The 271,893-nt window shown below is 42.7% G+C and overlaps 5 protein-coding genes, 2 long non-coding RNA genes, 2 other non-coding genes and 5 pseudogenes across 20 annotated transcripts; 6 read left to right on the top strand and 8 right to left on the bottom strand.

Annotated features, from left to right (window-relative positions):
• Positions 1-34,275: 34,275 nt before the first annotated feature.
• Positions 34,276-36,273, top strand: LOC144578630 (profilin-1 pseudogene; annotated as a pseudogene).
• A 626-nt stretch (positions 36,274-36,899) lies between these two features.
• On the top strand, positions 36,900-38,313 carry LOC100406136 (chromosome alignment-maintaining phosphoprotein 1-like; annotated as a pseudogene).
• A 10,177-nt stretch (positions 38,314-48,490) lies between these two features.
• LOC144578632 (uncharacterized) lies at positions 48,491-68,872 on the bottom strand. Its single transcript, XR_013524823.1, has 2 exons — positions 50,935-68,872; positions 48,491-49,742 (listed from the first exon to the last, which is right to left on the bottom strand). It is a non-coding gene; the product is annotated as an uncharacterized LOC144578632 (long non-coding RNA).
• A 7,144-nt stretch (positions 68,873-76,016) lies between these two features.
• On the bottom strand, positions 76,017-159,696 carry LOC100405404 (ribosome biogenesis protein BMS1 homolog). 4 transcript variants are annotated; one of them, XM_078345291.1, is made up of 8 exons: positions 108,159-108,240; positions 106,686-106,875; positions 105,333-105,411; positions 98,860-98,998; positions 96,300-96,846; positions 95,772-96,008; positions 94,402-94,559; positions 76,017-77,857 (listed from the first exon to the last, which is right to left on the bottom strand). In XM_078345291.1, exons 5-8 carry the CDS (start codon positions 96,337-96,339, stop codon positions 77,852-77,854), a joined length of 441 nt encoding a protein of 146 aa, XP_078201417.1. In that variant the 5' UTR covers positions 96,340-96,846; positions 98,860-98,998; positions 105,333-105,411; positions 106,686-106,875; positions 108,159-108,240; the 3' UTR covers positions 76,017-77,851. The 4 variants fall into 4 exon arrangements, 1 of the variants encoding a protein (XP_078201417.1); XR_008475233.2 differs by lacking the exons at positions 76,017-77,857; positions 108,159-108,240 and adding exons at positions 120,315-120,682; positions 157,411-159,696 and having other exon boundaries at positions 94,417-95,582; positions 95,772-96,846; XR_008475234.2 differs by lacking the exon at positions 76,017-77,857 and having other exon boundaries at positions 94,417-95,582; positions 95,772-96,846; positions 108,150-108,240.
• On the bottom strand, positions 108,862-115,424 carry LOC128929189 (guided entry of tail-anchored proteins factor CAMLG pseudogene; annotated as a pseudogene).
• Positions 129,947-130,506, top strand: LOC118146079 (double homeobox protein A-like; annotated as a pseudogene).
• LOC100404320 (large ribosomal subunit protein eL13) lies at positions 131,340-132,073 on the bottom strand. The gene has a single exon (XM_017978893.4). It carries the CDS (start codon positions 132,020-132,022, stop codon positions 131,387-131,389), a length of 636 nt encoding a protein of 211 aa, XP_017834382.1. The 5' UTR covers positions 132,023-132,073; the 3' UTR covers positions 131,340-131,386.
• Positions 159,697-161,762: 2,066 nt separating the features above from the next.
• Positions 161,763-163,110, top strand: LOC100400087 (RNA-binding motif, single-stranded-interacting protein 2 pseudogene; annotated as a pseudogene).
• Positions 163,111-170,071: 6,961 nt separating this feature from the next.
• Positions 170,072-203,489, bottom strand: ZNF487 (zinc finger protein 487). The gene is given in 7 exon segments (XM_054242284.2): positions 170,072-171,825; positions 176,657-176,752; position 176,907; positions 177,001-177,126; positions 191,218-191,349; positions 199,073-199,304; positions 202,002-203,489. Coding segments are annotated over 5 exon segments (1,425 nt in total). The 5' UTR covers positions 191,326-191,349; positions 199,073-199,304; positions 202,002-203,489; the 3' UTR covers positions 170,072-170,731.
• Positions 200,157-200,219, bottom strand: LOC118146556 (U7 small nuclear RNA). The gene has a single exon (XR_004732412.1). It is a non-coding gene; the product is annotated as a U7 small nuclear RNA (small nuclear RNA).
• A 4,381-nt stretch (positions 203,490-207,870) lies between the features above and the next one.
• LOC144578631 (uncharacterized) lies at positions 207,871-222,115 on the bottom strand. Of its 4 annotated transcripts, none has more exons than XR_013524822.1 (3): positions 221,886-222,115; positions 215,621-215,718; positions 207,871-214,673 (listed from the first exon to the last, which is right to left on the bottom strand). XR_013524822.1 is itself a non-coding variant. In XM_078345292.1 (3 exons), the coding sequence occupies exons 1-3, from the start codon at positions 221,641-221,643 to the stop codon at positions 214,618-214,620; spliced, it is 525 nt and encodes a 174-aa protein (XP_078201418.1). In that variant the 5' UTR covers positions 221,644-222,115; the 3' UTR covers positions 207,871-214,617. The 4 variants fall into 4 exon arrangements, 1 of the variants encoding a protein (XP_078201418.1); XR_013524821.1 differs by lacking the exon at positions 221,886-222,115 and adding an exon at positions 221,230-221,373 and having other exon boundaries at positions 215,621-215,742; XR_013524820.1 differs by lacking the exon at positions 221,886-222,115 and adding an exon at positions 221,230-221,373.
• A 5,076-nt stretch (positions 222,116-227,191) lies between these two features.
• Positions 227,192-227,294, top strand: LOC118146474 (U6 spliceosomal RNA). Its single transcript, XR_004732335.1, has one exon. It is a non-coding gene; the product is annotated as a U6 spliceosomal RNA (small nuclear RNA).
• Positions 227,295-235,479: 8,185 nt separating this feature from the next.
• Positions 235,480-237,947, bottom strand: LOC128929191 (uncharacterized). 2 transcript variants are annotated; one of them, XR_013524818.1, is made up of 2 exons: positions 237,468-237,947; positions 235,480-236,870 (listed from the first exon to the last, which is right to left on the bottom strand). It is a non-coding gene; the product is annotated as an uncharacterized LOC128929191 (long non-coding RNA). The 2 variants fall into 2 exon arrangements; XR_008475242.2 differs by lacking the exon at positions 235,480-236,870 and adding an exon at positions 237,039-237,347.
• An 11,383-nt stretch (positions 237,948-249,330) lies between these two features.
• HNRNPF (heterogeneous nuclear ribonucleoprotein F) lies at positions 249,331-269,722 on the top strand. 5 transcript variants are annotated; one of them, XM_078345286.1, is made up of 4 exons: positions 249,331-249,384; positions 249,725-249,788; positions 260,543-260,676; positions 267,640-269,722. In XM_078345286.1, exon 4 carries the CDS (start codon positions 267,692-267,694, stop codon positions 268,937-268,939), a length of 1,248 nt encoding a protein of 415 aa, XP_078201412.1. In that variant the 5' UTR covers positions 249,331-249,384; positions 249,725-249,788; positions 260,543-260,676; positions 267,640-267,691; the 3' UTR covers positions 268,940-269,722. The 5 variants fall into 5 exon arrangements, with proteins under 5 accessions (XP_078201412.1, XP_078201411.1, XP_035123460.1 ...); XM_078345285.1 differs by lacking the exon at positions 249,725-249,788; XM_078345287.1 differs by lacking the exons at positions 249,331-249,384; positions 249,725-249,788 and adding an exon at positions 250,679-250,752.
• Positions 269,723-271,893: the final 2,171 nt, after the last annotated feature.

Genomic DNA, 271,893 nt, shown 5'->3' with positions numbered 1-271,893 from the left:
CTCCGGCCCCCAGGTTCACACGATTCTCCTGCCGCAGCCTCCCACGTAGCCACCACACCAGCTAATTTTGTATTTTTAGTAGAGACAGGGTTTCTCCTTCTTGGTCCAGCTGGTCTTGAACTCCTGAGCTCTGATGACCCACCCGCCTCAGCCTCCCAAAGTGCTGAGATTACAGGCGTGAGCCACCACAACTGGCTAGACATTCAGATTTTTTAAAACTGTCACTGTTTTCAAATGACACAATTATCTACACAGAAAATTCAAAGGGATACATGCATACACACACTCAAGAATAAATGAGTTCAAGATCACAGAATACAAGATCAGCATACCAATATTGACTGCATTTGTTTATACTAGCAATGATTATGTGAAAACTGAAGTTAAAGTCTGAATGCCATTCACAATCACTCAACAACAACAAAACTTACTTAGGTACGAATCTAGTAAAACATGTACGGGACTTGTATGCTGAAAATTACAAAACACTAATAAAAGAAATCAAAGAAGATCTAAAGACATACATATTCATTGATATTTGAGATGTCAATTCTCTTCAACCTGATCTGTAGTTTCAACCTAATTCCTATCAAATTCTCAGCAAGATTTTTTTGTAAATGTAGACAGGCTTACTCCGAAATTTATATGGAAGGCCAAAGGAACTGCAACTGCTGAAAATCTTTCTGAAAAAGATTAAAATGAAAGAAGTCATTCGACCTGACGGTAAGACTTCCTTATAGTTAAAAACAATCAAACAGTTTGGAATTGGCAGAGAGAAGACAGTTCCATAGAACAGAAGAGAGAATCCAGAAATAGACCCACACAAGTAAAGAAAACTAGGTTTTATAAAATTACAAAAGCAATTCAATGGAGAAAGGGCAATATTTTGAACAAATAGTGCTGGAGCAAATAGATATTCGTAAGTTATAAAAAAAAACTTCAACCTAAAACTCACACCTAATACAAAAACTAATTCAAAATGGATCCTAGTTTTAAGTATAAAACTATAACACTTATCGAAGAAAACAGTGGAGAAAATCTTTAGTACCTAAGCAAGGCAAAGAATTCTTGACATCTTAAAAGCATAATGCATAAAACAATAAATAGAAAAATGGAATTTCATCAAAATTTAAAACGTTTGCACTGTGAAAAACCCCTTCAGAAGATGAAAAGAAGGCCAAGGTGGGCGGATCACCTGAGGTCAGGAGTTCTAGACCAGCCCGGCCAACATGGTGAAACTCTGTCTCTACTAAAAAAAAAAAAAAAAAAAAAAACTTAGCTGGATGTGGTGGTGGGCGCCTGTAATCCCAGCTACTCAGGTGGCTGAAGCAGGAGAATCACTTGAACCTGGGAGACAGGTTGCAGTGAGCCAAGATTGCACCAATGCACTCCAGCCTGGGTGACAGAGCAAGGCTCTGTCTCAAAAAAAAAAAAAGACGAAAATCTACATTCCGGAAGAAAATATTTGTAAGCCATATCTGACAAGGGACTGTATCATGTAAGAACTTGGAAAGTTCAACTATAAGAAAACAAAAAATCCAGTTGAGAAAGAATGAACAAAAGACACAAAGACACATTTCACCAAAGTGAAGATACAAAAGGGAGATAAGCACATAGAAAGATACCAAACATCATTATCCATTATAGAAATAGAAATTCAAACCAGAATGAGTCATCACTTGCATTTAGTACATTTACCATATTAAAACATAAAATGGTAAATGTAATAAATGCAAGCAAGGTTATGAAAAAGTAGATTTCGGCCAGGTGCAGTGGCTCACGCCTGTAATCCCAAGACTTTGGGACACACCAAGGCAGGCAGATCACCTGAGGCCCGGAGTTCAAGACCAGCCTGGCCAATATAGTGAAACCCTGTCTCTACTAAAAATACAAAAATTAGCCAGGCGTGGTGGCGTGTGCCTGTAGTTCCAGCTACTTGGGAGGCTGAGGCAGGAGAATTGCTTGAACCCATAAAGCAGAGACCACAGTCAGCTGAGATCATACCACTGCACTCCAGCCTGGGTGACAGAGTAAGACTCTGTCAGAAAGAAAGAGAAAAAGAGAGAGAAAGAAAGAGACAAATGCAGAAAGAAAGAAAAAGGAAAGAGAGAGAGAGAAGGAAGGGAGGGAGGGAGGGAAAAGAGAAAGGAAAAGGGAGAAAGAGAAGGAAGGAAGGGAGGGAAGAGAAAGGGAGGGAAAGAAAGAAAGAAGAGAGAGGAAAGGAGGAAAGAAGGGATGGAAGGAGAGAAATGCATGCTTTTCTTCCATCTCTGCATGCAATATGCCTAGATGTAGTATTAGTTTAAACCTATTATCAGAACTTTGCTGAATGCAGCAAAAAGACTGGTGCATGTCAATATTCAAATTTTCCTACCATTTCTCAGTGGTGTTTGCCCAGGTTTTCAAGATTTCAGTCTCTGTATCCTTCCGTCCAAAGTTCTAACTCCAGTAATAAGCCAATTATTTGAAGGACTTCACTTCTTATGGCAAAATTATCACTTAGGGACTGCACTAATGAAAATTCATGAGAGACCTGGTGGTGAATCCAAAAGGTGTTTGCAGCAGGGATTGAAACTCATGTTCAGTTGTTTCCCTTGAGGCTAATAAACTTTCTAGACTGAAGAAGATACACAATAATTTTGCAGAATAAATAAAAACAAAACTAGGCTGGGCTTGATGGCTCATCCCTGTAATCCCACCACTTTGGGAGTGTGAAGCAGTAATGACTTGAAGCCAGGAGTTCAAGACCAGCCTGGGCAACAGGGCAAGACCTTGTCTCAAAAAAAATTAATTAATTAAAATTAAAAACAAACTTCTAGGAAGCCCACTTCATTCACACTTTCACATCTTCATTGAATCTTCTTGTGAAAGGAAAATGGGAAATATGAAAGAACCAGAAATATACCAGTTGATGAACAAGTTCTGTAGTGATAATTCTCAAAGGAAAAAATAGTTAGATTTGGAAGGGTGGGTGGGATTGCTGGATGTAACACGTGGTGACCATAATTAAATCCCATCTCATTAAGTGATTTACAAGTCCTTCTTCCCATTAGTGTCTCCTCTGTGATATGGAACCTGGATGTCCTGTGTAGGTAATATTTTTGCAACCACCCACGCATTGATGACTCTTTGTACTCCAAAAGCAAACTTCAGTTACTTGCAATTTTTACAAGCTTGGATTATACAAATGTTTATGAAAAATAAGGGACAGCAATTATGAAACTACTTCACAGATTCACCTCAACACTTAAAGAGTACTTGGCATGTGGCAAAACACGTCCTTTGTGCTGTGGAAACTGTGGTGAACGTTCCTGCTTTAACAGTAAAATAGAGATTGATCAAATAATCAACAATGCAACTATGTTTTAGTTTTGTTCTTGTTTTTTTTTTTTTTTGAGACGAGGTTTGGATCTGTCACCCAGGCTGCAGTGCAGTGGTGTGATCATAGCTCACTGCAGGCTGAAACTCCTGAACTCAAGTGATCCTCCCGCCTCAGCCTCCTAAAGCACTTGGATTACAGTGCCACTGTGCCTGGCCTCACCCATGGAATTATAAATGGATATTGCATCCATGAAGATCATTATGGGGCACGTTGAAAATATGTAAGATTGTAGTAACAAGGCAGGTGGCACAAGACATTTTAGCATCTTTTGACACAGCATTTGGATTCCGGGATGTTTGAAAACGTTTAGGAATGTAAACACTCTTTTTTTAATTGTACCTTAGGTTCTGGGTACATGTGCAGATCATACAGGATTGTTACATATGTACATACATGGCAATGTGGTTTGCTGCCTCCATCCCCCCATCACCTATATCTGGCATTTCTCCCCATGTTATCCCTCCCCGACTTCCCTACCCTAGGCTGTCCCTCCCCTATTCCCCCACAACAGACCCCAGTGTGTGATGCTTCCCTCCCTGTGTCCATTTGCTCTCCTTGTTCAACACCGGCTTATGAATGAGAACATGTGGTGTTTGATTTTCTGTTCTTGTGTCAGTTTGCTGAGAATGATGGCTTCCAGATTCATCCATGCCCCTACAAAGGACATGAACTCATTGCTTTTTATGGCTGCATAGTATTCCATGGTGTATACATGCCACATTTTCCTTGTCCAGTCTATCATTGATGAGCATTTGGGTTGGTTCCAGGTCTTGCTATTGTAAACAGTGCTGCCATGAACATACATGTGCTTGTGTCTTTATAATAGAATGATTTATAACCCTTTGGATATATACCCAGAAATGGGATTGCTGGGTCAAATGGAATTTCTATTTCTAGGTCCTTGAGGAATCGCCACTGTCTTCCACATGGTTGAATTAATTTACACTCCCACCAACGGCGTAAAAGTGTTCCTATTTCTCCACATCCTCTCCAGCATCTGTTATCTCCTGATTTTCTTTTTGTTTGTAACTCCACATTTTATTTTTTTATAGAGTTTATAAGGCAAAAGCATATAAAATAATTATGAATCTATGTTAATAGGAACATAATATATAAAGATGTAATTTGCAACATACATCAGTAACATAAAATTGGAAGAGCCATAGGTTGTAGAGTTTTTGTATTCAATTGAAGTTAAGTTTTTATCAGTTTAAAGTAGATTGTAATAACTTAAAAAGTTTTATGTAATTCACATAGTAACATTAAAGATAATATCTATGGAATACATACCAAAAAATGAGAAGGCAGCCCTGATGTATGGCACATACATATTTATAATCGTCATACTTTTTCATTGAATTGGCCCTTCTATCATTACATAATGTCTGTTTTTGTCACTTGTAACAATTATAAGCTTAAAGTTTATCTTATCTGGCATTAATATAACCACTCGTGCTCCTTTTACTTAATATTTCCATGAAATTTTTTCCCATTTTTTTACTGTCAACCTATGCATGTCCTGTGCCTTTAAATCTAGTGTCTTATAGACAGCATACAGTTGGATCATGGTTTTTCTTTATATATTTTTTTATTGCATTTTAGGTTTGGGGGTACATGTGAAGAACATGCAAGATAGTTGCATAGGTACACACATGGCAGTGTGGTTTGCTGCCTTCCTCCCCATCACCTATATCTGGCATTTCTCCCCATGTTATCCCTCCCCAACTCCCCATTCCCCCACCCACAGACTGCAGTGTGTGATGCTCCCCTCCCTGTGTTCATGTGTTCTCATTGTTCAACACCCGCCTATGAGTGAGGACATGCAGTGTTTGATCTCCAGATTTTTTATTGATCGCCATTCTAACTGGCATGAGATGGTGTCTCACTGTTGTTTTGATTTGCATTTCTCTAATGACCAGTGATGATGAGCATTTTTTCATGTTGGCCTCATATAGGTTTTCTTTTGGAAAGTGTCTGTTCATTTCCTTTGCCCACTTTTGAATGGGTTCATTTGTTTTTTTCTTATAAATTAGTTTTAGTTCTTTGTAGATTCTGGATATTAGCCCTTTGTCAGACGGGTAGATTGCAAATTTTTTCCCATTCTGTTGGTTGCCAGTTCACTCTAATAATTGTTTCTTTTGCTGTACAGAAGCTCTGAAATGTAAACACTCTTATCAGAATTATACCAATACCAGTGTATTTGCTTTGGGAGAGGATTTTCTGCAGCAAAGCAGCAAAACAGTGACGCATCTTTTTTTCCTTTTTTTTTCTTTCTTTTTTTTTTAGTTGGAGTTTCACTCTTTCACCCAGGCTGGAGTGAAGCGGTGTGATCTCGGCTCACTGCAACCTTTGTCTTTTGGGTTCAACCGATTCTCCTGCCTCAGCCTCCCTAGTAGCTGGGATGACAGGTGCTCACCACAATGCCTGGCTGATTTTTTAATTTTTAGTAGAGATGGGATTTCACCATGTTGGCCAGGCTGGTCTTAAACTCCTAACCTCAGGTGATCTGCCTGCCTCAGCCTCCCAAAGTGCTGGGATTACAGGCTTGAGCCATGGTGCACTGCCACCTCTTTTATTCTTAAGTGAATTTTCCACTCGGCAAATTTCATCTTTTCCAATTTTTCTAATATTATCTGCATAAGTTATTATAACCTGTATCAATTATTTCCTATATAAATTTCACAAACAAGATGTGATCTATCAGGTGTTTATTTGTGTAATACGATGAATTTGTGTATATGATATTCTTTTCTATCTCTTAAAAAAAAGAGAGAGAGAGAGAGAGACCTAAGATGATGTTTCTTCTTCCAGAGAAATTTTTCTTGCTGCTTACAGGGGACACACTCCTTGATATCTTTAAAGGAATTTCAGGTTGGGTGCAGCAGCTCATGCCTGTAATCCTAACACTCTGGGAGGCCAAGGCAGGAGGATTGCTTGAGTCCAGAGTTTGGGATCAGCCTGGGCAACTGGACAACGGTCAGACCCTGTCTCTACAATAAATAAATAAATAAAAGGTTGGGCATGGTGGCACATGCCTGTAGTCCTAGCTATTTGGGAGGATCATTTGAGCCCAGGAGGTTGATGATGCAATGAGCCATGATCACGCCACTGCACTCCAGCCCAGGCAGCAGAGCAAGACCATATCTCAAAAAAAAATAAAAAGGGATTTCAGGGCTTAAGAATGTTCTGACCTCCCAAACATCTTGAAGTCTGGCTGGAGTTTGTGGGAAGGCTGATTTTCTTCTTGTTCATGCTACCTGTGCAGAATCCTCCATGGGACCGATCAAGGCAGAGGTATTCTGTTCCATCTCGCCCATGGGCCACAGAGGTCTCTTTCTGCCCCATCAACCTTGCAACACCCTTAAAAGCAAATCTCAGCCTGTTGCCCCTCTCAGGTCAGCCTGAGTCTCCACAGCAAAAGCAGCCTCATACATTGTGCTGACATGGAATTCCCAAGTGAATTCCATGTCATGCCCCAGTGTTCACTGTCTTACTAGTTATGTGCTTAGAAAGAATGTTTAAAATATTTTTATTTTTATTTTTTTGGAGATAGAGTCTTGCTCTGTCACCCAGGCTGGAGTGCAGTGGTACAATCTTGGCTTACTGCAACCTCCACCTGTTGGGTTCAAGAGATTCTCATGCCTCAGCCTCCCTAGTAGATGGGATTGCAGACGTGCACCACTATGCCTGGCTAATTTTTGTATTTTCAGTAGAAACAGGGTTTCAGCCATGTTGGCCGAGCTGGTCTCAAACTCCTGACCTCACATGATTCACCTGCCTCGGCCTCCCAAAGTGCTGGGATTACAGGCATGAGCCACCATGCCCAGCCTAAAATATTTTGCTCAACTTTGTCCATTTTATTTATTTCACAGGTTGGTCAAAATTATCTTGTCTACTTTTAATGGAAAAAATCCCCCACACAAGCAAAAACAGAAATTGTCTAAATGTCAAAATATAGGATATGGGTAAAACCAAATGCAGTTTTGAAAAGGGAAAAAATATTTGGCCATTAAGGATATTTTATCAAGACAAAATAGAGACATGTAAAGAGTTCACAACATATCATAAAATTTTAAATGCAAGTTACACAAGGATATTGGCTGGGCACAGTGGCTCACCCCTATAATCACTTGAGGTCAGGAGTTTGAGACCAGCCTGGCCAATATGGTGAAACCCCATCACTACTAACAATACAAAAATTAGCCAGGTATGGTAGCCAGCACCTGTAATCCCAGCTACTTGGGAGGCTGAGGCATGAGAATTGCTTGAACCTAGGGAGTGGAGGTTGCAGTGAGCCAAGACTGGCCCACTGCACTCCAGCCTGAGCACCAGGCAATAGAGTGAAACTCTGTCTTAAAAATAATAAATAATATTTAAGACATGATCTCATTTTTTATAGGTATACACAATCCCTAAAATCTAAACTGAAATGTAGGAAAGAATGAAAAATTCTATCAATACAAAACAATTACTTGGGCCAACCACAGTGGCTCATGCCAATAATCCCAGCACTTTGTGAGGCTGAGGCAGGAGGATCACTTGAGGCCAGGTGTTCAAGACCAGCCTGGCCAACATGGCAAAACCCTGTCTCTACTAAAAGTACAAAAATTAGCTGGGCATGTTGGCACAGGCATGTAATCCCAGCTACTCAGGAGGCTGAGGCATAAGAATCACTTGAACCCAGGAAGCTCACCACAGCTTCAACCTCCCCTGCTCAAGCAACCCTCCCACCTCAGCCTTCCAGTATGAATGCTTGGTGCTAGCATAGCCTTGTAATCCCGAGCCCAGGGTCACTGTGTTAGTCCATTGTTGTAAAGGAATACCTGAGGCTGGTAATAGACATAAGGGTCCTAACACCCCATGGACACTGAGTGTGGTTCCTAACCTATCCCAATTTCCCTTTCTCTTTAATAGAATGTTACTCTGAGACCACAGAGTATGATGGCACCCAGGTGCTGAGCTGGAATTGTGCCATCTTAATATCTAAGCTCCCTTTCCTGGACCCACTAGGCATGAGGCAGGGGGCATACATTAGACAAATAATAATGGTTTGTTCAATGCTTAGTTCCACTCTTTCAGGTATAAATAATTCTACCCATTTATATATGAAGAGATAGAGGCTCCAGTGGGAGGAGAAGAGGCTGAGTAATTGCATTTTCTAGAGGCTGGAAGGCTCATTTTAAGCATCGGTTATGAATTGAATGTTTATGTCTTAGTTTTGTGGAAGGTAGAATTTGCAAGTGATAAAACCAGATATTTAGTTTAGATTTCTTTTTTCTTTTTTTTTTTTTTTTTTTTTTTTGAGATGTAGGCATGCTCTGCCACCCAGGCTGGAGTGCACTGGCTCAATCTCAGGTCACTGCAACCTCTGCCTCCTGAGTTCAAGCAATTCTCCTGCCTCAGCCTCCTGAGTAGCTGGGATTACAGGTTCACGCCACCATGTCTGGCTAATTTTTGTATTTTTAGTAGAGACGGGGTTTCACAATGTTGTTCAGGCTGGTCTCAAACTCCTGACCTCATGATCCGCCCACCTTGGCCTCCCAAAGTGCTGGGATTATAGGTGTGAGCCACCTCACCCAGCCTTTAGTTGAGATTTCTAAGCAAAACAAGGAAGGTGTGCCCTGGTTCCTCCTGACTGCTTACAGTAAAATCTGAGAGGACAGAGAATTGAAGAAATGATTGGCAAAAGAGAACCAGATCTTAAGGATTTATAAAATTCTCAGCCTATCCATCTTGCAAAAGAGAAGCATGTTCTAAAGAAAACACTAAGGATGTGACTGGATTGCCACTCAACAGAGAGATTAAGGAATTATATGAGCAAAAACTGTCAAATTGAACTGAAGTGATAGAGAAGGGAAGGTGGCTGGTCTTCTTGGATTTTGCAGGTTGGGACAATAGAGCTATCTGGCTGAGAGATGCACTATTCTTCGAAAGGGAAGAATGACCCCAAAGATCATCAAGGCTGCCTCCTTGGTTTCAAAGAATGAAGCCACCACCTCTTCAATTTAAACAGACCAGGCTAACCCTCCCTGGGGCCTTGTAGGCAGGGCCACTCCACAGAATTGTGGGGTGGGACAACCACTGAGGGCCATGGGGGTAGAGGCCACTACCCCAGGTAGGAAAGGCATTGAGCCAAAGAGGTTTTTTTGTTTGTTTGTTTTACCTAGAGATGGATTTTCACTCCTGTTGCCCAGGCTGGAGTGCAATGGTGCAATCTCAGCTCACTGCAACCTCCATCTCCTGGATGCAAGCAATTCTGCCTCAGTCTCCCAAGTAGCTGGGATTACAGGCGTGTGCCACCATGCTCAGTTAATTTTGTATTTTTAGTAGAGGTGGGGTGTCACCATGTTGGTCAGCCTGGTCTCCAACTCCTGATCTCAAGTTATCCACCCATTTCAGCCTCCCAAAGTGCTGAGATTACAGGAATGAGCCACCATGCCCAGGCACTAAAGAGGTCATTCTCAAGCCTTAGATCTAATGGAATTTGTCTTGCTGGTTTTGGACTGGCTTAGGACCATCACCCCTTTCTTTCAGATTTCTCCCTTGTAGAATGGGAATGTCTATCCTATGCATATGCCACCACTACATGTTGGAGCACATACCTTGTCTGGTTTAACGGATTTTGTAGCTAAAAACTTTGCCTCAGAATGAATCATACCTCAAGGATTACCTTTTTATGATTTAGATAACATTTAGATGACACTTTGGATTTTAGATCTATAGAATTAATGCTAGAATGATTGTTGGGATGGAATTCATGTATTTCAAATGCAAGGACATGGACTTTGAGGAGCTAGGGGCGGAATATAATAAATGAATTGGTTGTGTTCCCCCAAAATTTATATATTGAAGCCCTAAGCCCTAGTGTGGCTTTATTTTGAGAAAGGGCCTCTTTGGCAGCAAGGAAGGTTACATAAGGTAGTAGGAGTGGGGACCTGATCTGATAGGCTATGTCTTTAAAAGAAGAGATACTAGAGCACACGCTGTGTCTCCCCATCCCCCCACTGTGAAAATCATGAGGAAATGCCATGTGAGGATGTAGTGAAAAGGCAGCGATCCAGAAGCCAGAAAGCACTTACTAGAAAGAGACTTTGCCAGCAGCACCTTGATGATGGACTTTAAGCCTACAGAATTATGCAAAAATAAATAAGTCTGTTGTTTATGCCGAGTCTGTGGTATTTTGTTATGGCAGCCCAAACAGACCAATCCTTGCCCACTCCCAGTATACCCATGGGACCTTCAAAAATCCATGCTAACAGAAAAACAGACTGTCATCTCAGGAACTGAAGGAGGAAGAGTCTTGGCTGGTGGGAGCTTGAATGACTCCCAACTCCGTATGAGCTCTGGGAGGTGTTTGTCTTCGAGTTCCCCAATAATTGCTCCTTTGGCAGCAGCTGTTCTTTGCCAAGCCTTAAAGAATGTGACCCGTTGCATCTGCAGGTTGGTACTCAGATTTTGCGAGCTCTCTCTGCTAGCTCCCTTTCCAGTATGCCAGTCCACATACTACAGCCTTAACCTTCTTGAACTCTGAAATATTTATGCTTCCTAGAATATGTTTGGAGTTATTTCTCTCTTTGCCATAGTCTGGGAATTTCCTTCTGACAAGAAGCTGTACCAATCATAGAATTGGCCATGTTTGCTTCCTTTCTTTCAGGAATCACGATTGTGCAATTCCTAATATCCAAGTCTTAAAACAGTTGTTTCATACGTTTTTCCAGTTTTCTAGTTATTTCAAATTGATATGTCTTGGCCAGTTTGCCAGCTATTTAAGACAACAAATCCTGGAGAATGGGTGGAAGCAAAATTCCTTTAAATAATGTATTTAACTGTTGCATACTCTGTTATTCCATTTGGCCAACTTTGAGTTTACAATCACACTGTATGGATTCTTTTTTGTTTAATAATACATTTTTAATATAGAGACAGTGTCTCACAGTGTTGTCTAGGCTGGTCTCAAAATCCTGGGCTGAAGCAATCCTCCTGCGTTGGCCTCCCGAAGTGCTGGGTTTACAGGTGTGAGCCACCATGTGTGGCCTATCTGGATTCCTTACTGGGTAAGTAGTTTAGTAATAATGGTGTATTAGTCTATTATCATGCTGCTATAAAGAACTACACGAGACTGGGTAGTTTATAAATAAATGAGGTTTAATTGACTCATAGTCCCACATGGCTTAAGACACCTCAGGAAACTTACAATCATGGCTGAAGGTGAAGGGGAAGCAAGGCACATTTTGCCATAGCAGAGCAGGAGAGACACAGAAAAGGGGTAAGGGCCACACTTTTAAACTGTCAAATCTCATGAGAACTCACTGTCACAGAACAGAAGGAGGAACTCCACCCACATGATCCAATCATCTCCCACCAAGCCCCTTCCCTGACATGTAGGGATTACAATTTGACATGAGATTTGGGTGGGACACAGAGCCAAGCCATATCAAATGGTAACACTTATTTATATATGACTAGAATTTAACAAGATTTTAATACATCAATTTACACTCTACAGATATTTTATTTAAAATATATTTTATTGCACTTTAGGTTCTGGGGTACATGTGAAGAACATGCAGAATTGTTGCATAGGTACATACATGGCAATGTGGTTTGGTGCCTCCATCCCCTCATCACCTATATCTGGTATTTCTCCCCATGTTATCCCTCCCCAACTCCCTGCCCCCCACTGTCCTTCCCCTAGTCCCCCCCAACAGACCTCAGTGTGTGATGCTCCCCTCCCTGTGTCCATGTGTTCTCATTGTTCAACACCTGCCTATGAGTGAGAACATGCCATGTTTGGTTTTCTGTTCTTGTGTCAGTTTGCTGAGAATGATGGTTTCCAGGTTCATCCACGTCCCTACAAAGGACATGAACTCATTGCTTTTTATGGCTGCATAGTATTCCATGGTGTATATGTGCCACATTTTCCCTGTCCAGTCTATCATTGATGGGCATTTGGGTTGGTTCCAGGTCTTTGCTATTGTAAACAGTGCTACAATGAACATACGTGTGCATGTGTCTTTATAATAGAATGATGTATAATCCTTCCACATGGTTGAACTAATTTACACCCCCACCAACAGTGTAAGTGTTCCTATTTCTCCACATCCTCTCCAGCATCTGTTGTCTCCAGATTTTTTAGTGGTCGCCATTCTAACTGGTGTGAGGCAGTATCTCAATGTAGTTTTGATTTGCATTTCTCTAATGACCAGTAAGGATGAGCATTTTTTCATATGTTTGTTGGCCTCATATATGTCTTCTTTTGTAAGGTGTCTGTTCATATCCTTTGCCCACTTTTGAATTGGTTTGTTTGTTTGTTTCTTGTAAATCTGTTTTACTTCTTTGTAGATTCTGGATATTCGCCCTTTGTCAGATGGGTAGATTGCAAAAATATTTTCCCATTCTGTTGGTTGCCGATTCACTCTAATGATTGTTTCTTTTGCTGTGCAGAAGCTGTGGAGTTTGATTAGATCCCATTTGTCTATTTTGGCTTTTTTTGCCAATGCTTTTGGTATTTTTGTCTTGAAGTCCTTGCCTACGCCCATGTCCTGAATGGTTTCGCCTAGGTTTTCTTCTAGGGTTTTTATGGTGTTAGGTCTTATGTTTAAGTCTTTAATCCATCTGGAGTTAATTTTAGTGTAAGGTGTCAGGAAGGGGTCCAATTTCTGCTTTCTGCACATGGCTAGCCAGTTTTCTCAACACCATTTATTAAACAGGGAATCCTTTCCCCATTGCTTGCTTTTGTCAGGTTTGTCAAAGATGAAATGGTTGTAGATGTGTGGCATTGCCTCCGAGGCCTCTGTTCTGTTCCATTGGTCTATATCTCTGTTTTGGTACCAGTACCATGCTGTTTTGATAACTGTAGCCTTGTAGTATAGTTTGAAGTCAGGTAGTGTGATGCCTCCAGCTTTCTTCTTTTTGCTTAGAGCTGACTTGGCTATACAGTCTCTCTTTTGGTTCCATATGACATTTTTTTCTTAAAGCTAAAAAAGAAAAACATTATGTGTGGGAAATTTTAAACACATCATTAAAATTATTAAATTAAGGGTACATTTACATAAGATTATGATGGGTTCCAGTGACAAAATCAACACATACAGTATTTCTCTTATAAAGCATACCCATGAAAAAATGCAAAGAATGTATGCAGGGGCTGTGAGAACAACCCAGGATTGGAGCTCACGTTGAATCCGCAAACGGTGAGTCAGAGCTGCATTTCCAGACTGATCTTTGTTGCCCACAGAACGGGGAAACTCCCAAGTATAAAAAGACACGGGACGCCAGGCAGTAGGTCTGCCTGGAGAAGCCGGCAGCCGGGGCGGCGGCAGCCGGCCCTACCCAGCAATCCCCACAGGGCGCGCTTGTCCGGGTGCCTTGTTGAACCGGCAACCTGAGACTTGAGAGGGCTGGACTTGAGACTGAACGAGACTTGGACAGTAGCCCAGCCCAGGGGATTGCAGGGACAGATCGTTTGGGATACCCAGTGGGACGAACAAAACGGCGATTTCAAACTATCCCGAGCAGACGGTCCGAGATGCTCTGTGGGGGAGGGGCGTCCACCACTACCGAGGCAACCCGCCCCAACTGAGATACACGCCCACTGCTGACACAGCCAGCTGTTGCCGAGGCAACCCGCCCCAACTGAGATACACGCCCACTGCTGACGCAGCCAGCCATTTCCGAGGCAACCCGCCCCAACTGAGATACACGCCCACTGCTGACGCAGCCAGCTGTTGCCGAGGCAACCCGCCCCAACTGAGATACACACCCACTGCTGACGCAGCCAGCTGTTGCCGAGGCAACCCGCCCCAACTGAGATACACGCCCACTGCTGACGCAGCCTGCCGTTGCTGAGGCAACACGCTACAACGAAGAGACTCTGCCGCAGGGCGTGGCGGAGACCACAGCAGAGACTGCAGGAACAGGGCGAATCATACAACAGCAGGGCGGAGCCTCGGCAACCAAACAGTGGCTAGTCTGCCTTCTAGCTGGGCAGGACACCTCATCGAACATCCAAAAATAAAGCCCAAACCCCTCAACACAGAGCATTTGAGAAAAAAAAAAAAGGGGGGGGTTTTTTAATGAGCTCTGTTGCAGCAGAATCAAACATAGCAGCCTAACAGCCCTGAAGGAACAACACAGCGCACAGCTCAGCAATTAAACCCCTATAAAGTACAAACTGTCTCCTCAAGCAGCTCCCTGACCCCTCTATATCCAAAAGACTGACATTAGGCAGGCATCATCCTGGGACAAAGAGAGCAGAAAAAGAAACTGGTAGCATCCCTCGCTGTGCCACAGCTGCTAGAGGTGCACCCCAGACAAGCAGGGTCTGGAGCGGACCTCAGCAGTCGTACAGCGAAAGGGCTAGACTGGTAGAAGGAAAACCAAGCAACAGAAATACTTCATCTTCAACATTCAGGGTGTACACTCAGAGACCCAATCGAAAAGTCAGCAACTACACAGACGACCAGCGGACAAATCCACAAAGATGGGAAGAAACCAGCGCAAAAAGGAGGAAAACACCCGAAACCAGAACACCTCGCCTCCTAGAAAGGACCAAAACTCCTCACCAGCAAGGGAACAAAGCTGGACGGAGAATGACTGTGACGAAATGACGGAATTAGACTTCAGAAGATGGATAATGAGAAACTTTTGTGAGCTAAAAGATCATGTATTAAATCAATGCAAAGAAACTAAGAACCTTGAAAAAAGATTTGAAAAAAGATTCGAGGAAATGATAACAAGAATGGATAACTTAGAGAGGAATATGAATGAATTAAAGGAGCTGAAAAACACAATACGAGAACTTCGCGAAGCAAACGCAAGTTTCAATAGCCGAATTGACCAAGCAGAAGAAAGAATATCTGAAGTCGAAGACCAACTCAATGAAATAAAATGAGAAACCAAGATCAGAGAAAAAAGCGCAAAAAGGAATGAAGAAAGTCTCCAAGAAATGTGGGACTATGTGAAAAGACCTAACCTACGTTTGATAGGTGTACCAGAAGGGGACGAAGAGAATGAATCCAAGCTGGAAAATACTCTTCAGGACATCATCCAGGAAAATTTCCCCCACCTAGCAAGACAGGCCAACACTCAATTGCAGGAAATACAGAGAACACCACAAAGATATTCCGCAAGAAGAGCAACCCCAAGGCACATAATCGTCAGATTCAACAGGGTTGAAATAAAGGAGAGAATACTAAGGGCAGCCAGAGAGAAAGGTCGGGTCACTCACAAAGGGAAGCCCATCAGACTCACAGCAGATCTCTCGGCAGAAACACTACAAGCCAGCAGAGAGTGGGGGCCAATATTCAACATCCTTAAAGGAAAGAACTTTCAACCCAGAATTTCATATCCAGCCAAACTGAGCTTCAGAAGTGAAGGAAAAATAAAATCCTTTGCGAACAAGCAAGAACTTAGAGATTTTGTCACCACCAGGCCTGCTTTACAAGAGCTCCTAAAAGAGGCACTACACATAGAAAGGATCAACCAGTACCAGCCATTCCAAAATCACACTGAATGCTAAAGAGCTTCAACATAATGAAGAATCTACAACAACTAACAGGCAAAACAGCCACTTAGCATCAAAATGGCAGTATCAAATTCACACATAACAATATTAACCCTAAATGTAAATGGACTAAATGCACCAATCAAAAGACACAGACTGGCAAATTGGATAAAAATCCAAAACCCATCAGTGTGCTGTATCCAGGAAACCCATCTCACATGCAAGGATACACAAAGGCTCAAAATAAAGGGATGGAGGAAGATTTACCAAGCTAATGGAGAGCAAAAAAAAGCAGGAGTTGCAATTCTCATCTCTGATAAAATAGACTTTAAAGCAACAAAGATCAAAAGAGACAAAGAAGGCCATTACATAATGGTAAAAGGATCAATACAACAAGAAGAGCTAACGATCCTAAACATATATGGACCCAATGCAGGAGCACCCAGATACATAAGGCAAGTTCTTAATGACTTACAAAAGGACTTAGACTCCCACACAATAATAGTGGGAGACGTTAACACTCCACTGTCAATACTAGACAGATCAACCAGACAGAAAATCAACAAGGATATCCAGGGCTTGAACTCAGACCTGGAGCAAGCAAACCTGATAGACATTTACAGAACTCTCCACCCCAAATCCACAGAATACACATTCTTCTCAGCACTACATCACACCTACTCTAAAATTGACCACATAATTGGAGGTAAAGCACTGCTCAACAAATGCAAAACAACTGAAATCATAACAAACAGCCTCTCAGACCATAGTGCAATCAAGTTAGAACTCAGAATTCAGAAACCCACCCAGAACCGCACAGCTTCATGGAAACTGAACAACTGGCTCTTGAATGTTGACTGGGTAAACAACAAAATGAAGGCAGAAATAAAGAAGTTCTTCGAAACCAATGAGAACGAAGACACAACGTGCCAAAACCTCTGGGACACATTTAAAGCAGTCTCTAGAGGAAAGTATATAGCAATAAGTGCCCATATGAGGAGAATGGAGAGATCCAAAATTGACACCCTATCATCAAAATTGAAAGAGCTAGAGGAGCAAGATCAAAAAAACTCAAAACCCAGCAGAAGACAAGAAATAACTAAGATCAGAGCTGAGCTGAAGGAGATTGAGACACAAAAAACCCTTCAAAAAATCAATAAATCCAAGAGCTGGTTTTTTGAAAAGATCAACAAAATAGACAGACCACTAGCCAGATTGATTAAAAATAAAAGAGAGAACAACCAAATAGATGCAATAAAAAAATGATAAAGGGGAAATCACCACAGATTCCACAGAAATTCAAACCATCATCAGAGAATATTACAAACAACTCTATGCACATAAACTAGTAAACCTGGAAGAAATGGATAAATTCCTGGACTCCTGTGTCCTCCCAAGCCTAAACCAGGAGGAAGCTGAAACTATGAATAGACCAATAACAAGGTCTGAAGTTGAGGCAGCAATTAAGAGCCTACCACACAAAAAAAGCCCAGGTCCAGACGGGTTCACAGCCGAATTCTACCAGACACACAAGGAGGAGCTGGTACCATTCCTTCTAAAACTATTTCAAACAATCCAAAAAGAGGGAATCCTTCCCAAATCATTTTATGAGACCAACATCATCCTGATACCAAAACCCGGCAGAGACCCAACGAGAAAAGAAAACTTCAGGCCAATATCCATGATGAACATAGATGCAAAAATCTTCAATAAAATATTGGCAAGCTGATTGCAACAGCAAATCAAAAAACTTATTCATCATGATCAAGTAGGATTCATCCCAGGGATGCAAGGCTGGTTCAACATACGCAAGTCTATCAACGTAATTCACCACATAAACAGAACCAAAAACAAAAACCACATGATTATCTCAATTGATGCAGAGAAGGCATTTGACAAAATTCAACAGCCCTTTATGCTAAAAACCCTCAATAAACTCGGTATCGATGGAACGCATCTCAAAGTAATAAAAGCTATTTATGACAAACCAACAGCCAATATCATACTGAATGGGCAAAAACTGGAAGCATTCCCTTTAAAATCTGGCACTAGACAAGGATGCCCTCTCTCACCACTCCTATTCAATATAGTACTGGAAGTTCTAGCCAGAGCAATCAGGCAAGAAAAAGAAATAAAGGGTATTCAAATAGGAAAGGTGGAAGCCAAATTGTCTCTATTTGCAGACGACATGATAGTATACCTAGAAGACCCCATTGCCTCAGCCCAAAAACTCCTGAAACTGATAAGCAACTTCAGCAAAGTCTCAGGATAAAAAATCAATGTGCAAAAATCACAAGCATTCGTCTACACCAACAACAGACTTAAAGAAAGCCAATCAAGAGTGAACTGCCATTCGCAATTGCTACAAAAAGAATAAAATACCTTGGAATACAACTCACAAGGAACGTAAGAGACCTCTTCAAGGAGAACTACAAACCACTGCTCAACGAAATCAGAGAGGACACAAACAGATGGAGAAACATTCCTTGTTCATGGTTAGGAAGAATTAATATCGTGAAAATGGCTATACTGCCCAAAGTAATTTACAGAATCAATGCTATCCCCATCAAGCTACCATTGACTTTCTTCACAGAACTGGAAAAAACCACCATGAACTTCATATGGAACCAAAAGAGAGCCCGCATAGCCAAGTCAATTCTAAGCAAAAAGAACACAGCGGGGGGCATCACACTACCAGATTTCAAACTATACTACAAGGCTACAGTAATCAAAACAGCATCGTACTGGTACCAAAACAGAGATATAGACCAATGGAACAAAACAGAGGCACCGGAGGCAACACAACATACATACAACTATACAATCTTTGATAAACCTGACAAAAACAAGCAATGGGGAAAGGATTCCATGTTTAACAAATGGTGTTGGGAAAACTGGCTAGCCATGTGCAGAAAGCAGAAACTGGACCCCTTCCTGACACCTTACACTAAAATTAACTCCAGATGGATTAAAGACTTAAACATAAGACCTGGCACCATAAAAACCCTAGAAGGAAATCTAGGCAAAACTATCCAGGACATAGGAGTAGGCAAGGACTTTATGAACAAAACACCAAAAGCATTGGCAACAAAAGCCAAAATAGACAAATGGGACCTAATCAAACTCCACAGCTTCTGCACGGCAAAAGAAACAGTCACTAGAGTGGATCGGCAACCAACAGAATGGGAAAAAATTTTCGCAGTCTACCCATCTGACAAAGGGCTGATATCCAGAATTTACAAAGAACTCAAACAGATTTACAGGAAAAAAACAAACAAGCCCATTCAAAAGTGGGCGAAGGATATGAACAGACACTTTACGAAAGAAGACATATATGAGGCCAACAATCATATGAAAAAATGCTCATCGCCACTGGTCATCAGAGAGATGCAAATCAAAACCACATTGAGATACCATCTCACGCCAGTTAGAATGGCGATCATTAAAAAATCTGGAGACAACAGATGCTGGAGAGGATGTGGAGAAAAAGGAACACTTCTACACTGTTGGTGGGAGTGTAAATTAGTTCAACCATTGTGGAAGACAGTGTGGCGATTCCTCAAGGCCTTAGAAATAGAAATTCCATTTGACCCAGCAATCCCATTACTGGGTATATATCCAAAAGACTATAAATCGTTCTACTATAAGGACACATGTACACGAATGTTCATTGCAGCACTGTTTACAATAGCAAAGACCTGGAATCAACCCAAATACCCATTGATAATAGACTGTATTGGAAAAATGTGGCACATATACACCATGGAATATTATGCAGCAATCAGAAATGATGAGTTTGTGTCGTTTGTAGGGACATGGATGAATCTGGAGAACATCATCCTCAGCAAACTGAGACAAGAACAGAAAATGAAACACCGCATATTCTCACTCATAGGCGGGTGATGAAAAATGAGAACACCTGGACACAGAAAGGGGAGTACTAAACACTGGGGTCTATTGGGGGGAAAAGGGGAGGGCCAGTGGGAGGGGGAGGTGGGGAGGGATAGCCTGGGGAGAAATGCCAAATGTGGGTGAAGGGGAGAAGAAAAGCAAAGCACACTGCCATGTGTGTACCTACACAACTGTCTTGCATGCTCTGCTCATGTACCTCAAAACCTAAAATCCAATAAAAAATTAAAAAAATAAATAAATAAAGCATACTCATATAACCTATTGACACTTTGCATTCGTGTTTGCTATGTTTATGACTATTCAACCTAATTGCGCATTTTGAAGTTAGCATCCTAGTACACAGTGTGTCTGTAACTGAATATTTTCAAACAAATTTTGTTATATCAGAAACAAGAATTTTAGTATAATATTTCTAGAGAAAGTTTCTCCTCTCAATTCCCAAACTGGTATATTTTCAGTGAGCTAAAATATCTGATATATAACCAAAAATGAATCCTTTTGAAAGCTACAACTTATTCAAAATAGTCATAAGATGTTTCAAATATCAAATATGTGCTGCTCACTAAGATGGTCCTTCATTTCTGGGCAAAATATTTCTCATACTTACAGTTTCTCCCCTTCACTTTTTTTTTTTTTTTTTCGAGACAGGATCTCCTGGCTGGAGTGCAGTGCTGTGATCTCAGATCACTGCAACCTCTGCCTTCTGGGTTCCAACAATTCTCCAGCCTCAGCCTCCTGAGTAGCTGGGACTACAGGCACCACCACCATGCCCTCCTGATTTTTATATTTTAGTAGATACGAGGTTTCACCATGTTGTCCAGGGTGGTCTTAAACTCCTGAGCTCAGGCAATCCACCCACCTTGGCCTTCCAAAGTGCTTGGATTACAGGCATGTGCCACCGTGCCCAGCCCTTCTTCACTGTTTTTAATGTAAGCTGAGTAGGTCAAGTAAACAAAGATTTCTAGGCCAGGTGCAGTGGCTCACGCCTGTAATCCCAGCACTTTGGGAGGCCAAGGTGGGCAGATCATGAGGTCAGGAGTTCAAGACCAGCCTGGTCAACATTGCGAAACACCATAAAAATACAAAAATTAGCTGAGCATAGTAGTGGGCACCTGTAATTCCAGCTACTCGGGAGGTTGGGGCAGGAGAATCACTTAAACCCGGGAGGTGGAGGTTGCAGTGAGCCAAGATCGTGCCATTGCACTCCAATCTGGTGACCAGAGCAAGACTCCATCTCAAAAAAAATTAAAAAAAAAAAAAAAGAAAAGGTTTCTAGACTTTCAGAAGATGCTAAGAGGGACTTCTCTCTGTACTTTCTCAGATCAGTGAACTCTGATAAAAGGCTTTTCCACATTTGTAGATTCATAGGATTTCTGCCTTCTATGTGTTTTCTGATGTGCTATGAGTGATGAATTCTGGTAGAAGGGCTTCTCACATTCATAACATTTGTAGGGTTTCTCTCCTATGTGGGTTCTCCAACATACTGTGAGGGATGACTTGTGGTAAAAGTTTTGCTGCATTAGTTACATTTATGTAGTTTCTCTCCTGAGTGAGTTCTTTGATGTTTAGTAAGAGCTGAGTTCTGGTTAAATGTTTTGCTGCATTTAATACATTTTATATGCCTTCTCTTTTTAATGTCTTTTTTGATGTACAATAAGGGACAACTTCTGGGAAAAACTTTTCCCACATTTATTACATTTATATGGTTTCTCCCCATGTGCGTTCTCTGATGTACTATGAGATGACTTCTGGCAAAAGGTTTTCCCACATTCATTACATTCATAGGATTTTTCCCCGAGTGAGTTCTCTGATGCACAATACGTTTTGACTTCACTGAGAAAGACTTCCCACATTCATTAAATTCATAGGGCCTTTCTCCAGTATGAGTTCTCTGATGGTAAGTGAAGTTTGGCTTTTCTGAGGATGTTTTCCCACATTCGTTACATTCACAGGGTCTTACATGTGTGTGTATCCTTTGATGTACTATGAGGAATGAATTGTAAACAAAGTCTTTTCCACACTCTTTACAATCTCCCCTGTGCGAATTCTCTGCTGTACTTGGAGATTTGAACCCTCACAGAATTTTTTTCCACATTCATTACAGTCATAGGGTTCCTCACCTGTGTGTGTTCTCTGATGTGCTGTAAGGCCTGGCTTTTATCTGAAGGCTTTCCTACATTCAATACATTCGTAGAGTTTTTGCCCTGTGTATATCTGCCAATGAACTGTAAGGCCTGACCCATTTGTGAAGATTTTTCCCACATTCAGTACATTCATAAGGTTTCTCCCCTCTGTGTATTCTTTTATGTGCTATGAGAGATGACCTGTGGCTGAGAGATTTCCCACACTCATTACATTCATAGAGCTTTTCTCCTATGTGTGTTTGCTGATGTTTAGGGAGAACTGACATATGCCAAAAAGAACTCCCATAATGACTATTTTGAAAGGTTTTCTTTGCTGTGTATGTATGCTGAGAGAGACTTGGTTTTTTAAAGATTTCCCTACATTCATTATATTCAAAGCTTGTTTTGCCTTTTTGAGTTCTTTCAGTGTCAATTAAGGGTGACTTCCTGCCAAAATTATTCCCACACTCATAGTATTTTTTCCCCATGTTTTCTCTACAGTGTCTATGGGACTTCATATGCAAATGCTCTAGAATAGCCTAGGCATCTGGTCTGCAAGTAATCCTGAGGGCATACATCTCACTCCCTTAGGATTAGACAAAAGAAACCAAACAGGAAAAAAGAGGAGAGGAATCTGCAAATAAAAACACACTAATCTGGCACTTTAGAAATGTGACTGTCAAAACTGGATAAAGTGAAAAAACACAAAATGCAACAAATCATACTTTTGGATGAATTATAGAGGCATGAAGGGGAATCATAGAAAGGATTGAATAGTAGGGATAATTGCCAGAAAGAAAATATTAGGCAATAGTGTTTGAGGGGCAAGAGCAAAGGAAAAATTAAGTCTGGAGGAGGCAAATGTGTACCTAAGTTTTTATCTTCTGCTGTAAAATACTCACTAATACATATGTTTCCAATGCATCACTGCATCTTTTCTTTTCTTTATTTTATTTTATTTTTATCTTTTTCAGACTGAGTCTAGCTCTGTTGCCCAGTCTGGACTGCAGTGCCCCAATCTTGGCTCATTGCAACCTCTCCTTCCCAGGTTCAAGTGATTCTCCTGCCTCAGCCTCTCAGGTAGCTGGGATTACAGGCCCCTGCCACCACACCTGGCTAATTTTTGTATTTTTTTCCTTTTGAGATGGAGTCTTGCTCTGTCGCCCAGGCTGAAGGGCTGTTGCGTGATCTTGGCTCACTGCAATCTCCACCTCCTGGGTTCAAGTGATTCTCCAGCCTCAGCCTCCTGAGTAGCTGGGATTACAGGCACCCACCACCATGTCCAGCTAATTTTTGTATTTTCAGTAGAGACAGGGTTTTGTCATCTTGGCCAAGCTGGTCTCTAACTCCTGACCTCAGGTGATCTGCCCACTTCAACCTCCAAAGTGCTGTGATTACAGGCATAAGCAACCACACCTAGCCCCTAATTTTTGTATTTTTAGTAGAGATGGGGTTTCACCATATTGGCCAGACTGGTCTCAAACTCCTGACATCAAGTGATCTGCCTGCCTCAGCCTCCCAAAGTGCTGGGATTACAGGCAAGAGCCACCTTGCCTGGCTCTTCTTTTCTCTTCCATTCATCAACACCAAATTACAATTTCAGAGAGAAATAATTTTTCATGTACAAAAGATAATTACTATTGTCCAGACAGTTATTCTCACTCTCGCTGATTCACACATACACGTAGGCTATGGAAACAAGATCAGGTACGTAGTTTTATTTTCTTCTACCACAGTTGTCATCAATGAACCTGCCATAGCCATCAAATCATACAATTTCCCTACCTGTCAATTTATTTCATAAACTGTCTTGTACCTCACACAACTCTACTTTTTTCATAGTCATCCATTTCTTTTCATAGATATAATGTATATTATATATAACTGTATATATTACATATATAAATATACATATATAATTTTTTAACCATTTATTTATTTCAGCCTTTCTGCTTTCTCTTTCCAGTGTGAAACTTAAAGACCATAATTTTCAATCTAAGCTTAGAATCTTTACTGATCTTCATACAGTTAATCCTCATTATTCATGGATTTTATGACTAGAAATGTATCTACTCATTAAAACTTATTTGTAAGCCCAAAATCCATACTCTTGGTGGGGTCGTCGTCAAGGACATGCACTGAGCACTTGAAAATTTCAGTCACACAACACACATATTCCCAGGTGAAACAGAACAAGCCAATACTCTAGCTTCTTGTTTCAGTTCTCATACTATAAACAAGTGCCTTTCCCTGGTACAGGCAGTGCCACACTTTTCAGTTTTCTGGGGTTTGCTGGTGATTTCACTGTTTAAAATAGTCTCCTACTGTAGGACTGAAGGACTATCTCTCATGTTCCTAAGTGCAAGAAGGATGTGATGTGCCTGTGGAAAAAATGTGTGTGTTAAATAAGCTTTATTCAGGCATGAGTTGTAGTGCTGTTGGCCATAAATTCAATATTAAGAAATCAACTATATATACATTAAATGAGTTTTTTTTAAAGAAACACATATAAAACAAGATTATGTATGGATTGGATAACAAAAATGTGGGTAGAAGCTGGCAGGAACTAACCCTGTATTTCTTCTGGAAGCAATGATTCAATATTCATTAATTAAGTGCTTGTGGTAACTTTCCAGAAGATAAATGCCATGAATCATGATAATCAACTGTATCTTTTTATTATGAAGTTTTCTCTGACAGCTGTCACTTTGTTCCTACCCAGATTCAACATAATATTAAAAATACTATTAAAAAAAAATACTGTGGTCAAACATATATATACATATATTATATACATACATATATGTGTATATACACATGTATATATGTAATAGATTGCCTACATATATGTATACAGGCACATATATATAGGTAATCTATTACATATATATGCACATATAACGTATTACATATGCATGTGTGTATACATTGCCTGCATATATTACATATGTGTATACATATACATATATGTAGGTAATATATATTACATATGTAATATATATGTATATACACATGTACATATATACACACATACATTCCATTAGTTCTGTATGTATGCATATATGTATGTATATATGTAATATATAACATATATGTGTGTAATATATATAAATATATTATAATATATACATATATACATATATGTAGGTAATATATACATACATATACATATGTGTGTATGTAATGTATACGTGCATATACATACATGTGGGTAATGTGTTATATACATACATATACATTATTACATATTGCATATGTATATATGTATGTAATATTATATATTACATATATGTGTACATGCACACACACACATTCCATTAGTTCTGTCCCTCCAGAGAACTCCAATACAGATTTTCATACCAGGAATTATTTTAGAGGAACAGAATATTAGAAATGGAGTTCTTTTGTTGGTTTTGGGGTTTCAGGAGTTGGTTGCTTAATATGATCAGACCCCAAAACGCTAAGAACTCTACCTCTAATAGTATGAAGAACACTGGTAGTCCTTGGCATGAACTGTTTAGAGAGTTATGCAAAATAAATGCATTTGACACTCCTGAGTCATTGCTGGTGAGAGGCAAAGAGTTTAGTGACACTGTATATAATACCTTTGACCATATGCGGAAACCAAGAGATATAATGAAGCTGGCTGGTTGCTCCTACGTTCAAGGGACCAAGTGATGAAAGAAAGTGATCTGGGCCAGGCATGGTGGCAGGCATGGTGGCTAAAGCCTGTAATCCCAGCACTTTGGGAGGCTGAAGTGTGCAGATCATGAGGTCAGGAGATCAAGACCATCCTGGCCAACATGGTGAAACCCTGTCACTAGTAAAATACAAAAAAAAAAAAAAAAAATAGCCATATGAGTTTGTGTGCACCTGTAGTCCCAGCTACTCAGGAGGCTGAGGCAGGGGAATTGCTTGAACCCAGGAGGCAGAGGTTGCAGTGAGCTGAGATTGTGCCATTGGACTCCAGCCTGGCAACAGAGCAAGACTCTGTCTCAAAAAATAAAAGATGAACTCAGGGATTCTGTCTCCCAGCTTCAGAAGCAGATATTGGATATTGAGCCTCAAATCTGCTAAGATTGCCCTGAGTGAGTCTTATCTCCTGTAGAGAAAGAACTGAAATTGTGGAAAAATAGACACAGACACAAGCTCTTATTATGCGAGTGGCTGGCCTGCAACAAAAGGTGCTCGCACAGCCTCACCAGGCATCTACTGCAAAAGTGAGGGCATTGGTTGGAAAAAAAATAGGACCTGCAATTTGGAATTGTGACATGTGGCAGGACCCTGATGAAGCTGGGGACACTGAGTTCGTACACTCTGATAAAACCTTTTTACCAGAAGAAACAGCTTCCCCATGCCCAGTAGTGGAAAAATCCCCTCCCTGACCCATGCTGCCATCAGCCTTTCACCTTTGTCTGAGAAGATAAACCCTGTGCTGCCTGAGGCAACAGCGATGGCCTCCCCTGAGGCAGTTGCCAGGCAAGATAATGTTGATTCTCCTCAGGAGCCACCCCCAACACCCATTTGCTTCTAGACCTATAACTAAAGTCCCAGTGGGCCCCTAGAAGTGGAGTTGAGAATGTGCGCTACACTAAAACGGAACTGCTTGAGTTTTCTAATTCATATAAATTTCTCCATATTTATGGAGAACAGGCATGGGAATGGATATTAAGGGTGTGGGATAATGGTGGGATAATAAGAAACACAGGGTTGAATCAGGCTGAATTTACTGATTTGGGCCCACTAAGTAGGGACTCTGCATTGAATGTTGCCACTCAAGGAGTTAAAAAAAAAGGTTCTAATAGTTTATTTGCTTGGCTAGCTGAAATATGGATTAAAAGATGATCCACTGTGAGTGAGCTGGAAATTCCTGATCTCCCTTGGTTTGATGCAGAGGAAGGGATACAAAGGTTCAGGGAGATTGGGATGGTGGAGCGGATTAGTCACTTTACATCTACTCATCCCAGCCGGGAGCATCCAGATGATATACCTTTGACCAATGCCTTGTGAAACAGATTTGTGAGGGCAGTATCTGCATCTTTGAAGGGTCCTGTAATTGCTTTTCTCTGTATGTCACATCTAACAGTAAGGACCGCACTCAACTACAAAATTTAAATATAAATGGAAATAATTGGATCCCAAGGTGGCAGGGGCCAAGTGGCAACACTCAACCACCAAAGGCAAGGTAGGCATAGCTACTGTAATGGACAGCAGAGGCAAAGTGGCATCAGAAGAGTCTGACTCACGTAGAGCTCCGGCATTGGCTAACCATGGTGTTCCCAGAAGTGGAACTGATAGGAAGCCTACTGCATTCCTACCTAATTTATATAAGCAGAAAACGTCTAGGTTGAAGGGGCAAAAGACTAAATTGAATTGCAAAAACAGAGAATTGGCTAGCATGGTGGCTCACACCTATAATCCCAGCACTTTGGGAGGCCAAGGGAGATGGATTACCTGAGATGAACTAATATAAGTATCAATAATAATGATGACTATAAGCCAGGCACAGTGGTTCACACCTGTAAGCCCAACACTTCGGGAAGCCAAGGCAGGTGGATTGCTTTAGCCAAAGTGTTCAGGGCAAGCCTGGACAACATGGTAAAATCCTCTATCTGCCAAAACTAGAAAAAAAACTTAGCCAGGCATGGTAGTGTGTACCTGTAGTCCCAGATACTTGAGAGACTGAGGTGGCAGGGTCACCTAAGCCCAGGAGTCTGAGGCTGCATTGAGCTATGATTATGCACTGCAATCCAGCCTGGGCCATAAAGCAAACTCCATCTGAAAAAAAAACAAAACAAAAATAAGAATGATGATGATGATGATGATGATGACTGCAATGCGCAGGTGCACACCTGATATGTTTAAATTGTCGATTTTATAATGATATTAAAGCATGTGGTCAATAGAATAAATACATCATCCAGATATTGGAATTAGCATTAAAAGACAACAGTATTCCCCTTTTATCTGTAGGGCATACTGTGGAAGACCTCCAGTGGACGCCTTAAACCATGGATAGTACAGAACCCTGCATTAGCACTCATCACACACTGTGGCTGCAACTTTTGCACTTTGAGGTACAAAATCAAAACTCGCAAGAATTTATTTTTCCTTTTCCACAATTGTACAAATAAAAGATTAATTCTTACCCTAGATGTTAGCGACCTCAGCATATTTTTTTCCTCATCAAGTGGAAAACTTTCTGCTTTTCAGTTACTGAAAGCATTCTCGCGTTTCTCTTTTGCGTATCTGAATTGCCAGCATCACTACTCTTGCATATTGGGACCATTACTAAGTAAAATAAGGGTAACTTGAACACAAACACTGAGATACTGAGACAGTCCATCTGACAACTTAGATGGCTGCACACGACTAGTGAGTGGAAGCAGGAAGTGTGGATCTGCCGAGCAAAGTTATACGTCACATCCTGAACGGATACAGCAGAGTGGTGGGAGGTTGCATCACATTCCTCAGAACAAAGCATGACCTAAAACTTACAAACTGTTTACTTCTGGAGTTTTATACTTAATATTTTTTTGACTGTGGGTGTCTGAAAGTGAGAAAACTAAAGCCACAAATAAGGGGATACTACTATATTATAAATATGCTCAAGGACTGAAATAATAATTATACTGAGTAAACAGATGTGAAGTCTCAGCAGAGATAAAAACTTTTAAAAAATAAAAATTCCGGTACTTAAAAATACATCTTTCATTTTCCTTAGACTAAGAAGAGGCAGGAGAATAATTCCCAAAATTAATTTTTTAAAAGTCAGTCAATTTTTAATTACTTCTAGTGCTTTCTAGGTTTTTAGGAAACCAGATTACTACTTAGAAAACTGGTAGATAAGAGAATAACTGATAAACAGAAAATAGTAAATTTTCTGTTTACTGGTAAATAAACCAGTAAATAAATACCAGTAAACTGGTAAATAAAAGAATAACTGATAAACAGAAAATAGTAAATAAAGGGAAAGAATCACATATTTCTTATGTCTTTCCTCTACAAGCAGTATCTCAGGGTAACCACAAAGAGATAACGAAGAAAAACTATCTACAAAACTTTTCTATTGAATATATGAAAGAAGAATAATAGAATTAAAATGGTTCCGTTTATTGATCTCTAATTTAATCAGCTTTGGAATTTGTCATCCCACCGCTCTTAGGTTGGTTCAGCCAGGAAAACAGCCAATTAAGTATTATAGAAACAAACAGTTTAATATAAGAATTAGTGCTTACATTCATGTGTTTGTAAGCAAAAAAAAAAAAAAGAAAGGAAAAAAAAAAATGAAGGTTTGGCATGTTGCCTTCAGAAAGACAGAAACACAATCACAAATGGCTTGAGCTGAAAACACTGATATAGGAGGGAAAGCAGCAACTTATCAAAGAGTCCAGGAAACTGTATTCACCAGGATTATGAGGTACGTGCTTGTGCGGGGTGTATGATAGGGCTGCATCACAGATGCTAGAATTGCTGAGAAGAACCTTTTTAAAAGCTCTGAAAATCTCCATGCCTGGCTGCCAAAAATTACTGTCAGTGACTTTGGCTTTACTTTTATCTTTGGAATTGTGTGTGAATTTTCTTCATTTGCAAATTTTATGAGGATTCGTTTAGGGAAGAGAGTTCTGGAATATAGAGTTCTCGGTTTTAGAAAAGTGCACTGTTTGTTGCCAAGTTGACAAAAGAATTCAAAACAGCTGATCACAAAAAGAAAGACAACTAGAAATATTTGGGTAGAAAAAACATAAAGTTGTCTATGAAATATTCTTGAAAAAAATCTAAACGGTTTCTTAAACTTTCTTTTTTTTGTAAAAACAGTTATAAATGTAACAGAAGACATCCTAAAACTCCTCACTTAAATTTATAAAGCATTTCTGAGAGAACTCAACTGAGAAACAAATAAATGATGGTGTATACCATGTTCGTGAAAAGATCAATACTATTTGGATTCAATGTTCTTCAAATTGGTCTCTATATTCCCTGCAACACCAAAAAAATTCCAAAATTTATTTTTATAAAATGACCAGCTGATAATAACATTTATATAGGAATGTGAAGGACCTAGTATAGACAAAGAATTCTTGGAAAGGAAAACAAAGCTGGAAGGCTTTTACTACTACAAGATTTACAATAAAACTACAGTAATCAGAGCAAGTGTTATTGACCCAAGAATGGACATAGAGATTCGTGGAACAGAATAGAGAGCCCAGACATAGATCCTGCCCAGACACTGATCATAAACAATCAGTTTAACAAAGACCAAGGCAAGACCATAGAGAAATAAAAGTCTTTGCAGAAAATGGTGCTGGAACAACTGAATAAATACGCTTAAACTGTGAATATAGACCTCTACCTTATCCCATACACAAAAGCTAATTTGAGGTCCGTATATCTGTAAACATAAAAACTAAAATTAGACCGAGCACAGTGGCTCATGGTATAATCCCAGCACTTTAGGAGGCTAAGGTGGGCAGATCACTTGGGATCAGGAGCTCGAGACCAGCCTGGGCAACATAGCAAAACCCTATCCCTATTAAAAATACAAAAATTAGCTGGGCATGGTCCCAGCTACTCTGGAGGCTGAGGCAGGAGAATCACTTGAACCTGGGAAGAAGAGGTTGCCATGAACATGGGAAGCAGAGGTTGCTGTGAAGCGAGATCGGGTCGCTGCACTCCAGCCTGGGCTACAGGGCTACAGAGCAAAACTCTGTCTCAAAATAAAATACATATGTATATATATATATATATATATGTACACACACACGTATGTGTTATTACTAGAAGAAACTATAGAACATCTTCATCAATTTTGGATAGTCAAAGATTTTTTTGGGCAAGGTTCTAAAAGCAATACCCATAAGCACAGAAGTTAAATTTTTGCATCAAAAATTAAATTTAATTAACTTTCATAAAAATTATAAAATGCTCATCAAAGTTACTGCTAAGAAAATAAAAAGAGGGATCATGAAGTGGGATAGATTCCTTACAGCACGGACATGTGACACAAGGTTTGTGCCTGAAAGTTATACGATGCATCTCTACATCTATAAAGACAATAACCTTTAAAACAGTGAGCAAATACTTAGACACTTCACCAGAGAAAACATACAACTATGCAATAAACATTTGAAAAGCTGTTAAAACTCGTTATTTTTGAGGAATATACAATTAAAGCCATAATAATTTACCACTTCACACCCTACCCACAAGTATGGCTAAGACGTAAAGATCAGCAAAACTACATGTTAATGAACATGTGAGGTAACCAGAACCCCAACCACTTTAGAAAATGATGTGGCATTTTTTATAAAGTTAAACATATATCTTTTCTATAAGCAATAAATTATATGTCTACATATCTGCCTAATAAAATATACTTCTAGTATTTATAACTTTTACTAAAATGGACATAGAGGATATTTTCATAAATATTTCAATCCCCAAATTACCCAAATGCCCTCGGAAGGAGAATGGATCATAAATTGTGTCATATGCATACAACAGAACACTCTTAGCAATAAGCAGAAATGAAAAACTGAGCCAGACAGTGATATGCATGAATCTTTATAACTATTATGTTAAGAGACAGAAGCTGGATATACAATTATGCATATTGTGTGATTTCATTTATATGAAGTTCAGGGACGGGCAAGATTCATCTATGGTGATAAAAATCAAAATGGAGTATGAGAATCGCCTGGAATGAGCCATGAAAGAACTTTCTGTGGTGATGAAAGAAAAACGTAAAAATAATTGCTTTAACGGCTATGAAAATATGGCAAGCCAGTATTAATTAATATGTTTTTATGGCTCAGGCATAGACAAGCAAACCAACAGAAAAACTTGATAGCATTATATTTTTAAAAAAATTAAGTATACATACATATGTAGCCTATAATAGCTACAAACATTGGATAAAACCTCAAAAAATTGTCACTTCAAATCTTTTTTTACCCAAGAGCAAGCTTTTGTACTCTGACAAGTAATACCAAAAGTGTCAGTTTCTCCTTCTGAACATGTTTTCCAAATTAATTTTATAATTTTCTTCAAAAGTCATTTTTAAAATGTTTTTGTTTGGATACTTTTAATTGTACTATTTCCAACTTTGTATACTACATGACACTTTTGAAAGCTTTCTTATTTGATTTTTACTACCTTGCTGCATTCTATAAAAGCTGTCTTGTTCATCATGTGGGCCTTGCTTGCTCTCTCCAAGGGTCCCTGGGCCCTTTGAACCTTTTTCTTAGGCTTTCTCTGATGCATTTTGGATAGGTTTTTTACTTTTTCTCTGTAGTTTTATTTTTTCAGTTTTTTTTCCCACCAAACACTATCCACATTTTCTGTTTGTTATTTTCAAACCCACGTAATCACAAGTTGCATTCCTTTAGATTCCATCTTGCATTAGTAGAATGTTGACATTGTTTTACACTAATCAGTATTTCCCAGTAGTTTATCGGCAACTAAACTAGGTTTCAATTTAAGATAACACTTCTAGGTCTCAGTTTTAGATAAAACCCAGATTTTTTTTAAGCACAAAAAGCTTTGGGAGGCTGAGGTGGGTGGATCACGTGGTCAAGAGATGGAGCCCATCCTGGTCAACATGGTGAAACCTGTCTCTACTAAAAAAAATACAAAAAATTAGCTGGGCGTGGTGGCGCATGCTTGTAGTCTGAGCTACTTGGGAGGCTGAGGCAGGAGAATTGCCTGAACCCAGGAGTCAGAGGTTGTGATGAGCCGAGATCGCGCCATTGTACTACAGCCTGGGTAACAAGAGCAAAACTCCACAAAAAAAGCACAAAAGGTCTTGCTCTAAGACATCACCACTGTATGTTAAATCTTTCCTTTAATAATCACTTTTTAGATTATCGAATTTTATCATTAACATTATAAATTTTAATTTTTCCAAAACTTTTTCAGTTTAAACTTATTCACCTTATCACATGCTTCCTAGTGATAAATTTCATAGCATTTTTATTATTTAAACTAGGAATATTAACAGTAGCCACACCTAAAAGGTACAATTAGAGGAGACAATGTTTTAAACATTTTTTCCAGTACTTCTCAAATTTTGCAAGATTTTTCAAAGACTATTTATTATTATTAGCAGAAATGTTTAAAACTAAGAAAAAACTTTTAGTATCAGAATATTATTGACGATTTTTGTAAACATCATTTATTTCGCTTTGCATAAATGCCTTCTTGAAGATGTAATTTAGGTTTATCTCAGTAACTCCAAAGTGTACACACCTAATACAAAGTGCAGGAAGTCTTGTATTTTGGTGAACGCACCAACAGAAACACCTCATGTGTGCAGATGATCTTATTTTATATACACCTTTCCATTACCCCTTAGGAGCCTGACACCTAATGCTTTTCGCAAAGGCACTTTGCTTAGCCTGGACATGGATTTATTTCAATATCCAGGAAGCTGTACAAATCTGTCTCAAACTGCATTCTATTCAAGGCACATCATGACAAATCCGGACTGGGCCTCCTCCTCTCTTCCTTCACAAAAGCACCTTTAATATCCCCTAGTCTACATTTCTGGACGTCTGAGTCACTGAGGAATGAGCTTCAAGTTTCCCTTAGAATCTGCTCAAACAACTCCTCTGCAAAGAATTCAAGAATCTGGCCTTAAGATACCCCTTTACCCCCACCCACCCCACCATGGCCCGTGGCCACAATCTGGATCACCCGCGATGTCTAGAGGATGCCTTTTCACCTGCCTGCTCTAGTTTTGCTGCCCCTTCCACACACCTTGTCCTCTGCAACCTCCTCTCCTGAGTCCCATCAGACCTTCAGGATCCTGCTTGGCACCCCCTCACCCAGGGAGCCTTCCCGGTCTCTGGGTGGCTTTCTAGCGCTTTGTCCTTCATTCACGAGACTTATCACTGCTTGGTGTCGCCCTTAGGATTTCCTCTTCTCTTCATAAGCTCCTGGGTGAGGGTACCACAGGGCGCTTCACCTATGAGTCCCTTCGGTGTGGGCCAAGGCACCTGCAGGCAGTGAGCTCTGTGACCTCACAATTCCTCCCCAGAAGTCAGCGTTTCCCAAAAGGATGATCACAGAGATGGCATCTGCCTCCCGATGACCGGAGGTTGACCCAGAGTGCAGAGCGAGGCACTCAGTCCCCGCCAGGTGGAGTGAGGGAACCAGGTGCTGTGGGGGTGACTGGGTGCCGTGTGGGTGACTGGGTGCTGTGGACGTGATCGGGTGCGGAGGATGACTGGGTGCGGTGGGGGTGATCGGGTGCGGTGAGGGGTACTGGGTGCTGTGGGGATGATCGGGTGTCCTGGTAGTGGGCAGCCCACAGCAGCAGCAGCAGTGCTAAGAGCAGCCCCAGTAGCAGCGCCATGGCCAGGTGGAATGCCTACATCGACAACCTCATGGTACGGGACCTGTCAGGACGCGGCCATCGTGGGCTGTAAGGACTCACCCTCCATCGGGGCCGCGGTCCCCAGGAAAACCTTTGATAACATCACTCCAGCTGAGGTTGGTGTCCTGGTTGGCAAAGGCCGTTCAAGTTTTTACCTAGGGGCTGACACTTGGGGGCCAGAGTGTTCGGTTATCCGGGACTCACGCTGCAGGATGGGGAATTTAGCGGGGATCTCCATACCAAGAGCACCGGTGGAGCCCCCACCTTCAAAGTCACTGTCACCAAGACTGACAAGATGCTAGTCCTGCCCATGGACAAAGAATGTGTCCACGGTGGTTTGATCACAAGAAATGTTATGAAATGACCTCCCACCTTCGCATGCCCAGTACTGACCTGGTCAGCCCCTTCCCCTTCACCACTCCCCACAGCTTTGCACCCCTTTCATCCCCATACACACATATACCATTTTATTTTTTGGGCCATTACCCCACACCCCTTATTGCTGCCAAAACCACATGGGCTGGATGGACAGACACCTCCCCCTACCCACACCCCTCCTGTGTGTGGCTAGAAAACTTTTTGGTTTTGGGTTTTTTTTTTTCTGAATAAAAAAGATTCTAACAAAATAATAATTTTTTATGTTTTATGATTATTTATTTGCAATTTTTACGCCATATACTTCCAAAATGTTGTTGATATTGGTTACAAGCAAATTTATGTACATGCACGTGGAAAAACACTGAAGGTAAAAGAGATGAGAAAGCACATAGAGGAGAGTAACAGTGTACGACGGAAGGAGTCATGAGTTAATTCGAATATCCTGACAGCCAAGGAGAAAAGGAAGCCTTACAGGTGAGGGGATTTTCATTGTCCACTGAAAGGAAGCACACTATTTCAAAGGAGTCTTTTTTCTAGCACTGCACTAGTGATACAGTAATGTATCTCATGTGTCTTTACATAAAGACATTGATCAATGAATTTTTTTCATCCAACATTTCTTTATAAAGCCAAGGACACAACATTACATTTTATTTCATGAGAAACATTGTTACAGGAAAAGCTAACATAGTTCAAGTAGATAGCTTGTGATTTAACTTGTAAAAAGAAAGAATTTAGACTAACTTATCATAACGTTCCCATGTAAGTTTTCCCTCCAGCAGCTTTCATTTCAACCATACATTTGGCAGAAGTTAATTAACTGGGGACTCCAGAACTGCCTGATGGAGAGTCAGTATTGACCTCAAATCTTTGGATTTGTTTGAAAGCCTACATAACCACTAAGTTGAGCCCCATAAAGCAAAATGTAAGTGACTGGGACTAGAAATTCTTGTCAATGAGCTTCCTTTACTATAAAAGAATCTGACAGTCGTTTGGGTAGAATGAAGATTGGCAACTCAAAAGCCCTTGGATGTCACTAAATGTATAGCGGGGCCAGGTGTGAACAATGGCAAATTGAAGATGCTTAGCCACAGGCACTGAAAACATACAAACATTCAAAAGTGTAAAAACACTGTTGCAGCCAGTCTCCTGGCAGAACGTGGTCTGCCCGCAGCCTGCAGACAGTAACTGTCTTAGAGCAGTAGTGTTTCCTGTTGAGCCGACCAGAATGAGTTCTCTACAGTATACAGCCAAGTTCCTGAATAAAAATACTATTTGAATATTGGATTCTATCAGCCAAGAATACCTGTTTTAGTTCTTTTAACAGTAGTAGGCAATCAGGGTGAAAGGCTCCTCCATATCCATGATAGGGTCCCATGTCATCAGCGTAGAGAAGTTTGTTTTTCTATTTGCTCTAACAAAAGGATATGGACTACCTTAATATAAATAATAAGAATCAGACTATTGGTTTATGTTGATAAGAAGAGTGAGTAGAACATAGCTCTCTTTTATCTCTTTTATCTGAAATGGATCAGAGCACCCCATCGTATCCATCTTGATTCTGGTAGGGCTATTATGAGAATTTACATGCACTAGAAAGGCCCAGCCATCTTGGCTTTCTTGACTTTATAATTTAGCTATGCTTTGGTGAAATTGCTGAAAGATAGCAATATTTAGAAACATAATATTTAAGGGAGATATAATCACTCTTAACCTTACTTGACGTTCAATGCAAATATTTCCAGAAAATTGACCCTGGGGAATTGATCTTCGAGTAAATATTATCTGTGCTTCAGTGTTTTGCAGAGTTGATTTTAGGTGTTCCATTCTTTCAATGCCATTAACAAATGGGTTTTTAAACATGTGACTTATTTTTAAAACTGTAAAGATTTTTCTTAAATTATATTCAAATAAGTCCTAGCCAAGTTAATATACATTAATATCTCTATACTGCCCTTAAGAAAAAGAATACATTCGTAGAAAAATACTTATTAACATAGAACATTCCTTCATTTTCACCTTTGCTTTTTTACCCAATTATTTTCAAGAGTATAGCCCAGTACTGTTGCTAGTAGCCACATATTGTCATTTCCCTCAGTACCAGAAAAGTTCCCGTGCTGGTTCTCCTGATCTGTGGAAGTCTTCCTATTTTCTTGAGCCTCAGAAACCTGTCTTCCCTGAAACCAGAAAAACAGGTTCTTCTGGGCCATCTGAATCCCCCAAAGCAGCCTCAGCTATCTGGAAGCCTGTTCTATTGATACTAAGCCTGGGAAACCCACCCTGTTTCCTGAGCCTGCCAAAACAGCCCCTCCTGCTTCCCCAGAGCCATGCAAACTTGCCCTTTTTCCAGAGCCCCAGAAGCATATCCTTTTCCCTGAACTCCCTAAATCTGCTATATTCTCAGAATCACAGAAGGCTGTTGAGCTTGGTGATGAACTACAGATGGATGCCATAGATGATCAAAAATGTGGTATTCTGGTTCAGGAAGAACTTCTAGCTTCACCTAAGAAACGCTTAGAAAATACTTGATTTCCTTTCTCAAAGAAGCTCAAGAAAGACAACCAAGAGAGCTCAGATGCTGAGCATAGTAGTAGTGAGTACATTAAAACAGATTTGGATGCAATGCATATTAAGGGCCACGAATCAAACAATGATCAAGAGCAGGTTGATGTGGAATCCACTGCTTTTAGCAAAGAGAACAAAATGGACATGACTAGTCCAGAGCAGACTAGAAATGTGCTACAGTTTACTGAAGAAAAATAAGCTTTTACCTCTGAGGAGGAGATTGCAAAATATATGAAGCGTGGAAAAGGAAAGTAGTATTGCAAAGTTTGTTGCTGACGTGCTATGAAAAAAGGTGCTGTTTTGCATCGTTTGGTTAATAGGCATAATGTTCAAAGCCCTTACAAATGCACAATTTGTGGAAAGGCTTTTCTTTTGGAATCTCTCCTTAAAAATCATGTAGCAGTCCATGGGCAAAGTTTACTTCAATGTCCATGTTGTAAATTTGAATCAAATTTCCCAAGAGGTTTTAAGAAACATTTAACCCATTGTCAAAGCCGGCATAATGAAGAGGCAAATAAAAAGCTAGTGGAAGCTCTTGAACCACCACTGGAAGAGCAGCAAATTTGATATTTCAGCACAGTGTGAATATTTGCTCTGCTAAGGTGTTTGATGAAACCATTCTTTGTAAGTATAGCTTATCAAGTAGACTAGTTGGGTCAGTAGACGACATGTATAGTGTATCGTGTTTCACTGTCTCAGTTGTGTTGCTAAGAATGAGCATTTGATTATTTTTCCTGGTCTCTGTCTATGTGGCTATCTTGTAAATCAGTATATTTCCATATATTCCAGGTGGATTAAACTTCTCATTTCTTTTAAGTATATCTAAATAATAATACAAGGAAGTAGGCATTCCATTTAATAATCAAGAGCAAGGTGTACTCAAAGCATTCAGTTAAAGTGTATCTGTGTGTGGAACTAATTTCAGACAATAGAAACTATTAGTTCAAATGTTTAAGAATTAGGCATAAAAAATAAATTTGAGAAATTTTGTTTCCTTACATGCATTTTTAAACCATAAGGGTTATTTTTTATCTGACATAAAATTAGTTTATAAATCTTTTTTTTTTTTTTTTGAGACGGAGTTTCGCTCTTGTTACCCAGGCTGGAGTGCAATGGCGCGATCTCGGCTCACCGCAACCTCCGCCTCCTGGGTTCAGGCAATTCTCCTGCCTCAGCCTCCTGAGTAGCTGGGATTACAGGCACGCGCCACCACGCCCAGCTAATTTTTTGTATTTTTTTAGTAGAGACGGGGTTTCACCATGTTGACCGGGATGGTCTCGATCTGTTGACCTCGTAATCCACCCTCCTCAGCCTCCCAAAGTGCTGGGATTACAGGCGTGAGCCACCGCGCCCAGCCTAGTTTATAAATCTTAATCAGTTACTAGATGTGTATTAAGTGTTATTCCATGAAAAGTTGGAGTCTCAGGGTTTCTGATTTTCTGCTAACGGGAAAAATTGATTAAGTATTTAAAATAGTTTGCCGCCTTCTCCCGCAGGAGACAAGACAAAGGTAAGTGTGATTTTAGGTCTTTCTTGTCCATTTTTGTTTTCAGTGGAGTCTTCCATTCTGTCACTTCTTCTAAGATCTGGTTCTTCCCTCCCCCCTGCCCCCACCCAACACCCACCAGTTCACACTAATAGATGATTCTTAATTGCCAAATGAGTTAGACCTTGTATATCCTACTCCTGGGCCCTACAGGTTGCCTGTGGGGTCTTAAGACCAGGTTCAGAAGTAGGAACTGAAAGTCTTTCAGATTCACAGTAGAAAATTTTATAGACATTTCTGTTAAAGAAATATATCAATTTTATGTATTTCAGTTCTGTTACTGTAAATACCGTGTTCATGTAAATACCTAAATATCTGTTCACGGATTATTTTATACTATTTTGTCAAATGCATATCAACCAAATTAAAAAGAAAGGCTTTCATGTCAAAAAAAAAAGGACTTTTTGTCATCTACATTAGTTATTTCTCTTAATGCTATCTCTCCCCTAGCCCCCCACCCCGAGACAGGTTCCAGTGTGTGACCATCCCCTTCCTGTGACCATGTGTTCTCCTAACTCCCACTTATGAGTGAGAACATGCAGTGTTTGGTTTTCAGCCCTTGTGTTAGTTTGCTGAGAATGATGATTTCTAGCTTCAAAAGACATGAACTCATCCTTTTTTATGGCTGCATAGTATCCCATGGTGTACATGTGCCACATTTTCTTTATTCATTCTATCATTGATGGGCATTTGGGTTGGTTCCAAGTCTTTGCTCTTGTGAACAGTGCCATAATAAACATCCGTGTGCATGTGGCTTTATCCTAGAATGATGGATAATCCTTTGGGTATATACCCAGTAATGGGATGGCTGAGTCAAATGGTATTTCTAATTCTAGATCCTTGAGGAGTCACCACACTGTCTTCCACAATTGGTTGAACTAATTTATACTCTCACCAACAGTGTAAAAGCGTTCCTATTTCTCCACATCCTCTCCAGCATCTGTCATTTCCTGACTTTTTAATGATCGTCATTGTAACTGACATGAGATGGTATCTCAGTGTTTTTGATTTGCATTCTGTTCATATGTTTGTTGGCTACATAAATGTCTTCTTTTAAGAAGTGTCTGTTCACATCCTTTGCCCACTTTTTGATGGGGCTGTTTGTCTTTTTCTTGTAAAATTGTTTAAGTGTTTTGTAGATTTTGAATATTTGCCCTTTGCAGATGGATAGATTGCAAAACTTTTCTCCCATTTTGTAGGTTGCCTGCTCACTCTGATGATAGTTTCTTTGCTGTGCAGAAGCTCTTTAGTTTAATTAGATCCTATTTGTCAATGTTGGCTTTTGTTGCCATTGCTTTTGGTGTTTTAGTCATGAAGCTTTGTCCATGCCTATGTCCTGAATGGTATTGCTTAGGTTTTATTCTAGGGTTTTTACGATTTTAGGTCTTACATTTAGGTCTTTAATCCATCTTGAGTTAATTTTTGTATAAAGCATAAGGAAGGGATCCAGTTTCTGCTTTCTGCATATGGCTAGCCAGTTTTCCCAACACTATTTATTAAATAGGGAATCTTCTCCCCATTGCTTGTTTTTGTCAGGTTTGTCAAAGATCAGATGGTTGTAAATGTGTGGCGTTATTTCTGAGGCCTCTGTTCTGTTCCGTTGGTCTATATATGGGTTTTGGTACTTGTACCAAGCTGTTTTAGTTACTGTAGCCTTGTAGTATAGTTCAAAGTCAGGTAGCATGATGCCTCCCACTTTGCTCTTTTTGCTTAGGATTGTCTTGGCTATGCGGGCTCCTTTTTTGGTCACATATGAAATCTAAAGTAGTTTTTCCCAAATCTGTGAAGAAAGTCAATGGTTGCTTGATGGGGACAGCACTGAATCTATAAATTACTTTGGGTAGTGTGGCCATTTTCATGATATTGATTCTTCCTATCCATGAGCATGGAATGATTTTCCATTTGTTTGTGTCCTCTCTTATTTCCTTGAGCAGTGGTTTGTATTTCTCCTTGAAGACATCCTTCGCATCCCTTGTGTTATTCCTAGGTATTTTATTCTCTTTGTAGCAATTGTGAATGGGAGTTTATTCATGATTTGGCTCTCTGTTTGTCTGTTATTGGTGTGTAGGAATGCTTGTGATTTTGGCACATTGATTTTGTATCCTGAAACTTTGCTGAAGTTACTCATCGGCCTAAGGAGATTTTGGGCTGAGTCGATAGGGTTTTCTAAATATACAGCCATGTCATCTGCAAACAGAAACAATTTGACTTCCTCTTTTCCTAATCAAATACCTTCTATTTTTTTCTCTTGCCTGATTGCCCTGGCCAGAACTTCCAATTGTATGTGGAATAGGAGTGTTAAGAAAGGGCATTTCTGTCTTGTGCCGGTTTTCAAAGGGAATGCTTCCAGTTTTTGCCCATTCAATATAATATTGGCTGTGGGTTTGTCATACATAGCTCTTATTATTTTGAGATATGTTCCATCAATACCTAGTTTATTGAGAGTTTTTAGCAGGAAGCGCTGTTGAATTTTGTCATAGGCCTTTTCTGCATCTATTGAGATAATCATGTGGCTTCTTGTCATTGGTTCTGTTTCTGTGATGGATTACGTTTATTGATTTGTGTATGTTGAACCAGCCTTGCACAGGGATGAAGCCAACTTGATCATGGTGGATAAGTTTTTTGATGTGATGTTGTATTCAGTTTGCCAGTATTTTACTGAGGATTTTTACATCAACATTCATCAGGTATATTGGCCTGAACTTTCCTTTTTTTGTTGTGTCTCTGCCAGGTTTTGTCAGGATGATGCTGGCCTCATGAGTTAGGAAGGACTTCTTCTTTTTCTATTGGTTGGAATAGTTTCAGAAGGAATAGTGTCAGCTCCTCTTTGCACCTTGGTAGAATTCAGCTGTGAATCCATCTGGTCCTGGACTTTTTTTGATTGGTAGGCTATTAATTACTGCCTGTATTTCAGAACTTGTTATTGGTCTATTCAGGGATTTGACTTTTTCCTGGTTTAGTCTTGGGAGGATGTATGTGTCCAGGAATTCATCCATTTCTTCTAGATTTTCTAGTTTATTTATGTAGAGGTATTTACAGTATTTTCTGATGGTAGTTTGTATTTCGGTATTGGTGGTGATATCCTTTTTATCATTTTTTATTGTGTCTATTTAATTCTTCTCTCTTTTCTTCCTCATTAGTCTGGCTAGCGATCTATCTATTGTGTTGATCTTTTCAAAAAAAAACCAGCTCCTGGACATTGATTTTTTTTTTTTAAGGATTTTTCATGCCTCTATCTCCTTCAGTTCTGCTCTGGTCTTAGTTATTTCTTGTCTTCTGCTAGCTCTTGAATTTGTTTGCTCTTGCTTCTCTAATTCTCTTAATTGTGACATTAAGGTGTTGATTTTCCACCTTTCCTGCTTTCTCTGTGGAGCATTTAGTGCTATAAATTTCCCTCTACACACTGCTTTAAATGTGTCTAAGAGATTCTGGTCTTTGTTCTCATTGGTGTCAAAGAAGATCTTTATTTCTGCCTTCATTTGGTTATTTACCCAGTAGTCATTCAGGAGCAGGTTGTTCAGTTTCCATGTAGATGTGTGGATTTGAGTGTGTTTCTTAATCCTGAGTTCTAATTTGATTGCACTGTGGTCTGAGAGATTGTTATCATTTCCATTCTTTTGCATTTGCTGAGGAGTGCTTTTCTTCCAATTATGTGGTCAGTTTTAGACTAAGTGTGATGTGGTGTTGAGAAGAACATATATTCTGTTGATCTGGGGTGGAGAGTTCCATAGATGTATATTACATCCTCCTGGTCCAGAGCTGAGTTCAAGTCCTGAATATCCTTGTTAATTTTCCTGTCTCATTGATCTAATATTGACAGTGGGGTGTCAAAGTCTCCCACAATTATTGTGTGGAAGTCTCAATCTCCTTACAGGTCTCTAAGGACTTGCTTTATGAATCTGAGTTCTCCTGTATTGGGTGCATATATATTTAGGATAGTTAGCTCTTCTTGTTGCATTGATCCATTTACCGTTATGTAATGCCCTGTTTCTTTTGATCTTTGCTGGTTTAAAGTCTGTTTTATCAGTGACTAGGATGGTAACCCCTGCTTTTTTTTGTTTGTTTGTTTACACTTGCTTAGTAAATCTTCCTCCATGCCTTTATTTTGAGCCTATGTGTGTCTTTGCACACGAGATGGGTCTCCTGAATACAGTACACTGATGGGTCTTTATTCAATTAGTCAATCTGTGTTTTTTAATTGAGGCATTTAGCCCATTTATATTTAAGGTTAATATTGTTATGTGTGGATTTCATCTTGTCATTATGATGCTCGCTGGTTATTTTGCCCATTAATTGATGTAGTTTCTTCATAGTGTCAATGGTCTTTACAATTTGGTCGCTTTTGCAGTGGCTGGTACAAGCTGTTCCTTTCCATGTTTAGTGCTTCCTTCAGGAGCTCTTGAAAGGCAGATCTGATGGTGACAAAATCTCCCAGCATTTGCTTCTCTGTAAAGAATATTATTTATCCTTTGCTTATGAGGCTTAGTTTGACTGTATATAAAATTCTGGGTTGAAAATTCTTTTCTTTAACAATGTTGAATATTGACCTCCATTCTGCTTATAGGGTTTCTGCCAAGAAATCTGCTGTTAGTCTGATGGGCTTCCCTTTGTGGGTAACCTGACCTTTCTCTCTGGCTGCCCTTAACATTTTTTCCTTCATTTCAGCTTTGGACTCCAGCCTGGGCAACAAGACTATAACCCCAGTCTCAAAACAAATCAAAATGAATCAAAACAAGGGGAGGGATAAGGACATCTCAAAAGTCCCAAGGCCTTTTACCAGTTTGGAAAGGGAGAGGGAGGCCAAAAGCCCAACTGGTAAAAAAGCCTTGACCCTTTGGCCAGCTTGTTGGGCCTCTGGGTTCCCTTCCTCTGAGCCCAATCCTAAGCCAACCAGTTTAAGGTTTGGGAAATTAACTTTTCTCAGTTTGGAGGATGCATCTGAGGAAAGTGTCCCATAGTGTGGAGACACAATTACCTAACTGTGAAGAGAGGACAGAGGAGGAAAATGGAAAATATATTTTTTCTTTTTTTCCTCTTTTTTTTTTTTTCTTTGACATAGACTCTCACTCTTTCATAGGCTGGAGTGCAATGGCACGATCTCAGCTCACTGCAACCTCTGCCTCCTGGGTTCAAGAGGTTCTCCTCCCTCAGCCTCCTGAGTAGCTAGGATTACAGGCAGGCCATCACCATACCTGGCTAATTTTTGTATTTTTTATTTTTAGTAGAGACCAGGTTTCCCCATGGTGGTCAGGCTGGTCTTGAACTCCTGACCTTGTGATCTTCCCACTTTGGCCTCCCAAAGTGCTGGGATTACAGGCGTGAGCCACTGCACTTGGCCAAAAGATTTTTTTTTCAAAGGAGTCCCAGGGGTTCAGGATGCATTCGATAGGGTTACAGACTGAAGATGGATGGCTACCCACCTAGAAACAGGGGAGTAGGCACACCTGGTTCCCTTCTCTACCTAACAGATATACCCGGGTATGTGAGTGAGAGAAGGATGTCCTCTTTCCCTTTGCAATCCTTGTATCCCTGAGTCCCAGCAAGCTTGGCAGGTGCCACCCATAGATACCAAAGCAGCTTTCACCATGAGGCAGGGAGGGCCTAGAGAATAGCAATTATCCACTTTCACCCATGTCTCTATCCCACCTACTCTCAATAGCCTTGGAGTTCCCTAGACCTCACTGATGCCCTGGACACTACTCACCCAGGAAAAGGAACAATATAATGGATGAAACTGGAGACCATTATTCTAAATGAAGTAACCGAGGAATAGAAAAGCAAACATCTTAGGTTCTCACTCATAAGTGGGAACTAAGCCACGAGGATGCAAAGGCACAAGAATGGTACAGTGGATTTTGGGGACTTGGGGAATAGGGTAAGATGTGGGTGAGGGATAAAAGACCACACATCGGGTAATGTACATTGCTCAGGTGATGGGTGCCCCAAAATCTCAGAAATCGCCACTAAAGAACTTACCCATGCAACCCAAACACCACCTGTTCCCCAAAACCTATTTAAATAAAAAAATAAATAAAAAGACAAAAAAGTTTTTGAAGTCTAGGATAGGGAAAAAAAGAGATCTTATGAATCTATAAGACATACTTCTGTCAGCATGGCTAATAGGTTTATGTATTTATGTGTTGTGCATGCAATGTTTCTCTACTATAGAGAGCTCTAATTCATTGACTTAAAGAAAAATACAAGTACATAAATCAACCATTTTATCCATAAAAGAAGAGTAGTCAAATGCTTTTTCAAGTTCATGTGATTTAAGTAAAACCTTTTATAAATAAGCTGGCTTTCAAATTATTGTCAAAATAATATCAAAAATGTTGTAATAATGTTTAGTATCTTTGTTTGCATTTGTTGAGCAAGTGATTTCATGCTTATTCTTGCAGAAAACTGTAAGATTTGTCATAAGGGTTTTAAAACGTTAACCCAGCCCAAGAAAGAATGATCTTTGCTTGTGTAATTTTGGATAAATAAGATGTGGAATAACTTGGTTTAATGAAAACAGCTGCATTCTGAGTTATTGGTACAAATACCCTTATACTTAACCTCAAGAAAATTACTTAAATAGACTGGGCAAAGTGGCTCGCACCTGTAATTTCGACACTTTGAGAGGCCAAGGTGGGTGGATCACCTGAGGTAAAAAGTTCTAGACCAGTCTGGCCAACATGGTGAAACCATGTTTCTCCTAAAAATACAAAGCATTAGCCAGGCGTGGTGGTAGGTGCCTCCAGTCCCAGCGACTTGGGACGCCGAGGCAGGAGAGTTACTTGAACCTGGGAGGCAGAGGATGCACTGAGCCAAGATCACGCCCCTGCACTCCAGACTGGGCAATATGAGCAAAATTCCATCTCAAAAAAAAAAAAAAGAGGAAAATTACTTAACACCTGAAAGTCACAGCTATAAAAATGGTTAACAGGGAATTTTTCTTTAATAATGGCTATCATAGTTTTCATAAGTAACCTAGGTAAAATATTAAATAATCTTGTAAATGTAATGGAACAAATCGTTGTAAACAGACCTGTCGTATGATTTGGGATTTAAGGTTATTTGTAGATATTAAGTAGCTGGGTAATTTCCAACATAAAAAATACAGGAAAACATTTTTTAAATGTTCTTATTTAAAAGTAAGTATCTTTGTCTAATTCAAAGCTTCTATAAAAGTTATGTATAAAATGAGGTAAAAGGAACTAGGAAATAAGACATGTAAAGAAAGTTAAAGATATAAAGAGGAATTTTTGATAAAGAAGGTGGAAAGAAAGCAACTTTACATAAGAAGAAATTTTACGTGGTAAATTTTTTGTCCTAAAGTAAAATGACTGGGTTGTTCAAGAAAGAGAAATATTTAGGCAAAACAGAAAGTCTAAGCATGTTGTGAATCATCTATGTAAATTGTAATAAGATTAGTTAATAGAAACTTTGTTTTTTGTTTCGTTTTGTTTAGAAAACAGGGTGGTATAATTTAGTTGGGTATGAGTAAGAAGAAAATCATAATACTCTTTCTAGAGGTGGGTCTTTTATATTAACAAAATTATATTAATAAAAACAGTAATTGGTTAAAACAAGATTTTATGTAACATATTTCAAAGATTTTACTTAAAATACTTATTTTTGAGATGCAGTCTCACTCTGTCACACTGGAGTGCATTGGTCCAATCTCAGCTCACTGCAACCTTTGCCTCCTGGGTTCTAGCAACTCCATCTATACTTCTGTTCATAAATCATGGGCTTTCATAACCCCCTTGCTCAAGTTTAATAATTCGATAAAACTTCTCACAGAACTGAGCAGAGAAACTTTAACTATGCTTACCAGGTTTTATATAGGATACAACTCAGGAAAACCAAATAGAAAAAAAATGTACAGGACAAAGTAAAATGGGGGAAAAGATGGGGTGGGTAGTCAATCTTGGTAAATAGCCATGGTTAAGAACTCTCCATCCTTTGTTTCTGTAAGAACAGCTTACTGCAAATGAATACCCTTTTCATTATGACTTAGATGATGCTTCCTCTTTTAGATATCACAAATCCACAAACTCGCTAAATTCTCATTTTTCCCTTATAAATTAATCATTTTGTCTTCAGTGTTCAGAACAAAATACTTGTTAAACACGCTTTGCTTAAATTTTCCTCCTTTTCTCAGCCTCCCCAACTCCGTTCTGCCTTCAGTCTGAGCCAACATACAACGCCCCCTTTATGCCCCTCCTAAGAACAGGCTGACTTTTGGGTGAAACATTTCCTAAGCCTGAATCTGATTTTGCCATTCTCCACTCTTCCTCCCACCTTCCTTCTAATCTTGTTTTCTCCTCCATATGAAACACAGCCCTTTTCTGCCTCTTTTGAGATGCTTGCAGATCTGATGCTTGGTGCTTTCCCCATTGCAATACTCCTTTAGAATAAAGTCACTTATCCACATCTGAATTTATTTGGCAGTATCTAGAAACACCCTCAGGACAATAAGAATTACACCCTCACAGAGGACATCACAATCTGCCTCCCATCTCAAATCTCACCATGTCTGCCTGTTCATTCCCAGCTTTCCAGAGCTCTGTAGTTCCCCTCAGTATAAAGGTCCTTCTATGGCGGCTGTGAGCATGCTGGGACACCTGCAGGGGAGGCTCCCCAGGGAGAAATGACTGTGCTATTCATGAACTCCTTTGACAAGTCAAGTTTGGCCTTAGGCTGCAGTCTACAGGCTCAGATCTTTGATTTCCAGTCAAGGTTATTCATTTGGTTTTAAGTTAAAACAAAAGAAAACCTCAGTGTTTGGCAGGGCACAGTGGCTCACACCTGTAATCCCAGCACTTTGGGAGGCTGAGGCCGGCGGATCACCTGAGGTCAGAAGTTCAAGACCAGCCTGACCAACATGGAGAAACCTCATCTCTACTAAATATACAAAATTAGCTGGGCATGGTGGCACATGCTTGGAATCCCAGCTACTCGGGAGGGTGAGGCAGGAGAATCACTTGAACCCAGGAGGTGGTGGAATTCAAGCAAAATTGATCAAACTCACTGCTTATGTTTACAGGAGTAAAGGAAAATATAAGGTACTTAAATTTTATACTTCAAGAAAAGCCAAAATAGCCATCAGACAATAAACATGTTATTTAGCTATTATTTCCATAATGACAAATAATTTATTAAGTAATCATATATTAACACTTCCAGGAATGTTGAGTTTTATCTCACAGAATTTAACATTAAACTCAGACGTGCAGATAACAGGATACAGAATAGATTTTTCCACTATCACAAATACTCCACCATACAGAAAACAGGAACTAATTTTCTTTTCGTAAATCACTAATTTGTCTACCACAATTTCTTGTGGAAATGAATTTATTTCTCTGTAGCTACAAAGAAAAATCTCACCCAGTAATATTCCTGAAACTAAGCCCTGAGATGCTGCTTGAAATCATCCACAAAAAATATCAACCTCAGGTACTTATTACACATTTTTAGGAGAAGAACAAATAAAACTAAGATTTTTTATCTTTTATTTTTTATTTTTTGGTATATTTAGTAGAGACGGAGTTTCACCGTATTAGCCAGGATGGTCTCTATCTCCTGACCCTATGATCCGCCCGCCTCAGCCTCCTAAAGTGCTGAGATTACAGGCATGATCCACCATGCTCAGCCCTAAAAATAAGAATTTTTAACAAATTAAATATATGAGTAGATTTTTTTCTGATAGTCATATTTTTGTTTTTTTGATAATATTTTCCCATCTTCCAAGCTTTATCAATAAAATTCATTGTATACTTAATAAAAATGCAAGTTGAAGTAAGAAAATAAATCATTTCAGGATGACACATGCAAAAGTGACACTCCTGGCTGGAATAATACACCTGACTCTAGTGTAAGTCAGGACATCCTATTGTGGGGCTCCTCCCACCCCTATTCTGCTCACCAAAGTACTCAATAACCATCTTTTTGAGAGACTCTGCACTGTGCCCCCGGGTGTGCCTGAGGGCATTTTACTTTGCAGGGCCTTGCACAATCTTGCTAGGGAATAAATTTTCATTGTCTTTGAGGAGTTTTTCTCCCTTCGCAATTCTGAAAAAAACCAGATGGTCAGAATTATTTCTGTCTTTCCCCTAAATATAAGCATTCAATTTGGCTGCCAGCAGTGTGTCTCCAAGAAAGGGAAACTGGGGTTGGAGAAAGAAAATCTTAAGGCCATAAAGATTTAGTTTTTTAGATAAAGGGTAAAGCAGATTTATAATCACCTACTGGTAATAAGGTAAACATTCAAGTTAATTGTCTACAAATAAAATACCACTGACTCAGATATGTAAGTTCTGGATTTAACAGGACAGTGCCTCCACTGCATGGGATAGGGACTATAGATATACAGACATCATAAAGAGTATTGAATGCCTGCATTTGAACTACTGATTTAGGATGAGGCTCATTTGGCTCAGTAACAAATGCACCTGCACCAAACTCATATCAAGTCACTAAATGTCTCATCCACATTATATCTATTCTGTAGATACAAAGCCCCAAAATGTACATACTATACATACAGTTGGTACCGACATGAAGTCCCATTGCTTTTGTTTCTTCTGTGCGCAGAAGGAGCCTTCACTTTGGAGTGGTTTCTAAAACACGGTTTACATTAAAAGGGACAGAAGAGCCTAAGAGTGTGTTGTTGCCCTGACAAGGTCCCATTCTTTACTAGGAAGTACAATCTTAGTTGTCCTTGAATTCACTTGAATTGAGGTGTTTCTTCTTTTGAAAACACTAGCTTTACTAGTTCTTTAGCAGGAGAGGTGGTATGTTCCTGTCTTTTTTGATGAGGAGTTCAGCTGTTACATTACCCCTCATTTCTTCCTTCAGGAGAGGACAGCCTTAGCGTGCTGAAGATGAATTAAATCATCAACACTGAAAGACCTATTCTTGCAGGCAGTATAGAAAACTTAGTCTTGTTCCATCCTTGAAAAAGCCTAAGAATGTCAAATAGAAAAGAGGTACAATTTAAAAGTGTTCCAACCTTATAACAATCACCACTGATGAGAAGCCACACATGCAGACTTCTTTAGATATAGTTCAGCTTCAGCTACTTAGACTGAGGTTTACGCGCCCACTTCTGGCAGCTCACTAAGGTAATCTCCTTTCAGGGCTAGAATTAATTGCTGGAGCAAAGGGGAGCTTGCTTTATTAAGTTACTTAAAAATTGGGCTCTCAAAAATGTCACAGTATAGTGACCTGCTTCTAAGAACAGTATCTGTTACCTGTGCACTTTTTCCTTAAACATAATGAACACACACTTTTGCAAAAAGTTAGTTATCAATCTATTCAAATTCTACCCAACCTACAGTATTTACTATATACTCAAAGCAAATTTTAACGAGGCAGGCATGTGCTGGATTGTATTGGAATGTCAACGAAGTCTAATCACTAAAGCATCAAAAGGCACTACTTGACTTGCACTAATTATGGTAGAAAACTGTATTATTTTAAAATACTTCCATGATGCCACAGAACACGCCTATTTTAAATGTTCATCCTTTTCAGCTGTGAGTAATTTTGCTGTGTACTTACCAAAAGTCACAAACCATAAATACTACTTTGTCCCATAAAAGTGATCATTTCCAGTAAAATCCCATGTACTTCCTGCAGCCAGTACTTGAGACACACATGCCTCATACTGTCTAAGTGCATGTCTCTTGGCTTAGGCACTAATGGTTTCTCTAACATGCCCATGGGACTGACTGCACTGTGGTATACACAGTAGAAAATGACAGAAATTTGCAAACTGAGCAGTAAAAACTAGTCAAGAGTGGTGAGTGCATTATTTATATTGACATAATTGGAAATACAATGGCAAGAAATCATTTATGTAAGATTATTTGCAAGGGCAAAGGTTCAAATTCAATCAGAAAGAAGTAAATTTTATTAAAACATTCTGAATTATGGTCACAAAAGAGATAATATTTATAATTTTCAAACAATGTGGATCCTTGTAAAAACCATAAAAGAAACAGGAAATAGAGTGCCACAAGGTTAATAAGCTTTTCAGTATATTAGTTAATTTTGAAGCTTTCCATTTTTCTAATCACTACTTCATATGACCTAGTCACAGATGTTGGCACTGCTGTTTGACTGAAAACCCACTTAGTTACTTCATAGCCTTACCCCCAGCTTCCACGCTCTTTCTCTCTGAAGAAGGTAAACTGGCAAATACAGGCCATGCTCATGTGCCAAGGCACGAAGGTCAAATTAGTATCTGCCATGAACGCTGCCATGAATGCTGCCGGGAATGCTGATATTAAAATCAATTAGCTCCATGAAGTACATTTCCAACTCATTCCTGGGGAAGGAGAAACACAACAAAACCAACACAAGACAATGTTAGTTCACTGGGCTGTCTTCAAAAACATTATTCTCATGTGAAATGTGGAAAAGCCATCTGTGCTCTAGTTTATTAGAATGCATGAAAGAACTCACACTGGACAGAACCCTATTGATTGAAGAAATACAAGACAGCATGCAACTTTCCCAGCTCTCCTTGAAAACTTAGAAATAACTTATACTGGAAAAGAAACTTGAATATAAAAAACATGTTAATAATCTTGATTTTCCCACATGCTTTCAAAGACATATTCAAATGTAACATGGAGAAAAACAACATAATCTTAAGAAACATAGTAAAGGCTTCAGCTTTTTCATTTCTTTGAAAACATGAAAGGATTCAATGGAGGAAAACCCTTATAAATACAAACATCTGGTAAGGCCTTCAGCTGTTCCAGTTCCACATGAAGATAAGAACTCATTTCTGAAATAAAACCTATGAATGTATAGCATGTAGAAATGCCTTCATTTACCTGGTATTTGCCCAAGACTCGTGTAACACACACTGCAGATAAATATAAGAAAGGACACAGGATTTGAACCCTAGTCGATTACCAAATACAGAAAGTTTTCAGTTTTAAGAATTTCTTCAACATTTATGTAAAAACCTCCCCTAGAGGGAAATCCCATCAATGTTTGTAAATTGGAAAGCCTGATGCAAAGTCATTCTTGTATAATCTTCAAAAATGTACATAAGTAAATGTTATCCTACTTCTATTTTGTTTCTCAGTGATTCTTCATTTGAAAGGGTCTTTGTACTTCCGCTTCTTTTTCAAGAAAACATTTTGGTTACAGTTTTGCAGATACTCTTTTTTTTTTTTTTTTTTTTGAGACAGAGTTTCGCTCTTATTACCCAGGCTGGAGTGCAATAATATGTTATTTCTACCCACGCGATCTCGGCTCACGGCAACCTCTGCCTCCTGGGTTCAGGCAATTCTTCTGCCTCAGCCTCCTGAGTAGCTGGGATTACAGGCGCGCACCGCCATGCCCAGCTAATTTTTTTTTTGTATTTTTAGTAGAGACGGGGTTTCACCATGTTGACCAGGATGGTCTCGATCTCTTGACCTCATGATCAACCCGCCTTGGCCTCCCAAAGTGCTGGGATTACAGGCGTGAGCCACTGCGCCCGGTCTTTTGTTGTCCAAACAGGGCAAGCTGCTTGCAGTCCATTCTGCATCCAGCACAAGTTTGGGACGAGAAGAAAGGTGACGGCCTCCTCTGCACTCCTACAGGTGAACTCGGGGCTCATTCTTGAGGGTTCCATTGCACAACTCAGACTTCATGCTCACTCCCAAGGCACAATAGTGATCGGATGACAGAAATGATGGATGCCATTTATTACCTGCCACTATTATGGGACAGGAATACTCTTTACACTTCAAACGGTAGAGAGATCAGAGACAGACATCTTGGCTAAACTAAACTCATTTTATGAGATGCCTTCTGGTAGGGGTGCCAGCCTTACACAGTGTTTCACCTGAGTTGAGTTAGAAATGAAACCCCAAGGTGCTCAGCATCTGTCACCCCTGGCCACAACAGACTGTGGGGATGAGTTGAGTGCACTGAGAGGGGAACAGGCTGGAAGCAGCCCTCTGCAGCATGATTATTCACCTGTCCTGCCCAAAGGTTTTTTGTTTTTCTTGAGACAGGTTCTTGCTCTGTCACCCAGGCTAAAGTGCTGTGGCACGATCCTAGCTCACAGCAGACTCAACCTCCCAGGCTCAAGTAACCCATGCACCTAAGCCTTTCAAGGCTTGGAACTACAGGCTCATGCCACTTAGCTGGGCTATTTTTAAAAATTCCTTTTGTAGAGACAGGGTCTCACTTTTTGCCCAGGCTGGTGTTAAACTCCTGTGATCAAGTGGATACTCCCACCTTAGCCTCCCAAAGTGCTGGTATTACAGACATGAACCACTGTATCCAGCACTTGGTCAAATGTTTAAATAAATACAAAACAGGAGTAATCTTATCACTCTCATAGTAATCACTGTGAAGACTTAATTGCATAAAACAATATCTCAACAGCACACTTGGTTTCTTGTTTTAAAGTTTCAATGTTTTAACCACTGGCTAAGTCAACAAATGCTTGAAGTTCTCCGGTATGGAGAGTAGTTAGGATATAAGAAGATATGTGGATTTCTCATTGGTTTCACTGAAAACTCAGTTGAAACTAATTCCAACATTAATTTCCTATTCACATAACCACAAGGCTACAGGAATGTAAATCAGATAATGTTCAAACAATCAGCTGATCAGGACTTAATTTACTACAGGAATATATACACTTCATAATCCCTTTTGTGTTTTTCCATAAACATATTTTAAATGTGTAAAATACATTTTTATAAAATTATGTTTATTAATAGTAGTATTTGAAGAAAATCATTATCGCTACAGGATATGTACCTTCTTAGTTTTGTGTTGTTTTTTAAATGGCTGAATAGCATACCCTTTACAAGCACAGCAAATTTCCTGAATAGCTGCTCAGTTTAACTTACATGTGTGAGAGAGAGAGAGAGAGAGTGTGTGTGTGTGTGTGTGTGTAAGTTGTTTATCAACAATGTTTTTAAATTTTATTTCAATCGCATTTTAGTTACAGGTGGTTTTTGGTTACATGGATAATTTCTTTAGGGGTAATTTCAGAGCTTCTGGTGCACTACCACCTGAGAGCACTGTACACTTTACCCAATATGTAATATTTTATCCCTCACCCCCTTCCCAACCTTCCTCCTGGAGTCCCCAGAGGTCATTGTACTATTCTTATGCCTTGGCATCCTCATAGCTTAGCTCCCACCTAAAAGTGAGAACATCTGATATTTGGTTTTCTATTCCTGAGTTACTTCACTTAGAATAATGGCCTCCAGCTCCATCCAAGTTGCTGTCAAGGCCATTATTTCCTTCTGTTTTATGACTCAGCAGTATTCCATGGTGTCTATATTCCACATTTTCTTTATCTACCCATTAGTTCATAGGCATTGAGGCTGGTCCCATATTTTGCACTTGCAAACTGTGCTGCTATAAACATGCATGTGCATTTGTCTTTTTCATATGACTTCTTTTCCTCTGGGGAGATACCCAGTGTGAGATTGCTGGGTTGATGGCAGTACTGTTTTCCATGTGCTTGTACTAGTTTACATTCCAATCAGCAGTGTAAGTGATCCCTTTTCACCAAATCCATACCAACATGCATATTTTTTTATTTTATAATGATGGCCATTCGTGCAGGAGTAAGGTGGTATTACATTGTGGTTTTAATTTGCATTTCCCTGATAATTAGTGATATTTCTGAAGGAAAATATATTCTAACAAGACAAATAGATGTTGAAAAGTTTGAAGAAAAATCTGATAGACACTCAATTTTAAATGGTTCAATTTACAGTCAAAAAGAGACCATTATAAATAATCAACAGCAGAGGGACAAGATAAATGCCCATTAAACACTTTGTTGTAATGTTTTTCAATCTCCAAAGATCACCAACATAGCTCCTGTTCAGACCATAGCTCCCGATGCTTCTGCGTTCACAAATAGCACCGGAAAACTGGTTGTCTTGGAGCTGGCCTCTGTCACCGCTGCTTCTGAAGCTCACATCTGTGGAAACCTGCACATTTCCCTGTGTATTCTCTGACCTTGTAACTAAAGCTAGAGCCCCACCAGATTAGCTACAGGTTCTGAGATCAATTGAACTGCCATTATAGTGGAGCTCAGTGTTCATAATTACAAATTTTGCTCCCTTGAAGAAACCAGTTTACAAGCTGGGCTCGGTGGCTCCCACCTGTAATCCAGCACTTTGGGAGGCTAAGGCAGGTGGATCACCTGAGGTCGGGAGACCAGCCCGACCCATGGAGAAATCCCATTTCTACTAAAAATACAAAATTAGCTGAGTGTGATGGCACATCCCAGCTACCTGGGAAGCTGAGGCAGGAGAATTGCTTGAACCCAGGAAGCGGAGGTTGCACTCCAGCCTAGGCAATGACAGCAGAACTCCATCTCTCCCTCTCTCTCTCCTCTTTCTCTCTCTGTCTCTCTCTCTCTCTCACACACACACAGACACCAGTTTACACACTGATGACAGTAGTCATTAACAGCACTTTAGCTTCTGCAACTTTCAAAGTACATCTATTTGTTTCAAATTAATTTTCTGTTACATCCTTTGCTTAAATGGTTACTAGCAAAATCACCATGACAACTCAGTTTCTACTATTAGCAAAGTGGTAACTTAGCAGCCATTTGAATAGCAGCCAACAGTCACTAGTCTCTTCTTAGTCAAAAGAATCCTCACTTCAGTTGTAAATATACACTGTGGTAATCCTGAATGATGTCTTTAAAGTTCTTTTGGGGTACTCCATAGTTGAATATATTCATAGGGTATGAAAAATATTTTCAGACAGCCTAGAATGTGTAATAATCACATCAGGGTAAATGAAGAATCCATTGTACCTCAAGCATGTGTTCTTTTTTTTAAATTCAATTACACTCTTTTAGTTACTGTCAAATGTACAATTAAATAATTCTTGACTGTCATCACCGTGTTGTGCTATCAAATACTTACTAGATGTTATTTATTCTTGCTAACCAAATGTGTGCACCTATTAACCATCACCCCTTACTCCTCATCCCCCATGCTACTTTTACCAGCCACTGCTAACAATTCTTCTACTCTCGATCTTCATGAGTTGCATTGTTTTAATTTATAGCTCCCACAAGTAAGTGAGAATAGGTGAAGTTTGTCTTTGTCTGGCTCATTTCTTTTTTTTTTTTTTTTTAGCGTTATAAGAAAGTTTTATTATTTTTATTTATTTATTTTTACACAAAATCTTGCACTGTCACCCAGGCTGGAGTGGCACAAGTGTAGCTCACTGCAGCCTCAAACTCCTGGGCTCATGCAATCCTCCCACCTCAAACTTTTGAGTAGCTGGGACTACAGATGTGCACCACCATGCTCAGTTCATTTTTTATTTTTTGGAGAGACTGGGTCTTGCTATGTTGCCCAGGCTGGTTTTGAATTCCTGGGCTCAAGTAATCTCCCACCTTGTCTCCCAAAAGTTTGGGATTATAGGTGTGTGTCTGGCTCATTTCACTTAACATTTCCATCCATGTTGTTGCAGATAACAGGATCTCATTCTCCTTTATGGTTGAATAGTGCTCCACTGTGTATATGAACCATTTTCTTTAGCCACTCATCTGTTGATGAACACTTAAAATGCTTCCAAATCTTGGCTCCTGTGAAGAATGCTGCAACATACATGAGAGTGCAGCTCTCTCTCTAATATACTGATTTCCTTTCTTTGGGGTTTATACCCAGCAGGGGGGTTTCTGGATCATATGGTGGCTCTATTTTTAGTTCTGAGGACCTCCAAACTGTTCTCCATAGTGGTTGTACTTAAATTAATTTCCACTGACAGTGTACAAGGGATACCTTTGCTCTATATCCTCACCAGCATTTGTTATTGCCTGTCTCTACTAGAAAATCCATTTTAAGTGGGGTGAGAGATGATCTCTCATTTGATTCATATTTCTCTGAAGATCAATGATATTGATGTTGAGTATCTTTTCATATATGTATTAGCCATTGGTATGCCTTTCTTAAGGAGTTTTGAAACAGGTCTCACTTTGTCACTCAGGTTAGAGTGCAGTGGTACAATCACAGCCTACTGCAGCCTCAACCTCCCAGGCTCAGGTAAGTTTCACACCTAAGTCTCCCAAACAGCTGAACCTACAGGCACATGTCACCAAGCCTGCCTAATGCCTCCTCTTTTTCAGAAATGTCTATTAAGATATTTTGCCCATTTTAAAAATCAGATTAGATTTTTTTCTATGAAGTTATTTGAGCTCCTTAAATATCCTGGTAATTAATCCCTTGTCAGATAGTTTTCAAATACCTTCCCCCATTCTGTGGGTTGTCTCTTCACTTTGTTGATTGTTTCCTTTGCTGTGCAGAAGCTTTTTAACTTGATGTGACCTAATTTGCTTGTTTTTGCTTTGGTTGCCTGTGCTGATGAAACATTATGCAAGAAATATTTGCCCAGTCCAGTATCCTGGAGAGTTTTCCCAACGTTTTGTTTCCGTTTCATATTTGAGGTATTAGATATAAATCTTTTTATTATTTTTTTAAAAATAGAGGCAGAATGTCACTTCATTGCCCATGCTACTGTCGAATTCCTGGGCTAAAGTGATCCTCCCATCTTGGCCTCTCAAAGTGCTGGGATTACAAGCATGAGCCACAGAGTCCCGCAGAGATTTACATCTTTCATCCATATTGATTTGACTTTTGTATTAGGTGAGAAATAGAGGTCTAGTTTCATTCTTCTGCATATGGATATCCAGTTTTCCCAGCACCACATATTGACGAGACTGTTATTTCCCCATTGTATGTGTTCGGCACCTTCATAGAAAATGAGTTCACTGAAGATGTATGAATTGGTTTTTGGGTTTTCTATTCTGTGCCATTGGTCTACATGCCTGTTTTTAATCACAGTGCCCTGCTGTTCTGGTTACTGTAGCTGTAGAGGATAATTTGAAATCAGATAATGTGATTCCTCCAGGTTTGTTTGGTTTTTGCTCAGGATAGCTCTGGATATTCTGAGTCTTTTGTAGTTGCATATAAATTTTAGAGTTCATTCTTTTATTTATATTTCTGTGAAGAATGTCATTGGTTTTCGAAGCCTTGTGGAGGTACCACATTGGTGGTCTGAGATCAGACCTGGAGGAATTCTCTGGATTAGCCAACAGAGACTCCCTTCTTCCCTTAATTTCCCAAAAAGGAAGTCTGTCTCTCTGTGCTAGGCTGCCTGGAGCTGGGAGAGGAGCAATACAAGCACCCCTGTGGCCACAACCACTGGGACAGCACTACATCTGTCCAGAGAGCATTAGGTCTGAAGCTGGCACAGCACTGTGACTGCCCAAGGCCCACTGTAACAAGTACCCGCTGCCACTTATGTCACTCAAGGGCCCAGGGCTCTACAATCAGCAGATAGTGAAGCCAGCCAGGCCTCTGTCCTTCCCTTAAATGCAGTAAGCTCCCCTGGTCCCTGGATGGGTTCAGAGGTGCTATCTGGGAGCCAAGGCTAAAGTCCTAAACCTTAGACATCTACCTGGTATTCTGTTCTACCATGGCTGGGCTGGCACTGAATCCACCAGGCAAATCCCTTCTTACTTTTCCCTCCCCTTTCCCCAGGCACAGTAGTCTGTCCCCACATACAACATCATCACAGTCCCATGGGGATTAGTGCCAGATCACCACGGAAGTTCACTTAGTAATACCCAAGGCTCTCAGTCAGCTTGTGGTGAATGCTGCCTGCCCTGGAACTCATTCTTCAGGGCTGTGGGCACCCCTCTGGATCAGGGTAGGTCCAGAGATGCCATCCAAGAGCCAATGCCTGAATCGTGGACTCCTACAGCTCATCTGGTGCTCCTCTCACTGTAGCTGAGCTGGTATCTAAGCTCAAGAACACTCTTTACTCTTCCCTCAGCATTTGTCAAGCAGAGGGAGTCTCTCCTCGTAGCCACCATAGCTGGGAATGTGCTGGGTCACACCTGAAGCCAGTATATCTCTCAGTCTCACTCCAGGCCCATGGCATGTACCATCTGGTCACCACTGATGATTATTACAGGTCCAAGGGCTTTTTCATCAGAAAGTGATGAATCCTGCCATTACTGAGTCCTTCCATTTAGGGTAGCAAGTTCCCATCTGGCCAAGAGCTTGTCTAGAGATGTTATCCCAAAGCTGGGACCTGAAATGGGGGGGCAGGCTCATGGTTCTGACCAGTCCCCTCTTCTACTGTGGCTGAGCTAGTATCCAAGTTGCAAGACAAAGTCCTGTTTCCTCTTTCCTACCCTCAAGCGGAAGAAAGAGGTCTCTGTCAGAGCTGCGAGCTGCACTGTCTAGGATTGGAGGAGGGATGGGCGAGCACTCCCTAGCTGCCACAGCTGCTGTCTCTCTGGGTCACATGCCCCCAGACACACTGGCTCCAAGAACAGCACAGCACTCGGACTTGCCTATGAGTTGTGGTCCTTGTGGCCTAGACAGCCTTTCAGGTGTATTAAGGACCCCAGAGTTTCACAACTCAAGTTGCAACCACTGGGATGAACAATTCTCCTCTGGCTGGGGCTAGTCTCAATGTTTTTTCCATGGGTGGGCATTGGGTGAGTTCAGCCTTGTTTTGCTTTCTGCTATGACAAGGGAGCACTGAGTTCAGTGCAAAGTCCCACAGCTGCTGTGCTCTCCCTACCCCAAGCAGGTAGCCTCTCTTCTTACCACAGGTTCACAGGGGTGGAATCAGCAATTCAAGACTGTCTTTTCTAGGTTGTTTCAATGCCTCATATCTAGGTTTTGATATGAAGTCAAAACCATGTGCTGTGATCACTTACCTGATTTTTAGTTCCTATGGAGGTGCTTTTTTATTTAAATAGTTGCTCAATTTGTTATTCCTATGGGGAGCACAAATGGCAGAGACTTCTATTCAGCCAGCAGGCGCCAACCCTGTGACTGCACACATTCTGAATGACAGTCTTATCTGGAGTAATAAGCAAATGTAAAAACTAAAACAAAAACCTGGAAAAACCTAAACTTCTTGCCACTGCCTAAGGATCTTGATCTTCATATCCTGCTCAATGTCAAGAGGTATTCCTTCAGATTTTCCTAAGTGTCACCCCCAAAGCCATTCTCGCTGTCTAGTGGACACTGTGAGAGCCTGTGCTGGAAATGCCTCCCTGGCTCACCCTGACAACCAGCTCCAAAGACCTTCCCTTTACAGCAGTTATCAGGCCAGACTGGAAGAAAGACCCATGAAGCTCCTGTTTCAGTGGCATGTTGGTGCCATCTGTGAGCAACCCCATGACTCAGCAAGATTTCTTGTACTCTCTTAGGTAACTCAGGACCCTCCCAAGTGCTGCTGTGGCTGCATGAGTGCCCCAGGAACCTCCTGAGTGTGGTGGGCATTGGGTGATGCTCCGCGATGTTTCTCAGACTGCCTGAGGGGAACACTGGAACTTCTAACTCATCAGCCCAATGATGCAACACTCAGAAGGGGGAGGGGACAGGGGCACAGGGATCTGTGGCTATTCTGTATCTCAAGGTTTCAATAAAACAGATCTTCAGATAAAAGCAGGGGGAAGACCAGCAAAAGCAAACACACAATGTATGACTCAGGGTGAAGCTATACTTCACAGTGCAGAGGTCCTGGACCTGTCAATGACCAAACAATTATTTCAAAGGCCAGACATGTGCTCCTGACAAAGAGACTGCAACTTTCAGACAGCTTGTAAAAAGCCATACGGATATTTACTGTACTATTATGTTCTGGTAGTATACTGGTAAGATATTTGCCAAAAACATTCACCAGAAATATACTTTTCCATTTATGAGATTATTTACAACAGCAATTTACCAAGACCTACCAATGAACAGTGAAAAATATGAACTGTTGTTCTAAAGCTGGGGAGAAAGAGTATGTGGTATTTATGTCAGTTCTTATTATCTGCACAAGGTAACCTTTAATAATATTTCTTAAAGTGTTAAAGTTTATGGGAGCAAATCAAGTATTCAAAAATGGTTAGAAAGTTCACAAAAACCATACAAACTCACATATCTTCAACTGTAATATTCTCTTTGAGAACAGCTCTCTTCTCAAAGAGCTTGCAGTAGTGCTCATGGCACACAGCGACATCATGCCCAACCCTGATGTCAAGTAGAGTGGCTCCAAAGACAATCCTCTTCCAGTTGGTTGGACAGATGTTGATATCAGCATAACTTACAAGTCTTTCGATGTATACCCACAAAACAGGGGACTGGCCTTTGACTTAGCTGGGTTGAAGTGCTGTGATGAGAACTCTTATGGTTTTGGCCAGAAAGTAAGTGCCTTTTATTCTTATGTTCTACAAAGGCTTTGCTTGACCAGGCCAAGCAAGGGACCATATCACAATCATAGATTAAATATTTCTGCTACCTACTCTGCCCAGCAGGGGTAGATTAGGCACATCCGAGGAACAATGAATTGAAGCAGCAGCTCTCAATCACAACATACGTCAGAATTGCCTGGGGATACAGCCTGGGACTCAGCTTAGACGTAGCATCTATTCCTGCCCATCAACAGGATGGTTTTGTTACTACTCCCCATTCCAAGCCCTCCGCATGCCCTGGATGTGAGTGCACTGTGTATGCATGTGTGCACTGAAGTGTGGGGGGAGAAATCAGAAATCCTTCCTGCTGCCCTTAATAGCAATTGTTCTGTGATGAGAAAAGCAATGGCAACATTTTCAGCCATGATGATGACTCAACTCCAATGTGTGTATTTGCTTTCATAAGTTTCTCTTAAAGTTCTGAGATAATTTCAGAAACCTACCTTTATTTAAAAACAGGACCATGCCACCCTGTTTACAAGATCAATTTCTTTTGTTTCCTTTTTTTTTTTTGGAGATGGAGTCTCTCTCTGTCACCCAGGCTGGAATACAGTGGCTTGATCTCTGGTCACGGCAAACTCGCCTCCTGAGTTGAAGCAATTCTCCTGCCTCAGCCTCCTGAGTGGCTAGGACTACAGGGGCATGTCAGCAAGCCTGGCTAATTTTTGTATTTTTAGTAGAGACAGGGTTTAACCATGTTGGCCAGTCTGCTCTACAAGACCAATTTCTAAAGATGCTTTATAAACAGATAATAGCTCACCAAACTTCTGATTGCCAAGTCAGCTGTTAGCCTTTGGCTTTAAATAGAGTATGAAGAAATGTGAAAATCAATTTGTATCCAGGATCATACTTAAAGTATTCCTCCAGAAGCCGTTCTTGCTGAAAGAAGAAAAAATGCAATGTAAGTATCCACTGAATAAAAAACCTGAAGTGCTCTTAAGACAGCAGTGTTCCCATTTGTGCCCATCATATCACAGTAATTTTGATGAGTGAGATGTCTTTCAGATTTTACAATATGAAAAGTGGGATCTTAAAATACCATAATGATTTAATACTCATCAGCATTCGCTCAAAAATCATATGAGCTTAACCTCAGAAAATTATTGTGCTTTTTTACTCTTTCCCCCACATAATTCCATCCAAATGTAAGTTACTTTTAGGCTTTAATGTCTTACTGACCATATGTCACTCTTTTTCGGCAATAAACTGAGAAAACGTAGTTTCCTGTAACCATGAGGCTCTAAGCCTACGCTGTTAAATGCAATCATTACTAGCCACATGTGGCTATTACATACCTGAGGAAGCACATTTTTAAATTTTTACACCATGTAAGTTGATTTAAACTTAAATTATTTTTAACTCTCTTCATAAAAATCATGCTTCTGTGTCAAAAGTACTTTTTAACACAGTACTTTTTAAAAGATACATTTTCTGTTATTTGGATATTATATTTACTCATACTAGCTCATTCACTGAAGAGAGCTACAGATTGGTTCTTATTCCAGCACATTCTTTTTACAGCACTTAAGATGACTAAATGCAACACAAAATGGGGGAGAGGATTTAAAGAAAGATGACTGAGTTCAGCATGAAACAAATGCCAGTCTATGATGCAAATACAACTTCAGTAAAAGTGCCACTTACTGTAAGTGGGTGTAACCATTCATCAAAGATGCCCAAAGTTCTATCGGCATCTCTGTAAAATATCTTAGTAAACTATCTGTTTAGTAAAATAATGCCTCCTATGTGCTCTGGTGCTTACTTCAGCAAAGCAAACAGTTTTTACAAATTCTTCTCCTGGATCCTGACCTGCAGAGGGTTTCCCAACCTCTTCCTCAGCACAACATGTCCTGTGCTATGAATTCTTTTTTACGATAACCAGTCAGAACTGCCTGTAAGTATCGACCCTTAACAGGCAATGACAACAAACCAAACATATTTTCACTCTTCTAACCATGCACTGAAACACAAGAACATTTTATGAAGCAGTAGTGGTGGGCAATAAAGTCTTTAGAACTTTAATAAATCAAAAGGTGATTCAGATTTTCTAACTTTCTTTCTCTTTAGTTCTCTGTAGCATATTTCATGATGTATTTATTTTCTGTTGTTTGAATTAAAAACTCGTCTGCCTTATTTTAAAAGAGGTCAGTCTTTGACAAACTTTAAACTTCATAAAACTAATGCACTGTGCTTGTGTAATAAACCAGCAGTTCTCCAAATGTGCTCTGTGGACCTCTGGGGATCCCCAAGACCCTTTTCCAGAAGGTCTAAGAGGTCACCTTTCCCTTCCCCTTTCCTTCCTTCTTTTTTTTTTTTTTTTTTTTGAGACAGGGTTTCACTCTTGTTGCCCCAGGCTGGAGTGCGATGGTGCAATCTTGGCTCACTGAAACCTCCACCTCCCAGGTTCAAGAGATTCTCCTGCCTCAGTCTCCCGAGTATCTGGGATTACAGGCACCCACCACCATGCCCAGCTAATTTCTGTATTTTTAGTAGAAATGGGGTTTCCCCATGTTGACCAGGCTGGTCTTGAACTCCTGACCTCAGGTGACTGCCTGCATGACCTCCTAAAGTGCTGGGATTACAGGCCTGACCCACCATGCCCACCCAACACTGTTCTGATAATCATACTAATTCAACCTGAGAAAGCTGATTAAAAACATTTTTTTAATTATGAAAGTAATACAAAGACACTGCCTGCTTTTTCATAGACACTTGCCATGATCGTATAGAAGCAAAGTGGGTAAAACGGCTGGTTTTCAGCCTAAATCAAGGCAGTGGTACCAATTACACTGGTAGTCATTCTATGCTTTATTGTCCATTACAGTTAAAAAAGGTAGGCTGAAGTACTTACGAATGTCTTTGATGAAGCAGTAAAAAATGGTGTTACTAAATCTTGACATGTCGCTTTAATATTCTGAATCAATGGAAAGTTAACAAGAAGTGCTTCTGCTGACTGTAGTACCGTTGTGTTTAAAAAAAAAAAGAATTAGTGATTTAATTGTGAGCTGAACAATCACTGTTTTCACAGGACATCATTTTTATTTAAAAGTACAACTGGGCCAGTGCAGTGGCTCACGCCTGTAAAATCACAGCACTCTGGGAGGCTAAAGCAGGCAGATCCCTTGAGCTCCTTCAGGAGTTCAAGACCAGCCTGGGCAACATGGCAAAACTCTGTCTCTACCAAAAATACACAAAAATTAGCCAGGCATGGTGCCACATGTCTGTGGTTCCAGCTACGCAGGAGCCTGAGGTGAGAGGACTGCTTGAGCTGAGATCATGCCAGTGCACTGCAGCCAAGTGAGAGTGAGACTTCATCTAAAAAAAAGGGGGCAACTATCATTCTCAAAAATAAATGACATGAAGTGACAACTTGAAGGAAAATAAGTATTTGTTCCCAATGATAAAATTTAAGCTTTCCTAAGGACTCTGAAAAACTCGTTCTTTCTACTATAGCTTGACAGCTTTTCAATACGTAAGATATTTTAAAAGATTGGTGGTTAAACTAAAAGTGATTTTTGACAAAATAAAGCATAAACCAACATACTCCAAATAACTAATGCATAATATTATAAATGCAAGTATGGGGGAAAAGATCAATTTACCGTGCAAGAAAGATGAGTGAGCACTGATGGAATAAATTTAGTAATATGAAAAGGCCACTGTAACTAAGAAAGTGGCACTTGTGAAGTTTTGACTTAGCATTAACGAATACCCACAACTGTCTCAGAGCTTTAAAAATACACCTTTTACCAACTACATATTTGCATGTTAGGTCATGTTATTGCCTTGTTCTTTTTTAAAAAAAAAATATTTGAGACAGAGTCTCACTCTGTCACCCAGGCTGGGGTGCAATGGCGTGATCTCCACTCACTGCAACCTCTGTCTCCTGGGTTCAAGCGATTCTCTTGCCTCAGCCGCCCCAGCAGTTGGGACTACAGGTATGCACCACCACACCCACCTATTTTTTGTATTTTTAGCAGAGACATGTTTTCTCATAGTGGTCAGTCTGGTGTCAACCTCCTGTTCTCAACTGATCCGCCTGCCTCGGCCTCCGAAAGTGCTGGGATTACAGGCATATGCCACCATGCCTAGCCATCTTAAAGTAAATTCTCTAAAGCAAATGGCAAAGAAAGAGCTAGAGAACCCAGCTTTCTTCTACTAAGCTCCACATTAGAGATTTTCAATAATAGAAATACCTGACACACTTTTTACTCAACTTTCTGCTGAAAAAAGTTCTTTTTTCTTTCTTTTTTATTTCCAGTTTCCTGATACATGAGAAAAAAGTTATTTTTTCATTAAAAAATTTATGTTAACAATATTGTTCTCAAAGAATACTTTCTATTGGCAAAACTTGGGTCATGGGTTACTACTGACATCTAGTTGGTACAGGCCATCAATGCTTTCTGCAATGCACAGGACAAAGCATTATCTAGCTCATGATATCAACAGTGGTAAGGCTGTGAAATCTCAGCTAAAAATAGATTTGGAAAAAATCTCAATTTTATAGTTCTACAACAGTAAATATCAATATCATCAATATAAAGACATACTCTTTGAGATCCCCAATCATTTAAGATTCAAGAGAGTCTTAAGGTCCAAAGAAAACACAAATAATTTGCCTCAATATTTTAGTAGGCACAATACAGCTTATGATGTCTAGACCTATGACCTAACACTGAGCTTGATAGCTTGCATATTTGCTAGAATAACAAGACAGGTTTTTTAAAAGCTCACCTTTGCTTGATATGATAATATATCTCCAAGGCCACAGTGTGGAAGGAAAAACATTCATAAAAATATATGTTATCACTGGTTAGGCCTGAAGACATTTTTTTAAAAGGGTGCAGAGGAAACCCCTAGCGGCCCTGAAATGAAAATCTTCTGGTTCAGAACAGTACCACAGGGGCACTTTCTTGTTTTCATTTCTTGGCTTTCGGCAAAAACATGAGAACCAAAATGCAAGGCAATATGCTGTTAGAAGACGTGTTTCTGTTGATTATTATAATATATAAATAATAACATATTTCCCTGTTATATGCTCTTCTACCCATAAAACCTTTCATCCCATGCAATTTATTTTATGTATGTATTTATTTTTTGACCCAGAGTCTCACTCTGTTGCCTAGACTGGAGTGCAATGGCGTGATCTTGGCTCACCACAACCTCCACCTCCAGGGTTCAAGCAATTCTCATGCCTCAGCCTCCCAAGTAGCTGAAACTACAGGTTTGCACCACTATGCCCGGACAATTTTTATATTTTTAGTAGGGGCAGGGTTTCGCCATGATGGTCAGGTTGGTTTCAAACTCCTGGCCTCAACTGATCCCCCTACCTCAGCCTCCCAAAGTGCTGGGATTACAGGCATGAGCCGCCACACCCAGCCTCATGCAATTTATATCTATGTGTACATATGCTTAAATTTCAGCCACAAAGTAGTGGTTTCTTTTTTAAGATGTTAGGCCCTGCATTTTAGTTTAGTTTCTTATCTCCTACCCACCCATTTTTTTATTATTTCCCTAAAAATGTATCACATAATGAAAGTGCTTTCTAACAAATAAAAGTTATTTGAAATCGCTGTTGCATAATTATTAGAAAATATATCAGTAAACATAAGCTCACATTATATCAATGATAGGTGCAGCAATCCTAAAATAAGCAGTGCTAACAAGGCCGTGTAACATGACACAGTGTCATATGAATGGCAGGTATCTTCAATTAGTTTAACTGAAATATTTACGAACAGATACAGCTCTTCAGATATATGTAACTGTATTTCTAAGGTACCCACAGATGCTGTGTATCACAAAACAAGAGCATCTCTTACATAAGTTATGTGCTTCCATTTGCCGTCAGCATCTAGAATGAGGCTCAAAATAACTGAGGGAAAGCAAATCTCAATTTTAGTAATAGGTCTGTATAATAGCAGCACTTTTCAAAAAGCCTGCAACATTAGCATTTAAGCATTTAAAACTACTTCAAGTAGTTTTCATCTCTGAAGTAAATTTTTTTTTTTTTGAGACAGAGTCTCGTACCTTCACCTAGGCTGGAGTGCAATGGTGGAATCTCAGCTCACTGCAACCTCTGACTCCTGGGTTCACAAGATTCTCCTGACTCAGCCTCCTGAGTAGCTGAAATTATAGGTGTTTGACACCACGCCTGGCTAATTTTTTGTATTTTTAGTAGAGACAGGGTTTCACTATGTTGGCCAGACTGGTCTCGAACACCTGACTTCATGATCCACCCACCCTGGCCTCCCAAAGTGCTGGGATTACAGGTGTAAGACACTGCACCTGGCCTTGAAATAATTTTACAATCACAGAATTTGAAGGTATATGCTGGAAAGGACCAATGACCTTACATGACATTTAATCCAACACTCACTTCACAGATCAGGGATACAAATCTTAAAAAAACTGACTTGCCCAAGGTCCACCAAATAGGAGAAGTTACTCATCCTAAACTCAAATTAGGCAGTGACTCTCAAATTTTGCTGCACATTAAAATCACCTGAGAAGCTTCAATAACTGCCTCATTTTAAACATGAGACATTTTGATTTAATTAGCATTAGATATAACTTTGGACATCGAGGGTTGTTGTTAAAAGTTTCCCAGGTGATTTCAATGCGCAGGAAAATTTGGAATGATTGAGTTGGGGTGAAAATCAGAATCTTACAGCATGCTTTTCTTCACATAAAGATGCCTCACATCGGTCCCTATTTTCCTAAAAGGCTTCTCAGTGCCTAGAGATAGAGGGACAGTGGAGACAGGAAGATGCATGTGTTTCCAGACATGTATTTTGAAGAAAAACTTTGCAAAAGTGATCCCAGTGAGTTCCATCTATCCCATTGATAACGGTGCACTACTAACTCATATTTTCCAAAATCTTTTCTTGAAGCCAATTTGCCCTATTAATTTGCTCAATTAACCTCTATTTCACCAATAGCAAATACTCTTAAAAAAATTGTAACTTGCTGATGGCAAGTTAAAACTTACTTTACTTTTGAAAGTACACTTCTAAAAATTAGAATAATGAGGAAAAAAGCATGAAATTTCTTTGAGCAAGATTAACCTTAAAAGCTACTTTTGAATGGTATGCTAACACATCAAAATCTTTTGAATTCAAAAGAAACCAGGGACTCCAGCCAAAATTGTTTGTTTTCCTGCTCAAAGATTTAAGAGACAGCCAGGTGACTGGTGATCCCAGCACTTTGGAAGGCCAAGGTGGGTGGATCACCTGAGGTTGGGAATTCGAGACCAGCCTGACCAACATGGAGAAATCCCGTCTCTACTAAAAAAAAATAAAAAATCAGCCAGGCATGGTGGTGCATGCCTCTAATCTCAGCTACTCAGGAGGCTGAGACAAGAGAAACGCTTGAACACAGGAGATTCCGGTAAGCTGAGGTAGCGCCATTGTACTCCAGCCTAGGCAACAAGAGCAAAACTCCATCTCAAAAATAAATAAATAAATAAAAAGATTGGATAGATTTGGCTGACTACAGACATTTAGTGATTACTCAATGGGTCCCAAAGCTCAGGACCTGAGACAGAGTTTGAGTCCAGTTTTTGCTAAAACACAATTTCATCTCAACTACTGTTATAAGGGAGAGAGGAAAGTGGCATTATTACAAGTGTAAACTTGCAATTTTTAATTAAAGTAAAAGTTACCTACAATCAAATTAGCTAAAAAGGCTAGTGCATTCTAAACAAAATTCTTTATAAGCTAAGTAGTTATATTTCTAGAATTAAAAATAAAGACATTAATATTCTTAAATTAGCACTTTCCAAACTGTGCTCTAAAAATCAACACTCATAACCAAGGAGATGATAATAATGTACCATGGACAGCCCCTGTGGTGATGGTGTTGGTGGTTGTTCCTTTTAAAATAAACTTTATCTCAGGGTGCTCTCAAAGTGCATCTTTGTGGCCCATGAGGTGCTCATGCACGATGGGAGAAATTCAAATGCAGATACACTGTGGTGCCAGAGGAGAAAAGCTGTTCCTTCTTCCAAGACTAATGTCCAAAGTAGTACATGTTGACTTAGGCCTGCAACTCATTAAAAAGAAACTAATTCTTCACACGCAAAAAAAATTCAGTAAAGGGAACCTATACTTCTCACTGTGCTCAACATTGTCTAAAGGTATAAAGGCATCAAATAAATAGCTACACTTTTACTGAAATTGCTTACTTGCTAACTGATTTTTCCTTCCACCATGACATCTAAGATTAAAAGAGAAATCGATATTTAATATTTAGAATCTGGATATCAGTATATAGTTGACTCCAATTTCTTGAAACTGATTGAAGAGGACAACCAAATAGCTGAAATAATTTTAGAATAAAGGAATGTGCCCCTTGGCAATACAGTTGTACTCACGAGTTTAGTGTCATTGTAAGATGAGGGCGGCTGGCTGTGCTGTCATCAATGAATATGGTCGAGCATGAACTATAAAATTGAGGTAAATGCTCAGTAGATACCTGAAGAGGAAGGGACCTATATTGTAAACTTATCAAAGTGTATTTTTTTCTCAGTTAAAATGTCAAATGACAAAGCACTAAGATATTCCTTACACTCCATGAATTGCCTGAGTGTGGTATTGTGCACTCTATAGAAAACCCGTTGGAGGCTCTTAACTTCCAGAGATGATGTTTGAGATATGGGTTAGAAAATGCTGCTCTTAATATGCTACCTGTCATCAAACCTAACAAGGATTTTGTGACTAAGATTTCCCTGTTTTTTTGACAGTGACATAAAGCAGCTGAGAATTTCTACTATTTATTTACTACAATAAAATGTAACATATTAAATAATACTGGTACAGGAGCATTTCATTGCAATGAATAAAAAACTAATGCATTTACTAAGTTACTAGTCCTAAATGTATTATTTCAGCTGATATTGTGACAAAATAGGTGTTTCAGATTCAGAGGCTCTGTGTGCCAGGGCTGCTGGGCTACCAAGGAAGCCATAGGTTTCTCTAGTCCTGTTTTCTTATGTGGAGGATAAAAAGAATATCACTTAAATATTCTCACACCCTAAAAACAGATGACAACTTAAAAAATTTAACTTTTCCTTCATGTTTAAATGAGATTGCCATGACATGACTCAAATGAGACTCCCAGGGAACACTTGCCATTCGTTTCAAAACTTAACTAATTTCATTCTATAAATCATCCGACCTGCACCTAGGCATTTTCCTGCTATACCCCTGCCCTCTGCCTGCTGCCTTTCTCTTTTCTTGTTTCAGCAAACTTGACTCTATCTGCCCTCTTGGATTGATCTCTTTGACATCAGCCACACCAAAAACGGTCTCTTTATACACTAATTAGTCAAATTCACCACTGATTACAAGATACTAAATTTTTTTTATTTTCATAGGTTTTAGAGGGAACAGGTGGTATTTTAAGTTCTTCAGTGATGATTTGTGAGATTTTGGTGTGTACCCATCACCTGAGCAAGGAAATACTCGCAGAGTATTCCCCTCATGAGAAAGTATGCCTCTCCATAAGAGTAAGGGAGGGCTCTTACTTTTCCTATCTCTAGCTGCTGAGCACAGAATTTTGAGTAAATCAAAAACTTCGACAAGTGTTTGACAAATTCATTCCATCTTACTACATTTAATTACACCAAAAACACTACTAACAGTTTACTGTTTATAGGTATTATTTAAGGTAATCACAAAAAGAAACAAATCATCTAACTTCAGTCAGCATAAATCAGAGTCTGAAATTTTACGATCTTTAACAAGAAATAGAAGGGTTACGTAGAAGTTTAATAACAAAAACTAGAAAAGAATTACACCTGTAATTTAGTAAGTCAAACCAAAGGCTTACCATCAAAGGTCCAGTACCCATTGGATGCTGATGCCCAGCCACTGACTTCTTCCACTGTACCTGCTACCTCTCATTTTAACCCATGAAAAATACTAAAGTTGTTTTCCTTGTAAAGGTCTTTCACCTCCTTGGTTAGGTCCTTTCCTAAGTATTTTATTTTACTTTTACAGCTATTATAAAAGGGGCTGAGTTCTTGGTCTGGTTCTCAGCGTGGTTGCTATTAGGGTATAACAGAGCTACTGATTTGTGTATATTAATTTCATCTCCTGAAACTTTGTTAAATTCATATATCAGATCTAGGAGCTTTCTGGAGGAGTCTATAGGGTTTTCTAGGTATACAATCATATAATCAACAAACAGCAAGAGTTTGACTTCCTATTTACTGAAGTGGATGCCTTTTATTTCTTTCTCGTGTGATTGCTCTGGCTAGGTCTTCCAGTATTATGCTGAACAGAAGTGGTGAGAGTGGGGCATCCTTGTCTTGTTCCAGTTCTCAAGGGGAATGCTTTCAACTTTTCCCCATTCAGTATTATGTTGGCTGTGGGTTTCTCATAGACGGCTTTTATTACATTGAGCTATGATGCCTGTATGCCAATTTTGCTGAGAGTTTCAATCATAAAAGGAGGCTAGATTTTGTCAAATGCTTTTTCTGCATCTATTGAGACAATCATGTGATTTTTGTTTTGAATTCTGTTTATGTGGTGTATCATATTTATTGACTTGTGTATGTTAAACCATCCCTGCATCCCTTGTATAGAACCCATTTCATCATGGTGGATTATCTTTCTCATGTGCTGGTGAGAACTACAATCATTGCTGAATGAAATCATGGACACAAACAAATGGAAAGACATACCATGCTCATGAATAGAGAGAATGAATATTGTGAAAATGACCATACTGCCAAAAGCAATCTATAAATTCAATGAAATTCCCATCAAAATACCATCATGCTTCTTCACAGAACTAGAAAAAACAATCCTAAACTCATATGGGACCAAACAAGACCCCACATAGCCAGAACAAAACTATGCAAAAACAACAAATCTCGAGGCATCACCTAACCTGATTTCAAACTACACTGTAACGCCATAGTCACCAAAACAGCATGGAACCGGTATAAAAACAGGCATATACACCAATGAAACAGAATAGAGAACCCAGAAATTAACCCAAATACGTATAGCCAACTGATCTTCAACAAAGCCAACTAAAACATTAAGTGAAAAAAGTAAACCTTAGTCAACCAATGGTGATGGGATCATTGACAAGCCACATGCAGGAGAATGAAACTGGATCCTCAACTCTCACCTTACACAAAATCAACTCAAGATGGATCAAGGACATAAAATCTATGTCCTAAAACCACAGAAATTCTAGACGATAACATTGGAAAAAACCCTTTTTGACCCTGGCTTAGGCAAAGACTTCATCGCCAAGAACTCAAAAGTAAATGCAACACAAACAAGTGAGACTTAACTAAAGAGCTTCTGCACAGGAAAAGAAACAATCAGCAGAGTAAACAGACAACCCACAGAGTGGGAGAAAGTCTTCACAGTCTATACATCTGACAAAGGGCTATTTTCCAGAATCTACAAGGAACTCCAGCAAATTACAATTTACAAATTATAATTACAAAATATGGAACCAGCCCATATGCCCATCAATCAACAAGTGAATAAAGAAACTGTGATATACATAGATAGATAGATAGATAGATAGATAGATAGATAGATAGATAGATAGATAGATACAGATATATGATGGAATATCACTGAGCCATAATATTGAATACATTCATGGCATTCCATTCCCAGAAACCTGGATGAAATTGGAGACTGTTATTCTAAATGAAGTCACTCAGGAATGAAAAACTAAACATTGCATGTTCTCATCCATACATGGGAGCTAAGCAATGATGATGATACAGTGGACTTTGGAGACTCGGGGAAAGTCTGCGAAAAGACCACAAATCAGGTTCAGTGGATACTGCTCAGGTGATGGGTGCACCAAAATCTCACAAATCATCACTAAAGAGCTTACTCAGGTAACCAAATACCACCTGTTCCTCCAAAAAGAAATAAAAAATAAATAAACTACAGCATTCTTCTCAGCAAACATAAAAAAAATAATAAAAGCTAAAGGTTACATTTTTCTCTCTGCTTTTTGGCAGAACAAATTTCAGGTACGTTTTTAAACAATTAGTAACTCTTTTCCTTTTTCTGAGATAGGGTCTCACTTTGTTGCCCAGGCTGGAGGGCAGTGGTGCAATGACAGTTAACTGCAGCCTCAAACTCTTGAGCTCAAGCAATCCTCTGCCTCAGCCACCTCAGTAGGCAAAACTAAAAGCATGTGCCACCATGCCTGGTTAATTTCTTAGTTCACCTTTTTGTGGAGATGAGGCCTTGCTTTGCTGACCAGGCTAAAAATAAACAAATCTTAATTAACTTAAATATTTCTAACACTGTGAGCATTCATGAAAACAGCTCCATCTATGTTGTCAAGTAATAGGATAATATGGCAGTGTATAAAGTTTGAATGAAAATATTAAACAAGGCCTTAGAAGAAAACTGTAATATGCTTATTATAGATATATCACTAAAGAATTGTCTTGGTAAATATCATTAATGATACTAAAATGAAACTTTGATTTACACTTAAATACAGGTCTTAAAAAAAAATAAGAAAAAAGAAAAACAGAAAAAGAAAGTGACTGGAACAGAAGTGAGCAGTTTGTCTTGCAGAGCTAAAGGCAGGCTGTGAATTTCAAGGCAAATAGCACTTTGAAAAGTAGGGTAATTTGTAAAAAGTAGGGCAAAAGCCATCAAGGTCAGTTGAAAATCTGTGATTAGAGCCCCAAGTCCACCTGTCCTCCCATCTGGTAAGACACTTAGATGTGTGTTCCCTGAATATACCAAACCTGAGAATTTCTGGCTCATAGCTACCGTGGCCTAAACCTGAGATATAAACAAAACTGTACAGCAAAAATGGAACTCCAACTTTCTTCCCTAACTCTGATTTTGGAAAGCGAGTAGCCAGGCAGAAACTTGGGAAATCCTTCTCAAGAAACTCAACTGTCTCGAATAAAGATCCCCAGATAATACACTGAGGTCCCCCAAGTGAAAAGCTGGTTTGGCTTCCAAAACCTCACACTGGTGCCATCAGTTAACACAAGTCATGCTTTCAAAATCAAGTAAGCCAGGGACCACCGCACAAGAGAGACTGAAGCCTCCAACAAGAGAGACTGAAATAACAAAAAAAAATTTCACGGGACCAGTCAAAGTCAGGAGCAAAACTTTAATAAAAAAATCTTCACCGGGCGCGGTGGCTCACGCCTGTAATCCCAGCACTTTGGGAGGCCAAGGCGGGTGGATCATGAGGTCAAGAGATCAAGAACATCCTGGTCAACATGGTGAAACCCCGATCTCTACTAAAAATACAAAAAAATTAGCTGGGCACGGTGGCACATGCCTGTAATCCCAGCTATTCAGGAGGCTGAGGCAGAATTGCCTGAACCTAGGAGGCGGAGGTTGCCATGAGCCGAGATCGTGCCATTGCACTCCAGCCTGGGTAACAAGAGCAAAACTCCATCTCAAAAAAAAAAAAAAAAATCTTAAAACACCCTAAAAAATATAAAATTCAATAGACATAGTAGAGTATAAACTCACAGAATATCCCAGAAGTAGAATAAAAAGACAAACTGAAAAAAAACAGAAGGGGAAAAATTTTAAACCATTGCAGATATACTCGTCTAAGCAGTCGAGTGTCTGAGTAACAAGACTGTCCAAAAAACAGTAACAGAGAAAATAAAAAATTCTCAGAAAGAGACAGTCTGCAGACTTAGTAGCCTCAGTAAAATGAAAAGATCCCCACCAAGATGTTATTATGAAATTTCAGAATCTCAGAGACAGGAACGCTCCTGAACAGCTTCCACAGATACATAAAACACAGTTATAAATAACGTATCACATGATGGCAATAGATTCAAGAACACTGTGAAGAGAGCACAATTGCGGAATATCTTCAGAACCGTAAAATTTAGATTCAACCTAGAAGTTCTCTATCAAGAAGGAAGGATTTTAAGACTGGCCAGATCTCTGAACATCTCTGTCCAGGAAAACATGCTCAAGTAACAACTAGAAAGGATAACAGGACAGAAGGAAACACAGAATGTAGGACTCAGGTGATCCCATACAAGGTGGCAGTTATGTGAGATCAAAAAGACTTTAAAGAGATAGCACAGGAAAGCACGGGAAAGCCACTCTATATTGAACTAGAATGACAAAAGGCCAAAGAAAGTTGCCCACCACCTACCAAAAAAAAAGGAGAACAGATATGTTTTAGCGGATGGGAAATATCTTTAAAAGGCATGTGATAAATGCTACAAACTTGGGCAGGAAAACAGCTGGTAGAAAACAGGCCAATGAATATAGTCAGAAAATTAGCTTCATGCTAAAAAATAATGGATGTGAAATGTAAATTATATGTAAAATATAATTTAATAATAATTATTAAAATTATTTTTTAACAAAGTGACAGACCACCCCGAGGCTACTTACTGCTGGATAAACCAGCATAGGGTAGGAAAAAACAGATGACCCTGAAGAAGTGCAGAAGTGCTCAGATTTCAGAACTGTTTCAGAGAAAGGACGAAGGAATATGTAATGCAGAGACACAGTGAAAACACCATATGATTTAGCAGTGAATAATATTTGGATAGTCATAATCATATCAGTGTTACTGATTTAATTAAAAAGTGTGCTACAATTAAAAGAAACAGAGGGAGAAAAATAAGGTCATGGTGTAGCGGGGAAGGTATGCTTGTACCTGCTGTGGCAGAAAACCAATACAGTCATGACAATTAACTTAGCTCTTCTATTTTTGTTATTTCCTGAAAAATAAGACTAAATATTTAAAGCAGATCTTTATACCACAACAAGACTATTGAAATTTAACTTAAATATCTAAAGTCCTTAAAAGGTGGGCACACTAAGCTGAAGACTTTTCTGGATAAATTTGATACGTAGGAAAGTAGAAGAGATTTAGAAAATACACAAAAAGAGGTCCATCCTATCAACACTGGGTCCCAATTATAATTTAAAGGAATCAAGAGAGAGATACTTTACATCACACCATCAATTTCTCACCTTTATTAGTGTTTACGTACATGGTTTGCATAGCTGCTTTGTCTTTTTTTCATGCACGAAGAATGAAAAAATAAACTGGGTCACTTCTGGCACAAATAATATAAACTAAAAGTAGTTGTTAACATCTTACTGACTACTCCTATATAAAATGAGATAAAATTCAATTTCAAAAAATTATTTTCAATAATTCATAATTTAAACTCTCTGGCATGATAAATCTCATAAAGTAAAACCTAAAAACTTAGATTTACTTTTTGACCTAGTTTACTTTTTGTTTTTGTTACATATGAATGAAACAATACTCATGTACAAAAGAAAAGGGCAAAAAAATTAGGCCAGATGAAAAATTTAGCTAATAAAAAAGTTTACCTGTTGCATATATGAGCCATGATCCATTAGTATTCTCCCATTTTGCATTTACATATAGCTTAATTACCGGAATCTAAGAGCTAACAGCTCTAAGAACTACTTCCTGGCCTGGCACCTATCTCTACATGCACCAGATTCCCTCTAAGCATGTCCAACCACACTTACTGGTCATCTACTAACATGGAATAGCTTTTCTTTTTTCTGCTCTCATGCTCTCTAGGTGTGAGAAGCCCATGGCTCTGAATGGAATTGAGAAATACAATTCTTATTTGGTTTGGATATGTTTCCCCCTCCAAATCTCATGTTAAAATGTGACCCTAATCTTGGAGATAGGGCCTAGTGAGAGGTGTTTGGGTAATGATGGTGGATTCCTTATAAATGGCTTGGTGCCATCCCCAGAGTAGGAAGCAAATTCTCCTACTGGTAGTTTCAAAGAGTGTGAAACCTTCCCCTTACCCCACTCTCCTCCCTCTCTCACAGTGTGGAACCACCTGCTTCCCCTTTGCCTTGCATCATGATTGTAAGCTTGCAGAGGCCCTCACCAGAAGCAAATGTTGAAGCCATGCTTGTACAGCCTGAACATCTATGAGCCAATTAAACCTCTTTTTCTTATAAATTACCCAGCCTTAGGTAAATCTTTATAGTAATGCAAAAAATGAACACAAATTCTAGCCAGAAATAACCAACTCAAGACAGGTGAAGTCTACTCAAACTACAAAAACAAAAGTTACACACTGCCATATTTGACTGTGCTGCATTACAGTAAATAACACTCACATATGATTATAGATCCGCACTTGTATTCTTGCTGCTTAAATCAACTGGAAAACCTGGCTGTGTATGGCTTTTTAGCAAACAAACCAGGATTTCACATAACATTAAGGAAAATAAGCAAGAGTAGAATGTGTTTAAATTTACATCACATCAAATGAAAAGGTTATTAAAAGTTTCAAATAACATAAACGTGGATTTGATAAACACATGTGGTCAGAGGACTGTGTCAGGAGGCCAAAATCACAGATTCAATCACAGACAATGAACAACTATGTTTTGCTATTTTTTTAAATGAAAACCAAGCTGAAGCCTAAGTTCTATCATTCGTCTTTAAAATGTACTCTTCGGAGCATGGGAAAAGGGACAAAGAATTAAACATAAAGATAAATCTAAGACTCCTCCATCACACGACAAATTGTGTTGATGAAAAGATGGCAAAATGTTTAAACAAAAAGTTTACATGTTTTCACTAACATAGTAACAACTAAAGGAAAGTATACCACATGTTAAAATAACAACTGAATATGAAAAATTTAAACCAATATGAGTTTTTCTAAATACTTTCTATGATGCATCTGATCAAACAAGAGTTTTCACTCTTTCTTGGCAGAAAAAACAATGTTGTCTCAGCATGTTTGAGATTTCCTTGCTTCTGGATGGTTAGAAGGGCTGGACTCCAAAGCTATATCTAAAGAGGGAGAAAAGAAAAAAGATGTGATCACTTATCACAGTTTATCAACTCGTTTCTTCAACTGCTGTATGTAGGCCATCTAACTACTTCTACCTTTATTCTTATCCATTGAAATGAATGTATAGACATAAGATGGAGCCAGATAAGATGGCACATGCCTTTTGTCCCAGCTACTCAGGAGGCTGAGATAAGAAAATCCCTTGAATCCAGGTCAGGAATTTGAGGCCAGCATGAGTAACACAGTGAGACCCTCCTTTATTTAACAAAAAAAAAAAAAAAATGAAGAGGTAACTGTTCCCTTTGAGTTGCGCACAATCAACTTTGCATAAAATAAATCAAGATGGCAGTATGTTTTAAAAGACAGGTCTATTTTATAGGCAAAATAAAAGATGCACATTCTGAAGTTTTAAAAATTTTTGAACAGTCAATTCAACATATATGTCACTTCCATGTCATTCTGAAGACACAGAACCTTAGTTCTGTTGAGTAGCCGTCTTCCATAGTCATGTGAGATCTCTATATCCTCATTTCTTTATCAGCAATACATACAGAGAACATACACAGGCCTTATTTGTATTGGAAAGGGCCAAATGAGACATACATAAACTGTGTCATAATCCTAAAGATTAACAATAAAGAGCCTTGTTTTTGGGCTCTCATCCAACACTACCCATCTATCAACCAGAGTATAAGTTTACACAAGTACTTACATGCTTTGTGTATAAAGGTATAATCAATTCATTCACATAATGTATTTGTTTATGCTAAAGGAAATCCTTAAATATCTTGAAAGGTGAGTACGGTACTTTCAAGTTACAAAGTCATTTTCATCATGAGTCTTAGTTATCCTACCTCTTAAAAAATTGAAAGCCCAAAGTTTAAATAGAAAAGCTGTAAGACATTTCCTCTACAGTAATGAAATCTCTGGCATTTAAGTGAAACCAATGAGCCAACTGGATTTAATATCTTTGTGATACAATGTTTTCTATTTTAAAAATTCTAATTTTTATTCAAGAACCATATTGTCACCCAGAATTACTTTTACTTAGATTCCTATCTTTGTAAAATTTTACAGACAAACCAACTGATTGTTTTCTCTTTTCAACCCCCTCCCAGGCCCCTGCCTCTCCCAACAGTGTAGAGACTCAAAAACTTCAACTTTCTTATCTTTGAACAAAATGCTATTGTCAGGAGGGGGAAGGACAAAGGGAAAGCCATGGCAGCAAACACTCTTACACAGGCAAGGTCTGGCATTTTAACCCTCAATCTTTATAATACACATTAAAAGTCTACATTGGCATTTCATGTCTTTTCAAAGTTTTGACCATGAACAATCCCCACCTCTTTTTTAGAACAAGGAGGAAAATAAAGTTTTTTTTTTTTAGACATCTAATATGTGTTTAATAGATGGCTAAGGGTGAGCTTCCTGACACTGTAATTTACTCAGGAGCAATCTGAATTTTCTGAGTATATTTATAATAAAATCCTACTGGTAGACTTTAAGCTATTATAGAAGACAGTAAGTTTTGTTTTGTTTTTTTTTTTTGTGCCCATTACATTGCATCATGTAGTTTAGCATTTAACTTTGTCTAAATCCAAGCTTGACTGGTTTGTCTATGTTCCACATAATTGAAAAAAATATTGGGATTAAATGAGGTAGATTCTCAGATGTGCTTCCTGAGTTATGTTGGTCCAGTAGATACTGGAATGGAGAGCGAATGTCTTTGACTTTGTTGTCCTTCCATTGAACCTGTAATCCCAGCATTTTGTGAGGCCAAGGTGGGAGGATCTCTTGAGCTCAGGAGTTTGAGACCAGCCTGGGCAACATGGCAAAACCCCATCTGACAGGGTCACAGAATAGAAACACAGCCATGAAAACTGTCCATCCATGGGTCAACGTTGCTACAGGGAGTTAGAGAGGCACAAGACAGGCAGGAGAGGGCTCTCCCTGACCCACTTTTTTTCTTTTTTCCTAGTTCAACAAATCTTTACTAAGTGCTTCTCAAGCATTCTCATTCTATTTTTAAGGCAATCTATTTTAATAAAAGTTATTACTAAACATTAATTTTAAAAAACTTATTGTGTAAGAGTCATTCATGGTTGTATCAGATCATGTAAAACGTTTCTAGTTTAACAAATCTTTACTAAAGTGCCTCTCAAGCGTTCTATTTTTTAAAAACTTGTTAATTTTTAAAAACATGTATGATTCATTAATGAGTTCATTAAGGAGGAAAATAAACCTGGAGACACATTTTGTGTTACAGTAAGAATTTTAAAGTAATCAGAGCATCATGGGTAAACTGCTTTGGGGAAACCCCCCCCACAACACACACCCACTTTTCTGCAGCTCTGGCTGTGACATTTCACACCTCTCACAATTTAAGTACCTTCCATTTTCTTTTCTTCTGTGATAAAATTATGGTTAGAAGAAACTAAGCAGCTTCTATCAAGGTGACTTACAGCAGCCCATTAAGAATACCATATAGTCTTTCGCATGGAAACCTCCATTCTGATTTTAAGAAATCCCCAAATATCTGAATATGAATTGTGCTGAGATTTAGCTACCTTAATACAGGAAAAAAAATAGGCACTTATCTGGATCCTCCACTTAGGTACCATCTGGATAGGTACAAAGAAAGAACGAGACGGGTACTGGAAAATTGGGATGTTTGAGTTTTTATTGAGAAATGGGACAGAATATTTCAAAGAAGACTTATCAAAGAGCCACAAAATAAAAAATAGAGCTACAGACAAGAAGAGCCATGAATAAATGCTCCCATGCCAGCCTGGGAGAATGAGATGAGGGAGCAAGAACTGAGCATTTGGGAGGGGAGGGGAAAAGAAACTGAGTGGACTCTGTGGAAAAAGACTAAGAGGTGGGAATGGGAACGCAGGGCAGAGCCAGCCTTTGTTCCTGGCCAGCCCTGGGAAAGCGGGCTACAAGCAGAAAGGAGCTCAAAGTGGGGGATGCCTCCCAGGGGACCCTGGGGACAACATCAGCCAGAGTTGTGCCAAGGGCACAACCGCTTACCTTCAAGCATCTCCTGGTCATGGATGTGGTGCATGTGGAGGTCCTCACCAGCTTCAAAAGTCACTTCAGCAGGGGCTACAATGGGACTCACCGGTGCTCCTGCCATCCTGTCCCCAGCTGCTGCCTCTTAGATCTCAGACTCATGAGGAGAAACTAGCCCCTGGTGCTGGTCCACCTTGGGGTGCACATAACAGCTCAGTACATTCCTCATGAGCGCCTCTATTCCTGTCTGCCACCACCTGTGCTTCTGCTCACAGCATTGGCCACACACTCCTGCTGCCCTAGGCTGAGGCTATGCTGCACTTGTAGAGATGGTATCGCCCGCTGCTCACCTGCCCATCCCACAGCCTGGCCCCAGCTGGGACTCAGGCCAAGGCCCGCCCCCGCCACCTCCTCTGAGTTGACTTGTCTAGGAGGGTGAAGACCAGCCGGCTTATTTAATAGGTTGTGAACCCAACAAGCGCTGAAAGACCACAACAACTGCCTGAAGAGAGTAAAGACAGAGGAGCTCCTCCTCCTTCTGCAGTTACCTACAGACTGAAGCCCACTGGCCCAGGTGAGAACCCAGGCATGTGACTCACAGTGCCCCACCCCACACCTCACAATGCCCCACCCTAACTGCCTACCCTCCCCCACAGCTCAGAATGCCCCTGCCTGGGCTGCCCTACCCTGTGGCTTATGATGCTGCTGCTCTCCTGGCTCCTCATGTAGTGCCAGTGGGACTGAGGTTTTCATTCATCACCAGATTCCTGAGCTTTTTAGTCCTAAGAAAAGCACCCAGTGGTTTGTTACTGGAAGCCATCTTACCCTATGAGTTCTATATGAAGCCTCAGGCAGTAGAGTGGGTCCCATTAGCCACCAAGTTGAACAACTGTATTTGCTGACTGAATGTAAATACATGTGAATTGTTGATTGTGTTTGTAATGAGATGCTCCTCTCCTGTCTTCCAATGAGTGGTAGTTTTTGTCGGCAACTTGACCACAGCAATCCCTGGCACCCAAGCTCTACTCTCACTGAAGTATTATGGCTGTGTGTTTTGAATGACACCTTAGGACCCAACCTGCCTCCACCTCCTTCTTCATGAAATAGATATCTAACTTGTCCTTCCAAGCTCTGAAATGCTGAAACCTATCCACTCCCTTTTTCCCCCTCTGTTTCTTCCTTCCATGGTAGGGACTTTCAGATTTTCTTTCTTTTGCTAACAAAGCACTAACCATGACTTTGTCAGGCAAAATCAAGAGCCATAAAGTGGGGTATCACAGTCCTAACTCAGTAAAGATGAATACTCATCATCTGGCAAGCAGTATGTGCCTGACAGTGTCCCCACTGTGCTCTGCTCATTTAACCCTCAGAAACAATCTCATTTTACAAATTTTACAGAAGAAGTTGAAATGGGAAAGGTAAGTAACCTCCCCAACGTCACATGACTGCTCAGGGTGGGGCTATGATTTGATCCCAGGTAGTCTGAATTCCCCAAATCCTCAAGCATGATTATCAGAAAGGGTATTAGTCCATTTTCACACTGATTCTGAGAAATACCTGAGGTTAGGTAATTTATGAAAGAAAGAAAAAGTTTAACTGACTCATAGTTCCACATTGGCTGGGGAGGCCTCAGGAAACTTACAATCATAGCAGAAGGGGAAGCAGGCACATCTTACATGGTGGCCACACAGAGAGTATGAACATGTGAAGGAGAAACTGTCAAACACATATAAAACCATCAGATCTCAGCTGGGTATGGTGGCTTATGTCTGTAATCCTAGCACTTTGGGAGGCCAAAGCGGGTGGATCACCTGAGGTCAGGAGTTCCAGACAAGCCTGGCTAACATGGTAAAATCTCATCCTCTACTAAAAATAAGAAAAATCAGCCGGGCATGGTGGCACATGCATGTAATCCCAGCTACTCAGGAGGCTGAGGCAGGAGAACCACTGGAACCCAGGAGGTGGGCACTGTAGACAGCCAAGATCATGCCACTGCACTCCAGCCTGGGTGACAGAGCAGGACTCCATCCCCAAAACAAAACAAACCTCATAAGATCTCAAGAGAACTCACTGACTATCACAAGAACAGCCTGAAAAAAACTGCCCCCATGATCCAATCACCTCCCACCAGGCCCCTTCCTTCAATATGTGGGACTTATGGGGATTAAAATTCAAGATGAGATTTGGGTGGGGACATGGCCAAACCATATCAGAGTGTAAAGGCAAAAAGTCAAGCTTGGAGAATTGACATTGTAGATTAGCATATTTTTAAAAGAACAACCTTTTTTTTTCTTTTGAGACAGAGTCTTGCTCCATTGCCCAGATGGCGGTACAATCTTGGCTCACTGCAACTTCTGCCTCCCAAGTTCAAGTTATTCTCATTCAAGTGCCTCAGCCTCCCAAGTAGCTAGGATTACAGTAGCCCACCACCGCACTTGGCTAATTTTTGTATTTTCAGTAGAGATGGGGTTCCACCATGTTGGTGAGGCTGACCTCAAATTCCTGATCTCAAGTGATCCACCTGCCTTGGCTTCCCAAAGTGCTGGTATTATAGGCATGAACACTGCTCTCGCCAGAACAACCTTTTTTTATGTGGATTTTTAAATGCCTCCCCTTCATTCAACATTGATTAAGTTCATTCTACATGCCAGACACTGTATGTGTAAAACAGTACCAACTCTCAATGAGTGTAGGCAGATATACAAATAAAGGCTTCACGAGTTCCCATTTTCTGAGACCACACTGCTGGACAGTGTATGAACCTGAGACATAAACCCACCTCTATTTGACCCCAAATTTGATGCTGGGGTGATTTTAAGTTTATGCTGAGAATTTGAGTCATTGAGCCATACAAGGGTGAGGAGTCTCTGCCAGATGTGTGGGGAGTGGTCTGGATAATAAAGAAGAATTGAAGGAAGCAACAAGACCAATTAAGAGACTTTATCTAAAGGAAGAGTAATTCTAACGGCACTGGCAGTAACAAAAGTGGAGGAAAATGTTTGTGATCATTTGGGAGACAGACTAGGAAGTGCTTGGTCATGAGATGTGAAAGAAAAGGGAAAATAGAGGAGAAACACAGTTGCTCAGGCTCTGAGCTGGGGAAGACTGGGTACGTAGTGGTGCCTTCCTCCTGGTAGAGAATGTAGGAAGAGAAATAGGTAAGGAGGAAAAGATAGTTTTTACTCTCAGCGTCACATTAAAATGGAACCCCCTGGTCAAAAGTGGAATATAAATCTCTACAGGCTAAGTCCATTTGTGACATCCCAACATATGTTTTCAAAAATAACACACATACTAAATCAAACCATTAAGACTAACTGGGGAAATTTCCTAAAATTTACATGCTAAAAATATCACCAGTTTTCATTTATTACTTTCATGGAATAACTATGAATCTATGGTTATAGCAAATGAGACATCTTGGATAAAATAAAGCTAATACATGAAACAAAACATTAAAAATTATATTGTCCCCAGAGAATAGAGAAAGCCTCTGAAGTCATGGGCGTGGAAGTGACTGCCTTGAGAAGTTGTGTATAGTAAGGAGAACTGGAAAGAAAGAAGACCTGGAAAATAGGGTGATTTACATGGCATTAAGTAAAGCTCGCAAAAGTGAGCGCTCGGAGTCAAAGGGACCTGCGTATGATCAGGAACAGCTGTTCTTATTAGTCATTAGAAAGGAGATAATGTCTGCTTCTAATTTCTGTAACAGAAGCACCTAGCATAGTACCTGGTCAACAGATACTCAATATAAATTATCCCAATTCACTGAGTCAAATTTTGCCAGGAGGGCAGGAAAGCTACAAATCAGCTATGGCAACTTAGTGACTGGACTTGTGCGTGTGTGTAAGTGAGCCGGATGTCAGGCAGTGGGTAAAGCAGTGAACCGGAGGTGAGAAAACAATGACACAAACTGAGGGCTTCTCTCCCCAAGTATTTGGCTGAGAAGAGAGATGCAGTAGTGGGTCAAGGCAGATATGTGGTAAAGAAAGCCTTTCATTCCAAGATTCAACAAAAGCATGAGTATACTTCTATGTTAAAGGGAAAGAGCCAACAGAGAAAACACACTTTTGAGGTTAGAAGAGAAGGAAGAACAAATGCACAAGTGGCCCCAAAAGGCATAGGTGCATGCAATCTGGATAAGGAACAGATTAGCTTCGGATTCCTATAAAAGCAAGGAGGGAGAAAGGACTTTGTATCTCTAGAGATATTTCTGGTAGAGGAAAGGTTTAGGAAGAGATCTCCTGATGACCTTTATTTTAACAGACTTTTCAAAAAACTACTGTGGGAAAAAGGATTTTTATTATAGAAAATCCCACACTTCTTGATATACCTAACAAAAAAAAAAAAAAGCTTGATACACTAAACAAAACCCAAATAATGTCTTCCCTAAAAGTGGGCAACTTGAAAAGCAATTTGAGCAAAAATCAAGGAGTTCATTTATAAATAAGTATATCCAAAAAGTGAAAGATGGGCATAATTTTTCCCACAGGATTAAGAGAAATAACAACAACTTTAGGGGAAGAAGAAAAAATAATTAAGAAGAAAATTACATGCAATTGTAAAATGTGTGAATATTTACAAATTCTAACATAAGTAACTACAAAAAGGACTAGAAGAATCATTATCATAGGAAGCAAAGGGTCACTTCAAAAATCAGGGAAGGAGGCATGATTCATATTTAATTTAATTCTGTTGAAAATACGTAAATAAAGTTTGAGGACAAAAATAGGTGATATGTTGAAATGTGGGACACCACAGTGGAAAGAAAAAGAATTTAAGAAAGTTCAGTTTCGGTAACCAACGTCAAGTACAATCCTCAGGACCTAGTGGCTACAACTACGTTAATATTGTCTGATGACCTAGAAATGTCATTAGATACTATTTTGAATAATTCTTGTAGATTTGAGATGATATCTATTTAAAGTTACAAAATGGTGCCTGCACTTAACAAGAGACACACTCAAAAAAAGATATCCATGACCTTAAAAATGGAAGAATTTTAAACTTTCTAAACAGGAAAATATTGGGAAGGACTGTTATGAAAACAGAGTTTAAAACACTTTGATTGAAGGCAATACTTCTTAATACTGAAGTACATTAAGAAAAAATCCTATCATTCCATGACATTGGCAAGTCTGACAGAGTACTGTGATTTGAATTAATCAGAAGTTTGATCCTGTGAAATGAGCTGAGACCTTGTTTATGATTCCAGAGTAAACTAATTAATTCATCCATTTATTCAATACCCATTTAATACTTGAGCCCTTAGTAAACATGCTGTACACTGTGTGTATGTGCTGCGGATATTGCTTGGACCAACATAAACAAGGTTCTTATTCTTGTAAAACTTTATCTTCCAGTAAGGGAGTTAACAGACTGTGTTGTCCATCACTCCTACCTGCATTGCTAGGATTACTATTGATTTTCAGCTATTGGATCTTCATTCCAGACATTAGGATACAGAAAGAAAAGGAGGAAAGTTTTTTAGAAGGTACTCACAGCACAGTGCTTACAAATTATTGGCTTAAAACTTAGTCATATGGCCATACCTAGCTGCAGGGGAGGTTCATATATATACAACCCTATAGCGAGGGTAATGAATACAGAAGAAAACAATTGGATATGGAAAGGAAACTAGCATGCTATGCCACAATCTTTAAGGAAAGGCTAGGGAAATTTTGGCTTAAGGCAAGAATAATCACAACAAAATTTTACAACCCTTTGTAAGCATATATGAAAAACATACAAAAAGTTTGTAATGATCTTGTCTTAAGCTAAGAGGACAGAAAAAAATGCGAAAAAAACATAAAATGAAACTTTGGTTTACAAGTAAGAAACATTTTATGGCAGTCGAGAGGTCAGGGTTGTATTATGTGAATGTTGTGACTCATTAATTTCATGTTGGATAGCATAACCTGACATTTTATAAAAGTGGTTTTTCATATGAATTTTTTCCAGGTGCCCTACAAAGTCCTGTCCCATCAGAAGTGAATATTATTAGTCTTCAATATTCTTGAGATATCTTAATGGTATCTTCTACAGTCTTCCATTGTTCAGTTTAGGTAAACCTAGGAATCATGTTTGGGTATTGTCTCCTACAACTTTTGTTACCCCATCCCCATCATAAGTCAGGAAGGTCTTGGATATTTTGTGCTCTAGCATTTAATTCATCATGAATCCTAGAGTTATTTGCTATTCTAGTCATTTGTTCTACTAAACTTCCCATAAGCATAATAAATTTACCATCGCTAACTCCTAAACCATATGGAATTTGTACCTGATTTGACTTTGTAAGCAAAAGTTCTATGTATGTCCTGTAATTCTTGCCTAATATAAAACTAATTTTCAGTAGAGATTATATTTCAGCACTCATGCACCTATGTAACTTCCACTGTTATTGCTGGTTGGGCTTTCCAGGGATCATGAGAACCTCCTGGGTTCTCTGGAAGAGGGACATATTCTTCAGGATAATGTTGGAATATTTTGCAAGCTAAAATCTTATATCTATCTAAATTGACAGCACCTAATGTCTTGAGTAACAAGACTGGTACTTTTTAGTTTTCTTAGCTCTGCGAGTTACTGTGACCAATGCCTAAGTTTGGGTAATCAGGCCAGTATCAGACTGCTCTTTGCTAGAACTTTTTGCCTAATACATTTCTCTATTGCTTTCTACAGGTCACTGGATGTTAATATGGGTTCTGGAATTGCAATTTTTTAAAATGTTTTGTGAATGACAGGCAACATAGTAATTTAATTTTCAAATATAATTTGCAAGTGAAATGTGTAGGACTCCAATAAGGCACAATGACCTAGATTCTGAGTATGATGTCCTCAGGAAAGGCAAATAGTGACTTGAACAAGTACACTCCTGTCTGCTTACACCCAGTCACTTTTGCACTGCTCAATGGCAGGCATGGGGTATGACCTCTGGTTGGCAGATGTCCACTCATTATGACCCTGGATTGGACACAGAGTTACCTTGAGTCAGGCCAGCCACGTGTTGTTGGACTATTCCTTGGAGATACACGCACTAGTGACTGTTAAAGTACCTGAGTCATTAGGTGCCTGTAGACGATGCCCACTGATATGTGCTTTAGGTACAAGTTGCCTAGCTGTGCTGACACTGACCGAAGCTGTGAAGTTTCACAATGACACTGTAGCCAACTACATATGCTCAGATTTACCATTTATCAAGAAATCTTCACACCACCAATTAAGCAATTGTTCTGCACACAGGCAGTAATAAAGGGGGTAAAAAACCACAGCGATGGCTTGAGAGACAAATGTACGTCCTGAAGAGTCCAGTGGGTTCAGAAGCCCTTTGGATGCTGGTAAGATGCTCTTTTTGGCCAGAGATCCCAACAGCAGCCACCAGGTCTGGAGAAGTCCTTAGAATTCTCATGTACAAAGCTTTTGAAAACATCTTAGACAAGATCTCGTCTTTGCTGGTTTTATGATGCTCTGCAGATGGGTCCCCTCTCATTTTCTCAGCCACCTTTCACTTCCTATCAGTTCACTTCAGGTCTCGCATGACCCCAGGCAGCAGTAGTTGTTATCACCTTAGTCCATTCATATGTGTTTATCTCTTTGGGGATGAGGGGATCCCCAAAGAGATAAACACTGTAGACTTCACTGTAGACTTAATTCTACTGGAGAAGAGTGACACCATTTTAAGACATCAGGATCACAAATCATTATCACATATCATCAGGGCAGACAATAGCTACCACCTGGGGCGGAAAGCAGGGAACTCCATTTATTCTGAAAATATTCTGTCTTGATTATGGTGCCAGTTACTGTGAGGGATTTCCTTTTCTCCACTTGTTTTTTACAAGTTTTGAGTCTGGACTGCTAACATTCTACTGATTTCCGGGTGAAGGAACTGACTACACCATCCCAGCCTGTCAGAGCATTTGCCCCAATACTTCCACTTTAAGAGTTTTCCACCTTGTCCAGAACTACAGCCATTAATACCCTCATTTTCTCTCTTAGGAGAATGAATAACACATCTCACATACACACCCATACCCTTCTTTCCCCAAATATCAAACACAAAAATCCAATCTGTCTCCTTCTACCTAAGCAATTTTAGACAGTCACTTTCTCATAATTACCTAAGCTCCCTGACTTACCACTCGTCCTTTCCCCAGCAAAATCTCATCCCTGGATGAGCCCCACATTGTGTTGGCTCAGTGACACCACTCAGCTGAACCAGGAAAATATTAAAAAGTGGTCAGAGGTATCATCATGAATTCAAATTACTTACACAACAAACTGGCCCTAAATATTTCCAGAAATCCATAAAAGTTTTATGTCTCCAATGGCATAATTTCTTCAGAAACCCAACATGTACAACCAATTTTTTCTATGTTCTTCTAACTTTTATTCAACGTCTCTCCTCTGATACCTTGCCAAATCATTCAAGGTGAAAATATATCCTGTTAGGCAAGAGCCGATCATCTTCCAGTAACCTAAGAAATAATATGCACAGAATGCACCCACCTCATCTTTCTCTGTCCCATCATGTCAGAAAAAATACCCCTCCTTTTGTCACAAGGCAAATCTGAGATAGACGATTTAGATGGCCTGTAATTCCGGCACTTGGGGAGGCCAATGCAGGCAGATTATTTGAGCCCATGCCTTTGAAATAAGCCTACGCAACTTAGAGAAACCCCATCTTTAAAATAAAAACAAACAAATATTTAGCTGAGCATGGTGGTATGGTGGCACATGTCTGTAGTCCCAGCTACTCAGGGCTGGGAGCACTGAGGTGGCAGGATCACCTGAGCCTGGAAGGTTGAGGCTGCAATGAGCAGTGATCACAACACTGCACTCCAGGCCGGGCAACAGATATTTTTAAAAGAATCTTCTCTGTTAAAAATAATCAGATAAACTGGTGGCCATGAGGCTGAGTTGGCTCCTGTGTGCTCAGTTCCTCCTTAAACAAACCAAAACTTGACTCAGTGAAAACAGTAAAATGAAACTTAAGCTTAACCCATCAGAAACCACCAACTAATATCTAACTAGAGACTTCCCTCTGTAATGATCCAAATGAGGCCATTGCTCCACTTTACCCAATCAAGCATTTTCTTTTTCCTCTACATTCACCATGTAAAAGTGTTTCCCCCACTCCCCAAGCCTCTCCTTTGGAGCTCAGAGCTGCTTGCAGCCAGGGGCTGCCTGATTTGTACATTTCTGGAAGCTCAACATGCCTAATGTTTGAATGTGCCTGAATTGTATCTTTTAACAGCTCTCATGGTTACATCATTCTTTCTAGAGCCTCAAGTTCTATCTCCGTCATTGGACTGATTCTTCAGTATGTTAACATGTTCTCCTCCGGCCGGGCGCGGTGGCTCAAGCCTGTAATCCCAGCACTTTGGGAGGCCGAGGCGGGTGGATCACGAGGTCGGCAGATCGAGACCAACCTGGTCAACATGGTGAAACCCCGTCTCTACTTAAAATTACAAAAAAATTAGCTGGGCATGGTGGCGCGTGCCTGTAATCCCAGCTACTCAGGAGGCTGAGGCAGGAGAATTGCCTGAACCCAGGGGGCGGAGGTTGCGGTGAGCCGAGATCGCGCCATTGCACTCCAGCCTTGGTAACAAGAGGGAAACTCCGTCTCAAAAAAAAAAAAAAAAAAAAAAAAAACATGTTCTCCTCTACCACGGTAAAGACTCTCCTAATATGAGCAGTTTCTTACAAAACTATACATACTGTCATATGTGATGCAACAGTTGCACTCCCTAGATCTTTGTCCAAATGACCAGAGTTTATGTCCATGTAAAAACCTGAACACTTTTTAAAACAGATGCCAAAACCTAGGAGGAACCAAGTTGTTCTTCAGTAGCTTAACTGATAAATATGACTGTAGCATATTTAAAAAATGAAATATTAATTACTTCTAAAAATAAATGAGCTACTGAGCCATCAGAAGACACTGAGGAGTCTTAAATGCACATTACTAACTGAAAAAAGCCAATCTGTAAAGTTACCTATTCTATGATTCCAAGAACATAACATTCAGAAAAATGCAAAACTACGGAGCTGAAAAGATTAGTGATTTCCAGTGGTTAGGAAAAAAAAAGGACAAATAAATAGACCACAGGATAATTACAGTAATGAAAATAAACTGTAGGACATTATAACAGGTATAATGATACATTCATTATACATTTCATTCTCGTTATGTATTTCTGCAAACCCTCAGAATGTGCACCACCAAGGCTGTCGCTCTGGGTGATGAGGATGTGTCAATGTAAGTTCACTAACTATAATAAATATTCTACTCTGTTGTAGGACGTTGTTAGTGGAGTGACCCAAGAGTGTACATGAATCGAGGGCATATGGGAACTTTGGAGTCTGCACTCCATTTTGCTGTACACTTAAAACTACTCTAAAATAATAATGTCTTTTAAAAAGTCTCCAACTGGTCTGAGCCAGTTCTATTAAAGCTCAGAAAATGCTGCTTAAATGAGCTAGATCTGACCCACCTGGCAAGAAGAGGCAGGAAAGACCCAGGCCAGGGGAGTATATTGCACATGCATGCACCCTGAAACTGGAGGAAGCTTGGAGGCCCTTTAACTTCGTCCTGAGCCCATTGAAACTGCAATCACAGGCACAGATGCCTGGGACACCAGTCTGAATCTGCCAGCATCCAAGGCCACATGAACACAAATGCACTGTCTCCTCTGTGATTGGTAGCTAAGGATGTTAGGACACGATTGGTGTAGGATGGGAGATGAACTGAGAACAACAGATTCTGTAGGTTTTTGTTGCCTCTTCCCACCCCCAAGCATTTCAATCTTTCCTCTTGTCACAGGCATCAAGGAAGCTAGCTCTCTGTGAACATCATCTGCGCAGCCTACAGTTGTGTCACCCTTAGCCTCTTATGTCCTCCTATGGCAGTGTCAGTCAGGACATCCAACCTTGCAAATTCAAGAGTCCGCACATGGCCACGATCATGTCGGGATGAGCAGAACCCCTTCTCTGGTCTGCAGACAAATGTGCCCTACCTTCTGGCCTTCTACCAGCAACTGGAAGCCCTGGAAATTTCCAGACACACAACAGTGTTATAAACTGCAGGCTGCTGCCGCATCCTATGGCAGAGTAGACCTCTTCTCCACCAGACTTGGCCTGTTATCCAGTTGAATGAAATGTCTTTTTAACACAGCAACAGGGCACAGAAACTACTGTTCCTTGGCCCTGAACCCCATCACATGGTCTGCAGGTACACACCAGTCCTCAGGAAATACCACAGAATTGAGGCCTCAGGCCCTAGAGTGTGCACATTGGCTCTGCTTTCAGAAAACATCAAGGTACTATTGGCAAGCCTCCTGTAGACTTTATGCAGAAGAATAAAAACAAAAACAAGTGATAAACATACACACAAACACACACACACACACACACACACACACCCATACCCATAGTAACTAACAGGATCTTCTTCCAGGGGATTTGCAGAGAAAGGAGCAGAAAAATCACAGGGGCCTTTCACAGCTACTTCCTTGAGCCCCTTTTCAGATCGAGCTGTCTAGACCTGTCTAAGCCCAAGCAACACCACCCTGATATGCAGGAGCTAGCTTCCTTGCCTGAAATTCAACATCGAGAAATGATTTCTTCTACTTAACACTGATAGGAGTATCCTCAAGCGGTGTCTTCACTGGCAGGGGTGAAGTTAGGGAGTTCCTTAAAAAGTGAGACTTCTGCCCACCACCTAGAAAACCTAAACATTTCCATCTATGCCACAAAGTCCAAATCACTGGCCACTGCCCCAGTGTATGGCAGTGTATGGCAGATGAGACCATGTCTCCATCTAACACCATTAAAAGGACACAACTGGTCTTTATATGCCTCCTAATAAGAAAACACCACCACCTAGGAAGACGTTTGCTGAAAAATAAAAATCAAATTTAAATCCTATCCAACTGCCAGATGTTTTGTCCATCGGGTAACTAGAACCACGTGGCTATTCAAATTGTTCTTATTTAAGATGAAACAAAATTTAAAATTTAGGTCTCCAGACTCACTAGCCACATTTAAAGTGTTCAGTAGCCACAAGTAGCCACAACCCACAACTCAGATATACATTCTGCTCACCACAGAAGTTCTATCAGTATTGCTCCATACCCATTCACAGGACATACAGGAGGGTCTGAGAAACTGCAGAGGGATGCAAAGTAATCCACAAAATCCAGAATATAAGAAACTCTACAGACCAAAGACTTGGTTTCTTAAATAAAATGTAACCAAAAAAAGAAATGGGAAGGAAGATTGTTGACTAAAAATTTTAAAAGAGAGACTAAAAAAGTCATGAAAATCAAGTAAAAGTAAACTTGATGCTTATGGAAGCATGGAGGAGGAAACCCGGAAGAAAAGGAAAGAATCACCACAAGGGACTGGACCACACCTCCTTCTACAGGGAGGAAGAGGACTGTGGCTGGTGTCGCAATCAAGCAGTAAGGCTAGGTTTCCCAGCCTGAGTGCTGAGTACAGGGGTACTCACCTTCTGGCAACCCATAAAGTTAAACAATTGTTTTTACATGGTTTTCTATAGATATATGAAATTTCACCATCAACGATGGTTCAATAAAATCTCATAAAGTGCATTATTACCTGGCCAATTATAACAAGCAAGATGAGCGCAATTAGGCCTCTAGGAGAAGTGACATCAAAGCCAAGATGAATTGACAAAAAAAAAAAGGCAGCCTTTGGAAGATCAGAACATTCCAGAAGAGAATATAGAGAAAGGGGCTGATGCGATGGCTCACTCCTGTAATCCCAGCACTCTGGGAAGCCAAGACAGGAAGATCATTCAAGCCCAGAGTTCGAGACTCTAGCTCAACATGGTGAAACATTGTCTCTACAAAAAATGCAAAAATTAACCAGGCCTGGTAGCTCATGCCTATAGTCCTGGCTACTACAGAGGCTGAGGTAGAAAGATCCCTTGAGTCCAGGAGGTCGAGACTCCATTGGGCCATACCATCGTGCCACTGCACACCAGCCCAGAATGCAGAGCAAGACCGGTCTCAAAAAAAAAATAAAGAGAGAGTGAAAGAGAAAAAGTCTAAGAGGAGGGTAAGCTGTGGCAAGTTTCAATACTGAATGAATTCCAGTATGACTACAAAGTGGTGAGATGCAAGAACATTTATGGGTATCACAGATTTCTGTACGCTTACAAATAGCAGAAACTATAAATGTTAACTCAGGGATGCTACGTATATCCTAGTGATAAGATGCAAAATACATCAGATGTATAAAAACTTATGTGTGATGCTTCAAAATAAAGATTTACACTACTGTCCACACTGGAAACCTGTCCTCCATGGGCTGTGCACATGGTCTAACTAAACTCAGAAACTGTTATTGCTTAGGATGGATGAAGTGCCCACTACAATATCTAGATGACCTGTCATCCTATAAAAAAAAAGGAAGCCAACAACAGGTAAGCCATATTGACATCAGATCATCTTATTCTAGAACAATTCTCTAATTCTCTGATAAATCAAACGTACCATCCCCTTACCTCCTCTAAATCCCAGTCATGGGGCGCCTCGACAAGAAATCTGGAGCAGTCCAAAGAGGCAGCCTTCTGCTTACACTCTCTGTCAGGCTGGTTGACACGAAGTAGCCCTCCAAGCTCTTCTCGGGTATCATCATCATCTTCTTCGTTATCGTCTATCACTAAAGAGAACACCATGGCAGAAAAGTGAGGAAAGAAAAAAACACTTACAGCCCTAAGGACTCATTGTTTCCAACAATTTAAGCCATGAGTCTTGGAACTCAGGAACTGAGGGTCTCTGTCTGTGGGGGGTATGGCAATGGCCACATATGAGTCAAGCACTGAGAGGGCAGGTCAGCCACAGGTGAAGAGAGGCCAGGAAGCTATTGCTCTACATGTGTGGGGGCTCCTGCGCTCCTGCATGGCAGCAGCTAAGTGGTTGAGAAGGATTGAGAATATTAGGGTAAGGGAGGAAAGGAACATTTAAAGGCAGAGCTTTAGATTATAAAGAAGAGCTTTAAAGAGTGTTTAGCCTCTCGTTACGAAGAGCACCTAGATAAAACCTGAATAAAAATCACTACACAACAACCCTCCCATTTCAGTATGCTGAGCCCAAATGTCTCATCATGTGGCCTTGATCTCATTGTGCAGTAACCAGGGAGCACAATATAAAGGTCACAACTATAAATTTATTTTTGCATTAATTCTACCACAAAGAACATATAGGAAAGTTTAATAAAGCATAAAATCAGAGGACAAGGGCAAAATGTGTTGCACAGAGTTATTCTCATAAACAAAAAAAATATTTTTCTGGCATTAAATTCTACCAAAAATTTTCTCATGAAGGACTTTTCAATGGGGACATAACATGATACAATGGACAGTATTTGCATCAAGTTTTACAGCAAACCCATAAGTTTACTTCACAAGACCAGTGTGCGTTCCTCATAAGCTGATGATTAAAGACATAAATAGGAAATGTGATGGCCAGCAATGATGGATGTCAACAATACCACCCCAATCCTCCAACCAACTCTCACCTCCTTTTCAGAAAATAATCAGAGAAACTGAAACGTTTCCAGCTCTGAACCAGAGTTCTTTACCTGTCCCATAAATAAGCTTTTGGAGGTTTGGAGCTGCTTGCTGCTGCCTCAGAAAGGCCTCAGCTGCCTTTCTGGAAAGGTCTTCCTTTCACTTGAGGGCACCTGAAATGACCAACGCCAACCTCCAATGAGGCTTGTTTATGTGTCTCCCCTCCCTCTGGACCATCCACAATGCAGCATCTCAACAGTTAACAAAATCTTAAAATCAACAGACCCCCAAATGTAGACATTCCTTTGGGTACTATTTCGAGAGTCAAGTTCATAGTAGCAAACAACTAAATTGAAGCTTACCTGAGGTTTCTGTGGGATCATTCCTTTCTTCCTTGTAATCTTCTTCCTCTTTGAGTAAATCTTCTGTATCACTGGTCTCATCAATTAAGTTCCTCGACCCCAGTTTCTGACCACTGCCCACCTCAGAAGGCTTCAAAAGCTTTTTCCTAAGAGCCTCTTGATTTTCTGAGTCCTCTTCCTCTGCACTGAGTGAGGAGCTTTCTTCAGATTCATCTTCAGATGCAAACGCCTCTTCAGCTGTGTAATGCCCAGTATTGGAAGTGGTGAGGGCTGCTTTCTATTTTTTGTTTTTTGTTTTTTTTTGATACAGAATCTCACTCCATCACCCAGACTGGAGTGTAAAGGCACAATCTCGTATCATTGCAACCCCTGCCTCCCAGGTTCAAGCAGTTCTCCTGCCTTAGCCTCCCCAGTAGCTGGGACTACAGGTGTCCACCACCACCCCCAGTTTTTGTGTTTTTATCAGAGACAGGGTTTCACCATATTGGCCTGCCTGGTCTCAAACTCCTGACCTTGTGATCTGCCTACCTTGGCCTACCAAAGTGCTGGGATTACAGGCGCGAGCCATGGCGCCCAGCCGAGGGCTGCTTTCTTCATTGGCAAAGACTTCTCCAGATTCACACGGTCACTCTGGTGATTAGCTGGTGACAGCTCTGCTTTACTACCTTCTCCAGCAGCCTTTGATCCTGAAATGCCCTTCTCTCCTGCAGAGCAGTCCTCTTCCTCACTGCTTTCATCAGCTTCCTCCGCTTCCCCTTCTTCTGCTGAGCTCCTCTCAAGGTCATCATCACTGTCAGCAAATGCTGGCAAATCTACTTCACTGTCTTCTTCCAACTCCTCAAGTTTCCGTCGTTTGACGCCCTTAGCAGTCATACACTCCTCAGTCACCTCAGCATTTTCCTCCTCTACTGCTTCCTCATCACTCGAGCCGTTTTCCAACCCGTCATCTTCAGACATTTCATCACCTTCTTCATCGTCACTATCTCCAGATCCATCTTCATCACCAAAAACGGCTTTCCGACGCATTCGACCAGTTTTCAAGTCCATTTGTTTTTCCTCCTTTGGCATCAACAGCCTATATTATTACCAAGGAAATGCAAAATAATTCAAATCGTACCTTAATCAGTTAATCTAGAAATGGCAATATAGTCGATGAAAATACAAAGAAATAGAAAATGTCAAGGAATTGTATAAGATGATGTAAGAAAAAAATGATGTGATAAACACTGTAAGAGTTAATAAGCAAACTCAGGTGTGGTTCCCTAATACCACACTTCAAAAGAACTTACAGAGAGAATAAAGGAATAACCCTCTTTTAAAAAATAAAAAAAAGGTCTAATTTTAGAGAAGATTTGCTCTAAAGGGAAGTTAGTGTTTGGTAGATCTTTTGGAAAGCTGATTAATTTCTAAGCTAAAACACATGATTCTTAAGAGAAATGGCTGAGTCCAGGCCCAAAGCAGAAAGAGGGCAAAATGAGCCTGGATCCTCTTTTTCTGTCAGAAAGTAAGAAACGCTCAAAGACTAACAGAGACAGTTGAAAGGACACAGGAGACCAGCTGAAGGCTCCCACAGCTGAATCCGGGACAGCTTAGGCAACAGAAAGAATAATGATACTAATGGAAAATAAACCATGGAATAAAACGCAAGTGCATTAGTCAGCAGTGGTACTGAAATAAAGGGGAGAAGTGAAAGCTCTTTGTTAAAAATGCCAGCTAACAAACCTAAGAGGAGAGACAGACAAAGAACATCCATTTTAAGTCACCAGTGCCATGACTGATAGCAAAGAATCATCGGGAGGCTAAAATCACAGGATGAAAGACAACTGCAAGAAGCTGTTTAACATAGCACTGTATATAAAATTATGAAAACATAAATTAGAAGAAACTAAAAATCATACCATAAGACATGCATGTTAGAATAGAGCAATAATAGGCCAGGCACAGTGGCTCACATCTGTAATCCCAGGACTTTGGGAGGCCAGTGCAGGAGGACAGCTTGAGCCCAAGAGTTCTAGACCAGCCTGGGCAAAATAGTGAGACCTTATCTCTAGAAAACAATACAAAAATTAGCCAGGAGTGGTTGAAAGGACACAAGAGACAGGCTAAAGGCTCCCACAATCCTGTAGTCCCAGCTACTTGGGGGACTGAAGCGGGAGGATCACTTGGGCCTGGGAGTTCAAGGCTGCAGTGAAGCACGATCAAGCTACTGCACTGCAGCCTGGGAGACAAAGTGAGACCTTATCTCAAAAACAAACAAACAAACAGACACGAATAAGAACAAAATGATGACTACATAAACACTGGATAGAAAAAGGAAATGCTCAGAATATAGAAACAAATTATGTATTTAAACTGTAACTATATCAGAAGGCAGATTTATTTGTCTGTATTTTTGTAGACAAGAATGACTAGAAGGATGTGCAAAAATGAAAATAGCTCATAACACTCATTATAAGAGTGATCTTTCTGCGAACACTTAGTATCTGTCAGGCACTGTGCTAGTTTATGCACAGCGTAACAAATTACATACTAGATAATCTCAAATTTTTCAGATAAATTTTAGTGGGAGTCATAAATCAATACAACAAAACCATGTTTTACAAACATCTACTATGTATAAAGGAATACAAATTCCCAACACAGACTGAAAAATAATTCACATAAGCAATACATCGGAGGAAACCTACCCACGGGAGATAATACAACATAATCTAAATAAAACTTTCAAAATCTAAACAAAACTTTGTGGCTTCTGAACAGCCACAAACTCCCTGACTCTGCTCAAGTGTTTTGTTCACCAAAAGAAAGCCAAGTGGCCCCTCAGGTCTCTTAGAAAACAAAAAGCAACCTATGGAAAATGGTGTAGTATTTGAGGAACATTTGGGATCTGCTGAAAAATGCATCCTGTATTTTACTTCAACGAAATACTCCCTTGTAATGTCAGGTAAGTGAAGAGCCCTCAGAGACACATGCACACACAAAGAAAAAGGAACAACCTGGAATGAATCCCACCAAAATGTTGTCTGATGACAGAACACATTTCTGTAATATAACCTTTTATTAAAAATAGAAAAAAAATCAGACTTACCCTTGATTATCTATATCCTCTGACCCAAGTGGATTGGAATCAGAAAACGGTGTCACTCATCTTGAAGCCATCTTGGCATCAATAATGGAGTGGGTAGAGTGAGACTCTGGACCAGCTTATGGGTGGTCCCCACCTCATCCTGTCAAGACCACCAAGAAAGGAGACATGAGGAAAGTACAAAGATCCTGGAGAGACACTGGTTTCACTCAGTGTCTCAAAATTACCTTACACACATTTCCTGAGAACCTTTCTTAATGCCTCAAAAAGCAGAGAAGAAAATCTTTACAACAAAGCCTGAAATGGATCCCCATCTCCATTAAACTTTTCCAAAGTTCAGGGAGTATAAAAACCTAAACACCTATCTAAAAAACCTCAGTTCCAATGCTATAACCACAATGCTAGTTTTTCTAACATTTTAATGTAACCCTGATTTTAACCTATACAATTCACAATACAATTCACCTAGGAACTAAGAACTAAGAAATAAATATTTGAAACCCACTTTAAATTACAGAGGAGACCACTGTGAATGAGAGAAAGACCAATGACAGCTGGAAAGCACACTGATTTTGTAGAAAGGGGAATGGGCCGTGTAGGCACCACACTGGCAGCAATGCCTGCGCTGGGACCATGGATCAAGGAGGCATGGAGGACAGGACTCTTCTGCTTGGTACAATGGAAAAAAAAAGTTTTTTTAAAATTCTATATATTTACAATATGCATTTTGGCCTTTATTATAAGGACAAGAGAAAAGTCTTCAATAAATAAAAGCTGAGTACATTATTTTTGTGATTAAAAAATAGATTCAGAAAGAATGAGAGTTCACAGCAATGACACCTGCCTCACCGATGCCTGAAAACTGTGGCTGCCACCAAGGTCAACACAGACAGCGTCTTTGTCATACAGCACACCCGCAACTCCTTTTAAAAAGCCAGCTTCAGCTGACGAGTCAGTATCGACTGTTCACTATAGGGGTAAAAATGATCCACAGTCCAAGAGCTTAAACCATGGCACTAAAGAAGGGCATTGTGCCACACTGGAATAGTGCCCCTCTAGCTACAAGAGAAGAGGTCAGAGAAGCGGGGATTCGGTAACACAGTTGCAGGCCGACACACACCGGGGTTACTTTTAAAACCTCCAGCAAGGCCATCTTCCCTTGTTTGGTCATTTTTCAGTTTTCCTGAGAAATAAAGCCATCCCGAGAATCCTATATGTAATTCTAGCATGTTCTAACAACAAGATAATACCTGGCATGTGAATCTGGCTTTTACTTTTCAAGTGCGCTCCTCTTAAATAACCATAAAGTGACACCTTCCGGTCACATTTGATGTTTGTTCGGATATCCTCTGGGTTTGTCAAATCTTCCATCCCAGAAAAACAAACTCAGCCATACAGCAGAAATGAATGCCAGAACTTCCTATCCCTCCTTTCATGTGTCAGTGACTCATCACACTCTTGTCCACTAAGCACGTTGTTTAGAAAACTAGAAAATGCAGAAATAAGGAAGCACTCTTCACCATCCACCAGAGGAAAAAGGACAAACACACAACTGTGTCTCTAGGATGAAAATGACATTCATTCCATAAGAAACCAGACAGGGAGATGTTCACTTGGGGTCAGGGAAAAGTGAAGAACATATTGAGAAAATCCCTTTCTGGAAGAGGGTGAGCCTGTACTCTGGGATTTTTACTATGATGTGGATTCTGGCAGGTGGAAAAGGGTATTCCAGGTTGAGAAAGCTACATGAGGAAGAGCACAAAGGAAGGAAACTGAAGGCACACACGCAGAACTCAAGCACACGGGCACAAGGCAGCATCACTAAAAACTGAGGCTGAACATAGGATGGGGCCACATCCTGTAGACTTAAATGCTTCCAAGCCCTCCCATTTTCCTTAACATCTCATAATTAATTTACTCCCAAAGGTACAGCATCTTGGAGCAATAAGTAGACATTTTCCATCAACTACACTTCTACCCCCACTATACAAATAGGCACAAAATAAATCCTATCACTGTTCTTTTCTTTTTCTAGCCTTTTTAAAGGCCCAGGAAGAAAAAGTTTACAATCACTCTTTCTTTACCTGTCTGCCAAGACATAAGGGTGAGAAGTTTGCCATGTAAGAGGCCTAACTTCATAACTGTCATAGAACGGCCCAAATTGTGGATTTCCTGGTTTTTATATTCTCCATGCACCACTTCAGAAAAATAGAACAGCTTAGCACCCTAGACAGTAAGGGAAAATTAAAAAATAAATGCTTACCAATACTGCCACAAAATAAAAGCTCTAAACAAGAAGCAATCGTAAGAAGGGAGACTTCCAGCAAACCACTGTCCTGAGGCTTCCAGAGCCTTGCTGGCTTCTTTCAGGACTTATTAGAACCCCACAGAGGCAGACTGCTCTGCAGCCAAGCAGAAGTGTCTAAGAATGGTGAGGAGAAGGAGGTCAGGCCTCTGAACACAGAAACGGTTCTGTGGCCAATGAACCAGAGCAGTATGCAAAGGAAGGGGCAGTGCCTGGTCCTGTAACTGTGAGAAACTCCTGATATCCTCTATTTAAAGTCCCGATCCCAAAACAGCCAGACACTGCCTTGTGCAGAGACAAATGAGATGCACCAAGAGGCCCAGAATAAGCAGTCTCTTGAGGGAACTCTTCCAGAGACTGTGAACACACACATACAAAGGAAATTCAGGAGGTGAATCCTATGGAGAAGCTTACTAATGTCTCTTCAGTCTTTCTTTTTTTGTTGAGATGGAGTCTCACTCTGTGAACTGGGCTGGAGTGCAGTGGCACAATCTCAGCTCACTGCACCCTCGGCCTCCCAGATTCAAGGAATTCTCATGTCTCAGCCTCCCGAGCAGCTGGGATTACAGGTGCACACCACCACACCTGACTAATGTTTGCATTTTTATTAGAGACAGGGTTTGGCCTCATTGCCCTGAGCTGGAAACTCCTGGCCTCAAGTGATCTGCCCACCTCTGCCTCCCAAAGTGCTGGGATTACAGGTATGAGCCACTGCACCTGGTCTCTTCAGTCTATTTTTAAAGGATTATACTGTTAGTATCCAACAATTATTTCTCTTCCTACCAGGTAAACTTCTGTCCAGAACCTGTGTTTTAATCGCTTCTTTGTCTTCTTCAGTTGCTTATTATGCTTGAAGGAGTCAAGGTAGGTGAGAACTCCCATAATTTTAGGAAAGCCGTGTACTCGACAGATGTTTAGAAACTCAAACATTTCCATTTCAAACCCAAAGCTGGCATCTAGAAGCATCAGTACCTAAGAGCAGAACACATCATTTCTCAAAGAAACTACCAAACAGACCACCTACACTAGGGGTTGGCAACTGGCCTACAGGCCAAATCCAGCCCATCACCTGTTTGTGTAACTAAAGCTTTATTAGAATATAGCCACGCAATTCATTTACGTATTGTGTACGGCCGCCTGTGCACTACAACTGCAGAGCTAAGTAGCTGCAAGAGATATATGATCCACAAAGCCAAAAACATTTACTCTCTGGCCCTCAACAGAAAAGTCCCAATCCAGACTAAATCAAATTACTAATAGGCATCAGCCAGACAGAGAAACCACCACTCTCTGACTTGCTCTCAAAGGCGCCCATAAGACAATGGCAAGTAGGACATAAACTTCCATTTTAAGAATTTCAATGTATGAGAAGTAACTCAGAAAAGGCTGGGTCTCGTCAGGCACAGTGGCTCACAACTAATCCCAGCACTTTGGAAGGCCAAGGTGGGCAGATCACCTGGAATCAGAAGTTCAAGAGCAGCCTGACCAAAAAAATGGAGAAACCCTGTCTCTAAAACAATAAATAAATAAAAGAAGAAAGAAAAAGAAAAGTCTGGGTCTAACCTGGCCCTTCCCTAAGAAATCCTAATCTAAAGAAATGAAGTTTCACGTAAGACACTTTTAAGCCAAATAACAGGTCTCTTACATCCAAAGAATGGGAAGAAAGTGATAATCAATGAAATATATTAAATATGTACAGAAAACCAACCTCTTTTTATAATCTCACAGAAAAAAAAAACACTGTGTTTTTTGCTGGGAAGTATGCAGTGGAAATCTCTATCCTTTATGTTAATTTGTATAATTGAATTGCTCAGAAATTTTTTGAATTAAGTCAAAAAACAGTAAGATTATGATGAATGATAGTCTATAAGAAAATATAAACAGATAAGATGAATATTCAAAATTTAAGATCCTTCAAAGATGCAAAATAATTTCAGAATTCTGGACATGTCTAGTTTTAATATTAAAGATATTTCTGTTATCTTTCCATAGATAACTAAAAATAACAAAAAATGGAAACAGAAATGCCCATCTTTGATTAAACCAAGAAACATCCAAAATCTGATACCACAGAATGTATGCAGGTGAGCTTATAAGAAAGCACAGCTGCCACTGCAGACTGAGGCAGCGAGCAGAGCCCTCCAGCAACACTGGACCAGCTCAAAGGACAGGTGGAGTATCTTCACACCACATCTGATGCCACAGAGTGCCAAGGGGCAAGCAGTTGGTTATAGGGTCAGGAAGAACAGGGGGCAAACAGTACCTCAGCTACCAATCTTTGTCATCTAAGCCAGTGTTACTCCCTTAATCCACACACATGTACGCACCTAAATTTACATATTGTGTGTGCCTCTGTGTACTCAGGAGGCTTTAACAACCCAGAGCAGAGCAAGCAACATAAGCTAGGCTAAACAAATTATGGTGCACCCATAGGATGGAATATTATTTTTTTAAAAAAAGGAGGCAGAACTACAGTACTTATTGATTATATATCTCCAAGATATATTACATGAAAAAAGCAAAGCACAGAACAGTGTGTCAAATAAGCTACGATTTGTGTTTTTAAAGGGTGGCGTGTGTGTTTATGTGCATCTGGAAGGATACTGCTCTGCAGGGATCTGAGGGACCAGCAGTTAGAGCAGGGAAAAGAAAATGTGCATTGTGTGTACCCTGCATTACAGTTAGAGTACTTTACCCTGTGTGCGTTCCTTTTGAAAATCTTAAAAAGATTTACATAGTAGGCATCTCTCTCAATGATGGTTAAGAGGCTGGGACGGGTGGCAGGGAGGGAGGGACAAAGAGGGAAAGGTTAACAGGTAAAAAAAAATACACTTCAATAAAATAAATTCTAGTGTCCAACAGCACAATAGGGTGGCTATAATTTTAATTTAGAATAACTAAAAGAATGAAATCGAAATGTTCCTAATACAAAGAAATGATCAATGTTTGAGGTGACAGATATCCTAATTACCCTGATTTGATCATCACACATTGTATACTTCTATCAAAATACCACATGTATCCCATAAATATGTACAACTATTATGTATTCATAATAATTAAAAATAAAAATGTAACGGCATCTCTTAATATGTATGTCTTCAAAATTAGAAACGTGCTATATTTTAAATAAGAGAAATAAATGACTTCTTTCAACCATCCCAATCATTTCAAGTACACAAGATTTAGTAAGCCTACACTACATTAATAACACTTATTTTTATTAACAGCAGCATTACATGTTCAAAATTTGAATGTCATTTAGCTTCCTGACATTACGATGACACATCTTTAAAATCTGTATTACTTTTTACTTTGTCATTTAGGAGTTTCCTGAGCCAAAGTATAAAATCTGTAGTCCTCTGTCACCAAACAGCTGTCCAGAAAAAACTAAATAAAAATGAAAAAACCAAGGTATCTGTCACCCCACACTTCCTAATCAATATGGCTTATTTTTTTTCTAATTTGTATTTTATTTTTGCTCATTTAAAAGACAGTTAATAGAATATCAGAAATAGTGAACCTTACCATTTCCATAAATGCAAGCGGTGTACATTTTCCTTACAATGAGTACTGTCTGGATTTTGCATGATAAACTCTGACCACTTCTTCAGGGCAATTCATGTACTTACTTTAGCATTATCATTAAGGATGAAGGTTCTGGAACCATCAGAAACAAGGGTCCCACCTTCACACAAGTTACTTAACTGCTGGGAGGCTGTATTTTATCTTATGGAAACTACAGATAATACCGAACTCACCTCAAGGGTGTATCAAGGGTTTATGTAAGCTAAATTTGTAGAAAGCAGTTAGCACAGTGCCAGGAAGCGTTCAAGAAGAAACGGTACTTACTGTAATATATTCGTACATATATACATATGCATGTCAATGAGCTCCTATTAGCTGTGTTCATTAAAGGTTTCTCCATTCGATGATTTGCTTTTAGATTTTGGGATATATTTCATTGTGCATATTCCAATTTTATTATTAATGTAACAACATTTATTACTATTATTATTATTATCATCAGTTCAATCACATGAATGTATCCCTGATGATGACCATGATTCCTTTAATAATTATAAAACACTCTTCCCTTCCTCACAGGGTAAATAACCTATCACATGCTGTAAGTCTCCATCAGCACCCCACGCTGCCCCTGCTAACTTACCGGATCTGCTACTTTAGCCAGATCAATCATCATGTTAATGCCACACCCACATTCAATAATGGTGAGTCTGCGCTTTTACCTATAAGTGAAAAGATGAAAATTTTCCTTTAAAAAGACTCTGAAAAAACTCTAACCATCAACTCTAATTTTCGTGTTTTAATTGCATCCAGTAAAACACCATATACATTTACAGGCATGTATCAGAAGCTCATTTTTATAGGCAAAAACTGATAACATAAAATAAATTCCATCCTAGTTTTCCTGCTGAGTTCTAAATTGAAATAATATCAGAAGTCTACCCAGATGAATAAAAGTGCTCACACAGAGAAAATCCTGACTGGACAGCCTCCATGATAACCATGATCCTGCTGTTCAGCTGCAGGCCAATGTCTTCGCCTCTATCAAAACTTCCCGTATTCCCACTATAGCTGAAAACATCCTCCAACATAATGCAACAGAATATTCATAATAATAATCAGTTATGATTACCTTAATAATAAATTAAAGTAAAAAGAAAACGGTCAAGAAAATATGAGCTGGGCACAGTGGCTCATGCCTGTAGTCTCAGCACCTTGGGAGGCTAATGCAGGCAGATCCCTTGAGCCCAGGAGTTTTGAAACCAGCCTGGGCCACATGGGGAAACCCCATCTCTACAGGGGGGAAAAAAGGAAAAGAAAAATTAGCCAGGCATAGTGGCAAGCACTACTCAGGAAGCTAAGGTAGGGGGATTGCTTGAGCCTAGGAGGTTGAGGCTGCAGTGAGCTGTAATCGCCCCACTGCACTCCAGCCTGTGCCATAGAGTAGGACTCTGTCTCAAAAAATGAAAAAACATATGGATGCTCCAAAGATAAAGAAGAGCCTCAATCCAACTATATTATTGCAATAACAAAAGATTTCAGACTGTACACTGCCATTCTACCACTGGAAGGTGGTTTCATTTTCCCTCAAACTTGGAAAGGTCACCATCTCCCAAAGCAGACAAATTCTCACAGAAAACAGAGAAAACTCTCACTTTCACCAGAATGTGGCTTCATAAGTGCAAGTATGTGCACCTGGCACATAGGAGGTGCATGTTATCTATTAAATGATGTATTCACAGTGACCAGGCCTCCTAGGCCCTTCCAAGGAACATACTTGGCAAAGCCATAGGGAAGTCAGGGCAAGATGTGTATCACATCCTCATCTCTGAGAACTTATCCTTTTCTGAAGCTATAGCCAACTTAGTAAAAGCATAAGAGAGGTTAACATGATATGACAATCTTTAATATGTTCCACTCAAGAAAACAACAAACACATGCATGTCCCTCAGATGACAACAGCCACGCCAACTGTGTCTGTGGCAGCGTCTCCTACCTGACACGATCATCGCTGGGCCTCTGATCTCGGTCAACTTCTGCCGAGTGAAGTTCAGAATGAAGCCTTGTATCAAAGTGCTTTTTCCAACTTTTGGAGGCCCCATCACTACCACCACTATTGGTGGGGGCACTAGTAGAGTTTGATCAACCACTGGAATATAATGCTTTTTGTCTTCAAATCCTGAGTCCTATTCATTAAAAAAAAAAAAAAAAAAAAAGGTAAACTCACTTTCAAAATAGAGTAAAAGGTATCAGTCTTCTAAGTAGACCTTTTTTTAGTATACTTACAGAGAGTACTTTAGTATATTTTACAGAGTACAACAGAGAATATATAAATATATTAACTTGTCAATTATTAGTTTGTTAACTTCTGGACCCCTCCAAATAATTGCTCTTCAATCAGATGTAGCAAGATGACTTCAATAGTATAGAGAGTTGAAAATTAAACACTCCTTAAATCTAACTGTTTTATGAGTGATTTTAATAGTTTTTCATAAAAACCAAAAGGTAAATACTAAGGCAGAGCATCATAACGGAAATCAGGGTACGTAAAATCTGACAGCTTGTTTTTTAAAACAGCGGGCAGGGTGCCATCTCATTCAATTAAGGTAGTGTATTACTTCCATCTAATATATATTTGTGTCTGTCTATGATGTGCTAGGCGCTGTGCCAGTAAATGGATTACAGCTATGATCTGACTTGCAGAGGGAAATCCAAAGTGATACTTCTTTTTTTTATTTTGAGATGGAGTTTCGCTCTTGTTACTCAGGTTAAAGTGAGATGGCGTGATCTCGGCTCACCGCAACCTCCGCCTCCCGGGTTGAAGCGATTCTCCTGCCTCAGCCTCCCGAGTAGCTGGGACTACAGGTGAGTGCCACCACGCCCAGCTTTTTTTTTTTTTTTTTTTTTTTTGCATTTTTAGTGGAGACGGGTTTCACCAAGTTGGCCAGGATGGTCTGATCTGTTGACCTCGCGATCCGCACACCCCGGCCTTTCAAAGTGCTGGGATTACTGGCGTGAGCCACCCCACCTGGCCCATTAAGTATATATCAACAGAAATCCAAGGAACACTGGTCGGAAATTAGGAGAGCTGGGCACTAGGAACGATTTGAAACTGAACAGCTGTGTGATTTCAGACATTATGTTTCTTCTCCACTACATTTTAGTTCCGAACTTGTACTAATGTTTTTCTCTCCCTGTCTTTCTTCTTGGTGGGAAATGCACAATTTGGGGTCAACAGATCCGGTTCAGGTCTAAGTCGCCTGCCAGGACCCCATCTCCAGGAAACGTTGTCTCTCTGCCACCATCACTCCCCGTCACTCTTCCAACGACCCCGGCACACCTCCCATAGATGCGAAATATGCCGATCCCCCGGAGCAAAGATGACCCGGAGGACAGGGGAACGACCTTCCCACCCGCACGACTGGTGAGCCTCCCAGTGCCCAAGACCTAGGGACCTTACCCCACCTACCACAACCCGGCACTGAACCCGATCACAATCGCAACTCCTTAGGTCTGCAAGTCCGCATGGAAACCAACGGAAACGGAAATTCACCATCGCGCTGACTCGCCGGAGGGAAACAAGAAGGGAGAAAAAAGAAACCTGCAGGTGGACGACTTTCAGTGGAGAGCCGGAAGAGTCGTGAATAGCCGAGTGTGCGCGCAAGCGCCGTCCACGCAGTGCGGTCCGCGGGGTCCGCGTTCTTTCTGATTCCGCCCCTCCCGCCCTCGGAATCCGCGGCCTCAACTCCCCAGCAGCTTGCACCGCGCTCGCCGGAGTCCTCCCGGAAGGCCAGGGCAGCTGTGCCACCTGGCGCAGGTTACTTGGTGTGTTACAAAAGCTGGAAGGAGACACATTTGGTCCTGGCCGCCCCGCGGGATCACCGTGCCGGGGAGGAATGGACTACCTATCGCTCGATTGGGAGTCCACTTCCTCCCCGTTTTTTTTTTTTGTTTTTTTTTTTATGATTTGCCATATCATGTATTTTTTTATTGCATTTTAGGTTTTGGGGTACATGTGAAGAACATGCAAGATAGTTGCATAGGTACACACGTGGCAGTGTGATGTGCTGCCTTCCTCCCCTTCACCTGTATCTGGCATTTCTCCCCATGCTCTCTCTCCCCAACTCCCCACCCCCCGCTGTCCCTCCGCTATTCCCCCCAACAGACCCCAGTGTGTAGCGCTCTCCTCCATGTGTTCTCATTGTTCAACACCAGCCTATGAGTGAGAACATGCGGTATTTCATTTTCTGTTCTTGTGTCAGTTTGCTGAGAATGATGGTCTCCAGTTTCATCCGTGTCCCTACAAAGGACTCGAACTCATCGTTTTTGATGGCTGCATAATATTCCATGGTGTATATGTGCCACATTTTCCCTGTCCAGTCTATCATCGATGGGCATTTGGGTTGGTTCCAGGTCTTTGCTATTGTAAACAGTGCTGCAATAAACATTCGTGTGCGTGTGTCCTTATAGTAGAATGATTTATAATCCTTTGGATATATACCCAGTAATGGGATTGCTGGGTCAAATGGAATTTCTATCTCTAGGTCCTTGAGGAATCGCCACACTGTCTTCCACAATGGTTGAACTAATTTACACTCCCACCAGCAGTGTAAAATTGTTCCTATTTCTCCACATCCTCTCCAGCATCTGTTGTCTCCAGATTTTTTAATGATCACCATTCTAACTGGCGTGAGAGGGTATCTCACTGTAGTTTTGATTTGCATTTCTCTAATGACCAGTGATGATGAGCATTTTTTCATGTTTGTTGGCCTCATGTATGTCTTTTTTTCATAGCGTCTGTTCATATCCTTTGCCCACTTTTGAATGGGCTTGTTTTTTCCTTGTAAATCTGTTGACACTTCCTCCTCTTTAAAGATGACAGATGAGGAACATCTCGAGTTCCGGGGTGCCCTAAAGCCCTCTTTTGGCCGGGCGCAGTGGGTCACGCTTGTAATCCCAGCACTTTTGGAGACTGAAGCAGGAGGATCGCTTGAGCCCAGGAGTTCAAGACCAGCCTGGGCAACATAGGGAGACCCCTTCTCGCGGTCGAGGGACAGGGGGGAGGGGGAAATTAGCGGGCGTCGTGGATGGCACCTGTAGTCCCAGCTACTCTGGAGGCTAAGGTGAGAGGATGGCTTGAGCCCAGGAGGCAGAGGTTGCAGTGAGCTGAGATTGAGCCACTGCACTCCAGCCTGGGCGGGAGAGCGAGACACTATTTCAAAGAAAAATAAACAAAATAAGACTGAGGCTGTAGATGCCAACGGGTGCCTGCAGGCCAGTGCCAAGCTGCCCTCAGGTTCTCATCGGCTTCCCTCCTATGCTTATCAGGGCCCAAAGTCTGGAGGGCCCTGCGGCTGCAGGGAGCTGGCATGTCAGCACTTCCCCAATCATGTACACACCCAGCTGGGCTGTGACAGCACCCAGGCTTAGATAGACTTCGCTCCAAGATCAGAGAGAGCATAAACAGCAGGGTGAAGCTGGGCACTAGGAGCAAGCATTTTCAAATGTGTGAGGGGGGCCTTCCCTGGCCCCCAAGGGGGCAAAGATGCCTGGATCTGCAGCCACAGCTTGGGCAGCTGCGGCTGTGTCCAGAGTGGGTAGGGCTCCTGCCTGCTCCATAGAGCAAGAGGCTCAGGTCCATAGCCAAGACTTGGGCAGCTGTGGCTACCTACACCCAGGGAGCTCCTGCCCCACCAACACTAAATAAGCAGGGCTTCCACTTGTCTCCAGATCCCGCTAGCTGCACCTCCCTGCTGCAGCCAGTGTGATGGCAGCAGCCACTCCAGATAGGCCACCACTGTCATCAATAAGATGTCTACAGGTTCCTGGTTTCCAGGATCCTGGCTTCTATGAACATGGTACCCATCTGGTTCATCTTGAAGACATGGATTTTGCTCATAACTGTGGCTCGCCAAATCCTTCTGTATGACACAAGAGCCAGTAAGAGCCACTCCTTGGATATAATAGAAATCAGCTTAATGCTGCTTGCAAGACAGTTCTCTGGGTGGCTTGGACCAATGCAGTTCTCTCCCTTTTTTTTTTTTTCTTTTTTTGAGACAAGAGTCTCGCTCTGTTGCCCAGGCTGGAGTGCAGTGGGCAATCTTAGCTTACTACAACCTCCACCCCCAGAGTTCTAGCAATTCTCCTGCTTCAGCCTCCCAAGTAGCTGGGATTACAGGCACCTGCCACCACACCCAGCTAATTTTTGAATTTTTAGTAGAGATAGGGTTTAGTAGAGATTGGGTTTTTCACAAATCAGCTGTTTCCTCAGCTTCATTGCTTCTTCGAATCTGGAAAGGTACTGCTCTAGTCCATGGCGAGAACCCCTCTGGAACATGTCCACTGTCAGGTCCCCTCAGTTCCACTGCTGGAGCTCAAGGTTGACATCATTATTACTGTACTCAGATGGTTTAATGAAAGAGTCCAATTTGTCTCCCAGCTGGGTCCCCTTTAGCTTAGCCAAACCACCCTGCTGACCAGTTGTTCCTGTACTGACCAAATCACCCAGCACTACTCGCTTTGACACTGAAGGAAAGCTGAGGGAGTTCAGTTTATCACTGTCCTGCTGCTTTGATTTTGTTTTACTTTCTTCTCCCGGGCCTGTCAAAGGCCGTGATCCGGTTGATGTGCTGTTCTGCGTTCATGAGCAGCTTTCTCTGACACAGCTCGGCACGATGCTAGGAATCTGAAATGCCTGAGCCCGCTGGGACTCCCAGCCTGTCCCCATTGTCAGTGGCCATCAACCCCATCCTCCCATCCACAGTCTGAAAGGGGTGGCAGTGGCTGTGGTGTTGGCAGCAGCTGCAGGGCAGATGACTCTGTTTCATTTCTTTCATCAAAGTTTTGAAGTTTTCCTCATATAGATCTTGTACATATTTTGTTTACTTTATGCCTACATATTTCATTTTTGTGGTACTCATGTAAATAGCACTGTATTTTAAATTTCAAGCTTCAATTTTCTTCATTGCTAGTATATAGGAAAGCAATTGACTTTTAACATTAACCTTATGCTATGGTTTGAATTTGTGTCCCCACTCAAAACTTATGTCTAATTGTAATCCCCAGTATTGGAGGAGGTGCCTGGGGGGAGGTAATTGGATCATGTGGGAAGATTTCTCCCTTGCCATTATTGTGATAGTTCTCACCAGATCTGATTGTTTAAAAGTATGTAGCACCTCCCCTTTTTGCTCTCTCTTCCTCCTGCTCCAGGCATGTAAGATGTGCCTCCAGGGTCCCACTGCCCTGTGCAATTGGGAGACTGCTCCCTGTATTCCAGCCACTCCAGCTGTAGCTAAAAGGGCCCCAGATACACATCAAGCCACTGCTCCCAAGGGTGCAAGTCATAAGGCAGGGGTTAAGCTTGTGGGTGTGCAGAAGGCAACAGTTGAGGCTTGGGAGCCTTTGCCTAGATTTTAGAGGATGTATGGAAATGCCTGGATGTCCAGGCAGAAGTCTGCTGCATGAGTGGTGCCCTTATGGAGAACCTCTACTAGGGTAATAGGAAGGGGAAATGTGGGGTTGGAGCCTCACACAGAGGCCTCACTGGGGCACTGCCTAGGGAGTTGCGAGAAGAGGGCCACTGTCCTCCAGGCCCCAGAATGGTAGATCCACTGACAGGTTGCACTGTGTACCTGAAAAGTTGCAGGCACTTAATGCCAGGCCAGTGTGGCCTGAATGTGAAACATGGAGTCAAATATTATATTGGAGCTTCAATATTTGGGACAGCAGGGGGTAGGGAGTTGGGAAAGGATAACATAGGGAGAAATGTGAGATATAGGTGACAGGGAGGAAGGCAGCAAACCACATTGCCATGTATGCACCTGTGCAACCATCTTGCATGTTCTTCACATGTACCCCAAAACCTAAAATGCAATTAAGAAAAAAAGATTCAATGACTGCCCTACTGGGCTTCAGACTTGTATAGGGCCTGTAGACCCTTTGTTTCAGCTGATTTCTCCCTCTTGGAATGGGTGTGCCCCCACTGTATCTTGGAAATAACTAACTTGCTTTTGATTTTACAGTCTCATACATAGATAGAAAGGACATGTTTTATCTCAGATGAAACTTTGGTCTATGGACTTTTGAGTCAATGCTGATGTGAATTAAGACTTGGGGGACTGTTGAGAAGGGAGGATTGCATTTTGCAATGAGAGAAGGGCATGAGACTTGGGAGGGGCTGGGGCAAAATGATATGGTTTCAATTTGTGTCCCTGCTCAAAGTTCTGTGGAATTGTAATCCCTAGTGTTAATGAAAGGGCCGGGGGGAAGGTGATTGGATCATGGGGGTTGACATCCCCCTTGCTGTTCTCATGACAGTGAATTCTCACCAGATTTGGTTGTTTAAAAGTGTGTAGCACCTCCTCCTTTACTCTCTCTTCTTCTAACTCTGGCCATGTAAGATGTGCCTCCTTTCTCTTCACCTTCTGCCATGATTGTAAGTTTCCTGTGGCCTCCTCAGCCATGCTTTCTGTATAGCGTGCAGAAGTGTAAGCCAATTAAATCTCTCTTCTTTATAAATGATTCAGTCTCAGGTAGTTATTTATAGCAATACAATAATGGGCTAATACATTTTATATGCTGCAACCTTGCTATATTACTTAGTTCCAGGAGGTTTTTTGTTGATTCTTTGAGATTTTCTGCATAGACAATCATGTCACCTGTGAGCAAAGACAGTTTTATTTGTTCCTTTTTCATCTATATTGTTCTTTCTCACCTTTTCTTTTCTTATCACATTCTAACTTCCAGTATGATATTAAATAGGAGTGGTAAGGGTGACACACTTGCCTTGTTTTAAATCTTAAGGGAAAAGCATCTAGCTTCTCACCATGAAGTATTATTTTAGCTGCAGGGTTGTTTTTGTAGCTGTTTTCATCAAGTTAAGGAAATTCCCCCCATTCCAAGTTTGCTGAGAGTGTTCATCATGAATGGGTGTTGGATATCACATTCTTTTTCTGCATTTATTGTTATGACCACATGATTTTTCATCTTTGATATGATGGATTACATTAAATGATTTTCAAATGTTGAACTAGCTTCACATACCTGGAATTAATCTATCTTGTTGTGATGTATAATTTTTTATACAATATTTCATTCAATTTGCCAATATTTTTGTTGAGAATTTTGCTTCTCTGTTTATAAGAGATATTATTCTGTGGTTTTCCTTTCTTGTAATGTTGTTATCTGGTTTTGGCATTAGGGTTATCCTAGCCTTGTAGAATGAGTTAGGGAGTATTCCTTCTACTTTGATTTTCTGAAAGAGATTGCAGAAAATTGGTGCCATCTCGTCCTTAAATGGTGAAATTCACCAGTGAAACTATCTGGGCCAGGTGCTTTCTGTTTTAGATTATCAGTTTTTGATTTATTTAATAGACACAGGTTTACTTAGATTACCTTCTTCTTGCTTCTGTTCTCCTAACAGAACCCTGTAAAAGCTGAAGAAATGACAGCACAAGGTACCTGTAAAGCACATGAGGTAACTGTGAGGTACAGGGAACATGGAGGACTGGGCTGCCAATGCAAGGGCAAGAGTAGGAAAATGATTTTGAAAATAACATGAGATGATATAGAAATTTTGCTATGAAAAACAAAAGATCAAGTTGCTGGTCCATTGAGGAGCACTCCAATTTCAAGAACCCTCCTTCATCCTATACAGCCAGACAACTAAACCTTCCACTATCAGAAAGAAACAGAAGGTTTATCTTTTAGAGAAATTAAACCACCATACCCCTGAGCCCAGGGATACTGGATGTATAGGCACACATGTGGATAGACTGCAATATCCTCCTCAAACAGGGTTTAAAGTGAGTTCTATGTATACTGACAAGCACAATCATCAACTCTCTGCTTTCATTCAGCTTCCATAACACTTGCAGTCAAATGTATAGCCCTTGGCAGAAAACTAAGTTATTTTTATGAGAATAAAGTTGACCAGCTCACCTAAAAGACTTACAAAAACCTAAAATAGATAAATTCCTAGATATTCATAATCTACCAAGATTAAATCATAAAGAAATTCAAATTTTGGACAGACCAATAACAAATAATGAGATCAAAGCCTTAATAAAAAGAACCAACAAAGAAAATCCTAGAAGCAATAGCTTCACTGATATGTGTGTTGTTTTCTTTTTCTTTCTTTTTTTTTTAGACAGAGTCTCTCTCTGTAGCCAGACTGGAGTACAGTGGTGCAATCTGTACAGCTCACTGCAACCTCTGCTTCCCAGATTCAAGCAATTTTCCTGCCTCAGTCTCCCAAGTAGCTGGGATTACAGGCAAGGATCACCACGCTAATTTTTGTATTTTTAGTAGAGACAAGGTTTCTCCATGTTGGCCAGGATGCTCTCAATTTCTTGGCCTTGTAATCTGTCCATCTCAGCCTCCCAAAGTGCTGGGATTACAAGCGTGAGCCACCACGACTGACCCAGTGATGTATTTTACCAAATGTTTACAGAAAAACTAATCAAACTATTCCAAAAAGTAGAGAAGGGAGGAGTATTTCAATGGCTGATACTTAAACCAAAGACACACTAACAAAAAAAACTACACATCAATATCCCTAAAAAAAATAATTGATGCAAAAATCATCAAGAAAATTTACAAGCAAAACAAATTCCACAACATATTAAAAAAGTATTCATAATGACCAAGTGGGATTTATCCCAGGAATGGAAGGATGGTTCAACATATGCAAATCAATGTGATCATCATATCAACAGAATAAAGGACAAAAATTATATAATTGTGTCAACTGATGCTGTAAAAGCATTTGATAAAATTCAACATTTTATTGTAAAACCCTTAAAAAACAAGATACAGAAAAAACAAACCTCAACACAATAAAAGCCATATAAGACACAACCACAAGTAGTCGCTTATCAAATGGGAAAAATGCTGAAAGCCTTTCCTCTAAGATCTGGAACAAGACGTGCCCACTTTCCCCACTGCTAATTCAATATAGTACTGGAAGTTGTAGCTAGAGCAATCAGACAAGAGAAGGAAACAAAAGGTATTCAAATTGAAAAGAAGTCAAATAATAATTATTTGCAGACAATCTCTTATAATTGGAAACACCTAAGGACTCCTAAAAACTATTAGAACTGATAAACAAATTCAAGAAAGTTGCAGAATACATAATCCACATTTTAAAAATCAGTAGCATTTTTTATGTGAACATCAAACATTTAAAAAAAAATAAGAAAACAATCCCATTTAATAGCTACAAATAAAATAAAGAATAAACCTAACCAAAGAAGTGAATGACTGCTACAATGAACACTGTAAAACACTGATGGAAGAAATTGAAGAAGGCACCAAAATTTGAAAGATATTCTGCCTTCATGGACTGGAGGAATCAAAATTGTTGAAATGTCAATATAACTCAAAGAAAGCTACAGGTTAAATGCAACCCCTGTCAAAACATCAATAACTTTCTTCACAAAAATAGAAAGAATCATTGTAAAATCTATATAGAACCACAAAAGATCCAGAATAGCCAAATCCATCCTGAGCATAAAGAATAAAACTGAAAGGATCAGATTACTTGACTTCAAATTATACTATAGACCTATAGTAACCCAAACAACATGCTACTGGCATTAAAGCAGACACATAGACCAATGAAACACAAAAAAGAATCTGAAAGAAACTCATCCATCTACAGTGAGTTCATTTTCAACAAAGGTGCCAAGAATGTAAATTGGAGAAAGGACAGTCTCTTCAATAAATAGTGCTGTAAAAACAGGATATCCATAGGCAGAGGAATGAAACAAGACCACTATCTCTCATTGTATATAAAAATCAAACCAAAATAGACTAAAGACTTAAATCTTTAAGGTAACAAACTATGAAACTACTACAAGAAAACATTGGAGAAATTCTCCAGGACATTAGACTGGGAAAATATTTCTTAAGCAATGTCCCACAAGCACAGGCAACCAAAGCAAAAATGGACAAATGGGATCCCATTAAGTTAAATAGCTTCTGTACAGCAAAAGTGACAAGAAAGAGGAAATCCACAAAATGGGGAAACATATTTGCAAACTCCCCATGTGACAAGGAATTAATAACCAGAATATATAAAAAGCTCAAACAACTGTATAGAGAAAAATCTAATCTGATTTTAAAATGGGCAAAAGATCTTAATAGACATTTCTCAAAAAAAAAAGAAATACAAAAGGCTAACAGACTTAGGAAAAGGTGATCAACATCACTGATTATCAGAGAAATGAAAATCAGAACTATGAGGAGACATCATCTTACCCCAGTTAAAATGGCTTTCATTCAAAAGACAGGTGATAACAAATGCTGGTGAGGATATGGAAAAAAGGGAACCCTTGCATACTGTTGGTGGGGATGTAAATTAGTGCAACCACTATGGAGAACAATTTGGAGTTTCCTCAAAACACTAAAAATAGAGCTACCCTGTGATCCAGCAATCTCATTGCTAGATATATACACAAAAAAGAAAATCAATCTATCGAAGAGATAGCTGCACTCCTATGTTTATTACATTACTATTCATGATATCCAAGATGTGGAAGCAACCTAAGTGTCCATCAACAGATGAATAGATAAAGAAAATGTGCATATATACAATGGAGTACTATTCAGTCATAACAAAGAATGAGATTCTGTCATTAGTGACATCATAGAATGGTGCTGGAAGACATTATTTTAAGTAAAATAAGCCAGCCACGGGAAGATAAACTTTGCACATTCACACTCATTTTGGGGAGCTAAACATTAAAACAAACTCATGAAGATAGAATAGAATGGTTACTCTGGGAATGGTTGTTAGCTGGAAAGTGTAGTCAGGGGAAACTGGGGACAGTTAATAGGTACAATATATAGTTACAATGAATAATCTATTATTTGATAGCATGATAGGGTAACTACAGTCAGCAATAGTTTTTTGTACATTTTTAAATAATGAGCATGTCTGAATTACTTATAATACAGAGAAATGATAAATGTTTGAGATGATGGATATCCCATTTACCCTGATGTGATTACTATGCATTATATGTTTGTATCAAAACATCTCATGTACCTATAAATATATGTACCTACTATGTACCCATAAAAACTAAAAAAGACCCATAGACACTGACATCTGGGGATCCCCTTAATACAATAGTGGGTTCTGGCTGATCATCCCACAGGGAAGCCACTCAGCAGCCACACAGTTCCCTCTACACACACAGCCCTAGTAATCAGCTTTGTTAGTGTATAAACCTTAAAGTATGTGCAAACAATATCCCAAGTCATACGGGAAATGGAAAGCAAGACCACAGTGAGGTACAACTTCACACCCATTAAACTGGCTATCATAATGCAAACAAACAAAAGATGGAAAATAACAAGTGTTGACAAGGATATGGAGGATATGAAACCCATGTGCAATACTAATAATGGTGTAGAGTGGTGGACTGCTCTAGAGAACAGCACGATGGTTCCTTAAAAATTTGAACATGGAATTACTATATGACCCAGTAATTCCATTTTGAGGCATATAGCCTCAAGAATTAAATGCAGTGACCCAAAAATATACCTGTATAGCAATGTTCACAGCAGCATTATTCACAGTAGCCAGAAGGTGGAAGCAACACGAATGCCCACCAGTAGATGAATGGATAAACAAATATGATATATGCATGCAATGGAATATTACTTGAATATTATTCCTTTTTAATTTTTTTTGAGACAGTGTCTCTCTCTGACACCAGGCTGGAGTGCAGTGGCGCAATCTTGGCTCACTGCAACCTCTGCCTCCCGGTTCAAGTGATTCTTCCTCCTCAGCCTCCCTAGTAGCTGGGACTGGACTACAAGCGCACACCACCAGGCTCAGCTAATTTTTGTATTTTTTAGCAGAGACGGGGGTTTCACCATGGTGGTAAGGATGGCCTCGATCTCTTGACCTCGTGATCTGCCCACCTTGGCTTCCCAAAGTGCTGGGATTACAGGCGTGAGCCACCCATCTGAATATTATTCCTTTTTAAAGGAAGGAGATTCTGACATGTTCCACAATGTCGATGAACAATGAAACCTTGAATATATTATGCTAAGGGAAATAAGCTGAACATAAAAAGATAAATACCGTATGATTCCATTTATATGAGGTACCTAAGATAGGCAAAGTCACAGAGGCAGAAAGTAGAGTGGTAGTTAACAGGGACTGGAGGAAGACAGGAAATAGGAATTACTGTTTAACAGGTACAGAGATTCACATGAAAAAGTTCTATAAATGAATGGTGGGAATCACTGCAAAACATTATGAATATCGTTAAAGCAACCAACTGTACACTTATAGCTAATATGATCCATTTTATGTTACATGTATTTCGCCCAATGAAAAAATAAAAAATACATAAGCACACAGCAAATGATCACCAGGCCTTTGAAGAAAGCCTATAAAATGAAATTTAGAAACCGAAATACCAGGCGGCAATGGGGAGAATCAAAGAGGAGGGCAGAGAAAACGAAATGCAAAAGCAAGGTCAGGAGAATGGTTTTGACAACTTGAAAGTGAGAGCATATGAAAATGTCACCAGAAAGATAAAAAATCAAGGTGAGTTAGATACCAGAAAATGAAACACAAAATTTTTTAAAAAATGAAAGAGGGAGATGATAAAAATTAAAAGATCAACTCATGAGGTTCAATATCTAACAAGAGATCCAGAAGAAACAGGAAAGCTGAAGGGGAAGAAAATTATTACAGAAACCATACAAAGACATTCCCAAGAATTAACGAGAAAAACAGACATGTACCACAAATGGTTCATTAAAAGCACAAATTAAAGGAAAAGCCTACCCTACGATTCATGATCGGAATGGTATATGCTAAGGAGATGCAGAAAATTTTAAATGCTTCTGAAGCAGGTAAAGGAAGAGTGGGGCAGGATGGGGGAGAGACAGGTCATACAAACATTATTTTTAAATATAAAAATACCTTTTTTAAAGTAAAAAATGTTGAAGTTGGCTGTATCCGAGGAGTAAGAAGGAAGTACTGAATCAAGAGCAGTCTGTGTTTTGTGAAGTCTTATACCACCACTGGACTTCTAAAACCATGTTTCTTAAAATTTTATCGTGGTTCTCTCTCAAAGTAATGTATATGCAACTCGTATCTACATGTAAAAATATGCAGGTGAGAAATGCTAATATAAAATTATTCCAAACCTTTTCTAAAGTGTCAAAAAGTGCTAGGATTTATTTAGCAGAAATCACCTGAGGATGACTTCCTTGTCAATTCTGGGAAATGACAGCCAGAGAGAGGGAAAACAGTGGTCACAAAACTGTGATCAAAAGACAGTCTGATCAAAACACACTCTAAAAATAATCATAATTGTTAGATAGAATATACAAATGTGCAGTTTCCCTGGGATTTCTCACTAAGTTAATATTTGCAGAAATAAACCATGTTTTTAACTGTTCAGTTTCCTTTGGGACCTATTTCCTTTGGGACCCATTAGTTTTAAATACATTCAATATTAATGAAATACCTAAATCTATTATAAATATCTTTTCAAAACATCAGAAAATCAAGATAATTTGACTAAGTAGCTAAAGATAAACTCATTTTGTTGAAAGAATGCAAGTAAAGTGTTCAGTAAGTGATAAACACACTTACCACAGGTTACTCTGGCAATGCCGTACTTCTTTTTTTTTTTTGAGACAGAGTTTCGCTCTTGTTACCCAGGCTGGAGTGCAATGGCGCGATCTCACCTCACCAGAACCTCTGCCTCCTGGGTTCAGGCAATTCTCCTGCCTCCGCCTCCTGAGTAGCTGGGATTACAGGCATGTGCCACCATGCCCAGCTAATTTTTTGTATTTTTAGTAGAGACGGGATTTCACCATGTTGACCAGGATGGTCTCGATCTCTTGACCTCGTGCTGGGCTGGGATTACAGGCTTGAGCCACCGCACCCGGCTTGTACTTCTTGTAGTTCATGGCAGTCTATGTAAGAGCCCTAGTCTTGTCAACAAATAAGTATTTTACCTAAATCAAAGAAACAAAAATATTATATTCTGTTGTCTTTTACTCCACCTCTAGTTGAATTAAGAAGGCATATTCTGTAACAGCACAGAAAAATATGTGAAGCTTCTCAATCATTATCACTATCACAATTAAGATGCATCTGAAGACAGCATGGGTCTGCTGCAGATTATGTCACTTTCCAAGATGCAAAATTTTACAGACTTAATATACAAAGCTCTCAACTCACAAAGGTGAGAAGATAACTGACTGAGGAGGTCAAAAAGCAAACCATCTCAGCAAGACTAAATGAATGCAAAACAGGTGCACTCCAAATGCAAATGTGGTACACAGATTATGTTACCTCTGGCCTTATGTACTATAGAAGAGGGAAAGAACTCAAGGCCCCAGAACAAGAGAGAAGTCCCCGCCAGTCTCTGGGCACTAACTAGTCGTGTGGACTCTGAACAATCACCTCATCCTACATGGCCTCACTTTCCACATCTATGAAATAAAAGGTCTGGCCAGGAGATACCTAACAGCATTCTGCATGTAACTGGAGAAATTGTGTCATAGATAGGTGAGGGAGGGCGATTTACAAAATTGCCTCTAGAGGGCAAATAATCAACAGAATTGCCTCCAGTTTCTCCATGGCTTTCTAAAGAAGAGTCAAGATTTTCTGGATTCCAGATGTCTTCCAGGGATCCCAGAGAATTGGTCTAGGGAGGCAGTGCTTTACTGTATTACGAAAGAATTAATCACATTAATTGCTTACTCTGTACTTTTGCTTAATGATACAATATAAACAAATCAATGAAAATTAATTTTAAAGCAATCAAAGGGCCTTCAAGTTATTAAAGTTCTGAAGAATCAAACATTACATCCATATGTAGAATTATTATACTGGGGGCAATTAGTGGCTTGATTTATAGATGTTTTTATGTGGGTTTGACATGCAACAGGTCTAGGAGTATAAAAATCATAAAATCTGACTTCTAATAAACAGTGGATTTTGCCTTTTTCTTAAAAAAATAAATTATTGTATTAAAATAGTAAAAAAATGAACATTTAAAATAAAAAATTATGAAGCTTTATCATTCTGCCTACTGAATTTTAACTTATCCTTAAAGCTCAAAAAAAAAAAAAAAAACAACCTTCTTTCTCATGCAAACTTTCCCCGTATCCCTAATTAGGATGAATTATTGAAGCATTCTGAACACTTTCAATCCTTCAACTATTCAGGTCCAGTTTAATGGCACCTGGGAACAAGTGCCATTATACTGAGAACTGTGATAAACTGACATAAGTGACCGAAGATCTTATACAGGGGCACATCTGCAACCCTCACATCGGCTCCAGAGGGAAACGGACAGGACATGATGAATCAGCTCTCTTTTTACTGTAGTATGCTTGGAAAGATTGTTAAGGAAACATAGAAGACAGATAAATCAACCTTACCTAGAAAACTGAAAAAAGGTTCAAACAGGAGGCAAATTTAGACCAATAGGTACCAAGAACTCACTGATTCTTACAGGAGTAGGATATTACCAGACAGACATGTGAAATGACAAAGCCGTTCTAGAAATAGAGAAGGTGAGCAAAAGAGCCAAGAAGTGGAAGTTGAAGGACAACTCTGGGTGCTATGTGACCAGAGCCCAGTAGGCAGTAGGAAGATCTGTGCTCTATTTTAAGGATGTTCTCTGTAATGATAATCCACCCTGTCGCAAGGAAAGTTAAAGAGAAAAATTTGCTATCAACTCTATGTAGATTTGGAAAATGATATCCTGCATATCTTTGTCTAGATAGTTTTATTAAAAAATGTAATCTACAAATTTGAGTCTCAATTTTTGGCAATAAACTAAAAAATGTTACACAAACCATCACAGAATTCACTTTGTCCTTGTAGGAAAGAAAAAAGAAGAAAACAAACCTTCATAAAGGGGTCTAAAGGAACTCCCCAAACCTCCATGATTTCACAGGAGAAAAGGGTAATCATCCGCAGCACCTGGAACCATCTAGATTAACTAAATTTACTGAGGCTCCAGAGAAAGGTCTTCAGGACTCAGACCTTAGTTATAGATTAAAAGTTAATCACTTATGTTTTGAGACAGCCCACGCTCCATGTTTACAGAGAGATCTTTGAGCATCCATCTTCACACATTTGAGAACAAGGTCACTGAGAGGGAGTCTTTGAGGTCACAGAGTGTACTAGTTCATTTTCACACTGTTATGAAGAAATGCCTGAAACTGGGTAACTTATAAAGAAAAGAAGTTTAATTGATTCATAGTTCCACATGGCTGGGGAGGCCTCAGGAAACTGACAATCATGGTGGAAGGGGCAGCAAACACATCCTTCCTTCTTCACATGGCAGCAGAAGAGAGAAGTGCAGAACGAAGAGGGAAAAGTCCCCTTATAAAACCATCAGATTTTGTGAGAACTCACTCACTACCACGAGAACAGCATGTGAGAACCACTCCCATGATGTAATCACCTCCCACAAGCTTCCTCCCCCAACACGTGGGGATTTCAATTCTAAATGACATTTGGTGTGGACACAGAGCCAGACCATATTACAGAGCCAGAAGAGCTGAGCAGTGGGCGCTTAGTGAATATTCATTAAAACCCCTGCACATGGCTGGCTTCATAGGGGTGCCATATGTGCAGTGGCAAAAGCCCCACACTCATAGGGGACCTGAACTTGGTTTCATGCTCTGTTGTCACTGCCTTGAAATTCTCAACTTTTGAACAACAGACTCCACATTTTCAGTTCGCACTGGGTCCTGCAAATTATGTACCTGGTCCTGCCCCTGAAACAAAGATATGGTTTGTTTATGATGGGGCTCCCTCAACCCCTCCCTGCCCATCTCACTCCGAGATGCCCTAAGTGAAGGGGAACACAGAGGTAAGAGAAGGTGGTTTGATTATTATCTTGGAGGTCCCACCTGATCATGGCTGGCCATACATGTGTGCCAGTGGGAGAATTTGGCTGCTCTCTCCTGGCAGCCTCCATCCCATGCACAAGGCCTACACTTTGCCAGTCTGTCCCCCTATGACCCCCTATCTGCCTCAGACCAGGAGTGCAGATGGGGGAGCCACTGGGCCCCAGTGCTTCTGGTCCCAACTGGAGTTCCCTGTTGATTGAGGAGATTTGGCTCCTTTGACTAATCCTACCCCATCCCGACTAGGACAGGAGGAGTTGGTGAAGGGGACAGGGTGGGAGGCTTAATTAGCAGTCAGGGCCAGGCAGCAGGCAGTGGGGCAGAGATCACGCTGACCTTTCCTGCCATAAATCTGTTCTCCGTAAGAGGCATTCATGGACTGGCTTAGGCTGTGGCTTGACAGATACTTCTTTTTTTTTTTTTTCGAGATGGAGTCTCGGTCTGTCGCCCAGGCTAGAGTGCAATGGCGCAATCTCTACTCACTACAACCTCCTTCTCCTGGGTTCAAGCAATTCCCCTGCCTTGGCCTCCTGAGTAGCTGGTACTACAGATGTGCACCACACCCAGCTAATTTTTGTATTTTTAGTAAAGATGGGTTTTACCTTGTTGGCCAGGATGTTCTCATCCTGACCTCGTGATCTGCCCGCCTTGGTCTCCCAAAGTGCTGGGATTATGGATGCAAGTGGGTCTCTGCAGTCATTAGACTTCTCTCCCAGAGCACAGAGCACCAGACTGTTCCCTCTCTGTCCCCTCCTCCCCAGTCCCTGCTTTCCTCCCTGGCAGAGAAGGTCAGAGTTTTCTCAGGGGTGGGGCAAGTTGACTTCTGCCAAGGAAAACTCCCAGGTCCCTGAGCAACTTCTCTGTCCTGCCCTGTGCGTTCTCCCTCTTCACTTCATCACAGCTCTGGACTCAGCAAAGTGGTAGAATGGGAATCACCTCAGCCCTTCTCATCTTATGAAATTGGAACCTTAGACTCATCTGAGGGAAGACAGCTGACCTGCAAGCCAAGAGTAAGATGGGAAGCTGCAGCCCTGGCTTCCAACCTCTAGCACAGCAGGAGACCCTGACTGCCTGGCTTTGATGCCACATTAGGGGCATCTCTAATTTGATGCCACATTAGAGACATATGGAGACTCCCCCATGTGTCTCCCTCCCTAGCTCCCTCCCCAGCTCCCTCCCCACCAGCTCCATCCTTCCAAAAGGATGTCCCATATAGCAGGCAGAGCCCCTCAATGTCATGGGGTTCCCTCTGCCTGTTTTTTCCTCCACTCCACGTTCTTCCCAGAGTCTGGCTTCTAGGAAAACCCAAGGCCAGGATATAGGCATTACCTGTGTAAGGCCAAGGGGAGTCCCACTGGGGGCCAGGAGGGCTCAGCATTAATAAATCTGAAATTCAAGTCAAGACAAGGGGAGAGATCTTGGCTCATTGTCGGGTTTCTGTGTCTGTGCTGGGCTTGCCTGTGCTGGGAGGCCCAGGACATCCGCGCCTCGTGGTGCCTTCTGACACTAGGAGTTGGAGTTTCCCACGAAGTGCTACTGGGAAAGTTTGACTTGGTGGTCCAGGCATAAGGCTGATGATGCCACACAAATGCCCAAGGGCCTGTAGGTGTGCCTGATACTGTCGTGGGCAATAGGTATAGAGGATCAATAATCATTCTTTTCCTGAGAAAAGAAGCTGTTTTGGGGCTGGTTAACCAGGCATCTGGCCACAAGCCTGGGCCAGTGTTGATGGGCTGGGGCAAGTGAGGCATCCCGACTAATTCCTCCTCCTCCAAGTTATCACAACCAACCCAGCTCTAGAAGTGAAAGAGCTGGCTGTGGAAGGGAGTGAGACCAGATGAAAATGCTTTCGCTTCACTCAAGGGCTGCAGAGGGGGCTCTTGCAAAGGGGATCACTAAGCTACAGTTTCTTCTGCCTCCAATCTAGAAAGCCTGATGGATTGATCAGGTGTCCTGGAAAGATTTTGAGTTCAAAGAGACAATCCCCTCCAGGAACTCCAGGAGAATGTCGTGTGTTGTTTAAAGAGTAAGAAGCTGCTGGATGTGGCAGCTCACACCTGTAGTTGCTGTGCTTTGGGAGCTAGAGGCAGGAGGATCACTTGAGACCAGGAGTTAGAGACCAGTCTGGGCAACACAGTGAGACAAGAAAAGCAAGAAGACCCCTCTCTTTTCCCCTACTTGAGAGACGTGACTAGAAGGCAGAAAGCTAGCTGTCTAGGGGGAGTCTTTCTCTTCATCAGGCAGAGGCAGGGGCTGCTTCCTGGGGCAGAGGCCTGGATGGTATTTCTGGCTCTGCAGTTCCTGATTAAGACATACGGGGGCACCCATGCTAACCTTTGGCAAAACTAGGAGCTGAACTCAGGAGTCCCTTATGCCAGCCTCTTGGCTCAGTCCGCCTCCCCTCCCCCATGTGTCTCCCTCCCCTAGCTCCCTCCCCAGCTCCCTCCCCACCAGCTCCAGCTGGCCCCAAATGCTGAGTCCTTTTAGTATATGTGCTGCTGAAGCAAGCACACCAAATGCTGAGGCCTTTAAATATTTTAATTAAGATTAATTAATAGGGCCGGGCGCAAAGGTTCACACCTGAATCCCCAGCACCTGATGAGGCCAAGGAGGGAGGTGCTCTTGAGCCCAGAGGTTCGAGACCAGCCTGGGCAACACAGTAAGACTCCATCCCTACAAAACAAACATGAAAATAAGCGGAAAAGAATGAAATTAGCCGGGAGTGGTGGTGCAGGCCTGTGATCCCCGCTCCTCAAGAGGCTGAGGCAGGAGGATCGCTCTCCACCACACCACTGCATGCCACTCTGGACAACAGAGCAAGACCCTGTCTTGAAACATGTAGTATATCTTGGTGAATATATAGATTTTACAATTATTTTGAAGGTGGCCTTTTTAACTTTAAACAGACCACTCTAGAGGAGACGCCTGATCCAGAGCCCTTTCCCTAAAGTTCCGTAACCAAAGTGCACCCTTCCCCTGGTTGGGGTCTCTTCTTTCTGCAGCTACCACTCTGCCCAGCTGGAGAACAGTGTGAAGAAGTCGGCCGGGCACAGTGGCTCACACCTGTAATCCCAAAACTTTGAGAGGCCAAGGCAGGTGAATTACTTGAGGTCAGGAGTTCGAGACCAGCCTGGCCAACATGGTGAAACCCCTTCTCTACTAAAAATACCAAAAAAATTTAACCGGGCATGGTGGCGGGCGCCTGTAACCCCAGCTATTAGGGAGGCTGAGGCATGAGAATCACTTGAACTGCAGAGGCGGAGGTTGCAGTGAGACGAGATCATGCCATTGCACTCCAGCCTGGGCAAAAAGAGCAAAACTCTGCCTCAAAATAAAAATAAACTGTCAACCAGAGGCAGCTGCCATTCAGAAGCAGCCTAAGCCAAGTCCTCAAAATTAGAAAGCATGAAGCAGAGGAGATGTTTTGAAGGCTTATAGATGAAAGACCATGAGCATGGATGGCTGAGTCCAGGGATCAGCATGGTAATTTGTTGAGAAGAAGGCTGTGCTGTGCTACCAGTTATTAATGGGTTTAATCTAGTAGCCTAACCAGTAGCCCAGGGCCTGGGAGGATGTGCAGGACATGTCGGAATTTGATTGCAGTTCTTTCCGCTTGGAATAAGGAGACACCATAAGCCTGACTGGGTCATGGTGGAATGGAACCCACCGAGGTGGAAGAGCTAAGTTGACTAGCCACCAGCCAGAGAGTGGGGGCCTTTCCTGCCCCCTTAACCGCAGCTAACATCAAAAGCACCGGTATGGACTATCTGCGCTGAAACCTGAGTTTGTCTTTGCAATTAAGATTCTTTGGGTTTATTTTGCCAGTTCATTAACCAGCCCTCTGGAATCAGGCCTCCCAAACTTAGTAGGGCTGAGGAGGACCCCAGGGAGTGGCTTATGGGGGCTGGCTGGTAAAACTGCCCTTTCCTTTCTGTTCTATGGGTGTGATGGTGTTTGAGAACTACAGGGCTGTGGTTCAGGCACACTTCACATGTGCAAAGACGGAGAAAGCACTCGCCTACAAATTTAGGCTCAGAATATTGATTGAAACATTTTAAATAATCAGAAATAAAATGTTATCTTTAAAGTTTCTTTGAGATTTTGCTTAAGTTTTGGTAAATAATTTTTTTTTTTGAGACCTCTGTCGCCAGGCTGGAGTGCAGTGGTGCAATCTCAGCTCACTACAACCTCCACCTCCCAGGTTCAAGTGATTCTCCTGCCTCAGCCTCCTGAGTAGCTGGGACTACAAGTGTGCGCCACCAGGCCTGGCTAATTTTTGTATTTTTAGTAGAGACAGAATTTCACCATATTGGCTAGGATAGTCATAATCTCTTGACCTCGTGATCCACCTGCCTTGGCCTTCCAAAGTGCTGGAATTACAGGTGTGAGCCACTGCACCCAGCTTTTCATCCTTTATTTCACTCACATGCAAATTTATTCTGTACCAGCAAATGTCAGTTTAATTATATTCTACAGCTCACAGTGAATCATGTAAATTTAGTCAAGGTGTAAATACACTAGAACCATTTAAGCTCACAAAAATATATCAGCATGACGGGTAAGTGACTTTTCCCTGAGAAAGTGTATCTGTTTAACCTGCATGATCTCTCCCTTCAGCGTTTGCTTCTTTAGTCTACATTTGTTCCTCAGTTTTCAGTAATCATGATATGGAGAGAAAAATGAAATCACCACATTTTGTTCTTCAAAATGTGAGACTATGCAAATCCTGAAATGAGATCAAATATCCAAAATATCAAACCACAATTATGGCTTTGCTTTACTTTTTGCCCATAAGTGACATGTGGCCTAGAACAGGTGATAGGTATTCCCGCCGCAACCTCTCTTAGAATAGTGGTTGGCTAAATATTAATTTTATAGACGAAGATTGTTCTATACCCAGATTTCAATGTGATTGCTATGCCCACTTTACTTTCTTTAAAATATATTTTGTTCTTACTTGCTTCTCACTTTCTTTTTCTTATTGGTTGACGTTTTTTGGCTCAGGGATTCTTTTTTCCTTTACGATCCGAGTAATTTTTCTCATGGAAAAAGACAAAATCATAAATTTTCCCATATAAAGAACACCAGATCTGGAATACAGAGGGAAGCATAATGCTTTGCAGGTCATAGATGTAATCTTTCTGCCAGGAAAAATTCCTTTCAGATGTGACCAGAATTGGAAACATATTCCCTGTCATCAGATAGCACTGGCTTAGGAAATGAATCGAGGAGGAGCCTGCAGGATATCTCAAAGATAAGAAGCAAGCAAAAGGCGAGCACAGGGCAGCAGGCACTTGGGCTAGGGCTGTTCCTTCCTGGACAAGTTTCAGAAACTCACTGACAGAGCTAGAAGCTCCCATAGAGATGAATGCCCATGTTTTCCAGAGGTGAGAACTGACACTTCAAAAGGTACAATCACTTGTCTAAGAATTAGGGGCCAGAACAGGGATCTTATTTCAGTATTCTTGCATGAAACCATTCTCCTTTCCACATTTCTAATTTGTAACTTTTTACAGGTCATTTTAAAAAGGAAATAGCATAAACATCAAGTCTGGAGGCTAGTGGTGGGATTATTCACATTTATTTTCCCAATTGACTTGACATTTCAGGGCAACAGAGATGCTTAAATAAAACCAATATTATCCTGGGAATATAAAAAATAATACATCTGTTTACATTTTGGTATGAGAATTTGTTTTCAAATTCCTTGTTTAAAAGGCTATTAAGAAGAATAAATTCTCACTTCACAGTTTTCTAATTCCTTGGCAGTACCCTCTGTCCTTTGTTAACATGTGAAAATAGAGCACAATTTCTATTTTTGTTTCCACTGCACCTCTCAAAAGGTGAAGCATGCATAGAGTACTCCCGGGGTCAGTGGGAGCCCAGCACCAGCTCAGGCTACCGACGCTCCAGAGTCAGATTCCACCTTCCACTTAAATGGCAGCCACAGGTAGACTTGCCCATCACAACCAACTCTGCATGTCCATAATCCATTTATTCTACAAGTTGTTTCCACACAGAAAATGGCACAATGTTTCTCAGAAGACAACTACATAAAAATCAGCATACTTCAAATTCACAGCAAATAATCAGACAATCAGTGAAAATACTCATCCAAACACTAATTCTAGACTATGCCTTCTGGATATATTTGTCATAAACTTGGAGTAAGGAATCCTCACAGGCACTGAACATTTCAAAAAATGCAAAGTTGTTTGTTAGCATACTGGTGCTTTCAGGTAGAAACCCTAATCCATATTCTAGTAAGGGTTGAAGTTGCACAGGTGTTTTCATTTGTCAAAACTCAGAAAACCATATGCTTTACATCTGTGAATTATGTTGTATTATATGCGAACTTTCTTTTTACAAATAAGCCATAAGTGGTCTCCCAGCCTTTCTTCCAGGGTGGTTGAAGACACCTCTTCACACGAGATGGTAGCAACAAATCATAGGTGCAATTGTACCAAATTCACAGAAGATCAATTGAAAATCCTCATCAATACCTTCAACCAAAACTCTTACCCAGGTTATGTACCAAACAAAAACTTGCTTTAGAAATCAATACAGAAGAGTCCAGAATCCAAATTTTGTTTCAGAATCGAAGAGCTAGGCACAGATTCCAGAAAAGACCAGAAGCTGAGACTTTAGAATCAAGCCAGAGCCATGGGCAAGATCAACCTGGTGCGGAGTTTCAAAGCAGAGAAGCCAGATGGTGTCATACCACCTGTAGCACCTCTCATTTACACACTCTCATGAAGGCATTTATGAAAAACCCATATCCTGGGATTGATTCCGGAGAACAACTTTCTGAAGAAATTGGTGCTCCAGGGTCAAGAGTCCAAATTTGGTTCCAAAATCAAAGATCTAGATTTTTCTTTCTCCCCGCCCCCCCACCGCCAAAGATCTAGATTTCATCTCCAGAGAAAAAGGAAACCCGTTGTGTCCTTAGAACAAGAAGACTGGAGCAAGATATCTGAGTGACTTCAAGGTACACAGAATGGCACCGACCTCACTAGCAGACTCATTTCTCTAGAGCCAGAACATGGTGAACACAGTCAAGTTCCGTGTATTTGATATTATCAACTTGGGTCCCAAATCTCTCTTACAGTCTTCCTGGGAGTCTATCCTTCTGCTGAAAGTGCAGGCTAAGCCTTCTGAAGATGGTAACGGACTTGCCAGGTGTGGTGGCTCATGCTTGTAATCCCAGTACTTTGGGAAGCTGAGGCAGGAAGATTGCTTGAGCCCAGGAGTTTGAAATCAGTCTGGCAAGCATAGTAAGACCCTGTCTCTATTATAAAAAATAAAATAAATAAAAAGGACTGTGGGGGGCCGACACAGGTACAGGAGGCACCACACTACGCTATTGATATAGCCTGGATCCAGAGTTCAGCAGACCTTGAGACAATGAAAATAAACTTAGTAATAACTATATTTTAATCATCACAGTAATTGATTTGGACAAAAATCAGTTGATGTCAAAACCTTGAAGTGATGCTGCTCTGCCAGTGGACTAGCCATTCTTTCATTCCTTTAGTTTTTTTTTTTTTTTTTTTTTTTTTTGGTAACCTCCCCACAAGAAAACCATTTTAATTCAGTCACTAACCAAGCAAGCAACAGTGCTTTCACAGAAAGTGAGGCATGACCCAGGGCTGGACTGTCTTCCAACAACACCCCAAACCCCTGCTGGAAGTCACAGCCGCCAAGCCCCATCCCAGGCGCAGTTCCCACGAAACACATCACGTGGAGACCCAGCATGACCGCTGATTTATTACAAGTCCCCAGGAGGCCTCAGTTTTTCTTTTCCACGTCCTGCTCTGCAGCTTCCTTGGCTCTTTTTGCCCGTATGCCGAAGAGCCGGGCATTGGCACGGGCCATGCGGAGACTAGCGAAGGCTTTGAAATTCTTCTCCTCCTCAGTGATGACTCGTGCTTTCTCCTTCTTATAGACATTCCGGATGGGCATGACCAGTCCCGTCAGCTGGGTGGCAAGCTTCAGTTCCTCAGCAGAACTGTCGCCCTTCTGCGGGGCCGAGGGCTTCCTGGGGAACAGGATGAGCTTGGAGCGGTACTCCTTCAGCCGCTGCACGTTGGCCTGCAGGGACTCGGTGGACTTATTCCGCCTCCTCGGATCCACAGAAATGCCAATGGTCCGGGCCACCTTCTTGTGAATGCCGGCCACCCTGAGCTCCTCCAGGCTGAAGCCACGGCCGGCGCGCACCTTCGTGTGGTACCGAACCGTGGGGCAGCGCACGATGGGCCGGATGGGCCCCGACGCGGGGCGCGGGGCTATGCGACGCGCCTTGGCTTGCCGGGCCTTGCGTCTACGGATCTTCCGGGCCGGCTGGTTGAACCACGTGGCCACGCGCCGCTGCCAGTCCTTATGGAAGTGGGGCTTTAAGATCATGCCATTCCGGCTGGGTGCCATGGCTGACTACGGCCCTGCGGCTCCCGCGCCGGACAACAGCCGAACCGAAAGGAAGCTCCTTTAGTTTCTTAATAAATTTGCTTTCACTTATAAAAACCCTTATAGTTTGATGAAGAATGAGATACATACCTCATCTCAAAGAATCTTCTCACACACATACTTTATAATTGCAAAAAGAAAATTGGTAATTTTGCAGTGGAGAAATATGGCCAACTCCATCTTAACCAAGTGGCTGAAAGTCACTGCACCAGTAATGGCACAAACCAATGTGAGATGCTTCCTGATGTGATACACTAAAAAGGGCATAGTCTCTTCTGCATGTTACCAACAAAAAGTGGGTAAGCTGAAACTAATAATTAGGGAATGTCAAGCAAACACAAATTCAGGTTGACAGTCTGCAATGAAACATCTGTGTACTCTTCAACAATGTGTTGATCCTAGCTTCTCAGGAGGTTGAGGGCAGAATTGCTTAAGGCCAAGAGTTCCAGATCAGCCTGAGCAACATGATGAGACCCCAACTCTATAAACATTTTTTTTTTTTTTGAGTTGGAGTTTCACTCTTGTTACCCAGGCTGGAGTGCAATGGCGCGATCTCCACTCACCGCAACCTCCTGGGTTCAGGCAATTCTCCTACCTCAGCCTCCTGAGTAGCTGGGATTACAGGCACACGCCACCATGCCCAGCTAATTTTTTGTATTTTTAGTAGAGACAGGTTTTCACCATGTTGATCAGGATGGTCTCGATCTCTTGACCTCCTGATCCACCCGCCTCGGCCTCCCAAAGTGCTGGGATTACAGGCGTGAGCCACTGCACCCGGCCAACAAACATTTTTTTTAAAACGAGCCAGGTGGGGTATCGTGCATCTGTAGTCTCAGCTACTCAGGAGCTAGAGGCAAGAGGACAGTTTGAACACAAAAGATCGAGGCTGCAGTGAGCTGTGATCGTGCTACTGTACTCCAGGCTGGATGACACAGCAAATTCCTTTTCCAAACAACAGCAAGAAGAAACAAAAAAATGGATAGAATAATGACAATAAAAATGGAGAAAAAGTAGGCTGACTGAGGAAATGCTTAGAAAGAACAGCCATACCTCAAAGATATTGTGGATTTGGCTCCAGACCACCATAATAAAGCAAATATTGCTAAAAAACAAGTCACACAATTGGTTTGTTTCCTTGTGAATATAAAGTTACGTTGGCTGGGTGTGATGGCTCATGCCTATAATCCCAGTTCTTTAGAAGATGGAGAGGGGAGGATCACTTGAGTCCAGGAGTTGTGAGATCAACCTGGGCAATATGGGGAGATCCTGTCTCTATTGAAAAAAAGAAGATATGTTTACACTACACTGTAGTCTATTAAGTGTGAAATGGTGTTACGTTTAGGAAACAAGGTATGTACCTTAATTTTAAAACATTTGATGCTGGCTGGGTTTGGTGGCTCATCCCTGTAATCCCAGCACTTTGGAAGACCGAGGCAGTTTGATTGCTTGAGCTCAGGAGTTCAAGAACAGCCTGAACAACATGGCAAAACCCCGGTCTTTTAAAAAAAAAAAGAAGAAGAAAGAAAAAGAAGAAGAAGAAATACTTGATGTCCTTACTTAAAACTCAATTATTTAAAAGACAGAGAAAAATATAAAAATACTTTATTGCTAAAAATGTTAATGATTATCTGAGTTTCAGGGAGTCATAGCCTTTTTGCTGGTGAAGGGTCTTGCCTCGATATTGTTGGCCGCTGCCTGATAAGGGTAGTGGTTGCTGAATATTGGAGTGGTTGTAACAACTTCTTAAAAGAAAACAACAATGAAATTTGCCACATTAACTGACTCTTCCTTCCATGAAATATTTCTCTGCAGCACATGATGTTGTTTGATAGCATTTTACCCATAATGGAACTTCTTTCAAAATTGGAGTCCATCCTCTCAAACCCTGCCACTGTTTTGCTACGTCATCAATATTCTAAATCTTTTGTTGTAGGTTAAACAGTGTTCACAGAATCTTCACCAGGAGTAAAGTCCATCTCACAAAACCACTTTCCAGGCTCTTTCTGGACTGTAGAGTTCTTTCCAGACTACCTGTGGCAGTTCGTTTACATACATAAATACTTACCATTGTGTTACAATTGTCTACAGTATTCCATACAGCAACATGCTGTGCAGGTTTGTAGCCTAGGAGCAATAGGCTGTATCATACAGTGTGTGGCTATATCATCTAGATGTGTGGTAGGCTATACTATCTAGGTTTGTGTAAGTACACTCTCTATGATGTCTGCATAACAATGAAGTTGCCTAACATGTCCCAGCGTGGATCCTTGTCACTAAGCAATGCATAACTGTATGCTGAATCCACAGGTAAATTTAGAAAGCATGGACAACTTCACAATATTATTAGGTGTTCCCTATCTCCACATTTATGTTTCCTTTAATGTCTTTCAATACACTTTTCTTGTTTCTCCATTGAAGGCCTTGTTGGCCAGGCCCAGTGGCTCATGTCTGTAATCCCAACATTTTGGGATTCCAAGGTGGGAGGATCGCTTGAGTCCAAAAGTTCAGGACTAGTCCGGGCAACAAGGTAAAATCCTGTCTCTACAAAAAAAAAAAAAAAAATTAGCTGGGCATGGTGGTATGCACCTGTGGTCCCAGCTACTTAGGGAGGCTGAGGTGGGAGGATCAGTTGAGCCCGGGAAGCAGAGGTTGCAGTGAGCCACACTTGTACTACTGCACTCCAGCCTGGACAACAGAGCAACACCCTGTCTCAAAAAAGTAAAAAATAAAGGCCTTGTTATTGCAAGTTGTTTAAATTCTTTGAATTGTTGTGAGGGAGGTTGTTTTTATTTTGAGACAAGGTCTCATTCTGTTGCCCAGGCTGGAGTGCAGTGGTGTGACCATAGCTCACTACAGCCTTGATCTCCTGCACTCACACCTGAACCATGTTTTCTAAAGATGACTGGTGTGGCCAGGCATAGTGGCTCATGCCCGTAATCCTAGCACTTTGGGAGGCTGAGGTGGGAGGATCACTTGAGCTCAGGAGTTCAAGACCAGCCTGGGCAACATAGTAAGACCTTGTCTCTAAAAAAAATAAATAAATAAAGATGAGGCCAGACATGGTGGCTCATGCCTGTAATCCCAGCCCTTTGGGAGGCCGAGACAGGCAGTCAAGGCTGCAGTGAGAGGAGGTCACGCTGTTGCGCTCCAGCCTGGGTGATGGAGTAAGACCCTGTCTCAAAAAAAAAAATAGAAAATGTTGTCTGCAGACAGATGACTAAAAATAGTCTGAGTATATAGCAAGTTGGTAGATGTAAGATCATGTATACAATCTGTTGCCTTTCTAGGCACCAGTCATCTTTATTTTATTTTATTTTTTGTTGAGTTGGAGTCTCACTCTGTCGCCCATGCTGGAGTGCAGTGGTGCAGTCTCGGTTCACCGCAAACTCCATCTCCCAGGTTCAAGTGATTCTCCTGCCTTAGCCTCCTGAGTAGCTGGGATTACAAGTATGTGCCACCACCCCTGGCTAATTTTTGTATTTTTATTAAAATGGGGTTTCACCAGGCTGGTCTTGAATTCCTGACCAGCCTGGGCATCAGAGTGGGACCCTGTCTCCAAAAATAACATAAAATACAGTAACAAAAAACCCTCAAAATCCAACTTATCTTTGTCTTTTATCAGGAGAATTTAGTCAATTTCACTTCCTGTAATTATTAAAATATCCGGCAGTTTCTTTATTTTTTGGGAGGTGGGGCAGCTTTTATGTGTTCCACACTTACCACTCGTTACTCTTCAGTACTTTATTACCATTTTTTGGTCTGATTGAATTTTGTTTACGATGGTTGGTTTTAATTTTCGACTTTATCTTGTTTACAGGTTTGAAAGTGATAGTGTTTTCCTTGTTTTAGCATTTGTTCATTAAATTTTACCATGCATATTTGTTCACGTGTCTTCAGAAAGACAGAAATATTTGAGAAGAGAAGCCCAAGTGCTGACTGACCTACGTGCTACTTTTCAGTATTATGTTTCTGTCCTTTCTACATGCAACAAGTATTACTCACCAAAGAAATGTTTGTTTAGATTTACCTACATTCTTATCAGTTTCCTCCCAGCACTATTTTGCTCCATTTTTCCCCAACTCAATAAATTATATCTTTACAGACTGGGTACAGTGGCTCACGCCTGTAATCCCAGCACTTTGCAAGGCCAAAGTGGGCAGATCACTTGAAGCCAGGAGTTCAATACCAGCCTGGCCAACATGGCGAAACCCTGTCTCTACTAAAATACAAAAATGAGTGAGGCATGGTGGCATACACCTGTAATCCCAGCTACTCAGGAGCCTGAGGCATGAGAATCGCTTGAACCCAGGAGGCAGAAGTTGCAGTGAGCTGAGATCACACCACTGCACTCCAGCCTGGGCAACAGAGCGAGACTCCATCTCAAAAAAAAAAAGTATCTATGTATCAAGTGACACTTTTTCTTATACTCCAAAACCAATCCAACAAATCCTGTTTGGGGAACACCTTCAACAAACATCTAGAAGCCAAACACTTCACATGACCTCCCTAACTCCCAAGCTAGTGCAGGTGCCATCTCTGTCGTGGGCCACTGCAGGTTTTATTGCTGCCTGCTCCCAGCCTGCCACCCCTGTAACAAACCTTCACATGTACCCCAATGAACCTAAAATAAAAGTCTGAAAAAAAGACCCCAAAGAGCTCTCTAGCTCTCTCTCCATTATGTGAGGATGTAAGAAGAAGTTGGCAGTCTGCAACCTGGAACAGGGCCCTCACCAGAACCTGACCATGCTAGTACCCTGGTCTTGGACTTCTAGCCCCCAGAACGGTGAGATATAAATTTCATTTGTTTGTAACCCAAAAGAAATTAATAAATGAAATGAAATACAAAATTCCTTTAAAATAGTGAAGAGCAGAACACCTGAATGCAAAGGGACCTAACCTCGCTGGGCTTACAGTGGATAGGTACTCACTATTCAACCAAGTGGTTTTGGATTGAGGACTCTTCCTCTAACATCCATGCCTCCGCTCCTCGCTCCAACTTGAAGACCACCCCGGCTTGCTAATGCAACACTCTGAATGAGAAATGACTCAGGACTCACCCAGACTTATAGCTTCAGGGCTTCTGAAGAAAAAAAGGTGCAGTTTTAGGAGCTGTAGTTAATAAGGTCATTTAAACTTTTCACTGGGAGAGGAGAAAAATGTTGTTTCCGGTGACCAAGAAAGGTTACCTAATACCTACAGCCCAGGGTCACCTTTGAACCCTAAATTTCAACCCTAAAATGCATTCATCTCTATAAATGATCACATAAATCAACTGCTTAAAAAATGTTATTTAGCCGGCCAGGCGTGGTGGCTCAAGCCTGTAATCCCAGCACTTTGGGAGGCCGAGGCAGGTGGATCATGAGGTCAACAGATCGAGACCATCCTGGTCAACATGGTGAAACCCCGTCTCTACTAAAAATTACAAAAAATTAGCTGGGCATGGTGGTGCATGCCTGTAATCCCAGCTACTCAGGAGGCTGAGGCAGGAGAATTGCCTGAACCCGGGGGGCGGAGGTTGCAGTGGGCCGAGATCACGCTATTGCACTCCAGCCTGGGTAACAAGAGCAAAACTCCGTCTAAAAAAAAAATGTTATTTAAAAGTATATACAACATAACCCTTACCCACTGAGACAAGGAGGCTGTAGTTCTCCAGCATCACATCCCTGTACAGGGTCCTCTCAACAGGGCCCAGATGCTGCCACTCCTCCTGGGGGAAGTCCACAGTCACATCCTTGAACAACACTGATCCCTGAAAAAGTACATCTATGTTCATTTTACAGTGACTATGACGAACACTATGCAATGTTTCAGATCTAATACTTTGTCATGTTCACTGTTGATACCCAGAGAAAAAAACATCACACAGCATACCTACTCTGTCCTTTATTTGGCATTATATGCTGTGGGAGAACAAATCACAAAAGTACCCTAACCATGTATGAATTTCTTGATTTGTGGGGGAAAAAATCCAAGGTTCCCAATGTTCTGGAGCTGTCTCATGTTCTGAAAATATAAAAACAAATATTTTAAAATGTTGCTCTCAAAGGGTTCATTGTATCATTGAAAGACATAGTTTAAAATATATGCCTGCAATAAGGTTTTGCAGAAGAAATGCAAGAAGTATCTAAAAGATAATGGTCACATGGGGGAAAGTGTTCAATTCTGTTTTGAATAAGAGATTGGGCTACCTTAAGAAAATAACGCCTTGAGTCCTCACACATCAATAATGTATCACGGACCGGTCGCAGTGGCTCACACCTATAAGCCCAGCACATTGAAAGGCTGAAGAGAGCAAGATCACCTGAGGTCAGGAGCTTGAGGCCTGCCTGGCCAACACGGTAAAACCCCATCTCTACAAAAAATACAAAAATTAGCTGGGTGTGGTGGCACACACCTGTAATCCCAGCTACTCAGGAGGCTGAAGTGGGAGAATTGCTTGAACCTGGGAGGCGGAGGTTGCAATGAGCTGAGATCATGCCATTGTACTCCAGCCTGGGAGACAGAGCAAGACTCCATCTCTAATGATAATAATAATAATAAGTAATAATATGGGCCAATAGCAAGGCAAAAAAAAAGGCTGAGGACACTGAAAACACAGGGCACATTAATAAAACTACAAATAGTACTGTTTGTTGGTGAAAGGATAGATCTATATTAAGATACAGATCGATAAGCAAAATCAAGAGCAAGATTATAAATAATTTGGGATGAATTCCCTTCCCTAAATATTTTATCATGAGTTACACATGTACTACAAAGTTGCTTTTTTGTGGGAGTAAACAATGTAAATAGCTATGCTATTTTCTTTAGCATGCTTTTTTTTTTTTTGAGATGGAGTCTCACTCTGTTGCCCAGGCTGGAGTGCAGTGGTGTGAGCTCAGCTCACTGCAACCTCCGCCTCCCAGGTTCAAGTGATTCTCCTGCCTCAGCCTCCTGAGTAGCTAGGATTACAGGCACGCACCACCATGCTGGGCTAATTTTTTTTTTTTTTTTTTTTTTTTTTTTAAGTAGAGACAGGGTTTTACCATGTTGGCCAGGCTGGTCTCAAACTCCTGACCTCAAGTGATCTTCCTGCCTCAGCCTCCCAAAGTGCTGGGATTACAGGCGTGAGCCACCCCCAGCCTCAAGCATGCTGATCTTCTTAAGCACTCCCTAAGGTAAACCTTGAAGCCACCACTTCATGATCACAGCAGGGGATAACAGGGAGCCAATGAAGAGGTAAAGTAAGCACTAGAGTTAGATGTCCAGGTTTACATCTTAGGGGCAATGATTTTAAAGGGCTTTAGAGGAAATGCAGGGCAAAGACCAGAGGGCGAGATGACCATGCATATTCAGGTGACAAGAACAGCAGGAGTCGACAAACAACTCACAGCCAAATCTGGCCTGCCCATTCTGTACAGCCTGGGTGCCAGGAATGGTTGTTACATTTTCTACATTTTTAAATAGGAAAAAATCAAAAGAATATTTTTGGACACATGTATGTAGAAATCATATAAAATTCAAATTTCAGTGTCCATAAAATTTTATTAGGACACAATCATGCATGTTTGACTGTACATCATCTAAGCTGCTTTCATACAATAGCAGGGGTGAGTAGTCACCATAGACTATATGTGGCACTCTCACTGCTGCCCAGCACACTACAAATCACGGGCATGGATTCAGTTATGACTTCACTGTATTTCAAGTGCTAGGCCTAATGCCATCTTGTGACATTTTGTTTTAGCTTTTTATTACCAGTGCATATTGTGTCAAAACAAGAAAAATGGGCTTTGAATGTCAGATTTTTAATGCATAGAGGAAGGTGGGCAGTTTTCTTATCTAATTAGTGGGAATATCTCATTACAGCTTATTTGTGAGTCATATAGATATAGATATAGATATAGATATAGTTTTTTTTTTTTTATTTAGAAAGTCTTGCTCTGTCACCCAGGCTGGAGTGAAGTGGAACAATCATGGCTCACGCAGCCTCAACCTCCCAGGCTCAAGTGATCCTCTCACCTCAACCTCCCAAGTAGCTGGGGTTACAAGCATGTACCACCACACCCGGCTAATATTTTTTACTGTTTATATAGACAGGGTTTCACCATGTTGCCCAGGCTGGTCTGAACTCCTAGGTTCAAGCAATCCGCCCACTTCGGCCTCCCAAAGTGCTGGGATTACAGGTGTGAGCCACTACACAGGCTATTAGCCATATTTTTAAAAAGAGCTCAAATACAGAGACAGAGAATGAAGCAGCAATTACTACAGGTGTTGGAGGGGTGGTGAAGGAAATGGGGAAATACAAGACAAAGGATACTAACTTTTAAATATGTAGGATGAACACCTTTAGAGTTCTAATGTATAACATAAGGACTAAAGTTAATAAAATTCTATTAGGGATTTTTATTAAGTAAATTGTAGCGGCTCTTGTCATAAAAAATGACTATGTGAGATGACATACATTAATCTGCTTCACTACAGTGACCACTTTACTGTTTATGCATCCCATAACACGTTGTAAGCCTCAAAAATACACATTAAATTTATTTTTAAAAATATAATAAAATCATGTTTGTGAACTGATATCGGTAACTGGCAGTACCTATGTGAAACACATTTTCAAAAAGAAAATATGTAAAAGCTCATTGCAATTCAACATTAGCAGATGATGATTTGCAATAGATTTTGATGACACAGAATACTAACGAGAAGAACCCCAATTAGGCAAAATGTTAACCACCCCAAAAGAATTCCACTTTTCTCATTAGTAGATCTATACTGCAAAACACAATAACATAATCATGATTATATTTTTAATTTCATCAACAAAAAATTGGTGGTAGCCTGGGCAATGTGGCAAAACCCCGTCTTCAGAGAAATGTTTTTAAATTAGCATGTCATGGCAGGATGTAGCAGCGTGGTGACATGTGGTCCCAGCTACATAGGAGGCTGAGGTGGAAGAATCATGAGCCCATGAGGTCTAGGCTTCAGTGAGCCATGACTGCACCACTGCACTTCAGCCTGGCGACAGCGTAAAGCCAAAGGCCTCACGTCAGAACAGACAAAAACAAACAAAAAAACTGGTGGAAATTTATTTTGTCTCTTGCTCAGTAAATCCTACATAAGCCCTTGGTTTTATTTCTTGGTCCACAAAGCATAAAATATTAGCTATCTGGCTTTTTTTGTTCTTTTCTTTTTTTCAGACACAGTGCTCTGTGGCCCAGGGTGAGCCACGATCTCGGCTCACTGCAACCTCCGCCTCCCAGTTTCAAGCAATTCTCCTGCCTCAGTCTCCAGAGTAGCTGGGACTACAGGTACATCCCACCACACCCGGCTAACATTTTGTATTTTTAGTGGAGACAAGTTTTCACCATGTTAGCCAGAATGGTCTCGATCTCCTGACCTCATGATCTGCCCACTTTGGCCTCCCAAAGTGCTGGGATTACAGGCGTAAGCCACCATGCATGGCCAGCTCTCTGGCTTTTTATGAAAGATATTAGCTAACTCCTGGAAAGAATTGATCCTACAAAATAAGACTTCAAGAGATATTGGTCCCAAATTCATGGTGCAAAAAGAAAGATGGGGAAATTATCTCCCAGGGTTTCCTTATGAGCCTCCAAGTAAATCCAGATGCCATTTGCAAAGACGGAGAAGTGCAAAGAGGCTGGACAAAAGGTAAGGGTTAGAGGGGTCTCGGACATGTTGTGCTTGAAGTGTCTGTGGAACAGGCAGGCAGGGGTCTTTAGGAGGCAGCCGGATGAGTGGTTCTGAAGCCCCTGAAGAAGCTGAGGACTGGGGAGTCACTGGCATCTTGGTGGCTGCTGAAACCAGCAGTGAATCAGATGGCTCCCAAGGAAAGGCAAAAGTACTAGGGTCAGGTCTGAGGGAAGCCACACAGAAGCCTGGAAAACAGGACACAAAGAATAAGAATAAAATTCTCTGAAACAAAACAAAATTAGCAACCTACACTAAACATAGAGTTCTTCAATTATGGAAAATGAATAAAAAATGAAGTAGAGGGCCGGGCGTGGTAGCTCATGCCTGTAATCCCAGCACTTTGGGAGGCCAAGGCAGGTGGATCATCTGTGTCAGAAGTTCAAGATCAGCCTGACCAACATGGTGAAACCCCATCTCTATCAAATACGAAAAATTAGCCCAGCATGGCAGTGGGCACCTATAATCCCAGCCACTCAGGAGCCTGAGGCAGGAGAAGGAGAACTGCTTGAACCCAGGGGGTGGAGGTTGCAGTGAGCTGAGACTGCACCATTGCACTGCAGCCTGTGCAACGAGAGTGAAACTCCATCTTGAAAAAAAAAGAAAATGAAGTAGAGATACTTTAGGAAAACTGAGGCTAGAACAGTAAGAACTAAGATAAGCGAAACAGCTGAATGTGGGAGAAAAACATCCCAGCAAGAAATGGGAGAAAATCTGTTGTTTGTTTGTTTGTTTTATTTCTTTTCTTTTTGTTTTGTTTTGTTTTGAGACAGGGTCTTGCTCTGCTGGCCACACTGAAGTGCAGTGGCACGATCTTGGCTAACTGCAACCTCTACCTCATGGGTCCAAGCGATTCTCCTGTCTCAGCCTCCCGAGTAGCTGGGACTACAGGAACCCGCCACCATAGCAGATGATTTTTGTATTTTTAGTAGAGACAGGGTTTCACTATGTTGCCTAGGCTGGTCTCGAACTCCTGACCTCAGGTAATCCACCCACCTTCAGCCTCCCAAAGTGCTAGGATTACAAGCATGAGCGACCAGACCCAGCCTATTTGTTTGTTTTAAAGACGGGATATTGCTCTGTCACCAAGGCTGGAGTACAGTGGTGCAATCATAGCTCACTGCAGCCTCGAACTCCCAGGTTCAAGTGATCCTCCCACCTAAGCCTCCTGAGTACTAGAAATACAGGTGCACACCACTACTTCCCATTAATTTTTTTTTTTTTTTTTTTTTGAGACAGTCTTGCTTTGTCACCCAGGCTGGAATGCAGTGGTGTGATCTTAGCTCACTGAAACCTCTGCCTCCCAGGTTCAGGCAATCCTACCATCTCAGCCTCCCAAGTAGCTGGGATTACTGGCACCTACCACCACAACTGGCTAATTTTTGTATTTTTAGTAGAGACGGAGTTTCACCATGTTGACCGAGCTGGTCTGGAGCTCCTGACCTCAAGTATCTGCTGCCTCAGCCTCCCAAAGTGCTAGGATTAAGGAGCGAGCCACCTATGCCTGGCCTTTATTTTTTATTAGTAGAGACAAAGTCTTGAATTCCTGGCCTCAAGCAATCCTCCCACCTCGGCCTTCCAAATCTTGAAAATCTATTTTGATTACAAATTATATTCTTACATATTTGAATAGAAAACTACTTAAAGTAGAACTGACTTCATTTACAAGGAGCTATCAGAAAATAAGAATTCTCACTTGCCAGGCATGGTGGCTCAAGCCTGCAATCCCAGCACTTTGGGAGGCCAAGGCAGGCAGATTACCTGAGGCCAGGAGTTCGAGACCAGCCTGGCCAACATGGTAAAACTCTGTCTCTACTAAAAAAAAAAATACAAAAATTAACCAGGTGTGGTGACACATGCCTTTAATCTTAGCTACTTGAGAGGCTGAGGCAAGAGAATTGCTTGAACCCAAGAGGTGGAGATTGCAGTGAGCTGAGATCGCACCACTGCACTCCAGCCTAGGCAATAGAGTGACACTCCATCTTAGAAAAAAAAAAAAGAGAAATTCTCACCAGTCTGGCCAAAATGGCAAAACCCCATCTCTACTAAAAAAAAACACACAAAAATTAGCCAGGCATGGTGGCACACCTCTGTAATCCCAGCTACTCGAGAGGCTGAGGCAGGAGAATCACTTGAACCTGGGAGGCAGATGTTGCAGTGAGCCGAGATCCCACAACTGCATTCCAGCCTGGGTGACAGAGACTCTGTCTCAAAAAAAAAAGAATTCTCAAAAATTGAAAAACTTGACTACTGAATTGTGAAGCCCCAAATCAAACCTTTCAACTAAAGGCATGAAATACATATTAATATATGTACAATAAGTCCTCATTTAACGTCATTAACAGGTTCTTGGAAATTACAATTAAGCAAAATGATGTATAAGAAAACCAATTTCACCAAAAGCTAGTAGATATAAACAAGAGTTAAGTTCCTATGGCATTTTTCTGGTCAGAAAAATATCACCAAATTTCTAAATAAAGACTCAAAACACTTTAAGCATTGAAATAAAGGTGGGCTACATATACATTTAAGAAAGATTAATAAAAACCAGAATGACAGCCAGCAGCCCTCTGGGGCCCAGCAAGATGGCTGCCCACAGACAAAATAAAAACAAATTTTAAAAATTTAAAAACAAGACATATAATTACCCAATTTTTGGTGAATCAGTGAGTGATAGTGGTCATAGTAGTGATGGGTTAAAATAAGAAATAAGTGTTTCCAAAGCAAAAATCATAAAAGCACCCCCCTAGCCACACAGTTCAAAAACAATCACAGATACGACCAGCTCCGTGAGTACTTTCATGCCACGTCATCTGCTGTTGTGCATTTATATGATTACTGCATACTTTACAGATTTTTATTTTATGATAATTAGTATTTATTCATTAATTCATTTTCTGCCCTGCTTATTCCAGATCAGGGTCTCATGGCCAGAACCTCTCATGGCAGCTCAAAGCACAAGACAGAAACCCACCCTGGACAGAACACCATCCCATCGCAAGGCACAGTCACACACCCGCCCACACTCACTCAAAGTGGGAAAACCTAGACACACCAATTAGCCTAACATGTATGTCTTTGGGATGTGGGAGGAAACTAGAATAGCTAGGGGAAAACCACGTAGACATTAGAATGTGTAGACTCCATACAGTAAATGCCCACAGCCAGGAATTGATTTTTTCCTCATCAACTTTATAATGAAATGACATTAGAGGAAATGGCATAGAACCAAATGAGGTTATTCAAGGACCTGCTGTATGTGAAAAAATGGTAAAAACCTCCTAAAACAAAGAACAAAAGATAAAGACTGCCAAGTACACAAAGGAGATTCAAACCTTCTTTGCTGAGAATCTCAAAGAGTAAGTTTTCCAGCTGATTTGTCACCAGCAAAAGTAGAAACTGACTTGTCCTTTACTGTCAGCTGGGTGTCACCTGCTCAAGAGACGCTAACAGCCTGTCTGTCAAAGGCTCAAGGAAGATGCTGCCTTGCTCATGAAAAGGACAATAGCCATGCACAGTGGCTCATGCCTGTAATCTCAGCACTTTGAGAGGCTGAGATGGGCCAACTGCTTGTGCCCGGGAGTTCAAGACCAGCCTGGACAACATAGAAGGACTCCACCTCTACAAAAAGTTAACAAAAAATTGCTGGGCATGATGGTCCAGCAATTGAGAGGCTGAGGTGGGAAGATCGTTTGTGCAAATGAGGTTGAGGCTATAGTGAGCTGTGATCATGTCGCTGCACTCCAGCCTGGCAACAAAGTGAGACTTGTCTCCTAAACAAAAATGAAAAAACAATGACTATCCCATTCAAAAGGAGCCAAAATTCTGAGAAAATAAGTCCAAGCTAAGTAATTAGTACACAAAGACAATGGTTTGGCTGATATAACAAGAGGCCCCAACATGTAAATATTAAGGGTTCCAGGAAATTAAAGGAACAGATAGAAGAGAATTAATCAAAAACTAATTAAGGCTGGGCACCATGGCTCACATACCTGTAATCCCAGCACTTTGGAAGGCCAGGGTGGGCAGATCACCTGAGGTCTAGAGTTCCAGACCAGCCTGGCCAAGATGGTGAAATCCCATCTGTACTAAAAATACAAAAATTAGTGGGGTGTGAGCACACCTGTAATCCCAGCTACTCGGGAGGCTGAGGCAGGAGAATTCCTTGAACTCAGGAGGCGGAGGTTGCAGTGAACCAAGATCGTGCCACTGCAGTTTGGGCTGGGCAACGGAGTGAGACTCCATCTCAAAAAAAAGAAAAAACTAATTAAGATACCTTGAGTTGAAAGATTTGAGTCTTCATATTGAAAGAGATTAATACAAGAGACCAGACTAAAAAGCACTTTGGTTTCAGCTTTGACTTATAAAAAGCCTAGAAGTTGTCACTTCCATCCTTACGACAAGAAAAACTGGACAAACTCAATGACTTTCCTCGAATTCATCAAAAATTGAGTTCACAAAGGCAAACTGCCACCTTAAAATGTGGAGAGACTGACACAGCCAGTCACAGCCAAGATCTGCTTACCTGGAATAGAAGCTACCAAAGACATAAATTGGTAGGAGCACTTAAATGTTTCATCTGAAATCTGCTAGAGGCTGAGTGTGAGGAGCATCAGAGTGAGAAACTCCTGGGAACAACAGTCTCAGTGGAGTACCCAACATTTATGGACTTTCTCTCTAGGAACCTCACCAACTCCTCATGGAGAAAAATCAAAGAAAGACCCACTCTTAGAACTAGCAAAGGAAGGAAAATAGGTCAATAGAAACTTTCCCAAGTGAAATGCAAAGAGAAATAACATTAAAAAATAAATAAATAAATGAAAACAAAGCCAAGAGTGGTGGCTCATGCCTATAATCCCAGCACTTTGGGAGGCTGAGGCAAGTGGATCATTTGAGGTCAGGAGCTTGAGACCAGCTTGGCCAACATGGTGAAACCCCTATCTCTACTAAAAATACAAAAATTAGTTAGAGTGGTGGCATACACCTGTAATCCCAGCTAGTTGGGAGTCTGAGGCAAGAGAATCACTAGAACTCAGCAGGTGGAGGTTGCACTGAGCCAAGATCACACCACCACACTCCAGCCTAGGAGAAACAGTAAGACTCTGTCCAAAAAAAAAAAATCTAAGAACTGTAGAACAACACCAAAAGGTGTAACATACACATAATTGAAATACCAAAAGGAAAAACGAGAATAAAGAAGAAATATCTGAAGTAACAATGGCCAAAACATTCCAAAATTGATGACAGATCCAGAAAGCTCAAAAAACACCAAGGACCAAGAAAGATAAATACAACATACAACTAGACACATCGTGTTCAAACAGCAGAAAATCAAAGACAAAGACAAAATCTTAAAAAAACCTACCAGGGGGGCCGGGCGCGGTGGCTCAAGCCTGTAATCCCAGCACTTTGGGAGGCCGAGGCGGGTGGATCACGAGGTCAACAGATCGAGACCATCTTGGTCAACATGGTGAAACCCCGTCTCTACTAAAATTACAAAAAATTAGCTGGGCACGGTGGTGCGTGCCTGTAATCCCAGCTACTCAGGAGGCTGAGGCAAGAGAATTGCCTGAACCCAGGAGGCGGAGGTTGCGGTGAGCCGAGATCGCGCCATTGCACTCCAGCCTGGGTAACAAGAGCGAAACTCCGTCTCAAAAAAAAAAAAAAACCTACCAGGGGTAGGAGGGGAGGAGAGCACCAGAAAAAAAGGATACGACTTACAGCAAAATCTCAAAACCCATGCAAGTAAGAAAAGTGGAGTGAAATATCTAAAGTATTGAAAGAATAGAAAGAAAAATACCAACCTAGAGTTAATGTAAAAGGCACACTGACACATACATTTATATAATTCTGAATGACAAGAACAAAATCTCACAAGTTCCAGATGAAAGAACAGCTGACTACACAGGAAAGAGAGGTATCCTAGCTTCAGCTTTCTCCTCTGCTGTACTAGAAACAAAAAGACAATGGGATTTCAGAAAAAGAATTGCACTCTGGGAACACTAGGATTTTTTTTTTTTTTTTTTTTTTTTTTTTTAGACGGAGTTTCGCTCTTGTTACCCAGGCTGGAGTGCAATGGCATGATCTTGGCTCACTGCAACCTCCGCCTCCTGGGTTCAGGCAATTCTCCTGCCTCAGCCTCCTGAGTAGCTGAGATTACAGGCACGCGCCACCATGCCCAGCTAATTTTTTTTTTTTGTATTTTTAGTAGAGACGGGGTTTCACCATGTTGACCAGGATGGTCTCGATCTCTTGACCTTGTGATCCACCCACCTCGACCTCCCAAAGTGCTGGGATTACAGGCGTGAGCCACCGTGCCCGGCCTTTTTTTTTAAGGAATTGGAAAAGAGGAGTTTTGCTCTTGTTGCGGAGGCTGGAGTGCAATGACACAATCTTGACTCTCTGTAACCTCTGCCTCCCAGGTTCCAGCGATTCTCCTGCCTCAGCCTCCTGAGTAGCTGGGATTACAGGCACCCACCACTATGTCCCGCTAATATTTATATTTTTAGTAGAGACAGGGTTTACACCATGTTGGCCAGGCTGGTCTCAAACTCCTGACCTCAAGTTATCCAACCACCTTGGCCTCCCAAAGTGCTGAGATTACAGGCATGAGCCATCCTGCCTGGCCTGCTATAAATTCTAAAATTCTATAAATTTCAGTCAGTTCAAAATGACTTAATCCTTTAATACTTATCAAGATTTGTTTTATGGCCCAGAATGTGATCTGTCTTAGTAAATATCCCATGTGCACACGAAAAGAATGTATATTCTGCTGTAGAGTATAGTAAAAACATCAGTTAGGTCAAGTTGGTTGTGTTGATAGTTTCGTTTAATCTTGCATATCCTTACAGACTTTCGTTTTTTTTTGAGATGGAGTTTCGTTTTTGTTGCCCAGCCTGGAGTGCAATGGCATGATCTCAGCTCACTGCAACCTCCACCTCCCAGGTTCAACCAATTCTCCTTCCTCAGCCTCCAAGTAGCTGGGATTACAGGCATGTGCCACCATGCCTGGCTAATTTTTTGTATTTTTTTAGTAGAGACAGGGTTTCACCATGCTGGCCAGGCTGGTCGAGAACTCCTGACGCAACTCAGCCTCCCAAAGTGCTGAGATTACAAGCGTGAGCCACCGCGCCTGGACCAGATTTTTCTATTTGTTCTATCAATTATTAAGAAAAGGGTTTTAAAATCTCTGATTATTAATTGTGCAACTGTCTACTTTTCCTTGTAGTTCTATAACTTTTTGTTTCACATAAATATGTGAAACAAAATATGTGAAATAAAAAGTTATAGAACTACAAGGAAGATAAGCATTTAGATTTTTTTTGCACGATCTTGGCTCACTGCAACCTCCGCCTCCCAGCTTCAAGTGATTTCCTGCCTCAGCCTCCCGAGTAGCTGGAATTACAGGCAGCTACCACCATGGCAGGCTAATTTTTTGCATTTTTAGTAGAGATGGGGTTTCACCATGTTGGCCAGGCTGGTCTCAAACTCCTGACCTCAGGTGACCCACCCACCTCAGCCCCCCAGAATGCTGGGATTATAGGGGTAAGCCACTGCACCCAGCCTAAGTAACATATTTTTATTCTTGGAAGTCTTTTACTGGCCACCTGTCATAGTCTGTTGAAACACTCCTCTTCCTTTCTGTGTCTCCTTTGCACAGCACCTGACTCCTGCACTCATTGAGAGCCTGTTCCCTGGCACCTGGCCTGTAGCTGGAACTACAGGCATGTACCACCACACCCAGCTAATTTTTGTGTTTTTTTTTTTAGTAGAGATCGGGTTTCACTGTGTTGGCCAGATGGTCTCCAACTTTGACCTCGTGATCCACCTGCCTCGGCCTCCCAAAGTGCTGGGATTATAGGCATGAGCCACCGCACCCGGCTGCATTTAGGATTTTTATAGAACTAGAAGGCAGATAAGCAAAAGTTATAGAACTACAAGGTAAATAAGCATTTAGGATTTTTGTATCCTCTTGACGTGTTTATCATTATATAAGGTTCTTTTTAGCCATGATACGGGTTGGTTGACTATCCCCTATCCAAAATGCTTGGGACCAGAAGTGTTTCTGATTTTGAATCCTTTCAGATTTTTGAATATTGGCATTCTACTTATAAATAGCTTCAGCATCCCTAATGAAAAAATCCAAAATATGAAATGTTCTACTCAACATTTCTGTTGAGCATCATGTCAGTGCTCAAAAACTTCCCAAGAATTTCAGGTTTCTGGTTGGGGATACTCAACTTGTAATACTCTTTGTTTTGAAATCTCCTGTCCAATATTTAATCTGATATGAAAGCTGTCTGCTTAGGCTGGGCGTGGCAGCTCCTGCCTGTAATCCCAGCACTTTGAGAGGCTGAGACAGGTGGATCACCTGAGGTCAGGAGTTTGAGGCCAGGCTGGTCAACATGGTGAAATCCCATCTCTAATAAAAATACAAAAATTAGCTGGGCATGGTGGCGAATGCCTGCAATCCCAGTAGGAGGCTGAGGCAGGAGAATCACTTGAACCCAGGAGGTGGAGGTTGCAGTGAGCTGAGATCATGCCACTGCTCTCCAGCCTGGGTGACAGAGCAAGACTCCATCTCAAAACAAAAAAAAAGAAGAAGAAAAAAGAAATCTGTCTGTTTAGTGTTAGCTTGGTATATCTTAATTTGATTAGCGTTAGCATGGTATATCTTTTACAATCCTTCTACTTTTTTTTTTTTTTTGAGACAGAGTCTTGCTCTGTGCGCAGGCTAAAGTACAGTGGTGCAATCTTGCCTCACTGCAACCTCCGCCTCTGGGGTTCAAGAGATTCTATTGCCCCAGCCTCCCAAGTAGCTGGGACTACAGACACCCGCCACCATACCCTGATAATCTTTTTGTACTTTTAGTAGAGATGGGCCTTCATCAAGTTGGCTATGCTGGTCTTGAACCCCCAACCTCAAGTGATCCACCTGCCTTGGCCTCCCAAAGTGCTAGGATTATAGGTATGAGCCACCTCGCCAGCCTCAGTCCTTCTACTTTTAACCTATTTCTGTCTTTATATTAATATGAGTTTCTTGTCTATAGTATATAAGTGAGCAATACTCTTTTTGAAATCCAATTTGGCAATATCTGCCTTTGGATATTTGAGGCATTTTTATGTAACAAGAATATTGATATGACTCTTCAAGTCTATAATCTATTTGTTTCTAGCTTTCTACTTGTTCCAGCTGTTGTTTGATCTTTTTTCTCTTTTTAAGACTTCTATTGGATTTAGTATTTTTTTATGATTTCTCCTTCAGGACTTTGCCCCAGTGTAACTTCCTCAATGAAACTAAATTTATGCCTAATTTATCATTTTTTACATTACAAGTATTCCCATTTTTCTTCCATTTCTATTTATAACTTGTTATTAGCTAACATGTTTAAAATTTGTATCTAGGCCAGGTGTGGCAGCTCACACCTGTAATCTCAGCACTTTGGGAAGCCGAGGCAGGAAGATCACCTGAGGTCAGGAGTTCGAGACCAGCCTGGCCAAGATGGTGAAATCCCATCTCTAATAAAAATACAAAAATTAGCCAGGCATGGTGGCCAGCGCCTGGAATCCCAGCTACTTAGGAGGCTGACACATGAGAATTGCTTGAACCAAGGTGGAGATTTGCAGTGAGCTGAGATTACACCACTGCCCTTCAGCCAGGGAGACAGAGCAAGACTTCATCTCAAAAAAAGTAAAAATAAAAATTAATTAATAAAATGTGTATCTAATTACCTGTTAGCTAGTGACATTTTTAATTTTTTCACTTTTTTAGAGACAGGGTCTTGCTATGTTGGCCAGGTTAGACTTGAACTCGTGGCCTCAAGCAATCTTCCTGTCTTGGCCTCACGAAGTGCTAGGATTACAGGCATAAACTGCTGCACCCAGCCTAGTGACTTTCATATAATTATTCTGTATTCAAGATAAATGTGTTGATGTAGTATCTCCACGAAATTGGGGAGCTTTTTTGGTTTTTCTTTTTGAGCCAGGGTCTCACTCTGTTGCCTGGGCTAGTGTGACCGCTGTTCACCACAGCACTGACCTCCTGGGCTCAGGTAATCTTCCCAAGTAGCCAGGACTACAGGCATACGCCACCATGCCCAGCTAATTTTTTTTGCCTTTTTTTTGTAGAGACAGGGTTTTGCCATGTTGCCCAGGCTGTTCTCAAACTCCTGGCCTCAAGCAATCCTCTTACCTTATACTCCCAAAGAGCTGGGATTACAGGAGTAAGCCACCACTCCCAGCCTCCAGTAAGTTTCTTATTGTTGAAGTAGCCATACTTTCTTTGATATAAACCCTACTTGGTCAGTCATTTATTCAGTGAATACATATTGAGCATCTGCTGTTACAGTGTTGGAAAGATTCTTGTGAACAAAATTACTACTTTCATGGAGAGGATATTCCAATAGAACATGCTGCATTTATTCTTTGGTATAATCCTTGATGTAGCCTCCCTATATTTTTTGTGATTTTCGTTTGTTGTGTTACCTTATAAGATTTTGTTACTAGGTGTACTTTCTTAAAGCTGTTTAAATTTTTGCTGTATTACCTTGCTTCTTTATTAATGCCAGCTTTAAACTTAACCACTTTTATGACCAGTTCCAACAAACTGCTTTTAGTTTTACATTTAGCCTTGCTCCTTATTTGTTTTATGTTAATTAATGATTTTTATCCTAACCTTGTCCTGCTTTGCTTTTCCAGTTTCTTTGAACAAATACATAATTCATATTTTCAGTTTATTTGTTTTTTGTTTTTTTTTTAAGACAGGGTTTCACCATGTTGGTCAGACTGGTCTTGAACTCACAACCTCAGGTGATCCACCCGCCTTGGTCTTCATAGTGCTTGGATTACAGGCGTGAGCCACCATGCCTGGCAATATTTTCAGTTTAGTTATAAAAATAAGTTACAGTATTCTGCAATAAATTTACTTGTCATCCTAAAGTATTCTCCTTACAATTTATTCCAGTTAATTAATAATTTGGATTTTAATATTTACCTTAAATCCAAAGTTTTATTTAGGGGACGATTTCTTTTGTGATTATATACCCTAAGTGAAGTAATCCATCTATTCCTTTCAGTCTTTTTCTTTCTTTTTCTTTTTCTTTTTTTTCTTTTTTTCTTTTTTTTTTTTTTGAGATGGAGTCTCTCTCTGTTGCAAGGCTGGAGTGCAGTGGCTCGATCTTGGCTCACTGCAACCTCCACCTCCCAGGTTCAAGCGATTCTCCTGCCTCAGCCTCCCAAGTAGCTGGGACAACAGACATCCACCAACATGCCTGGCTAAATTTTGCATTCACCATGTTGGCCAGGATGGTCTTGATCTCATGACCTGGTGATCCACCTGCCTCGGCCTCCCAAGGTGCTGGGATTACAGATGTGTCCTTTCAGTTCTTTTTCTTTTTTTTTCTTTTTTTGAGACGGAGTCTCCCTCCATCGCCAGGCTGGAGTGCACTGGCGCGATCTTGGCTTACTGCACCCTCTGCCTCCGGGTTCAAGCAATTATCCTGCCTCAGCCTCCCGAGTAGCTGCGAGTACAGGCGCACGACACTACGCCCAACTAATTTTTGTATTTTTTAGTAGAGACGGAGTTTCACCATGTTGGGCAGGATGGTCTCAATCTCTTGACCTTGTGATTCGCCTGCCTTGGCCTCCCAAGGTGCTGAGATTACAGGCGTGAGCCACTGCGCTTTTTCTTTTTTCTTTTTATTTATTTATTTATTTATTTATTTATTGTCTTCTTTAAGTGAACATGATTGCTGTGTCCTTTCAGTTTTTGTTTTTGTTTTGTTTTTTTTGAGACCGAGTTTTGCTCTGTCGCCCAGGTTGGAGCACAGTGGCACAATCTCAGCTCACTGCAACTTCCACCGCCTGGGTTCAAGCAATCCCCCTACCTCAGCCTCCCAAGTAGCTGGGACTACAGCTACTACAGGCACCCGCCACCTCGCCCTACTAATTTTTTGTATTTTAGTAGAGACGGGGTTTCACCATGTTGGTCAGAATGATCTCGATCTCCTGACCTTGTGATCCGCCCACCTTGACCTCCCAAAATGTTGGGATTACATGTGTGAGCCACCGAGCCCAGCTGTCCTTTCAGTTTTAAAGCTCACAAATAAGGATGTAATAACTCAAAATTCTACTTCTTTTTTTTTTTTTTTTTTTTGAGAAGGGGTCTTGCTCTGTCGCCCAGGTTGGAATGCAGTGGAGCCATCACAGCTCACTGCAAACTCCACCTCCTGGTTTAAGCAATTATCCTGCCTCAGTCTCCCAAGTAGCTGGGACTACAGGTACCTGCCACCATGCCCGGATAATTTTTTTTGTATTTTTGGTAGAGATGGGTTTTGCCATGTTGGCCAGGCTGGTCTTGAACTCCTGACCTCAGGTGAGCCACCCACCTCAGTCTCCCAAAGTGCTGGAAATATAGGCATGGCCTACTGTCCCTCGCCTCAAAATTCTACTTCTAACAAATTTCTACTTTTTAGTATTTTCTTAGTGACCAGAATATGATCTAATGATGAAAAATGAGTGATGAAAAATTTATTGTCAGGTGACCTAGATCCCATAATAGGCATGGCACTTAACCTTTTTTACTTCAGTTTTATTTTGGGTAAACAATGATATCCATGTTACACTTTTGCTGTTGAGATTTATTATACAAATTTACAATATTTAGAAACCATCTGACATAGAATACCTCTGAATTTTAGAATTTTATTATCTTTTCAATTTTTGCAATTTTTCCCTGAAGAGCAAAATATTCCATTAGGTAAAATACAGGATAGCTAGCTATGTTTCCTTATTTTTAATCTCCTTGATCTGTCATAAGCTGAAAGAGGCATCCTGCCTCTCTCAATAGTTTTCTATCACCAAGGCAGCACCTGCTTTTGCATTTGGCTACATAAAAACATGACTTTTATCCTCTTGCTAATTTTGCTACTTATCATTGTGTGATATCTATTTTCATACCATTAAGGGTGCAAGTTCCACTTTGATATAAAGAAGGGTACTCTTATTTGCTTTTTAATTATTTTTGCCAGAAATATTTTGCCCATTTCTTTGCTTTCCTTCCTTTAACAATTTTAGGGGTTTTTTGTTGTTGTTTTATTTTGTTTTTTTTGAGACAGAGTTTTACTCTTGCTGCCCAGGCTGGAGTGTAGTGGCGTTCCAGGTTCAAATGATTCTCCTGCCTCAGCCTCCTTAGTAGCTGGGATTACAGGCCTGCACCACCACTCCCAGCTAATTTTATGTTTTTTGTTTTTGTTTTTGTTTTTGAGATGGAGTTTCGCTCTTGTTACCCAGGCTGGAGTGCAATGGCGCGATCTCCACTCACCGCAACCTCCACCTCCTGGGTTCAGGCAATTCTCCTGTCTCAGCCTCCTGAGTAGCTGGGATTACAGGCACACACCACCATGCCCAGCTAATTTTTTGTATTTTTAGTAGAGACGGGGTTTCACCGTGTTGACCAGGATGGTCTCAATCTCTTGACCTTGTGATCCACCCGCCTCGGCCTCCCAAAGTGCCAGGATTACAGGCTTGAGCCACTGCACCCGGCCCCTAATTTTATATTTTTAATAGAGACAGGGTTTCTCCATGTTGGTCAGGCTGGTCTCGAACTCCCGACCTCAGGTGATCTGCCCACCTGACCTCCCAAAGTGCTAGGATTACAGGCGTGAGCTAGTGTGCCTGGACTTTCAGATTTCTTAAAAACAAGTGTTTAAGAAATAATATGGCTGTATTTTGGTTTTTAAAACTAATATGATAGTCTGTCTTAGAAATTCAGCCATTCATATTTTTTGTAATAATGTATTTTGGTTTTGATCTGAACCTTAGTGTATCAACTATTACATTAATATTTGAATATAACATGTCTATTTCAATTTATACCATTAATCACACTTTCTCAGTTCCTTTACCTCTTCTGGTTTGTTCAGAAAATAAAGGTCTGAAATGTGAAATAGAATTATAGGCACAAATGCCAGAAAGTATAACTGTGACTTGTGTATATTACCCCATAAATACAGCCTAAATGGGGGAAAAAAATCATTTACTGAAATAGACTGAAGATGCACTTGATTTCTTCCTCCAGATACTCTATATTTTATCCCCGTATCAAACAGCAACACCAGAAAATGGTCTAAAGCAGTGCTGTCCAACTTGGTAGCCACTAGCCACATGTGGCAACTAAGCACTTAAAATGTTACTATGTGACTTACAATTACATTTTAATTTTATTTCAATATCCACATAAGGCTAGTGGTTACTCTACTAATCTATATATGATACTGTACTACAATATTTTGATTCTCTGAAAACCTATATTCACTGAGTTTTTTCATAGCTCTTCAGTCCTCTGTTCCCACTGAAAGAGGCTGAGTTTCAGTGTCTCTGTGTGAGTGAGTGTGTGTGTGTGTGTGTGTGTGTGAGAGAGACAAAGTTTCACTCTTGTTGCCCAGGCTGGAATGCAATGGTGTGATCTCGGCTCACCACAACCTCCACCTCCTGGGTTCAAGCAATCCTCCTGTTTCAACCTCCCAAATAGCTGTGATTACAGGCATGCCCTACCACGCCCAGCTAATTTTGTATTTTTAGTAGAGACAGTGTTGCTCCATGTTGGTCAAACTGGTCTCGAACACCCCAGATGATCTGCCTGCCTCGGCCTCCCAAAGTGCTGGGATTACAGGTGTGAGCCACCGCGCTCAGCCTGAATTTCTTTTATTGAAGTTATTGGAAGGTTGCACACTTCATCGCCCATGCGGAGTGCAAGAGAATAATTTTAAACTCACTGCCAGGAAGTCTTCATGTCTCACTAATAATCAATATGGTTTTTCTTTATGGAAATGTAAACCATATGACAGATGCCTGCATTGTGTAATGTTGTATCGAACCAAGCACAGAAAGTCAACACCAAGACAAAAGTATGCCAAATTGCAGGGTTTATTGCCAGCGACCACAGAGGACTCATGTCTCTCCAACCCGTGGCAGAGAAAGAAGGGAGACAAGACCTTTTTATACCCACAAGACCACCTTGGGAGTGGGGGTGAGGAGGAGGAGGATGAAAGCTGTCAATCACCTCCTATGCTGAGACAAGGGTGAGGGGGGCTCCGGACATTCCAAGGGCCAGGGGACTTTTGTCATTCCGATTGCCACTTAAGAGGTTTACAGAAATTAAGATAAACATTAGCTTATACATTATTTGGACAGGTGTGGGGTCCACATAATTTTAGGTTACTTAGCACCAGGATGGAATTATCCAGGGGTGCTTACTCTGGTCATTACCGGTAAACAAAGGCCAGCAATTCTGGCAGTTACAGATAAGAGAAGGTATGCAGCTTTATCTCTTTGCAAAGTAAACTAGCAGTCTTACAGAGGCCAAGGTTAGCATTCGTTGTGAGGAGAATGGAAACACTTTTCTCATTTTATAAAATGGCATTGTACCAGTTCAAACTCTAGGCCAGCTATATCACATAATGGTTATCAAAAAGAGACAAATTTATAGCTCAATTTTGATAAATACGAAAGACCATAAAACTTGTACTTACCTACGTATTAAATCAATCTGCTATTGTCTTTTTCCTGTTGATTTCTATATTTCCAATCTAATCTAATGACCCTTAAAAGGCTCATTCAAGGCATTATAAATAAAGCTGATAATAACAACTCACCTGGGATGTTCATTTTCTATTGGTCTTGGAAAAAGGTGAAGAGTGAAGGTAATGCTGGGAGAGGAGGTAAGTTAGGCGAAATCTAGCCTGCTTGCTGCTCCTGGATCCAACTTCCTAAAATGCTACACAGAAGAGACTGTTTTAACAAAGCAGAGACAGCTCTATGACCAGATTCTGTTGGGCTTAGACACGCAGTTTTTCACTGGGTGAAAATAAACCATGTATACCAATGATTAACAATTTATGTCTCTAAGACACAAAAAGAATTTACAATACAACCAATTTATAAATGATGGGATCCTGATATAGAAACAGTGTCTTTGTCAAAACTGATTGGTAGGAAACACTCAGGTTGCACTATTTATCTGTTTTCCTATCAATATAATACTGGGAATACTGTTGAACAATTCACAGAAACTCTAAAAAAGAGAATAAATGCTTTAGTACAAGATTTTTTTTTAATATTTATCCTAATTTGATTACAATTTCATAATCTTTTGATAAGACTTGTTTCAACTATGCAAAAGAATGAAGAAACCAAGAAACTCTTATCTTGATCAGTAACAAAGGTAGTAATTCATTGATTCTCTCAGGCTCCATACATGTTTTTTCTTTCAAATGAGGCAGAAATACTTAAATACTATATACTCTTCCTGCACTACCGTCTTGTGATTCTAAGGTAAGAATAAAAACAGAATGAAAGCCAGGCGCGGTGGCTCATGCCTGTAATCCCAGAACTTTGGGAGGCCAAGGTGGGCGGATCACTTTGAAGTCGGGAGGGTCACCTTGAGGTCAGGAGTTCAAGACCAGCCCGACCAACATGAAGAAACCCCGTCTCTACTAAAAATACAAAATCAGCCAGGCATGGTGGCACATGCCTGTAATCCCAGCTATTTGGGAGGCTGAGGCAGGAGAATCTCTTGAACCGGGGAAGCAGAGGTTGCGGTGAGCTGAGATCGAGCTATTGCACTCACGCCTAAAAATCAGTCTCAAAAAAAAAAAGCTAGGCACAGTGACTCACGCCTGTAATCCTAGGGTGGATCACCTGAGGTCAGGCGTTCAAGACCAGCCTGACTGACACGGTGAAACCCCATCTCTACTAGAAAAAATACAAAAATCATTCGGGCATGGTGGTGCACACCTGTAATCCCAGCTACTTGGAAGGCTGAGACAGGAGAATCGCTTGAACCCAGGTGGCTGAGGTTGCAGTGAGCTGAGATTGCACCATTGCACTCCAGCCGGGGTAACAAGAGCAAAACTCCAGCTCAAAAAAAAAAATCCAGATAAAAAATACGTGGGCATTGCATGTGAGCTCAGAATCTGAAAAATCTGAGTGAAGAACAAAAGAAATGTGGGCTGTTTGGAGAGGTTAAATTAAACTTCCTCAGGTCAAATGCCCAAAGAGAAGGGACATTTCCTGGGTAGCCTGCCCCTCATTCACTGCTCTGATGCGGCACACCTCTCGCTGATCCACCTTCACAAAGTTGTGATGGCAACGATGTGAAGTCTGAAGTCACACTCATTTGGAGCCGCGGGATCAAAAATTGCATCTGGCCTTGCAAATCTAGAATCTGTTCTTTTGGGGAGGGTCTCTTCCACTTCCGCTCTGATGAGAGGTCTGACCTCTCAGGGGTGTTTCTTCCAGGTAGGATTATGGTTCGTGCAGCTCCTGCCCTCTCAACTCTCTAGAACTGTTGTGGTCCAACGGAGAGTAAACCCTGGCCGAGAGGACAAAATCATTTAGTAGCACTCTTCACACTGGACCCCCAATCTGACTCTCTGGGAGGTCGTTGTCCCCTCGAATCTCAGGCTAGCCCTTCTATGGGCTAGCAGCAAGACCGTTGGGCACATTTCCCGGCTTCCAGAGTACTCAGGAAGGCACATGTCCTACCTGGGGGCTAAGAAGCACCCGAGTGGCTGCCGGGCAGAGCCTCTCACCCACAGCAACACGAGACATGGACTGCAATACCTGGCCTCCCTCGCCAGCTGGCCAGTGAACGCAGGTAAATCACGCACCTCAGAGCCTTTTTTATTCGCTAAAACCTATGGCTGTAAAAACTCACCGAGGTACCAAATAAAAAGAGATGCTTAACCATTAACTAGCAGCTACGAGACTAAATGATTCACACGTGCCGCCGTCCGAAGCGCAGAGAAGCCGGCCCGAGCCCAGTCCTCCCTCGGGAGCTCGCGGGACGGCCCCGGCGGCGCCCCTCCGCTGAAACCCAGCCTAGGGGTCTCGGGGGCCGGCCGCGCTCTCTCCGCAGCACTGACCGGCCCGCGCCTACTGGCTCAGGTCCGCAGGACTCCCCTCGACCCGCGCTCCTACCCACGCGCACCCCGCAGCCTCCAGGGCACGTTGGGCGCGCGACTCAGCGGCCAGACTCACGAGCTGCAACTACACCCAGAGGTAGCCGAGCCGCGAAGAGCCCGCGGCGCACAGGAGCAAAGAGGCCGCTGGAGAGCAGCTACCTAACAACCTCTAGAGCTAGGAGCGCGCCACGAGAGTTGGGGAAGGGGCGGGAAGGGGAGGGAGCAGGGCGAGGCTGAGCCGAGGGTCGTTGGGGAGACGCGCGGGGCGGGGCGGGGCGGAGCAGGGAGCCGGGGAGGGTAGCCGCGGGGAGCCGAAGAGCTGAGCGGAAGGCTGTTGGGGAGACGCGCGGGGCGGGGCGGGGCGGAGCTGAGCGGAAGGCTGCTGGGGAGACCCGCGAGGCGGGGTAGGGCGGGGCTGAGCCGAGGGCAGCGGTGGAGACGCGCGGGGTGTGGCTACGCCGGAGGCTCCCACCAAATGCCCTTACTGAGAGGAAAACGCACCCGGCAGCCCAGCTTCTCCCAGACAGGAAAACGACGAATATTTCATTATCATACTGTTACTGGCTAGCCACCAAGAATTACACAGAGATACACAAACATTTAGGAAAATCAGAAAATAGACATTAATCAAAAGAAAGGAAGGAACACATGACACAGCCTCCTCTAGACCCCCTGATATTCCAGTGCATTGTCACTAGGAGCACCACCTTCGGATGCCAAGTTTGCAGAAATACCAACGTACGTTCATAACATTTATCACTATCCTCTCAGAAAACATTTTCTTGGAGAATATAACATCAATTGTTTTCCCCAATGATAATAAAAGAAATAAGTTCCATTCACAATAGCACCAAACATTGTACAGAATATTTATTACATGATCTAAAAATAATAAAATATATTAAGAATATTTATTACACGACTTAAGAAATACTACAAAGCAAATGACGTTTTGTAGTGTATGACATTTACAGAAATTGAATAGATAAGAGATTGCTAGGGCTTTCCCAAAAAGAACACCTAACCTTGGACAATGTGCCAAACAGAATCTCTACAAGTTTCTGTGCAAGAGTTTTCCCGTTGCTTCTTATTTTATACTGTCTTACTGATAGGACATTGTAACCTTACTCTAAGATTTAAAAAAATTAACAGTAACACCAGCTATATATTAGAAATATTCTATTGGGCTTTTTTAAGTTTGGAACTGGACCCCCCCAAAAAAGTAATTTATTATATAGTTTAGAAGGGAAATAATTTAGTATTCAATTAATCATAGTAGATAATTAGGTACATAAACATGCTATTATACCAGCTCACACACTGTAATAAATGCATTTCAAGTACAAAACTGAGATTAAATTGTATATGTAAATTATTAGACTCCTCTCATAACTGTTTTGTTTTTTCTTTGTTTTGAGACAGTCTCTCTCTGTCACCCAGGCTGGAGTGTAGTGGCGTGTCTCAGCTCACTGCATTCTCCACCTCCAGGGTTCAAGTGATTCTCCTGCCTCAGCCTCCCAAGTAGCTGGAATTACAGGTGTGCACCACCACACCCTGCTAATTTTTGTATTTTTAGTAGAGATGGGATTTCACTATGTTGGCCAGGCTCCTGACAGGTGATCTGCCTGCCTTGGCCTCCCAAAGTGCTGGGATTACATGCCTGAGCCACACGCCCAGCCTCATAATTGTTAACAATGTGTTTTCTAGATCTGGCTGAAGAGCCTAGATGCAGTGAACCCCCAATAATAATGAGCACAGTTAGTACTAAAAAGCTCTCCAGGAAAAGTAGACAGTGATCTGTGGAAAAGTGATAGATTCCAAGTCTGGCCAGGAAAGTAGAAGATGAAACTGGGAAATTTGACAGCCCCCCTTCATCTCTCTCCCTCCGGCTTCTTTTCTCCCTCTTTCTGCTCCCCCTCCCTTCTCCTTCTCCCTCCCTTTCTCCTTCCTCCCTCTCCCCCCTCCCTCCCCCTCCTCCTCCCTCCCCCTCTTTCTTCCTCCTCTCTCTCTATCTCTCTCTCTCTCTCTCTCTCTCTCTCTCTGTCTTACTCACTCAGATCCCTAACATTAAAGAGAAAATGCTGCTATCCGTGACTTCCAGGCCTGGGATTTCGACTTTGGGCTACAGTAGAAACAACAAGAAGCCATATGTGTCATTGGCTCAGCAGATGGCACCACCTAGCCCAAGCAACAGTACCCCTAACAGCAGCAGTGGAAGCAATGGAAATGACCAGCTGAGCAAAACCAACCTATACATCCGAGGATTGCAACCAGGCACTACTGACCAAGATCTTGTCAAGCTGTGTCAGCCATATGGCAAGATTGTCTCCACTAAGGCCATACTGGACAAGACCACAAACAAATGCAAAGGCTATGGCTTTGTAGATTTTGACAGCCCTTCAGCAGCACAGAAAGCTGTAACAGCACTGAAGGCCAGTGGGGTACAGGCACAGATGGCAAAGCAACAGGAACAGGACCCCCCAAATTTATACATCTCTAACCTCCCACTGTCAATGGATGAGCAGGAACTGGAGGGGATGCTGAAGCCCTTTGGCCAGGTTATCTCCACCTGTATCCTTCGAGACACCAGTGGGACCAGCAGAGGGGTTGGCTTTGCAAAGATGGAGTCCACAGAGAAGTGTAAAGCCATCATCACCCACTTTAATGGAAAATATATTAAGACACCCCCTGGAGTACCGGCCCCATCCAATCCCTTGCTTTGCAAATTTGCTGATGGCGGGCCAAAGAAACGACAGAACCAAGGAAAATTTGTGCAAAATGGACAGGCCTGGCTAAGGAATGGAGACATGGGTAGCATGGCCTTGACCTATGACCCCACCACGTCTCTTCAGAATGGGTTTTACCCTTATAACATCACCCCCAACAGGATGCTTGCTCAGTCTGCATTCTCCCCATACCTTTCCTCTCCTGTGTCTTCGTATCAGAGAGTGACTCAGACATCTCCTCTAAAAGTACCTAACCCATCTTGGATGCACCACCATTCATACCTCATGCAACCTTCAGGTTCAGTTCTGACACCAGGGATGGACCATCCTATTTCTCTCCAGCCAGCCTCCATCAGCAGCACAGGGTCGGACGTATTATGTCGACGGCTGCAGCTATACAAGGAGCTTACATCTCCCACAGGTACGCCCCTGTGCCTTCTTCCAGTGTTTCAATCAAGGAGAGCAGCAGCCAGCAGAACCATGAGGCGATGGACGTGCCCTCAGAGCATGGGGTCTATTCTTTCCAGTTCAACAAGTAACAGTGGGCCTGGGCCTGGAAAAAGAAATCTCTACGTTCCTGCCCTCTGCTCTTTCCCCATTGCTGATGGAGCCTGGGGGAACCATCACTTTTTGTGTGTACTACATTCAAGGAAATCCAAGAAACTTTTTTTCTTTTGCAAAGAAAGTTTTTTGTTTTTAACTGCAATGTACTGTTCCCTACCCTGAAGAGCCATGGTGGTTGGAGCTTCTTCTCGTCTATATGAAAAAGTTTTTGATGTAAAAAAAAACAAGAAACTGGGAAACTTTACTGCATCAAAAATCTTACTGTATAGGCTGGACAGCAGATGAATATTGCTTTTCTATAAAGGAATTCGAAGAATCAGAAATTGTAGGCTGGGAGAGGTGGCTTACGCCTGTAAACTCAGTGCTTTGGGAGGCCAAGGTGGGTGGATCACTTGAGGTCAGGAGTTTGAGACCAGCCTGGCCAACATGGTGAAAAACCATTTCTGCTAAAAATATAAAAATTAGACAGTTGTGGTGGTGTGTGCCTGTAATCCCAGCTACTTGGGAGGCTGACGCAGGAGAATCGCTTGAATCATTGCAGTGAGCTGAGATCACGCCACTGTATTCCAGCCTGGGTGACAGAGGGAGACTCCATCTCAAAAAAAAAAAAAAGAAGAATCAGAAATTGTAGATATATTCAAAAATGTAAATTACTCTGTTTTTCTTCTCTTACTATATTTAAAATGCATATAGGCATTTATTTTTTTATTTTTATTTTTTGACCTTTCAATGTTATCCAATGCATATAAGCATTTAAAGCAAAAATTGTTGCACTTCATTATAGGCCTTGTAACATAAATGTAACACATGATAAAAATAGCTCAAGGGATGGAGGTTAATAAACTATACTTTTGTAAAATTTATTAATCATAAATAGACTATTAGTTAAGGGTGTGTATTTAATCCCCTAACCACTAGAAAACCACTAGAAAAAGTATGTTAAAAAGTACAGGAGAAAAAGTCAGGAGAAGCTGGGTACAGTGGCTCATTGTAATCCAAACTACTTTAAAGGTTAAAATGGGAGGATAGCTTGAGTCCAGGAGGTCGAGGCTGTGATGAGGTATGATCACGCCACTACACTCCAGATTGGGTGACAAGCAAGACCCTGTCTCTTAAAAAAAAAAATTACAAAAGAAGGTAGGGTGGCCAGGCACAGTGGCTCATGCCTGTAATCCCAGCACTTTGGGAGGCTGGGGCAGGCAGATTGCTTAACTTCAGCAATTCAAGACCAGCATGGGCAAGATGGTGAGACCCCATCTCTACAAAAAAAATTTTTTTAATTTTTTAAAAATAGCTGAGCATGGTGGCATATGACAGCAGTCCCAGTTAGTTGAAAGAATGAGGTGGGAGAATCACTTGAGCCCTTGAAAGGTCAAGGCTGCAGTGAACCAAGATTGTGCCACTGAACTCCAGCCTGGGCAACAGAGAGAGGCCCCGTCTCAAAAAAACTAAAAAAATAAAAATTAAAAATAAGGTGAGGAAGTGAAAACAGGAATAAAACATAGATATTAAATGAAAAAAACTAATAAAGTAAAAGTAAATCCAACCATACAAAGATCAAATGTGGCAGACATGGTGGCTCACACTTACAATCCCAGTACCTTGGGAGGCCAAGATGGGAGGATCACTTGAGCCCAGGAGTTTGAGACCAACCTGGCAAGATGGTGAGACCTCATCTCTACAAACATTTTAAAAATAAATAAATTAGGCCAGGCACGGTGGCTCACGCCTGTAATCCCAGCACTTTGGGAGGCCAAGGCGGGTGGATCACAAGGTCAGGAGTTCAAGACCAGCCTGGCCAACATGATGAAACCCTGTCTCTACAAAAAAAAAATGAAAATAAAAATAAGGGCCAGGTGCGGTGGCTCAAGCCTGTAATCCCAGCACTTTGGGAGGCCGAGGCGGGTGGATCACAAGGGCAAGAGATCGAGACCATCCTGGTCAACATGGTGAAACCCCGTCTCTACTAAAAATACAAAAAAAATTAGCTGGGCACAGTGGCGCATGCCTGTAATCCCAGCTACTCAGGAAGCTGAGGCAGGAGAATTGCCTGAACCCAGGAGGCGGAGGTTGCGGTGAGCCGAGATCGCACCATTGCACTCCAGCCTGGGTAACAAGAGCAAAACTCCGTCTCAAAAAAAAAAAAATTTAAATTAAATAAATAATCTGGACATGGTGACACATGCCAGTAATCCCTGCTACTTGGGAGGCTGCGATGGAAGGACTGCTTCAGCCCAGGAGTTCAAAGCTACAGTGAGCTCTGATCACACCACTACATTCCAGCCTGGATGACAGAGAGAGGCCCTGTCTCTATTTAAAAACAAACAAATATCAATCAATTTTACTTATAGACCAGGCGTGGTGGCTCACACCTGTAATCCCAATACTTTGGGATGCTGAGGCAGGAGGATCACTTGAGCTCGGGAGTTTGAGACCAGCATCAGCAACACAGTGAGACCTCATCTCTATTACTTTACTTTAAAAAATCAAAATGAAATTTAAATATATATATATATAATTGTATTTCTATATACTAGCAATAGACATGTGAAAACCAAAACAATTTTTTACAGACAAAATCTCACTACATTGTCCAGACTATTCTTGAACTCCTGGAATCAAGTAGCTCTCGTCTTAGCCTCTGGAGTAGCTGGGACTACAGGTGCATGCCCTTCTTCATTTACAATCACTTCTTTAAAAAGACCATAAAATTGTTAGGGATAAATCTAATAAAATGAACAAGACTAGTGTACAAAAAACTACAAAACCTCCATGAGGGAAATCTAAATAAATAAGATCTAAATAAAAGAAGTAATGCACCATGTTCATAGATTGGAAGGCTGAACATAGTAAAATATCAATTTTCTGCAAAGTGATACAGATTTAACACAATTTCAAAATCCCAGTAGGATTTTGTGTAGATATAGACAAAATTATTCTTTTTTTTTTTTTTTTTTTTTTTGAGATGGAGTCTTGCTCTGTTTCCCAAGCTGGAGTGCAGTGACAAGATTTCAGCTCACTGCAACCTCCACCTCCTGGGTTTAAGAAATTCTCCTGCCTCGGCCTCCCAAGTAGCTGGGATTACAGTTGCACACCACCACACACAGGTAATTTTTGTATTTTTAGCAGAGACAGGGTTTCGTCATGTTGGCCAGGCTAGCCTCAAACTCCTGACCTCAGGTGATCCACCCACCTCAGCCTCCCAAAGTGCTGGGATTACAGGCGTTGAGTCACCATCCCCAGCCTAAACAAGATTATTCTAAAATTAAACGAAAAATAAAGGCTTCAAATAACTAAAACTATTTTGAAAAAGTATAGTGGGAGGAATTAGTCGGCTTCAGTAATCAAGACTGTGAACTATTCATTGAGAGATAAACATAGATTAATAGAACAGAGAACCCAGAAGTAGACTTATACTTCCCCCAAATTAAAAGCTTTTGCTCTGGCTGGGCAAGGTGGCTCACACCTGTAATCTCAGCACTTTGGGAGGCCGAGGAGGGTGGATCACTTGAGGTCAGGAGTTCAAGACCAGCCTGGCCAACATAGTGAAACCCTGTCTCTACTAAAAATACAAAAATTAGCTGGGCATGGTGGCACATGCCTGTAGTCCCAGCTACTTGTGAGGCTGAGACAGGAGAATCACTTGAACCCGGAAGGCAGAGGTTGCAGCAGGTCGAGATCACACCATTGCACTCCAGCCTGGGCAACAGAGTGAGACTCTGTCTAAAAAAAAAAATTAATAAATAGCCAGATATGATGGTGCATGCCTGTAATCCCAGCTACTACAGAGGCTGAAACAGGACACTTGCTTAAACCTGGGAGGTGAAGGCTGCAGTGAGCCGAGATAGCTCCATTGTACTCCAGCCTGGGCCACAAAGCAAGACTCCGTCTCAAAAAAAAAAAAAAAAAATTAACACATGACCCATATCTATTGGATGCTTATTTTATTCAGAGTTCTCTCCACTCTGGCTGCTTAGAAGGGAAATGGTTTCCCAACCCTCTGTGAGCCATGGGCATTATTCAGCCTAGAGCTCCTAGTAATTGTTTCTCCCTTGGCCTGAGCTTCCTGCCATGCCTGGTGGCTCTTCACCTTCACAAGCACAGCAAACTAGTTTTCTGGTTGTTCCATGTATTATTGGCAGTTTTCTTTATCTTTGTGACAGAAGTACAAGTCTATAGGAATTACGTCCTCATGGGTAGAAGACCAGTTCCTGGCAATGTACCTAACCTCTGCGTATTTATTACTCCATAAGGCTGATGCTGTTGATTGAAACATTTACAAAAGTACAAACTGAATTCTTTTTGAAGAGTTAGTAAAAATGGTCATACCTCTTTATATGTGCCAAGAGAATAAAGATTTGTACATAGCAAGCTGGGTGTAGTGGCTACACCTATAATCCTAGCACTTAGGGAGGCTGAGGCAGGCAGATCACCTGAGGCCAGGGGTTCCAGAAGATACCGACCAACATGGCAAAACCCCATCTCTACTAAAAATACAAAAATTAGCTGGGTGTGGTGGTGCATGCCTGTAATCCCAGCTACTCAGGAGGCTGAGACAGGAGAATCGCTTGAACCCAGGAGGCAAAAGTTGCAGTGAGCCAAGATCGCACCATTGTACTCCAGTCTAGGCGACGAGCAATTCTCTGTCTCAAAAAAAAGGTTTTTACAGAGCAATTCAAGCTTCAGAATATTTTTTTCACAAATATTTTTATTTAAAGTATGTTTTGGAGGCCAAGGCAGGTTCCACTTAAGGCCAGGAGTTCAAAAGCAGCCTCCTCAACATGGTGAAACCCCATCTGTATTTTACAAAAAACACAAAACACCTGGGAATGGTGCTGAATGCCTGTAATCCCAGCTACTCGGGAGGCTGAGGCAGGAGAATTGTTTTAACCCAGGTGGAGGTTGCAGTGAGCCAAGATCGCACCACTGCACTCCAGCCTGGGCGACAAAGCAAGACTCTGTCTCCAAATAAATAAATAAATAAACGAACAAATAAATAAATAAATTTTGGGGGCCAGGCGAGGTGACTCACACCCGTAATCCCAGCACTTTGGGAAGCCAAGGTGAGACCGCTTGAAGCCAGCAGTTTGAGATCAGCCTTGGCAGCATAGTGAGACCCTGTCTCTACCAAAAAAATTAAAACTACAAAAATTATCCAGGCATGATGGTGCATGCATGTAGTCCCAACCACTTAGGGAGCTGAAGTAGGAGAATCTCTTGAGCCCAGGATTTCAAGGCAGCAGTGAGGTACAATTGTGCCACTGCACTACAGCCTGGTGACAGGGCAAGACACTGTCTTAAAGAAAAGTAGATTTTGTGGGGTCTTTTTAAGACTAGTCAAGTGCAGTAGTGATAAGGGGGAAAGAGTAGAACAAGGAGTTTGATCTGTAACTGACTGTAAACAATCAATTGAGATAACTCACCACCTTGAGCCCAGCCTATTTTGTGGTTTTATATCATAAAAATACACAGCTACTTGCAGTCTGGACAAGATGGGAAGTACAACTACAAATTCTGGGAAGTACAACTACAAATTCTGGAAAGCAACCAAAGGAGAACTCTCACAGGTGGTAAGAAGACAAACTGGTTTAGGGACACAGGAGTGGAGGAGCACACAGTGGCCGGTTATCCCAGCTACTTGGGAAGCTGAGGCAGGAGAATCACATCAACCCAGGAGGTGGAGGCTGCAGTGAGCCAAAATATCTTTTATAGCATACTTGCAAAAGACAAGGACTCTTCATATCTTTATCAGTGATTAAACTCATGAATTCTTCTTAAAAAGATCTCTATTCCACAGAACATCCACAGCTGAATACTTTCAATACTATACCTGAAACAGAAATCCTACTATATAAATTCATATATTTATGAAACATCATACATTTTATATCCATATAAAATGATTATATTGCATGATTATGGGAATACAGGTGTGAGCTACCATGCCTGGCCAATCCTACTGTATTTCAAGATAAAATTTTAAAGTTTAAATTCACAAATCCCAAACTGATATAGTTCCATTCAGTACAAACTGGCTGATAGAGGCCATAATTTATACTTTTGACACTATAACATCTTCAGAATATTAATAAGGTTTTAAAATATCACTTATTGGTCACCCACAGCGGCTCATGCCTCTAATTCCAGCACTTTGGGAGGCCGAGGCAGGTGGATCACCTGAGGTCAGTAGTTCAAGACCAGCCTGGCCAACATGGAGAAATCCTGTCTCTATTAAAAATACAAATTTAGCTGGGCTTGGTGGCACACACATGTAATCCCAGCTACACGGGAGGCTGAGCAGAATTGCTTGAACCCTGGAGGCGGAGGCTGCAGTAAGCCGAGATCATGCCACTGCATTCCATCCTGGGCTATAGACTCCATACCAAAAACAAATAATAAATAAAAATAAAATATCAATTATTGGCCAGGCATGGTGGCTCACACCTGTAATCCCAGCACTATGGGAGGCCAAGGCAGGCAGATCACTTGAGGTCAGGAGTTCCAGACCAGCCTGGCCAACATGGTGAAACCCTGTCACTACAAAAAATACAAAAATTAGCTGGGCATGGTGGCACCTGTCCATAATCCCAGCAACTTGGGAGGCTGAGGCATGTGAACAGCTTGAACCCAGGAGCAGGATGTCACAGTGAACCAAGATCGTGCTACCACACTCCAGCCTGGGCAACAGAATGAGACTCTGCTTCAAAAAAAAAAAAAAAGAAGGGTCAGGTATGGAGGCTCATGCCTATAATATCAGCACTTTGGGAAGGCAAGGCAGGCGGATCACCTGAGATCTGGAGTTCGAGACCAGCCTGACCAACATGGAGAAACCCTGTCTCTACTAAAAATACAAAATTAGCTGGTATGGTGGTACATGCCTGTAATCCCAGCTACTCAGGATGCTGAGGCAGGAGAATCGCTTGATCCTGGGAAGTGGAAGTTGCAGTGAGCTGTGATCATGCCATTGCACTCCAGCCTAGGCAACAAGAGCGAAACTCCATCTCAAAAAAAAAGAAAGAAAGAAAATATCAATTATTTGCTGTTCAATGAAATATCACTTCTAGGCAAAAGATTTATCATCTTTATTGGGTGTTCTACCCCCACCCTGGGTTGTTTCTGCTATGGAATGAGTCCGACGAGAAGGTGAAGGTTTTTGAGACTTGAGGATTTTGACAGGGGTTTCCTCTATGTTGTCTCTTTGATGTTTTAAGTCAGGATTCTGGTAAAACATTTCATTACATTCACAGGATTACTCCCTTGTGTGTGTTCTCTGACATGTTGTGAGGGATGACTTCTGGTACAAGGTTTTCCCACATTCACTACATGCATAGGGTTTCTCTCCTGTGTGAGTTCTCCTGATGTGCTGTGAGGGATGACTTGTGGTAGAACGTGTTCTCACATTCATTACATTCATAGGGATTCCCCCCTATGTGAATTCTCTGATGTTCTCTAAGTTTTGACTTCACAGAGAAGGATTTTTGACATTCTCTGCATTCATAGGGTTTCTCTCCTGTATGAGTTCATTAATCACATGATCAATGAAGTTTGGCTTCTGGGAGAAAGTTTTCCCACATTCCTTACATTCATAGAGTTTCTGGCCAGTATGTATTCTCTGATGTACTGTTAGAGCTGACCTATCACCAAAGGCTTTCTGACATTCATTACATCCATAGGGTTTCTCTCGTGTGTATGTTCTCTGATGTACATGAAGATTTGACTCCTCACAGAAGTTTTTTTCCACATTCATTGGGTTTCTCCCCTGTATGTGTTCCTTGATGTACTGCATGGAATGACCTATATCCAAAAGTTTTCCCACATTCAGTGCATTCATAGGGTTTCTCTCCTCTGTGTATCCTCTGATGTAGGATGAAAGAGGATTTATTGCTGAAGGTTTTCCCACATTCATTACATTCATAGAGTTTTTCTCCTACATCTGTTTTCTGATATACAGAAAGCTTTGGCTTATTGCAAAATGTACTAGCATACTGATTAATTTTATAGGCATTTTTTCCTATATGTGTTTCTTGATGCTGAGTGAACTTTGGCTTCTTGTAGAATACTTCCAAATCTCTATTACAGTCAAAAGTTTTCTCTCCTCTGTAACTTCGTTGAGAGAGGAGTAATTTCTTGCCAAAAGGATTCTCACTCGCATTACACTCATAATATTTCATATCCATAACTCTGTGGTATTTATTTGCAGGTGGCTTCTCACCAGCAGACCTCCACTCACATTCACTGAATTCATAGTGATTCCCCCTTATGTGAGTTCTCTGATGAACAATGAATATTGGTCTATTGGAAAAGGTTCTCACACGTTCATTATATTCACAGGGCTTCTCCCATGGGCATACCCTGTTACTGCAGGCTGCCTCTTCATGAAAAGCCTTCCCACACTGATTATATTCAAAACATTGCTTCAGAATTTAAATATACTGATGACTAAATCGGTCCTCATTCTGAGCGATGGCTTTCCCATTTCTATCATATTCCAAAGGTTTCCCTCTGGTATAAGGATTCTCCTGCTTCGTGCAGAGTAGAAATTCCCCATGTGCATTATACTCATCAGGCTTCCTTACACAGAGGCTTCTATTACTAATAATTAATTCTGAAATATAATTCAAACTCACTCCATATGAGTCACAGTTGCTACGTATTTTTCTTAATAGAACGGGGTTTGTGTAAAGATAAAATGTTTTTCCTAATACACCATTTCTGTCCTTAGTAAGCATTTTGTTGTTGACAAAATCAACTTTCCACAAATGCTGGTCTTGATTTTCCTGTCTCATCTCCATCAGGTCATCATCTATGCAGCAGTCTAGAAACAAGAATAAGTTACCATAGATTATAAATGTTAACATATTTCTTATGTCAGATAGAGAATTGGGCATACTAATTTTAACCAAGATTAGGGGGATACAAGAGACTTCTTAAAAATAAAGGAACAAAATGTCACTAGCAGTTCTGGATATGGCTGACATAGCTACCAACCAGATACTGAGTTTTCCGGAGTACACAGCAAATCTGGAACTGAGGAAATCAATAGATGAAATACAAAGTACATTCGAAAGCTTCAATGATAGACTAGGTCAGGTAGGAAAAAAACTCTCAAAACTTAAAATCTGAAGCTTTTCTTCTCAATTCAAAGAGAATACTCTGACCACTCATGGGAACAAAATCTGTTCAGTTAATTGTTATACTGGGGTCTCGGATAATCATTAAAGATGAAATGAAAAAAAAAAGTTAATATATTTCTTATGAAAAGAAGACATATTCACATGCCTTTTTTTGACAGTGTCTGGCTCTGTTACCCAGGCTGGATTGTGCAGTGGTGAGATCATGGCTCACTGCAGCCTCAACCTCCCGGGCTCAGGTGATCCTCCCACCTCACCCTCTCAAGTAACTGGGCTTACAAGTATGTACCACCATGCCTGGCTAACTTTTTGTATTTTTTGTAGAGATGGAGTTTTGCCATTGCCATATTACCCAGGCTGGTCTCGAACTCCTGTGGCCCAGGCTGTAATGCAGTGGCAGCATCGCAGCTCACTGCAGCCTTAAACTCCTGGGCTCAAGCAATCCTCCCTCCGTGGTCTACCAGAGTGCTGAAATTACAGGTGTGAGCCACCGCAACCGGCCCAGGTTGTTCGTATAACAGCATCATATGTATACCTTTATTTATCTAGAATATCATCATCTAACTTATAGTCTGAGATTTCAGTTATACAATCAATTAAACCATAATAATTAGAGTCTACAGTGCTTCTGTCTCTTTACATTCATCTTCTAATTTGCCTAATAATTGTGAAAAGGCTTCCTCTTGTCAATTTTCTACTCTTTGCAATTAACAGAAGAAAATAAAAGTTCTGAACTCTCAACTTTACCCAGTGAATTATTAGAGAGAGAGAGAGAGAGAGAGAGAGAGAGAGAGAGAGAGAGAGAGAGAGAGAGAGAGAGGCCAGACGTAGTGGCTCACACCTATAATCCCAGCACTTTGGGAGACCGAGGTGGGCAGATCACAAGGTCAGGAATTCAAAATCAGCCTGACCAACATGGTGGAACCCCATTTCTACTAAAAATACAAAAATTAGCCAGGTGTAGTGGCACACGTCTGCAATCCCAGCTACTCAGGAGGCTGAGGCAGGAGAATTGCTCAAACCGGGGAGGTGGAGGTTGCAGCGAGCCGAGATAATGTCACTGCACTCCATCCTGGGAGACAGAGTGAGATGCTGTCTCAAAAAAATAAAATGTAAGAGAGTCAGGTGTGGTAATTCATGCCTGTAATCCCAGCACTTTTGGAGGCCAAGGCAGGTGGATCACCTGAGGTCAGAAATTCGAGATCAGCCTAGACAACATGGCAAACCCCATCTCCAGTAAAAATACAAAAAAAATTAGCTGGGCCATCGTGGCAGGTGCCTATAGTTCCAGCTACTCAGTGTCTAAGGTAGGAGAATTGCTTGAACATAAAAGGCAGAAGTTGCAGTGAGCTGAGATCACACCACTGCATTTCAGCCTGGGCAACAGAGCGAGATTCCATCTCAAAAATAAATGAATAAATAAGAATTAAAAAGAAGAAATAATCTACAAATAAGGTTTCTGTACACTTCTTTCATATTTTCATCATAAGTAATGCAATACTTCGAGCAATTCAGTAAGAAAATTGAAGGAGATATAATAGTGACAATGTTCTTCACTATCATATTATCCTTATAAGCAATTCCATCATTCTATTCTTTTCTCTTTTAGTTTATTTTACCACAGTTGGACATAATTGATGAATAATGTTGAAATAATTGCTAAGAAAATAACAATAGCAAAATGTCTCAAACTTAAGAAAACTAGATCACTAAAATAGTATAATGCTTCTTAGATTGTAAATGGGACCAATTTGCTTATATAGCAGCAAAAATAGAATGAGTTTCATCCAGTTGAAAAATATAAATAGGCCAAGCATGAATCAAGCCTCTAAATCCAGCATTCTGGAAGGCAGAGGTAGAAGAATTGCTTAAGGCCAGAAGTTCAAGACCACCTTGGGCAACACACCAAGACCCCTTCAGTACAAATATATATATGTGTGTGTGTGTGTGTGTGTGTGTGTGTGTGTGTGTGTGTGTGTGTGTAAGTATAAACATATACACACACACATATGTATAAGCACATATATGTATAAGTGTGTGTGTGTGTGTGTGTGTGTATACATATATATATATTTGTGTCAACCACTGCACTATAGCCTGGGTGACAGAGCTGGGTGACTCCATCTCATAAGAAAGAAAAAAAAGAAATGTGTCAAAAATAAAGTCAAAAGCTAAATTTGTGTCCACTGAGAGGTAATATTCTATTTTTTTTATTATTTAAACCGTGTATCATTAACATTCCTTTTACATTCTAAGGTTTTCTGTTCATATATCATATATGATTCTCAAACTCCATATATCTTGATTTTTGTTTTGTTTTTAGAGACAGGGTCTCACTCTGTCATCCAGACTGGAGTGCAGTGGCATGATCATAGCTCACTGTAACTTCAAACACCTGGGCTCAAGCAATCCTCCCACCTCAGCCTCCCAAAACTGAGACTACTGGTGTATGACAATACCTGGCTGATTTTTAATTTTTTAAATTTATTTAATTAATTTTTTTTTTTTGAGACACAGTTTTGCTCTTGTTGCTCAGGCTGGAGTGCAATGGCACCATCTTGGCTCACCGCAACCTCCACCTCCTGGGTTCAAGTGATTCTCCTACCTCAGCCTCCCAAGTAGCTGAGATTACAGGCATATGCCACCACACCCAGCTAACTTTGTATTTTTAGTAGCGATGCAGTTTCTCCATGTTGGTCAGGCTGGTCTTGAACTCTCAACCTCAGGTGATCTGCTCACCTTGGCCTCCCAAAGTGCTGGCATTACAGGCCTGAGCCACTGCACCTGGCCTAATTTTTTATTTTTCGTGAGCTGGATTCTCACTATGCTGCCTAGGTTGATCTCAAACTCTTGACCTCAAGCAATCATCTTGGCTTGGACTCCCAAAGTGCTGGGATTACAGGACTGAGCCACCATGCTGAGCCTATATAGCTTGGTTTTTGAAAATCCAATTCGACAATATCTGTCTTTTAATAAATGGTTTAGCCTCTTTAAATGTATTATAATCTCTAAAATATCTGAATTGGTTTTCTCTTTTTCACTTAGAGTTTCCAGTTGTTCTAATTTTCACCTGATTTTCCCCACTCTTTCATTTTTTAGTTTTTCTAACCCAACATATTTTTTTCTTTTCCATTTTCTTCTCTTTAAAATTTAGAAGTTACTACTTTCTTTTAGCATTTACCCATTATAAATTTTATTTCATTTTTATTAAATAAAATATTTAATGCAACAATATTTCTTCTTAACAACGAAAGGAATTTAAAGGCCTGGCACAGTGATTCACATGTATAAACCCAGCTCTTTGGGAGGCCAAGGTGGGGGCAGATCACTTGAGGCCAGGAGTTTGAGAACAGCCTGGCCAACATGGCAAAACCACATCTCTACTAAAAATACAAAAATTAGCCAGGCATGGTAGTATACACCTGTGGTCCCAACTACTTGGGAGGCTGAGGCATGAGAATCTCTGAGCCTGGGAGGTGGAGGTTGCAGTGAGCCAAGATTGCACCACTGCACTCCAGCCTGTGTCTCAAAATACAAAAAAAAAGAAAGAAAGGATTTTAGAACACAATTCAGATCAACTAGTAATTGATTCACATGTTGGGTCATTTTTCAGTATTTTATTTTTATTGTTTTATATCCAACTGGGCATCATTATATTTTATACAAAGAACATTTGTTTAAATTTATGTGTCTATCTCTTTACTTATGCCTTCCCAAAACTGTTTCTTCTCCATTTTCTCCCAACCAGTTAATGGTATCATCACATAGCCAGTGCCTCAGCATAAAACCTTTGAGATCATGCTTACTATCTTTTTCTTATACCTATAATCCAATTTAGCAGCAAATTCTGTTTTGGCTACAACTTCTGAACGTAACAGCAGCCCAGTGAGCAGTCTGTCTGGCAGCATCTCCCACATGCCCCCATCACCCCTCACTTCCATCCAGCCCAGTTCACTCTGTCCTGCTCATGGCACTCTGGCCTAAGGTTCATGGCACAGAGTATACCATCTGGCCAGAATATTCCACTGACACACACGATTCAAATCTGTGTTGATTAAACTCCTGACTTCAAAGAGGCCCTTACATAAAGAGACACTACATCTCAATCTCTTCTACCACTAGAACACAGCCATGATGTCACAGCTATGTCTCTAACACAGATGGAACCACCAACATCATAGCTGCCGAATTAATACTTATTGAATAAATACGTAATACATGATAAAAATAAGATAACTGAAATTGATATAGAGGAATGTCATTTGACATTCGTTTGACTAAAATGAGAGAGGCAAGGGCTAAAATTTTCAGAAGAAAACAAGATCATTTAGCTGTTATCTGCTAGCATAATATATACATCTGAAGCAAGCAAGCCAGCTCTTCTCAGTCGCTTCTAAAATTCTGGTAACTCTAAAAATGTATTTCTGAAAATGTTAAAGATGTCAATATGTGAACTGTCTCCCTAGGATTCAATTTCTCCCTGGTTTATAGCTTCCTATTTACTTATTAACTCACCTAGGTAGCTCTGACTTGGGGATTCTTCTTCTAATATCCACAGCGCCTCTCCATGCTCCAACTTACAAACCACCTCTGGTTTGGTAATGCAATACCCTGTGAATGAAAATGACACAGGACGTGGGCCAGGTAGCCTGAGGTGTGCCTGCACAAAAAAAAGGTCCACCTGAACATTTGATTACAGAAAACACCACAGATATTCTTAAGTGTCCAAAAGGGATCGATCAAGCTTCAACTCCTAAGTCTCAACCCTTTAACTCATAATCATACAAAGAAATCATCTGTAATCAGCAGCTAAAAAGGAAATCAATGTTATTTGGAGTTTCAAATTACACAATCCTTACCCATGAGATGAGGAGGCTGTAGTTCTCCAACATCATGTCTCTGTACAGGGTCCTCTGAGCAGGGTCCAGATGCTGCCACTCCTCCTTGGTGAAGCCCACAGCCACATCACTGAAGGACACTGATCCCTACAACAGCACATTTGTTTTCATTATACAGTCAGCAGAAGTGGAGAGCATAGAACATGTGTGAGATCTAACTCCTTGTCATGTTTGCTGTTGACAGTTGAAGAAAAAATGCTACTAGGATGCCTACTTTTTTTTCTACCGTACCTATTAATACTATACATTGTAGGAAAATGAGAAATCCTGGTAATGAGGACTATGCCAGTATATTGGTTTTTTTCAGATGGGGTTTCACTCTGTCACTCAGGCTGGAGTGCTGTGGGATGATCACAGTTCATTGCAACCTTGACCTCTGAGGCACATGTGATTCTCCCAGCTCAGCCTCCCAAGTAGCTGGGACAATAGGCACGTGCCACCACACCCAGCTAATTGTTTTTTATTTGTAGAGATTAAGGTCTCACCATGTTGTCCAGGCTGGTCTTGAACTCTGGCCTCAAGTGATCCTCCTGCTTTGGCCTCCCAAAGTGCTGGAATTACACATGTGAACCACCATGCCTGGCATACTTCCTTAATTCATACAAAAATTATGAGGTCCTGCTAGTGATAGATGCAAGAGGCAGATAAAGGAGGTCCCCGGAGAATCTCTGACTGACCCCACAAGTGTTTACATCCAATGCTTTTGTGCACATAAGAAAACCTGCCCAGGGTCTTGTCTGCACATGCCTGCAAAAGACTGAGGACCCATCTGGGCACTGAGAGAAGAGGCAGGGGAAGTTCATGCCTTGTGCAGCGGGGAGGAGCCTGGCCTCTTAAGCAGCTTTGTATTCGATCTGTGAGGCAGCAGTCTTTTAGCAGAATTGATTTTTAAATTTTTGATTAAAAAAAAAAAAAAAAAAAAACCTAGCCTGAGCGTGGTGGCTCACACCTGTAATCCCAGTACTTTGGGTGACCAAGGCAGGCAGATCACTTGAGGTCAGGGGTTCCAGATCAGCCTGGCCAACTTGGTGAAACCTTGTCTCTATTAAAATATAAAAATTAGCTGAGCGTGGTGGTGCATGCCTATAATACCAGTTACTGGGGAGGCTGAGACAAGACAATTGCTTGAACCCAGGAGGCAGAGGTTATAGTCAGTGGAGATCGCACCCCTGCACTCCAGCCTGGGTGACAGAGCTAGACTCTGTCTCCAAAAATAACTAATTTTTCCTTTTAGAGGCCAGGTCTTGCTGTTTTGCCCATACTGGAGTGCATTCACAGGCATGATGATAGCACACTAAGACTTCAAATTCCTGGGCTCAAGCAATACTCCTGCCTCAGCCTCCTAAGTACCTGGGGCTCCAGGCATGTCACCCAGAAGTGTTGTTTTATGTCCTTCCAAAACAGTTTTTCAACTTTGTCTCTCTAGCACAAAACATTTTTAAAAACACCTTTAGTGAGCTATAACTCACACATCATATAACTTACCCTTTTAAAGTATATGTGTCAGTGCTTTTTTATATTCAGGGTTGTGCAATGATCAACATATCCCCCTAAAAGCAGCATACTTATTAACAGTCATTCCCCATTTTTCCCTCCCCCAGCCCTTGGCGACATTAACCTACATTCCCTCTGTGGATTTGCCTATGCTACACATTTCATATAAATGGAATCATACCGGCCGGGCACGGTGGCTGTAGTCCCAGCACTTTTGAAGGCCAACACAGGCAGATCACCTGAGGTCAGGAGTTCGAGACCAGCCTGGACAAAATGGTGAATCCCTGTATCTACTACAAATACCAAAAAAAAGCATCTACTCATGCGACTGAGGCAGGAGAATCACTTGAACCCAGGAGGTGGAGGTTGCAGTGAGCCAAGACCACACCACTGCACTCCTGGGCGACAGAGTAGTGTTGTCTCAAAAAATAAGTAAATAAATGGAATCATACTATATGTGCCTTTTGTGATGCTTCTTTCACTTGCCATACCATCTTCAAGTGTCATCCCTGGTGTGACATCTCTCAATACATCCTTTCTCTTTGCAGTTGAATTAATATTCTGTTCTACAACTATTTCACATTTTGTTTATTCAGGCATCAGTTAATGGACATTTGGGTTATTTCCACTTTTCTTTGGCAATTATCAATAATGGTAGTATGAACATTTGTGTACAAGGTTTTGTGCAGACCTATGTTTTCAATTCTCTTGGGTACCTTGGAGTAGAACTGCTGGGTCCTATGGTAACTCTATTTTTGGCATTTTGAGGAACTGCGAAACTGTTTTCCAAGGTGGCTGCATGTTTACATTTGCACCAGGAATATGAGTTCCAATTTCTCCACATCCTTGCCAACAGTCTATTCTTCTGATTACAGTCATCCTAGTGAGTGTGAAGTGGTATCTCAATGTGATTTTGATATGCATTTTCCTGATGACTAATGATGGGCATTTCTTCATGTGTTTATTGGCTGCCTGTATATTTTAATGCTTAAAAAGTAATTGATTGTTTATTTATTTTAGAGATGGGAGTCTCATTCTGCCTCCTAGGATAGAGTACAGTGGTATGATAGTAGCCATGTTCACACCACTGCACTCCAGCCTGGGAGACAGAACAAGACCTTGTCTCAGAAGAAAAAAAAAGCATATGATTCAGATTAAAAACATATTTTAAATGTTCAGGAAAAAAAATTTTGTGGGGGTTGGTTTTGGTGGCTCACACCTGTAATCACAGCACTTTGGGAAGCCAACGCAGGTAGATCGCATGAGGTTAAGAGTTCAAGACCAGCCTGGTCAACATGGTGAAATCCCTGTCTCTACTAAAAATACAAAAATTAGCCAGATGTGGTGGTGCACACCTGTATACCCAGCTGCTTGGGAGGCTAAGGTAGGAGAATCACTTGAACCCAGAAGCCAGAGGTTGCAAAAAGCCAAAATTGTGCCACTGCACTCCAGCCTGGTTGGCAGAACGAGACTCCGTCTCAAATAAGGAAAATTTAAAAAATAGAAAAAAAGCCGGGCACTGTGTCTCACGCCTATAATCCCAGCACTTTGGGAGGCTGAGGCAGGTAAATCATGAGGTCAGGAGATTGAGCCCATTCTGGCCAACATGGTGAAACCTCATCTCTACTAAATATACAAAAATTAGCTGGGCATGGTGGCGTGTGTCTATAATCCCAGATACTCAGGAGGCTGAGGGAGGAGAACAGCTTGACCGGGGAGTTGGAGGTTGCAGGGAGCCAAGACTGTGCCACTGCACTCCAGTGTGGTGATAGAGTGAGACTTTGTCTCAAATAAGTAAATAAATAAGAGGAAAAAAAAATGTTTTTTTTTTAAGAGACAGGGTTTCGTCATGTTGCCCAGACTCCTGGGCTCGACCCATCCTCTTGGCCTCCCAAAGTCCTTGGATTACATGCGTGAGTCACTACACCTGACCTGGTTTTTTTGTTTTTGTTTTTGTTTTTTTGAGACAGAGTCTCAGTCTATCACCCAGGCTGGAGTACAGTAGCCTCAGACTCAAGTAGCTGGGTCTACAGGCATCACTATCATGCTCAGCTAATTTTTATATTTTTAGTAGAGATGGAGTTTCACCATGTTGGTCAGGCTGGTCTTGAACTCCTGATCTCATGATCCATCTGCCTTAGCTCTGAAAAGTGCTGGGATTACAGGCATGAGCTACTGCACCCAGTCCCTGTTTTTTTTAAACACAGTCTTGTTCTGTCACCCAGGCTGGAGTGCAGTGGCATGAACACAGCAGCTCACTGCAGCCTCAACTTCCTGGGCTCAAGCAATCTTATCTCCGCCTCCCAAGTAGCTAGGACTATAGATGCATACCATCATGCCCAGTTAATTTTTTTGTTTTTTCATAGAGATAGGGTTTCACCATATTGCACTCCAATGGGCTCTAGCAATCTGCTTGCCTCAGCCTCCTAAAGTACTGTGATTACATGCATGAGCCAGTACATCAGGCTGATTTTTAAATTTTTGGAGAGATGGAGTCTCACTATGTTGCCCAGGTTGGCCTCAAACTCCTGGGCTCAAGCAATCCTCCCACCTCATGCCTCCCAAAGTGTTGTGATTACAGGCATAAGCCACCTTGCCCAGCCTGGCTGTTGTTCTTGTTTTTATAAAACGTGAAGAAGTATGTTGACATTTGGCTCTAAAAAGAAAAAAAAGGTGGGGTGTGATGGCTTACACCTGTAATCCAAGGGTGATGGTGGGTACCTGTAATCCCAGCTACTCAAGAAGCTGAGTCAGGAGAATCCCTTGAACCTGGGAGGCAGAGGCTGCAGTGAGCCAAGATCATGCCATTGCACTCCAGCCTGGGTGACAAGAGCAAAACTCCGTTTCAAAAAAAAAAAAAAAGGTGAAGGAGAGCCACTGAATTTCTTTTTTTTTTTTTTTTTTGAGACAGAGTCTTGCTCTGTCGCCAGGGGCTAGGCTGGAGTACAGTGGCACGATCTCGGCTCACTGCAACCTCCACCTCCCGGGATCAAGCAAGTCTCCTGCCTCAGCCTCCCAGATAGCTGGGACTACAGGCATATGACACCACACCCAGCTAATTTTTTTTGTATCTTTAGTAGAGATGGAGTTTCACCATGTTGGCCAGGATGGTCTTGATCTCTTGACCTCATGATCAGCCCGCCTTGGCCACCCAAAGTGCTGGGATTACAGGCTTGAGCCACCGTGCCCGGCCTGAATTTCCTTTTATTTAAAATGAAAAAATGGTCAGGTGCAGTGGCTCACACTTGTAATCCCAGCACTTTGGGAGGCCGAGGCAGGTGGATCAACTGAGGCCAGGAGTATGGGACCAGCCTGGCTAACCTGGTGAAACCCCATTTCTACTAAAAATACAAAAAATTAGCTGGGCATGGTGGCATATGCCTGTAATCCCAGCTACTCTCAAGGCTGAGGCAGGAGAACTTCTTGAACCTGGGAGGCAGAGGTTGTAGTAGGTGGAGATCGTGCCATTGCACTGCAGCCTGAGCAATAAGAACAAATCTCCATCCCAAAAAACAAAAAGGGAAAAAAGGTATGTCAAAAACAAAAACTATAGATGGGCTTATCTTGTAGATATTAGTGTTTATTATGAAACTCCTTTAATTAAAAAAAAATACACCAGTGAAAAGAAAAAATCCCAAAACAGATTTAAGTAATGTCCTAGGCTGGGTGCAGTGGCTCATGCCTGTAATCCCAGGACCTTGGGAGGCCAAGGCAGGCAGATCACCTGAAGTCAGGAGTTCAAGACCAGCCTGGCCAACATGGTAAAATCCCTATTTCTAATAATACCAAAAAAATTAGGCAAGCATGGTGGCAGGTGCCCATAATCCCAGTTACTCGGGAGGCTAATCACTTGAACCCAAGAGGCAGAGGTTGCAGTGAGCTGAGATCAAGCCATTGCACTTCGGCCTGGGCAACAAGAGCAAAACTGTCTCAAAAAAAAAAAAGGAAAAGGTGCCCTAACATAGGGTAAAGTCAAAACTGCAACTTAATGCTTAATGAGGCAAAAGATGATCAAACTTTTTTTTGGGGACAAAGTCTTAGTCTATCACACAGGCTGGAAGGCAATGACACAAACATGGCTGGCTCACTGCAACGTCTACCTCCCAGGCTCCCAGGTTCAAGTGATCCTCCCGCCTCAGCCTCCCAAAATACTAGGATTATAGGCATTAGCCACTGTACCTACCCAGCCAATGATTAACTTATTAAATATGGGTGACATAATTATAAATACTTACGTTATAAATCCTCTATAAATTATAACAGAGAATAAGTTGCAAGGCTCCCTAGGAAACATACTAAGGGAAAAGGGCACATTTGATATAAAGATGGTATTATGTCTGGTATGTCCAGCAAGAAGGCAAGTTGTGCTGGAGCACTGTGATCAAGAGGAGGAGAAGGAAGTGAAGTCAGAGATGTAATGAAACACATAACCCACTGATGGAACTTTGGCTTTTACTCAGTGAAAACTGTAGATGTTGAGCAGAGGAATGGCATTTAGTAACCTGACTCATCCTACACAGGCACTCTAAATGCTATTCCAGAGGCCAGGGGCTGAGCAACAGCAAGACTGCTCTGCAATAGTTGCTATAATCCAGGCAAAAGATGTTACGAAGAGGTCAGGCTCTGTGGATATATTCTGGATGTATGCCCTAGAGGTTTTTCTGACAGGACGTATAAGACAAGAAAAAGAAAAAACAAGTCAAAAATGATTCCAAGGCCGGGCGCAGTGGCTCACACCTGTAATCTCAGCACTTGGGAGGCCAAGGCAGGCAGATCACGAGGTCAAGAGGTCGAGACCATCCTGACCAACATGGTGAAACCCTGTCTCTACTAAAAATACAAAAAAATAAGCTAGGCATGGTGGCACATGCCTGTGGTCCCAGCTACTCGAGAGGCTGAGGCAGAAGAATCACTTGAACCCAGGAGGTGGAAGTTGCAATGAGCCAAGATTGCACCACTGCACTCCAGCCTGGTGACAGAGCAAGACTCCGTATCAAAAAAAAAAAAGATTCCAAGGGGTCTGCTATCAAACAAGGGGAAGACTCCAGAGGTTGCAGGTTTGGGAGAGAAAATCCAGGAGGCCAGTTTTAATCAGGTTGAGCTTGGGTCTATAAAATACTCAAGCAGAGATGCAGAGTGGAGAGTTAACACATGCATCTCAAGTGCAAGAAGAAATCTGAGCTGAAGAGATTACCAGGAGGAATCAGGCCCCAGAGAGTACTGATGACAAAACATTGCCAAGGGAGAGGCCTCAGACAGACAAACTACAAGTGTAGCAAAGGGAGGCAGCCAAATACCGAGGTAAATAGGGGCAGGTCTCCAGTGAAACCTCCAAGCCAAAGACAGTTTAAAGCCTGAAGCCAAGATTCAAGTTAAATCCTTGGACCAGACTAAGAACTTGTCTACCTGTCTGGCATGCTTTCCTCTGATTGATCCCCACTCTTCACCTATTTTATATATACATGTCCTTTCGTAACTGGTTTTCTATACTGTCATGCCCACCATTGGGTGGTGTCTTCACTTTAACGCTTTTTGCATACTCACAAACCAATGAGCACACACTCCATTCTGAGTCCTATAACGAAAGACCTCAGACTCAGTCAATAGAGGGGGAGATGGCTTGACTTCAGAGAGAGATGGTTTGACTTCAGAGTGTGGGCTTGGCTTCGGGGAAGGGGCAACCTGACTTTGAGGAAGCGGCAACCTGACTTCAGGGAAGGCAATCTGCCCTTCCTGTCCCCTTTCGAGTTTCCCTCTCTGCTGAGAGCCATTTTCATTGCTCAATAAAATTATCTGCCTTTACTATCCTTCACTTTCTCCATGTGACATCATTCTCTTTGGACCACCAGACAAGAGTTCAGGACCTACCAAGTGTGGGTACCCAGAAAGACTGTCACACTGGTCCTTTGTCCTTGCCAGAGGGCAGCCACCCCATGCAACAAGGCAAGGGGCCAACTGAGCTTCTAACACACAGCTGTCCACAGACAGCAAAACTAAGACAGCACTGTAACGCTCCCTCTAGAGTTTTGGGGTGGGGAGCACTCTCGCCTTGGTAACACCATCCATGTGTGTGAGCGAGTATAGGATCTGGCTGGCTGCTCTGGACATGGAGCTTGCTCCTGCCAGTGCCCAGCGCAGCTAGCCAGATCCCGCACTTGCTCCCATGCTGTCCTGTAAGGTATTGAGCACAGAGGGCCAAGTAAATGGGATGCCCCTATCACCAGTCCAAAGAAGGGGCCAGGAAAAATCCTGCATCACAATGACCAAGGATTGCACATAAACATTCAGAAGCAGGAAGAAAAGGAGAAGCCAGCAAACAATAATAGAAGAAAAGTTAAAAGTTAAGACCAGTAATATGGTGAAACCCTGTCTCTCCAAAAACAAAAAATACAAAAATTAGTGCAGTGGTGCATGTACTAATTTTTAGTCCCAACTACTCAAGAGGCTGAGGTGGGAGGATTACTTGAACACCTGAGCCCAGGATGTCGAGGCTACAGTGAGCTTTGATCATGCCACTGTACTCCAGGCTGTGTGACAGTGAGACACTGTTCAAAAAAGAAAGGAAAAAAGTTAAGGCAAAGTGCCAACTTTTTTTTGACAGTGAGACACCGTTCAAAAAAGAAAGGAAAAAAGAAAGTTAAGGCAAAGTGCTGTAATCCCAACATTTTGGGAGGTCAAGGTGGAAAATTGGTTGAGCCCAGAACTTCCACACCAGCCTAGGCAATATGGCAAAATCCCATTTCTACAATAAATAGAAAAATTAGCTGGGTGTGCTGGCATACACCTGTAGTCCCAGCTACTCACAAGGCTAAGGTGGGAGTATCACCAGAGCCCAGGGAGCTCAAGGCTACAGTGAGCTATGATGGTACCACTGCACTCCAGCTGGGGCAACAGAATAAAACACCGTTTCCCTTGACCAAAAAAAAAGTTAAAAGAGTGTGGTGTCCTATAAGCTAAGTGAAGAAAGTCAACCAGAGGGGAAAAACACAGGCACACCTCAAAGATAATGTGCGTTCAGTTCCAGATCACTGCAATAAAGCAAACGTCACTTGAGTCGCAGGAAGTATGTTGGCTTCCCAAGCACATAAAAGTTATGTTTTCACTATACTATAGTCTCCTAAATGTGCAATAGCATTATGTCTAAAAAAAATCAATGTACATATCGTAAATTTTTTGGAAGACAGAGTCTCACTCTGTTGCCCAGGTTGGAGTGCAGTAGAGTGATTTCAGCTCACTGCAACCTCCGTTTCCTGGCTGCAAGTGATTCTCATGCCTCAGTCTCCCCAGTAGTTGGGATTACAGCCGTGCACTACCACACACACTTAATTTTTCCATTTTTTGGTAGAGACAAGGTTTCACCATGTTGGCCAAGCTGGTCTCAAACCCTTGGACTCAAGTGATCTGTCCATTTTGGCCTCTGAAAGTGCCAGGATTACAGGCATGAGCTACCACACCCAGCCATATCCTAATTTTAAAATATTTCATGGCTTAAAAACACAGGCCAGGCACATTGGCTCATGTCTGTAATCCCAGCACTTTGGAAGGCAGAAGTGGGAGGATCACTTGAAGGAGTTCAACATCAGCTTGAGCAATATAGCAAGGCCCCATCTCTATATTAAAAAGAAATCAATGATGGCCGGGCGCAGTGGCTCATGCCTGTAATCCTAGTACTTTGGGAGGCCAAAGCAGGTGGATCACCTGAGGTCAGGAGTTCAAGACCAGCCTGGCCAAAATGATGAAACCCGTCTACTAAAAATACAAAAATTACCCGGGTATGGTGGCACACACCTGTAGTCCCAGCTACTCGAGAGGTTGAGGCAGGAGAATTGCCTCAACATGGGAGGCAGAGATTGTAGTGAGCCAAGACGGCGTCACTGCATTCCAGCCTGGGTGACAAAGCCAGACTTTGTCTCAAAAAATAATAAAATAGGCCAGTCATGGTGGTTCACGCCTATAATCCCAGCACTTCAGGAGGCCGAGGCGGGTGGATCACGAGGTCAAGAGATCGAGACCATCCTGGTCAACAAGGTGAAAACCCGTCTCTACTAAAAATATAAAAATTAGCTGGGCATGATGGTGCATGCCTGTTGACTACTTGGGAGGCTGAGGCAGGAGAACTGCTTGAACCCAGAAGGCAGAGTTTGCCGTGTGCCGAGATCGTGTCATTGCACTCCAGTCTGGGTAACAACAGCGAAACTCTGTCTCAAAAAAAAATAATAATAATAGTAAAATAATATAAAATAAAAGCTAACAATCATCTGAGTCTACAGTGAATCATAATCTTTTTGGGGGTAGAGGGTCTTGCCTCAATGTTAATGACTGCTGACTCATCAGAGTGGTGGTTTGCTGAACGCTGGGATGGCTGTGTAATTTCTTAAAATAAAATGACAATTAAGTCTTGCACACTGATTGACTCTTCCTTTCTTTTTCTTTTTAATTGAGGAGTTTCACTCTTGTTGCCCAAGCCTGAGTGCAGATCTTAGCTCACCACAACCTCTGCCTCCCGGGTTCAAGCAATTCTCCGGCCTCAGCCTCCAGAGTAGCTGAGATTACAGGCATGCGCCATCACACTTGGCTAATTTTTGTATTTTTAGTAGAGACGGGGTTTCTCCATGATGGTCAGGCGGGTCTCAAACTTCTGACCTCAGGTGATCTGCCCACCTGGGCCTCCCAAAGTGTTGGGATTACAGGCATGAGCTACCATGCCCAGCTAACTCTTCCTTTCATGAAAAATTCCTCTGTAGCATGAGATGCTGTTTAATACCATTTTACCTACAGTAGAACTTCTTTCAACATTGGATTCAATCCTCTCAAACCCTGCTGCTGCCTTATTAACTAAGTTTATGTAAGTCTAAATCCTTTGTTGTCATTTTAACAATGTTCACAGCATCTTCACCAGGAATAGATTCCATCACAAGAAACAATTTTCTTCTCTCATGCATAAGAAGCAATTTCTCATCTGTTCAAGTTCTACCATAAGATTGCAGGAATTCAGTCACATCTTCCAGCTCCACTTCCAATTCTAGTTCTCATGCTATTTCCACATCTGCAGTGACTTCCTCCACTGAAGACTTGAACCCTTCAAAGTCATCCATAAGGGTTGGAATCAAGTTCTTCCAAATTCTGATTAATGTTGTTATTTGGACCTGAGATGGAATCTCACTGTTGCCTAAGTTGGAGTGCAGTGGCACAATTTCGGCTCACTGCAACCTCCGCCTCCCAGGTTCAAGCGATCCTCCTGCCTCAGTCTCCCGAGTAGCTGGGATTACAGGCATGCACCACCATGCCTGGCTAATTTTTGTATTTTTAGTAGAGACAGGGTTTCACCCTGCCAGGCTGGTCTCAAACTCCTAACCTGAAGTGATCCAACTGCCTGTGCCTCCCAATGTGCTGAAATTAGAGGTGTGAACCACCACACTCGGCCACAAATTTACTTCTTAAATAGTAAAACTCAAAAGTCAAAATTACTCCTTGATCCTGCTGTAGAATGGATGCCTACTAGAAAACATGAAAACAGTTAGTTCCGGACCTCGTAGCTCTTGTGTGACCAGCTTCATTGTCAATGAGCAGTAACATTTTGAAAAAAATATTTTTTTCTGAATATTAAGACTAAATAATTTGCTTAAAATATTCAGTAAACCAGCTGGGTGCAGTGGTTCACACCTGTAATCCCAGCACTTTCGGAGTCTGAGGCAGGCAGATCACGAGGTCAGGAGTTTGAGACCAGTCTGATGAACACGGTGAAACCCGTCTCTACTAAAAATATAAAAATTAGCCGGGCATCATGGTGTGCACCTGTAATCCTAGCTACTCAGGAGGCTGAGGCAGGAGAATCACTTAAACCCAGGAGGCGGAGGTTGCAGTGAGCCAAGATCGCGCCACTGTACACCAGCCTGGGTGACAAAGCAAGAGTCTGTCACAAAAAAAAAAAAAAAAAAAAAAAGGCCGGGCACAGTGGCTCAAGCCTGTAATCCCAGCACTTTGGGAGGCAGAGGCGGGTGGATCACGAGGCCAAGAGATCGAGACCACCCTGGTCAACATGGTGAAACCTTATCTCTACTAAAAATACAAAAAATTAGCTGGGCATGGTGGCGCATGCCTGTAATCCCAGCTACTCAGGAGGCTGAGGCAGAATTGCCTGAACCCAGGAGGCAGAGGTTGCAGTGAGCCGAGGTCGCGCCATTGCACTCCAGCCTGTGTAACAAGAGCGAAACTCCATCTCAAAAAAAAAAAAAGGAAAAAAAATTTCAAAGAAAAGCCAAGATGGCCGACCACTAACAGCTCAGGATTGTAGCTCCCAGTGAAAGCTCAGAGAACGAGACGACGCCACATCATTAGACGAATTTTCGTCACTCACCGATTAGCCGACTCCCAGTGGAGGAGCCCCACGGGTCGCCAGCGCGACTCTTGTGGCCGCTGCAGTGGTTTTGCCGGCGTCTCGGCGCAGCAGCTCTTCACGCAGAGCCAACGGGAACGCTTCCCCTACTGACCAGAGTTTGGAGCTCCGGGAAGTCAGAGCCGCTTGTTGCGGACTCAAGAGGGAAGCCAGACCAGAGATTCCCGGGCAGAAGAGCACCATCAGTCTTACTGCTGCTATTTAGGCTGCCACAGTGGGTGGCTCGGATCCCAGCACTGGGAATCAATAAGTCGGACGTCGACTCAGAAAACTAATTAGAAAGGCGGGTCATCTACAATGAAGGGAAAAAAACAGCCTAAGAAGGCCGAGTCTACTCAAAATCAGAACCCATCAGCAACGGAACAAGCCCTGATGGAAAAGGACTCATCAGCAACCGAACAAGCCCTGATGGAAAAAGACTCATCAGTAACAGAACAAGCCCTGATGGAAAAGGACTGTGTTCCATTATCTGAAGTAGGCTTTAAAAGGTGGATGATAAGAAACTTCTGGGAGTTAAAGGAACTTGTTCTAACCCAATGTAAAGAAACTAAGAACTTGGAAAAAAGGTTCGATGAAATGTTGAAAAGAATAGACAATATAGAGAGGAATACAAATGAACTTATGGAGTTGAAAAATACAACACGAGAACTGAGTGAAATATGTACAAGCTTAAACAGCCGAATGGATCAAGCAGAAGAAAGGGTATCAGAGGTCGAAGACCAACTTAATGAAACAAAACGACAAGACAAGAATAGAGAAAAAAGGATAAAAAGGAATGAGCAAAGTCTCCAAGAAATATGGGACTATGTGAAAAGACCTAATATACGCTTGATTGGTGTACCTGAATGTGACGGAGAGAATGAAGTCAAGCTGGAAAATACTCTCCAGGACATTATCCAGGAAAATTTTCCTAATTTAGCAAAGCAGGACACTATTCAACCCCAGGCAATACAGAGAACACCACAAAGATATTCCTCAAGAAGACCAACCCCAAGGCACATAATCGTTAGATTCACCAAGATCGAAACGAAGGAGAAAATATTAAGGGCAGCCAGAGAGAAAGATCAAGTTACCCATAAAGGTAAGCCTATTAGGCTTACAGCAGATCTCTCAACGGAAACCCTACAAGCTAGAAGAGAGTGGGGGCCAATATTCAATATACTTAAAGAACAAAACTTTCAGCCCAGAATTTCATATCCTGCCAATTTAAGCTTTACATTTGAAGGAAAAATAAAATCTTTTAGGAACAAGCAAGTACTCAGAGATTTTATTACCACCAGGCCTGCTTTACAAGAACTTCTAAAAGAAGCATTATACACAGAAAGGAACAACCAGTATGATCCTTTCTAAAAATACACCAAAAAGTAAAGAGCGTTAACATAAAGAAGAATTTTTATCAACAAAAGGACAAAATAGCCAGTTAATATCAAATGGCAGCAACCCTAAAGTTAAATCAATCAAATCTCCCAATCAAAAGATACAGACAAAATCCAACGGTATATCCAAAGATATACATAGACTCAAAATAAAGGATTGGAAAAAAAAAAAAAACGTACCAACCAAATGGAGAGCAAAAATAAATAAATAAAAAGCAGGAGTTGCAATTTTCACATTTGACAAAATAGATTTCAAAGCTATAAGGATACAAGGGTAAAAGGATTAATGTAACAATAAGAGATCTTAACACCCAGATACATAAGACACATAGATTTAGATTCAACGAGACAACAAATTGATAACGATATCCAGGATTTGAACTCAGAGCCAGAACAAATAAACACAATAGAGGTCTCCATTTTAAACACATAAAATATGCATTAACCACTTTAAACACTCAAAATATTGATCGGCCATTATTGAAACCCATTTTAGGAATGAAGTAATATTCCTTTTTCCCTTTTTCTTTTTTTCCCCTTCTTTTTCTCTTTTTCCCTAAAAAAAAAAAAAAGAAAAAAAAAATAAAATAAAATAAAATTAGCCGGGTGTGGTGGTGTGCACTTGTAATCCCAGCTACTCTGGAGGCTGAGGCAGGAGAATCACTTGAACCCAGGAGGCAGAGGTTGCAGAGAGCCGAGACTACACCACTGCACTCCAGCATGGGCAACAGTGCAAGACTCTGTCTCAAAAAAAAAAAAAAAGAACATAATTGAAAGATATAAAATAGTAAATTTTATATTGTGAGTATTTTACCATAATAAAAAAAGTGTGATTCTTTCTTCTTGGACAACAGAGTTAGGAAGACTTGCTTGGTTTGTTTGTTTTTCAACATCTAAACCTAAATTCCTTACTTGCATATAATCTTGCATGGTGACAACATCCCTTATATCAGTTATTTTGGAGTTCCAGAAAATACGTTTATCTTCCATAATTATACGGTGAAATTTCTTTTCACCCATTAGTTTGCAAGCATCAACTGCTGCCTGTAAAGAGAATAGGAAATAGACTTTAAAAATAGTAGCATAATAGCATTAATTATCAGCACACCCTTTACATATTTCTTCTGACAAATACATCAACTAAAAAAAAAAAAAAAAAAAAAAAAAATTTCAGTAAACCACACTATAAACAAATATGCCGGCCAGACATGGTGGCTCACGCCTATAATCCCAGTACTTTGGGAGGCCTAGACTGGTGGATCAGCTGAGGTCAGGAGTTCAAGACCAGCCTGGCCAACATGGCAAAACCCCATCTCTACCTGAAATACAAAAAATTAGCTGGGCATGGTGGCACGCACCTGTAATCCCAGCTACTTGGAAGGCTGAGGCAGAAGAATCACTTGAACCCAGGAGGCAGAGGTTGCAGTGAGCTGAGATCGTGCCACTGCACTCCAGCCTGGGGACACAGCGAGACTCTAAAAACAAAACAAAAAGAAAAGGAAAAAACAAATGAAGTTTTCCTTTGCATTTACAACTGGGCTGTTTGGCACAAGAGGCCTAATTTGGGACTGCCTTGGCTTTTGTTTTTTGTTTTATTTTTCTTTCTTTTTTTTTTTTTTTTTTGAGACATTGTCTTGCCCTGTCACCCAGGTTGGAGTGTAATGGATCGATTTTGGCTCACTGTAACCTCTGCCTACTGAGTTCAAGCAATTCTCCTGCCTCAGCCTCCTGAGTAGCTGGGACACCCAGCTACTTTTTTGTGTCTTTAATAGAGATGGGGTTTCATCATGTTAGCCAGGCTGGTCTTGAACTCCTGACCTTGAGATCTGCCCGCCTCAGCCTTCCAAAGTTCTGGGATTATGATTATAGGTGTGAGCTGCCATGCCCTGCTGGCTTTTGATACATGCCTTCCTCACTAAGCCTAATTATTTCTAGCTTTTGATTTAAAGTGAGAGATATATGACTCTTCCTTTCACTTGAACACTGAGAGGCCATTACAGCATAGTTAACTACCCTAATTTCAATATTTTTGTGTCTCAAGAAACAGGGAAGCCAGAGGAAAGGGAGAGAGAAAGGAGAACAGGCAGTCAGTCAGTAAAGCAGTTAGAACACATGCAACATTTGTCAATTTTCACTGTCTTATACATAGTTTACGGTATGCCAAAACAATTATAATAATTAACAACAAAAATCAAGGATCACAGACCACCATAACCGATAATAAATAAAACATCTGAAATAGTTCAAGAATTACCAATATGTGACACAGAGACACAATATAAGCATATGCTTAAAAAAAAAAAAGACAAAAGAAAGAAAAATATTTGTGAGGCTGAGTGAGGTGGCTCACGCCTACAGTCCCAGGGCTCTGGGGGACCAACGTGGGAAGATCACTTGATGAAGGAGTTCAAAACCAACGTGGGCAACATAGTGAGACCACATTTCTACAAAAAAAAAAGAAAAATTTTTTTTTTTTTGAGACGGTGTCTCGCTCTGAAACCCAGACTAGAGTGCAGTGGCACAATCTCAGCTCATTGCAACCTTAGCCTCCCAAGTTCAAGTGATTCTCCTCCCTCAGCCTTCCGAGTAGCTGGGACTACAAGTGTGCACCACCAAGTCCGGCTAATTTTTGTATTTTTAATAGAGAAGGGTTTTGGCATGTTGGCCAGGCTGGTCTCAAACTCCTGACCTTGGGTGATCCACCTGCATCAGCCTCCAAAAGTGCTAGGATTACAGGCATGAGCCACCATGCCCGGCACCCCCAAAATTTTTTTAATTAGCCAGGCATAGTGATGCATAGCTGTGGTCTCAGCTACTCAGGGGATTGAGGCAGGAGGATCCCCTCAGTCTAAGAGTTCAAGTTTACAGTGAGCTAAGATCATGCCACTGCACTCTAACCTAGGTGACATGAGACCCCTGTCTCTATTAAAAAAAAAAAAAAAAAGGCCTGGCACAGTGGCTCACGCCTGTAATCCTAGCACTTTGATAAGCCGAGGCAGGCAGGTCATGATGTCAGCAGAGCAAGACTATCTTGGCCAACATGGTGAAACCCATCTCTATTAAAAATATAAAAATTAGCTGGGCGTGATGGCGCACACCTGTAGTCCCAGCTACTTGGTAGGCTGAGGCAGGAGAATCACTTGAACCCAGGAGGTGGAGGTTGCAGTGAACTGAGATCACAACACTGCACTCCAGCCTGGCAACAGAGCAAGACTTTGTCTCAAAAGAAAAAAAAGGTGTTGACAGATTTGCTCGATGCTGTGTTTCCAAAAACCTTCAATTGTTAAAAAAAAAAAAAAGAAGAAGAAGAAATGCAGTATCTGCAAAGTACATAAAAGCAAGACACAATAAAATGAGGTGTGCCTGTAATCAATTATGTCAAATATGGCTAGAAATTCATGTAAGAGGGCTGGACGTAGTGGCTCAGGCCTGTAATCCAAGCACTTTGGAGGCCAAGGTGGGCGGATCACCTGAGCTCGGGAGTTCAAGACCAGCCTGACCAACATGGTAAAACCCCATCTTAAAAAAAAAAAAAAAGAAAGAAATTCATGTAAGAGGCTGGGCATAGTGGCTCAACCCTATAATCCCAACACTTTGGTCTTGAACTCCCAACCTCAGGTGACCTGCCCGCCTTGGCCTCCAAAGTGCTTGGATTAACAGGCGTGAGCCACCACACCTGGCAATCCCAGCACTTTGGGAGGCAGGGGTTCTCAAAAATAAACAAACAAACAGAGTAATTCACTAAATAATTAATTTTTAAAAAAGAAAGGCAAGTAAGAGAAAGACTGAGATTTCATCACTAGAGGTCACTGCTGACCTTAACTAAAAGAAAGGACTGGGCTATAGTTGAGACTTTGAGTTCACTACAGATAAACCTAGAAGATACAGAGACAGAAAACAAAGTGAACCGTGAACAATTTTTGGTCTGAATGAGCTTATGTGAACTAGTGTGTGTGTGAGCCATAGCTTTGCCCTGGAACAAACACACATGCCACCCACCTGGGGATGATAAATGACAAGGTAGGAAGAACAACTAGGACTTGTATCAAGTTCTAAAGGATAATTACCCTAATATAAACAAATTAAATCTATAATTTTAAAACAATTCATAAAGAAAAGGCAGACCCTAGATAAATTCACTTCTGTCATTTTACAAGTAAATTAAGGAATAAATACCACTAATCTTACACAAACACTTCTGGAGAATAAAGAGAAAACACTAAGCATGTTTTCTGAAGCAAGCATAAAATTGATATAAACCTAACAAAGGCCAGGTGCAGTGGCTCATATCTGTAATCCCAATGCTTTGGGAGGCCAAGGCAGAGGATCACTCGAGCCCAGGAGTTCAAGACCGGCCTGGACAACATAACAAAACACCATCTCTTAAAAAAAAATACAAAAAATTGTCCAGGCATTATGGCATATGCCTGTAGTCTCAGCTACTCAGGAGGCTGAGACAAGAGGATTGCTTGAGCCCAGGAGTTCAAGGAAGCAGTGAGTTATGATCATCAAACCACTGCACTCCCGCCTAGGTGACAGAGCAAGACCTTGTCTCAAAATACAAAAGGCTGGGCCAGGCACATTGGCTTATTCCTGTAATCCCAGGACTTTGGGAGGCCAATAGGGGTGGATCACTTGAGGTCAGGCATTCAAGACCAGCCTGGACAATATGGTGACCCATCTCTACTAAAAAACACAAAAAAATTGTAGGGCTATGGAGGCCCCACAAGGTCGTGGGGTGTCCCTTATGCTGTGTTGAGGTGCAGGATCCGAGAGGTAAAGAAGACAGGACACTGAAGAACTGGTGAAGAGCATCTGGATGCGGGGACCACACCACCTGTGAGCAGAGATCAGCAGCGGCCCCCAGATGCCCAAGAGCATCTGTATTTATTAGGTACAAGCAGAGGGCAGGGTCGTGAGTGAGGTCATCATCTATAGGCTTAGTAATAGGGCATACATAATCACATGAGTTACAAGTGAGGAGACCACCCCATTATGTCACCTGAGCAGAGAGATGAGCCGTGTGCAGTAGGGGCTGTGCCATGCACAGTAGGGGCTGTGCCATGCGCAGTAGTAAAGGGTCGTGTACAGAAAAGGGGTCCACCCCATTAGGTCACTGAGGCAAGGAGGTGGGCTGTGTGCAATAGGTGTCATGTACAACACTTCTTTTCTTTTTTTTTTTTTTTTTGAGACAGAGTTTTGCTCGTTACCCAGGCTGGAGTGCAATGGCATGATCTCAGCTCACCACAACCTCTACCTCCTGGGTTCAAGCAATTCTCCTCCCTCAGCCTCCCGAGTAGCTGGGACTACAGGCGCGCGCCACCATGCCCAGCTAATTTTTGTATTTTTAGTAGAGACGGGGTTTCACCATGTTGATCAGGATGGTCTCGATCTCTTGACCTTGTGATCCACCCGCCTCGGCCTCCCAAAGTGCTGGGATTATAGGCGTGAGCCACCGTGCCCGGCCTGTGTACAACACTTCTTATCTGGGGGCTGGAGACTTCAAAGGATTTCTAATAGAAGGATACTGTAAGCTTAATGCAGTGGGAGCTGACAGACTTGTGCTCTTCTCTTAAGATATTTATGGGAGGATTCTTTGAGCTAGCACAGAAGCGAGAAAAGACTGACAGGGTATACAGCCACCTTGACTGGTCATACCAGAGGGGTTCTTCTCCCTCGGTTACTTCCAGGATCTCAGGCCTGAGGCCTACTTTCCACAGGAACTGGCTGCAAGGTACTACAACTCCTTTATCAGGAGGAGAGGCACTTGCTCCAAGCCTGCCATACAGCGTATGACCTTTCAGGCAGGGATGCCACTGCCTGGATCTTTGGTTCTCATCCTGGTCTGACTGTTTCCCATGTACTGCTTCTGTTCTGTGACTGCTCTAGGCATTCCTCCTACTACAAACTACTATATGGTTGGGCTAGGCGCGATGGCTCACACCTATAATCCCAGCACTTTGGGAGGCCGAGGCGGGTGGGTCACGGGGTCAAGAGATCGAGACCATCATGGTCAACAAGGTGAAACCCCGTCTCTACTAAAAATACAAAAATTAGCTGGACATGGTGTGCACCTGTAGTCCCAGCTACTCGGGAGGCTGAGGCAGGAGAATTGCTTGAACCCAGAAGGCGGAGGTTGCGGTGAGCTGAGATTGTGCCATTGCACTCCAGTCTGGGACGACAGCGAAACTCCATCTCAAAAAAAAAAAAAAAAAAAACTACTATTTGGTTATATAGAAGGATTATATAAATCAGCACTAAATGTGTCAGTACAGCTCCAACTACAATACTATATGATTATATAAAAAGAGTATATAGAACTAACTGTGTTAGATATATGTAAGCAGTAAGTTAGACTTCAAGCACTAATTCTATAAACTAATATATGATTATATATGAAGGATTATATTAGGGAAACAGCTGAGCAATGACACTATAAACTAAGATATTCTTCAGGCACTAGTGCTTGGCATCTGAACAGTTCTCCCTCCTCGGTGCCCATGGAGGGTGTTACCCACAAAAAATTAGCTGGGTGTGGTGGCAGAAGCCTATAATCCCAGCTACTCTCAGGCAAGAGAATTATTTGATTGGGCTGGGAAACAGCGGTTGCAGTGAGCTGAGATTGCGCCACTGCACTCCAGCCTGGGTAACAGAGTGAGACTCCATCTCTAAATAAATAAATGCCAACAAATATTAAGATATTGGGACAGCCATGGTGGCTCATGCCTGTAATCCCAGCACTTTGGTAGGGAGGCAGGCGAATCACCTAAGTCCAGGAGGTCCAGACCAGCCTGACAAACATGGTGAAACCCCATCTCTACTATAAATACAACGATTAGCTGGGTGTGGTGGCTAATGCCTGTAATCCCAGCTACTTGGGAGGCTGAGGCAGGAGAATCACTTGAACCCAGGAGGCGGAGGTTGCAGTGAGCCAAGATCGTGCCATTCCACTCAAGCCTGGGTGACAAGAGCAAAACTCCGTCTCAAAAAAAAAAAAAAAAATTAAGATATTAGAAGAGGCCAGGCGTGATAGCTCACACCTGTTATCCCAGCACTTTGGGAGGCCAAAATGGGCAGATCACTTGAGGCCAGGAGTTCAAGATCAGCCTGGCCAACATGGCAAAATCCTGTCTCTACTAAAAATACAAAAATTAGCCAGCCGTGGTGGCGCATGCCTGGGATCCCAGCTACTTGGGAAGCACAGGGACAAGAATCACTTGAACCCAAGAGGTGAAGGTTGCAGTGAGCAGAGATAGCACCACTACACTGCAGCCTGGGCAATAGAGTGAGATTGTCTCCAAAAAAAAAAAAAAATTGTAAGAAAGGAAAATAGCCAGGCATGGTGGCTCACACCTGTAATCTTAACATTCTGGGAGGCCAAGACAGGTGACTTATCTGAGGTCGGGAGTTCAAGACCAGCCTGGTAAAGATGGCAAAACCCCGTTTCTACTAAAAATACAAAAAATTAGTTGGGTGTGGTGGCAGGGGCCCGTAATCTCAGCTACTCTAGTATGAGAATCGCTTGAACCCAGGAGGCGGAGGTTGCCATGAGCCATCATGCCTCTGCACTTCAGCCTGGGCAACAGAGCAAGACTCGGTCTCAAAAAAAAAAAAAAGAAAAGAACAGACTCTTTCAGGAACAAAGACACAAAAATATCCAACAATTTGTCATGGAATATATTCTAAAAGGGTAAAACATCAACCTGACTTTTTTTCCCTGGAAAATAGGCTGCTTTAACATTTGAAAATCAAAACATTAATAAAATTAACTCAATCCATAGGTTAGCATCAATCAAGCCACTGAAATATGAGAAAATAATATAACCATCTCAATAATTAAATTCATTCTTCTGATTAGCTAAAAAATAATAATTAAATTCACAGCCTGAGCAACATAGTAAAACCCTGTCTCTACAAAACAATTTAAAAATTAGCCAGGTGTGGTGCTATACACCTGTAGTTCCAGCTACCTGGGCGGCTGAAGTCAGAGGATTACCTGAGTCCAGGGAAGTTAAGGCTGCAGTGAGCTGTGATCACACCACTGCACTCCAGACTAGGTGACAGAATAAGACCTGACTCAAAAAAAAATTTTTTTTTAAAGTTCAAATTCAATACCCACTGGATGATGAAAAGTCTCAGCAAACAAAGGGCCAGCCAGGCTCAGTGGTTCATACCTATAATCCCAGAATTTTGGGAGGCCGAGGTGGGTGGATCATCTGAGGTAAGGAGTTCGAGACTAGCCTGACCAACGTGGCAAAACCCCGTCTCTACTAAAGGTACAAAAATTAGCTGTGTATGGTAGCACATGCCTGAAGACCCAGCAACTCAGGAGGCTGAGGCCAGAGGATCACTTGAACCTGGGAGATGGAGGATGTAGTGAGCCAAGATCATGCCACTGCACTCTAGTCTGGGTGACAGTGTGAGACTCTGCCTCAAAAAAACAAAAAGAAAAAAAAACTGAATACCTTGGGAGCAGCAATGAGAGGCAGGAAGAGGAAGAAGACTTTGCAGAGAAGAAAGAAAAGAAATAATTGCAGAGGAAGGAACAGATCAGAAACCAACTGAGAAGACATTCTAGGCAGATTGGACATGAGCATCAACTAGACAGAATGCTCATTAAAGCAAGCACTAAAGTATTCATGGCATTTGCCATACCCCCTACCAGATACATCCAGCAAGTCATGTGGTTCAAAATGTGAAGGGTAAATGTGGAGATATTTGCCAGAAAATACAGCTTTAACCTAGCTGTTGTACAATCTATACATACATTTAAAGAGTTTATCCGAAGGTGATATAATCCATTCTTTCATCCAGCTATCCCAGCTTCTATGCCTGGATCAACTGGGACCAACAGAATGAGGTTTATAGGGCCAAGGTGTCTCCATCCCTAGAAACGTATTGACTGAGTACTCCATCCACATGAAGTGCTCAATTACAGGCAGCAGACTGCACTGATTTCCGGTACTCATTGAAATACTGAAGACTGTCTACTAAGTCATCTACAACAAGACCAAAAAAGAATATTTTTCAGACTTCAATGCCAAGTACTCTCTCTTTTTTTTTTTTTTTTAAGTAGCTTTCCAATGTGAAAGGAAAATAAATCTTGGGGCACCAAAATCACTAAGCTAAAGAGAAAAGTCAAGCTGGGAACTGCTAGGGGCAAACCTGCCTCTCATTCTTTTTGAAGTCACCCCTCTGCTCACTGAGATAAATGCAAAGCTGATTGCCTCCTCTGGAGAAGCTAATTAGAAACTCAAAAGAATACAACTGGGCCTGGCAGGCGCTGTGGCTCACGACTGTAATCCCAGCACTTTGGGAGGCCTAGGCAGGTGGATCACGAGGTCAGGAATTCAAGATCAGCCTAGTCATCATACTGATACCCCACCTCTACTAAAAATACAAAAAATTAGCCGGGTGTGGTGGCACATGCCTGTAATCCCAGCTTCTCAGGAGGCTGAGGGAGGAGAATCACTTGAACCCAGGAGGCGGAGGTTGCCATGAGCGGAGACCGCCATTGCACTCTAGCCTGGGTGAGAGTGAGACTCTGTCTCAAAAAAAAAAAAAAAAAAAAAAAGAATGCAACTATTTGTCTCTTATTTACCTAAAACCTGGAAGCCCCCTGCATGCTGGAAGCCTTTGCTTCCAGTTGTCCCGCCCTTCCGGACCAAACCAAGGTTCCTCTTACTTAAGTTGATAGATGTCTCGTGACTCCCTAAAATATAAGAAACCAGAGTGTGCTCTGCCCACGTTGGGCATGTCATCAGGACCTCCTGAGGCTGTGTCAAGGGCACATAGCCTCAATTTTGGCAAAATAAACTTTCTAAATTAACTGAGACCCGTCTCAGATATTTAGGGTTCACATTGGCAAAAACTGGAAAGTCTGCTAGACAAATTCTAAAAGAGTTGTAACACTAAGAACTCTTAATGTCTCATGAAGAATTCTTTCTTTTTTTTTTTTTAATTAAGGCAGAGTCTCGCTCTATCACCCAGGCTGGAATACAGTGATAGGATCTCGGCTCACTGCAACCTCGTTTCACCATGTTGGTCAGACTGGTCTCAAACTCCTGACCTCAGGTGATTCACTCTACTCGGCCTCCCAAAGTGCTGGGATTACAGGCGTGAGCTACTGCACCAGACCTTCATGGGGAATTTCTGGTTGTCAGGTCTCCATATGCAAGCCTGGAGCCTGAAAGTCTGAAGTCCTGCTTGCCTCGCCTGATGTCTCCCACACCCTGCCTACATTCACCATTGTCCCTATCATCCAGCGAAGGTTCCCTGGACAAGCCCCTCACCCAACCCTGCCATTTTAACTGTTCTTACGATAATGTAAATACCTCTCACTCAACCCTGCCATTGTAACTGAACTTACTCTGCAACACCCCCGCCCCCAAAAAACTACCCAAACCTATAAAACCAACTCCTATCCCACTGTCCTTTGCTAATACCCTTTTCGGCCTTAGCTCACCTGCACCCAGGTGAATAAACAGCCATGCTGCTCACACAAAGCCTGTTTGGAAGGTCTCTTCATTCAAAGCGCAAGTTTTTTTCAACACTGGTAATTTCTTTTTTTTTCTTTTCTTTTTTTTTTTGGAGACAAAGTCTCGCTCTGTCACCCAGGCTAGAGTGCAGTGGCACAATCTCAGCTCACTGCAATCTTCGCCTCCCGGGCTCAAGCGATCCTCCCACCTCAGCCTCCCCAGTAGCTGGGACTATAGGTGTGCACCACCACACCTGGCTAATTTTTGTAGTTTTTGTAAAGATGGGGTCTTGCCATGTTGGCCAGATGGTCTCGAACTCCTGGGTTCAAACTATCTGCCTGCCTCAGCCTTCAAAGTGCTGGGACTACACAGGTGTGAGCCACCCACCTAGCAGATGATTTCTTGTAATGACCAATGCAAATCATGTAACAGAGAACATCTACATATTTGCTAAGGCCACCGGAAAGATCATGGAACCTACATATTTCTGCACACCACTTTGTCCTGACATTGATGTGCTCTTGCGTATTTTTCCTAAAGTTGATTTTCATCTATTTCCATATTTCCATTCTAATGTGAGACATCATAAACAAGGTAGAGAACAAAATAATAAACAATTCACCTGAAATGTGTTCATTTTCTACCACTCTAGGAAACACTTAAGAGAACTAGGAAAGTGGAGCTGGTAGAGAAGAAAGAATGAATCACTAGACATCCGACCTGTCCTGCACATCCTGGATTCTCTTGCCTGTACAACTCTACCCCATCAGCTGGATAAAATGTCCTCCTGGAGAATGTCCTCTGGCCTGTAAACTACCTTGGCAGTAGTTTCTGAGACTTTTGATAGAAACTAGTTTTAGGCCGGCCGCGGTGGCTCGTCTGTAATCCCAGCACTTTGGGAGGCCGAGGCGGGTGGATCACGAGGTCAAGAGATCGAGACCATCCTGGTCAATATGGTGAAACCCCGTCTCTACTAAAAATACAAAAATTTAGCTGGGCATGGTGGCGCATGCCTGTAATCCCAGCTACTCGGGAGGCTGAGGCAGGAGAATTGCCTGAACCCGGGAGGCGGAAGTTGCGGTGAGCCGAGATCGCGCCATTGCACTCCAGCCTGGGTAACAAGAGCTAAAACTCCGTCTCAAAAAAAAAAAAACTAGTTTTGACTTAATTATGCCAGAAACGCGGACTACTGGTTAGCATACTAATGAATGGGATGACCTGGACATGTCACCCTTCTGGAGCTCAGTGGTTTTCATCTTTCATGTCAGGCAGAAATTGGAATCCAGGAAACTGTTTCCTGCACTACTTTCTGAGTCAACATGGCGGAAGCACCGACATCTCTCAAGGCCACCTGCGGTAATGGGCATAGTATGGAGGGCTCTCAGGATCTGAAAAGAGTAGATAATTCAGAAAAACTCAAAGGTTGTTTGGGGTGTTTAACACAGAATTTTCTTGGCCAGGAGCAGTGGCTTACGCCTGTAATCCCAACACTTTGGGAGGCGGAGACAGGCAGATCACCTGAAGTCTGGAGTTCGAGATCAGCCTGGCCAACATGGTGAAACCCTGTCTCTACTAAAAATAAGCAATTTAGCTGGGCGTGGTGGCGCGCGCCTGTAATCCCAGCTACTCGAGACGGAGGCAGGTGAATCGCTTGAACACGGGAGGCACCGGTACAGTGAATGGAGATTGCGCCACTGCACTCCAGCCTGTGCGACAGAGCAACACTCTGCCTCAAAAAAAAAAAGAAAAAGAAAAATAATTTTCTTAGAGGTAGGTAGCATTCCGCCCGCTCCCCCTCCCACCGCCCCCAACCAGATTCTCTCAACCCTGAAGATGAAGAGACATTTCCTGGGCAAGACTGACCCTAGCCTTAGGTCCAGCTCACCTCTCTGACAGCTGGAGCAAACCTCCCTTTTAGTCAGCTGGGGTGGCTTGTGGAGCACCGGCATTACATATTGCCTCTCTCTGTGCAAATCTGAGCTGTGCGCTTTCTCAACCTCGTTCTCCACTGCTGTGAAGCTCTGGTGAGAGGTCTCCGTTCAGGTGGGGGCCATCATTCCTCTACCTCACAAGAGCTGATTTGTTTTTAGAAACCCAGGATCTGACCCTATAGACAAAATCATTTTACATCAGGGCCCCAAGGCTTGGAGCTCCCTATCCCGGAGAATCTCGAGTTGGTTCTTCTAAAACCCAACCAAGACCACTGAGAACACACTGGCTGGAAGGTTGAGACGCGACCCGGGGCCCTCCATTATGAAGCGCGAACCCACGAACCCTGACTACAAGTGCCCCAGGATAAAACAGAGCCCGCATTATACTTGGTAACGATGTCTGGGGCTCAGTGCTGTAACAATGCAACGCTGGACTTCCGCCGAATGAGCTTTTAGAAGGCAGGCAAAGCGGTGAGCCCCGAGGCCCAGCTCCCGTGCTGTGCCAGAGCGGGCGGAGACCGCCTCCCACCCGGAGCGCGAAGCGTCCCGGTAGTCCACACTAGGCCGCGCAGTGGCGTCGGACAAAAGCGGCAAACGCCGCCAAAGCTGGCTGCCAGCCTGGCGCGCTGTCTCCTACGCACGAAAGGGCCAAGGCCAAGGCCGCGCCAGAATTCAGGACGCGGCCCCCAACTCCCGCGGCCTCGGCGTACTCTTTGACCCGAGCGGCAGCCCGTCCGCGCCCCAGCCTTGCCACTCCCGGACCTTGGCCGCGCATGCGCGACAGCACTCGTCGCTACCGCTACTGCGCCCCGCGCCAAAGACCGGTAGGGGCGGTTTCCCGTCAGGCTCCACGAAGGAACACTCACTTCTCCCCGCCTGGAGCTGCGTCCTCCAGCCGGTAGGGGGCGCGTCAGGCATTTCTCTGCAAGCGCAGACCCGAAAGCGGACAAAAGAGAGCGGAGGACGCCTGCGTGGCAGGCCTGGAAAGGCAAGTGAGCTCATGGCGCAGTAGTTCTTCCGGAAAACAACGCAGCTGTAGTCACGATGTCGGGGGATGGTGCTGACTTCTCAAAATTTCAGACTTCCTTGCAATACACAGAATTTGGGGGTGAATAAAAGTGCAAACTAAAAGAAAATTACTATCACACACAGCCTCGTATCCCTTAGAGGACTTTTTTTTTTTTTAATAAGGCAGGCTCTGTTACCCACGCTGGAGTGCAGTGGCGCAGTCACAGCTCACTGTAGCCTCAACCTCCCAGGCGTATGCAATCCTCCAGGCTCCGCTTCCGGAGCAGCTGGGACCACAGGCGCCCGCCCCAACGACCAGCTAATTTTTAAATATTTTCGGAGAGCTGTGGTGTCGCTATGTCGTCCGGGCTGGTCTTCAATTCCTGGGCTCAAGAGAACCTTCCGCTCCCGCCTCCTGAGTAGGTGGGATTACAAGCATGAGCCCCCGCCGCGTCCTGCCTGCACTGAGTTTTGTAAAAACATAACTGAAAAGACGTTACTGAAAAGACATCACGCCTGTAATCCCAGCACTTTTGGGGGAAGGGGGGCGATTACGAGGTCAGGAATTCGAGACCAGCCTAGCCAATTATGGTGAAACTCCTCTACTAAAAATACAAAAATTGGCCAGGCATGGTGGCTCACACCTGTAATCCTAGTACTTTGGGAGGCCAAGGAGAGCAGATGACCTGAGGTCAAGATTTCGAGACCAGCCTGACCAACATGGAGAAACCCCCTCTACTAAAAACACAAAATTAGTAGTGGACAACAAGAGCGAAACTCCATCTCAAAATTAAATAAATAAATTAGCTGGACGTGGTGGTGGGTGTCTGTAGTCCCAGCTACTCAGAAGGCTGAGGCATGAGAACTGCTTAACCTGGGAGACAGAGGTTGCAGGGAGCTTGAGATCATGCCACTGCACTCCAGCATAGGCAACAGCATAGTAATGCCCCCCCTCAAAAAAAGGGGGGGCATTACTATAGCATGTTTTTAGTGTACAAACATTTTCTTGGTCAATATATTTGCCAGGTTTCTTACTGAAATTTTCAAACAAAATTTGAAAGAATTCAACAAACACATCTCACCTAGAGTCAACAGCTGTTAGTATTTTGCCATCTATGTGTGTATTTATCTGTATGTATATTTATTTGTGCCAAATCATTTGGAATTGCAGACGTGAGGAAACTTCAGCCCTAAATATGTCACCATATATCTTTAGGAACAAACTTCTAGTCACAATACCATTGTCTATAAAATTTAAAAGTAATTCCATAAAAGCCATCAAATATCAACTCCATATTCAAATTTGTCCAGTTATCCCAAGAATGCCCATTACAGAGGTTTTATTAAGATGGTTGAAGCTATTACTTTTAAACCAACATGCAGCAAAACTAACAATAAACCCACATCATACAATACACAGCTTTGATGGGAGCAAGGTGTATGTGAAGACTTGGCAAGATTCACTCCCTACATAATCAAGTACTAATGTTCCCATTGGAATAGGTGTAGAGAGAATGCATTCTTTTTTTTTTTTTTTTTTTTTTTTAAAGATGGGATGGCCAGGCTGGTCTTGAACTTCTGACCTCAGGTGATCCACCCACCTCGGCCTCCCAAAATGCTAGGATGACAAGCGTGAGCCACCTCGCCCGGCGAGAATACATTCTTAACATGACTCTACAAATAAGATAAATTTTATTTTAACTCTACTTTGTATTTTTTCAGCATTTCAGACTAATCTACCAATTTAACTGCATAAGTACATCAAAATAAAATTTTATTTAAAATCTGGAATAAAATAAAGTTTATTCCAGAGCAGAGTTATCGATTTTCCAGCATATTTTACGCACGAGCATTAATGTTACACCAAATGAATTTTTGGACTACTTGGTTTAAAAAAATATTCGGACTCGGCCGGGCGCAGTGGCTCACACCTGTAATCCCAGCACTTTGGGAGGCCGAGGTGGGTGGATCACAAGGTCAAGAGATTGAGACCATCCTGGTCAACATGGTGAAACCCCATCTCTACTAAAAATACAAAAAATTAGCTGGGCATGGTGGCGCATGTCTGTAATCCCAGCTACTCAGGAGGCTGAGGCAGGAGAATTGCCTGCACCCAGGAGGTGGAGGTTGTGGTGAGCTGAGATCGCGCCATTGCACTCCAGCCTGGGTAACAAGAGCAAAACTCCATCTCAAAAATAATAATAAATATTCGGACTTTCAACAACATTGAATATTAAAATAGCAGCACAAATCAGCAAATCATTCACAAAAGTTTCAAAGCACACACATAGCATTTTTAGGAGACTGACAAGTGATGGAGTTAAGTTTTATGAGCCAGTGAAAGGACCAAGTATAGTCATAATAAACACTGTCCTCAGCTTACTGTTCAAAAGTGTTTTGAAAATCTGTGAGTCAAGGGCTGGGCATAGTGGCTCATGGCTGTAATCCTAGCACTTTGGGAGGTCTAGGCGGGCAGACTGCCTGAGCTCAGGAGTTCAAGACTAGCATGGGCAACACGGTGAAATGCTGTCTTTACTAAAACACAAAAAAATTAGCCAGGCGTGGTGGTGTGCACCTGTGTTCCCAGCTACACAGGAGGCTGAGGCAGGAGAACTGCTTGAACCCGGGAGGCGGAGGTTGCAGTGAGCCAAGATCATGCCAACGTACTCCACACTCCAGCCTGGGTGATAGAGCAAGACTCGATCTCTAAAAAAAAGGAAAAGCTGTGAATCCTAACAGTCTTTTAAAATATTAAGAGAATTGCATTATTTCAAACTTTGCTCATAACATACAACTTTCAAATATTTGCATTTTTAATTTGTATAAACTCCCATAAAACATGAGAGCATTATATTCATCAGGCAGCCCTTGCTTTGTACAGTTCTGATATGCACGAATTTCAGTCACCATGATTTAATAACACCAGTCCCCCAACAACACAACTCAAATTTCAGGTACACAGAATATTTTTATTTATTTATTTTGATACAGAATCTCGCTCTTATAGCCCAGGTTGGACTGCAGTGGTGCAATCTTTTTTTTTTTTTTTTTTTTTTTTTAGTAGTGCAATCTTGACTCACTGCAATCTCTGCTTCCCAGGTTCAAGCAATTCTCCTGCCTCAGCCTCCTGAGTAGCTGGGATTATAGGTGCATGCCACCACGCAGGCTAATTTTTGGATTTTAAGTAAAGACGGGGTTTTACCACATTGGCCAGGCTGGTCTCGAACTCCTGACCTCAAGTGATCCACCCACCTTGGCCTCTAAAGTGTTGAGATTACAGGCGCGAGCCACCTCACCCAGCCGGTACACAGAATATTAATTGTGAGTCGTCACATAAAGTGCAGGCTTGGCTGCTAGCTCTTCAGTCTACACATCATTACATTAATAACAAATGCATGTCATGATCAGTAACCAGTCACATCACTTCTATCTGTTGGTGATTGCTCACTGTAAGTTTGTTATTCCGCTCACTCAGAAACGGTAACATCTGTAGTTCTGTGGGCTTCATCTTCTAGTGATATAGTCTTGTGGTTACCGAGAACTGCAGAACGCTCCCCACATAACTCCGCCTGAAACTCTGCTCTTACAGACTAATTGTCATGGCTTCTAGTAGCATAGGTTGTGTTCCCAAGATGACCCCAGTCCTCACCATTAAAATGCCTGCCTGAGAAATCTCAGTGCTGTCTGGATAACTTACTGTTCTTGCCAACATCTGACGATAGGCCCCTGACCTCCCTCTTTTAGAGCATTTAGTAAAAAGGATTTACAATTATGAATCCTTCCTCTGTCCCTTTGAGATGTCTATGTGATACACATATTGTCTATGTATATGCATGTGTGTACACACATATCTCCTACAGCTCAGAAGTGTCTTTCTCAAAAAACATTGCTTTCCCAAGGAGTCATTGCTTTGAAAGGTAGTGGTCAGGAAAGATAATGCCTCTGTCTCTCAGTCTCTGTGGTTGGATAGAAGCCTAACTTTTATCATTGCCAGCAGGCAGACACCACTGGCCTCATCTCATTTACACTGGCCCCTTGTAATTTTTCACTTCCCCAACTCTACTGAACCCACTTGTACCCTTCATACTCCCTCAATCCCCCTTTAAAATCACCAATCAACTATATTCAGTGGAGAGGATTTGTAAAAAAAAAAAAAAAAAAAAAAAAGAAAAAAGAAAAGAAACAAAATGAAAAAAATAAAATATCCAACCACCAAAAAAAAAAAAAAAAGCCCAATTATCACTGAACAAAGCAGAATGGAGTTCAGCTCTTTCCCCTACTGTCAGTGGTTACTGAATAAAATGCTTTTATCACTTCATGTCTGCTGTGTTTATCTTAGATATTACCAGAAGATATGTGATAGATTCCCCACACAAAACCTGGTTTAATTTTCAAAACTGGTGACAGCCCCACATGCACAAAGAATATGTAAAGGCTTATGACTCACATGAGGCTTTCTGGAGAGAACAGGGAGTTTGAAACCAAATGGTTTCAAAAATAGCTTGAGGTGCAATCTTGACTCACTGCAATCTCTGCTTCCCAGGTTCAAGCAATTCTCCTGCCTCAGCCTCCTGAGTAGCTGGGATTACAGATGCATGCCTATAATCATGCGGCTCATGCCTATAATCCCAGCACTTTGGGAAGCCAAGCCAAAAGAGGATCACTTGAGCCCAGGAGTTTGAGATCAGCCTGGGCAACACAGTGACACTACCCTCTCTACAAAAATAAATAAATAAATAAATTTAGCTGGGTGTGATGGCACACCCCTGTGGTCCCAGTTACTGGGGAGGCTGAGGTGGAAGGATCCCTTGAGCCCACAGTTCTAGGCTGCAGTGAGCTGTGATCATGCCCCTGCACTCCAGCCTGGGCAACACAGCAAGACCTTGTCTCCAAAAAAAAGAAAAAGAAGAAATAAATGGTTTGAGAGTAGGGAAAAGAGACTGGCTTTGGGTGTTATTAAGGTTAAGGGGTGGAGCGGAAATGAAGGCTTCAATGCACATGCTGGGGACTGTGTGGCTTGAACTTGCCTTTAGAGCCAAAGGAGGAAGCACCTGGGCTTTCAAATCAGCCACCCAGGTGTGGGACAGAACGGGAGGAGAGAGGTGGAGCTTGAGAGTTGTCAGTAGTCAAAGATCAAATATGGGGTCAGACTCCCTAGTTCATAAAATCTACATTTACATGGAATGTACAAAAAATGGAAAATGAATAGAGAATTGGCCAAGAAAGAAGAAATTGCAGCAAAGAAAAAGTGATAACACAGGAAGTGAAACTGGAATTGAGCATTTCCTGCAGTACCACCCAGTCCTTGTTGTTATCATGCAGCTTTCCTGCTCCTCGCAGAGCCAGTGAAGTTTATTTTGTGGTATAGAAACTCTCTCCTAGTTGTTTCTTCTCTTCCACCCTACCATCTGTTGGCAGGCTTTGCAAGTGCTCCTTTAATAATGGTGCAAATTTTGGCCCAGCGCAGTGGCTCACGTCTTTAATCCCAGCACTTTGGGAGACCAAGGCAAGTGGATCATCTGAGGTCAGGAGTTCAAGACCAGCCTGACCAACCCCATCTCTAATAAAAATACAAAATTAGCTAGGCCTGGTGGCTCGTAGCTGTAGTCCCAGCTACTCAGGAGGCTGAGGCAGGAGAATCTCTTAAACCCAGGAGGTGGAGGTTGCAGTGAGCCAAGATCGAGCCACTGCACTCCAGCCTGGACAAGACTGAAATTCCATCTCAAATAATAATAATATAGTGAAAACTTTGAAGTTTACAATGTGCCTCCAAATGTACTACTTGTAGGATCACCAGAGTGCAAGTGTTGTCAGTCACCTGTAGAGATGAGAAAATAGAGGGCCGGGCATGGTGGCTCACGCCTGTAATCCCAACACTTTGGGAGACACAGGTGAATCACCTGAGGTATGGAGTCTGAGAGCAGTCTGACCAACATGGTGAAACTCGTTTCTACTAAAAATACAAAATTAGCCAAGCATGTTAGCAGGCACCTGTAATCCCAGCTACTTGGGAGGCTGAGGCAGAATTGCTTAAACTCAGGAGGTAGAGGTTGCAGCGAGTCAAGATTGTGCCACTGTACTCCAGCCTAGGGGACAAGACCAAAACTCCATCTCAAGAAGAAAAAAAAAGAGATTGAGGCTCTTTTTTTCTTCTAAATCGTTGATATCTACTGTTATTTTACACTTAACAGCCATCTAAATTTGGATGCTAAATTTTCATCAGAAATAATCTATATTAGATTTTTATTAAATTTACTATTAAAAAAGGCATTCACATACTCAAATTATTCTGGGCACTTAAAAGCTTTCTGGCTAGGCATTGTGGCTCACACCTGTAATCCCAACACTTTGGGAGGCCAAGCCGGGCTAATCACCTGAGGTCAGGAGTTCAAGACCAGCCTGGCCAACATGGTGAAATCCCATCTCTACTAAAAATGCAAAAAATTTAGCCAGGTGTCGTAGCACACACCTGTAATCTTGGCTACTTGGGAGGCTGAAGCAGGAGAATCACTTGAACCCAGGAGTCAGAGGTTGCAGTGAGCCAAGATAACACCACTGCACCCCACCCTGGGCAACAGAGTAAGACTCCATCTCAAAAAAAAAAAAAAGGTTTCCAATAACTGAATCAAGCATGAGTATTAAATTAAAACTTACATTAAAATTAAATGTAAACATTAGGGCCGGGTGCGGTGGCTCGCACCACTGAGGTCTGCAGATCACTTGAGATCAGGAGTTTGAGACCAGCCTGGCCAACATGGTGAAACCCTGTCTCTACTAAAAATACAAAACTTAGCTGGTGTGGTGGTGGGCGCCTGTAATCCCAGCTACAGAGGAGGCTGAGGCAGGAAAATCACTTGAAACTGGGAGGCAGAGGTTACAGTGAGCTGAGATCATGCCACTGCACTCCAACCGGGGCAAGAGAGTAAGACTCAGTCTCATAAAAATAAAAATTAAATTAAATTAAATTTTAAAAAAAGAGGCTAGCCATGGTAGCTCATGCCTGTAATCCCAGCAACTGGGAAGCTGAGGCAGATGGATCACCTGAGATCAGGAGTTCAAAACCAGCCTGACCAACATGGGAGAAACCCCTGTCTCTACCGAAAATACAAAATTATCCAGGTGTGGTGGCACATGCCTGTAATCCCAGCTACTCGGGAGGCTGAAGCAGGAGAATCACTTGAACCCAGGAGGCAGATGTTGCGGTGAGCCCTTGCACTCAAGCCTGGGCAACAAAAGCAAAACTCTGTCTCAAAGAAAAGAAGAAAGCTTCTTCACTTCTTGGGTGGGAGAAAGAAAAAAAAAAAGAAAGAGAGAAATTACTCCAATACATGTTAACTGCTGAGGCACATTACAACACTACAAACGGAAATAAGTTCAAAATGCATTTTGAAGCATTACAAAATACTGAAAAGGAATTTTTTTTAATAGTGATTTCACAAGCTCACAGTTCCACTTCTGGAACAGTTAACAGCTGTGTTAACTGTTCCTTGGTTACCTCCATATTAGACTGAATTAAGTAGAGTTTTCCTATAAAATTGGCTTTAAATAGTGAGCTGACTTGACTAATAAATGCATCACTGGGCTTCAACATCCACTCCATTTCTGTTCTCTGTGACTTGTGTATGTCAATAAATACCAGTGTCTTGTGTTTTCTCTCTTTTTAATACCATTTGATATACAGCTGACTGTTTTTTTGGAGACAGAGTCTTGCTCTGTTGGCCAGGCTAGAGTGCAGTGGCACAATCTCAGCTCACTGAAACCTCCACCTCCCAGGTTCCAACGATTCTCCTGCTTCAGCCTCCTGAGTAGCTGGGAGTACAGGCATACACCGCCATGCCTGGCTAATTTTTTTGTTTTAGTAGAGACAGGGTTTCACCATGTTGCCCAGGCTGGTATTGAACTTCCGAGCTGAGGCAATCTGCCTGGCTTGGCCACCCAAAGTGCTGGGATTACAGGTGTGAATCACTATACCCAGCTTTTTTTGTCAGGGGAGACATGTTCTTACTCTGTCACCCAGCCTGGAATGCAGTGATACAATCACAGCTTACTGCAACCTCTATCTCCTGGGCTCAAGTGATCCTCCTGCTTCATTCTCCCCAGTAGCTGGGACTACAGGCATCCGCCACCATGCCCAGCTCATTTTTTCATTTTTATTTTTATTTATTTGTTTGAAATGGAATCTTGTTCTGTCACCCAGGCTGGAGTGTAATGGCATGATCTTGGCTCACTGCAACCTCTACCTCTGGAGTTCAAGCGATTCTCCTGCCTCAGCCTCGCCAGTAGCTGGGACTACAGGCATGCAACACCACGCCCAGCTAACTTTTTGTATTTTTAGTAGAGACAGGGTTTTGCCATGTTGGCCAGGCCAGTCTCGAACTCCTAGTCTCAAGTGATCCATCTGCCTCAGCTTCTCAAAGTGCTGGCACTACAGGGTGAGCCACTGTGCCCAGCCAATTTTTTGTATTTTTAGTAGAGACAAGATCTGGCTATGTTGCCCAGGCTAGTCTTAAACTACTGAATTTAAGCAATCCTCCCACCTTGGCCTCCCAAAGTGCTAGGATTACACATGTGAGCCACCAGGCCAGGCACTACAGGTGACTCAGCCAGGCGAGGTGGGTCACATCTGTGATCCAATCAGCAGGCGGATCATGAGGTCAGGAGTTCGAGACCAGCCTGGCCAACATAGTGAGACTCCATCTCTACTAAAAATACAAAAATTACCTGGGTGTGGTGGCGCATGCCTGTAGTCCCAGCTACTCGGGAGGCTGAGGTGGGAGAATCACTTTAACCTGGGAGGCAGAGATTGTAGTGGCCCCAGACCATGCCATTGGCCAGGCACGGTGGCTCACGCCTTAATCCACTTTGTGAAGCCGAGGCAGGTGGTTCACACGGTCAAGAGATCGAGACAATCCTGGTCAACATGGTGAAACCCCGTCTCTACTAAAAATACAAAAAATTAGCTGGGCATGGTGGCACGTGCCTGTAGTCCCAGCTACTCAGGAGGCTGAGGCAGAAGAATTGCCTGAACCCAGGAGGTGGAGGTTGTGGTGAGCCGAGATGGCGCCATTGCACTCCAGCCTGGGTAACAAGAGCAAAACTCCGTCTCAAAAAAAAAAAAAAAGACATAAGGGTTAAGGGAACTGACCCCTGCTCACAGTTGAAAATCCATGTGTGCTGGGTGTGGTAGCCATGCCTGTAGTCCTAGCTACTTGGGAGGCTGAGGTGGGAGGATCGCTTGAGCCCAGGTGTTCTGGGCTGTAGTGCGCTATGCCGATCGGGTATCTGCACTAAGTTTGGCATCAATATGGTGACCTCCCAGAAGCGGGGGACCACCAGGTTGCCTAAGGAGGGGTGAACCAGCCCAGGTCAGAAATGGAGCAGGTCAAAACCAGGCTGATCAGTAGTGGGATCGCGCCTGTGAATAGCCACAGCACTCCAGCATGGGCAACATAGCAAGACCCCATCTCTTAAAAAAAAAAAAAAAAAAAAAAAAAACGGCCGGGCGCAGTGGTTTACGCTTATAATCCCAGCACTTTGGGAGGCTGAGGCGGGTCGATCACAAGGTCAAGAGATCAAGACCATCCTGGTCAACAAGGTGAAACCCATCTCTACTAAAAATACAAAAATTAGCTAGGCATGGTGGTGCACGCCTGTAGTCCCAGCTACTCGGGAGGCTGAGGCAGGAGAATTGCTTGAATCCAGAAGGCGGAGGTTGCGGTGGGCCAGGATTGTGCCATTGCACTCCAGTCTGGGTAACAACAGCGAAACTCCATCTCAAAAAAAAAAAAAAAATCCATGTGTAACTTCTGACTCCCCAAAAATTTAACTACTAATAGCCTAGTTGACCAGACGCATTACCAATAACATAAACAGTCAATTAAAACATATTTCTATGTTATACATAATATATACTGTATTGACAATGAAGTAAGCTAGAAAAAAGAAACTATCATCAAGAAAATCATGGCCGGGCATGGTGGCTCATGCCTGTAATTGCAGAACTTTGGGAGGCTAAGGCAGGCAGATCATGAGGTTAGGAGTTCAAGACCAGCCTGGCCAACATGGTGAAACATCATCTCTACTAACAATACAAAAATTAGCCAGGTATGGTGGCAGGCACCTGTAATCCCAGCTACTCAGGAGGCTGAGGCAGCAGAATCACTTGAACCCAGGAGGCAGAGATTGTACTGAGCCAATATTGCACCATTGCACTCCAGCCTAGGTGACAGAACGAAATTCTGTCTCAAAAAAAAAGAAGAAGAAAGAAAATCTATTTACTGGCCGGGCGCGGTGGCTCACGCCTGTAATCCCAGCCCTTTGGGAGGCCGAGGCGGGTGGATCACGAGGTCAAGAGATCGAGACCATCCCGGTCAACATGGTGAAACCCCGTCTCTACTAAAAATACAAAAAATTAGCTGGGCATGGTGGCTCGTGCCTGTAATCCCAGCTACTCAGGAGGCTGAGGCAGGAGAATTGCCTGAACCCAGGAGGTGGAGGTTGTGGTGAGCCGAGATCGTGCCATTGCACTCCAGCCTGGGTAACAAGAGCAAAACTCCATCTCTAAAAAAATAAAATAAAAAAAAAAGAAAATCTATTTACTATTCATTAATAGGAAGTAGATTGTCATAAAGGTATCAATTATTGTCATCTTCATGTTGAGTAGGCTGCCAAGGAAGAGAAGGGTTTAGTCCTGCTGTCTCAAGGGTGGCAGAAGTAGAAGAGATGGAAGAAGTGGAAGGGGGAGGCAGCAGGAGAGGCAGGCAAACTGGGTGTAACTGTATGGAAACACATTGTAATTTGTGCCTGGCTTTTTCGCATTTTCATTTCTCTTATTATTAGAATTATTGTTAGAATTCAATAAGAGATCAAATGAATGCTTAATGCCCCATCTTCAATTATCCACTTCTGAACAAGATGGATTGAGTAACAGGAACCAGGTAAACCTTCTTACCTGAAAAAAAGAAATTTTTGACAAAATATGAGGATAAAAATGGTTGCCAAGACCCTGAACATCAGACAACAAAGAGTAATCCCTGAGAGATAGGAAACAAATGAGATAAGTCCTACAAGTGCCCCAGCTTACTGACTTGAGTAGTTTATAGAATGTGCTATTAAGAAAAATGAAGGCAGGCGCAGTGGCTCACGTCTGTAATCCCAGCACTTTGGGAGGCTGAGGCAGGCAGATCATGAGGTCAGAAGTTCGAGACCAGCCTGACCAACATGGTGAAACCCAGTCTCTACTTAAAAATGTAAAAATTAACCGGGCATGGTGGCGCATATCAAATCCCAGCTACTTGGGAGGCTAAGGCAGGAGAATTGTTCAAACCTGGGAGGCAGAGGTTGCAGTGAGCCAAGAGTGCGCCATTGCACTCCAGCCTGGGCGACAGAGTGAGACACCATCTCAAAAAAAAAAAAAGAGAAAAGAAAAATGACTAAGGCAGAGTCTGGCAGACTCCTTGAGTTGAAAAAATAGATTCGAGAGTCTGGGGAGACACAGGCAGCTAGAACTCACAGAACACAGCACCAGAGAGGAAAGAGCTGCATGAAGAGAAAACCCCAGAGACCAGCAGTAACCCCCATGAGAGTGCAGCAGTGTACGGATCAGCACGTGAGTGTAAGGACATTACCCACATCTGGGAAAAGAATAATCTAAAAAGATTAGAGGAAACGGTGCCCAGTGCTCACACAGGGCATGGAATAGTGCCTGTTCCTACCAAGCAGATTTAAAATGTCACAATTCAAGCTGAACACAGTGGCTCACACCTGTAATCCCAGCACTTTGGGAGGCCAAGGTAGGTGGATGACTTGAGGTCAGGGGTTCAAGACCAGTATGGCCAACATACTGAAACACCGTCTCTACTAAAAAGATATAAATTAGCTGGGCATGGTGACACGTACCTGTAATCCTGTCTAGTAGGGAGGCTGAGGCAGGAGAATTGCTTGAACCTGGGAGGCATAGGTTGTAGTGAACTGAGATCTTGCCACTGCACTCCAGCCTGGACAACAGAGAGAGATTCGGTCTCAAAAGAAAGAAAAGAAACTGTCATGATCCATGGCCCATCGGGTTCTCAGGAAGATCGAGCCCTAGTAGTGAAGAATAATTAGCCCTAGAATGAGCAATGCCCTAGACCTGGCTAATCAATCCTAAAGAGTAAACTGGTTATTCTAGTTGGCAAAAAAAAAGAAAAAAAGAAAAAAAATCCTAAAGAAAACACAAAAACCAAAAGAGAACAAACTGTTTTCAGGTAACTTAACTATATCCCAGAATACAAAAAAAAAACAAAACAAAACTAGGCTGAGCACAGTGGCTCATGCCTGTAATCCCAATACTTTGGGAGGCCGAGGTGGGAGGATTACCCGAGGTCAGGAGTTCAAGACCAGCCTGGCCAACATGGTATAAAACCTCATCTCTCCCAAAAATATAACAATTAGCCGGGCGTGGTGGCAGACACCTGTAATCCCAGCTACTCAGGAGGCTGAGGCAAGAGAAGTGCTTGAATCTGGGAGGCAGAGGTTGCAGTGAGCAGAGATCGCATCATTGCACTCCAGCCTGGGCGACAAGAGAAAAAAATGTCTCAAAAAAAAAAAAAAAGTCTAGAACAAGTAAGTTTAGAAAGGTCATACATAGAACATAAGCTGAACTAAAAAATCAACTGTATTTTTATATATTACCAATAAAACATGGACACCTAAATTAAAAATAACACCATTTGCAATAACTGAAAAAATTACTTAGCTATAAATTTTAAAAACACTTTAAATTGCTAATCTCTGTATCATTCCAATTTTAGTATATATGCTGTCAAAACAAGCACACTTAGCTATAAATGTGGTTGCCTAAGGGGGGGGTGAACCAGCCCAGGTCAGAAATGGAACAGGTCAAAACTACCAGGCTGCTCAGTAGTGGGATCACACCTGTGAATAGCCACTGCACTGCAGCCTGGGCAACATAGTGAGACCCTGTCTCTTAAAAAAAAGAGAAGACTAACAAACACATATCAGACTTGTATGCTGAACACAACCTGTACGCTGAACACTACAAAATGCTTACAAAATAAATTCAGGAAAATCTAAGCAAATGAAGAGACTTATTATGTTAACACATTAGAAGACTCAGTATAGCTGGGATCAGTGGTGCGTGTCTGTACTCCCAGCTACTCAGGAGGCTGAGGCTGGAGGATCACTTTAGTCCAGGAGTTCCGGGCTGTAGTGAGCTATCGGGTGTCTGCACTAAGTTTGGCATCAATATGGTGACCTCCCAGGAGCGAGGGACCACCAGGTTGCCTAAGGCGGGGTGAACCAGCCCAGGTCAGAAATGGAACAGGTCAAAACTACCAGGCTGATCAGTAGTGGGATCACACCTGTGAATAGCCACTGCACTCCAGCCTGGGCAACATAGTGAGACCCCGTCTCTTAAAAAAAAAAAGAAGACTCAATATAATAAAGATATCAATGATCTCCAAAATACAAATCAATATATAAATTTAATATGTTTCCTATCAAAATCACAGCAATTTTTTTTTTTAGAAAGACAGTGTGTCCCTCTGTTGCCCCGACTTGGGTACAGTGTACTGGTGTTATCATAGCTCACTATAACCTCAAACTTCTGAGCTCATGCAGTCCTCACACCTCAGCGTCCCAAATAGGTAGGACTACAAGCATATGCCACCACATCCAGCTAAATTTTTAAATATTTTTTCGTACAGACATTGCCCAGACTGGTCTTGAACTCCTGACTTCTATTTTCCCGACTCTACCTCCCAAAGCACTCAGATTACAGGCATAAGCCTGCATGGCTAACCATAGCAAGGTATTTTATAAACAAACTTAGCCTAAAATTTATATGTAAAGGCAGGGGAAGACCAGGCACAGTGGCTCATGCCTATAATCCCAGAACTTTGGGAGTCTGAGGTGGGTGGATCACTAGAGGTCAGGATTTTGAGACCAGCCTGGCCAACATGGTGAAACCCCATCTCTACTAGAAATAAAAAAAATTAGCCAGGCACGGTGGCATGCGCCTTTAAAACCAGCCACTAGGGAGGCTGAGGCAGGGGAATCGCTTGAACTCAGGAGGCGGAGGTTGTAGTGAACCAAGATCATCATGTCACTGCACTCCCACCTAGGTGACAAGAGTGAGACCTTGTCTCAAAAAGGAAAAAAAGAAGAGAGAGAAAGGAAAGAAAGAAGGAAACAAAGAGAGAAAGAGAAAGAAAAAAAGGAAGGAAGGAAGGAGGGAAGGAGGGAGAGAAAAAGAGGGAATGAGAGAGAGAGAGAAAGAAAAGGCAGGGGAAGGCTGGGTGTGGTGGCTCACGCCTGTAATCCGAGCACTCAGAGTAAAGGCAGGTGGATGGCTTGAGTTCAGGAGTCAGAGACTAGCCTGGGCAGCATGGCAAAACCCTGCCTCTACAAAAAATAACTGGCAGTGGTAATGTGTGCCTACAGTCCCAGCTACTTGGAGGGGGGCTGTGGTGGAAGAATCACTGGAGCATGAGAGGTTGAGGCGGCAGTGAGCCATGATCATTCTACTGCACTCTAGTTTGGATGACAGAGTGAGACCCTGTCTCAAAAAAAAAAAGAAAAGAAAAGGTGGGAGAAACTAGAATACCCAAATAATTAAAAGGTTAATAAGACTGATGAACTCCTACTGCACAATTTTAGGAGTAAGCATGAAGTTACAATTATGAAAACAGTACAGCATTAGTGAAAAGATACAGATATGAACCAGTGGAATAGAGTCCAGATTTAGACCCACAAGAACGTGGCCATATGATTTTTGTTTCTTTTTTTTTTTTTTTTTTTGAAATGGAGTCTGGCTCTGTTTCCAGGTTAGAATGCAATAGCGGGATCTTGGCTTCACTGCAACCTCCACTTCCTGGGTTCAAGCAATTCTCCTGCCTCAGCCTCCCAAGTAGCTGGGATGACAGGCACGCACCACCACACCTGGCTAAGTTTTTTTGTATTTTTAGTAGAGACAGGGTTTCACCATGTTGGCCAGGGTGGTTTCAATCTCTTGACCTCGTGATCCGCCTGCCTCGGCCTCCCAAACTGCTGGGATTACAGGCGTAAGCCACCACGCCTGGCCGGCCATGTGATTTTTGACAACAGTGCAAAGGCAATTCAAAAGAGAAAATAGGCTGGGCATGGTGGCTCACACCTGTAATCCCAGCACTTTGGGAGGTCAAGGCAAGTGGATCATAAGGTTAGGAGTTCAAGACTAGCCTGTCCAAGATGGCGAAACCCCATCTCTACTAAAAATACAAAAATTAGCCAGGCGCTTTGGTGGGCACCTGTAATCCCAGCTACTTGGGAGGCTGAGGCAGGAGAATCACTTAAACCTGGGAGGCAGAGGTTGCAGCGACCCGAGATGGCGCCACTGCACTCTAGCCTAGGCAACAGAGCAAGACTCCGTCTCAAAAAAAAAAAAAAAAAGAAGGGAAAGTAGTCTTTCAACAGACATTGAAAAAACTGGATATATATATATATATAAAAGCCTCAATTTAAACTTTATACCTTTGTTTAAAAAAAAAAAAACTGCAAATGTTCAGGTACAATGGCTCATGCCTGTAATCCCAGCACTTTGGGAGGCCGAGGTGGGTGGATCACCTGAGGTCAGGAGTTTGATGCCCACCTCAGCCTCCCAAAGTGCTGGAATTACAGGCATGAACCACTGTGCCTGGTCATCTTATTTTTATTTTTTCAAGAGATGGAGTGTCACTCTGTCACTCAGGCTGGAGTACAGCAGTGCAATCATGGCTCACTGCAGCCTTGACCTCCAAGGCACATGCAATCCTCCTAGTTCAGCTTCCAGAGTAGCTAGGACTACAGGCACATGCCACCATGCCTGGCTAATTTTTTTATTATTTCATTTTTTGTGGAAACAGGATCTTACTATGTTGCCTAGGCTGGTCTTGAATTCCTGAACTCAAGCAATCTGCCCACCTTGGCCTCCGAAAATGCTGGGATTACCCACGTGAGCCATTGCACCCAGCCAAGATTTTCTATCCTAAGGCTGAATGATATTCTACTACATATGACACATTTTGTTTATTCATTCATCTATCAATGCACACTGGAGTTACCTCTACCTTGTGACTATTGCGAATAATGCTGCTATGAACATGGATGTGCAAATAACTGTTTGAGTCCCCACTTTTATTTATCTTGGATACAGATCAAGAAGAGGTACTATTGGATCATACAGCAATTCTATATGTAATTTTTTGAGGAACTGCCATACTGTTTTCCATAGCTGCTGTACCATTTTTACATTCTTACCAACAATACACAAGGGTATATTTCTTAAAATAAATATATGGGGCCAGGTGCAGTGGCTCACGCCTGTAATCCCACCACTTTGCAGAGGCCAAGGCAGATGGATCACCTGAGGTTAGGAGATCAAGGCCAGCCTGGACAACATGGCAAAACCCCATCTCTACTAAAAATACTAAAATTAGCTGGGTGTGGTGGCACGTGGCTGTAATCCCAGCTACTTGGGAGGCTGAGGAAGGGGAGATTGCAGAGAGCCAAAATCACGTCACTGCACTCAACCTGGGCGACAGAGGGAGATTCTATCTAAAAAAAAAACAAAGGCCTGCATTCACCCCTAATCTGATGAATTTAAGTTCTTTCCATGAGGAGGTTTGAAAAGGAATCAGTGCAAAATGTATTTAAGAGTATGACTAGAAAGGAGAAAGAAAAAACAAATGGCTGACTACTACGCACACACAGCAGAAAAGTAAAACCAGGAGGCAAAGGAAACCAATGGGCAAATATTTAGGCAGGAGGCAGTGGTTCAGCCTGCAATCCTTGCACTTTGGGAAGCCAACGTGGGAGAATCACTTAAGCCCAGGAGTTCAAGACCAGCCTGAGCAACATAGTGAGAACCCCATTTCTACTTATAAATAAATATTTGCGACCAAAGTATACAAACTTAGTAAAGCTAATGAAGGAAGAACACAGGGAAGAGCTGTCGATGTAAGAGAAAGAAATAAATTTCCGGAGAAAAAAGTTAAAAGTTTTGAAAAAGCTCAAAGATCTGAAACTATTTCCTCAGAAAGAAGGAACTGGGGAAAGGGAGTTTTGAGTAATAAAGCCTGGTGCAAGTTTCTGACTGTTAAGTATGTGAATGTACTGCCTTAAAATATAAACTAAAAACAGCCTCTTTTCTCACAAACTCAATAATCATGAAGGTATCCTTGCAGGTGGGTGCAGACCTCTCATACGTCCTACATCCTGGGCCACTCACCCAGGACTCCCCCAGTATCCCTGCCCAGAGGAAGCGCTTCCTCAGACTCGGTTCCTTCAGGCTACCATTGTTTGGCCTCTTCAGGGTGGGCTGGCCGCTCCGGCACTAGGGTCAAGGATCCTCTGGATTCTCTCTGCCACGACTCGCCCTGATCCCAAATCCCAGCCCCACCGTCCCCACCCCCAGCGAGCCCGGTCCCCTCTCGGTCCGGTGGTGCAGACCTCAACCTCAGACCTGGCCCTGCCCGCCGGCCGCCCCTCACCTCGGCCCCAAAGGCTACACGCTTCCGATCTCACAGCCCGCACCTCAGTGGTCTCTCGGAAAAGGGAAAAAGAAACGCAGGGTACGTGGCCGTAGTAGCTGAGGCACTTTCAGGCTTGTTGACCATCACCATGGAAACTGCCGCAGTGCCCCCTGGGCGGGGCCTCCGAAGGGCCCGCCTGCAGAGCTGTGCTTCCCGAAGCCCCGCAGCTCCTGGTGTGCCAGGCGGTGGCTCGGCCCTATGCCCCAGGCATTCCACCCCCGCGCATCCCACCCGGCTGCCGGCTGCCGTCGTGTCTGCGGGCAGGACCCTTCCCACAACGTTCTTCAGGAAGACACGGCGCAGTCCAGCTTCCCTAAGGAACCGAAGGAGGCAGGGACCGCGACAGGGCGGGGCCCCGCGCCCGGACGCCATTGTGGCCTGGACGCTATTGTGGCCCGCTGGGAGCTGGGCGGACCCGAGGGCTCCGGGAGCGGGAGGGCAGGCCCCAGCCGCTGCTCCTGAGGCCCAGGAGTCATCTGAAGTCTGAGGCCGCTGAGCGCCGCAACGTGAGCCCAAACGACGCCCCGCTTCAAGACCGAAGCAAGAAGAGAAAATAAAGATCGTTTTCTGCGGAGGAAGATGGGAGAACGAGATCTGTGGGCCTGAGAACTGACCTGGCTCAAGGAGCGCTGACAGCCTGTGCCGCCGGCTCTTGGGGAGACACAGAGGGGATGGGGTCTCCGTTTCGCATCAGGTCCTCTCACGCGCCTGGGCTTTCCAGGAGGCAGGACTGGCCGCAGGCCTGGTAACGGGGGACAAAGTGCAAGGCAGAGGCTGTCAGCACCATGACCTTCGCTGCAGGAGAAACACACGTCCAGTTCATTATCGTCTGAGTTCCTGCTACATCATGCCTGCTGTATTTGCTCTACACAAAGCAGCCAGCTTCCCAGCCCTGGGTGCGGAGATATTTGTTAAGCACATGCACACAATCGGAATTAGCAGTCTCAGGGATCAAGAGTTGTCATTTCTTTTCTTTTCAAGACAGAGTCTTGCTCTGTTGCCCAGGCTAGAGTATAGTGGCACAGTCTCAGCTCACTGCAACCTCCACCTCCGGTGTTCAAGCAATTCTCCTGCCTCAGCCTCCTGAGTAGCTGGGATTACAAGCGCCCACCACCACGCCCAGCTAATTTTTTATTTTTAGTAGAGACAGGATTTCACCGTCTTGGCTAGGCTGGTCTCAAACTCCTGACCTCGTGATCCACCGCCTCGGCCTCCCAAAGTGCTGCGATTACAGGCATGAGCCACCGCACCCAGCTTTTTTTCTTTTTTGAGACGGAGTTTCACTCTTGTTGCCCAGACTGGAGTGCAGTGACACGATCTCGACTCACTGCAACTTCCACCTCCCGGGTTCAAGTGATTCTCCTGCCTCAGGCTCTCAGCTGGGATTACAGGCGACTGCCACCACGCCTGGCTAATTTTTTGTATTTTTAGTAGAGATGGGGTTTCACCATGTTGGCCAGGCTGGTCTAGAACTCCTGACCTCAGGTGATCCACCCACCTCGGCCTCCCAAAGTGCTAGGATTACAGGCATGAGCCACTGTGCCTGGCCCAAGAGTTGTAATTTCTGTAGCAAACCAGCTAAACAATATCCTTTGCCTGCAAAAGGATATTGCTTAGCTGGCCTCGTGATCCCTCCCAAAGTGCTGGGATTACAGCCAAGAGCCACTGTGCCTGACCTAAAATTATCAAAATAATATCTGAGTTGCCCCTGCATTAGTACAACACCAATCCAGAACATACCCCTGTCCTTGGACCATCCCCAAAATCACCGACCACAAGTCCAAATACTATAGCAAGACCTCTAACACCCTAAGTCCTAAGACACCCCATGGTTTTCAGAGGTCTGATGTCATTGCAGCAACTAATAGCTCTGAATAAAAACCAGTTCGAAGTGAGGAATGTATCCATTCACTGAAATAGCAGATTGTGATTCCACCATATGTATGTCCCGGGTAGTCTGACTGGTAGACATGGCCAAGATGAATACATTTTTATATTTATATATGAAGTATACATAACTCATACAAATGTAACTTCAGAGCCTATACTCTAATGAGAAATCAAAACAATTATTTCTTTTTCTTTTTTTCTTTGAGACAAAGAAAGGGGATCTTGCATCATCCCCTAGGCAGTAGTGCAGTGGTAGGACCTCAGCTCACTGCAGCCTTGACCTTCCCACAGCTCAAACAATCCTCCCATCTCAGTCTCTTAGCCTCCCAGTAGCTGGGACTACAGGGGGTCACCACCCTGCCCAGCTGATTGTTTTTTTGAGACAGAGTCTTGAGTCGTTGACCAGGCTGGAGTGCACTGGTGGAATCTCAGCTCACTGCAGCCTCCACTTCCCAGGTTCAAGCAATTCTTCTGCCTCATTCTCCCGAGTAGCTGGGACTACAGGCTCTCACCACCATGCCCAGCTAATTTTTGTATTTTTAGTACAGACATAGTTTCACCATATTGGCCAGGCTGGTCTCAAACTCCTGACCTCAAGTGATCCACCTGTTGTCCTCTCAAAGTGCTGGGACGAGATGGGTGGATCATGAGGTCTGGAGTTCAAGACTAGCCTGGCCAAGATGGTGAAACCCTATCTCTATAAACCAAAATAAAAAGTGCTGGGATTAGAGGTGTGAGCCACCATGCCCGGCTACACCCAGCTGATTTTTTAAATTTTTTGTAGAGACAGACTCTTGCTGTGTTACCCAGGCTGGTCTCTAACTCCTGGGTTCAAGTGATCCTCCTCCTGCCTCACTCTCCCAAAGTACTGGGATCATAGCCATGAGCCACTGCCTCTGGCCAAAACAAACATTTATTTTTTTATTTTTTATTTTTTTGAGACAGAGTCCTGCTCTGTTGCCCAGGCTGAGGTGCAGAGGCACCTCTTGACTCACTGCAACTTTTGCCTCCCTGGTTTAAGTGATTCTCCTGCCTCAGCCTCGCGAGTAGCTGGGACTACAGGTGCACGCCACCACATCCAGCTCATTTTTGTATTTTTAGTAGGCATGAGGTTTCACCATGTTGCCCAGGCTGGTCTGAAACTCCTGAGCTCAAGTTATCCACCTGGTTCAGCCTCCAAAAGTGCTGAGATTACAGACCTGAACCATTGTGCCAGCTAATTTTTTTATTTTTAGTAGAGATGGGGTTTTGCCATGTTCACCAGCTTGGTCTTGAACTCCTGACCTCAGGTGATCTGCCCACCTCGGCCTCCCAAAGTGCTGGGAGGCCTCCCACTGCACTCCAGCCTGGGTGACAGAGTGAGACTCCCTTTAAAAAAAAAAAGCAGGCCAGCACAGTGGCTCATACCTGTAATCCCAGCACTTTGAGAGGCTGAGGCAAATAAATTACTTGAGAACAGGAGTTTGAGACCAGCCTAGCCAACAGAGTGAAAGCCTGTCTCTACCAAAAATACAAAAATGAGCCAGGGTTGGTGGCACATGCCTGTAGTCCCTGCTTCTTAAGAGGCTGAAGTGGAAAAATTGCTTGAACTCAGGAGGCAGAGGCTGCAGTGAGCTGAAATCATACCATGTAGCCTGGGTGACAGAGCAACACTCCGGCAGGAAAATTGCTTGAACACAGAAGGCAGAGGTTGCAGTGAGCCGAGGTTGTGTCACTGCACACCAGTCTGGGCAACAGAGCGAGACGCCATCTCAGAAAAAGGAAAAAAAAACTATTGGCCAGGTGTGGTGGCTCACACCTGTAATCCCAGCACTTTGGGAGGCCGAGGTGGGCAGATCACAAGGTCAGGAGTTTAAGGCCAGCCTGGCCAACATAGTGAAACCCCCATCTCTACTAAAAATACAAAAATTAGCCCAGCATGGGGTGCGTGCCCCTGTAGTCCCAGCTACTCAGGAGGCTGAGGCAGGAGAATCACTTGAACCTAGGAGGCAGAGGTTGTGGTGAGCCGAGATTGCACCACTGCACTCCAACCTAGGCAACAGAGTAAGACTTTGCCTCAAATAAATAAATAAATAAATAAAACTCTTATGCACAATTTACTCTTCAGGAAAGAGCTTTATTTTTGCTTTCGACTGGGGTGGTGGTGATGGTTATTTCATTATGAATGACCCTGGTATGAGCAACAGAAATGTGGTGATAGCCAAGTGTGCTGGTGTGTGCCTGTGGTCCCAGCTACTTGGGAGGCTGAAGCAGGAGGATTGCTTGAGCTGAGGAGGTTGAGGCTGCAGTGAGCCATAATCACACCACTGTACCCCAGCCTGCATTACAGAGCAAGATCCTGTTTCAAAAATCCACATTTCCTGCCACTGACTCCTCCCTACTGGACATTTCAGAGTTCCCTCCTGAATTGCCACACAACCCCTCAAGTGGGCATGCAGCCATTATTTACTGAAAGTGACCACACCTGGTCTATGTGTGGCCCCGCTACTACACTGGCACATAGACCCAAGTGAGCCCAGGATTCCCGACTGCTTCCATAGTGGAAATCACTCAAGCTGTAAGTGAGTAAGTACCACAAATGTGGCCAGGTGCAATGGCTAATGCCTGTAATTACAGCACTTTGGAAGGTCGAGGTGGGCAGATTGCCTGTGGTCAGGAGTTCGAGACCAGCCTGGCCAACATGGTGAAACCCTATATCTACTAAAAATCATGGCCAGAGACAGTGGCTCAGGACTGTAATCCCAGCCCTTTGGGAGGCTGAGCTGGACAGATTACGAGGTCAGGAGTTCAAGACCAGTATCTTGAAACCCTGTCTCTACTAAAAACACAAAAAATTAGCTAGGTGAGGCAGTGGGTATCCGTAATTCCAGCTACTCAGGAGGCTGAGATGGGAGACTCACTTGAGTCTGGGAGTTTAAGACAAACCTAAGCAATGTAGTGAGACCCTGTCTCTAAAAAACAAAATTTTTTTTTTTGAAATGGAGTTTCGCTTTTGTTTCCCAGGCTGGACTGCAATGGCACAATCTCAGCTCACCACAATCTCCGCCTCCCAAGTTCAAGCAATTCTCTTGCCTCAGCCTCCTGAGTAGCTGGCAAAAAAAAATATTTTTAATAAGCTAAAATAGCCTGGGAATATGGCTTAAACCTGTCTCTATTAAAAAAAAAAATACAAAAAATTAGGCATGAGAGCAAGTGCTGGTGGTCCCAGCTACTCAGGAGGCTTAGATGGGAGGATCACCTGAGCCCAGGAGGTTGAGGTTGCAATGAACCATGATCATGCCATTGCACTCCAGCCTGGGCAACAGAGTAAGACTCTGTCTCAAAATAAATAAATTAAAATAAATACAAAGTAAAATTTAAAACCCCAAATTTGGCTGGGTGCAGTGGTTCATGCCTGTGATCCTAGCAGTTTGAGAGGCCAAGGTGGGCAGATCACCTGAGGTTAGGAATTCAAGACCAGACTGGCCAAGATGATGAAACCCCATCTCTACCAAAAATACAAAAATTAGCCAGGCATGGTGGCAGGTGCCTGTAATCCCAGCTACTCAGAAGGCTGAGGCAGGAGAATTGCTTGAACCCGGGAAGTGGAGGTTGCAGTGAGCCAAGATCGCGCCACTGCACTCTAGCCTGGGCAACAGAGCAAGACTCTATTTAAAAATATATATATAGGCCAGGTGCGATGGCTCACGACTGTAATCCCAGCACTTTGGGAGGCTGAGGCGGGCGGATCATGAGGTCAAGAGATCAAGCCCATCCTGGCCAACATGGTGAAACCCTGTCTCTACTAAAAATACAAAAATCAGCCAGGTGTGGTAACATGTGCCTGTGGTCCCAGCTACTTGGGAGGCTGAGGTGGAAGAATCGCTTGGACCCAGGAGGCGGAGGTTGCAGTGAGCCGAGATTGCCGAGATTGCGGTACTGCATTCCAGCCTGGTGACAGAGCAAGACTCCATCTCAAAAAAAAAAGCATATATATATGAATATATATATATGTATATTTAATATACACATATATATTTAATATACATATATATATTTAATATACATATACTAAAATTGGAATGATACAGAGAAGATTAGCATGGCCCCTGTGCAAGGATGACACACAGATTTGTGAAGCATTCCATATTTTTCCTAGAAATAGAAATTCCATTTGGCCCAGAAATCCCATTACTGGATATATACCCATAGGATTATAAATTGTACTATTATAAAGACACATGCACAGGTATGTTCATTGCAGCACTGTTTACAATAGCAAAGACCTGGAACCAACCCAAATGCCCATCGATGATAGACTAGACAAGGAAAATGTGGCACATATACACCATGGAATACTATGCAGCCATAAGAAACAATGAGTTCATGTCCTTTGTAGGGACATGGATGAATCTGGAAACCATCATTCTCAGCAAACTGACACAAGAACAGAAAATCAAACATGTTCTCACTCATAGGCAGGTGTTGAACAATGAGAATACATGGACACAGGGAAGGGAGCATCACACACTGGGGTCTGTTGGAGGGACAGCGGAGGGGTGGTTAGGTTGTAGAGGGATAACATGGGGAGAAATGCCAGATATAGGTGACGGGGGAATGGAGGCAGCAAACCACCTTGCTAGGTATGTACCTATGCAACAATCCTGCATGATCTGCACATGTACCCCAGAACCTAAAGTAAAATTAAAAAAAGGAAAATTATATATATATATATATATTATTTCACATGTAATAAAGTTATCCATGGGATATTTTACATTCTTTTTTTCTGTATTAAGTCTTTGAAACCTGATATTTCCCACTTACAGCACATCTCAATGCAGATGCTAAAATTTTCCTGGGTATACTTAATGTTTATTTAGAATCCATAAAAATATTAGTTGAGGCCTGGCATGGTGGCTTATGCCTTAAAAAGGAAGGAAATCGGCTGGGCGCGGTGGCTCACGCCTATAATCCCAGCACTTTGGAAGGCTGAGGCAGGTGGATCATGAGGTCAAGAGATCGAGATCATCCTGGTCAACAAGGTGAAACCCCGTCTCTACTAAAAATACAAAAATTAGCTGGGCATGGTGGTGCACGCCTGTAGTTCCAGCTGCTCGGGAGGCTGAGGCAGGAGAGTTGCTTGAACCCAGAAGGCGGAGGTTGCGGTGAGCCGAGATCGTGCCATTGTACTCCAGTCTGGGTAACAAGAGCAAAACTCTGTCTCAAATAAATAAATAAATAAAAAGGAAGTAAATTTTGACACATGTATGAACCTTATGTATTATGCTAATTGAACTAATTCAGTCACAAAAGTACAAATACTGTATGATTCCATTTCTATGAGGTACCTAGATAAGTCAAATTCATAGAGACAGAATGGTGGTTGCCAGGAGCTCAGGGTGGAGGAGGAAATGGGTAAATGTCTAATGGGTGAGGAATTTTACCTTTGTAAGATGAAAAGAGTTCTGGAGATCAGTTACACAATATGAATATAGTTAATACTACTGACCTGTACACTTAAAAATGTTTAAATTTCATGTGCACTGTATATTACTACAAATAAAAATAAAATTGGCTAGGTGTGGTGGCTCACACCTATAATACCAGCTCTTTGAGAGGCCAAGGCAAGAGGATCCCTTGAGCCCAGGAGTTCAAGACCAGACTGGGCAAGGTGGCAAGACCCTCTCTCTACAAAAATAAACAAATTAGCCGAGTGTGCTGGCATGCACCTGTGGTCTCAGCTACTCTGGAGGCTGAGGTGGGAGAATGACTTGAGCTTTGGGGGTCGATGCTACAGTAAGCCATACTGCACTACAGCCTGGGAGACAAAGCAAGACTGTGTCTCAAAAAATAATAAAATAAAATAGGCTGGTCGTGGTGGCTCATGCCTGTAATTCCAGCACTTTGGGAAGCCAAGAGGGGCAGATCATGAGGTCAGGAGTTCAAGACCAGCCTGGTCAATATAGTGAAACCCCCGTCTCCACTAAAAATACAAAAATTAGCCAGGTATGGTGGCACATGCCTATAGTCCCAGCTACTCAGGAGGCTAAGGCAGGAGAATTGCTTGAACCTGCCTTAGCCTCCTGAAGCGGAGGTTGCAGTGAGGGCAACAGAATGAGACGCCATCTCAAAAATAGTGTATTTAAAAATAAACAAAATAAAAAATCAGGCCCTCAGTGGCACTAACTAAATTTTTTTTTTGAGACAGACTCACTCTGTCTCCAGGCTGGAGTGCAGTGGTGCAATCTCAGTTCACTGCAACCTGTGCCTCCCGAGTTCAAGCGATTTCTCTGCCTCAGCCTCCTGAATAGCTGGAACTACAAGCGTGCACCACCATGCCCAGCTAATTTTTGTATTTTTAGCAGAGACTGGGTTTCACCATCTTGGCCAGTAGGGTCTCAATCTCTTGACTTTGTGATCTGCCCATCTCAGCCTCCCAAAGTGCTGGGATTACATACATGAGCCACCGAGCCAGGCCACTAACCACATTTCAAGTGCTCAATAATTCTACATGGCTAAATGGCCCCTGTATCATACAATGCAGCTCTAGTCTAAGACAGGACAATGGAAGTCCTATCTTAAATCTGCCCTGTTGCTCAGTCTGTGTGCTAAGGTACTGCCTTTCTTGACTTATACTGAAGGGTTGGAAACCCCTTGTCTGACAAGCCTTGCTTATTATTTTGTTATTTCACAATATGCTGCAGTATGCTTTGGAGGTTTTACTAATATATATAGAAGAGCCTGGGTGCAGTGGCTTACACCTGTAATCCCAACACTTTGGGTGGTCAGGGTGGGTAGATTACCTAAGATCAGGAGTTCAACACCAGCTTGGCCAACATGGTAAAACCTCATCTCTACCAAAAATAGAAAAATTGGCCAGACATGGTGGTGGGCGCCTGTAATCCCAGCTACTTGGGAGGCTGAGGCAGGAGAATCGCTTGAACTTGGGTGGCAGAGGTTACAGTGAGCCAAAACAGCCCCATTGCACTCCAGCCTGGGCAACAGAGTGAGTCTCTTTCTCAAAAAAAAAAAGTATAGAAGAAAGTGCAGCCTGCAGCCTTCTAATATGCTTTTACTCTGTGGATGCAATATTTCTCAGAATGGAGGCATAGGGAGCTTAACTCCGTTTGTCTCCTCATGAAATTGTACCCTAACATGGATGACTTCACATCAAAGGCATTGATCCAATGTCTATGAATTGAAAGTAGCTTATTGTGAACAGCACAGGGACTTGATGTCTGAAACAGAGGGTAAAAGGAGTGCTGTTCCCCAGGCATCAGGAGGGTTTGTTCTGACTTTGCCTCGAGGGCTTAATGTGGTTGCCTTTAATTTAGTTTTTAGTACAGTATAGGGTTCCTAACAGGTGCACAATATACATTTATTTCAGACAAGGATTGATTGGAAATGTGCTATTTTTATATTAGTCTTTAATTTCATTGCTATGTGATTTAATCAAACTTTCCCATTCGTAAATACTCTTTTTTTTTCCAGTTACATGCAGCTTCTGCATATGTTTTCTTTTCTGAAAATGTGTAATGTCTGACTTACCCCTCAGCTTGGCAGTAAGCTCTCTAAAAAGCAAAAACGCTAGTATCCAAGATATTAAACATTAAACAAATAAAAGCGAGAACACGACAATTTAATTCTTACCTTCTTTTTTTTTTTTGAGACGGAATTTTGCTCTTGTTACCCAGGCTGGAGTGCAATGGCGCGATCTCGGCTCACTGCAACCTCCGCCTCCTGGGTTCAGGCAATTCTCCTGCTTCAGCCCCCTGAGTAGCTGGGATTACAGGCATGAGCCACCATGCCCAGCTAATTTTTTGTATTTTTAGTAGAGATGGGGTTTCACCATGCTGACCAGGATGGTCTTGATCTCTTGACCTCGTGATCTACCCACCTTGGCCTCCCAATGTGCTGGGATTACAGGCGTGAGCCACCGCGCCTGGCTTAATTTTTACCGTCTATATCATCAGGCACAGAGCTCAATAAGTTCTCAGTATTTGCTGATTGCTAGAAATGTTTTTTCTGTGAGTTCATGTGTATTTTCATGCGGCAGATAACAGCATAAAAAAAGAGTTCATGCATGCTTTAATTTTACTATACATGCTGCTGAAGTGAGCACATGTTCACATGTACTTTGTGGTTTTTTAGTTTTGGGCTTTTTTGAGACATCTGTCACCCAAGCTGGAGTGCAGTGGAACAATCTTGACTCACTGCAACCTCTGCCTCCTGGATTCTAGTGATTCTCCTGCCTCAGCCTCCCTCCTGGGGTTCTAATGATTCTCCTGCCTCAGCCTCCCAAGCAGCTGGGACTACAGGTACACGCCACCATGCTGGCTTATTTTTGACTTTTTAGTAGAGACAGTGTTTCACCATTGGTTGGCCAGGCTGGTTTCAAACTCCTGATCTCAAAAGTGATCAGCCTGTTTTGGCCTCTCAAAGTGCTGGGATTACAGGCATGAGCCACCAGGCCTAGCCCACATGTGTTGTGTGTGTGTGTGTGTGTGTGTGTGTGTGTGTGAGACAGTCTCATTCTTTCTCTCAGATTGACATGATCTCAGCTCACTGCAACTTCTGCTTCCTGGGTTCAAGCAATTCTCATGCCTCAGCTTCCCAAATAACTGGGATTACAGGCACCCACTATCACACGCAGCTAATTTTTGTATTTTTAGTAGAGACAGGTTTTACCATGTTGGTCAGGCTGGTCTCGAACTCCTGATCTCAAGTGATCCAGCCACCTTGGCCTCCCAAAGTTTTGGGATAACAGGCATGAGCCACCATGCCCAGCCCACATGTTTTGTTATGGTTTGGTATGGTTTGGTTTGAGACAAGATCTCACTCTGTTGCCCAGACTGGAGTGCAGTGGTGCAATCCCGGCTCACTGCAACCTCTGCACTTCAGGTTCAAGCCATTCTCCTGCTTCAGCCTTCAGAGTAGCTGGGATTACAGGCACGTGCCACCAGCGCCCAGCTAATTTTTGAATTTTTAGTAGAGATGAGGTTTCACCATGTTGGCCAGGCTGGTCTTGAACTTGTGACCTCAAATGATCTACCAGCCTCGGCCTCCAAAGTAGCATGACCCCTGGCACTCAGCCTGTCATGTATTTTGAATTAAATTATCCCATTTTATTTAACAAAGGGAAATGCCTTTGTTGTTCACCAGTAATCAAGGACAAGGACCAATTTCACTTAGTTACTGGTGTATCCAGTACAGCTGGCATGGTCCCTGCCTTAAGGAAGGACACAAGCAATGTTGAAATAGTCCTTAGAAAGAACTTCCATATCTTGAGAGAACGATCCAAGATGGCCGATCGCTAACATCCCGGGATTGCAGCTCTCAGGGAAGGCGCGGAGAACTAGAGGACGCCACACTTTCGGACAAAGTCTGGTCGCTCACGGAGCAGAAGATCCCCCAGTGGTGGAAACACACGAGTCGCCAGCGCGACTCTCGTGGTCGGCGCAGCGGTTCGCCGGCACCTTGACGCAGCAGCGCTCGGCGCAGAGTAAACGGGACCGGTTCCCCTTCTGACCGAGGTTTGGAACCCCGGGAAGGCAGAGTCGCCTACTACCGACACAAGAAGGAAGCCAGACAGGAGAATCCTGGGCAGAAAAGCACCATCAGTTTTAACGCCGCTGCTCTGGCCCTGGGAACTAACAACCTGGACGTCCACTCAAGAGACCTAATCTGAAAGTTGGTAATTTCAAAGACGACAGGAGAATAAATTTACAATGACGGGAAGAAACCAGCGTAAAAAAGCTGAGAATACTCAAAGTCAGAACGCCTCTCCCTCTAAAGATGATCACAGTTCCACATCAACAATGGAACAAGGCTTGATGGAGAACGAGCGCCTCCTGATGACAGAATCACTCTTCAAGGAATGGATAATAACAAACTTCGGTGAGTTAAAAGAACATGTTGTAGCCCAACGTAAAGAAACTAGGAACTTTGAAAAAAGGTTTGATGAAATCCTATTGAGAACAGACAACTTAGAGCGGAGTATGAGTGAATTAATGGAAATGAAGAATACAATACAGGAACTCCGAGAAGTATGCACAGGTTTAAACATTCGAATTGTTCAAGCAGAAGAAGGGATATCAGAGGTCAAAGTCCAACTTAATGACATAAAACGTGAAGAAAAGATTAGAGAAAAAAGGATAAAAAGGAATGAGCAAAGTCTCCAAGAAATGTGGGACTATGTGAAAAGACCAAATTTACGTTTGATAGGTGTACCTGAATGCAACGGAGAGAATGAATCCAAGCTGGAAAATACCCTTCAGGATATTATTCAGGAAAATTTTCCTAAACTAGCAAAGCAGGTCAGCATTCAACCCCAGGTAATACAGAGAACACCACAAAGATATTCCTCAAGAAGAGCAACCCCAAGGCACATAATCGTTAGATTCACCAGGGTTGAAATGAAGGAGAGGATACTAAGGGCAGCCAGAGAGAAAGGTCAGATTACCCACAAAGGCAAGCCTATCAGACTTACAGCAGATCTCTCGGCAGAAACTCTACAAGCCAGAAGAGAGTGGGGGCCAATATTCAACATCCTCAAAGAACAGAACCTTCAGCCCAGAATTTCATATCCAGCCAAACTAAGCTTCACAACTGAAGGAAAAATAAAATCTTTTATGAACAAGCAAGAACTCAGAGATTTTATTACCACCAGGCCTGCTTTACAAGAGCTTCTGAAAGAAGCATTACACACAGAAAGAAACAATCAGTATTAGCCTTTCTAAAAATACACCAAAAAGTAAAGAGCACCAACATAAAGAAGAATTTACACCAACAAATGGATAAAACAGCCAGTCAACATCAAATGGCAGTAACCCTAAATTTAAATTGACTGAATTCCCAATCAAAAGACACAGCCAAAACCCAACGGCATGTTACATCCAGACCTGTTTCACATGCAAGGATACACAAAGACTCAAAACAAAGGGATGGAGAAAGATTTACCAACCAAATGGAGAGCAAAAATAAATAATAAATAAATAAAAAGCAGGAGTTGCAATTCTTGTATCGTATAAAATAGATTTTAAAGCAACAAAGATATAGTGGTAAAAGGATCAATGCAACAACAAGAGCTAACGATCCTAACACCCAGATAGGAGACTTAGATTCAATGAGACAGAAAATTAATAAGGATATCAAGGACTTGAACTCAGATCCAGAACAAGTAAACTTAATAAATATTTAAAGAGCTCTCCACTTCAAATACACAAAATATACATTCTTGTCAATACCACATCACACCCACCCATTAGTTTAAATGAAACATTGATTGGCCATTATTAATACCCAATTTTTTTCAAAATAAAGCAATATTTCCATTTACTCTCCCTCTTTCTCTTCCTCTTTCTTCCTCTCCTTTACTTATTTTTTTTTTTTTCTTTTCTTCTCTCAAAAAAAAAGAAATCAACTTGTAAACCTCTAGATCCAGGTCGGCAATGTCTCTTTCATTGCTTGATTTCCTTTCTTCCCTTCCCTCCCTCCCGCCCTCCCTCCCTCCCCACTTCCTCCCTTCCTTCCTTCCTTCATCCCTTCCTTCCTCCCTACCGTCCTTATTCCCTTCCTTCCTGCCTTCCTCCCCCCCAAAACAAAAAAAACAAACAAAAAAAAAAGAACGAACTTCCATATCTTACAAACATCTCAAATGTTAAGAAAAAAAAATAGAGCAAAAGTGAAACTTTTTACATCTCTGGGGTTTTCTTTTCTTTTGAGTCAGAGTCTTACTGTGCACATAGGCTGCAGTGCAGTGGCGTGATCTCAGCTCACTGCAACCTCTGCCTCTCAGTTCAAGTGATTTTCCTGCCTCAGTCTCCTGAGTAGCTGGGACTGCAGGTACATACCACCACACCCAGCTATCCTCTTAGATTTTATAAACATAAAAACATTTTTTTGCTTTTTTGAGATGGAGTTTCGCTCTTGTTGCCCAGGCTGGAGTATAATGGTGTGATCTTGGCTCACCACAACCTCCACCTTCGAGGTTCAAGCGATTCTCCTGCCTCAGCCTCCCAACTAGCTGGGACTACAGGCAAGTGCCACCACATCAGGCTAAGTTTTTGTATTTTAGTTGAGACAGGGTTTCACCATGTTGGCCAGAATGATCTTGATCTCTTGACCTCATGATCCGCCTGCCTCAGCTTCCCAAAGTCCTGGAATTACAGGTATGAGCCACCATGTCCGGCCTAATTTTTGCATATTTTAGTAGAGACAGGGTTTCCCATGTTGGTCAGGCTGGTCTTGAACTCCTGGCCTCAAGTGATCCACCAGCCTCCGCCTACCAAGGTGCTGGGATTACAGGCCTAAGCCACTGTATCTGGCCTCTAATTGTTCTTTCTTTTTTTTTTTTTTTGAGACAGAGTTTCGCTCTTGTTACCCAGGCTGAAGTGCAATGGCACAATCTTGGCTCACAGCAACCTCCGCCTTCTGGGTTCAAGCAATTCTGCCTCAGCCTCCTGAGTAGCTGGGATTACAGGCACATGCCACCATGCCCAGCTAATTTTTGTATTTTTAGTAGAGATGGAGTTTCACCATGTTGACCAGGATGGTCTCCATCTCTTGACCTTGTAATCCACCCGCCTCGGCCTCCCAAAGTGCTGGGATTACAGGCGTGAGCCACCGCACCCGGCCATTCTAATTGTTCTTTCTATATGGAAGTACGGATATATTGATGAGTCATATGCATAACAAAGTCCACGCCATTTTTTTTTTTTTTGAGACGGAGTTTCTGTCATCCAGCCTGGAGTGCAGTGGCGTGATCTCGGCCTCCTGGGTTCAATCAATTCTCCTGCCTCAGCCTTCTAAGTAACTGGGACTTCAGGCACATGCCACCATGCCTGGCTAATTTTTGTGTGTGTTTTTTTTAGTAGAGATGGGGTTTCACCATGTTGGCCAGGCTTGTCTCAAACCCCTGACCTCAGGTGATTCACCCACCCCTGCCTCCCAAAGTTCTTACAGGCATGAGCCACCACACTCGGCCAACTTTTTTTTTTTTTTTTTTGAGATGGAGTTTCGGTCTTGTTGCCCAGGCTGGAGTGCAATGGTGAGGTCTCAACTCACCACAACCTCCACCTCTCAGGTTCCAGCAATTCTCCTGCCTCAGCCTCTTGAGTAGCTGGGATTACAGGCAGGCGCCACCAGGCCCAGCTAATTTTGTATTTTTAGTAGAGACAGGGTTTCTTCATATTGGTCAGGTTGGTCTCGAACTCCCGACCTCAGGTGATCCGCCCACCTTGGCCTCCCGAAGTACTGATATTACAGGCGTGAGCCACCGTGCCTGGCTGACTTTTTTTTTTAGAGAGCGGGTCCTGCTCTGTCACCCAGGTTGAAGCGCAGAGGTGTGATCCTAGCTCACTGCAACCTCAAACTCCTGGGCTGAAGTAATCCTCCCACCTCAGCCTCCCATGTACCTAGGACTATGGGTGCACACCACCACACTTGGCTTATTTTAAACTTTTTTGTAGAGATGGGGTCTTGCTATGTTGCCAGGGCTGGTGTTGAACAACTGGGCTCAAGCAATGCTCCCATTTCAGCTTCACAAAGTGCTGGGATTACAGGCGTGAGCCACCATGCCTGGCTGACTCATAGTGTTTTTTAATACCATTTTTTCCCAGCATCTATAAAATGGTCATTCAGGAGAGTATAGAAACAGCTTCTCTGAGTGAATTGCTCATCAGATTCTGATGGCAGTCAATGGAATTAACATCGGTGAGTAGTTGTACCTGTAAGAGACAAGAGAGACTATTTATTTCAAGAGTGCCCAGATGACCTGCAAACAAGTTTACTGCAATGAGGCCCCTGAATTTGGAGAAGCAATGAAAGAAGGAGAAAGGACTAAAATAACTCTTGGTTGTTCCAAACGGGAAAAACAGAAAAAAACACTGAAAATATTTTGAAGTATATCCTTCCAGAACTTTTTAATGTATATTAAAGTATACATTGTATATTTAATCACCATACCCCCTAATCCATCATTCCAGGGAAATGTACATGGGATCACTATAAAAGTTTCTCTCTCCCTCACCCCAGCCCCAAGCCTTTCCAAAGGCAGAAAAGTTGACCACTTGTCAAATAGGAGGTTAACATCTGCCGTGGATGTTAGGATGGCAGGAAGAACTCAGCCGTGTCGCTGAGCATCCAGTTATCGAAGCATGGAGTACATGGTACAATTCCTTATCACTGTTAGTGGCCTCCTGTATCTGTCCGGGTTCAAAGGGAGAAACACCACCAGTCACGCGTATGTGAGATGTGTTTCAGGGATCTGACGTTACGCAACCGCAGGAGGGAGTGGAGCGCTGCAGGAACATGCTGGAACGCACCTCGGTTCTCCTGTTCTCCGCGCCTGTCACCTCGGCAGCGAGGACTTCCCGTAGAGGGCGGGACCCTTCTCCAACAAGCTGCACATGCCTGGCCCTGGCAAGGCGAAACGAGGCGCCAAGAGGCTGAGCGCCCGGAACAGTGGCTCATGCCTGCAGTCCCAGCACTTTGGGAGGCCGAGGCGGGCGGATCGCTTGATCTCAGAAGTTCGAGAGCAGCCTAGCCAACATGGCAGGATCCCAGTCTCTGCTAAAAATACAAAAAACGTAGCCGGAGGTGATGGCGCCAGCTCGTGGTCCCAGGTACCGGAGCGGCTAAGGTTAGAGGAGGCTAAGGCTGCAGTGAGCGGTGATCACGCCACTTGCACTCCAGCCTGAGCCACAGAGCCAGACCAGGTCTCAAGAAAAAAACAAGAGGGCGGCGGCGGCGGCTCTCCGCCGGGCCTGGGAGCCCACGTCCCGCCCAGCGCGGCAGGCGCTCCCGGACCCGCCCCTGCCGGCAGCAGGGAAGGGCGCTCTGGGCCACGTGGTCTCGCGGCCTACCCGCCCGCTCCGGATAGGATCAGGTGGCCTGCCCAGAGCTGCTCTGAGAGGAGTTAGCGTTGGGGAGCCTCAGTGCTTCCTGATACCAGGCGGCTGAGAGGCAACTTAACGTTTTCTGAGGAAACTGTTTTTTTTCTTTCTACACAAAAGAGGTCAGCCCTATCCCTTGTTTCTCATTTTTCACCCGTCTCTCTCATTGCCCCCACATACCAGTTTTATCCACAGTTGAACTGGGAAGTAGTTGGGCATGGTGGTGGCACGCGCCTGTGGTCCCACCTGATCATCAGGCTGATGCTGGGGGATCTCTTGAGCCTGGGAGGTCGAGGCTGCAGTGAGCTGGGATTGCACCATACACTCCAGCCTGGGCGACACAGTGAGACCCTTCAACAAAAAATAATTTTACTAGACGAGGCCGGGCACGGTGGCTCACCCCTGTAATCCCAGCTCTTTGGGAAGCTGAGGTGGGTGGATCACAACATCAGGAGTTCGAGACCATCCTGGCCAATGCGGTGAAACCTTGTCTCTACTAAAATACAAGAATTAGCTGGGTGGTGGCACGCACTTATAGTCTCAGCTACTCAGGAAGCTGAGGCAGGAGAAGCCCCTGAATCCAGGAGGCGGAGGTTGCAGTGAGCAGAAATTGAGCCACTGCACTCCAGGCTGGGCAACAGAGGGTGACTCCCAACTCAAAGTAATAATAATAAAAATAGGCCTGGCACGGTGGCTCATGCCTGTAATCCCAGCACTTTGAGAGGCCAAGTTGGGCAGATCAGGAGCTTGGGCGTTCAAGACCAGCTTGGCCAACATGGTGAAACCAATCTTTACTAAAGATACAAAAAATTAGTTGGGCATGGTGGCATCCACCTGTAATCTCAGCTACTCGGGAGGCTGAGGCAGGAGAATTTCTTGAACCCTGGAGGCGGAGGTTGCAGTGAGATCAGCCATTGTACTCCAGGCTGGGCAGCAGGGCAAGACTCTGTTTCTAAATAAATAAATACCTCAGATTTGTTCCATTATTCTGGGATTTTTTTTTTTCATAAAATGCTCAAAACAAAAATGTTAGCATGACACATTGTTGCTTAATAAATCCCGCAATTATAAAAATAAAAAATATAAATACAAACATTAGCTTGGCTTGGTGGTTCATGCCTGTAATCCCAGGTACTTGGGAGGCTGAGGCTGGAGAATTGCCTGAATCTGGGAGGTGGAGGCTGCAGTGAGCCGAGATCATGTCACTGCACTCCAGCCTGAGCAACAGAGCCAGATTCCATTTCTAAATAAATAAATAAATACCTCAGATTTGTTCCACTGTTCTGGGATAAACCTTGGGATTTATTTTTTTCTTGTCTTTTTTTTTGAGATGGAGTTTCGCTCTTGTTACCCAGGCTGGAGTGCAATGGCACGATCTCGGCTCACCGCAACCTCCGCCTTCTGGGTTCAAGCAATTCTCCTGCCTCAGCCTCCCGAGTAGCTGGGACTACAGGCACGCACCACCATGCCCAGCTAATTTTTGTGTTTTTAGTAGAGATGGGGTTTCACCTTGTTGATCAGGATGGTCTTGATCTCTTGACCTCGTGATCCACCCACCTTGGCCTCCCAAAGTGCTGGGATTATAGGCGTGAACAACCGCGCCCAGCCTGGGATTTATTTTTTTCATAAATAAAATGCTCAAAACAAAAATGTTAGCATGACACATTACTGCTTAATAAATCTCACCATAAAAAAATATAAAAGTTCTAGGCCAGGTATGCTGGCTCATGCCTGTAATTCCAGCACTTTGGGAGGCTGAGGTGGGCGGATCATGAAATCAGGAGTTGGAGAGCAGTCTGGCCAATGTGGTGAAACCCTGTCTCTACTAAAAAAAAAAAAATACAAAAATTAGCTGGGTGTGGTGGTGGGCACCGTAATCCCAGCTACTTGGGAGGCTGAGACAGGAGAATTGCTTGAACTCAGAAGGCAGAGGTTGTGGTGAGGTGAGATCTTGCCACTACACTCCCACCCAGGCAACAACAACAACAAAAGTACATATATACATGTATATATACATATATAAGTTCTGACAAAAAGCTAGACAATATCAAATGCAAAGCATCAAGTCAGCTCTCAGAGCAGGGCCTGGAACCCACCTGGCCTGGTCCACTCTGTGCCATCACCCTCTGTCCCACGAGAGTCAGGCTCAAGAGCCACTAGCTAGACTTCTTCTCACTCCTGTCCCCCTAACCTGTAGGGCTGGTGGTTAGGCAGGAACGTGAGGCTGATCACAACCTTAGGGCCAGACTCCTCCATCCAAATCTGGGGGTTTTGAAATAGAAGTTACGCTGAGAAGGAATTTTATGTATTTACTTTTTTATTTTTATTTTTTTAAAGATGGGGTTTCACCATGTTGGCCAGGCTGGTCTCGAACTCTCGACCTCAGGTGATCCACCTGTCTCAGCCTCCCCAACGTGCTGGGATTACAGGCGTGAGCCACCATGCCCGGCCTTATTTTTTTACTTTTTTTTTTGAGATTGAGTCTTGCTCTGTTGCCCAGACTGGAGTGTAGTGGTGTCATCTCGGCTCACTGCAACCTCTGACTCCCAGGTTCAAGCGATTCTCTCTGGCTCAGACTCTCACGTAGCTGGGATTACAGGTGCCCACCACCACGCTTGGCTAATTTTTGTACTTTTTTTTTTTTTTGAGACAGAGTCTTACTCTGTTGCTCAGGCTAGAGTGCAGTGGCACGATCTCAGCTCACTACAACCTCTGCCTCCCAGGTTTATGTGATTCTCCTGTCCCAGCCTCCCAACTAGCTGGAATTACAGGCATGCACCACCATGCCCAGCTAATTTTTTTGTAATTTTAGTTAGAGACAGGGTTTCACCATGTGTTGCCAAGCTGGTCTCAAACTTCTGACCTAGGGTGATCAACCAGCCTCAGCCTCCCAAAGTGCTGGGATTATAGGCACAAGCCATCATGCCTGGCATAATTTTTATATTTTTTAGTAGAGATGGCGTTTCACCATGTTGACCAGGTTGGTCTTGAACTCCTGACATCAGGTGATACGTCTACCTCAGCCTCCCAAGGTGCTGGGATTACAGGTATGAGCCACCACACCTGGCCAGGAATTACTTTTAATAGGTTATGGACCGGGTGCGCTGGCTCACACCTGTAATCTCAGCACTTTGGGAGGCCAAAGCAGGCGGGTCACTTGAAGTCAGGAGTTCGAGACTACCTGACCAACATGGAGAAACCCCATCTCTACTAAAAGTACAAAATTAGCCGCATGTCTTGAAAAAGAAAATACAAAATTAGCTGGACGTGGTGGCGCACGCCTGTAATCCCAGCTACTTGGGAGTCTGAGGCAGGAGCATTGCTTGAACCTGGGAGGCAGAGGTTGCAGTGAGCTAAGATCATGCATTGCATTCCAACCTGGGCAACAAGAGAGAAACTCTGTCTCAAAAAATAAACAAACAAACAAACAAACAAAAACAGGTTACCTTGGGTGAAGGATGGTGAGGTTAGATGCAGCACAAGAGTCAGAAACAGTTTTCCGAATTTTACAGTTTTTGTTTTTTTTTTTGTTTGAGACAGAGTCTTTAACTCACCGAGGCTAGAGTTCAGTGGCACTGTCTTGGCTCACTGCAACTTCTGCCTCCCATTTTCAAGACATTCTCCCTCCTCAGCCTCCTGACTACCTGAGTCTACAGGCATGTGCCACCACGCCTGGATAATTTTTGTATTTTTAGTAGAGACAGGGTTTCACCATGTTGGCCAGGCTGGTCTTGAACTCTTGGCCTCAAGTAATTTGCCTGCCTCGGCCTCCCAAAGTGCTGCAATTACAGAGGTGGGCCGCCACGTCAGCCCAAGTTTGTTTTGTACTCTCATTTCCCTGGGGCTTCACACAAGGCCACTCACTGGGAGCAGAAGGAATCGCTAGGCAGAGGGAGTGAGTGGGGAACTGGGGAAGAACATTTATTGTGATTTTTGCAGGAAGAGAAGGGTTAGACAGGGCCAACAGGTTTGGGATTGGCTAATTTGAGTAATTTCTGGGGGTTCAGGGCCATAAGGGCTGGCCCTAGTTGTCTGGTAACTCGCCCTGGAGTAATTAGGCTGGGTGTATAATAGTCCCTAGTGTTTGAGCCTGATAACGGAGGTGGTTGGGGGTGCATACATAATCGGCAACTCAAGAAGAGGAACTAACTGGCCTGTAGCAGGGCCTAAAAACTAGGTCAAGACAGCACACACCCACACACAAACTACATTGCCTGAAAAGATATTCTTTAAAGATATTTACCTAAAGGGCCACAGATTTTATGAAATACCTGATCCTAACCTAAAATGTTAATACTCCCAACACTCCCCATTGACTGTATAAAATTATCTTCAGTTTTTTGTTTGTTTGTTTTTTGTTTGTTTTTGAGAAAGAGTCTTGCTCTGTGGCTCAGTCTAGAGTGCAGTGGTGTGATCTTAGTGGAGTGCAGTGGTGTGATCTTAGCTCACTGCAACCTCCACCTTCTGGGTTCAAGCAGTTATCCCTGGCTCAGCCTCCCGCATAGCTGGGATTACAGGTGCAAGCTACCAGGCCTGGCTAATTTTTTTTCTTTTAGATGGAGTCTCCCTCTGTTGCCAGGCTGGAGTGCAGTGGTGCAATCTCAGCTCACTGCAACCTCCAACTCCCTGGTTCAAGTGATTCTCCTCCCTCAGCCTCCCAGGTACCTGGGATTACAGATGTGTGTCCAGATGATTTTTGTATTTTTAGTAGAGACAAGGTTACAGCATGTTGGCCAGGCTGGTCTAGAACTCCTGAGTTCAGGTGATCTGCCGGCCTTGGCCTCCCAAAGTGCTGGGCGTGAGTCACGGAGCCTGGTCAGTAATGCTTTTCAAAGAGTTGAAGGCAAGGCTGGGCGCGGTGGCTCAAGCCTGTAATCCCAGCACTTTGGGAGGCCAAGGCGGGTGGATCACGAGGTCAAGAGATCCAGACCATCCTGGTCAACATGGACAAACCCCGTCTCTACTAAAAATACAAAAATTAGCTGGGCATGTTGGCGCGTGCCTGTAATCCCAGCTACTCAGGAGGCTGAGGCAGGAGAATTGCCTGAACCCAGGAGGCGGAGGTTGTGGTGAGCCGAGATCACGCCATTGCACTCCATCCTGGGTAACAAGAGTGAAACCCTGTCTCAAAAACAAAAAAATAAAAAATTAAAAAATTAAATAAAATAAAACAAAGAGTTGAAGGATGGGCCCAGTGTCTCATGCCTGTAATCCCAGCACTTTGGGAGGCTAAGGCGGGAAGATCACTGAGCTCAGGAGTTCTAGACCAGGTGAAACCCCATGTCTACTAAAAATACAAAAAATTAGCCAGAAATTGCTTGAACCTGGGAATTTGAAAGTTGCAGCGAGCCAGATCACGCCACTGCCCTCTAGCCTGGGCGACAGAGTGAAACTTTGTCAAGAAAAAAAAGAAAAAGAATGAAGAAAGAGCTCAAACTTAGCTTACTGACATCCAAGTGAGGCCCTCAATTGCTTGCTTGGCCTGCTGGGAAAATGGGCAAAGTAAGGGCAGCCAGTCCACTAACACTGGCCACTACTACCTAATTAAGCTGTGAAACCAATTCAAGCAAGTAACCAGCAAACTCAGGTATCTCAAAATTTTTCTTTCACTATTTAATACATAGTAAAAAGTGTCATTTGAAAGAACTGTCAAGTTCTCTGAAAGAATTGCAAATAACCTAGGGGTCCAGCCTTCCTGGTGGTAGCTCACTTCTTCAATGAATATCAGAGCAGCTTTAAAGGTGCACTTTTCTGTATTGGTCAAGATCATTAACCAGACAAGGCTGTGAGTGCGAAATTTGCCTGCTTCCCACCTGGATTATCTCTGGCTCCTAGAAGATTTCCACTCAATGAGAAAAGTGACATTTGGACAGGGCCTATACTGTGACTGAACAGTTCAATTGGCTTTCTCACTTCCTTCATTCTCCTCTCAGATGGGAAAGAGAGGAGACTTAGGAGAGGACATAGGAGACAGCCTGAAAGACCTGTTTCTCACTAGGATCTAGATTGCAGGAGTTGAGAACGGACCCTGGAAGCAGATGGGGCCTCCAGCCTCCATACAGCTTCCAGCTCAGACATCCAGAAACTGAGTGATCTCAGTTCCTTTGTGCCAAATGGTGGTAGTATCTACTGCTGGGTTGTTATGAGGTTTCAGTTGGATTAAGTAGAATAGTGCAAAACATAGTGAGAATGCAGTATGTGTTAGCTATGGTTATTGCTATTTAACAGATACTATGATTTTTGAGCAAGAGACATTTTTGAACCTTGGTAATCCCTGCCTACTTAATGGCACTGTCTTGGGAGAAGGGGGAATCTCAGCTGAATAGGTAAGATGATTTTTCAAGTACTACTAAGTAGGGCCAGGCGCGGTGGCTCACACCTGTAATCCCAATACTTTGGGAGGCCGAGGCAGGCGGATCATTTAAGGTCAGGAGTTCGAGACCAGCCTGACCAACATGGTGAAACCCCATTTTTACTAAAAATACCAAATAATTAGTTAGGCATGGTGGCACATGCCTGTAGTCCCAGCTATTCAGGAGGCTGAGGCAGGGAATTGCTTGAACCTGGGAGCAAGACTCAAAAAAAAAAAGGACCAACTAAATAGGAGATTTAAAAACCTCTGTAACACTCCAAACCTGTAAACAATTGTATGGATGAGTAGTTTCTAGAGGGGAGATTATTTTTTAAAACTGACAATATTTATTAAAAAGTATTGAGTTTTTAATAATAATTAATGTACATAAACAACAGGAAATAAAGAAGCCGGTCAATTTGTAAGAGGCAACATCTTGCAATTCAATTGTTTTAAACCATAGATCTTAAAGTTACACTTCTGTGAAGGTGTTCTCAAGCATCAAGGTGCTCTTTGGATGTTTAGATTTCAGAGCTTAGGTAAGATATTTCTGTGGACACAAAGGTGAAAGGGCTACAGATAAGGAGGTAGTCCAGGTGGATGAGGTGTGAATGAGCATTTACTAGTTGGTGAGGTGAGGCCAGACATTTGTGGAAAAGCCCTAGGACCTGTGGCACCATTCTGAGTGATGCCAAGTCCTCACTGTGGAAGAAAGCCTACATGTGACTGTGCTGGTACCCAATGCTGAAAAAGATACAGTGGACACTTGAGATGACTCCCTAGGACAGCAGGAAGCTCATAATCAGCCCAAAGTCCTAGTCTTGTGTAGGGTCCAGTGCTACAGGGTCCTTTGAGCTCCTCTCTGCTGGTGTGGAGATGAGAAACTGTAGAAATAAAAGACACAAGACACAGAGATAGAGAAAAGAGAGTTTGGGCCCAGGGGTCCACTGCCAACCAAAGCACAGAGTCCAGCAGTGGACCGGAGTGCCTGGACACTCTGACTTTTATTGAGTACAAAGCTGGGGGCAGGGTAGGTAGGGCGTGGCATTGGTGGTCAGTGATAGGGTCAAGCACATCACGTGTCATATAGGCCCAAGACTTTCTAGTAGCTGAGATGAGGTAAGAAGCATAATGCATCAGTACTTTTCCATACTTGTCAAGAAAGAACAAAGACATTAAGACTTATATTACGGACCGGCCACGGTGGCTCACGCCTGTAATCCCAGCACTTTGGGAGGCCGAGGCGGGTGGATCACGAGGTCAAGAGATCGAGACCATCCTGGTCAACATGGTGAAACCCCGTCTCTACTAAAAATACAAAAAATTAGCTGGGCATGGTGGCATGTGCCTGTAATCCCAGCTACTCAGGAGGCTGAGGCAAGAGAATTGCCTGAACCCAGGAGGCGGAGGTTGCGGTGAGCCGAGATCGTGCCATTGCACTCCAGCCTGGGTAACAAGAGCTAAACTCTGTCTCAAAAAAAAAGACATATTACTGGTACTGATCATCTCTTCTAAGAAAAAAGGAACAGAAGCGGAACATAAGAGTGCAGAAGCGGAACCTAAGAGTGGACATGGAATGTGATCACTGAAGCACAGCATCACATAGAGACAATTAAGCTCCCGGATTTCTTTGGGCCTACCTGATAGCTGTCAGGCTCACTGTAAGAGCTTAGAGGAGCGGAGTTTTCTCTTAACTCCCCTGAGGAAGGAGATGTTTTGGCCATCTTGGATGTCTCCTTCCCTAGCTGGCTAAACAGTGGTGCTTCCCCCAGAACTGGCACTGCTGCACAGCCCAGGCACTCTCCAGCAGCCCTTACACGGGCATGACAGAGGGCTTAAAGCATCTTACTTTAGGGTCATTCCTTTCACAATGTTACCCCAGGTTCACACTTTGCAACCTGAAAGGCATTAGTAAAAGAACTAAGATCACCTATGAATAACTAAGATCACATGGAGCACATAAGAATAACTAAGATCACCTATGAATAACTACTATGGTTATGTTTCTGGTTATCTTCTTCATTATTTATATGGGAATAGGCTAAGGCTTCTGACTCCTGCCTCAACACTTATGGGGTCTCCCCTACAGTCTTGCATTTAGAGAAGACCATCTCCAACAACAATTACATCATGTATGACTAATGAAGAACTGTCAGACTTGAATAAGGGGATCAAAGACCCACCTAGCTCAAAGGCTCCTTTTTTTTTTTTTTTTTTTTAACTTTTAAAATAAATAGAGACAGGGTCTCACTATGTTGCCCAGGCTGGTGTTGTACTCCAGGGCTCAAGTGATCCACTGGGCTTGGCCTCCCAAAGTGCTGGGATTACAGGCGTGAGCCACTGTGTGCCCAGAGACTCTTTTTTTTTTTTTTTTTTTTGAGACGGAGTTTCGCTCTTGTTACCCAGGCTGGAGTGCAATAGCATGATCTCGGCTCACCGAAACCTCCGCCTCCTGGGTTCAAGCAATTCTCCTGCCTCAGCATCCTGAGTAGCTGGGACTACAGGCACGCGCCACCATGCCCAGCGGATTTTTTATATTTTTAGTAGAGACGGGGTTTCACCATGTTGACCAGGATGGTCTTGATCTCTTGACCTCGTGATCCACCCGCCTTGGCCTCCCAAAGTGCTGGGATTACAGGCTTGAGCCACCGTGCCCGGCCCGACTCTTTTTTTTTTTTGAGACGGAGTCTGGTTCTGTCACGAAGGCTGGAGTGCAGTGGCTAGATCTCTGCTCATGCTGACTGCAACCTCCACCTCCCGGGCTCAAGCAATTCTGCCTCAGCCTCCTGAGTAGCTGGGATTTCAGGCGCCCACACACAACCAGCTAATTTTTGTATTTTTAGTAGAGATGGGGTTTCACCATGTTGGCCACACTGGTCTCAAACTCCTAACTTCAGGTGATCTGCCCACCTCAGCCTCCCAAAGTGCTAGATTACAGCCTGAGAGACTCTCTTAATGCAAAGATTGCATGAATATATCTTCTTGCAGCTGGTTTGACAGTCCCTAAATTCTGAAGCATTACTAGTCTTTTGGTTTAATTTTCTTAATATTTGATTCAAATTGGCTACTTGAATTTTCTTTCCAGAAACAGATCTTTCTACAGCATGAGCTGTGAAGCAGTCAATGTACGACTTTTTTTTTTGAGACGGAGTTTTGCTCTTGTTGCCCAGTGCAATGGCACTTATCTCTTTCTATTCTCTCTTTTTTTTTAATTCCCCCCCACCCCTCACCCCATTCTTTCTTGGAACTAGCTTTTTTTTTTTTTTTTTTTTTTTTTTTTTTTTTTTAACAAACTGCTCGTTCCTTCATCACAGTGATCCATTCATCTTCCGACACTATTTTGAGCACTCCTTTACTTTTTCTTTTTTTTTTTTTTGAGACAGGCTGGAGTGCAGTGGCACTCCAAACCTCGTGATCTGCCTGCCTCAACTTCTCAAAGTGCTGGGATTACAGGAGTGAGGCACCGTGCCCGGCCCTCAGTGTATTTTTTTCCTTTTTAAATTTTATGTATTTATTTATTTTAGACAGTCTTGCTCTGTTGCCAGGCTCCAAGCTGGAGTACAGTGGCGCAATCTCGGCTCACTGGTCTCCGCCTCCTGTTTCAAGCAATTCTCCTGCAGCAGCCTCCCTAGTAGCTGGGACTACAGGTGGACAGCCACCATGCCCAGCTAATTTTTGTATTTTTTAGTAGAGACAGGGTTTTACCATGTTGGCCAGGATGGTCTCAATCTCGTGATCTGCCTGCTTCAGTCTCCCAAAGTGCTGGGATTACAGGCGTGAGCCACCGCGCCCGGCCTGTTTTATTTTTATTATTTATTTATTTTTATTTTTGAGACAGAGTTTCGCTCTTGTTACCCAGGCTGGAGTGCAATGGCGCCATCTCGGCTCACCACAACCTCGGCCTCCTCGGTTCAGGCAATTCTCCTGCCTCAGCCTCCTGAGTAGCTGGGATTACAGGTATGCGCCACCATGCCCAGCTAATTTTTTGTATTTTTAGTAGAGACGGGGTTTCACCATGTTGACCAGGATGGTCTCGATCTCTTGCCCTCGTGATCCACCCGCCTCGGCCTCCCAAAGTGCTGGGATTACAGGCTTGAGCCACCGCACCCGGCTTTTTTTTTTTTTTGAGACGGAGTCTCACTCGGTTGCCAGGTTGGAGTGCAGTAGCGCAATCTCGCCTCACTGCAACCTCCACCTTTTGGGTTCAAGCGATTCACCTGCCTCAGACTCCCGAGTAGCTGGGACTACAGGCGCGCGCCATTACGCCGTCCTTTTTTTTTGTATTTTAGTAGAGACGGGGTTTCACCATGTTGGCCAGGCTGGCCTGGATCTCCTGACCTCGTGATCCGCCCCCCTCCGCCTCCCAAAGTGCTGGGATTACAGGAGTGAGGCACTGCGCCCTGCCCTCAGTGTATTTTTTTCCTTAAAAAATTTTTTTTGAGACAGCGTCTCGCTCTGACGCCCAGGCTGGAGGCAGTGGAGCACTCAGGGCTAAACTGCATCCTTGACTTCCCGGGCTCAAGTGATTCTCCCGCCTCAGCCTCCCAAATTACTGGGACCACAGGCATGCACCACCACGCCCGGGAATCGGCTCTCATTTCCTTCTTTCAGCCCAGTCTTCAAATCAGGCGTCCTTTCGGCGCACATTTCAGAGTCCTGCGAGTCTCACCACTGTCGTTCCTCCAGGGAGTCAGCGGAAGTAAGAGGGATCTTTCCCGCCGCTCCACTCCCTCTTCCTCCTCCCGTCCCCTCCCCTCCCCTGTCTTCTCCAGAAACGTCCGGGCTCAAGAGTCTCCGCGGCCTCCCCTGCCCCCACCCCAGTGTCGGCTCCGCCCTGCGGCCTGCCGCCCAATCGACGGCTCCCCGCTGGGCGCGTCACAATAGCGTCGTCGCGGCCCCGCCCCCGGAAGCCATACGCAAAGGCTCCACCCTGCCGCGGTCCTTGCGTCTTTCCGGTCCGTCGTGGAAGGAGGCCTGCGCCGCGTCTTCCTTAAGGTGAGGTTCTTGGGGCACCGAATTGCGGTCACGCCGGCAGGTAGCAGCGGGGTGGGGACGCGGGCTCTTTGGGTTTCTGTTTCCAGGTGTCCAGGGCGAAGGGCCGAGCCGGGGAGTAGGGCCTAGCCGGCGCCTGGCACGCCGGGAGCAGGAGGGCTTCCGGCAAAGCCGCGTGCACTCGACAGGCAGGCCCTGAGGACTGGGACCGGTCGCGTTCCTGCCCCCGCCTCTGTTAGGCCCCGCCCCGTGCTCGCAGCCGGGGGTTTCCATGGTGATGGTCAACAAGCCTCAACTGCCACAGCTACAACTGCCAAGTTCCCCGCTTTTCACCCTCCGCTAGGTGCTCCGAGGGACGACCAGGGTTCCTGATGTGAGAGCGGGAACGTAGAGACTCGGAGGCCGAGGTGAGGGGCGGCCACCCGGGACCGAGCGGGGACCGAGTACTCTGGGGGTGGAGACCGTGGGGCTGGGATTTGAGATTCGGGAGATCACTCGAGGTCCGGGGCCGCGTACCCGCACCCTGGCGATTGGGCCTAGTGGGGTGGGGATTGTGGGGCTGGGCCTGAGATTTGGGATTAGGGAAGCGAGATCCGAGTTCAAGCGCCGCACATCTGGGGCCGAGGGAGGATTGCACATACTGAGGGGCTGAGATTTGGGTTGACGGGATTCGAGGTCGAGGCGCCGGTACATGGGACCGGCGAGGACTGGCTCCACTGGGGTCGGGAGGCGCAGCGTCGTAGGTAGAGAGCCGTACGCCCAGACACTGGTCCCACGGGGTGAGCACCGCGGCCTGAGATTTTGGAGTCGGGTGGCTGGGAAGACATGGCCGGCCGGGTGCGTTATAGCCGGGCCTCCTGGTGGAGCGCTGGCGACCGTCGGAGGGCTCTGAAAGTGAGAACAGGCTTGGCGCGGCGGGAGGCCCAGGCGGGAAGATGTCTTGAGCCCAGGAGTTCCCGACCAACCTGGTCAAGATAGTTAAACTCCGTCTCTGCTAAAAATTAAAAGAAAAATTTACGCGTGGTGGCGCGCGCCTGTTGTCCCAGCTACTCGGGAGGCTAAGGCGGGAGGGTCGCTTGCGCCGGAGAGGTCGAGACTGCAGTGACCAGTGATAGTGCCGCGGCATTCCAGCCTGGCTGACGGGAGTGAGACCTAGTCTCAAGAGTAGTAATACCTGAGTAAAATGAAAGCCGTGCGCTCACGTGGCCGCAGGCGCCGGAGTTGCAATAGACTCTGGCAGGAAGCTGGCTCCGCCCTCCTCCCACGCCCGGTTCCCTCAGCCCTCACTCTCCGCCCTGGGCTCTTTTTCCTCCTCGGCAGCGCCGCGTGTTCTCGGAGCGCAGTCTCTGGGTTAGTCTCCAGTTCCTAGAGGTATGGTGTTTGTATTTGGGGTGGAAATCTTCGACTCATACCTGCTCTTCGGCTTAGTTGTCCTTTTTTTTTTTTTTGCTAGTTTGAAGTATTTTCGTCGATTCCGCCCTGCTTCTAGAAAACTTGTGGACCGGGCCTAGGTCGCGCTGCGCTGGCGCCCCGCTCTCCCGACCTCGGAGTCGTGGACTAGAGTTCTGAGGAGCGGGGCGCCAGACTCGCCCTACCAGCCAGACCGCCCTGGTCGCGGGAACCCCTCCCCCCAGGCGCCAGGGACCTCCGCTCGGCGCCGCGTGGGTCCCAGCGGGAGGGCGGAAGGAGAGCCGGACTCGGCCGTCGCCCGCGGGGCGCCCTTCGCTGCGGCTTTTCGGTCTCCTAGCGACCCGGGGACGAACTAAAATGGCTGTTAAGTTCTTGAAACTGCTCTTGGGCACCGGGGGCTCGGACCGGCCAGCTGCGTGGCGGGACAGGAGGCGCGCGCTGGCGGCTGCGCGCGAAGGGCAACGGGCGGCGGCGGCTTCCCGGAACCGCGCGGGGCGGGCTCTGTGCCGGGGTCAGGGCCGCAGCCTCAGGCAGCAGGGAGTTCTGAAAGCGTAGTCTTTGTAGTCGTTCTGTTCCACAAGTCATCTTAATTCTTCCAAAAATATGCATGTATAATTCTACTTACATTTTAAAAAGTTGAGTGTGTATTTGTCTCTTAATTCCTAGTAAGATGAAAATTTCTTGGGTTTTCCAGGTAGGCGAAAGATGCCATAAGTGCGAGCCCTGAAAAGTGACCTCTGCTTGCTCTTCTAGACAGAATTTCTAAATCATAAAATAAGACATTGTTACTTTTGATGAACATTAAGAGAGTGCTTTATTCCTAAGCAAGAAGATTTTTTGCCTTGTAGATATTACGTTCCTCATGCATCCTTTAGATCATTAGCGTCATTATAGGCCGGGCGCTGTGGCTCCCGCTTGTAGTCCCAGCAGTTAAGGAGGCCGAGTAGGATCGCTTGGGCCCACGAGTTGGAGACCAGCCTGGGCCGCAGACACTGACCCTGTCTCTATAAAAAAAAAATTTTTTTTTTAGTTACATTTTGAGACAGGTCTCGCTTTTTTGCCCAGACTGGAGTGCAGTGGTGTGCTCTCAGCTCGCTGCCGAGATCCTCCTGTGCTCAAGTGATCCTCCCACCTGAGCTGCCAGAGTATCTGGGACCACAGGCAGTCGCCAGCACACCCTGCTAATTTTTGTATTTTTGGTAGAGGTGGTGTCTTATGTTGATTTTAAAACTTTTGTGTTCAAGGGATTCTTCTTCGCTACCAAAGTGTTGGGATTATAGGCATGTGAAAAAAATTGTATTTACATGTTACGGTTTATTTCTCTAATTTAACATCTTTTTGTGGGGGGTAGAGATGGGACCATTACTAGGTTGTCTAGGCCAGTCTCCTGCCTCAGCCTCCCAAAGTGCTGGGATTACAGGCGTGAGCCATCATGCGCAGCCACTTTTTTGTAAACTGGAAAGTTTTCAGTTAAGGGTAGTCACAAAACTTTATTCAGGTAAAAATTGGAACTAATTTAAGGGAAAACACTGAGTAAATAGAAAGTTCCTTCACCCACTTGGCCAGAAGCTTGGAAAGCCTGGAGGCAAATGAGAGCCTAATGGGGATAACGGTGGGGTTGCCCTTTCCATGGAGGTGACTTCTCTCTAATTCCCTCTTCCCCACTGAGGTCTGGTTCTCTGCTCTTCAGAAGAACCACATTAGTTGACTCGTATTAGGTCCTTCATTTTCTAATTACATGCTCGGGACCACTGTAAAAGGGGTTGCTATTAGCTCCATGTTTAAGATTTAAAAATGGAAGTTGGGGGAAGTCACGTGCCCAGGGACAATCAGGACTGGGTCCCAAGTTGGACAGGGACAGACCTCCTCAGACAGGGCCCCTGCTCTGTCTTAATTGCCCTGAGCTGTGGTTCTTGTGGAGGGCAACAAGATGGGCAGAGGGAGAAATGAACTCACCCTCGCTTGTTTTACAGCAAATCCAAGACCAAAAAGATTATATTAATAAATACCCAGTATTTCTAAGAACTTTCAAAACCTAGCCATTAAAAAAATAATAAAACCTAACCATGATACTGTTACCATACCTAAAAATACATTCCAAAGTATCAAGTATCCAGAGTTTAAATGTTTCTATCAATTTCCTTTATTTTATTCATTTATTTTTTGAGACCAAGTTTCTTTCTTGTTACCCATGCTGGAGTGCAGTGGCGCCATCTCTGCTCAATGCAACCTCCACCGCCTGGGGTTCAAGTTCAAGCGATTCTCCTGCCTTAGCCTCCCAAGTAGCTGGGATTACAGGTGCCTGCCACCACACCTGGCTAATTTTTGTATGTTTACTAGAGAAGGTTTCACCATGTTGTCCAGGCTGATCTCAAACTCCTGACCTCAGGTGATCCACCTGCCTTGCTCTGAAAGTGCTGGAATTACAGGCGTGAGCCCGGCCAAATATTTTTAAACAGCTAGTTGGTTTGAGTCAGGATACAAAGGTCACACCTTATATTTTGTACATAACTTTTTAAATTCAAAGCAGCACTGTCGAATAGAAATATAATGTGAGCTATAAATATAAAATTACGTTCTCTAGTGGTGAAAGGAAACATGATTCAGTGTATTAATAATTTAACCTAATATATATCCACAATAGCATTTTGCATGTAAGAAGTTTTAAAACACTTTTTTCATTTCTCCATTTTTAAAAAAATATATAAAGATGGTGTTTCACCCTGATGGCCAGGCTGGTCTTGAACTCCTGACCTCAGGTGATCCACCCACCTCGGCCTCCCAAAGTGCTAGGATTACAGACATGAGCCACCGCACCCGGCCTCCGTGATTTTGAATAATTAAAAATGAAAAAATTCCTATGAATATGTCAAAATCCAGTGTGAGTTTTACACTTACACGTTTTTTTTTTTTTTAAGAGAAAAGAAAGTATATATAGTGCTTTAATATACTTAAACTTTTCAAGTGTGGTGAGTGGATGCTATATTAGTGATCTAGAGGTTCCCCTTTCTTACAGGCCCTGTCCCCCCATATTTGTCGGGTTGTCATGCAGCATTCCTTCCCCACACTTTGGGTTTTTCTGATTGCTTTTCCCTGGTAAAGTAATAGTTACCTCTAGAGGTAGTTTTGGTTTTGGCTTTATTTATTTACTTAATTATTAAGATGGGGTTTCATAATATTGATCAGGCTGGTCTCGTACTCCTCAGGTGATCCACCTGCCTCAACCTCCCAAAGTGCTGGGATTACAGGCATGAGCCACAAGGCCCAGCCTGGAGTTAGTTCTGATTCAGATCCAGGTTTTTGGAAAGAATACTTCTGAGGTGCTGTGCTCCTACTGGAGGCACATTGGTTGGTATTTTCTCTTCTGTCATGTTCCAACAGCAGCTATTGGTGATCATTACCTAGATCCATTATTTTCTTAAATGGTTTCCAAATTGGTGGTATTTTGATAATTAATTCCTTCTCATTTATTAGCAGGATTTTTTTTTTAACAGATGGGGTTTCACCATGTTGGTCAGGCTGGTCTTGAACTCCTGACCTCGGGTGATCCACCCACCTTGGCCTCCCAAAGTGCTGGGATTACTGGTGTGAGCCATCATGCCTGGCCTTTTTTTTGAGGTGGATTCTCAATCTGTCACCCAGTCTAGAGTGCAGTGGCAAGACTTGGGCTCACTGTAACCTCTGCCTCCCAAGTTCAAGTGATTCTCAGGCTCATGAGCAGCTGGGATTACAGGTGTGTAACACTACCATGCCCATCTAGTAGTTGAGATGTGGTGGGGGCGGGGGGGGGGGGTTTCACCATGTTGGCTAGGCTGGTCTCAAACTCCTGACCTCAAGTGATTTGTCAGCCCTTGACTTCCCAAAGTACTTGGGATTACAGGCATGAGCTACCCCCACCTCCCTTTTTTGGCGGGGGGGGGGGGGGGGGGGGGAAATGGGAGTTTTGCTTTTGCTACCCAGGCTGGAGTGCGATGTTGTGATCTTGGCTCACTGCAAACCTCCACCTCCCGGATTCAACTGATTCTTCTGTCTCAGCCTTCTGAGTATCTGGGATTACAGGGCATTTTTAGTAAAGATGGGGTTTTACCATGTTCGCCAGGCTGGTCTCCTGAGCTCAAGTGATCTGCCCACCTTGGCCTCCCAAAGTGCTGGGATTACAGGTGTGAGCCACTGTACCTGGCCCCAGTTCTAGTTTGACATAAACTCAGTTTAGCATTTCTTTTTCTTTTTTTTTTTTTTTTTTGAGATGGAGTTTCACTCTTACCCAGGCTGGAGTGCAATGGCGCCATCTCGACTCACCACAACCTCTGCCTCCTGGGTTCAGGCAATTCTCCTGTCTCAGCCTCCTGAGTAGCTGGGATTACAGGCATATGCCACTATGCCCAGCTAATTTTTTGTATTTTGACTAGAGACAGGGTTTCAACATATTGACCAGGATGGTCTCGATCTCTTGACCTCTTGAGCCACCATGCCTGGCCAGCATTTCTTTTAAAACGTTAAAAAAATCATCTTTTCTCATACTTTGTCTCCATTGATACATCACTATGAGAAATTGCAGTGATTGAGTTTGAAATGATCAACTACACTTGCATTCCTGAAATAAACCCAACTTGGTCATGACATTGGTTTATATATTGCTAGATTTGGTTGACTAATCCTTGGTTTGGACTTTTGCATCAGAGTTGTTGAGCGAAATTAGCCTGTAATACTTAACTGATTGTAAAATTCTTTTGGAAATGAAAAAATCAATTCTAAGTTTACCATAGATGTAAGTGTAAAAATTTGTAAGTTCAAATAACCATATGGGATTGGGCTAGGAAGATTTCTTCAGAATGACACAGGCTATGTGTGGTGTGGCTTATATCTTGAATCCCAGCACTTAGGGAGCCTGAGGCAGGCAGAATGCTTGAGACCAGGAGTCCAAGACCAGCGCGGCCAACTTGGCGAAACCCCATCTCTACTAAAAAAATCTGCCAGGTCTGGTGGTGTGTGTCTGTCTGTAATCCCAGGCTGAGGCAGGAGAATCGATTGAACCTGGGAGGCAGAGGTTGCAGTGAGCTGAGATCGTGCTCCTGCACTCCAGCCTGGGTGACAGAGCCAGACTCCTGTCTTTAAAAAAAAAAAAAACAGGTAGGCTCATATCTGTAATCCCAACACTTTGGGAGATCAAGGCAGAAGAATGAGCTCAGGAGTTAAAGACCAGAAGCCTGGGCAAGATGGCAAGACTGTCTTTTCAAAAAGGAATTTTTAATGAGCCAGGTATGATAGTGCACACTTGTAATACCAGCTGATTGGCAGGCAAAGGGGGGAGGATCCCTTGAGCCCAGGAGATAGAGGATGCAGTGCTAGTGAGTTGTCACACACTGCATACCAGCCTAGGCAAGAAAGCAAGACCCCGTTTAAAAAAAAAAAAAAAAAAAGACACTGTAATCAAGGAAAGGAATGACAGATTAAGACTCCTTTTAGATTTCTCCTGATCGTATGCTCCTTGTTACACAAAACTCTTCACATAATACAATACAGGTACTCACTGTGTTATATCCCGATAAGCCCATCATAAGTGATTTGATTAGAATAGTGCCATCTCGTAGAATTGTGATGTTTATGACATACATATTTTTTCTAGTTTAAATTGGTGTTACCACATGCCCTCTTAAAGTACAGAGAATTCAGAAGTCAGTTTTCTTGTGATGTTTTTGTCTGGTTTGGTAACATATGGTGTATTAGTATGCTAGGGGCTGCCATACAGGCTAGAAGTCTTAAGATCAAGGTGTTGATAAGGTTGGTTTCTTAGGCAGGAGAAATAATGTGAATAGTGGGAATTCCAGAAGGAGAAAAAGACACAGATGGAGACAGCAAGAGAAGTGATAAAGGGCAGAAGTGAATTTTCCTGGCTTTAGATAAGCTTGATCCTGTAGTTCCCATTAGGATATTTTAAAAAGATCCAGCATAGGCATATGTTGGTAAAACTCCTAAATTTATAGAGGAAACTGCTTTGGAAAAAGTATGTCCTCCAAATCTCTTATCTTCTCCCCCATTGTTGTTTCTGTTTTTGTTTATTCTACTTGATTTTCCTTTGTTTGAATTCAGTACTAACTTCTAAAATCCAGTGAAGTATTAGTTCCAGAAAGTCTTTTTTTTTTTTAATTTATAATGGAGAGTATCTGAAGTTGCTCCTTTTTTTTCTGTTAAAATCATTATGGTTTTTGTCTAGCACTTCTTGTTCCTTGAAACCTGCCTAAGTCTGAGGTGTGGTGCATTATTCCTGGGTGCTAGAGCCCCTCTTCTGTAAACTGTCGTGTTCCTCTTCTCTGTTCTCCAAAATTCCCCCAAGGCAGAATGCAATGGTCCCTAGACAGCACAGCTCAGGGCCTGCTGCTTGGAACCTGACAAGGTGCCATGTTTCCATGGAGGCTTCGGGAAGGATTCCATTCCCAAGGGATGTACCTTCCTGAAGGGGCAGTGGATACCCCACAGGCCTCCTTTCTGTCCAGCTCCAGGGTTTGACTGTGCACCTACTTAGGCGCTGCTTGCTCAAGGGACACAGAGGTACAGGAGGTGGTCTGGGAAAAATAAAATCGATCTTGCTATCAATTGTATTTTTCTTTAACGGAATCTATACACACCCATTTCTTAGGTATGCATGGATCTTATTTCCAGTTACTCCAAATAAAGACATTTCCCTCAGTTAAGAACAGAAGTTAAGTCGCAGTTTTGCTTTTTATTAACATTTAAAGGAACATTTACCTTAGATACCTTAATTCTTGAATAATTCACAGAATGCAATCAATATCAAATAGGAATGGTTATTTAATTTATGATTGGTCAACATTTGTCCCTTACATTAGTTTCAATACAAACAGTATAGATAAAATTTACCTAACATTAGTTTATACTACTATTGATGCTTTTTAGTAACACAGTTTTTGGGAAATGAACCTGAGGGAAGCAGTATGTTATTTACCCAGACTTAGCTACAGCAAATAAGCAAAGGACCTGATAGAAGGTAATGGAAAACAGCTTTCCTGTTGCATGCAGATCAGGACAGATCCCCTTTCGTGGATAAAAATGTAGTAATGGAGTAATTATTTGAAATGTTAATATATGCTCCACATACAGCTTCTCAGTCTTTAATAGCTTTTAGGATAGCTCTGTGTATTGAATTTGGCATGCCGTGTGAATTGGGTTAGAATTCTCACACTTCAGATCCATGTGCCCCTGAAAAGTTAACTACAGATGTGTGCGTTGGTGCATTTTTTTTTTTAATGGAGTTGGTTCAGTCTTGTATCATAATTCTTGAGTTCACGACAGTGGGAAGTATTTAAGAGTCGCTGAATAGGGATTTTATAAAATTGCTGGGTTGGAAGAGACATTTGAGGTCATTAAATTCAATTTCCAGTATGATTTCCAGCAGAAAAAGAAAACATCCCTAACAAATAGGTCTATGGTCTGCTCACATACTGTGTACCAGGTTGGAGAATTTTTGCCCCCAAGACCCATCTGTGCTGCTCATGTGAACAGATACAGCTTCTTCTGTATCCTAAATTCAATCTTAAAGGATTGCCCATGAGATAAGAATATGAATACAAAGCAACCGACACCAAAATATATCCTAGTAAAAGGCTTTGGTAAAAATATGAAGAATTTGATCAAGTGTCCAGAGGGAGATAATGTACAGAAAAAAAAAAGAATGGGCTTTTGTCTTGTTTCTCTTTTTTTTTCCCCCTGGTCAATTTCTTGACTTCCTACTCCACTGTTACTGGACCCACCAAGGCAGGAACTTTGTCTTTACCACTGTAGTTCCTGCATCTTTTAGGAGCACAGTACTTCTTGGTAAGTGAAAACTCCAGTTGCACCACATTTCATTAAATGCCTTCTCACTGGCTGTTGAACACCAGAACAAGCCTTTAAGGCTACCTTCCCGTGTTATCTCCTACCATTGATCTCAGACTTAGCTGCAGCTACACAATATGACCCCTGGCTCAAGTTTGCACACATTGTTCCCTCACAGGCAGGAACCCTATGGTGACTGATAGATAATTAAAACGTGCTTTGGGCCGGGCAGGGTGGCTCTTTTATCCCAGCATTTCGGGGTGCCTAGGTGGTTAACAGACCAGGCTGGGCATCATAGACCTTGTCTCTACTAAAACTTTGAAGAAAAAACTAGCCCGGCTTGGTGGCATGTACCTGTGGTCCCAACTACTTTGGGGAGGCTAAGGTGAGAGGATCACTTGAGCCTAGGAGGTTTGAGGCTAATGTGCCTGTCACCCAGATTCAACCATTACTAATCATGGACAGTTTTTCCTCTATCTCTCCACCTACTCTTTGTGGACAACTTGAAATTGTGCCACTGTACACCAGACTGAGCCACCGAGCAGACTGACCCTGTCTCAAATAAAAAGGACATACATACACAAAAGTAGAAACAAGCATAATGAAACTCCATGTACACATCAGGAATACTAATTACTAGCTCACAGCACATCTTGCTTCATGTGTATTTCCACTTTCCAAGTACTTTAAAATAGAGTCAAGAAATCAGGTATCATGTGCAAATACTTGTGGCTCTAAAAAGGGTCTTTTAAAGAAATTACAGTGTAATTACAAGATTTTTGTAATACTGTAATATGAAATGTCACTGCTCACATTATTGAAATGCTTTATAATTGTTCTGCAGTTCATTTGAATCAGGATTCAGAGGTCCACAAAATTGCTTGTTAGGTTAAAGTTTTAGGAATTGAGTTAAAAACTTTTTTTTTCCCAAAATAATGTTTTTAGAATCTATACGTGAGTCCATGGTCAAATGTACAGACCCAAGGTATGTCCGCTAATTCCATTTTAGAGGAAGCCTCCCGGAGAGGGGCTGTGTCTGACACACTCTGCAGTTCCCCGCCTCTCCCCGTGGCTGGCACTCTGGACTTTCCCCAGGTCGCACTCGCGGTCAGCTCCCTTCGGGAGAACTGTCTTCCCGCCGCCTGGCCTCTCTCCTTCCCCCACTTCCTGTTAGGGCCCAGCGCGGCGGGCCGCGGGGCCGCACCTGCAGGCACGCGTTTCCCATTGGTGACATCTTGGCGGGCCCGGCGGTGGAACTTCCTCCTCTGCACCCCGTGACCCACGTCCGACTGCCGGTCTCGATCACGCGGCCTCCGCTTCCCGGACTCAGGACCCCGCGCCTCCTTGGGGCCAGCAGCCGGTCCCTGGCGTGGTGAGCCGCAGGGCGGGCGCCCCGGCCGCCCACCAGACCCCCTTTCGCCGCTACGGCCTCCGGGAGACCGAACCAGACCTGGGAGCGCTTTTTCCTTGCCCTCTCCGCTGCCCTGCTCCGCCCGCGGGTCCCGGAGCTACTGCTCAGGCTGCGTTAGCCCAGCAGGCCAGGAAAGCAGCCCCCACCCAACCTCGCTTTCGCCCTCCGGGCCCAGGAAGTCCGCCAGGCGTCCCCTCCCCTCCCCCACCCGCGAGTCGCCCTCCCCTCCCCCCGGGAGCTCTCCCGTCCCTGCCCCCCTCCGCGCCACTCGCTCCGCCCCCGCCCGGAAGCTCCCGCCCGAGCCCGCGCAGGCCCTGGGGCCGACCTTCCTGCCCGGCCGGGCGGTCCCGAAGCTGCCGGCGCGACGAAAGGAGGCCGCGGGAACGCCGCCGTCACCTTGTCCCGGGGCCTTGGCGCTGTTTCCCGCCAAAACACGCACACCGCGCGCTCGGGCCTTCCCACCTCGCAGAAGGCGTTCGACCCCGACCACTTGGATTTCTGTTGCAGGTTGAGAACAAAAAGATGCACCTGGACTTTCCCCGGAGCCCTCTGCGTGGTTGAGCTTCGGTGGAATTTCGAGGCTCTTAGCTGCCAGCGCGCTTGCCTGATAGCGACAGAAACCAGTCCCGTTTGCCTCTCTGGTAAGTCTTAGAGCAGGAAAGTCCGTGGGCCGTGGCCGGGTGGACTTTGGTTTGAGAGTGGAGCTAAGTGAGTAATGGGGGCGGCGAGGCGGAACGCGCTCCCAGCCGCTTGGCGAGAGTGCTGCCCGGTCTCCGGGGAGTGTGTCAAGGAGGGGAGGCCAGGATCCCTTCCCGATTGCTGTCCTGAACAAAAGAAAACGAGGTGGGTGGTGCTTTAACACAGCCCTGTTTACTCTGCAGTTAGCCGAACTAGTCGGAGGACTCGGGCGCGCCCTGTTTATCTTAATTGGCTCTGCCTGTAGGCAAGCGTTAATCCCGTCCAACCTGTAACACAGCATAGAGCTAGTTCGAGAGCGCTTTCTGGAAATGCAGATTCTCAGTCTCCACCCACGTCGGTTGTTTTAGGGTCTGTGTTTTAGTTATCTGGTTGGCCAGATAATTGGCGCCAACTTGCGTGCTCTGAAAAGCGCCGAGTCCAGTATCTTGAGGGGCTGAGCAGCCCTCCCTTCCCCAGCGGTTTCCTGGCGCTGCGGACCGAAGACACTCAACTCTCCCTCCACGTGCGTTGGCGGTGCGCAGTGAGCACGGTCCGCAGGCTCACAGCGGCTAGTCGGGTGGGTTAGATGGGTGTACGAGGACTTGACTGCCAGCTTGGCATGCCCCAGAGAGGCCTCAGGTGTTGGTCTGCGGATCATGCTGGAACCAGGGCTGGGATTAACCAAGGAAGAAGTGGATCAGATCATTGATGACTGGATTTCACCCTTTAGATCCTTCAACAAGGCAGATTGTTGAAGCCTCTTGAAAACCTGATTTCACAGTACTTGAAACTGAATTACCTTTGAATAGGTTTCCTAATAAATGTAATCATACTTGCCTTTTGTACGCCCCACTAATAATGTCTTATGTAATAATTATTGGAAGTTTGCAAGACAAGGCAGATTTGATTATCTTCATTTAAAGATGACAGGTTCAGCAAAATTAAGTGATTTTCTTAATTTCACATTTCCAAAACTTCTCATGCAGCTTCGTTTTTAGAATTCCATAGCCCTCAATTCAGCCCATGTCCTTTGGGACAGCGTTATCACTGGGATGTTGGTGATTATGATATATTTCCTACTGAAACATTTTTCAATGATACTACCAAATAAAACTGGAAGTGTCTTTGGGATGTGCCTCTACACTGCTTACAGAGGGGTTCCTATAAGTCAGATTAAACAATTTCTAGCAAGCACCCTTGTCCCATGCCTATGCTTTCCCAGTGAAGGATCACTCCTACTGTCAAGCCCTCTTATGGTTGTCACTTCACCACCCATTTCCCTCCCAAGTGCCCCGCCCTCAATATTTAAATTTCTTCCTAGCACTAACGGTCTTCAGTGTAGAAACTCAGGAATTGGCCAGGAGCAGTTGCTCACCCCTGTAATTGCAGCACTTTGGGATGCGGAGGTGGACGGATCACTTGAGATCAGGAGTTCGAGGCCAGCCTGGCCAACATAGTGAAACCCAGTCTCTACAGAAAATACAAAAGTTAGTTTGATGTGGTAGCCCACACTTACAATCCCAGCTACTTAGGAGGCTGAGGTAGGAGAATGGCTTGAACCCACGAGGCAGAGGTTGTAGGGAGCCAAGATGGAGCCACTGCACTCTAGTCTGGGTGACAAGAGTACAAAAGTTCTCGAAAAAAAAAAAATTCAGCAATTGAGTAAATCTCAAGACCAACAGGGCGTTTCCCTTCTGTTGTACTCTCTTTTGCGAAAAGGTAAGACTTCCACAATCCTGTTAGGTGGATGGAGTGTGAGATTTAATTTTATAAACCCAGGATTTACAAAGGGTTTCCTAGCTGTCTCACCTGGAGTTCTGAGCCCAGAGCTAGTGCCCTGTCCCCCGACAAAGCCAATATTGCTGTTTTATTAGGACAGTTTATTGTCATCCATAAGTGTCTCCCACTGAAGGCATCCACAGTTGAAGGCATCTGCAGTTGTTTTTAAGGTGAGCTATTTTAAGAAGAGCCCATTTTCAGCTGCAGTATTTATATTTGTTATACTCAAATTTACTTATCAGCCTGGAGTGATAAAAGTTTTGTCCCTAACTTTAACCTTGAGCAGGACACCACAGGCCTCTTTTCAACTGAGTATTAGTTATTGAAAAGCCTTAGGACTTATGAGAAATGGAAAAGAAAACCAATTATAAAGTGAAAATTAGCAGTACATGTTTTCAGTGTACACAGGTATTTTGGACAGGAGTGGTCTCTTCACCTTGCCTTCAGAGAGGAAGTCATTTTGCTTCTGAAACAATTCTGTTACAAAACACTTACGACATGTAAGATATTAGTAGGCATTTTAAGTGATTCTTCTATGAAATGTTTTTGTTTTTATGATTGTATGTCCTTTTTCAGCCTAGCCAGGCCACCGCATTCTTGAGGAAGGTGTTGACTTCCCCCCCTTCCCCCACCTAACATGGGTATCAGTTAATCCTGGCTAATCTTGGGCCAGCTGGGTTGAGCCTTTGCTGAGGATGAGGTCACAATGGCCAACAAAACGGGCACAAAGTATCTCCCCTGTAGGCTTCCATTGTGAATTTGAAGACCCCTTTTAAACAAAATGCAGCAAGAATGCTGTGGTAGTGGAGAGTGTGAGACTTAATTTGGGTAATGAGAAACCCTTTAAGAAAGGTGGTGTATTTGAGCTGAGACCTTAAGGATTAGTGGGATTTAGGTAGACAGAAGGTTGAACTGAGTATATTTGGGGAGAGAATTAACCATGAGCGTCAACCATGTGCGTCACCTCCCTGAAGAAGCAGAAAGCCTGGCACATTCCGGGAGAAAAGAAAGAAAGGAAGTGATGTTAGCTAGGTAAGAGTGTTGCAGGCAAAAGTTGGAAGGCTTGAGGGATCCTCTTGGGCCTTTGGTCCTTGTTCTGACTTCAGTGGGAAACCACTGAGGACTTGGAAGCAGAACAGTGATGAGTTTTAAGAACACGTGAGCCATAGATGGGATTGCAGTAAGGCCTAACCATTATGCTTGGAAAACTTTTTAAAGAGATACCAGCCCAGGTGTGGTGGCTCATTCTAGCACTTTGGGGGGCCAAGGCAGGTGGATTACAAGGAAAGTGAGACCAGCCTGACCAAAATGGTGAAACCCTGTCTCTAAAAATTACAAAACTTGGACATGGTGGCATGTACCTGTAATCCTAGCTGCTCAAGAGGGTAAGGGAGGAGAATCGATTGAACCCAGGAGGCAGAGGTTGCAGTGAGCCAGGATCATGCCACTGCACTCCAGCCTGGGCAACAGAGTAAGACTCAAAAAAAAAAAAAAAAAAAAACCCCACCCACACAGAGTAATTGCCAACAGGAGTGAAAGATAGAGGATGTCCAGGAAGGAATGTTTAAATAAGATGAAGATGGTAATAGTTGATATTTTTCTTGTTATGGAGATCTGTACAGTGGAATCACGCAGTTTTTTTGTTTGAGTCCTGCTCTGTCTCCCAGGCTCGATTGCAGTGGCATGATCTCTGCTCACTGTAGCCTTGTCTCCTGGGTTCAAGCGATTCTCTTGCCTCAACCTCCTGAGTAGCTGGGATTACTGGTGTCAACCACCACGCTCAGCTAATTTTTATATTTTTAGTAGAGGCAGGGTTTCACCATGTTGGCTAGGCTGGTCTTGAACACCTGACCTCAGGTGATCCACTCTCCTCTGCCTCCCAAAGTGCTGGGATTACAGGCATTGAGCCACGTGCCTGGTTTTGATCATGAAGTTTTAATGGTGAGGAGTGGAAGTGACAGTAGAGGCCTTTCGACATGATTTTACTGAACAAAACAAGTAGCTGGAGGCAAGATTGGCACAGGGAAGGTATGTTATGATTTGGATAGAACTGAGCATGCTTAATTACCAAGGAGATAGTGCTCAGTGGGCAAAGGGGAAAGAAAGAATGAAGCATTAGGGTATATGAGGTTGGACCCAGAGCAGAGCCTGTAGTTCATGATCTCTGCTGTAAGAGGGGCCCACTCCTTGCTTACAAACTCCTAGACTCTGACTTGACTTGACAAAGTCCACTTCCAAGAGGAATGTCAACCAGCTGGGGAGGGGGTGAAAATCTTAGGTAAGGCCACCGGAGACGTCTGAAGGGCTTTGGACAAGCAGGGGGTGCTGGGGTAGGACAGTGGGCGATATTCAGGGCCTGTTTACTCTAAGGAAGTTCACCCTGATTTTCTTTTTCTTTCTTTTTTTTCTTTTCTTTAGTCAGTCTTGCTCTGTTTCCCCGGGCTGGAATGCAGTGGTGCAGTCCCCCTCACTCAAAACTCCAATTACTGGGTTCAGGCAATATTCTTGCCCAGCCTCCCAAGTTTCTGGGATAACAGGCGCCTGCCATTATACCCAGCTAGTTGTTTGTGTTTGTAGTCAGGTGGGGTTTTGTCATATTGCCCAGGCTGGTCTTCAACTCATGACCTCTAGTGATCCACCCACCTCTGCCTCCCAAAGTGCTAGGATTGTAAGCTGGAGCCACTGTGCCCAGCCTCACTCTGATTTTCTACAGTATTTCACAACTGGAGGGCGGCATTAGCCACCAAAGAACATTTGGGAATGTCTGGAGATACATGGTTGTCAGAACTGGAGATGAAGGGTGCTACTGGCATCTAGTGGGCAGAGAACAGGGATGCAGCTAAACATACTACAGTACCTGGGCCTGCCCCCACAACTCTGTAGTCCTAAGGCTGAGAAACCTTAGCCTACAGGCTGCTGTGACCTTGCTCTGGCAGATCAGCGTGTTACTCTCACCATACACTGCTGCAGGGGGTTTGGATAAGGCCTGGAGAGGCTAAACCCCAGTGTGTGCTGCAGATCCAGAGCACGGTTTGAAAATTGGAGATAGGATTACTTATGTCCAGTCCTTTGCCCTTCAGGGTAATTTTATGTACACAGTATTAATACATTTGAGGTGGGCAGTGAGCAGCAATACAGGTTAGGCTCCCGTTGACTGTCTTCCCTGAGACTTCCATATCCCACTCATTAGCAGGGGTGACATCTTTTACCTAAGCTGTATACCTTTCAAAGCCCTTTGGATTCCAAATCACAGTTTGTGAATAAATGCCTGGTGTTTGGTCTTGGTGATAGGTTCAGGATATATTACGTACAGTTCTGTTTCATTGGTGCCATTATACTGTTATTGGGAGACATGTCTTTATAATTTAAGATTTACAAAGTTATCCTTTTAGACATTAGCAATTTGAAATGACCAAGCACTGTATGAGAATTACATGTCATTATCTACAATGGCTACATCAAACTTTAAAATTACTAAATGATAACTTGTTACTAATTAAGTTTTCCCTGATGCTAGTGCAGTCAAGCATTTCATTTATTTATTACAAATTTGCCTTTCCTTTCTTAAATTACATCTAGTCTTTTTTAAATTGTGGGGTTTTTTTATGGAGCTTTTTTCCCCAAATGATGAGCCCATATTTCTTGAGAAAGCCACCAGCTATATCTATTATGGTTGATGTGAAATGACACTTTGAAACATCAGCTTTCCAGCCAGGCAAGGTGGCTCACACCTGTAATCCCAGCACTTTGATTGAGAGGCTGAAGCTGGCAGATCACTTGAGGTCAGGAGTTTAAGACCAACCTGGCCAACATGGCCAGAGAAATCCTGTCTCTGCTAAAAAAAATATTAGCCAGGGCATGGTGGCACAGGCTTGTAATCCCAGCTACTTAGGGGGCTAAGGCAGGAGAACCACTGGAACCTGGGAGGCAGAGGTTGCAATGACATGAGATGGCACCCACTGCACGTGAGCCCGGGAGACAGAGCGAGACTTTGTTTCGAAAAAAGAAAAGAAAAAAGATTTCCATGTACTCTGTGCTTGTTTTGGGCATTATCTTTGATACCCCATACTGCAGTATTTTTCTTGCTTGTAGATAGGTTACATATGTTGTAGTCTGGGTCAACTGCTCCTCTTTCTCAAAAGACTTCCTTCCAGAGTGTGGTTGGCCTTACTCTTTGAGTTTGGACTTCAGGTTCCATGTACCACCCTGGTGGGAAGGGCATTTTTCAGCTCTCCTGTGATATCATCTCTTTCTTCCCAATGCCCTCTACCAGTTGTTCAGCAAAAGGCAGCAATTCTGCTGTATTTTATGTGAACCTGTGAATCAATCATTTGATCTGGTTTCTCCATTTACTTGCAGTGCACATAACTAATTCTGCTGGTGAATTAGTCTGCTTGTCTGTATATGTCGTCAGTTTGGCCTCACACTTGACTGGTATTTACTTTGAATTAGCAATTTAGGAGGGCCGGGCGCAGTGGGTCAAGCCTGTAATCCCAGCACTTTGGGAGGCCGAGGCGGGTGGATCACAAAGTCAAGAGATCGAGACCATCCTGGTCAACATGGTGAAACCCCGTCTCTACTAAAAATACAAAAAAAATTAGCTGGGCATGGTGGTGAGTGCCTGTAGTCCCAGCTACTCAGGAGGCTGAGGCAGGAGAATTGCCTGAACCCAGGAGGCGGAGGTTGCGGTGAGCCAAGATGGCGCCATTGCACTCCAGCCTGGGTAACAAGAGCGAAACTCCATCTCAAAAAAAAAAAAATTAGGAGCAAAATGATAACTCCGTGGACACTAGAAGCCATTGCTATCTATAAGTGAACTGCCACATTTCATCATGACAAATAGTGGAATAAATATAACAAGAAAATGTGCTTGCTCTAACCTGACTAAAACTTACATTCCTCTGTGTTCAAGGCACCAAATTCACATGCATCGTCCTGCCTGGTAGACACCTGATTTTTCAAACTGCCTGTGAAAAATCATGTAAATTTTTTGAGAGATCTGAAGTTTAATCTTAGCTCTCAAATGTATTTGGTATATTTATTAATGTCTTACTACCTCCCTCATCTGTAAAAGAGGGAAAATTACTATTGCATATATTTTTTAACACATATTAAATAAATTTGTCATTTTTGTTTTTGTTTTTCAGCCACAAAAAAGCCACACCCAAGACCACCTGACACCCATCCTGTCAAGTGTCCATGATGCTGGGCCCTGAGGGAGGTGAGGGCTTTGTGGTCAAGCTCCGTGGCCTTCCCTGGTCCTGCTCTGTTGAGGACGTGCAGAACTTCCTCTCTGACTGCACGATTCACGATGGGGCCGCAGGTGTCCATTTCATCTACACTAGAGAGGGCAGGCAGAGTGGTGAGGCTTTTGTTGAACTTGGATCAGAAGATGATGTAAAACTGGCTTTGAAAAAAGACAGGGAAAGCATGGGCCACCGGTACATAGAGGTGTTCAAGTCCCACAGAACCGAGATGGATTGGGTGTTGAAGCACAGTGGTCCCAACAGTGCCGACAGCGCCAATGATGGCTTCGTGCGGCTTCGAGGACTCCCATTTGGATGCACAAAGGAAGAAATTGTTCAGTTCTTCTCAGGGTTGGAAATCGTGCCAAACGGGATCACATTGCCTGTGGACCCCGAGGGCAAGATTACAGGGGAAGCATTTGTGCAGTTTGCCTCCCAGGAGTTAGCTGAGAAAGCTCTAGGGAAGCACAAGGAGAGGATAGGGCACAGGTACATCGAGGTGTTTAAGAGCAGCCAGGAGGAAGTTAGGTCATACTCAGATCCCCCTCTGAAGTTCATGTCCGTGCAGCGGCCGGGGCCCTATGACCGCCCCGGAACCGCCAGGAGGTATATTGGCATTGTGAAGCAGGCAGGCCTGGAGAGGATGCGGCCTGGTGCCTACAGCGCAGGCTATGGGGGCTATGAGGAGTACAGTGGCCTCAGCGATGGTTATGGCTTCACCACCGATCTGTTCGGGAGAGACCTCAGCTACTGTCTCTCTGGAATGTATGACCACAGATACGGCGACAGTGAGTTCACAGTGCAGAGCACCACAGGCCACTGTGTCCACATGAGGGGTCTGCCATACAAAGCGACAGAGAACGACATTTACAACTTCTTTTCTCCTCTCAATCCTGTGAGAGTCCATATTGAGATCGGCCCAGATGGAAGAGTGACGGGCGAAGCAGATGTTGAGTTTGCTACTCATGAAGAAGCTGTTGCAGCCATGTCCAAAGACAGGGCTAACATGCAACACAGATACATAGAACTCTTCTTGAATTCGACAACAGGGGCCAGCAATGGGGCATATAGCAGCCAGGTGATGCAAGGCATGGGGGTGTCTGCTGCCCAGGCCACTTATAGTGGCCTGGAGAGCCAGTCAGTGAGCGGCTGTTATGGGGCCGGCTACAGTGGGCAGAACAGCATGGGTGGATATGACTAGTTTTGTTAGGAACATTTGAGTTATTTCAATCAAATTTTACACAGGCAGCCAACAAGCAGTTAAGAGCAGTTATAATAGAGGAAGCTGTGGGACCCATTTTGCACCATGAGTTTGTGAAATCTGGATTAAAAAAATTACCTCTTCAGTGTTTCTCATGCAAAATTTTCTTCTAGCATGTGATAAGTAAACTAAAACTATTTTCAGCTTTTCTCGATTAACATTTTGGTAGTATACTTCAGAGTGATGTTATCTGAGTTTAAGTAGTTTCAGTATGTTAAATGTGGGCCTTTTACACCACATCACTGAACACACTGGGGAGACGTGCTTTTTTGGAAAACTCAAAGGTGCTAGCTCCCTGATTCAAAGAAATATTTCTCATGTTTGTTCATTCTAGTTTATATTTTCATTTAAAATCCTTTAGGTTAAGTTTAAGCTTTTAAAAAGTTAGTTTTGAGAATTGAGACACAATACTAATACTGTAGGAATTGGTGAGGCCTTGACTTAAAACTTTCTTTGTACTGTGATTTCCTTTTGGGTGTATTTTGCTAAGTGAAACTTGTTAAATTTTTTGTTAACTAAATTTTTTTCTTAAAATAAAGACTTTTTCACAATGACTGGCACACATTATCTGCTCAGCAAAAGATAGCAAAATGGGTGGTTGAAGATAATTCATTTTAATCGTAATGTATTTTAGTGTGAATTTAAAAATAATTTCATACATCAAATCTATGATCTCCCTTATATTCTTATGAGGCTAAATAAAAGTCTAATAAAAATGTTAAATATGTGAATGGTGGAAATGGTGACTAGAAACACACATTCCGGGAAGCATCAAATGGACACATGCGGCCCCAGCCACCTCTAATGTGCATGGTTCTAAACCATTTGGAATTTCCTACTAGGCCCTTTGATGCTGGAGTCACAGGTGATAGCTAGAGAGCTTAAGCCAGTTTAGTTTTTATAAAATCTAGTGATTTACTTTTTTCTTGGATCAGGCTCATGATTTTTGTGAGGATGTATTTGTGAATTAGGTTATGGCAGGATACATCAAGCTTGAGACCCGTTTTCAAACTGCTAGCCACCTTAGCAAAAGAAAGCTGTGCTTAAATTCAGGCAGTTCTATGTATAGCACACAGTATTACCTTTTTTTTTTTTTCACATGGAGTTTCATTCTTGTTGCCCAGGCTGGAGTGTGATGGCACAATCTTGGCTCACCACAACCTCTGCCTCCTGGGTTCAAGTGATTCTCCTGCCTCGGCCTCCCAAGTAGCTGGAATTAGAGGCTCATACCACCATACCTGGTTAAGGAGGTGGGGTTTCTCCATGTTTGGACATTCTTCAGCTTTATTTTCTCAAGTCAGTAGCTGTATATTGTAACTTATGATCTTTGCAGTATTGAGGGTCATTATTGAGTTCATTTAAAGAGTAAACTTTTGATTAAATCCTTGAGAGTTGCATTAAAAATTAGGTCTGTGAAGTATTCAGCCTTTTCTAGCCTTATTGGGCTTCAGATGCTGTATAGTACAGGTCTTTGTTGTGCACGTTTAGATACTCTGATATGAGGGCAGCAGCATTACCAAGAATGGCAGGCTACAGGAATGCAGACGGAAGCACTGGGAGGACTGGCATGGGGGGAACCTAGGGAGAACTGTGTCCCTGCCGTAGCCTTGGTGATTTCTCACCCATGGGCTCACTATGCTTCACGTGTCAGCACTGCATGGGGAAGCATAGGCCTACAGGTTATAATAGACGCAGAGAGACAGGTGGAATTCCAGACTGGAAATGGAGCTGGAGTGCCATGAAGATTAAGACAGATTATGAACATTTCTAACAGGACCTTCACATACCCATGAAAGTCTATGCTAGATTTGGGATGTACGTGTGGAAAGGCTTCCAGGGGATAGGAAAGAGAATGTGTAGGTTGACTTGACAAACGAAGGTAACATGGACAGCAAAACACATCCCCTTTCTCCAGGATTGTTAACTGTTGGGGAGGGGCAGGTCTCCCTGTTTCCCAGGCTGGGTGGAGCCTAGTGGTATGATACTGGCTCACTGCAGTGTTAGCCTCCCATGCTCAAGTTACCCTCCCACCTCAGCTTCCCAGGTAGCTGGGACTGGAGGTGCACACCACTATGCTCAGCTAATTTTTTTTAAGAGAGACTTGGTCTCACTGTTGCCCAGGCCGGTCTTGAACTACTCAGCTCAAGCAATCTGTGTGCTTCAGCCTCCCAAAGTTTTGGAATTACAGGCATGCACTATGGCAACTGGCCAGGCCTGCTGCTTGTGTTTTTGTTTGTTTTTGAGACAGAGTTTTACTCTTGTTACCCAGGCTGGAGTGCAATGGCACGATCTTGGCTCACCGCAACCTCCATCTCCTGGGTTCAGGCAATTCTCCTTCCTCAGCTTCCTGAGTAGCTGGGATTACAGGCACACGGCACCATGCCCAGCTAATTTTTTTGTATTTTTAGTGGAGATGGGATTTCACCATGTTGACCAGGATGGTCTCCATCTGTTGACCTCATGATCCACCGGCCTCGGCCTCCCAAAGTGCTGAGATTACAGGCGTGAGCCACCGTGCCTGGCCTTTTGTTGTTGCTACCCTCTACACTGTATGCTGCCTCTTTCTATAAATGAAGTTTCACTGGTGCGCAGCCATTCCCATTTGTTAATACCATCTGAGGCTGCTCAGGTGCTACAGCAGGCAGGGAAGATGGGTAGTTGGATCAGAGACCACATGGCCCACACCTAAAATAGTTACTATCTGACACTACAGAAAATGTTTTTCAATCTGTGGCCTTGGGCCTGACTAGGGCATTCCCTCCAGGGTAAAGGTCAAGATTATGTTGTAGAGCCCCAAATTCAGCCTTGTGTACCTGATGTGTAGCTGAGACACAGGTGCTTGGAGATAAATGTTTTATTTATTTTTAGAGATGGGGTCTCCCAGTTACTGTTCA

The sequence above is a fragment of the Callithrix jacchus genome, chromosome 12 (genome assembly GCF_049354715.1).
Source record: "Callithrix jacchus isolate 240 chromosome 12, calJac240_pri, whole genome shotgun sequence".
NCBI lineage: Eukaryota > Metazoa > Chordata > Mammalia > Primates > Cebidae > Callithrix > Callithrix jacchus.
This window is presented reverse-complemented; position numbering and strand designations above follow the sequence as displayed.

What these genes read in the sequence shown, in the direction of transcription:
- HNRNPF (XM_035267569.3), top strand. Translation starts at nt 267,692, where the DNA reads ATGATGCTGGGCCCTGAGGGAGGTGAGGGCTTTGTGGTCAAGCTCCGT.
- LOC100405404 (XM_078345291.1), bottom strand. Translation starts at nt 96,339, where the DNA reads ATGGCTCGCGCCTGTAATCCCAGCACTTTGGTAGGCCAAG. An exon ending in CAGCACTTTGGTAGGCCAAG is followed by an intron (nt 96,009 to 96,299) that starts GTAGGCAGATCA and finishes GGCATTACACAG; the next exon opens with CTGAAGAGGCGTTTGCATCT. An exon ending in TGATCCCACAGAAACCTCAG is followed by an intron (nt 94,560 to 95,771) that starts GTAAGCTTCAAT and finishes TGTTCTCTTTAG; the next exon opens with TGATAGACGATAACGAAGAA.
- LOC100404320 (XM_017978893.4), bottom strand. Translation starts at nt 132,022, where the DNA reads ATGGCACCCAGCCGGAATGGCATGATCTTAAAGCCCCACTTCCATAAG.
- LOC144578631 (XM_078345292.1), bottom strand. Translation starts at nt 221,643, where the DNA reads ATGGCGTCCGGGCGCGGGGCCCCGCCCTGTCGCGGTCCCTGCCTCCTT. An exon ending in TTTTCCGAGAGACCACTGAG is followed by an intron (nt 215,719 to 221,272) that starts GTGCGGGCTGTG and finishes TCTGTTGTCCAG; the next exon opens with GCTGGAGTGCAGTGGCAAGA. An exon ending in CCTACTAGACAGGATTACAG is followed by an intron (nt 214,674 to 215,620) that starts GTACGTGTCACC and finishes TCTTTTTTTCAG; the next exon opens with GTAAGAAGGTTTACCTGGTT.